Here is a 271,409-nt window from a genome sequence, read left to right as displayed (position 1 = left end):
CACCTTTTCAGACACTATCAACAGTGATGACTTGCAGTCTATATCATCTGCATCAGAACCTTGCATAAAGACAAACTGCAATTTACCCCTAAAACATTTATCAAGAGCAACCAGCTATCAAACTCAGCAAACTTACCTTCACTTTACATTTTCTGTGGTGAAATTTGTCCTCACCTACAAGGTGTTATGATGACTCACAATACAGCAAAATAGAAAGTAATGTGCAGAAGGAGATGTGTTTTTGTTTGTTTGTAGTTTTAGTGTTAAGCATTGTTTGCTGCTAACCTGTTTGAGTGAGTTCAATGGTGAACTGTATATAGTGAACATGTGTTTTTATAGCGATACTATGAAGAGAACCACCTACAGATACAACAAAACTGAACACAACTTTATTTATGTCATGCTTGCTTATTTGATTTTATTAGAAATGTGTCAGTCAGTGTAGTGATAATAGGTTTATTAGTTTGTGAATATGCAGTTTTGACCCCATTACGGCAGGTATTATAAAGAAAGTGTTCACAACACAATGTCACAGGACAGTGTAATTAACACCTTAAAGTCTAAACATAAACTGTTTCAAAACAATGCAAATTTCAGTATTTGTGTACAATGCCTCCAGAGACAGTAGGAGACTCTAAAAAGACACTCAGTGCTGTTGCCATGCTACTCTGACGCAATGTGAAGTACTAATATTAGTGCTGGTGGATATTTGTACATCAAAAACCAGCCCACTATCCCCAGGACTCCAATATTGGACAAATCAACACCTCACAATTTGCAAGAGCCTAATAAATCAAGAATTAATAAAGCAAGTACAGCCCAACTTCTACATCTGTGGTCGTAGACATTATCTATAAAATATAGACCCTGCCAACTTCTGTTGGCTATGATGATCTAAAAAACCATAAGGGAATGTCATCTTACAGTCTACAGATAGTATGACAACATCGAGAATCAGCTATTACTTTCACTTAAAATGTCAACTGTGAATACATGGGAGCATTACATTTTAAATAAGAATCCTAGCACTTACAGTAGATGTTTGATGTTGATATGCAGGGTAAATGTAACTGATGGAAGTATTTAATGAAGTGATAAAGTTATGGTATTGTAAGCTGGATAGGTGCTGTGTCAGGTAATGACAAATGAAACAAACATTTACCACTGCAGAATACAAAATAGACTGTTCACAATCATTGTATGTGCTACATTGTGATTGACTACTATTTGCAATAGAAATATGCTTTATTAATACATGTATATAAAACCATTATGTATTTCACTCTTAAAAGTCATGCATTTGGAAGGAACAGTTGTATAGTTATAAATCCTTAAATTCCATTTTCCTTCCGCTTTCCATCTTATAGAGGCAGCTGCTCATGTTGTTATTCATTCATTCATCCATCTAAAAAGTCATAGTGAGTTAAGAAAAGGGATCTCTTTCTCAGGCCATTACCAACTATTTCCCTGAGGTGCGAACCCCATGTTTTTAAAGACTGTGAGAAAAAGAGTTGGCAGAGTAGAAGAATACATTTCTGCTTAATTAATCCCGTTCCTTACTTTAGGTATTAAAAAGCAATGGTGTGTTTAACAACTTTCGGCGACACTAAATGGGCAATTAGTCACAGCCTAATCATTTTTCATACATTTTATGGGTATGTCCAGGGTGGGGTGTCCTCCCCAGGGGATCATCCCACTTGCCACCTTTCTTATCCCACACCCTTTTCCTTTATTCCCAGCCAGTTTGCCATTAAACATGCCTTGCACTGTGATCAGATACCCAAACCTCAGTAGTCCTTTACCTCCAGCCACAACCACCACCTGCTTGATAGAATCGGAGACAAACTTGCTTTTCCTTAACGTGAGCCAGCTAGAAGCAGGGTGGTGTGAGGTAGAAAAGCATTACTAGAGAAAAAAATAAATAGAATTAGAGTGGGAGCCCAGGCACAGTAAAATATGGCACATTGACTAGGAGTTTGTGCCAGCTATTGCAGCCAGCCAATCCTAAACCTGAATACAGCATTTGTGACATTTATTCAAATGGCTAGGGAATTATAATCACTTAAATGATGAGAGCCGCCTACTGCCCAGGTGTAAATATGATTTCAATAATGCTCTCTGTTCTCCAAATAAGAACAGCTGTTTAGACACACAGGCAGGATTCATCTCACTCTCATAGATATAGATATAGATCTCTCTCTCTCTTTATATATAGAGATAGATAGGTTTATATATAGTTATATATAAAACATATAACTCACAAATATACTCCTGCTCCTGTCAGCACTAAACACTGCTACTTTTAATGTGTATTACCCTTTTACCGTCAGCAACCAAACCACATCTTGTCAACCAGCTTAATTCAATTTTTAAGAGGTCATCTCTGAGCTGATCATACAGCACAATCTTAAACATTCTAACCCCCACCAAACACGTCACTGGTGATAATGTCACACTATGTGCCATCTGGAGAGACTGCTGCAGTTATACTAACATTGTTCATTCCTTGCTGCTCAGTCTATTTCACAATATCTGTAATTTTCTGGCAGCTAGCATTTCAATTTGTCTGCAGCCCACCATGACATTTGTGTACAAATCAGCGACCATCACTAGCAGTGTGTAGCAGTAACAGCCACCGGTGGTGTGACCAAAGTAGAGAATCTATAATTCTACAGTCATTGTTAACCTTTAAACACCCAGTAGACCTTATAAGAGACTTTTTGACCTGTGGGAAAAAAGCAGGTGTAACATGAGAAAATAGTGATAGGTCCATTAGACCTTGAGTAGGCTATGCCAATGTTTTAGCAGAGGCAATATTTACAATGCCAATCCCCCCAACAGTGCCACTCCTAATCAGACAGCAAACATTAGTCAGTTTTATGGGTGTAAAAACTGACCAAGCATTACTGTTACCTATAACAAATCAAAGTGGAATAAACCTCAACAGGCTCTTGTGAGTGAATGTTACTGTCACAGCAAAGCTGTTTCTAGATAATTTGTGTATTTAAACAAAATAACATTGCGTTTGATAAGAGACAAAAGAATTACAGTTCAAACATGATGGGGAACTAAGAGGAAAACAACTACCACAACTGCAAATGTGAGAAAGAGATGGAGGGTAGGAGTGATTTTATAGTGTTACAGAGATGATGTGTTGTTGGTATGTTCTAGGTGCAAAAGCTCTCATTTTCAAATACAGAGAGACAAAAAGAAGAAGAAATAAATATCTTGTTTGGACACTGCATGCAATGTGACATCAAGACAAATCTCTTCATGTAGCCGGCACCTGTGAAATCGTCTTTCATTTCACGTACAATATAGGAAAACTGCTAATGAAGGTAAGTCAAGCCAGCCTGTACCTGTACTGTCTAGCTTCATACAGACTAAAATTAATGGTCCAGGGAATTGTTGTCAACTTCCGATCAATCACTAATCTACAGCGTGTAAAGCTGCAACAATACAACAGCAGGGTTCCAGTTTGAGTCCTGACACTTCAGTGACAAATAAACAACATGGCAAACGACGGGAAAATATATTAGCAATATTCATTTGATTAACAGCAAGCAAACTATGTGGCCTACACTGACACTTGGAACAGGTTTTAAGGAGGGACGGCATCGATCCTACTTTAGATGGTGCATCTAAAAATATGGCTACATTTATTAGACAACCTAAAGCATAACACAGTTAGCCCTGGACACAGAGATCCAATCTTACGTGCTTCTCTGCAATGTCTAAAACTCCAAAATCCCCTCAGAGACTGTTTCTGCTCCCCAACCAAATCAAAACTCAACACAAGTTAATCATAAGTGTGATAAAGATTAGGGCTACTCCTCTTACACAACAAAAACCCAAAATAATTTGGACTATTTAATGTCAGATCTCTCTCCTCTAAATCTCTGTTAGTAAATGCTTTGATAAGTGAATATGAAATTGATTTAATTTGTCTTATTGAAACGTGTCACAAAACCAAGTTACTATAAATAAGCATCCAAAACACAGGCAGTTTCTCTGCACCTGTTGGTGCGTCAAGTAAGGGGCGGTATGCTTTTTACTAATATGTGTAACAATGAAATATCTGCAAATAAATCAGCAAAATGTACTTTCTTTTCCCCTTAAAACTGTCTCTTTAAATTTACAATGTCCCAGTGTGGGCTCCATTTAATTTAGATGTACCGTAATAAAAGGGTGAAACATTCCTGTTAGAATGCATTATATTAGGCATTATTATTATTATATTATATTTGTAAATCGGGCCCTGCAGTATTTGAATAAACTAGCTTTTTAAATATAAGATTTGTCACTGCCGCTGTTTTCACTCCAAATCCAGGTTTTCCGTGCCTCTATTCATTAAAGGCCCACCCGACTCGGCCTGTGATTGGCTGAAAGTCACCTTGACCAATCTCAGTCTTCGGGGCATGAACTATTGGCAACGAGTATGGCCAATCAGGAACAAGTAGGATGTCCCTGTTGTCGAGTAGCAGCATGGAAACAATGTCAGAAAAGAGTCGCTGGTCTAAATGTAATCTCTGTCAAAACTAACTAAAAACTCAATAATATGTTGGTTCCGGCTTTGGACCGTGGTCTGCCTATTGGTGAACGCTGTCTAGGCAGTTTCTCCTTTCTGTTTAATAAGATATTTGCAGAAACTTGCAGACACGCTGCTGTCTAGTTTAAGCTAGTGAAGGTTTCAGCTGTCTGAAGTTCATGTTAATGCTAAGCTTAAACAGTGCACTGCACTACTGCAGCTCTGTAAAATACCAATTAGGAAAAACGCTTAAAATTTTCATCCATGGCATGAATTTACACCGGTTACAGTAAAATATGAAATATGTCTGTTTTGTGAATTTGAGAATCTGATTATCCTGCTGCTAAATTTGATAAACCCTAGAACTCACATTGCCTCTTAAGTGAAGTAAAGAATTTGTTGTAGTTTTTTGTTTGTTGGTTAGTTATTTTTTTATTCTATATGATTTATTTGGGACCAAAATCTTTAATTATTAATGGTTTTGGAAAAATATCAGCCCCCTGTCTGTTTATTGCTTGACAAGGCTCTTGTGTTGTTTCTAATCCTCTTGCTTTTAATTAACATAACAAAATTATTAATGTTGCCTTTTTATCTTTCTTATCATTTCTTAAATCCCTTTAACAGCTGAGAAGCATGCCTAATCGCAAGGAAATGGGTTGTGCTATGTGTTATTTCAGTTTGTTTACCGACTTGCTGCTACAGTTGAATAAACTAAATACAGCATCCTAGAACAGAAAATGCACCAATCAACATTATTTAACTGGACGGTTTATTTAAATTCAAAAATTAAATTATAGCATTATTAAAAACTAATAAAGCTTATGTATAGTTAAGAGTTAGCCACCTGTCAGCACATAAAGTGGTTGACTCAGCTTCACCTTTACCTTCAGCACTGACCTTCATTTTTTATTCATTACTGTACAAATTATTTGCAATAATTACCCTAATCAGTATTTTTTAAATACACGATTTTCTTAGTTAAACACTTTTAGTTTTGTTCTTAACATAGAATGTAGATAAACTGCGTAGTACTTTTATCTGAGTAAAAGGTCTGAAGTGGGGTAGAGATTTTTCTTAGGGCAATCCTGGCTCATTTACTTTACCAGCGAAGTTGTGTACATCTACCACCTCTACACAGTGTATACCATTTTTATGCGTATGGGGCTGTGTAGTCACAGACTACTCAGAGTTGCCATGCTAACCCTTGTCCTCCATGAAACGGTTTAGACCATCAGTATTAACATTGGAGCTGACTGGTACAAGTCCTATTTGTTCCAAAATACTATAGCAAATATTTGTTCTTACTCAACGGGTGTCAACGGGTTAACAGTGAAAAAAAATTATGTGTATTTTTAATTGCATATAAATACTAGCATTTGATATTAAAAGCTTCTTTAAAAAACTTAAAAAAGTTTGCGATAAATGTTGTTCAGAATATCTGCACCAAAATAAGTACTGCTACAGCAAAATATTGCAAAGAATTTTAAAACTAAGAATTATTATTCAAACAGACCTATGGTTCACGCCACAATCCATAATGACTTTTCTTTTAGTATTAGCCAATAAATGTTCTCTCATCTGTAAACGAATGGTTTTATCAGGGTTTCTGATATACTGTGACCAGACTGTGACCAGACTCTGTCTAAAGATTTGCTGCACTCAGGCTGAAAAAAGTGACGCAAACACACACACCAGGTAGATTAAATGCTGGCTTGTTAGAAAATCTGTTGAACCAAACAGGGGGTGAAGCCACACATTCTTACAGCTCTGATACATTAAACCAAGAATATACAGCTATAAGAATGTTTGGAGGCTGTAGGTATAATTTAATTCAATTAGTTTTTCCTTTTTAAACACAGATGCCTTAATACTGAATCAGTGTTTTATTTGGTTTTATTTTGTTTAGTTGCTTTAAATGCTATTGTTTCCTTTTCCTTAAAAATTGTTTGGGTCGCAGGTGTGCAGGAGCCTATTACAGGAGTCATAGGGTGAGAGGTGGGGTACAGGTTGCCAGTCTATCTCAGGGCCAACATAGAGACGTACACAGACAACATTCACAGCTATGGGCAATTTTGGAGACACCAATTAACCCAACATGCATGTTTTTGGAGTGTGGGGGGAAACCGGAGTACAAGAAGGAGCCCATGCAATTGCACCAATTTTGCAAATCACTGCCTTCTCTACAGATCTGTACCATTGGAAGAAATCCCATCTGTTAGTGGAAGCTGAGGAAGCAATGCAATAAAAAGTGATTAAGGACAACAAGATGTAAATCAGACGTGCCTTTAAAGAACAGGGAAAAAGTTGATGTGTGGTCGTTTGTCTTGAGATGAACACTTGGAAGACAGAAAGACTGTGTGACCAAACAAAAGACGAGACTGCCTTCGTGAGAGAAAGTTACAGTAGGTGGTGTCTAACCTCTGTCTAAAAGATAATCTCTGTAATATTCTGTAGTCTGCGAGGCAGTGCTGTTTTCTAATTTTTTAGTTTTACTGTATGCATTGACACTAGATATCTTTTTTGTGCATGGTAAAGCCATGATCAGGCAGGATTTGAAATCTTCTAGTGAGCATAGCTTAAGATGTAATTTTACAGCACTGCCATTGGTCGAATTTTTTAACTTTCGGAATCATTTACAGACTGAAAATTAAGACAATAGGTTTGCTGTGATATACTATGTGCTAAATTCATTATTCAATTTGTTAAATGATTTAGTAAAGAACCTATTAAAATTCATTAATTTCGATTGTTCATTTCATTCTCATGCACATACAGATATACAATAATTCAGCACAATGGAAACAAACTGGCCTGGCAGTGCACTCTTACTTGATTCTGGGAATGCACTGCCCATGAGCTGAAAAGACACAAAAAAACCTTCATTAAATTATTTTACAGTGATCCATTTGTCTTACTGTATGTGAAAAAGAAGTAATCACCCCAGCTTTTGTTTTGTGTTACTTACAGGTGCAGTCATAGTGTGTCACGTTAAACTTCTGGGTTTCTGGGGCATTTACGCTAGTGTGGCTAAATCTGCCAAGTCCATCTGTAAGAGCCAGTCGACCAGCGGCAGCAGAGATTACTGAGGGGACATTTAAAAACTGCTCTTCTACAGCTGGGACAGGAAGGGAGAACAGGCATCAGATTAAATGTCAAGCAGAAAAAACAAACAAAGACTGTTGTCTTTTTGACAAAAACAAAGTGTATGTCAAAGTGTATGATTATTGCTAACCAAGTGAGTGCAAAGTATAAAACAACAGTGTTTTCTGTTCATTTAGGAAAATATGAGTTAAAAGTAAAAAAAAAAAAAAAAAAAAAAAAAAGGAACTAAAACTAAATGTAAACTAAATTGTGTCTTAAATTGTGTGGTTTTCAACCTACAGTGTAATCAATGGGCTATTGTTTAAGGAACAACTTGATCCTTTCATTTGTTTGAGCTGACTTTTAAAAATTTAGACCTTTTTAACATTTAGACTGATGTGGAGGCTGAAAGTCTATTTTAGGCTCTTCTAAGCAATCTGGATAGAGACATCACTGAACACAAAAATATGTTTTCAAAGTTAAATCTGGGACTGTAAATTGTGTGTCCTCTCCAAATATTTTCTACATCTAGTTACTTTTTAACCGTCAGCGAGTGCTTCCAGACAAAATCTGTATGCTGACAGACTGGAATTACGTTCTTGTTCCAAAATCCATGTTGCTCAAAAGATTTACCTCCAAGGTAAAGAAGTTCCAAAGATTTGAACCTCTTTACTATTTTAAACATATCAGAGTCTAATAGGGAAAAGGTACAAAACAAATAAAATGTACATTTCTGCACTAAAACTGTTTTGGACCTATTTTAATGGAAGTCACTATATTTGCATGTATTTACACCAAGTATGGACCTTTCATTAAAGGCTAGCCCCTGGAATTGCCCACTGTGTTTTGGTATGCGCTTACATAAGATGTCAGGAAAGCAAAGTTTTTGGAGACCATAAATACGACTTTATGCATGGGCAGTCTTTATACAGTTTTGTAACCTGCATATATCAGTGGGTTACAACCCAACTATAACTTCACACTGGGTCTATTCATCAGGTGCTGTTATGCAGTGTGATTTTCAGTGTTGGCACAATGTGTACAGAGCACTACATCAGCTTAATGTATGTGTGTATTTGTTTTTGTGTGTGTCTGAAGTGTATGTTTGTGCACCACCAGCAGGGCTCCTGTGTCTTTGAACAAGATGGAAATTAGGTTGAAAGAGACAATTTGATTTTAATAAATTAAGAAGAGCTTTGTTGTCTTACTTTAGTGTGTATTAATAGTACAGTATTTGGTATTTTTAAAGAATGGAATCAACTGGTAAAGACCACTGGAAAGCTTGGAATAAGTTCCATTTTTTAAATTCTATATGAAAGGAGGTGATTATTTATTGCTTTACATTACATCAATAACCCCTGCACATGCACACAGCTCTGTGGAGAATTATATACTTGCAGAAACTTTTTATTACCTTATGAAGGCTGGTAATCAACAGAGATTGTCCAATTATAGAAAATCACTATGCAATCATCAAAATTACTGAACTTGCTCTATATTATTATTAACACATCTATTGTTAATAACTTTTCATAAATTTGCTTTCCTCCACAATATACACCGTCAAGAAATTTGTAAAAGGATTACAGAACACAAAAAATTAAAAACAATTCATTCACAAAAACATCTTTCCCTAGAAATATCTCTCTCTATACTTGAAGAAGGAAGGTTATTCTATATGAGAAAATAAAGATTTCTTTAGGAGGTGTACATCTTAGTCTACAGAGACATGCTGCATCTGGATCCGATCAGGAAAGCAGACGCAGTGGTTGGACCAAGTGCACAGTGGTGCTTTAAGTGCAGGAGGCCATATCATTCACAGTTTGCCTTAGCAATACAAATACAGAGATGTTGATCTGCCTGACTATCTAAAATTTCAGCCCTGTAATTGACAATAACACAGTACAATTGCAAAGCTCATTTTCAATTTTTAAGTTTGTGGATTGTTGAGTTATTAACTTTTATAAGGTCTTCTCCAATATCAAGGATGGAGAAGGTATTTCTGATAATACAGTATGCTATATTTAAAAACCAAAGTACAGCCAGATGTAGCATTTATTATTTTAACACATGATGATTCCTGGCTTATGTTTTATTTGAACTGTGCTGGGACACATAGTTTAGTAGTACATTTGATTACAACAAAACTCATTTTTGTTCATTACAACTTTCATTACCCAAAAGGCACTAAGCTCTGCACACACAAAAAACATAATAATGTGTGTTAACATATGGCAACACTCAGTGAGGGCAACAATATTCTCATATTGCCAGGTTCAGTAGTTTCATTTACTCATGCACCATTGAGTAAAATTAGCCTACTTTGGGCAATAGCAATACGGTCAATTCACTGTGAGAGCTGCTTCCCAAGAAGTCAATAGAATGCATTGTGTTACATGCTGGCAATGATGAGGGGAGTAGTCCAAAGGGATAATACAGACTGATATGCTGCATACCTTAGAGAGTTGCACTGAAATCTGCAGTATAATATGAGCAAGCAGAAAAATAACAGCCCCACTCTGTAAAGTGGAACCAGAGGATTCAGAGATCAAATACATAAGCCACTTCAGACCTTTCTATTTTAGCGCATGACTGAGTTCACATCTCTAACTTCTTGCTTAGCACATCATCCCTTTCCTATTTGATCTCTGCTACTGATGCTTAGAGTAGCAGGCTCGACTGTGTTGGAAGATTGTGATCCAAACGGAAACCTAATTAAATTCTTAATTATTCAATTGACCAAGCAGCTGGTGATCAGTGGAAATGAAGCATGAAGGGATGTTTTATTAAAACCCGTAATCTTAAATTATATAAGCACAGCCAACTCAAATGTGCATTAGTAAGCTCCTGCGTGATGGCAATTAGAACAGAGAACTAAGTACACATATCTTACTAAAGATCAGTTAGTGCCAATGTCTCGCACTGCACGGTGAGTAAACTCCAGCACAGATGTCACTAAATAAACAGATTTACTAAAGACTGGTAATGAAATTAAAGACACGACTACGTCTGGCTGAGATCCAGGATGCATTGAAAAAAATGAACCCATCAGCCTTTCATGGAGGCTCTCCCACACATTTCATACTATCTGCAAAGCATTATTAACTGCTCAAGGCATGTGTGCACCACCACAGCGAGAATGGCACACAAAGAGGAAACAGTAAAGTGATATTTATTTCTCTTCAAGGTCGTCACCATGCTTCTTACTTCCTCCCAGTGTCCCAGCGTAGTGGCACTGTACCTGTTTGTCAACACGTATTTCGTAGAAGACTGGGAGCTGTAGACAGAAAAACCTGATTAAAGAATCCCAAGTTGTTCTTTCATGGAAAAGACACTGTTTTGACTTTGCTTTGTCATTTTACAGCAGCACTAACACATAGAATGGCATGAGAGGCTAAGAGCGTTTTTCCACTGTCTAATGAAAACTTGAATCTTTTAATTCTTCCAGGACTTACATCCTTAGAATTTGAATGCAGTGGTATCAGTCACCCCAATCCCAGCTTAGTTTATTTTATGATCCTCTATTCAATGGATTTCTCACTTTTATACTGAGCTTTAGAGGGCTTTGACATTAAAAAAAAAAAAAAAATCACACCTACTCAATTTTGTAAACAAAGTTAGACTACTGCTTTTCCAGGGTTTCTTCACAGAGTACATGTTTACAAGTATAAAATAGATGAATTCCTGCAGTAATATGCATTCCTCCTACTACGACTCAATGCTTTAGAAACTGACAATTTTATAGGGGCTTGAATGTTGATAAAGGTCAGATGTTTTTTTGTTTTTTTTTTTACAAATGCACATCAGCATAATATTGAAAGTATCCATCTGGCATCATCTTCTTAATTATCGTATTTGATTGGACACTACTCTGACACAAGTCCAATAGTGGCAACACTTTTCTTGTATCATCCACTGTAATTAAATCCCACCAATCTTCTGAGAAGAGATGAACAGCCTGTGGGTACTGTTCCCACATACACCCAATATAAGCTTACAAAGTAAACCTGTACAATACCCTTTGAAATTAATAGTATTAAACTATTAAAGTTATGAGCTTTCTCTTAAATCTTCTTTAAAGAAGCCATTTGTCATAGCTATTCAAATTTGCAATACACAGGTCTAACATTTAACAAAGGTCACTAGCCTGCATGCTTTTTAACCTTGGGTGTCCAGTGATATATTCAGCCCCCTTACTGATTCAAAACAGATGGAACCAAATAAAAACGGTGGGAAATTAAGGAAATGCATTGGAGTTGTACAGGCTGACAGGACTGGGCTTGAGCCAGACAAGCCACAATGTAGCGGAAGCTGGGTTCAACATATGTGCTGCTATTTTGGTGTGTTCCAGAAAGATGCATTTGTCATGACCCACATGGCCTAATACCCTGCAAACAGACAGCAGACCTCAAAGTGACCAAAGTGCCCCCAAAATATAAAAATAAATAAATTAATAAATAAACTATCACATTAATCACAAGACTGTGATTAAATAAATACTGGATGCAATTATTTGCAAATCTCAACAGCCCATATTTTATCATAATAGAAAATAAACAACATATCAGATATTGAAACTGATACAGTTTACCATTTCATGGAAAATATCAGCTCATTTTGAATTTTATGTCAGCAACGCATCTCAAAAAGGTTGGAAGAGAGGCAACAAAAGGCTGGTAAAGTAATTGCTGCAAATAAAACAAGTGGAGAAGCATTTGACAACTAATGAGGTTAGTTGGCAACAGGTCAGTAACATGACTGGGACGAGTATTTCAGAGAGGCAGAGCTTCTGGAAAGTGAAGATGGGCAGAGGTTCACCAATATGCAACAATTTCCAAAAAATTTGAAAATTGCAAAGATAATCCCACAATAAACATTATATAGTATCAGTAAAAGATTCAGAGAATAAGGAAGAATCAGGAGGAACGTGTACATGATCAGAAACGCCACATGTTCTCTGGGCCAAAGCTCATTTAAAATGATCTGAGACTAAATGGAAAACTGTTCTGTGGTCAGATGAATCAAAATTTGAAATTCTTTTCAAAAACTATGGATGCTGTGTCCAGCAGACTAAAGAGAAGAGGGACCATCCAGCTTGTTATCAGCATTAGTGCCTATGGTGTAGGTTGCTTGCACATCTGGAAAGGCACCATCAGTGCTGAAAAGTACCTAGAGGTTTTAGAACAACATTTGCTCCCATCCACACAACGTCTCTTTCAGGGAAGGTCTTGCATATTTCAGCAAGACAATACTAAACCACATACTGCATTCATCACAACAGCACGGCTTCACAGGAGAAGAGTCCTGGTGCTGACCTGACCTGTCTGCACTCCAGACTTTTCACCAATAGAATACATTTGCCTCATCATAAAAAACAAACAAACAATCTGGCAACAAAGGCCCAGGACTGTTGAGCAGCTAGAACATTCCTTTCCTAAACACAAGCAACCGGTCTCTTCCCTTCCCAGACATTTACAGATGGTTGTTAAAAGAAAAGGGGATGCTACACACAGGTAAACATCACCCTGTTCCATCACCCTGGTAAAGAGAACAGTTTGGTGATGAAGAGGTAATAGGTAGGTTTGAGCAGATGGTAGTGTACTTTAAAAAAAGAACAGAAATAGTGTTGATATCTTAAATGATAATAAAACCTTTTTTTATGCTCTCGCTTCTACTAACAATCCAGCTCTGCAGTCGTAGTTATAGAAATACATTACAGTTGTAAGTGGGTTATTTTTCTTAAGGCAGGCAAAGCACAAAGTAAATATTAAACTCTTGTACCTTAAAACTTTAAAGACCCAAGATTAAGATATAATTGTGATTACAAATTGATCAAGAAATCTGCTAAATACCAATTTAGAAATTGCATAAATTGACATTTTAGCTGTTACAGTGACATCAAAAACATTTATTACCAACAGTAAACTTGATGCTGCCACTGCAGATTTTTCACATCACTGTTGTTTTATAGAGAATCTCATTATTTTGGAATCCAAATTACTTCTGGAGCCTGACAAATAGTTTCTGATGTGTTTTTACTACAGGAGTGTGGTGTTAGAAGATGGTTTGTGATGGTAAAAAAAAAAGGTCTCTCTGTCTCTCACTCTGTCTTTCTCTCACAGACACACACACACACACACACACACTGCAGGGGTACAGAGACAGACCCGAGAAATGTGAAGTTTTTGACAGATTTTCTACATAATTTTGAAAGAAATCCTAGTTTTTGATTAATGCGGCTGTATTTCTGACTCTTGTTTCAAATTTTTGATTTGTTTTTATTAATCTTTACGCGCCCGATTAAAGATAGATTGAATAGGATTAGGAAGGAGGAACCACTGCTTTTGCAGCCTGCAGGGATTTCACAACCAGTGCCTTTCCTGTCAAATGACCACTCCTGACCCTGGACTGGCTGACATCAAGGACAGAAACTCTGAGAATTGATCAAAGACTACTCGTTCAATGAAAAAAGAGAGACAGGTCTGCTATTTTTCACAAGGGAGGGGTCAAGAGTATGCCCTCAAGACTGAGTCATTCCTGAGATATCGCATTCACAAGAATGGAAATATGTGACGTCACAATGAGTTATTACCTTTTTAATAATTTTATTCTTGCTTACCAGGTTTATGTCTGGAGCAAATTTAAGGACGTTCACTCAAGTCATTCTTGAGATATCACAGTCACAAGAATGGGATGGACTGAAGGACCACCCAATAACATAAAAGTTCGGTGTATCGCCATTGTAGGAGCATAAAAAAACACAACAACCACAGTATCCCTTGACCTGAAATTTATCTTTAGAATCAATATTTGATAATTGTTTCTGATGTTGACACGTGCACATGCTTCAACTCAAAAGGGCAAGTTTGCCCAATTTAGTGCCATTTTACAATGTTTTGATAATAATAATAATAATAATAATAAACATTGATAATAAACACAGCTTGGTGTAGATTTTAACAAAAATATTTTAACAACAAAATTATATTTTTTTTACAAATAGTATTGATGCCTTATAGTGTGTACTTAGGAACACTGTGCAAATTAAAATTGCAAACCCACTTTCTACTTATTAGCACCATGTAGTTAATCTCAGTGTTTTCATTTTGGTACAAAGAGAGGAACCTGGGCACTTCCTTCAGCAGTGTTAACATTTAGGATTGAATAAAAGACAGTTGATTATACAAGACTATAATTCTCTTCTTACTAGAGGCTCACTCCTTTTCCAAAAGGCTTTTAGATTAGTTAAGTGTGCTGGGCCGTGGGGCAGAGGGTTGTAGGTAAGTGGGGGACAGACCCAAAAAAAGGTCTGAATTCAGTGACCTCTCTGTTCCTCTGTCTCTCTAATGGATGATTTGAGATGGCTCAGAGATTTCCCGTAGAGCCATGCCTGGATTCAGAGTGACACTTTTATTGCTTTCTATCTCAGATAGGAGGCAAGGGAAACAAAACAACACATCACGTCTATATGTAGAGACAAGCACCCATATGAAAGTGGAATACAGTAAATCTCACATAATTTACTACTCACATCTACATGAAAACAAACTTTCATTAAACACTTAATGTACAGGTTACAAGAGATCATTTAAGAATAATCGCAGTTTAAGTTGGGCTTAAAGTACAATGCACTCTGCATTAAATAATGATGTACTCTATGTGTGGGGATTAATACAGGAGTTCTGTGTGATTAGAGAAGAAGCTGACTACACAGGATGTGGACTAGACAGCCCTCTGCTTTTCCCCACCACATACCCGTGTCTTAAAGCATGGATTTTATTTATCACCTCAACAACTGGTGAAATAAACCAGTATGGGAGTCTCTGGACTCCCATAGCAAAGCCCAGGTAAAAGCAACACACTCATTAAATATTATCATAAGTCTTTTGACACAGTGTGCTTTACCATTGTTCCCTTGTGGTAATATATTCTAAACATAATCAATAGTTCTCCCCAGAGGAATAAGTTCCACTAAGGTGTTAAAGCATTAAGCCTGACCATAATGAATGCCTATTTATGTTAAAATTATTATCAGACTGCAAACATTTAATCTCATAAATGCAATCTTTTATCTTTGTTTTTTATCTTCTTGCTTTGCTTGTTCTGTGTGTAGGTGGGGATTTTATCCTGCAGACTTCTGCTTCCCAGCATGATGCCCAGGTTGGAATGGCCATTGAGCTACCAGGCCACCTAAGGGTCTAGGTGTTGTATTGGTCACAGACCAATACAGACACACAGACATGTGTATGTGTGTATAGGCAGGCACATGTGCACACAGGTTTTAGCTTCAGGGAATTATGGTGTTACCCTGAAAAGAAGTAGCATAATAATGGCATGAGAGTAGAGTTTTACAAGGAATAATTATTTCCGTCTGACACTACAACAGACCATATCCCTCCGAACCGTCTACACAGGAGAAATCAACAAGCACTGACTCACCATAAAATCTTAACATTCATTTAAACACTTACTGTAACAGCACTGTAATGACCACCCATGTCTACAAGCTCATGCAGAAGCCTACTGTGCATGCATACCGGCATTTAACACAGTCCTCTAAAGGGAGGGTGGGCAAATATTATATACACTTCATCAAGCCAATATCCTTGACCACACAGAAAGGTGTAGATCTATGCTTCATATTAAGGAGAAAATGAATAGGTTCCTTAAAGACTACAGGCTCTAATGATGCTGTAGCTCTAGTGTCTAATTTTTTTTCCACTGCTGTTTACGTTTAAAGTATTATGGTATTGTATTCAGTATCCCCATATGGCAGGACATGCATCTAGAGATATATACAGAACTATTCTGATTCTTGATACTGAACAGTGGGTAGCTACTTTGGGGACAGTATCTTCCCGCTTTATGCTCAAGGCAGTTTTCCTTTTGTTACACACTATCACACTGATACCATACACTGCAGTTTCCTCAAATGGATCACACCAAAGTGGGTAGAAAAGCTAAAGCTCATTCAGAGACAGCTTAACTGCTTGGCTGATCATCCTTGATGTTTCTGGAAATGTTTTTTACGCACTGAAATTTCTTTTACCTACAAGCAAGTCTCCTTCGTTGCAGAACCAATGTGTGCAGATTGCTGAGTTATCGTCTGTATTCATATTCAGTCTCTTTGCAAATGGTTGTCATGGAAATGCTTTTCTATACTATGACCTGTGCTGATTAACTGTACATTGACCTTCAAAACTGAAATGACAATCACATCAAAAGTGGAACTGGTGAATGAACAACAGCTACAATACAAACACCTAAAATGTGTAGTTTTAGAAAAAAAAAAAACTTAAAATGATAGCAATCTGTAACAGCCTTATATACAGGGTTGACATCTTGAAAACGGCTGTGAAAAATGAAAGAAATAAGGATGAATAAAGATTAAATGAGGGATTTTCATACCACAAAAAAATTGCAGCACTTTTTTTGGGCAGAGAATATCTGGTGTTGCAAAATCACAGACAAATAGCACAAAAGGTGCCTGAGGGGAATTTGTTATAAGCACCCAGACAAATGTATTTGATACTTAATGGTGCGCTTTTATGGCATGCTCATTGTCAGCTAACACAGATGGACAGATGTGATGGGTGGATGAACAGACAAAACAGACAAAAAGTGGACTTACTTACAGTGGTCATCTGAGTTTAAAAAAAAAACCATCCATCCATTATCTGTTACCCCTTATCCTTTTTAGTATCGCAGCAGGGCTAAAGCATATCACAGCTATCATAGGGTGAGAAGCAGGGTCCACCCTGGACAGTTCTCTAGTTTATCACAGGGCCAACACAGAGACATATTAATTCTCTGCATTCACACTTTAGGGAAATTGAGATTCCCCAATTATCATCCATGTTTTTGGACTGTGGGAGTAAACATGCAAACTCCATGCTGAAAGGCCATAGTCAGTCAGGGACGCAAACCCACAACCTTGTAGCTCGGAGGCAGCAGCACTAATCACTCCACCACTGTGTCGTCTAGAACAAATAATTCATTCAAAAACATCGTACTAAAGAAATATCACTACAATACTACAATAATATAATTCAACTTTATAATGGAAAAATTATCCTATTTATTGTACATCACAGTCATGAATGAAGATTTCCCGTTATGGCAATCTTAAGTTATTGCATTCACAAAAACGGAAATCCAATTAGTTCATCCTTAAGGCCAACTGGATGTTTTCATAAGAGCAGAGGTAAGTGAACCTCAAATATACTAAACTAAAGATGACAGCTGATTTCAACGGAATAAATGACATGTTAATGGTAGATTATCCATTGTACTGTGCACACAGGTAAGTTAAACTTTGGGAATGAACACCTAAACGCTAATATGGTTGACAAGGCATTTGTAGAAAGAATTATAATTTTGCAGGCAAGTCGTTTCTATTGAATGTCTAGAAAAACCTAGAAGCAAAGTATTAGGAGGCAATTTGGATTCAGGAATGAGGAGTTCTAGGGGCAGCCATCTCTGCCTGCTCTCTTAATTTGTCTCACTGTCATTTCTTCTCTCAATCACTGAAATGCCACAGACATTACAGGCAGGCCATGGACCCTGCTGGGAGTGCACACAGTGATGGGTATCAGTATTGACACTGGTCTAAAAGGATTGGTTAGCCTTCTCTTTACCCTGCAGGCCTCCTGATTCTTACAAAAACAGCCTGCAAATGTGCTTCTCCCCCTGGGCTCTTACTCTCTAGTGATCTCTAAGAAAATACAAGGAGCATTACTGCCTAATGCCCCATAAAATTCTGACATCACCTTTACGCAGGAGAGGAGGACACACTCGATTTGATGGGCTAATTGTGTGTGGCATAATTAATCAATGTCTCCTGATGACTAATTCCCACATGCACACTACCAATGTCGCATGAATACAGAGAAAAGCACAGGGGGTAATTGAATTTACATTTATTTATTCTCTGTTATCAAGTGATTTAGTTGTTATAGATCTGTCTGGGAAATCTGTCACTTTTTACACGAGGAGATACACACCATGACAAGTGTGCAAGATGGAGTAAGTTTAATTTTTGCAGGGCAAATTTGACTAAAAATAAGCTCCTTTAACATAACTTGAGCCTATGACTGAGGGATGGTGCATCAAACAAAAACTGCTAAAAATATAAAATGCAATTTATAAAGGCACGATGTTTGTTCTTACAAAAAACAAAAATAACTAGTATTGTAACTAGTGTTGTAATTGTTGCCCCTTATTAACATAATAACACATTTGCACATACCAATGTGCAAAAATAAAGCTTTATCTTTTTGTAATAAACTGCTTTAATTAAAGATACCCTGCAGAGTGACCAGTAGTATTTCCAAGGAGCAGTGTTTTTATGAGGGTACTGTTTATGTTTGCAAAAGGACAAACACACATACTCAGCCTGCCGCAGATCTCGTGCTTTCTTGCCCTTGGACAGTTACAGACAGTAACATAAAAAATTCACAGCAATGTATCCGCAGGAACGCAACACGATTGTGTGCATTCCCTTACTCATAAACTATGTTTTTTACATTTATATTTACAAACTGTTGATTTACAATACAGTATTCAGAACTTCTCCCATTTAGTTTTTCTTTAACGCCAGTGTTCAGTTGTTTGGGAGACATTTTCATGTTTATCAATTAGCTGGTCAGTACACTGAATATAAAGCCTTTTGTTTGTGGGACAACAAAGTCCACATGATACCTACCTTAATTATTAAGTAATACTAACATGTGAATTATACTAGGTATTAGACATGTATCAACATTACAGAAGGATGGTAGATCCACATCAGAATGTGGCCTTATAATGTACTGTTCATCTTCTTTATTGATGTTGTTGCTAAGGACAGTGAAGTGATGCACAATTGAAAAGCTCTAAGGTCATTACTTTTACAGTAATAATTCCAAGGTTGAAAGAGAAAAGTTGGTGAATATAAGTATTATTAGCTCACAGCTGTCCTGAAATTCGTGGCACAAACTGTCTTTGAACTACTGAAAATAATAAACTAACATGGCAAACACTAAAATAATCTCCCCACATTTAAAATCCAACTTGGCGTCCTTTTGGTACCAAACGTCTTTTCTATGGTATGTGGTATTTTTTAGCAGTAAAACTATACACAATAAGTTTCTAATACAGGGTGTCACTTTATGTTAAAGTTTCAAGCAACACAAGGAAAATAAAGGTGAAATATGCTTAAAAGAAATTGCACTGTCAGCTAAATCAAGGAAGCACAAACAAGTTGTAACTAGATTACTGTAAGTTGCGGTGCGCAGTGGAATTTGCACCCTTTCTACAGTAACAACAAGAGAAATAAGGTGGATATAGCAATATGCAAAATATTGGAAACCGTCGTGGTCGTTCCCCTCGCTGCATTCATTCTGCATTCACAGAATTTATTGATGGGAACCTGGCTCACAAGCTGGGCCTCTCGCTAGTTACCCACTCTAGACCCATTTACATCCAAGCCTTTTCCAATACCATTCTGCTATGTGGTAGACTGCCAAGAGACTCAATTTGTGCCCTCTTTTTTAAGCGCTTCCAGTTGACATTCGCCTAGTACCCTGGTCACAAAAATACCAAAGCTGACACCCTGTCCCATGTGTTGGATCCTGCCCCTGGTCGTTAGATCCTGATATAATTTGCCCCCTGTATCCGATTAGGACTCACTCGATTAGAGATAGGTGTCCCAAGCTCAGGATACTGCACCATTGCCCTCTTCCTGCCCCAATGGTGTCCTGTTTGTTTCAAGTTAGTTCAGGTCCAAGGTGCTAGATTGGTGTCATGCCTCTGGGCTATTCTGTCACCGCAGCATTTCCCGCACTCTGTTTGTGGTGCGCAAGCTGTTGTGGTGTCCCACCATGGTCGACGACGTCCTTGAATTTGTTTTAGCCTGCCCTGTCTGCGCCCTGCACAAGTCCAGTCACTGCCCCCCTTATGACCTTCACCCTCTATTCACTCCCTAAATGTCCACGTTCCCACATTTCATTAGAATTTGTCTGCCGGTCTGCCCCTGTCCCAGGGCAACACGGTCATTCTAATATCATTGACATATTCTCAAAAATAATTAATTTTATTCCTCCCGCCCTGCCTTCTGTCAGATACACTGTAGATATATTGCTTACCCATGCATTTAGGATTCATGGCCTTGCTCATGACGTCATTTCCAACCGGGTTCCCCAGTTTGCTTACAAATTTTGGAGATAATTTTTTAGTTTCTGCCAGTCTCTCCTTTGGTTTTGATCTGCAGTCCAGATTCCACATCCTCTGCTCCCAAAACGTGATCTGGGTCGAGTAACAAAACTCCTTACCTTCATTCGCCACGGGGCTAATCCAGGTAGTTTATGTATCAACCTCTTTTGTTTGAATCTCACGACGGCGATTCTTCTGTTCCCTATGCACAAGGTTTCAGTTTGGCGCAGTCAGCTGGCTTAAAGGAGGGCACATGCTGGTCTGACGAAGACTTCAGACTCATTCAAGAAATCCGCTGACAGAGGCCATAGCCGTGCTCCTCAGTATCAGGTGGGCCAGCAAATATGGCTCCCCACAGTGGAAAGCTCGCTCACCGGTTCATTGGTCCATTTCCCGCTGCTAAGATCATAAACCCTGTGACAGTAAGACTGCGACTTCCCAGATCACTCAACATTCATCCCGCATTCCACCAGTGACCTGCCCCGGCTTTCTCCCCTACCATGCTGCAGAGGATATTCCCTCTTCAGTCTCACAGTAAGCAGTCTGTCCCTGCTGTTAATTCCCTGTATCCACACCATAATTCACATCTTCTCTCTTTTCTAAATTTGTGCTACATTGCCAGTTCCCGGTCACCTCTGCGGTGTGAAACCCCTTCCTCCTGCTGGCCACCCGCCTCTCCATCTAGTCGCCTTATTTGTAATAAACTGCCAATTACTTGAGTAAAAATTAGGAATTGCAATTTTAATAAATTGTTAAGCACTGGATAAATAATATATCACTGTGATCTTGCTGACAAAATTGTACAGCAGTTTTGTTATTGTTAATGATGATGCATACAGAGATAAACAGCAACAATGTCACAATACGACTGAAATAATGCCACTGTCAAATTAAACTGTCTAGCCTTACTTCAAGGATTTTCGATTAATCAAAACAATAGCTACCCTCAAATTACACTGCAAATAGAAAAAAAATTTACGTGGGTAGTGAAGCTAATAAAATTAACATTTATGGTAGGAAGATGAGTGAAGGATTACAAAAAATATGGGGCAAATGTTTTGGATCAGCTTTAATGCTTTTCCATTAAAAGAGTTCACCTATTGAGTCCTAAGGTGGATTGGATTTCAATTGTTCAGCAAAGAGATACATTTTAAATGTCTCTTCACTTGTCTCTTCACTGTCTTCTCAATTATTAAAAAATATCAGCAATCACGGTTTAAAGTTTGTAAAGTGGACCATTATAATCAGCTACTATCACCAGAAAGCTGCAAAAAAAGCATTTGAATAAATCTTACAAATGGAAGATGGGTCGATTGTATTTGTTGGTGCAATTAAACTATACTGTTGATGTTAAACTTTACAGTGGTAACTGCTTTTTATGCAAAAAGCTCAATTCAGTAATGAAAGAGGTACCATTCTGAAAGGTTTGCTATAATTTTATTCATGGAAAGTCAAATGTATTTGTCAAAATATATTATTAGAGTGTCAATGAGCAATTCACATATAAATGGCAATGTGAAGTAATTTTATAAAATGGATTACTGTGGACATACCGCAGTGATAGATCTGTGTTTTCTGTTGATGATAATATACCTAGATACATAACCAATAACTCCAACACAAAAAATATATTTGTCTAAGGAAGCATAGGACATATGGAGGCATGAGTAAGCACAGAGCCTTACAGTGCTCCATCAGGTCCCAGTGAAGAGTTTATTTTTGGAAATTTTGACTGACTGTTCCAAGTATGGAAAAAAGGCAATGCCTCAAATTTCACTTTTGTGTTATTGTAGCACTAATAGCTACAGGCATTGCTTTGCTTTCACATGGTATTGTGCTAACTACACACTAGTTGCTGGCAGTCTGTGATCTATGCAGTGATTACTGACCAGTGAGAGAAGAACAAAGAGATGCTGCTTTATGTTCTCTCAAAACGTATAAAACACAGCGCTGCATGTAGCTGGGTCTCTGACTTTGGAGGGATGGATTTCTTTGATAGTCACAAAGATCAAAGGCAGGGGATTTGCTCCTATCTGCAGTAATTTCAAAGCCCCCATACCAGCTTCCAACCCCTACCGTTGCACATTACAAACCAGTCATCATATTAATTCTCTTCATTTTAATTTTGTGGTGAATTTTGGCCAGTTTTTAAACGATTTTACTTAAGTAAAAGGGATGTGAGATGTTTTCATCACAGAGTGAGCTCTTCTGAAAAAAACTGGCAAATGTCAAGGTAGACATGGAATAGCCAGATGTCATTGCACTATCATGCACTGCTATAAAGAATTTATGAGCCATTAGATTGCCATGCCACTGGATGCTGCAACTGGTTATGAGGTCTGAGGGGCAGGAGCGGTGGCAAGCATCACTCACACATGTTAAACAGCTCTTTTTCTTCAATCGCGTTTACATTTTTCAATATTTTTTTAAGGCAATATTCATGTCACACACATGCCTATATATACATGCCCAATTCGAAAAAAGTTGGGAATAAAAACAGAATACTATGATTTGCAAATCTCATCAAACCATGTTTTTTTCACAATAGAACATAAACAACATGTCAGATGTTGAAACTGACATTTTAAACTGACATTTTAACAAATCATAGAAAATATTAACTCATTTTAATTTTGACAGCAGTATCACAACTCAAAAAAGTTGGAAGATGGGCAACAAGAATACGCAAGAAAAATACAATTAATTGACAACTAATTAGCTTAATTGGCAACAGCTCAGTAACACCTGACTGGGTATAATTTCAGAGAGGAAGAGCCTCTTAAAAGTATAGATGGGCAGAGGTTCACCAATCTGCAACAAACTGCATCTAAAAATTATCAAAACATTTCAGCAAAATGTTCCTCAATGTAAAATTGTGAACACTTTCGAGTTCTCACAATCTACAGTATATGATATCATCAAAAGATTCAGAGAATCAGAAGGAATCTCTGTTTGCAAGTGGCAAGGCTGAGGGTAAAAACTGGATGCATGTGATCTTCAGGACCTCAGGCGGTACTGCATTAAAAACAGACATGATCTACTGGACATCACTGCATGGGCTCAGGAACATTTCCAGAAATCACTGTCTGTGAACACAGTTCGTTGTGCAATCCACAAATGTAAGTTAAAGCTGTATCATGCAACAAAGAAGCCACATGTGAACACAATCCAGAAATGCTGTCATGCTCTCTGGGCCAAAGCTGAGGCAAAATGGAAAATTGTTCTGTGGGCAGATGAATCAAATTTTGAAATTGTTTTTGGAAACTGTGGGCACTGTGTCCTGTGGACTAAAGAGGAGAGGGGGACCATCCAGCTTGTAATCAGTGGACAGTTCAAAAGCCTGCATCTCTGATGGTATGGGGGTGCATTAGTGCCTATGGTGTGGGCAGCTGACACATCTGGAAAGACAGAATCAATGCTGAAAAGGTTTTAGAGCAACATATGCTCCCATCCACACAGCATCTCCTCCAGAGAAGGACTTGCCTAATTCAGCAAGAGCACAACAGCATGGCTTCACAGGAGAAGAGTCTGGGTGCTGAACTGGCCTGCATGCAGTCCAGACCTTTCACCAATAGAAAACATTTGGTGCATCATAAACCGAAAAATGCGGCAACAAAGGCCCAGGACTTTTGAGCAGCTAGAATACTGCATCAGAAAGGAATAGGAACAGGAATATACGAATAGGAACATTCCTGTCCTAAAAATCTTCCAACTTTTTTGAGATGTGTTGCTGCCATCCAATTCAAAATGAGCTAGTACTTTCTATGAAACGTTAACATTTCTCAGTTTCAACAACTGATAAGTTGTTTATGTTCTATTGTGAATAAAATATGGGTTGATGAGATTAGAAAATCAACCACTGAATCCAGTCAAAAAGAACCATATGCTGACATTAAATTATTCAGTGCTGTGAGAGATGAAAATTTTCCTCTCATCTGCAAGACTGTTCTATGAGTGGATATCACACACAGCACTCTTCACTGCATCATGTCAGCTGAGAGGCCAGTGTAGATATGAAAGCTAAAGCTCTTTTTGTAAAGGATTTCTCTGTAAGAAGGTGATTTCGCTCTCTTGGTGTCCGTTATATTACTTTCAGCATTTCTGCAGCTAAGACGAGATCTCATTTCAGCATCGTGCCTGAGAGAAGAGGCTTAGGGGAGATGACAGGACTCTGTCAGAGTCTCCGTGCCAGGGAAATTAGGGTTACAAAAATCACACACAGTTCCAAAAGCATCACTAAAAAAAAACCTTGTTCATAATTTGATCCTTTTTAGTGGGTTTAAAGCTAGCTTCTTTTAGATAGAACAACCCTAGGAACATAATTCATCCTCTGCTCTCAGTGTACATCTTTTTTACATTTAGACTGGCCAAAGAAAAAACAGAACCCTATTAAAATTAGTCCTGTCACATTCAATTGTACTGGGTAGATTTAAATTGTTACTCTAAATGTGAATAAATATATGAGCTTCTATTTTTATTTTGTTTATTTTTTTTACCAAAGAAAGCAAAGACACACTTCTCTTAAGCGGACGTAGTGCAAAATGTTGACTAATATGACAATGTGATGCAAAGTACTGCATTTAGTGTGTCAAACTCTATTTGAGCATAAATTGCTTCTCTTCGCCTGTCCAGGGTTTACCCCACCTCTTGCCAAATGACAGCTGGGATCGTCTCCAGCAACCCTGCAACCCTAAACAGGATAAGCAGTTTGGAAAAAATGGATGGATAGATGAGTTGCTTCTCCAGAGGGATATTTGTGTGTTGACACCTAAAGCATTTAAACCGCGTTTTTCAAACACGCATCATGCAACTGATACACTTCAAAACCTCTATTACACATGCGGTGGAATGCTGATTTCAGCAAATGTCCAAGTGACAGGGTCTAGAGATTACCCAAACCAAAGCCTGAGAGCCAGCTACAACAAAGTCCAAGTTATTTGCGTGAACAAATTCATGCGTATTTCTAACAAGGGACTGCAACCGTGTCTTTTTTTTTCGGTCGCACAGCGTGTCTCATGTATATGCAGACTCCTCACTGAAATCAAGCAGTTTGTCCTATGAGAATGGTTCTGACATAGACAGACAATCTCCCACTGTGTGTGAAACTACAGGCAATGCCCAGACCCACAATTGAAACAAGTAATCTAGTTTGTTCTCCATAACTTCTACTGTTGGACAAAGCCATGATCACTCAGAAAACACAGATATATCATACCTACTAGTAACGCTATTGTTGTTTTGTTGAAGTTTTAAACAGTGGTTTTCTCTTGTGCTCTTGTAAGCTAGTCATGCCACTCTCCTATCTCTAAAGTTGTTGAATCTTGAATAATCTCAAGCAAGCACATTCTTTATCTCTGTGTATTACCTGCACAATGTTCAGGAGGAATTCTAGACCACTCTTGCTTACAGAACTGCTTCAGATCAACCACATGCTGAGGAGGTCTGTTATGAATGTCTCTCTTTAGGTTATTCCACATAATCTCTATCGGGTTGATGTCTGGGCTCTGACCAAAAGGTGGATTTTGTGTCTCCAAAACAACTGTGTAGTAGATTTACTTTGATGTTTAGGAAAATTGACCTACTACATCACACAGCTTATTCTGAGATCAGTCATGTCTGTGGCTTGTAAACAGCCACAGACATGATCCTGTAGGACAGCTTGATAATTATGTTGGCAAGTGGTCAACATCTGGAGGCAGCAAAACAGCCCTAAATCATGATGCTTCCTCCACTGTGCATTAATCTTGAAATGATGTATTCATGTTGGTATGCTGTTCTCTTTTTACACCATATGTAGCGCTGTGTTCTCCACAACAAATTCTTCCTACTACTGTCATCTGTCCATAAGACATTTTACCAGTAGTCAAGGTGGTCTTTGCTGCAATGTTGTTTTGGTAGAACAATGGCTTCCTCCGGGGTGTCCTGCCATGGTTACCATGCCTTTTTAATGTTTTGTATGTAGTTACCTGATGAACTCCAATAAATCTTTCAATTCTTCAGTTGTTACTCTATTTTCTTTTTTTACCTCATTGAACAGTCTGCGAACTTTGGACTGATGAATATCTAAAGACTTTTAGATTACTCTGTTACAATATCCAGCTACATGCAAATCAACAACTTGATTCTACTGTAGGTCTTCTGAGAACTCTTTCCACCATAACTTTGCATGTTTAAAGGGACTGAAATAAATGATCATGACTGTTTATGTTTTATGAGCACAGAAATATTCTGTTTCGTGATATGAAGATCAGATATATGCAATATGCAATATTCTGCAATGTGCAGAAAACCAAGAAATGGCAAAAAGTTCCCTTACGTATTCTTGTAACTACAGATAAAAATAAATAGACTTAAAAAAGGAAAAAATTAATTTGCAAAAGACTAACTACTGTCAACTGATGAGAGTGCAGCACTGAATCATCCTAATGTTTTAACACTTTAGAGTTTCATTATATCTTATTCAACTTTTGATACTTTTTAGGGGTAGTATACCAATGTGAAATTTAATTTATTTGTATTCTGTGGGTCTCTATAAAGTTACTAATGTTTACGGAAAAAAGCCCTTCTAATTCCTGCTTGTGATTCATTTTATAAGATTAGTTTTATGGTTTTATTGCAAGTTTTCATTTATTTTTGTGCCTATTGGGAATTTACAAGTTGGGATCTCCTATCAAAACATCAAATCAGGTTTATTATTGTTACAGCAATTTCACATTTAACAACTTTGTGTTGCTGCATAAAAGCACTGAGCCAGATTGATTGTGCCTGTAACTACTCTGGGAGTAAAAGTAGAAGATGGGCCTTTAAAATCAGAATGAAAAGTCAGTAATTGCTAGAAGACAAAGAAAATGCCCTGCTGAATTCATAAGAAAAGGTCTTCTAGAGCCTGTAGGGTTGCACTGAATAGGCTCGGCTGAGCATTGCGTTGCCTGAAGATGTGATGCCGAGCTAAAGCTCAGGATGGGTGGAGAAGATTTTTTGCATGAGCTTAAAAATAGTAATAATTCAAGAAATGCTGATATAATGAGTGCAGTCGATTTTATTTTGCAAAAATACTGTCTATAAATAAATGTATGTAATATACACTCACCACCAGTTAAAAGACCGATTACGGAACTGAACAAGCAGAAAATTCTGCCAGTTTGAAAAATGTGTTTTGATATACTGTAGACCAACCTATACACCGCAGTTTATATACTAATTAGATCTTTCAGTCTTTAATGTAAATAGAAGAAAATACATTTACGACAAAGTAGGCTATCACTACCCTCTTACCACCAAATGCTTGACATCTCATATTCCCCTGGGTGTTTATTAAAGGCCCTGAGTGTCAAACTGTCTGGGGGAAACTATAAAGGTGATTGTGATGTTTGTGAGAACTGATTTCCAATCAGGCAAACGCAGTAGAATGACTTTCCTCTTGAGCACAGTTCAGCCCTTCACATGCTGAGTGATAATTGCAACTCATCTGAAAAGGCTGTTTTGATGCTCACAGTGTATTTTCTATGTTCACCGTGTTCCCCATTCTGGATCTGTTTCCTGACTGTGTATGACTCCAGGAAGTAGCAGAACAGAATGAGCTAAAGTAACTGGAACACAATGTCATTTCCCTCTGGCAAGGTTAAATTAAACTTTATCAAAAGCCCCACTGTAAAATGTAGCTGTGTGCTTTGCAAGGTTAAACAATTTGGAGACTGGGGAAGAGAAGGTGTTTGAATTCTTCTGTGGTTTTAAAGTTAGAAACTAAGAGGTAGAAAGAGTTGTCATACATAACAACTCAAGACCATCCACACAAGCATGTCTTCTGTACACACCTACACACACAGTACAATCAACCATGTACAGTCGCTGAACTCCAAAAAAATCTACGCATACACACTGTACACCACCACCACAATCCTTCTTCCTCTTCATTTTCAATAAAACATTGCAGATGAGGTCCTGAGCTCGATTAATCATTCTGCAGCTTGCCTGTACTGAACAATCATCTTGTAAGAAGAATCTGTATCTCAGGAAAAATTAAATGCAGAAATTAAAATTAAGTTATTTAAAAAAATTATTTGTTTGTGTGATTTTTTATTTTTTATTTTTTTTTTTGGAGCTGCTACTCCAATTAGCACAACCCAAATTGCTGTGCTGTTTCAGAGCGTTGCAGTCGGGGGCACATTACCACAGAAGCCTATACAGAGCTGCTGCTAGGGTGTTGCACTTTAGCAGGGTGGCAGACTGGAAGCACCGCTCTCAGCGTGGATCTCATAGAACTAGAAACGTAAGAAACGTAAAAGACTACAACATTTAGCCCTGGTAGGCTCTCAACATTTCTTCCTAGTGTAAGTGCTCAGTAACCAACAAATATTTAGTATTCCCTGCATTTCTTTCCTTTTCTCATCTTTTTTTGTTGTGTGTATGTGTGTTTTTTTATGGAATTAGTACAACAGCTTGAGAGACATTGGAAACTTGGCAATTTGCAATGCACTCTTTATACTGCTTACTCCTGCAGGGCAAAGAAAATGCCCATCTTTGCATCAAATATCCAGTTAAACACAAGACAAAGGCCTATTTACAGGCAGCTGTGAGTGTGCTGAGAGAGTAAATGATTCATCTTCACACTACTGCACAACTTGGCCTAGGACGCATTGATATTCTCAGTCTTCAGAAGATGACTGACTCATTCTGTTGATGGACATTTAATTTTAAATTCAAACATCAAATGTTTCCTACAAATATGATGTTAACTGTGCAGTTTAGTTGCTTAAGAATCTTTTAGGAAACAGGGTGACTGATCTCATCACGAGCCGAAACAAACACAAAGCAAATGAAATTGATGCCACAGGTACCCTTTTGCTTTACTGTTGGACATTCCAGGAGCACCACTACATGACACCATCGGTGTCGTCAGTGTAGGATGTTCCCGGAGTGCCACCAACTATAGGCAATCTTACTGTCTATCACATCTGACAACATCAATAAAAACACAGGTTTACGACAGCAGCTGTCTGACCGAATAGATTTAAAATTACTGTTCACTCAGAACCTGTTAAAGCATCCACATGCATTCGTATTGAGTTGTGTGGACTGAGGACAACAATGAGACTTTGCAACACCTGGTGACTGAAAGGAATACTGCAAGTTGCATTTTGTGAGTTAAAACACTGCATTCCTGATGGAATGCCATCAGTAAGGTACAGCGAACATACAGCACTGGAAAATTTCACATTTTGAATGGCTACATTTGTATTTTAGCAGCATATGGGATGACAATGTTGTTCTGTTTGTTGACATTCTGGTCTCTTGTGGACATGCGCCTAGTAAATCTTTTAGTGGATTTGACAAAGGCAAAGTCTGTGTAGCCACAAGTTTTGACTGCTTCTTGATATTATTGTGCTCCTTCTCATTTTCCTTCACCCTTGTTGGCATGCTTCTTGCTGGTGTAGAGTCCCAGATGCCCCAGTTTCTAAATTGCAATGTGCATTGCACATTTCAAGAAGGCCAATCAGTTGCCTGTGACATCCTCCCACGAAAACTTGATGTTTTTGTCCACTGCATTGAAGTTTTAATTTTGGCCAAGATGTCACCCATATACCTGAACCACTGGCTGGGTGTTGTTTCTGTAAAAGAGTTCACGGCTCTGTTCTCCACTTCTGCCATGTAGAGGTTGGCTACAATCAAGGACACAAGTGAAACTATAGCACAACCATGTTTCTGTCTGTAAAAGCCCCTGTTTTATTGGAAATAGGTTGGAGTCGGGCAGAGGTCAAGTAGGGTCATATGTTTCGATATATGACCCTACAACATGCTGCCTTGTAGCTGTACCCTTAGGGTCTTGACTGCCTCTGGGGTGGGAATGCTTGTCAAAAGTGATGTGACATCATATGACATCATGGTTTCCTCTGGGTCCAGTTTAAGTTTTGGATCCATGCTGACAAAGTCCAAAACAAAACAAAGAGTTTTTGACATTATGGACCGTGTTAACCAACCAGGGGAGCTAGTATGGTGGCCAGATGTTTTGCAATGTTGTAAGAGTTTATGCTGCTGACAATATATGCAACAAAATTAAAGAACTAAAGATTCAAACCTGCCATAAAATAGTTGACATATCTTAGAACAGGGACCAGACTTATGTTGAGTAATTTTCCACTGCTGTTAAAGGTGCTTGCATTAGTCAAGTTTTCAAACTGGAATATAATTGTCAAATTATTTAATGTTATATGCAACTGTATGGAAAATTATATCTGATAATCCAGATGTGTAGGATATTTTCAACTGTACTGTGAAGAAAAGATTGCATTAGGATTATCTCATCTATCTATCTATCTATCATCTATCTACTTATTTTGAATAGACCTTTTCTGTTATGTGTTGATCGGTGAGTTTGGTTCCTAAACTAAGAAAGAAAACTAGGCTATTTCGCATTTCAACCCTTTCTCATCCAACTGCGTCAGATAATGACGCCTACTAAGGTTTTAAATTGTTTTCATGTCTTTTGGCGTTACTACGTTGACACCATGGGGACAATAGTGTCAGTATAGGATGCTCCAGGAGCGCCACAATGCCACAGGAATTACTTTATTCACACACAAAAACGGCATTAGGGTTAGGGGAAACAACTTCAGGCAAAAACACTTCAGGGTAAGGTTACGTTACTACATAAATTACATAAAAATTAAATGCAAAGAGTGCAAATGGCAACCAAATGCACCACATTGTTAGTATCATCATTAAAGCAGACGGGTTTCCATTGTACCACACTGAAATGCAGTGTGCTGCAGTGATAGACTAACACCACACTGCAACACCACTACAATGTCACTGAGAATTCACAAGTTGGCTGTTTTCCTATCAGACAATCTGCTGCCGGTGCACAGTCCAAACAAATGTTGGACTTTCTAGGCATCCTGTACTGTATAATGTACAACATGTCACGGGTTCCAGAGTGCTGGTCATGTTGAACCTAAAGGCAAGGTATTATTAAAGTTCTTTGGATATGAATGTAACAATATGATAGAAAATACATAAATCAGTGTGTAGAGTACAAATTGTGCATTCCTTTAATGACAGGCAATTTTCTTTAATATTTGTATTGTCTACAATGACGCTGTAAAATTGTAACACAAAGTACTGGCAATCTACTTAAAGAAGGACTTGGCCATAAGGCCAAAAAATAAATCTATTTATAAATTTATTTATGGTGTTCTTGACGATTTACGTTTTCAATCATGAGTTCATGAGTACATGAACTCAAAACAAACATGAACGTGCCTCTACCATTTTTTTTCTAATGAAGTACTATTTTACATGTACCTACAGAAATTAAGTAAAAAGAAAAGGATTCAGACAATATACGTCGACTGGTGAGTGCTGGTTTAATCTTTGACACATGGAATGTGGGATGGATCTTGAGTGGTCTGGGTAAACGTAGCTTGATAGCGACAGGTTTGAAAACTTTGGAAATGGGGAAAGGACCAATGAAAAGAGGGGCAAGTTTCCTGCTCTCCACCCAAAGGGGAAGGTCTGAGGTGAAAAGCCAAACCTTCTGACCGAGGGCATACTGTAGGGCAGGAGAGCGTCGCTTGTTGGCCCACTTCTAGTACCTCGACACTGATTGTAGATGGGATTGGTGTGCTCGCCAGGCAAGGTGACAGTGTCATACTGCAGCAGCTGCCGATGGAGGTTGATAATCATACCCAACTTGAAACGGAGTGAGCCCCGTGGCTGCAGATGGAAAGCCAGATTCCATTCCTGCCGCAACCCTCCCATTTTTATCCAGGCTTGGGACCGGCACTGCTTGGCTCGGGATGGGGATGGCCGGTTATTTGGGGTTCAGTATCTTACCCAGGGACATTTTGACATGTGGTCAGGGAGAGCCGGGTGCGAACCTCCAACCTTATGGTCGGTAGACGAATGATTAGAATTCTAAATAATAAAGAAAGAAATGTGTCAAAACAACATGCGGACCAATGATCTGCTGTGGCGACACTGAACTTACGGGATATTTATAATCATATTGTTATATCAAATCAAGTTGAGACAACAGCTGTCCCCAGCTTTGTTGTCCACAGTTAACATGGCTACAGATGTTCTCTTTTGAAAGATCAGTGGAAGTCTGTTTGATGTTACCTCAGATAAACCAGGTTTCTTGGGTACTGAGTGAACGAGTTAAAATGCACTGTGGAGAGCTAGTTATTGGTAATATGTGCAACTGGACATCAAACATTTTAACTGTATAGTGACAGAGATGCTGCTTCCTGACTTTTACTTGTGCTGTGTGGCTCTTACTGACAGTGAAGAGAGACGACAATCGAGCTGCACAAACAGTCTGGATAATTTAAAAAAACATGGTGGAAAGTGACTCATTTAAACTTCTGCAGATGACATTTAATTTTGAGTTTGGTCAGACTTGAGGTGGACGAAAAATAAAAACAAGGAGGCAGTGCTCTGTGTAATTTGGCAATATGATACATATCTCAATCCTGGGTTTATGCATTTTTATATATTGTGAAACTTTAAGCAATGTGATAAATTTGTTTTTTTACTGTACCTATTTTTAATACCTAATTTTAGGACTTTCATAGTATAAAGAACACACCACCATATGCACAAAATCTAAGTCATAGCAGCAGAAAATCCGAACATCTATCTAGTCACCAGCACAAGATAAACCTTTTCCTGCTACACAACAATTTGCATGTACATTGTTAAATGAAAATCAATACCTATTTACCTATAGGCCAATTACAGCCAATAACCTCAATTAGCTTTGTAATTTAAATTCTTCTTCTAATTAAAATTAAGTGTTTTCCTAAACACAGTGTTTCCCTACCAAGTGATGTGAGTGCCTAAACACAACCATAACAAAGCTTTATAAAGCTTTATTAAAACTGGATATGTTCTTTTTGTCAGCATATACATACACAAATTTGAAAACACCTACACATGTGTATTTTTATTATCTTTTGTTGATTGTATTCAATCAAATGGTTGTAAATACATTACAAAACACAAAAAAAATAACATTTGATTTTTTTTTTTATATCATTTTAACACAGAATAATGTTAAAATCAAATTTGCATGTTAAACTCTACATTCATCAGAAAAAAACTGCCCTTTGCCACAATACCTGCCCGACAAAGCTGTGGCTTTCTATTGATCAGCTTTTGCAGATATTCAGGTGTGATTTCCAAACTAGGGCCCTTTTCGCAAAAGCCTGCTTCGCTGGTTGAGCAGTTTTCCAAAACTCTTCGGTCCAGCTTCTCCCACACCAGCTCAATGGGATTTAGATCTGGTGATTAAGCTGGCCTAGCCATCACTGAGGGTATTCCAGCAGATACCTTCTTCTCCGGATAATTCTCACACTACCAAGAGGAACGCTTGGGGTCACTGTCTTGCTGAAAAAATGAAGTTAACCCCAATAAGTCATTGTCTAGAGGCAATGGCATGCCTCTTCAGGATAGACTAGTATCCATGCTGATTGAGGATGCCTTGCACATGATGCAGATTGCCCACTCTCCCATTGCCAAAGCATCTCCAAGAGGGGGAAGACTTGATAAATATTATTACTGCTCTTTACTTTACTGAACGTGAATTTATTTTAAGAAATTATAACATCTGGAAAGGCATGCATGATCAATTTAAAAGCATCTGCTCTGGAATTTCTGGAAAAACTGATCAGTGTTACAGATTTGTCAGGAAGTGAAATTTAACATGCAAATTTGATTTGACCAATGTTCTGTACTTAAATATACTTAAAAATTAATAGTTGTTCATTTTTTGTGTTCATCTTTCTAAGCAAGATAGTCATAAAAAGATCTTGCCCTTGCTACCTTAACCCTCCCATTTTATCTGGGCTAAGGACTGGCACCAAGGTGGCTCTTGATGGCTGGGCGGGGCCACATGTGGTGGGGTGGGATTCAATCCCAAAGCCTTCTGAATCCCAGCCAGATGCTCTACCCATTTCGCCATCATGCAAACCTCTAAGCAACATAGTCATAATAGGCATGAAACAAACCACCAAGAGATTACTTGTGAAGAGGCAGCTACACAATGTGCTTCTGTTGTGTATATTTATTTCACTTAGAAATGTGACTTTTTATGCTTGAAAGCCTAAATGACCAACCATAACTGTACATTTTGCTCAATCTGTCGTGATCATTAACTTAGTAGTTTGTACTGTTTGTCACCACACAAAGACATCAACATCAGTAAGGAGGACTGAAATGAATTTTTAAGTGGTATCACTTCCTTAGTATGTCATTGTAGACTGGCATATCATTTGTTGTTGATAATGCATTTTCTGGCTGAGGTAGAGATGGTAGCAGATGGTGCTAACATTCATTTTCTACAAGATCTTAAATAAAAGCTATAGGAACAGCAGTTTGCGCTAAAATGACCACAAATACAAGGTCATGATTGCTGGAAATAAAACAGGCAGTGTGACGTATCTATTACTTACTTACGGTGACGCTATATGCCAGCAGGCAAGGCAGGCGAGTGCCTGGCAAAAGTTAAACTATGTACAGCACTGGCTGTGTGCAAAGTTTGCAATGACACTACAAGTCACAGACCTCCCTAAGAGGACCCCGACTCTCACTCTGTTGCAACTTGTAAGCAGCGCATGATTCAATGTAAACAATAAGGTCTTGTGAAACAACGAACAAGAATGAAGAGGAGAAAAAAAGAGGAACAGGAGAATAAAGCAAGATAGTGGTTAAGTGGAGCACTGGAGATAATAATGATTAAATATAATACTAAAGTAGAGTAAATGCAAGTACAAAGCCTCTTACTGCCATGGGCAGCAGGACACTGCAGAAAACAGTTTATTGAGGGATAAATATACAGTAGATAAGTAGAGGATTTGGAGATGAAGAAAACAAATGTAATACATTTGAGTGGTACAATATGAAACCTGGTTTATGGCATTGCCAGAAACAAATTATGCCAAAACAAGGAAACATTTAATACAATAAACCAGGTAGTATCAATAAATGTATGACACAAGTTCATTGCCACAGGGGCTGTCCATTACTTTGGTTGCCATGGCAGGAGAAGACCTCTCCTTAACTAAATGACCATTGCAGTTTATCTGATGATCTGATGGTTTAATATTTTATATTTATTAAATTCTAATGTTTTAGATTAGCATTTCGGGGTTGTAAAGGCTTATTGATGTAAAGCTGCAGAAGTCACTTTTTTAATTTAAAACACCTTAATCGTATTAGTTTTACTCAAAACGATTCTTCATGAACACGATTCTCCAAAACAAGGAAACATTTAATACAATAAACCAGGTAGTATCAATAAATGTATGACACAAGTTCATTGCCACAGGGGCTGTCCAATACTTTGGTTGCCATGGCAGGAGAAGCCCTCTCCTTAACTAAATGACCATTGCAGTTTATCTGATGATCTGATGGTTTAATATTTTATATTTATTAAATTCTAATGTTTTAGATTAGCATTTCGGGGTTGTAAAGGCTTATTGATGTAAAGCTGCAGAAGTCACTTTTTTAATTTAAAACACCTTAATCGTATTAGTTTTACTCAAAACGATTCTTCATGAACACGATTCTCCAAAACAAGGAAACATTTAATACAATAAACCAGGTAGTATCAATAAATGTATGACACAAGTTCATTGCCACAGGGGCTGTCCAATACTTTGGTTGCCATGGCAGGAGAAGCCCTCTCCTTAACTAAATGACCATTGCAGTTTATCTGATGATCTGATGGTTTAATATTTTATATTTATTAAATTCTAATGTTTTAGATTAGCATTTCGGGGTTGTAAAGGCTTATTGATGTAAAGCTGCAGAAGTCACTTTTTTAATTTAAAACACCTTAATCGTATTAGTTTTACTCAAAACGATTCTTCATGAACACGATTCTCCAAAACAAGGAAACATTTAATACAATAAACCAGGTAGTATCAATAAATGTATGACACAAGTTCATTGCCACAGGGGCTGTCCAATACTTTGGTTGCCATGGCAGGAGAAGCCCTCTCCTTAACTAAATGACCATTGCAGTTTATCTGATGATCTGATGCTTAATTTATATAATTTATTTAGCACAAAACCAATAGCAGAGGCAATTATGTCAACAACTAGGGTTTGCTTAGATTTGTACAATGAAACAGCAATGAGCAGCACCCGGCACACTGGAATTAAAGCTCACATGTTGAGCATCAGTGGCAACAATATGGCCATGGTAGTTATAATGTTGCTTGTCATTTTGGGGTTCCTAACAGAGTACTGCATTGGTAATTGTCATAGTTTACATTAACAAAATGATTTGTTAAAAGAGTGAGCATACCTCAAAAAGAAAAAAAATCTACACCACTGCCAGTGCTGTTCCGTGTCTGACATTTCAGGAGGCTTTGACAGCATCTCTTCACATTCAGAGAGTTTTAGAACTTCGTTTATACAAAAATATTTGAAAAAGAGTTGGGTTACTGTAGGTTTAATATTTTATATTTATTAAATTCTAATGTTTTAGATTAGCATTTCGGGGTTGTAAAGGCTTATTGATGTAAAGCTGCAGAAGTCACTTTTTTAATTTAAAACACCTTAATCGTATTAGTTTTACTCAAAACGATTCTTCATGTTGAAGTGGAGTGCTAAGTCAGTTGGCATATCTTGTAAATAAGCAATGTCTACAAAACAAACAAAAAGGCCAAGATACAATACCAGTTTCCACTTCTCAGAAGAATAACTTCAGTACAGATGGAGCGGCTCAGATCTACTGCCCTCAGCTGCCTGTCAGGGACGTGTCACTCAAATGTTATTCAGTCCTCAGCTTTCTATCAGCAGCCCCCCTTCTCCTGTTGCCTGATAGGGGGTGTATACATTTCAAAGTAACAGCCGCCATTTAACCACCATTCATGAAAATCCAAGGTAAAACCATAATGTGGTGCTTTGCTCACAAAAACATATTCACACAAAACCAGTCCTTGACCTGTAGGTGTCACTACTATAGACACAGCACATTTTTGTCAGTTTTATTTGTTTACGAAATTATCAAATTTACAAATTATCACACTTGTTGGAACTTTAGAGATTTCACCAGCCTATACAGTTAATATTCACATAATTTAACAGCAGAAACCCTCAAAGTACATTTAATTTTGAAATTTTACCTTAAGTAATTTTTTTTCTTAGTTGCACAAAAAAGTTAAGGACGTTTAATTTTTAAATACTGTGCAGCCTGTTGATGACTTAAAAGAAGTTTCTAAAAAGTGCTTCAGTTGTGCATCTTGCATTAATAGCTCAGCAGATCTTACTCTACAACTCCGGTCAAGTTTTACAACAGGAAGAGAGTCTTAGTTTATTTAGCCGCATAATGTTATGGCTTAGTTTACTGCTCATAGCTGCTAAAACTTTAATGTCCCCTTCATTTGCATATTTTGACAGCTATTCTTCTTTTCCTTTCGGCTGTTCCTTTTTAGGGGTCACCGCAGCCACTCACCTGCCCCCATCTAACCCTATCCTTTGCATCCTCTTCTCTCGCACCTACCCTGCAGTTTAATTTTTCTTACACTGAGAGAAAAACAGAGCTACAGTTCACTGCTTTACCTGGCACATGGAAACCTGATTTTGAAAAAGTGGTTTAGGGGTGGTAACAAAGGAGGTCTGAATCCATTACGTAATCGCAGGGGGTTGACATTCAGTGTAGAGTCCATATGGGATGCATGCCCGCTCCAACAGGACTCGAGCATGAATCACGCAGGAGTTTTAATCTGCTCCATCTCCACATTGTCTTAATAATCTGAGATTAGTTGCGAAACGATTTTAACACAGCGGTCCTAAATTATAAATAAAATCAGGACATGGCTGAACTTAATGCAGAAGCTTTAATACCGCTTGAATGTCTAGCTGTCATGCATGGAACCAGCCTTCAGGAAATGCAGCTGTCAGGCAAAAAAAAAAATTAAACATATCTATGAGGACTGGTGAGCAAGAGAGTGGTTGCTATGGAAATGTACTGGCAGACGGGCCAAGGGAGCTGGATGTTGGCTTCTATGGGCCACAGGACGTCAGATGTGGTGTGGAGTAGCCAGGGCTGTAATGAATGTTGTGAGGTGTGTTGACAAGCCAACTGATGGGCCTCTATGTTACAGTTGGGCCTGTGGTTTATCTGAACCTCCGTACTGTACCTTCAATCCCTAATTTAGGCCTGGACACGAAATGCATTCACTGGGGCCACATTTTAAAGTCTTCTTTTCATATGCAGATTAATGTATTTAATTGTTGCATTGCCTTATTCCTAATGTATGAGAGGAAACAGGAAATCCATCTGAAGATGTGCATTCAAATGAAATATTCAAGGCTTCTAATGAAATATTCTGTCAGTTCAGACTTTCTATGTGTGACTCTGCCAGTGGAGCTGCTTTTAGGAAGAGAAGCGTGCTGCTTTAATGAGCTTCTGGGCAGCCTCAGCTAGCCCTCTAAACTCTGCCTGTTTGTTTAATGGCCTTTATTCTTTGTCTGCTCTGGACTTTTCATAGCATGATGGTGGAATACACGTTGCATTAATAGCTTGTTGAAATCCTGTGCGACCCATTTTTGTCTTCACAATATGCCGAATGATCATCTAACAAGTCAGCATCCCTGACTTTATCTGTATTTTTGATATTCACAGTCATATTATTAATAATGTCCTGTGGGCCAAGAATATATTGCATTTCATATCTGAAACATATTTTCAATTAACAAGGAGATGGAAATTGATACCCCATCAAATTTGATAAAAATGGGCAATGACATTTTCAGTTTTTTTCATTTCTTTCTTTTTTTCCCTTTTGCATATTCCAGGTGGCCATATCCAGATTGCTTTATCAGAAACAAGCTGGATGTGTTAATTATACCAAGAGGAAAAAAGCTGGAGTGTTAAATTACCTCACAATGCAGTGGCTCAACCATTTAAAACAAAGGGAATTTTAAAAGTTTGAAATGTAATCACAAGGGTACAAAGAGAATTAAAATAGCACCATCTTTGATTATGTCCTCAGGTGAAACTAAGGACAGAAACCACAATCTTATACTCTATGGAGATGCTTATCAATGTTGGCTATAAAACATTTCCTGTTGAGCTTTAGAGGAGTTTTAGTGGGCGTACTAATGAAGGAACTGAACTAAAATAGATTATGCCATCCAATCAAAACTCTTTGTTAAAAAATAAACGCTTAAAATAAACAATTACAGTAAGTAAATTAGGGGCTAATCATCAATTTACTTGCTTTCTTTATTTTGGGGGTTCACTGTTAAATAATGTAAGATGATAAGATGTTTTTTCTGAGCACTAGTATTTGTCAAGGAAGCTCCAAGTGCCTGTAGAAATGTCCCTTTGTGTTTTTCATAGATGTAATCAGAAAAAAAAATTCATTCATAGTGTCTGAATATTACATAAGTAGTAACTAAAGTATATCAAAATATTAATGCTGATTCCATGGTGGAGTTGAGAATTATGCACAGCTGTGAGTGAATGACTTTAATTTGACATCCACTGACAGCTTTAGCTCTGATTTGATCAAAATAGCAGGCTTTACCCACTAGCGCTTCTTGCTGTTGTTCCATACTTGGTTCCTTTTAAAAAAAAAATCGTATATTTTTAATCCTAAAATAAAGATTGTGGTTACAGCCTTGAATTCACAATGACAGAAATCAATCAAATGAGCCTTGGACTGTTTTAGAGATAGACTTCATGGGGTTGGGGCACTTGGAAAATGAATAAGTGAATGAACGAATGAAATGAAAAAGTGTTTTGCCTCCTTTTAGTTTTTTTTTTGCCACAACTACAAACTGCAAACATTTCTGACTCTTTTCTTCTGAGGTGTTTGCTCTAATCTTTAATTCAACAGTGATCTTGGCATTTATTTCATGTCCATTTATTTGCAGTCTTAACATGTTAGAATGTAATATACTGTGTCAAGTAGACATTCATACAAAATCTAATGCAGTGCATACCCTGCCCTAAGAAAACAAAGTTATCCAAAAGACAGCTGAAAAAAAAAAGCATTTAGTCTACTTCCTGCACAAAAAACAAGCATCAGCAGTTTTAATAAGATTTAATCTAGAGTCATTGTTTCATTACCATATATAAAGTATGTTTAGAGTTCCCATTTAAAGTACAGGGAAAAAACGGCAATTCAAAGAAAAATACAAATGCCACTTGTCTCGATTAGAAGCATGATATGTAGAGAAAGGTTAAATCCTGAACCTGAATCTGTTATCCTTTTTTTTTAAAAAAAAAAAAACCACTGCACCTAACTCAGCGTCCCAGCAGACAAGAAATCTGTAGATGCAGCATTGGAATGAAAACTTCTGACACTGATGCACCTTTTTGGTATTATATGCAAATTGACCAGGACGAAGGCGATGGCTGTTTGATGTGCAAATGATGATTTTCGGGCACTGCAAATTTGCACACCAGTGGTTTTCTGTTAATTGCCTTCCCTGTGGAGTCCACAAAACGTTATTAGAGAGAGCATAAAGAGAACGGGTCTCAGCTTTCACAGTTTGAAACAGTTAAGGCATGGTGTATTTAGCATTATAACACTGAATAAAATCATGGGCTGTGATTTTAGATGGTGCTCGTCATTTTTATGCCAAGCGGTGCATAGGTCTTGGTAAAGATAATCTAAGCATATTTTTGGAAAAACGTACAGTAGTCACTATGGGTATAGCCAGGGTTAGAAGAAATGCAACATATTGTAGCAGCAATCTTCATTGCATAGTCACAAACTGCAGTCTTTGTCTCTGGGTCAGAGACAAAGACTGAGATGATCATCTTTATCAGTTCTATGTATTTGCACTAAAATCCTAATAAGAGGATGTAAGTACTGTGTACGATATTTGGTACTACACCAAGAAAAGATGTTCACATAAAGTAATGTGCTACAAATAGCACGGGATAAGCCAAAAAGACAAAAAAATAAAACAAATTAAAAAAAACAAAGCTACATATTAGCTTAATGCAACCACAAGGGGGCACAAGCCAGTGTCTTCCAAGTCTGGATAAATGCAGACGTAAAACACATGCCTAATTAAACATGCGAATCATGACTTCCACGCCAAAAAGAAGCAGCTACATATTGGTGTAAGTGGCTGCATGCATTGTAACTGGCTGGCAGTGTCACAATGCACACTATCCAGAATGTTTCACAAGGCTTAAAATGAATAACTAGGTAAAACCAGTTTACTTTGAATGTCTGAATGAGACTGATTGGCTATAAATAGCATTTAACTAAAGAACACTTTAAACCACTTCCATAATGCATTATCAGTTGTAGCCAATAAGTTGTCAAATACATTCTATTGCATTTTGAGTAATTCAGATTTTGAACTCAGGTCTGCCAAGTTCCTGCATGCTGCCACACTAGCTACTAGCACACTGGCACACCTGGGTGGAGCTGATTAATTGTATTAGTTACACTTTCCTGTTATAACATGTCAAAATGTCAGCAGTGGGAAATGCTTGATGAATATGCCATAGATGAATTTCAGTCAAGTCTTAGATAATTGGATGACCAAGAAAGATCATCCGAAAGCATTTAAATACATTCTTCTTTCAATATTCAGTCTTCCAGCACAGAGCTTGGATTGATATGGATGAATTAGTTTTTCCAATTAGTATTTACAAGTCATTTATTTATTTAAATGATAAGGCTTACATCGCTTTCATGTGTCTTTTGTGGCCCATGGCCAGTGACAACTTTGAAGGAGTTACAAGACTTTATGGCAAAGAATGGTCATTGTGTGCATTTGAAAACAATATCACAAGTGCTCCAAGAGTCTGGTTTGTAGAGGAGGGTCGCAAGAAAAAAAGAGGTAAGATTGAGAGTTGTACAAGCTTCGTAAAAGACAGAGACCAAGTGAAAAAGACGGCTATGGTCAGATCAGAATCAGAAATGCTTTATTAATCCCAGTGGGTTTGCTTTCGTCTCAGATGCTCCATGCCAGAGAAGGAAAATGTGTATCAGAACACAGCATAAGCAAAGAATAAGATACAAATGTAAAGTATCTGATCTCAGAGGAAAGAGTTACAAAGATCGATGGTCACAGGAAGCCATTCCTTCCTGTTCCTATGCGTCTCCAGCATGTCATGACGAGGATGGGAAGCAGTCTCAATAATCCCTTGCAGCTAGGACAACATCTTTCTGTATGACACCACTGTTAAAGTGTCTAGCTCCATCCCCACAATGTCATTGGCCCTTCTGATCAGTTTATTGACTTTGTTGGTGTCTGCATGACAGATGACCAAAATTCAACTCTTTGGCCTCAGTGCCTAGTAAGTCTAGCAGAAAGACACTACAAGTCAGCATCCAAAGAACAACATACTGTACGTACAGTACAGTAAACCTTGAGGTGGTAGAATCCTGTTGTGGGGATGTTTTTCTTCACCAGGAACAGTTGTCAGGAGAGAAGAGAACATAGATGGGACAAAGTTTCCTCAAACTCTTGAGGAAGACCAAAATATGCAATTTCTATGGATGCTTTTACTTTTACTATTGCACAACTGCTTCAATTTTCATTCTTTATAATGTTTAAAATATGCAAAAATGCATCAGTTTCATTTACTAATATTGAGTCCCAACCTATCAATGTCCACCACTTTTTCAAGGTCAGATGGACATGAACACAGATTTAATGACTTTAAAAATCCTGGCTGGTCTCAGTGTCGAACATATTTCATATTAACAGGCTTCTTATTGAAGTTACCTCTGTCACGTGTATCACGAGATCGACAGCGCTTTGTCAGTGTTTCTGGTTGCATTTTTGTTCTGTATCACTCAAATCTACTGTCATGGCAAAGTCCAACAAAATTTTCTACAAAGGTGGTGGGCAGGGTAGGTAACCATGGACATGGCCTCACACCTGAGATGTGTAAATCACAGTGGCAACTTAATTTAAATATGAAGGAAACCCCCATCATTAGGCAGTTGGACTCTTTTCTTCCATGAATGTCTCTCATCATTGTCCTTTTTTTCAGCATGATCAAATCCGCTACGCTGGTTGGCCGGTGTCGCAAACACACAACTATACAACAGAGTTACTAAAAGTGCAAATCCATACAAATTTACTGAGTTTGTACTTGCAAAAAACAATAAGCATAGTCTATAACTGCCAGCATAAATGAACACTTTCAGAGTATGAATTTAACTCTCTCAGGTTGAATTTTACACTAGTGATTTTGCTGTGGAAATATATACTTGGTTTCATTGCGTTTGATGATTGAAGACAGTGACTGTTTTTTTCCAGGGAAAGAAATCAAGACTGGAATTTGTTTGATATTAATCTATATTACGTGTTATAATAACATACTGAAACTAACCATACAGACTTGATCCTCACCTGTTCTGCAAGTATACAGAAAAAGCTTCAGAAGAGAGAGAACGCACTTCCACTTTTCTAAGCAGAAAGGCTTAGAAGAGACCGAGACCAAGGCACACAAACAAGAGAAGCAAATGCAAATTCTTTATCACTTATTAATTCTCAACATTCACAACATAGTTTAGAGGCCAGTTGAACAGCACACTTTATCATCTTTTTAGAGCATGTTGGTATTGCATGGCATTGTTTATTTCAGGTTCGCAAACTTCCCCCTCCCCAGTTTATTTTGCAGTCACTTCCTGTTTGGTCCCTTCGGGTCATGCAGCTCCACTAATCACAGGTAATCAGTTTCACCTGCTCTCACTCTCTGGTGTTTATATACCTCCTCAGTTTCCTTATCAAGCTGCTGAATTGTCTGTATTCTCACTGCAATGTTCCAGCCATCTTCGAGTCAATTTCGCCGTCGGTCTATTCACGGCTCTGACCAGGCTAAGTTTAAGACCTGATTCTGAATGCCGCCTTGTTTCTGTGAGTGGTTGCTGTCCTGTTTCTGTTCTACGGATCCAGACCACTACACCTTCCCCATGGAATTCCCATCCACTTTTTTTCTTTTTTCTTTTATTTATTTTTTTTATCAACTTGTCAAGTCAGTCATCACAGTATCAATGGACCTATTTCTACTGCCAAGAACATACTCCACTCTACCCCATAATCACTTCACCTCTCCTCCAGACTGAAAGAGTAAAGAGTGGAAAGGAAGTTGTTTTTTGTTTCTTTAGATCTAAGTGCATAGTGAGGTGCAGAAGAGTTCAGTTTTCAGCAGTATTTTTAATATTGGGTGTGAGGTTTTCGGGAGTTGAGGCAAGCAGGAGCTGTTGAGCTGACCACTCTGTAGGCAAGAGACAGAGCTTTGAACCTGATGCGGGCAGCTACAGGAAGCCAATGCAGAGATCTGAAGAGTGGTGTGACAGGATTCCTTTTTGGCTGATTAAAAATGATCATCTGCAGGGGGTTTGATTGTGAATGTAACCCCAACAACTGGGCACTGCAGTAATCGAGATAACATATGACCAGCACAATGAGTTGGGTTGTATATTACCGAGAGTCTGATCTTTCTGATGTTGTAGAGGGTAAATCTGCATGCCCCAGAGACTGAGAAGCTGTGCTCCGTGAAGCTCAGCTGGTCGTCGATGATGACCCGCGGACAGTCATAGGTCTGGCAGCAGACTTAAGACTGTATTCCACCTTACAGCTTTTTGAACTCTTCCAAATGTACGGTAAGTGTTTGGTGACCAGTGCTGCCAGACATTTCATTATATTTTGTATAGAGACCGTATACAGAACCCAATAGTATGTAGAGCTGGAATCTAGTGCACAATTCAGTCCCTTTATACACTATGAAATATAATTTATTGTATGATTTGCTCTTGTGGCCGCATTAAAGTAATAAGACAATGGTCCCCTCTACAGTTTGAACGATCAGTCAGCTTACAGGATTCAAAATGTGATGACCAATGTGATCAACATAATAACACACAGGCCATGGGTAGTGAGTTCAAAAGTGTGTTGACTGTCTTCCTGTTTTCTCTTAAATAGTTATGGCCAAGTTTCAGTGTCTGCAGTGCAATGACCTGGAATCCTATCGAACTGGAAGAAGGTGGGGATGTAGGATAACAAACTGCACAAGGGACTTCAGATAGGACTGGCTTCAACACATGCACCAATTACAGTGAGCACAGCTTTTCCAAACACTGCTGCGTGTGCCATGCACCCTCTGAGAAAACATCTGCTTCTGTTCACAGATCCCAATTCCAGTACACATGAGCACACACACACACACACTCCTTGTAAACACACATTATAATCCTCTAAATTTAAAAATAAATAAATATTTGTTTTTGTTAAATAGGCCACTTTTTTCTTACACATTAACATAGAACATGAATGAATAACTATTTTTGCCATTATCCTTATGTCCACCAACTGTGAAATAAAAAATTTCTATAAGTAACAAAACAATCATTCAAATTATGTTTTATTATTGCTATTTACATATAAATGAACTAATATTAAAAGTTAATTTGGTTATAACTTTATTAGTTTGATTCATTCATTCATTCCTTCCTTGAATGTGTAAAGGATTTCAAATGTGTAAAATCAAGCTTTTGGCTCAGTTCATTGATGACTGAAGTCTACCGGACAACAGGAATCTTGGACATACAAGCGCAAAACGACCCCGTTTCTATCCACAAGGACATTTTAGACAAATACTGTGGAGACTGTAGGATTCACAGTGGTGACAAAATCACATTTTCTAATCCAAGTTTTATACATTATCTGAAGAAAGTAAGCACAATTCTCCTTCATACTGAAAGGTCAGACACCCTGTATCATTGGAGCTCTATATCATTACAGGTTTTGAATCCAAGTAAGTATATAAAGTCCTGGATTCCCCAGACTCAGCACATAGTAACAAATTTGTTTTCTCAATATTGAAACCAAAATCTGAAGTCAATGAAAAAGTATAAAAGGCTGCAGATTCTGATGCAGTAAGAGGGTAGTATACACCCGTCATTCATAACGTTATGACCACCTGTGCAATTTAATGCAATCCAATACAGTGTCTCTGACATTAATTCTATTTTTACAAGGGTATAATCTCTCAGCTTTAGGGTAAAACAGTCAGAAAGGGGATAATTCTGTTATGTGTTTATTATTCCAAATGGGTCCAAGTGGGTAGTGGAGTTGTACTGAAGTGCCTTAATACGAAGAGGTGGTTCTAATGTTTTAGCCACGTCATTCATTTTAGATGCCAATTGGCAATTCAATAATTAATTTCATCATGCAATTTCAAAATCCATTTTACTGTTTTAAGTTGTAACTCAAGCATTAAGTCACTTGGATTACAAAATTAATTATATTACATCTACTGGATTTCTTATTACCATGGTTTTCTAGTGTCTTTATTCAAATGCCAGTGAAACGGCACCCCTTTTCAGTTGCATTTCATTAACTTGTCACCATGCTCCAAATTCAAATTCAGTGCAAAGCAAACTGTCTACTCACCAAGGTGGAACCCCAGGTGCACCAGGAACAAGCCAATCAGACGATGATCAGAAATTGACACCAACAGAAAGAACCTAACATTAGCCTACTTGCTGGTGCATTGAGCTCTCGTAGAATAAGTACGTGACCTCCAATATTTTTCTGCACATCTTACAATTTGGCTGTTTCAAATGTGTCCACTGAACAACCCTGTGCCCCCCTCAAAGATCTCACACCACTTTTTTTCTTCAAGTAAAACATTTGACATCATTTGCTCTGGATAATCAACAACAAAAAAAGTTAATATTGTGCAACTGGGACTCTTATGGGAGACAGTCAATTATTAACTCATGAACGAACATAAATTAAACTTAAAAAGCTGTATTATCGTCCCAACATATTCATATTGTAAAGCAATTATTCTTTGGGACTTTATACTTCCCACAGAAATAGTTTTCTCAGGAGACAGGGCATTAAACCCTGCAATGGTGCCTTAGGATTTAAAAAGCTTTTAAAAAATTGTAGATTTGACAGTATTTTTTTCCTGTTGTGGTATAAAATACAACTTCCCACCAAATGCACTGGTTCTTGTCTTAGCTAAATTTCTTGATAGCCATTATGCCATGACAACCAAGTACTGTGTGTGGGTAAACAGAGAATAATAGAAACGAGGTCGATGGAGTTTCAGTCTGCTACCCAAACATTGCAACAACACAACAGTTATACATGTGATCCCATTTCTGTGAAAACAGCCCTGACCACCCCCCCTACATACAGCAGCAACCTGATGGCCAGCCAGGATAAGCAACACTTTCTCGCCTACCTGATATGTGTAAGGCTGTCAAAACCCACCTCTGCATCCATGACTCAACAGTGACTATGTAGTTCAGGACCCTCTGACAAGCACTATATGCTTAGGGAGTGAAGCTGCACATTGCAGAGGTAACCCAAACAGAAACAGACAGGCGCGCACACACACACACGTGCACATTCACACACACACACCCTTCAATGATTAATGGCTAAACACTCTCAGGATGGACAGAAATGGTGATCATAAGCATCTCAGCTCTACTGCATCACAGGTGCAGATGCAGCAACATCACACAGCTCACTTCATTTTGCTAGACTACAATGCTTGACTTAAAAAAAGTTATGGCCAATGTCGGCAGTTAACATCCAGGGAACGTCTAACATAGAAATCACTTCTGCTCAGTGATAAGAGCAAGATACAAATCCATTTTACACACAAAATGCTGTGATTAAAACTCAAAACATACAGTACTTAAACATGTGTTCCAGAGGAGCAGTAACTAAATGGAATCATTCAGGAATGAGATTGCAATCACACAGAGAGATTTAAGGACTCAAAGTAGCTACTATACGTCGGCAGGTTCACAAATGTAAGAAGAATTATTTAGCAGGAAAAAGAGCCACAATGCACTGGCCATAAGGCAGAGGTCCCTAATTACTGCCTTGTGGGGCCTTGCTTATCATCAGCAGCAATTTTTGCGTGGCAAATATTCCCACAACAGCCTTTGATGTAATTACTTTCCAAACAGCTCCCCTCTAGCCAATATCCTGTTCTAAATTCATGGCTTGGCTTGTTTGCAACATCATTGGAACACACACACTTTTCATTTGTTGCCCTGTAGAGAACAGAAACGAGGCAGCTCCACCAACACCAGTGAGTAAACCACACAATATTCACATTTACAACAAGACAAGAGTAAAATGGTTACTCAGGCTACCGAGTATGCACTAGAAAATCAGGAATTCATACATTTTGTAAAATTTTGGGGAAAAAAGTTGGTCACTTTATTGGATGAGGAACCAAAGAGATTAAGGATGTAGCTTTTCTAAAGCCTGTTTCAGACATGAACTCTAGAGAACGTCAGGTGGATCAGGTCCTGACATTGTCAGGAGTTTCCCTTTCAGGCATGTAGCCGACATCAGGAGATAATTCGAGCAGGGGGCAGGGCATGACACAAAAACAAAGCTGCAGGAGTGACAATGTTTTGCTTTGTAATCTGATCGTATACCACAGAATCTTATGCTGTTACTTGTATTTGACGATTTCCAGATCTGCCCTTACCGACAGAAGTTCACAAATTTCGTTGTCCTTCCAGTTTAATGTTGTTATTGTGTTCGTATGAATGAATGAGTTCGTCACCTTCGGATGTTTGTATTTGTTTGTAGACGCCCACTAACGCATGGTGAATTCTCCGTATTACCTCCTCTATTCACAAATGAGCTCGGTTGGAGATAATCTGGACTTTGCACTAGGGAGCCGGCTGCGTAAAATCCGAGTAATTCCAGGGCCAACAAACTTGGGGGTTTGCACACCCCCTCCAGATAAAGTCTGGATGATGTCCGAATTCCAGTGCATGTCTGAAAGGGGCTTAAGAAATGGGAGCAGACCTACCAACCTGCAGTGACAACAACAGCTGCTTAACCATCTACTGTTATTTCTACAGTGCTTAAGGACCCTTCTAGCAGTTTGTTTGCACAGCTAGTTGAATTAAAATTGGTGCCTGAAAAAGAGGCAAAGATGCAGTTTAGGAAAAAGAGGCCATGTTTATATGAAAATACACCACAAATGTGCACCACATCTTTGCCTGCATTTAATCTATATAATGAGCAATAAGCAATTAAAGAACAGCTTTAAAAAAGGTGAAATTCTGTGGTCGACCATTAAAGTCATCAAAATATAAAGTGTTAAATAAACAAAACGTGTTTCATAATGTTGTCTAATGATGTGATTATGAGACTGAACAACATAAGACTAAAAAGACTGAAGCCATGCTAGCAGCTCTGCGAGGCTGCATGTGGACACAGTGGTGTTGGTAGCTAAAAAAAAACACTTTATTAAAACATTTTATTTTTACATTATTTTATCTAAATGGCACAACAACACAAGCTACAGCTGGCAAGAATTTCATTAGTGTTGCAGGCCTACATGCATAACCAAAATATAGGAAAGGTTCAAGGATCACTAAAGATATTACAATTCTGTCCCTGATGGGATATGAAAGTACAAATCTAATGTAAGTGCAAATGCAACGTAGTTGCAATTGTTAAAAATGGAATGTGGACTAATTCAAGGTACTGACCAGTTTGTCTTAAGAATCTTCCTTTGGGTAAGACATATCTTTAATCACATCTATAAAAACACATCTTTCTCTACTGTCTAAAGCAAAACAATGTCCGTGCATAGATGAGTACTACTCGGCATTGACGCTCACCTGCTTGCTTTTCTTTGACATATACTAGGGCTGTGCAATTAATCGAATTTTAAATTCAACTACTATTATGGCTTATGAAAACAAAATAATCAAGATTAAACAATTCTTGTGCACTTAGTGATGATGCTGTTGTTTTGGCTTGAAATATAAAAATTTGTTTATGACAGTGCACTTTCCCTTCTTACTAAAAGCTCAAACTCTCTCTCAGCCAGACTGCAGCATCTTTAGTTCAGTCAAACCTTTTACAAGACAATATGGTTCACCTGCTAGTAAAACCTCTTAGCATTTTGTCACAGACAAAGAACCAAAAGAGCAAAACAACATTTACAACAACAATTATGGCTATGCTTTATGGTGGTCAGTGTCGATAAAGCAGGATTTTGACAGGATATTTAAAGAAACTCAGCGTAGCCATCTTGGCAGAGCTGTCTGGGTTCTTCTCTTGTTGAGTTAGTCAGGTAAAAGCAGGGTATCAGATAGATGTTCCTAGGTCCAAAAGCTCTGGGGTAGCCAAAGTGAACTGGTTAGTTCAAGGTTAGCTCAGTAGAATAGTGTATCTATGGGAAAACAAACTTGACTTTGCCTGGATAAACAGTGGTGCAGTGAGTGAGAGAAACAGGTGCTCATTTAAAATTGTTGACAAAAATGTTCAGAGATGAGTGGACACACTTTTATTCACCCTACAACAAACAGAAGGCCTAATTTTATTAAAGTAAATGAGTAATCGAGTCAGATAAGCATCTTTACAATTTTGAAAGAAAAAAAAAATCATAATTAGAATTTTTGCCATTATACAGCAGCCCTAAACCATCACAAACGAATCCCTCTTAAGTGATCTGTGAAGCAATGTATAGCTTCAGCGTTTCGCTGCCACTTCAATCCACCGTCCGTAATCTACTTCTCATATTCCAACACATTTTCTGCTGTTTCTGCATTTGACAGTCATGTACTGTTTTGATCTACTTAATAAACGTAATAAACTTAAAATAAACTTTCAAACAACAGACACAGCCCCTCTCTTGAGCACAAGGTGTTCTGGTGCATCTCTGCTTTACTGATTTTATTCTTAATCTGTTTTCCGTGTTTGACTTGATGAACCAGTATACATCCCCCCCCGAATAATTTGGTTCAATTAGGACTGTATCAACAATGTACAGTGTCAATCCATGGAATAGACAATGAGATATTTCACAGAATATGTGAAAACTCTGAGCTGAGGTTTTTCTTGGCCCAAATGAGGCTGACGTGGTACCATTTGTATCATGTGCACACGTGCATACATGTCTACCATGGCTTACATGCTGTAAATAAATTTTTAAGCAAGTAGATAAATTACATTCACAATTTTTTATTATGCTTTTTTCCCCTTTAAAGTTACAGTGTCAACAGCCTTTCCATTTTTAATAGTGGTGTAATTCAATTCAAAGCAGTTTTCCATCCAGGTCTAATTAAACTTTATAATATTAGGTTCACAAAAGTAAAAGAAACAACCAATCATCACACACACACACACACACACACACACACACACACAGGCTACAGCTGCAGAGGATATCAAATATTGATTAAAAATGTATTTACACATTAACAGCCCATCTTTGCACAGCCCCTACTTTGGCACAACCTGTTTTCCTGGTCTAAAACTAAAGATAATCTTATTGGTTTATTGAGATAATAAGAATATAACTTTAACTGGGAGATTGTGAAAATGGTGTGAGACCAGGTGATGGTTTTACTAGAGGTCATTTGAGTCTGCTCAACTTAGAACTACAAAAAGGAGAGACTCCTACAACAGTAAGTTTCATTTAAACCCTGCATTACTTCAGTTCAGTGAATTAATATTAGTCATCGACAGCTGATTTCAGACATTAACTTGCACTTGCAACAAAACTGGAAGCTGCGTACCACGGTCAACATATCTTGTTAAAAAAGTGTGATAGCATCCCAGTGAACATCACATTTGAATTTAAGCCATTACTCTCCATCCTTTCATTCTTTGATGTTATAAAGTCATCAGGTATTATAGTCTGTCTTACTCTGCGAGTGCTACAAAGACTCCCAGCATATTTTTAGTGGTATGCCATCCTTTGTTTGCTGTCACTGATGTTTCTACAGAATACATATAGTTACATGTTCTCTTTGGCAACACAGAAAACCACCTTACATTTAATAACTGTGCAAACCGGCAACTGGTTTGTAGAGGTGACAAGTGGCCAGGTCCATGCGCCTCATTAAAAAAAAAAAAAAAACCTAACATCTCCAGGTGCAGAACACAAGGATGGAAATTATTTGCAAATCGAGCACAAAGAAGCTTCAAAAGCTCACAAAATTATGTTCTTTTCATCACAGTGAAGCTACTGTAAGTCAGTGTAGCTTATTGGAGTAGTTGCTCAGTGACATAATTAAAACATTGTCATGTGTAAGTACTGTCATTTTAATAAATTGGGATACATTTTATACAGTTTAACTTAGCAAACTGACAGACTGCTTCAAAAACCCTTCTGTATTTGTGAAGTTACAGTGTAGGCAACTGTAATATGTTTAGAAAAACAACAAACCTAATAAATAGTGCAGTGTGCCTTTTGGAAAAGTTTATGCATTCATCTGCTATGTTTTAAGATAAAAATCAATCACTCAAAAATTCAAAAACAAGTCCAACTGTAATGCAAAATAATCTGCTCTAGGAAACATTAGTCATATTTCATGACTACTGCAACTTTATTGGTGACCAAAGTGTTTAGCCAGGGCATCAACCTTGTCAAAAATGCAGGATCCAATTTCACCTCTAGCTTTGAAAGAGGCACAAAATTATCACTTTAAACAGCCACACACAATTTTCCCTCATAAAAGACATTTTCACACTGTGGCCAGTGTATTTTTTATCATTATTCTTTGTCTCATAAAGATTGCAATGTTTTCTTCAAGCAGTCACACATAATTAAATAAAGACCACAAACTAAAGGCTTTCAAATGAATGTGACCTTTAAACTTAATATTTGTCAATGCTTTCACAAATGCATCACCGTTTTCATAATGACTTGATGTAATCAAGTCAGGGTGGGGCAGAAAGGAGGAATGCATTTCTGCTCCTGTAACTTGACAAATTGTGCTTCAAGGTTTCTATTTATATCTTTCTCATCTCACGGGGAGGGCAGAATCTTCCCAATTCCCTTGCCGCTTGCCACAGGCTTAGTGTGACATATTGCTAATCTGGTTATTATGCAATTTATCAGCCGTCTCTCTTTTACAGCCGTGCACGGATATTATGCAGGTTTTCTTATAAGCCTAACTGCAATAACACTGCAAGGAGCTAATGAGCAGACACTACTACTGTGGTAATACATCTCAAGTCACTTCAGGGTACCCTTGTTGCAACAACTTGTTAGTCTAAGTCACTCCATTAAACTAACTAAATTATTTTTTTGCTAATGATATAGAGAGCCTCTCAGGCTGGAACCAATGGATTGCGACCACAACAAAAGAGGAAGAAGTCATCAGAGTCCACTCTTTGACAGCAAATACATTAGGAAAGAGAAGTTGCAGGCCTTGCTGCAGACCTGAAGTCTCACATAACTGGTACCCTGGCATTGCAACAAGGATTCATTATTGCCTCTGGCATCTATAAACAGATGAGGTATGGCCACAGCCACCAGAGGAAGCTGTTTTTGCAATGTGAGCTTGGCTTGACATGGGTGACAGATTGAGCGTGGCCCGAAGCAAACATCTTCTTGAGCCTTACATGGTCATCCTTTTTCAGCAGTAACTGTGTTTTTGCACCATCAGCTAATTAAGGGTGGCCTGTCATTAAAGACACGTAAATCAGACCTTAATGTGACTCAAGAGTCTTGGTGAGACACTGGGCGGGAAAAATGTGGTCCTCTGATTTAATGGGTCCTGAGTTGAAGGGGATATAAGTCTTGATAATGATGGCCAAGTACAGTGTATTGATCACCGTTCTCTCTGCGGTCTGTGTGTGTTAAAGCAGCCAGGGCAGAAATTGAACTGGGATTTCTCGACTGTGTAGAGCAAGCTTACAAAGAGTCGAGCTGCCCAAAATAACTAGACTAATGTGTTTGTATAAGACTACCCGGGTTCACTTTGTCATCCCTACAATATTTCCACTCATTTGTCCATCTCACCAACAAAGACTATTCTGTAGGGCTTTTGGTAATAGATTGTTCTTGTTTCATAAAAGTCTTTATTTTCTAAGTAGAAAAAAAAACACTAAGTTCAGCTCACTTGGAGATGACAGCTGTCACAGAAATATATGTACACAGAGGATTGTGTTCTATGTTACGAGGGCTATGATTTGTAACTCTTTAATTGTCAAAAGGATAAACATTCCCAAACAGCGGATGCCAAGCGCTGAATTAATGGTAAACTCTTCAATGTGCAGTCCAACTCTGTTCTACACACAATTCCCTTCCCTGTCACCAAGCCTTCGTGATAGGGAACTGCTGGCAGAGGCTACACTGGGAAATTGTTAGTATAATAGATAGTTTCCTCTAATTACAAGACAACAGCAGAAAAAGTTTGACTGTTTACGGTTTGGCATTTTGCATCCCCATCATTAATGAAATTGTAATGAAACATTAAATATTTATCATATACGAGTTGGGGGGAATCATTTTACCCAGTGTCATTAAGATTTTGGTTAATTATTATGGCCCATTGGGTCCAACACCTACTGCAATGTGTTACTAAACTCTGTCCATTATCCACTGTGTAATTATCCACACACTGTCTAGCCACCATCACAACATTTGCTATTGGAAACATGGTGATAATTACCGGCAAATGGTTTTAATGTAAAGGTCATGTTAGTTTTCCTGACTAAAAACAAAAGGCAGTTATGGAGACACTTGCAAGTTCTACCTGCCATTACCTTTCCCTGAAGTTCCCACTCGTTGTTCAAGATTTTTCCTTTCGTATTATTTCACACAATACGTTCAATTAATGTCCAGCGATAATGTCCTAGCTCGGTGTAGTGATTAGCCATCTACTGCCCGTCAAACTGAATATAGTATCTTTCAAAAATATATTTTTCTACCATCCATCATGGATCTACATGATTCACATGTTGCTTGTGCTTCAAATCCACAGAAGTGTCAGGAAATCAATCGCTGTCTGACACGCAGCATCCACGGAAGAAGCTAACAGTAACCGGAGCAGACAAAACCGGAGCCAATGTTGTGTTGATTTTTACCCACGAGTTTCATTATTTGCAATTTGACACTAAATACACTTCTTTTAAAAGCAGACACACTGAACTTATAGAAAACTGTTAATTATCTGTGTTGTTCAAATATGAGCTTCTTCTAAAACAGCAGAAAATATACTGGATAGTACAACTCAAAAAAACCCATATGTATTATTTAATACTTTCTTTTTGACTTATTTCGTTTTTATCGCACTGATAGTGTTGTATTCACAGCAGGACAACGAGCGTGACAAACACTGACCTGACTCCAGAGAACTGACACGTGGAAGAACTGCGTCCCTCCGCAGATTGGGAGCTTAAATCACTTTTTGTCCAAACAGCAAGAGACGTTATCATTGTCTCGGCTTTCTAGAGACAATGTCAAAAGTCACTGGGATATTATATCTAGCTTGCAGTTAGCTAGCTCAGCTCACGTGTTAAGTTTTGTGCCACTACATTTTGCGACATGCGGTAAAGTGCCCTTAACTTTACCGCTCAATGACGATGTTTCAGGCAGCCAAAGACAGACAAAACTTATACAAATTGACCGTGTGTATTGACTTTATTTATTTTAATTTTTTTAATTATTATTATTATTATTATTTTGTTCTGTGCGTCTCATCTTTTTATTTAAAGTCAAAGGACGTTGGATTGGTTGTTACCACGTCAGCCTCTTCTCTGATTGTCCATAAGAAACATCAGTTAGTACGGACTTCATAATTAAGGTCGATGGCAGTGTTTACATCATTTGCCACCATATATTATTAGTTCAGTTTATTTAATTTGCTAAGATAACGAATGTTTTGTAGCCTACGAGACTGTGCACTCACACTATAAGAAAAAGAATAATACGTTTTGACAGTGGTGTTTAGAAATGAACCTGCCAAGTGTGGCAGATATGCCATGTTTGAGTGCCCCCGAACAGTGTCGTAAATCAAAGCTGAGTCATGAACATTCCGAAATACTTGATGCATGTATACATTTGTATTTACCAATCATTGCCATCAAATATCAAATATGCGGTTGGGTTTACCATCATGTTAGAATAGTCTAATTGAGCAACTCAGCTTTGTGATTTTTAAGAGCACTGTATATTTTCTCCCCTCTCCACAAGTCAAGTTCACAGGTTTGGTTGCTGTTTCACTCTTCCTGAACATAATGTTGAAAATGAAACTTTATAATTATAAGTGCAAATGTAAATATAATTTACATGTTTTATTATTGCACAATGTTTAAAATGCATCTAACCCTAATAATGATTCTTGAAACACATGAATATCAACTTTAATGTGTAGCTGATTTTCAACAGCACTTCATATACCCATAAAACATGTTACTTTCATTGAAAAGCACCATTCATCACAGTCATATGGAATATAAGGAACATCACTGGAAATATAGAGTAATTGTAAAAAAGGTTGCTTAAATGTCAAATTACTTGTTAAAGTAAATTTCTGCCTTTGGCTAAAGCACATTTCTGTGGAAGTGCAAATAATTAAATTATTTGCATAGATCAGTCAATGGAAAAATTAAGGTCCATGAACAAATTTCCTATTTCTAAACTGCAGAAGTAGAGGCTGTCATATGGACTAGAAGCAGTTCTTACAGGCTCCTAGAGTTTTCAGTGATAGCAAACAGTAGGAAGACGGATTGAACGCAGCAGTGCTTTTCTTTGCCCCATGCGTCTTCGCCTGCTGAGATCCAACCACAAGAGTGGGAGTGCGGGATATTCATGTAACATGTTGCCCATCATGTGCATTAACTGCCAGGGTTTAATTAGTCTATTTGTGTGGTTTGCGAGTCCCTGCATGGCTTCTCACACTTCGTGACACCTGACATGTGATCAAGAAGCTGGAATTCCCTCTATCTGCCCTGATCGCAAATACAATACCTGGCCGTGTGTCAGCTGGTGGAAGGAATGTGTGAAGTCTTCCACATCATAAATGTGGATGACAACATATGTTATGTAGCACTGAATCTTCAAAAAAAGGCCCAGAGAAAGACTGGCGAACTGTCCAGGGTGTACCCCACCTCTCACCCCATGACAGCTGGGATAGGCTCCAGCCCCCTACCACCCTACAAAGGATGAACTGTTACAGATTATACATGGATGGATGGCTGATTCCTCAAAATAATTCAGACTTAAATTTTATCACTTATATCACTATAATAATTGAAGCAAAGGCATCTGTATGGCTATGGAAATGAATCTGCCATAATACCTTTTTCACATGAATTTCCTGCCTTATTTATTTATTTCTTATTACAACCAGCATAATGTGTTACAATGCTTAAAACCTACAGAAATTTAAAGGACTAGTTTAGACGATTGGGAAAAACTCCTTGGTTGCTGCTCTATTTAATGATAATATTCATGTGACTCTCTCATATCTATGTGGTAAACGTAAAGACCTGAATACAACACCAAAGTGAAATGCTGAATCTGTGCAGGACTATAAAAGCACACATTTTGTGATTTCATGTTTTCTCTACATGTACAGAGGGAAACAATAGGCCTGTCTGCCACATTTGTCTGCCGCTGTTGTTAGTATGAGTGAGGTAGCTGGCAGTTGATTGCCTGAGAAAAATAGCTTTTGTCATACAAAATTACTTCCATCATACTAACTAGTTTGTAAAATGAACAAAGGTCAAGCTAAATGACCGAGGCATCAACACAATTTGCACTTGTAGTCTATTTTGGTTTTCATTAAAGCAGGACATAGCGGTTTTCCTCCAGTGGTGTTTGATTAAGCTTATCAAGACATGTTACTGTTCAGAAGAACTTCTTGAGAAATGCAGCCATGTTAAAGAATCATAAACCAATAACTTGGTACATAATTTCAGTAATTTCCCAAAATCCCAACACTTTTTCTGTGGACCAACACCTGTGTTGGTGTTGTGTTGTGTTGTGTTGTGTTGGTTTCCAACAATTAAAGTAGGTTAGTACCAACAGAAACGTGTTTTCTTCATGTACAGTATACGCATATCTATGTATGAACACAATAACCCGGAAGTGAACTTTTCAGTCTTTGTTTCCAATGCCTGCAGCCCAATTTGGAGAAAAGATCTGAGATCTTAATGTCAGAACCCCTCAGGAAGGAATTCTGATTCGAGATCCAGGAACGTTCAGCAGGAGGGAGTAGTTGCTTGTAGGGTTGTGAGTGTTGATTGGGTAAAGGTAAAAACTCTCTCTTTTAACCTACTGAACACAAGAGTAAAAGGAGCAGTGACTGGAAAGAAAAGCTACGTGCGGCTCTGGATTATGGTTCAGTTGGGCTCCTGCAGTGCAAACCCACTTCAAGTCTGTCAGTGAAGCTTCTCAGTCATCCAAGTGAGGTTATCTGGAAGTTAAGTCATGGAAACTGGACATATAGATAAAAGAGCTCCATGGAAATTGGGAGACAGATTGTGTCCCAGACCTCCACCTGGGAATGGTTTGCCACTTTAGCACAGATGGCTTCTTTCACTCCTCTCTCCAACCATCTGCACTCCCTCTCCAAACTGTGTACATTATTGTCCTCAAATGAGTGTCCTTGTCTTTCTGACGAAGGTACGCTACTGATCCTGGTTCTGAGGTGTTGCTCCTCCTGTGCTGGACCATCCTCTTGGAGCATGATGACTTTGCTGTTGTAATCTGAAGTGTTCAGGATGTGAACTTTCTTTGTCTGCAGGCAAGATGACAGTTTTATCCCTGCTGAGGGCTGTCTTTCCTGTGCGGTGTGCTCGGATGGTGGAAGTTAAGGACTCGACGGCGTAGCAGATACATTTAGTCTTAACACTATATATTGATCACAGCCGTCATATTACACCTTTCTCTTTTAATTCATAAAGTCTCTTTATGGTTGAATCCTAAAGCAGCAGGACGGATACGATGATAAAGTGTTTACCATGATCAAATTATGTGTAAATGACACCAGAAAGCTACAAAGTAATTACACACAGGAACCTGTTGACATATTAGACTTATCAGAACTGGGTATTGTCCCTTTTACATTTGAGATGACATATTTCCATGTCTTATCAGTCTTGTGCGACCAGACCGATTGTTTTCTTTGCAGTCTTTCAGCATTTTCAGTTTTATTCTTTGTGATTTATGATTCTTAAAAGTGCAAATGCTGCTGAATTACATTCGGCATTATGATGTTACAACCTCAGATGAGCAGAATAAAAACAAACCAAAAAAAGAAACAAAAAATTGGATCAGTGTAGAATTACTATTACCAAAAGAAAAAGTTTTTTCACTTATGACATATCTTTGTGCATAATGAAAACCTTTCTGAATATGATCCATGTATTCAACATGACAGTGGCTCATGTGGATCAACTGTCAGCATTAATTTACTAAGAATTAAACTAATATGAACCAAACACTTAACTCCTCACAGTTCATTTTTTGTAGCAGCGTTATTACAATTTGCAGCAGGTTTGAAGGCACGTAAAGAGAGGGCATTAGGAGTTTCACCAGTCCCCCCTGGGAAGGACTGAACTAATTTTTTCACCAAACACAGCTGTCAACATCCAATAAAAAGGAAGACACGGTCCCCACTGTAAAATTTCAATGACCTCACTTTTACTTTTCTCCAACTATTCATAAAGAACAGGGTAATGCAGATGAATGCCAATGAACAGCTGGTAATTCATTATTCTTATCCAGTGTCATAATCCAAAGTTTATCTGATATGGACTGCTGAGAGCAGAGAGACACCACAGGAAAGCCTGGGTAATTTGGCAGAAATAGCAAGTAGACCAAGCCCACACCCCACCTCCCCACCCCAGCCCTGCACACAGCCTAATCTTTTATTGAACAACCTGAATAACACAAATGAGTTCGTGCATCTTTATTTGTAACATTCAAAGGGACCAATCATTATCTTTTAATTACTAGTACCCAGTAGTGGGCCCATTAAAGCAAAGTAATTAATCTAACACTTTCACACAAACAGCAAGTTCATTGGAACTGGTTCTGGACTATAATATCTACACATAAAGAGGCACATAATAACAAATTATTGATGCAGGCGAGGACTAAAGTGAGGCTGTACAAGTACGGCTGACATGTACACCACACAATACTTTATCAGATGATGTTTATTTTTTGACATTTCCGTTTATTTTCTGACTCAACTGCTGAGCAAAACACCACTGGCAATAAAGATAAAAGAGCAATGTAAATCAATAAATAAGGAACAAATGTATTCTTATCATACGCAGTGTCTTTGTCAGCATACAGTAGGCTAGAAATGTTATTTATATGCCATGTAAATGCGCGTGCTCTAGCTATGTTGATGATTGATTAACATGTCAAATTAAATCACTGTCAAAGTAGTGTTAGCTGCACTGATATCCCAAACAGTCCAATTACAGCCATTAATTGAGTGAGCCCACTCAGCTCCCAAGGACAAGAGACGACCGCAAAGATCTGATTTCACTGTCTAGGACCACTGCCATATTGGCGTGGTTTCTAATACAACTGCATCTCTCCTGTCCACTTAGCAAAACAATAATGAAAAACTTATAACAACATCCTTTTTGCACTTTTATGATTAAAAACACATCATTCTCAAATGCATGGCAACAATGCTGATTTTCAGTGGGCAATATCAAACATCAATTTCAGCGTCAACTTTTAGCTTTGAGGGAGATAAATGAAAGACTATACGATTCTGTAAAGTATACTGATATAAAATCAATGTGTTATGGTAATACCATGCTGCATTTCATTTTAATTACATACAATCACCAACACGGGGACAGTAACTATAGAGGACAGATTTCCTAAAGCTACAGTGGACCAAAGAAAATCTGATATATGGCTGTTGCACTATCCATTTCACATATGGAACTGAATAATACAGTATCGATTTTTCATTTTGACATAGCATATCCATTACCTATATTGGTAATGGAATTCTCAGTATCTATATCACACCAAAATTATGTATGCTCTATGAGAATGACCCTAGTACATAGCCCTGTGATACTGTAACTGTGCAACTGCTACTGTAGATCCCTGTTTCAAGCCACAGTTTAATTGGATTATTTTTATCCTCTATTAACAAGGCTATCTGACTAGAATCATAAAATACTAATAAAATAAGAATGTCCTACTGATAAAATAAAATAAATTTGCCTTTCAGAATAATATTTGGATAAAAAAGGTTTCAGGACTCCAAAAATTTAACAAATGCAACAAACGATGCTGTTTTGCAAACATTTTATTTCTGCCTCAGGAAAAGAGAAACCACCGGAAGAAAACAACAAAGTACGGCTCTGGAGGAAAATGGTTTGGAGATTTGACAGCCCTGTGGTAATTTGTCAGGGTTGTTCTCCATGAGCGTCTCCACATTGTCCCCACACTTCGTACAGGAAATAATTCATCTGCATCCAGGAGAGAAGCTGAGCGCCATTTCTAAATTACCTATGAGTTATCTCCTCAATAACGTCTAATCAGACAGCTGCCGTTTCCTCCACTGTAAACAAAAGTAATTACAGTAGATGTGATGGATGGAAAGAATAAGACAGCTTCTGCATGCTCAGGACCAGTCTGGGACTCTATAGAGCAGAACACTTTAATTAGGGACAGCCTAGCCCAGCACAACTGAATGAGTCTGACAAAGCACACGTTTCACTTGCTAAAATAAGCCTCTGCTATGCACTGTCTTTTGTTTTCCCAAGTTTGGGCCAGTGATTTACTTCAGTGCCTCTGAAGAAGTTGTTTTGAAAGGGGAATAGAATCTAGCATGATATGACTTCATCCTGATTAAAGGCAATGAGGTTCTAAATAGATTTTAGGAGAAAAATCAAATATGCAACCACAGAGTCAAATAAAAGCTGCACATTTCATTGGCCAACCAGGAGTGTCATTAGTTATTTGCGCTACAGTGCACTTTGATCATTCTTTATGAAATATTTAAACTTGCAGCAAATACAGTACAGATGGGAGACATGAAATTCAGATCTTGTGGATATTCAATATTTCAATATTCTGTATAGAAGTGCTTGCAGCAGGGAAAGGTCTGCTCTGAGTGCATTTGTATTACAATATCACAAATATTTATAAGGTAAATTGGCAAATTACATAGCACAAAATAAGGAACAAATAATCAATTATTTTATTATTGCAGGGATGTTACCCTTTTTGGCAACTGTTTTATTTGTATTAATTGTCAGTTCACTTGACCAGACTACTAAGAAAAATGAACTGGTTGATTTCTTTTTTCCTTTCTTTTCTTTGTGTCAACAGTGGATGAGCCTGACAGCTGCAGCATTTTGAGCTAATTATAAATTTTGACAGTTTACTGTATTAGAGAAGGGTTTTGTTGTCTTTTGTACTCAACTGTAGTCTGCATTATTTAAAAAGTCCTCATAACTGTGTGCCATAACTGGGGGCCCCATAATAACCTGTACAAAAGGGACTCATGTGGGTGCCTTATGGTCTGTGAGCTGTTTGTTTAAGGTCTGGTTAAGCTTAGGCAACTACAATTTGCCTCCATTTTGCCTCAGAACAAATTAAATGAGCTTTGGCCCAGAGAGCATGGTCAGTAGAGAATCATGTCTGTTTTTAACGTTGTGTCACCTGACGGCCCAAAGATCACATGCTACCAGTTTTGACCTTTGGAGTTTGGACCACAGAGATTCCTCCTGATTCTCTGAATCTATTGATGGTATTATATACTGTAGATGGTGGGTTCTTTAAAGTCTTCACAATTTTACACTTTTCTGAAATTGTTCCACAATTTTTGGGCACAGTTTGTCACAGATTGTTGAACCTCTGACAATCTTTACATTCCAAAGGCTCTGCCACTCTGAAATGCTCCTTTTATACTCATTCATGTTACTGACCTGTTGGCAATTAACCTAATTAGTTGTCAAATGCTCTTCCATTTGTTTTTGATTTGCGGCAATTACTTTTCCAGCCTTTTGTGGCCCCTCTTCCAACTTTTGAGATGTGTTGCTGCCATCAAATTCAAAATGAGCCAATATTTTCCATGAAATGGTAAAATTTCTCAGTTTCAACATCTGATATGTTATTTATGTTCTAGGGGCGACTGTAGCTCAGTTGGTAAGGCAGTCGTCCACATAAAAACTGTACCAAATCAACACGCGGACAATGATCCGCTGTGGCGGACCTAAACTCACGGATAAGCCGAAAGGACAAAATAACAACAAAAAAAAGTTGTTTATGTTCTATTGTAAATAAAATATGGGTTGATGAGATTTGCACATCGTTGCATTCTGTTTTCAGTTTTCATGTCTTGTTGTAAAATACAGCAACCAATTCCTTATCCTAAAAAATTAATTGTGTTGGTGGAATAATGATGTCCCCTTAGGTGCTAAGACAGAAAATTATTTAAATGACCAGAACAAATAGCTAATGCCTTGAAAAGAAAAGTGGATTTCAATCCCAAATTTAAACGAAAGTTTAATAAAATCAGCAAAATAAAATGCAAATTTTATTTGAAATGTAGTATACAATTTTTTAAAAAGTATTTGAATACAAAAACACAGCTACAGCACTTTTGATTTTAGTACAATTATAAATAAATCATTGGTCCAAAGCAAAATGTCTGGGGTACCCATATTGTCCTCAGACTCGCTCCCTCTATGATACACTGAAAAAGTTAAAAATGAACCTAAGATGGGAGTTATAAAACTGAATTAATGCTGTTTAAGATGCAAACACGGTGTAGGCATGTGTAAGCAGTGATTAAAATGTAATGACTTGACAAGAAAAGGCTTTTATTTCACTGGAATCCAAACATTTAAGAATGGATAAGAGTGTAAATTAAAGCAACGCATTTGTTTCCACATTAAAAATGAATGAGAGGTTTTAGGTCCCAGAAAACACTCGGCGATGATTGTACATTTTTGTGTTATACTGTACCTGGTGTTTAAAGCTGACTGCCGAAATTAGCTGCACAGTTAAACCTTTTTGTTTGTTACAAAACCTGTTCACATTTGCATAATTTGTTGAAATGACTGCAGACCTTGGTTTTCCCACAGGGCATTACATTATTGTTCTCTTTCTGTTGGAAATTTGATCAGGAATGTCCAGTACATGGTTTGATGTTTACTGTAGGATCAATGGATCCCCAGTGCAAATACCTATACTACTACAGGGCTCCCGTCTGTGCTCAGTGGGTGTCAATAGCAAGCTACAACTAAACCAGCTCATCGTTTCTTTCTGTTATTTCTTAGATTTACATACTATGACACTTTTTCCCATTTCTCAGAAAATACACTTCTCCATGGAATTGACTTCTATCTGAAATCACAGGGCACTGGAAAAGCACAATTCCACAATGGTAGAGAGAATTATGCTGCGACTCATTTATTGGGCAAATCATGGTATTTTGATAAACTGCTCTGCCAGATTCAGTTCGCATGGGGGATTTAGTTGTTTAATTTCATTTTGCACAAGCCAAAGGTTGGATCAATGCCAGCTTTGGTGGCCACAGATTCAACAGAATATGTAGCATGCATGAAATAAGGTCAAGTGCAGCGTGCAGCTGTCAAAAACATTATTTGCAAATTTGTGAACTTGTACATGTTATATGTATGATTGAGTATCAATGTTGTTTAATAGGTACCTACTGTACTGCTAATAGGAAAAAAAATCTCCCATCTTTTAAATGTAGTGTTTTAAAAGTTTGTGTCAAATCCTTTGCTTTCACAGTGCCTGTTCATGTATTTACCTCCTCCCGTGCAGCTTTATGGCTAGGTTTTAGCAACATGTGACCCTCGACATGATAAATTTTGACATTAGGCCATTTTTATTAATTTTACAGCAGAGTTTCATTTCATTTATCAGCTAAATTAGAAAAACAGGGAGACATAATGCCCTTTGTAACATAATAAATCACATTTCAGGGGAATTTAAAATTTAAATTTGAGATTAGCTTCAAAGCACCATCCATCTGTCTGCCTCCCAATGCTTCCTTGGCCATGTTTTTGAGCCGCACCAAGGGGAATCCAGGACCATCCCAGGCTATTGTTTTCTTAGTCTGCCTAGGGGTCTTCTCTCAGATAGACATGACCAGAGCACCTCAAGAAAGACCGGCACAGCTAGCCTCGTTCAATCAATCCATCAATCAGTCAATCGATCAAAAAGCTCACTATTTAATATAAAAATTTATTTGACCAAAGTTTAATGGTGGATGGTGAATGTATTGTATAAAGACTGTCACCCTGGATTTAGGTGGACACAGATAGACTGCATTACATTTTCCAGCTTTATAAAACAGTATGATTATCAGCCCCCCATTGGTATAAGACTATCACTGTTGCTTTGCCAGTTTTATGTTTTGCTCCAGCCTCTGCATACTAAATACATTATCAAACTTCCTCAAGAGAAATAAAACACAGAGCAAAATGCTGGCGGGGTTTTTTTCTTAAGTGGTGAACAAACCCAGCGGATCATAAAAATGATGCAAAGCCGCTGACAGTGAGCAGAATTCTCTGTAAGTGTTTACACACTACGCCTACATGCAGAGTACCTGACTTTTGGCTATAGCCACTGATAATGTACTGTACGTGATAAGACATTTCCACAAATTAATCAACTGCACGCTGGTCTTCCTTCCTGGTCTTGGAGCTGGTTTTCTATACTGCTGTCTAGTTAATTGCATTCACTTGCTGTCCCTGATTAGACCACTGCAATGAAAGCAACACAGCTCTGGGTTGACAAATATTGGACTGAGAACCAACTGATCTCAGGTGTCCCATCCCAAACAGAAAATGGGCCACAAGCAAATGTGAAATGGAGAAACTGACAGCTGCCTCCTCTCTATTTGACTAAGGTTACCTTTACTAGAGTCGACACAAATGATCCAATATATGTAGAAGTGAAATGATGCAAAAAGTGTACAAGCTTAAAAACACACAAAAAGCACACAAAGCATTTTCTGCTGTAAAATTTAAAAATATTGTTTTTAGAAAATGGGAGTGATGGTGCTCTGTCTTGCTTCAAAATGACATATAATACCATCTGCTATGATGACAAAATCTTCCCTCCTTCAATTTTAGTGAATTTGAGGTGTTTTTGCCAAAAACAGCCAGTATGTGATATGCTTTTGTTTAGGTTTGTGAGGCACAGTAGACTGAGAAAAGCCTACCAAGAACTTCAATTTAAACATTTAGCTTTACACTTAAATATTCTGTCAGCTCACAGTGTCATGTTTTTTCATGCTCCCTTCAAGAGGGAGCGTTTGAAATTAGCAGAACCTAGTTTGTCCAACAATAGTGACATCACCATATATAAGATTAAATAGTGTTATAAGCGTTTGATTTCATCTGTTATTACAACCAGTTTGGTAATGATTAAGGCCTTGCCCAATTGCTCTATAAGAAAATGCTAACTAATTAAGCATAGTCACAGAGAAATCAGAACCTCTTGTGTTTGTAAATGATTGTAAGTCTCTTTTGGCTGCATTTTCTCCTCAGAGAACAAAACCATTAAAATGTGCCTTTACGATTTCCCGTTGATGGTCACTTTTATTTGAATGTCGTGTGAAGTGAAAGTAATTTGGAATTAAGAATTGTGAAAGGCTTGACGGACTTCCAAATTAATGAGGTCTTGGCATTTGGACCTTTTGTCTCACAAGGATGATTTTTTTAATTTCCAAGGTCTACATTCAGCAGCTGGTGGGGTGCTGCTTGTTCACGCTTCCTTTACTATTGCTTTATTTTGTGTTTCATACAAACATATTGTCCTTCTAACTGTCCCGTCTTCATAAGTCACAGATATATTTCCAGTGAAGCAAAGCCCCTGCTTGCTACATTGTAAGAGTTAGAAGTCTTTGTAGACATTTTAGCTTCTCAGAAGACGTCTTCAAGACTGGTATTTTCTTCCTTAAATCCCATGACATTTTTTCCAGTCTCTGAATAAGAGAATGAGCGCTTCTCAGAGAGGGGCCAACCAAATAAACCCCTCTTTGGGCCTGGAGCCACTAATCTGTAATTTAATTTCAGTCGGGTGTCTGGGCCACGAGGACACACAGCAAGGTCAAGGGCTACTGTACAGAGAGGAAGCATTTGGGCACAGCCTGGGGTTTGATCAACAGTCTCATCCAGCTTAGGAAAAGGTGCATCTGTGTGTGTGTGTGTGTGTGTGTGGGTTGAGGGGGTAATTCTGCACTTATACAAATCAGACATGATGCAAGGTAGCTATTTCGCATATGACAGCAACAAACCAACACACAGAAAACCTTTTATTCAGAGCAAGTAAAATGTTTGGGATGGCTGAGCATCTGCAAACAGAGAAGGATTAGCCCTAAAATAGGACAGCATCTAACTGGGAACAATTTAACATGTCAGTGTTGATCTGCATGTAAATGAAATATTTGTATTACTTTGACCATAATTCATGTTTTACTTATTATGTAGAATAGTCACAGTTGGCAGATAAATCAACTAATGGAAAAGTGGAAGGATGAATTTGAGCAGCATGGCTAATCCTGTGGGTGAAGAAGTGTCTGTAATAAACTCGACCTTGTTCTGCCTGAATGAGCGCAAAGTGGTCCTGGGAATGGGACCAATAATTACCAATGACCAGGCAGTTTCACCATGTCTCTTTAATGTAAATAGGCACTGGGTTATCTGACACAAATGACTTTGGCATTCATACATAGACATTTGGCACAGGGACTTGCTCAAGTACCTGAAAAAAACAAAACAAAAGCAATAAAACAACCTGTACAGTCCTTAGGCTAGAAGAGATAAAACATTCCACATCAGCAGTAGAAAGGAGCTGAGATAGTTAATTAAAAACTATTTCTGATATATATAAGGCTGTCAGGTCGGTGAGAACATCAGGGTGTATCCCATGCACCATTTGCAGTTTGTTGGAGCTTTGCTGGCATTCAATTTAAATTCCCTCAAGTTACTGAATATAAGAGAGCAGTACACACTGACAGGTACGAGTTACTCCAGCGATAAGACGCTAATTATCAAATGCAGGAGTAATGGGAGAGCCAGGCTCTCTTTCTGCCAGAGACTGCGATGGCAACTGAGGCAGGGTCATCTCTTTAAGTGTCTCACTTCCTATTAGACAAGAGATCGCTGGCACAGGCCGCGATCGCAACCCATACAAGGACGGCAGCGACAGTGAAAAGACCCTGCCACATCCAGTCGTTGTCAAACGCAGTGTCTCTTTTGCATACTCCAAAGAACACAACCCACTTGACTTCATTTACTCACTGCTGAGGCCCTTTATAAAGAGAATGGAAGTGGAAAGTAATAGAAAATAACGGCACATGATGTGTTTATATGTGTCATGATGGAAACTCGAGGGAAAGTCTTAGAAAAAAAAAAAAGATGATGGACTCATCTTCCGCTCAGCGAGGCTTTGACATTCTGTAGGGGGATGCTGGAAATAGTCTCCAGGTTGATGGATAGATGGAGTGGGATTACCCGCCAGAGTCATCTCCTACACGCCGTCCGGCCCGACTCCTGGAAAATGACACAAAAACACAATACAGATAATGTTGGGCTGTTCACAACGGGAGAGGTTATTAGGTTCCCCCCAATAAATAAATAAAATCCCATTATAATGACTTAGTCCTACTTGGAAATTATAAATATCTTTCTACTATTATTATCATCATTATTAGCATTAGTGCAAACTGAAAACTCTGAGTAAAATAAATGCAAAGCAAATTTGATTTCTTTAAATAAGCAATTACACAAATGAAAGCTGTTTTTCCAAAGACGCTACAACCTTCAAGTGTGTCTCAATCTGCACCCGCTCCTCTCTCCCTCTCTGTATGGGAAGTATCTTACTGAACTTGTAATGCTTCTCCTCACCCATAACCCCTCTGGACCACCCTACCACTAGCACAGAGAAAGAAATTGTTCTCTCTGCATCATTAAACAGTTTGAATTAACTTGGGTGGAATTTAATTATGTCACACATGAAGCTCTCCTACTTGAAGCATTTAAAAGCAATATAGTTGGCTATATGCTTGGAGGTTCGGTCTTTAGATACATTATTCAAGTCAGTCAGCTACATCTGCATGCAACTGGACTTCTAAGTGAAAAACACTAGGCTCCCCACATCAGGAGAGATCTTTTAATTTCTAATTCCTTGTGGGATATACATAGAACATAGAGCAACACGCTGGTGGAGTGGTTAGCGCTGCCACTTCACAGCTAGAAAGTCCCCAGTTTGAATCCTCGGCCGGCTGTGGAGCGGAGCTGTGTGTGGAGATGTACCCACTGTGCGTGTTTTCTCCATGTAATCCAGTTTCATTCACAGTCCACATACATGCATGTTGGTTAATTGTTCAATCTAAACTGTTCTGGTGTAAGTGTGAATGGTTGTCTGAGACAGACTGGCAACCTGTCCGGCGTGTACCCAGCCTCGAGCAGCTGGGATGGGCTCCAGCTTCCCCCCCCCCCCAGCGACCCTAAACAGGATAATCTGTTACAGATAATGGATGGATGACACACAATAAATACTGTCAGTGGGGCTAATAATTTCTAACCTTGCAGCACTGGAAATTTTGCTCATACACTGTTTCCCATTAAGAATTCAACTGTACTTGTCTAAATCTGTCATGAAGCTACTTTTGATTTAGACACAGTGTAACTAAAATAGCTTTGACAAAGCGCACTTAGTTAGCAGATGAATTCTTGTGTTTGAAGCACCCACTGTGTCTATACTAATATTTAATCACAGGAAATGCAAAAACTATTCTGTGAGTGAGCTTTCCCTGCTTCCTAATTGGCACTCATTATACAGCCTTTATTATATTATACACATGAAAGGCTGGAAGGGTGTGGATAAATCCTAAATGAAATCATAAGGGCATTGCTAGCAGCTTCAAAATGTCAAAGCCCCAACTGATACAGTTATAAAATCTGTCATTTTAAATGATGAAATCTTTGCAAACTGCAAAGCACAAGACTATCTGTTCTGCGGAGCAGTGCTGCACAAGGAAATGCCGCCTGGTTTCCATTTGCTCCCTGTCAGAAGGTAATCCGACTTGCCAACTTGTCACCTAAATGAACACAACACAATTTTCACATATGCATTCTCTCGTCAGATTCAAATATACACCCCTAGAGATCTAAGGACATGAATTTCAAAGAAGACCCAGCTGAGTCTAGAAACCAGTGGTGAAATGAAAGACCTCGGCCTTTACCAAGACAACGGAGGCACAACTGAAGAAGGACAGTTTAGACTCTTACAAAACAAAAACGACCACCCTGAAAAGATGTTTCTTCTAGGACAGTTAACACTCAAAAAGCACAGTCCAGCTAAAGAAATGAACAGATAACTTCTCTCTGTCTGAGAATCCAAAGCAGCCATGGCAGGTCACAACCATTCCACCACTCCCAACACCTGAGACACAAGCTGATGGACAGATTCATTTACAGCAGGTACACAAGATTGCACACTAATTTACTCAGGCTATGTGAGATTGTTCACGTGAAACACACAGCAGCAGAGTGGATTCAGTCTAATGAACCATCGTACTGTAAATCCACAATGTGCCCATTTCTTTCCTCATTTACATTGAAATCTCAGTGCCATATTTCATTCTAGTCAAAGACCCCCTCCCCCCACAACACACACCCACCATCTAAGGAAAAAAAAAAGGCCTGCAGCTTTTTGACACAGACAGGAAGAACAACAATATCAAAGGCATGGGACTATGAAAGCGAAAAGTTGGAAATAACCTTGAGAACTATTCAGGATAACGAGGAAGCTAAACCTTGGAGATGCTTAAAGATCACTGCCAGATGATCAAACACACTGTGACAATTGCGATGTTCAACAATGGATAATTATAAAGTATAATGCATATTATACCTATATACAATATACAGCTGTCCTTTCATGGATACATTTACATTCCAGCAAATAACTTAAAGCCTCGAAGTAAAGGTCTGCACTAGAAATAAGATTGCATGGGACTGGAATATCATAAATGGTGGGATTCCAGGTTAAAATGGTTAATTACTATCATCAACACGGGACAAAATATAGGAGGCAAATATTTTTAGACCATGTGTGTAAATACATAGCCTTCAAGTAACCTGCAGGGTGTATGAATCCTACTGCAACACCAAATGTAAGCCTTTGCATGGTTTCTCATTTTCTCTTTTTCAACAAGTTAGTTATATGAAAATACATAGTGTTAGAAATTACCATTAACAATTTAAATCTGATTAATAAACAACAGCACTCCCCTGTAGCTAAAGATAAGATCAGAGAGCCTATTTAAAGGCTTACAATAATGTTTATGATAAGGCACGGTCTTCAATCGGTGGAATAATACTGTGAACAAGGAGAAACGGCAGTCTAAAGGGAACAGCATCCTCCTACACTACCAGCAACTTTAAACTTACAACTGAAATTAACATATTCGCGTATCTGGTTGCTCTAATTTGTAACTAAATCAGATTACATATGAAATGTGACTGTTTTTTGGCTTCATGCAACCTCATGTAAAACCACAGCACAGTCATTGGTGCACACTGATTTTTGTAAAACATGTTGCAATGCATTAATTAGTGGGCTTCAGAGATGCTGAGAGGAGGACATATTTACAAGGTGGACAGAGTTTACAGGCTGGCTAACCTAACAAGCTGCTGGCTATAGCTTTAAAGGGATTGTACAGCCATGAAGCTATTTTAAAATGTCAAACTATTGCTTTAAATGTAAAACTTTAGTATTTGTGTTAGGGTTACATGTGTGACCGTGGCTTGCAAGTCTTTATATAACTATAATATTTGTAATATAACGATTAAACACAAAGAACTTTATTGTCAAATGTTGTCCACATTAGAATAAGCATATGTGTTGCCACTCTGCTGTTATCCAATGTTAAACCTTAATCAGCTTTTTTTTTTTATACGGTTGAGGAGCCGCATCCTTAATTTCTTAACTTCTCTACAAAAAGCCCCCACCCCCCAACCACCTGGTTAGTATGAGACTTTTCCCCCCGGAGCCTGGGTTGGACGTGGAAGTGCATTAATCTTGATTCTTCACTTTAGTCTAAAGGATCGTTTGAAAAGGCTCCTGTGGTAAGCCCCAAAGGCAAGCTGACTGGGCACCAGGAGAAAGGTAGAGGGAAGAAGAGTCACAGTTTGTTCTGAAACACACCAGGGTTTTTGCCGCCTCAATAAGTAAGACAATCACTTAACCTGTGCCACTTTCTCAGCACGCTAATCTGGATGAATATTTAAATTCCCACAGAATGACACGCCATGACCGTCTTTCACCTGTGCCATTATTTATTTGTTCTGTGATGCAGCACGAAGGTGACTCTCACCTTGTATGCTGAACTGAGCTGCGCTAAAACACTGTGTTTGTGTCAGTGAGTTTACATGCAGCCCACTTTCATTGGACACATGAAAGTCAGTGCCAAACCTCCCATAGCAAACTTTGCCCACTCATGTTGCCAATGTGACATTCTGTATAACAGAAGGACGGAAATGACACAGACAATCGGCTAAAAAACAAACTAAGACAAACAAACAAAAAAGAAACACTGCTGACTGGAAGCACCGATTTAAAAGGCCACAAATGAGCAGAATGAATACACAGCTCATTTGAGATAATGCCTAACCCATGCAAATGAGCAAAAGTTTAACCTTAAGTCATGGACAAGTTAATAATTAGCAGCAGCTGACAATAAATAAATAAATAAATATATCTATCAGATGTCGTAATTAAAAGAAAAAAATCTTTCCAAAACATTCCCAAGTCTGTTTGAACATCATTTCTGGGTTTGATTTACACGACTTGCTCTGCACATTTGATCACAGCATTCCTCATCTCATTAGCTTGTCTACATCTGCAGTATAACAAACAAACAAACAAACAAAACAAAACAAACAAAAAAAAGGACTGAAACTGTTAGTTAGCATGCAGAGATGTGTGTGTTCATGCTTCCTTTATCTGAGCTTGTGCAACTTCTGCAGTTTCACGATAATGTGTGCACCCTTCAGAAAATTACACATAAAAATTACCTCACTGTTCAACAAGCAACATGTTTAGCATATTCCCATCACAGTGGGAGGGCTGTTCAGTGTTTAGGGTTTTGCCATCTGTAAATTCTCTGGTGCTGAGCATATTCTGTTTGATAGCTACGATTTGTAAACAATAGACTGGGATCCATTCACAGCACCAGGTCCTTCTTGTGACAAGACTCATTTAGGTTAAAAGGACATACTCTCGCCATTGTTGGTTGCTGTGAATTAAACATGTATTTTTCCACAGAAATGTTCAGTATGCAGAGAAACAGACAGAAATAAATGGTCTACTGTCCATATGCATAGTAAACCATATTGCCACCATAAGGGGCTCAATTGTCCAGAACAACAACGCAAACCATATTTCTATTGCATTAACTCAGCTGGGGACACAGGTGGCACTGTGTCTCTCCATGTATGCAGCACTTAATAGTAGTAATGGAAATGATAGATTTAGCCTTTTACTCTTAACTTTTCATTGCTGTCCATACTTTGCTGCATAGAGCCTTATAAAAGAGTATTATGCAATATACAGTGGTACATGCAGATGGTGTGTATTTTGATTTTGGGATAATTTAATTTGCTTGTTATGCTTTTTTTTAATGGAGCTTTAAAAAAAATAAAATAAAAAATTATATATATATATATATATATATATATATATATATATATATATATATATATATATATATATATATATATATTATATATATATATATGAGTCCATATACATGTGTGCACTTAAATCACCACTTTGTTGATCTTGTACAGACTCTCTTATCTGCATTATGAGTAATCTATGGTAGTTAATTGAGCCCAGAGGCAGTTGGTTTCAATGAAGGCTCCTGTGTTTTTCTGGCAAAAACAGGAGAAAAGACCTCTAAGAAGAAGGCATCTCTCTGTCGAGAGGCAAACAGAGCTCAACTCCTGCTGTGTTCATTAGCTGTCATTGATCAGTGATTCAGTCTCCGTACAGCTCCAACACAGCTCAAATATTACCAGTTTCGTGTCCTAAAAATTAATATCAAGGTAGGAAAGTGCAGCCACCACAGCATTTTTCCCATTTTATGATATTTTTCATTGCACTTTTTTTGAAGTAGATGGATGTTTGCCAAGGTTTTCAACAGTATGCAGAGACTGCTACGCAGCACACTTGTCCATTCCACAGCTTTCTGATATCAATAAGAGCTACTATATTCAGTTATTGGCTCCCCTCAGAGGCTATCACTGCTGCAACCTATTCCATCACAGGAGATGTACTGTAGAATGAGGCTGTGAGGTATAAAAATGCTGATAAATGGCTGAGACAAAAGTATAAATAATGCAGAGATGAGAGATACTGGGATAGTGAGTCAAACTCCACTTCAAGACACCCCACACCTCCCTGGAGAGAGTGCATCGTAAGTGTCCTGTCTGACATCATCAACATCTGCCGGGCCTCACTTGCCACATGTAGCAGAGGAGCTGCAGGAGCTCCCCTTTGTTTCTCTTAGTCCTTCAGTCCTGTTCCCACCAACTAAAATAACACATCATCAGACAGCTCACATCACATCTCCAACACCTTGCTGCAGTCTTTTAAAACACACTTAGACTAACTTTCTCCTTCTAGCTCCTGCTCTATTTTACCCCCTTTTATGTCTTCCCCATCCTTTGACAAAGGACTCCCTATACACAGTCAATACTTAAAAAACCATAAAAGAGTAAACCCTGAGTTATTACTGCAAAAAGTATAACAACGAGATATATTCTTAGCTTGACAGTCCAGTGAATATATAAGGGCAAATGAAATCAATATTTCACAACTGCTGCTGAAGGAACAGAGAAAGTGCCATTATGCAGCAGTAATTGCACCTATAGGGGCTATCTTTAAAAAATGTAATCTATGCTCTCCTTGGAATTCATTGAAAGTCTTCAGGTAGATGACCGGAAATATCTGCTGCATTTCACTGAGTTTTCTTTATTCCCTTTATGTCTGCCTTTGAATATTTATTCTATTTTCATGTGGGCCAAGGCTCTGCACAATACTATTCCTTATTGGCCCTTTACATATACTAAGAAGCATAAAAGATTTGTTTCTAAGTATTATAAATTCGCAACGCAGGTCTTGCAATCCAGTGCCGAGTTTCACCTATGAAGTAGAAAGGTTTCTTTAGACAATGTCACTTCTACTTCAAAAGGTATTCGTTTTTACGTCAGAGTATACTGCTGATAACAGTTTTCTAAAGCATCACGTCAGAATTTGGATTATTGAAGGGGTTTTGATCCATAAGAACTCAACTCTGTTGGGTCAGTAAAAATACAACAAAGGATTACTGCAGCCAACCATTTCCCTACCCCTTCCTACAATAAGAGCCACGAGTATAAATATGCTGTATACTATGTATATAAAACCCAGAACTGTTCTTTTAAATGTGTTTACAGAAAGTTGGGGAAGGACAACAGTATAAACAGAGACCTTAAGGAAATATATTTGCCCTTAAATGTAGAATTCACATTGAACTGAACATTTCTACCACACCAAGTTTCCAGAACCATAAAATTTCCTTCATAAGCAGTGTGTATTATTTACACTACCACTATACTGAGTGTACTGTAGATAGACATTTACTATGTTATCTGTGCTTGGCTGCAAGAAATACAACAAATAAAAGTTGAGTGGCAAAACATAAGTCAGGAATGAAAACTTATTGATACAGCCAAGGTTTATGAAAACAGAGTGCCCCCTGACTCTAAAACAAGTTAATTAAATGCAGAGCCTTCCTTTATTAAATAAGATATGCTGCACTCTGCATAAATGTATTAGTCGATAGTGAAACTGCCACACAAATATTAGAATAATTGATCCAGGATGATTCAGTGGCAGAGAGGTCTAGGGGCCTGTAGGATATTACCTAGCAATAACAGTCTCTGTGAAGGTCAATGGATACTACAGTAATGACAAATGTTGTCTCTTTTACTCCTACTGGCCAGACTTTATTTTGGCTAGTTACAGGAAATTACTTTCTGCACCTTCCATCATTTTCCACTCACTCTGCATGCTTTGGCTTTATGGCAATAACCAATCAGGGTATAATAATACAAGCTTTAACTGTTCAACCCTGTCACAAAAAGAATTCACACAAACTGACACCAACCTGCTGGTTATTTAAGTGAGACTTAGAGGCACAGTGAACGAATGTTATGTTGTGGATCTACTGATCCCATATGATAGCAGTAAAGCGAGTGGGACTCCTAGGGCACCAGAGTATGTCAAATCTGTTCAGTTCCTTCATTGCAGCAAGTCTGAAAGACAATTTGGACTTTTTGTACAAGTTACTCTTAATAGCTGAATGATTTGGAATTCTGATTTTGAACAGGAAGAAATATTTACAAATAAATAGGTACATTAATCAAACTTTGTCTTTTTTCTGACAAAAAACAGATCTGCTACACCCTCCTATTATCACTCTAGTACCAAAGTGACAAAAAAATAAAAAAACAAAAACAAAAATCAATGCCTGTCAAATCAAAACTGATGGAGTGCCTCTAAAATGTCTCCAAAATATCAACATCCAATATCAAAAGATGTATGTCACAACAACAAGGGAATGATATTTTTCTTCTTTGAACACAAAAATATCCTCTGCCCTAACAGCTCCTGTCCATTGTTGATTACTGTACTGTACAGTAGCTTTCCCAAAATAGCTCCAAGGTTTTGAACTTTCCTGGCTGATTGAGTTCTGTTTGTTTTGTCCAGTGAGAGATGGAGCCTGACACAGGATGGCTATGGTTGAGTGAACAGGGGCCTCCCAGGGGCCACAGGGTCCAACACTGCTAACACCCTGGCGCCCATCACTGTGAGAAATGTCTACCTGCCTGCCACTGTATTACTGCTACTGGTTTGGGTTCACGAAAAACTAAAAACAGCCATTACAGCCATATGCTCAGTTTTAAGTTTGACGATATAAATGTGATACCACAACAAAACAAAAAAATAAATACAAAATAAAATAAAATAACATCTTTACCTTTACTCGGAGAAATAACTCAACATCAGAAGAGTGTTTCTTAACTAGCTCATGACTGAAAACCTGAAAAGATTTAACACAAGAATAACACCTGCATGAGGTGGGTGACATACTCTAAACTGAGGGCTAACACTCAGTATAAATATCCTGGTCTTCAAACACTACTCTCCACCTAGATGTCTGTTAGTCTGGGAAACATGAAGGCAAATCTAAAAGAGCGAGGACCGACAAGTCTAAACTTGCCAGGGTCAACTCGAGGGTAAGGAAATCCACAATGTACCAAAATGCATGAAATCAGGAGTGAGAAGAAGGCATAGAAGCATCTATGACAGGGCATTTTGACAATGTGCCCATCAAATACCGAGAATGGCATCCCTCCACCTTTGGTGCCATTTCTCTGATGAGTCCATTTATGTTGAGGCTCCTCTCAGTTTGAGCCTTCCTCTCCATTCTGTCAGGTTGTTCATCAGTCATTCACAAATCCAGAGTGGATCACAGATGGGATCAAACATACTCATTACACTAGCAGTATTCAACTTTAACAGCTCAACTGTAGCTGCTAGACGTAACTGTCCATGGTGCTGAATGTCTGCTTATGACCTCCATTCACTGGTGAAGTTGCTCTACAATACATATCATGCAAAATACTTATAATATTATTTCTATCCATATGTTATATAAAAAACTATGGTGGGCATTCTTGGTGCTTCACTATATTATTATAATTTTTTAATATTCATTTATCGTAAATATAATCTATTTTCTTGTGTTGACTACAAACATCTGTATTTCCTTTGCCCTGACTTGTACTAGAAAGTTTGCCAATTCCACCTGGCTGTCATTGATTAGCACTCAAACTACTTTGTTGTATTGATGAAAGATTAAGGAAGAACTTGCATTGTGTGAACTGTCACTGTTCTTGGTAGCTAGTCAGGAAGATGGTGAGCATAGGATTTCTGATTGCAAAATTGACAGTGAACACTGGGTAGTGCATGTGTTGTTAATTAAAACTAAATAAAATGCAGAGAATGTCCTTTTTTGCTCGTTTAGTTTAGCTTATAAATACACATCTTGTTCAAGATGGCCCACAGAAAAAGCAGTAAATGTTGCTGAAATGTAGAAGAATGGTCCTATTAACCTTATGTAAGGCTTGTTGTAAAGACCACAGTGGTCTGCTGCAGCTCCTCACAAGCTGAAGCTGACAGATTGAAGGCATCATGTCACTGAATATGCATATTTTCATAGAGACAAAATAAAAAGAACGTACAGCTCACACCATAAATCTTTACCATTAATCATGCTTTTACCATGGCGTTGAACAGACTAGGAAATGTATGTTTGCACGCGAAACAAAATAAAACTAATTTGTCATATTATTCAGTGACCCTGTGATTCCTGAAATCCAAATGTCACGACTTCTCATATTCCCAACTCTCTGCCGAATTAATGCAGTCTAGCCTCATTACAGCAGCACTTACCCATAGCCTCCAGAGACACTATGTCCTCCAGAGCATTACTGCTGAGAACACCAGGCAATTGTGATAAGGAGAGAAAAAAAAGTGTCAACGTGACCTGAGCAACACATAAAGAAACAGCTGGACTGAAAGCATACATATACTGTAAATATTGAAATTGCACTCACCTTTGCTGTGTTGGCCTTAGCTTTTCAGTGGTGTCATGGCTGGAGAAAGGAAGACAAACATGAAATTTTGCTTTAATCAAAGATCTGCAACATTTTAACAAATGTAAATGTGTTGAAGCATAAGCACCAGTGCAACTAATTCATGCCTGACAGTCTAATGGACCAAAGAATTATCACAGTAGGTTTAAGGTTGTTATCGTGTCCCCTCCTCCTTTAGCCCCCGTCCACCTCCTTTGCTCCATCTCTGTGGATCTACTTCACAATGGCTAACAGGAAGCAGAGGGCACAGCGCTTTATTAAATTAGTCACAGCAGCTGAGTGCTCATGTGGGACCAAACAGGGGAGGCAGATAGGGGTAGTGAGATGGATAGGCACTCTCCCACCGGGCCTTGGCTGTGCTGTCAGAGAAGCGTAGATTACATGACAGAAGGGGGAATGGGGGGATGTGGTTGGCAGAAGGATTTAAATGGCATCTGTGCAGTGGGATTCATTCTTAAAAAAATAAAAAAATAAAAAATTCGCTCCCAAAGTACCACACAAGTACCACACAAGTCTTCTCGCACAAGCACTCTTTACATTGGTTTTGTCTAATATCCAAACCAGCTAGCAGTGGGACTGGCCTGTTGTGCTGCACAGCAGTGAGAAGTTTGACTGCTTTTATTAGCTGTGACAGCACTCATTATTTCAAATGATTTAGGAGCTGCTATTTTCTTGTATCTCATCTGACAATGATCGGTTGGCCTTTTCCTCGCAGACCAACAGATAACCTTAAAGAGGTTGCCAGACGTAGCTCAGTGTGCAGCACGTCCTTTATGAGTTTCTCTCAAACTCAAGACAAGGGAAAAGCATCATCATCTTTAGTAGCATGCAGTGAAATACCTTCATGTTAAAGCTATGAAACATCTAAAAATTAATAAGCAAAACCAGTACATAAATAGAGGATTTGCTACTGCATGATAACTATAAGATCCATATGGTAGTTTATAATTCCCAATATTATCACTGGTTACTACTCCAGCATCAAAACCGCATCTCTGTGAGTTTGTCCTTGGAGAAAACACAGTAGTAAACATGTAGCTTACTCTATGCTGCTGAACCAGCAAGGAACATGAGTGCAGCACTTGAATAATATGTGTGCAACTACTAAGCCATGGTGTGCAGGGAGCTTTTTTAATTAGCGCTCTTGAAGTTATCCAGTGACCCACATCTCATAATGAAGGCAACATGAATGTTCTATTTACATATCTTTAGCCAGTAATGTGTGACCGCTGGGAGAGCCCAGTGGCTGAGTATGTGCTGCCAATGAAAAGGGAGGGCATGTCAAGCAGAGCTGCCTGGGGCTGCTTTCCACGGCCCTCTCGATTCGAACTGTAGCAATGTGGAATGGTACATTAGTGACTTGCAGGTCTGTCAAACTGGGTTATGTTATAGAAATACTTTATGCAACTTTTTAATAAGCATTGGTCTGGTAATGCCATGATTTTCAAGAATCAAAGTCCAAGTTTTTTCACTTTAGGAATATAGTTGGTGGCTTAGAGTGGGATCTAGTAAATGTATGCCACCAAGGTAAGTGAGAACAACAAAGTTTTTCTTAAAGGCTGCCCTGTGGAGTTCAAAAGTTCTACCTTACATCCTTAAGGTGTAACACAAATTCCAGGTGTGTTTTCTTTCCTTTCTTTGTCATTTGGAAGGTAGAAATTAAAGATATATTTTAGATCTTGAATTTTCTACATCCATTTTTGCCTGCTTGCAATGTCCTTTTTCATCGCCTTTGGCATGAAACAAATAGCAAGAAAACTGTCCACAAACAAAACTGGGACAAACCTGGAGTAAAAAAACACATTGATCCTTCCCTTGATTGGTCAAAAACACAGAGGGCGCCTTAAAAGTCAGCAAGAGTGAAATCTGGGGAAACAGCGAGATTTTAGGTTTGTGAGGAACCTTAGTCGTAGAGGTCATGGTTATCACAAGCGTGCTGTTCCAGTTGTGACCAAACACCAGCATAGTTTCAGAAGTCAATTTCCTTTCTATTTGTTGAAGTAGTAATTACCTACAAGCATTTCATGTCTAGCTATTCAGTTCACTGGTTAAAGTGACAAACTATATCAAGCTATATCTATGGTCAAACTGACTATACTAAATCGTATAATGGATTATATTCCCTGAGGCAGTGATCCTACTGCAATCTTGAAACAACTTCATTCATTTACTCAAAATGCCACAATTTGATTTCCATGAGAGAAACAAGGTAATTATTATGTTCTCTGTACCTTAACACATTGTATTTTTTTTATTTGTTTCTATGTCAATAACTCTGTAAGACAGAGGGGATATAATTAAAACCGACTACATAACATTGATTGTAACAAACCTTGATTTGTTTCTATTTGTTAAGATTCACCTTCACACAGCCTTATCCAACTAACATCTTAAAATCCCAACACTTAGAGTGATGAGCTACAGGGACTTTGACAGTGAAGGCTGAGGCTTTAATCGTCCTGATGTTCTCTAACCTTCAACCTTCACTGGACATTGCCCCATTAAGAAGGGTAATAAACCCCCTTTTTTAAAATGGATCTGACTTTTGTGAGGGTTCGTAAAATTGTTCTTCCTGACAATTCTCTCTCTATGAAAGAACTGGGTCACTGGCTAACACTGCCATTCAGGGCCTTGCTAAGGTTTGACTCCTTGAAGTCCAGGATTCAGGAAGACAGGGGCTAGTGCACACAAACAGCAGCCTATTGACAGGAGGAGCTGCACTTGCGTGACTGCAGCCCCCCCCTAAACAACACATCATGCTCAGATTACTGAAAACATTTCAGAGAAGAGGTGAAGGCTCCAAGAACTGAACACACTTCAAATCTCTGTGTGTGGATGCACATACGTATAACAGCACCGTTCTCTGTGTGGTGTAGACCTGTGAGTGTGTTTCTGTGTATGAAGGGGTTGCTGTTGGCTGTAGTTCCCTGCAAATAAACCCAGAATTTGAGCTCCACTGTTTGTTAAACATTATTCGCCTCTGCTGTAAAAGCAACAAAAGGATTCTACCCTATTGCAAATGAATGAGCCTAGGTCCCCAGTTATCACTGGTTATTGTTCCAATCAGGCTGGCTTTGAAAGGGGAGGCGCACTCTCCTTTGGACAGCTCATTAAGATAACACACAAACGTGGCTCCCCATCATCCTGGGTTTATTAAAGTGCGGCTCATTTCAGCTCTTTTGTCTCATGCAGGAACCTCTGCCTTTGTCAGCACAATTGGAGCCAGATGGCAAAACAAAGCTGCCTGTCTGGAGTGTTTACTGAATTATCTCAGAAGGCAGAGCCATTAGCTTGACTTCGCCAGCTCACCGCCTACTACGTCCACCTGGATCAACCAGGTGCATGGACGATGACGAGAGGGAGCGACAGCATAGGATGGCGGCAACTTACCGTCCTGACACTGGGGTACAGTTTCCCAGCTCGATTCTCCTTTGCCAAGCTCTTTTAGCTAAATCTGATCTATTAAGTCTCACAGGGGTGGAAGGGCATCGCCTGCTCCTGGCTGCACAGATCTTTTAGAAACATTCATAAGAGAGGCATCAGACTGTGGAAGTAACAGCTCCCCTTCACTTGGAGACTCTCCTTCACCTCTCAGCTTATTAAAATCACATGGTGTTAACTTCGCTGCTCATAAAAAAAGACTGAATAATTCAACCAGACTATAGAAGGAGTCAAATGAATAACTCTTAAGAAAGAACTGCTTTGGACTGTGAGGGGTGGTCACTGAGAGGGGGGCAGGCTGAAGACACTTGATAAAGACAAAATAAAATCTGGACCTCCTGCATAAGGTTATGTTCATATGAAGAAAAATTGATGTCATCGCAGACAAAGGAAGCACACACAGATGTTTTCTGCCTTGACACACTGGCACTTTAAACGACAAGTACTGAACAAAACCTAGGTCATTACAATTACAAAGTTAACTGGTAGAGGAGAAGTACATTACAGTAAATAATGTACAGCCAGCAGCTTGGCTAGACACAAAGACTGGGAACAGCTATAACATCATGTAAACCTAAAGCCACACTATGCAATATTCTTTACATATTTTTTTAATTGCTTCATGCTCCATACCCCATCCTAAGCTAGAGAGGAGAGGTCAAAGCCTCCGGTGACACAGACAGCACTGGTGTAGAGGTTCGATCTTCTGATCAATCAGGATCAGTGTAGACACAGCGTTAAAGCACTACTCTGCGTAAGTAAAGACTTACAGAGGCATTTTTTCTTTTCAAATGCTCCGCTTCGGACTTTTGTTAATGTCACAGACTATGTTTGATAATGTTGTTGGATTACTCAACACAACAACTCAAAAGCAATAATTCAGGGTTATGACAATTGGAGTAACGCATTTTAGCATCAGTTCAGCTTCAGAAACAGAATCTTTTGAGTGCGTCGCACGGCAACACTATCGCTGGCATTTTGCGGAATTGGAAACTTGTGGAATTACTATTACTAATAAATTTATAGATACACCGGTTTTAGTGTTATGGTTGTAGCTTAGGGGGAATGTATAATGTAAAACAGCTTGTTGGCATCACTAAATTAGTGTGTGTGTGTCTCCTCTCCGCCTCAAACACTTAGACATACACACAGACATAAGAGTTATGCCACTGGGCTGCTGTGTTTAATGGACTTTGTGCCTAGAGCTAGTCTCCCTTCTCACATGAACTCATGCTTCATTAGATTTCATTCATAATCCACTAAACACACTTCGCATTCTGTTCCTTGTTCTGTTGGGTCCCTAACATCCTGCCACCTGGATTTCTTTAAAAAAAGGCAGCGTAATCAGTGGGTGATATTTGTTTTTGTAGTGTGCATATACAGTACAAACAGTTGTCACACGCTGCTAAATGCAAAGGATTAAACATAGCTAATGATGTAACAAGTGCATTTTCAGTCTCTGCTGTTTCATGACTTGCATGTCTCACATGCACCTGCACAGCAGTTCTATTCAAAACATACACCAAGACCTTGATGCACACAGAGACTGTGTGAGGTGTGGATTGGCTGACCTGTCTTTGACTCCCCTTCTTCCAGTTCCTTGGCCTCTTCAGCTGTGGAAAGACAGAGAAGCCATTATCAGTGGGAGCTACAGGGCAAAGACAGGAGCACAATGTAGTCACTTCATCACAGGCCCATGGTGAGCTGATCCTTCCCAGCTCAGAGGACAAGCTGTGATAAGAGAGCCTATATGACGATGAGGCTCTGCACAATGGTACCCTCACGACGTCATACACAGACAAACACACAGAGCCATACCCCTCCCTTAACCTCCTATCCCGCACTTTCACAAAGACAGTAATCACATTGGGCTTTAGCTGCTGGCTCTCTGAAAACCCACTGTCAACTTAGTTAGAGAGGCAATCCAGTGATGGCTGTCACACTTCCATACATGCATGGCACGCATGTGAATGCACACACACACAAAAACACACAAACACATGAAAAAGACTAAATAAGCCTGGAACAGAGTGTGTGATAATTGCTACTGAAGCTGGATGCAATATTTAGAGTCTGATAGATGATACTTAACTAATACATGAACAAAATTAATATCAAGGCAACACAATTCGGCTATTTATATTCTTTCTGATTGTCTTTGACTTTGACAGCAGAGACTATAATACTCTAGGGAAATCAAGCAAAAATCCTTATTATTACAGCAGTAGAACGTGCTGAGTTTTCCCAATTCAAACTGTCTGTATATGATGTGGGTCTACCAAAAAAATAAAAATTAAAAATAAAAATTCTTGAATTTCTACTCTTCTGTGTTGTGATGTATTTTAGAATCAGATTTCATACCACCATATTTTATGCAGTGAATTTTCCCACACACGATTACAACATATTACCATTATTGAGACCAAGATATACAGAGTTTGGTGGATTTGTTTTCATTATCAGACTGGTCCCTTGAACATATCGTGTTGGCAGCTTCTTTGAGTCTGCCAAAAAAACAATCACCATTCCTCAAATTTTCACATTTTCAGTGCTACATAAATCCATAAATCTCTAACATCGACATACTGTATCAACTAATAGTCCCTCCACTGTGGCAGCAGTGGAAATACCTTAGGGAGCAGGGTTTTGATGGGGGAGTGAGGTTCATTTAAAAAGGCAGCACAAGTGAGGATAAAGATGAGGGCATCCTCAGGGCAGAGAGTAAGAAGTGCTTCTCTTGTAAACTGGGTGTGTTACAGTTCTCTTCCCCTATTGGCTTCATCCCAAATCTAAGGAAGTAATGAGGAGTACAGTTATAACCAAAACACAAAAGCCGTAAAAAGACAAGAGCTAGGGGGCAAAGAAAAAAAGTTTCTCCCAAAGGCAAGGAGAGTCTTAGTATTCCTCAGCACCTTCCCCTTCTACCTCTGTTTTGTTACCCAAATGTGGCACAGCACTGTTGCTGAACCTCTTAGAACCCTGCTGTGACATCATGAATGATTCAAAAGTAAGAGAAAGGTAATGGTTCCATTTAGTAATCCTATAGTGCTATAAATACGCTGCTTTGTGGGCCTAATTCATTAATTCTTGCACCCTTGAAGCAACGGAGTCTTTTTCTTTTATAAATCTTTGTGCCTATTAGAACACGAGGCTTAATGGCAGCAACATTTGGGTGGCACAGATTTTAATTCATTTTCTCCTCTTTTAAATGTGAACTCAAAAATGAATCCAGTTTGCTCATTAAGAAAAACAAAACAGTGTCAGCAGTTTTCTTTGGCTAATTTTAAAGGATAAGGCATTCTATAAATGTTGGTTTTATGAATATTTTCTGCTAAAATAAATGTGCGTGTCTGTTAATACAGCGGTGTCACTTGCCATCCTAAGAGATCAATGTGAGGAATAAATGTTATAAGACATGTGCACTACTGTGGTAAAAACCCCTTTGGGGAATCACTGCCTCCCTTATGACTGTCCCCTGTGACACTGGGGAGATCCATCCCATGTCACCTACACATGATCTCAAGAGTAGGTCTGATTAAATCATACGCTTACCTAAATGTAAAATGAACTTTGGAGAAATGCAACAGTACCCCTGGATAGGTTAATGAAAGCATATATTAGATACATAGCCACGGTCGTTATGTGAGTCAGGGCAGAAGGACGGGATGAAATAAAAAACACACAGCAATGAAAAAAAATGTTGTGCAGGTGTAGACACAACACTGGAACTGGAATTGGGCTTTAGCTTCTAGCTGCAATACCACAAGCTGCTGTGCTCTGTTAGGATACACATTCAGGTCTTGCACATACATTATGACAGGCAAGAAAAATGACTTACTCACTTCTCCACTTTTACTGACCCTTCTACCCTAGCTACCCAGACAGGATGAAGAGAGTCAACTTCAATCTGGCAATACCCAGGAACAACATTAAAAGATAAGACAACTACAATTAGGTTGCACACAGCTCTGGGTATGTGCATAGCAATCCTATTTTAAGCCCCTCCAAATCTGTATTCATACAGTATCATTCTATCAGGAGTATAACAGAGCATGATATGTGAATAAGTCATTGTTCCTATTCTTCAGCTACGTGCTTAGAAAACACTAAAGACTGCAGAAACATAGCTGGCAGGGGACAAAATAGGACTTCACTTTTCAATAAGCCGGACACTAGATAACCACATAATCAATCCTGCCTTCGGTGTTGAGGCCGCAGCCGAAAAATGGATCTCCTCATCCAGCCCACTACAGAAAAGACCCTGCAACCCTGGGAGCCCTTTGCCCGTGGGAGGAACTGCATTATATTTCTGTCTTTCCATTTCATTTGATTTCATATGTTCCATGGAGCTATTTACTCTTTCCTCTGAGTCTGTGTCACTTCCATATTTATTTTTAAACCTCTGGGCCCTGGTGCAGACACTGGCTGACCTTTATTTAAATGTCTCCTCCACTCTGAGCAGATCTCATTACAGCAGAGCGGGTGGCTTTGCACTATCTATCTCATTTCAAAACTTTTTCTCTTTGCACTTGCGGCCATCCACAGCTATTCCGCAACGCTAATTACTGGACTGGAGCAATGATGTTTCCCTCTGCCGAAGATATGTGTCCCACCATCTGAGGTCCTAGCAATACGCATTAAGCAGAACTCCCTCTGGATCCCCAAAGTTCCTTGAGCAGTTAACATCTCATCACTGCTTTCTGTGTATCTCTCCCTCACTCTCATTGTGCCTCCCACATGATCTAGGCAACACATCGCAATTATGCATATCATATACTTGCCCACTTTGTGAAGAGTTTAAGGAGTCATTCTGCATTATAATGAGAGCCCTGAGAAGGTTTGAAAGGGCCTGAGAGCATGATAGGTTAGCATCCATTATTCAACAAGCCCTTGTACTGCACTTGAACGCAGTAATCCTACACAGTCCAAGGAAAACTAGGAAATTATTCCATTACTCCCTCTTTTGCAGATTTAGCTCCAAAGTTGCCACTGCTTTGGGATTTAAGTTACATATTGCCCCAAATAAAGGCGGGACAGCCCGGGACACATGCTTTTATCTAATGGTGAAAATTAAACACAAATTTTAAAAAGAGTTAACACTAAAGAATTTTGCTCATCACAAAACACCCTGGTGTTGAATGTGCAGAGCCATTTCTCTGCTCTTCTATTCTCTCTACCTTCTCTCCTGGCCTCCTCGCAGCTCTCCTTGATCTTCCTGCGGCAGACAGCAGCCAGGGCAATGAGCAGCACCAGCAGACACACAGCCAGGCCAATGGTTACCCACAGAGCCACCGGGGGGAAGCCAATGTTCTGACCTGAAGCAAAGGGTAAAGGGAGAGAGGGTAGAAAAGGGAGAGCCTCAATATTTAGTGTGCACAGCTAAAATAAGAGCACAACTGTCAGCGCCGTATACATAACCATCATTTGAGTTTGTTGTCATGAAAATCCTTAGTCATCCACATCGCAGAACTACTAAAGCACAACACGGTAACACGGATGACGATGGAAATTATCAGCCACTCCTTAGTAGGGTTGCGTCAGAGACAGTAGGGAAAACAGAAATAAATATGAACCTTTGCATTAAGTGAACTGTGTAATATCTTCTTTTCTAGTCTCCAATTAAGACACTTGAGTCTTTCAACTGAGTCCAGATGGCTTACAAGGCACACAAGACCGTGTTGTCATTTCCCTCAAACAGCATTGGCACAGGTTTAAGAGGATGTTGGCGCTAACTATCCCACCCCCTGCCTTCTGCTGCTCAGATGTCTGATGCATTTTCTTTAAAAATCTATAACTTGTTAATGTCTGGTATATTGTTATCTCTCTGAAAGTTTACTAAGTGTTACAATTTAGTGCTATATTTCAAATATGAAACAGCCGAGCCACTAAATATCTGTGAACCTGGCTGTAGCAGAAACAGGCCTCCTTCAGAGAGTGCCCAGTCTGAACACAGTAAAAAAATGAAAAAAAAAACTGAAAAATGAAAACTATGTAGCATCTGTAAGGACTTGGCATCAGTGATAAAGACAGGGTATACCACAGCCCAGCCAAGATAGAGGGCAAATAGAGGCATCCCTTTGGAGGTGATCAATCCTCAGATGGAAATCCAGTCTATCTGATGCTGAGAAACAAAGGTACCGGAATGTCCTAGAAACAGAATAAATGAAAGGCCACAGAGGGCCGTAGAGAAGATGTACTCACTGATTGCAGAAAAGGGTCATAAAAAGTCAAAAAAAAAAATCTGTTCAGTATTTATTCTGCTGTTTTAGACACGCTAATGGGACTGTGCTGTGTCCACTGTGAAGCTCATGTTTCCCAGAGAATAAATATCATATACCTGCAAAATTAATCCTCAACTGTTCTTTGTGTGTAGTGCTAATTAACAAATGTTAGCATATTAAAGAGGTAAATTCCAATGGTGAACACGGTAATCTTACTTGTGCACCATCAGCATGACGGCATTGCCTGTGTGAGCATGTTTGTGTGGGGGTATTAGCCTTTAGCTCAAGGCACCGCTGTGCCGAACTGCAGCCCCACAAAGCTGTTAGCATGGCTGGAGACTTTTTCTAGTTGCAAACTAATCCTTGGTGTCTTGGTGAAATGCCACTAACACAATGTAAAGATTTATTATATATAGATGGACAATTGTTGCTAAGGCAAGTAATATATGCTAATCGTTCCACATTTACTGTCATCATTATAATCTAATTAGAATCTCTAGGATCACCATAGTATGTGTAAACATATATTTCTATTTCAAGAGAGTCTCTTAATACACAGGCTCTATACAGACTCTCTGGCATTGCTACTGCAAAGCAGGATAAACAACCAAATGTCACAGAGAAAGGATAAAATCTGGAAAGTCAATCTTGTCATTTTGATGAAGCTATGTATGTCTCCCCAGGCTAGGCATGACTGATGATACTGTGGCTTGCTGTCCACCGAGCCCTTTACTCTGCTATATTTAAAGAATGACCATCTGAGACCCACTTTGTATTAACAGTGAAACCACAATACATATGTGAAAGAGGAATAATCGTACACAAGCTGTTCATGTCTCACAAAGTCCAAAAAGTAACAAATGTGTCTAGCTTTTTTGTGACGAGTAAAAAAGTCGTGGTGCACTTTTTTTTCCCCCCATTGTCTTTCTCTTTCTACTCTCACACCTTCCCACCACGCGCTCCCTCCCTCAAGGCAGACTGATAAAGACAAATGCCATAGTCGGCTATCATTGCTACGCCGGGGCCCAGAGGGCTGCAGGATCAAATTTTTCTTTTTCTCTTGTTTGATGATGTGATTTTGTTTTCTTCAGAAATAGATTTGTCTCTAATGGCTCTGTTTACCTTCCCTCTCTTTCCCCTTTTCCCCATTCCCTCCGTGCAAGGGTGAGGATGGAGTGTTTTGGGCTGCACTGTCACATTACACAGAGTCTGCAGACTTCACAGTTTTAGCAAAGAGAGCAAAGTATAGATACACATCTGCCATTTTCTTTATACCAAGAGCAGCACTTGTTTGTTAAATAAAAAAAAAAATTAATAAATTAATGTTAAACCAAAAACAGGCATTTCACAACGGACACTCTGATGTGGAAAGTGTGCCTGTAGTAGGCAGATAATGAAGCTGACCATATATGCACACAAGCTTGTTTGATCGTTCAGTACTGTAATACTGTATTTTTATCTTTCCACATTCAAAGGTTGTTGATAAGCAAACAAATAATGGGCAGGGGCTGAGGTATATGTACCACCTCAGTGTACATAAAAAGGACACTATATGTATATATAGCAGATCTCTTTTCCCATATAATTTAATATCATATGAAAGCCTGGAGTCATTGTAAAACTCTGCTCATTTCAGCACATTTAAACTGCATACTGCATTTATGAATTTTGTCTTTATTGGACTGTACAGTTTTTATGTGTGTCAGTAAAACTGCACTCGGTTTGCACTTTTTCAGAAGCCCTTATTGTGACATCATAAATCCAAAACCTCCTACCAGACTTAAATGACATCCAGTAAATTGTAAACATTCATTTTGAGATTTGCAGAAGAGCTCGCTTCTTGTGCTAGGTCCTGAGATTGTTCTAATTCAGTTATAAAATGTCACAGTCACATCAGTTGATATCACATCTGTCTCATGATAGATCCACTAGGTGAACACAATTACAGGAGCATCTGCACAATATAATGCAAGTCCAATATAAAACACTACAATGCTCGAATTTTATGGACACCGTGTCTGTAAGGCATTGAGTCAATGCTATGACAGTTTTAGTAGCTATGAAATGGAGCTGTGATATTATCTTTTATTATATTGTACATAATACCGTGATGTGTTATTGTGTCCACCCATTGCAGCTTTTTCGTTATTGAGCACTATTAAATTTCTTTACAAAATGACATATAATGAAAAGGTACTACACCTAAATTAATGTTTGCAACATTTTATATAGGTTATATAAACCACACCTGGAGCGTATCCCCCACTGCTGTGTCTTACACAAGGTGGTGCTTCACCAGAGGTGTTTTGTGTATCATAGGAGGCCACAGCAGACTGCTAAAGTAAAAATAGATATTTAATGGGGGCAGGCAGGAGTAAGATAAAACACCACCTCCATATGGAGCCTCTAACACAGGGCACATCACCAGTGAGAAATGAAGTTCCCTGAGTCTCTGGAAGACACTATAGGGGACTCACAAGGGGCCAGGTTAGGTATTGTTTGGACTTCAGTGAATGTGAGAGCCAAGATTTGCAGGCATTTTTACAAGCCTGAGTGTTTTCTCTCCAGCACCTTTGGTGGAATAAAGTGCTCGTAAGACTCCCTTGCCTGTCATCTTGGTTCTGCAACATGAAGACAGTGGAGATCAAAGCTGCTTTCTCTCCAACTGTCACCCCCGTTTTACCTGCCTAGAAGAAACCTACCCTCTTAAGCTGTGACCAAAGGAGAATAATGTCCCTTGACAGAAGGATGGCTTCAGGCTAAGAGGAGCCTCGAGGCTCATTGTAGACTGGAGGGATGAGGCAGAGGAGAGGAAAAGTCAATTAGGTTTTTCTTTCATTGTCAGGATGAACAAGCTGGCCTTATACTGCCTGGCTGTGAAACAGAGGAAGAGAGAAGGGGACCTGTAGAGGAGGGGTGTTGATCACAGAAGAGCAAAGTGGACCAGGGGGTGGCCTGGGGGTTAAACAGTAGAAGGGCCCCAACCCGGCCTGAGGGCCTATACTGCTCTAGAAACCAGAGAGAAACAGCCAGGCCCAGCAATGGAAATAGGGATATACATCTCTCAAACAACGAGACGCATGGTAGAGATAAAGACATTCATGCAGACAATACAGTAAGTCAGAGAACGAACAGTAAAAGGAATGAAACATAAAACTCTGTGAGACAAAGCACCAGCTCGTGTTAAGTCACATTCACCCAACGCCGGTGAGGTGATTGATGCAGACTACCACAGTGAGTCGGGATTTAAACTTCAATTGTAGATCTCACAATAAAGAGATAGGCAGAAACAATAACAACAGTGCTAATGGAAAGAAGATGGCCTTGGTGTCAGAGGACACGGATTAGCCAGAATGAAAAACAAGAGCATGAATATTACAATTATACTGAACGACTTTGAATTTGTTTCAGCTTTAGTTTCAATTACTAGCCCTCATTATGGACCTTGAAGGTGTCCATCAAAGTCTTTCAACCCTACGCATTGACATCCAGCATGACAAATAGTGAGCGCAAAGACACACCAGCTGTTCTCGCAGCATTTCTGGGAACACCTCTCCTCTCTGGGAGAGGACAAGAAGCTCAATTGTAGAGAAAAAAAACTGGCAAACTGAGATGGATGGTGACAGTTTTTTGTCCTGTCAGCATCTTTGCTTTGAGCTTTCACTTCTCTTGTTGCATTTCAATAAATTGCTTTTCACCGAGATGATGCCTCACTGTCTTATTGGAATGCAGAGAGGCAATGCGCTCGTCTCTAGGAGGACCTAGCACCCATTTACTTACACAATTTATCTGACATTATTGCCCTTCCCTTGTTGCCACGGGCTCGGGCACACACAAGTGTATGATGTGCAGACGTGCACACTAAAACAGAGTAATGGCTCTCCGTTTATAGGAATAAAGTTTCTAAAAGCCCCCCTTTTTTCTCCTCAGCATGAGACCTATAAAAGCCATCTGGTGTGGTGGAAGGTGAGCAGGAGACAAAGGTAGAATTAGGGAATCACTAAAGGTTTGAGGCAGGTCAATCACAGAGCAAACCGAGTAGCAGAAAAAACCAAGCAGGTATTGAACTGGTAACTGCGTGAATGCTGGACCTGATTGGAATCACAATGATGTTTTGTTGTATTAATCTACTCTAAACTAGGATGCTGTCTCTCAGCCATGTCAGACTGCTACTGACCTTTCTGCAGTGGAAGGTTCACTCACATTCCAGAGACACTCTGCCTGTAATGCAGCAGTGTGAATTTAGAGTTGAGTTGGTGTGGTAAGGTTACCTCCCACCTAAAATGAGTCAGACTTTAATCTGATTGATCCACAGGTGATTTTTCCCTACCGCCCAACGGTCACATACCATGGAAGAAAGGTTACATGGAGACATGAAGACGGATTGAGCTTGATTTACAATTGGCCGGTCGATGCAGGATATGGATTTTCGTAGCCTGCTCATACAAAACAACACTGTGGCTAACAGTTCATCAGAGGCGTGTCACAGAAAGGTATGCATAACTTACATAAAGATGGCAGCAAAAGATACTGGACAAAAATTAAACCTTTCTCAAACCTGGCAGAGACGAAAACTGTAGAGAAAAACTGTCACTGTAGAGAAAGAGCAGGATAAATTGGCCTTGCTAATATACCGACCTATGACGGCCAGGGGCAGATATTTGTGAGCATTGATGAGAAACTTAAAACATCATTACTGTAAATTCGTGTTGTGTGTTCTGAGATTTTGCCAGTGATTTAGTGTTTGATTTTTTATTTAGCTAAACTCTGACATATCAATACCTAGTATTTGTCAGGCTTTAGTTCTGAGCAACAGACAGAAACAGCTACTGTAACCAGCAAAGTTATGCACAGTGAACAGCTATGTCTGTTGCTAATGCTAGTTTATAATTTTATGAAAAATATCAACCAAACAAATAGACTCAAGACAATGAGACAATGTCATAATGTTTTTTGTCTTATTCTGTAAGTATTTTGTTACATACAGTATATATGTTGAACTATTCCTTCTCTATGAGATCATCTTTGGGCACAAACAGATGTAAAATGTTTAAACATAGATACTAGACTGTAGCTTTGTTTCAGAACATACACATTATGTTTATATTAGTTATTATTGTACATTATGCAACATTACAGACAGGGAAATGTTTGGCTGCTAATAATCCATGTTAGGGGACATCTGTTAATGGCTAACACTACATAAAGCTGATGTAAAAAAATACAATTCCCACATTCCTTCCTAATGTCATTGTGTCACATACTGTAAGCAAATAGGTAACACAGAAATCATTAAAGCATCTCTCAGTGACTGCCAGCAGGGTTTTGTGTATGACCAAGCCCACAATGACAGTGATTTATCTGGGACGGAGGCATTGGGAAGATAAGTCACAGGTACATTCAAGAAATGATTTTCAGTCTTATACCAGGAGCATGGTTTGAGTCATTTTTCTCATCTTTACAGTTAAGGTAATCCCATACCCAGTTGACTGGCTAATTATGTAAATATACAGTTCAGAGCCAACTGCATGGCTGTTGTGTTTGCAAGACAGAGGCAACATTACAAGTGGAGGAGTGAGAGGATGCAATAGCTCTGCACAGGATTATATAAACACAAGACTGGGGTAGAGGTCGGCAGTGTCACCAGAATAAACTTAATAAACACCGGTTGAGATATGTGCCCTGATGGGGATTTAGCTACACTATTTGTTGTGGTACAGAATGGATTTTAAATGTCACGTCAAAGTGCACCGCGAGCATCGGCTCACTGCACGTTAACCAGCGAGCATATATTTCCCTTTTACACTACAACAAATGCACATTTCTGTGCTAAGAAAAGGACAAACCATGAGGAAACCTGCCAACTACTATGAGGGATTTTTGAGAATGTGCTCCAGCACCGACACAAGCAGCAGTGGCACTGGTGTAAAACGACAAACCATGCCGACACTGTTGCCAGAGTCCCTGTCCTAATGATAAGACAAGTAAGCCGTGGAAGGACATGGTGAAAACATGGGATTCATGGTACATAAAACAGACTCGCAAGCATTTCACCCGAAAGAAAATCCTGAACTTGCACTGTAGATGCTGTGAAGTGAAGCAAACAACACACGCGCACACACACACACACACACACACACACACACACACACACACACACACACACACACACACACACCTAAACCTATAACCATCACAACTAAATGCCAGACCCAAACCTCTACACTAAACTAATTCTAACCTGAACCATAAAACAAAGTATTAACCTCCAAACAGCCCTTTTATGACCGAAATGTCCTCATACAATGGTTCCAAACTAAAAGTTCTCCACACAACTACTTCAAAACAAATTATACATGAAAGGGATATCAGGTTATTCATTACGGGGAGGAAATTGCAGTGTCTTGTTATGAGGTAAAAAATAAAAAATAAAAAAATACCATGACATATATCATCACTATCAGCTTTGGGGGAAATAAAAACACCATAATGCCTGGACTTAGCGTGTGAGAAGGATAAAAGTGGTTGACAATACAATCTCACAAGCGGTCTACCCACCTCATCTAACATCAGCCACGCTAGCTCTCTCATCATCTCCTATGTCCCTCCCAGCCCTGATGGGGCCCCAATTAAAAACTCCTCTGATGTCTAGTAACTGACAGAGACTCCATCAATTCCACACATGCCTTTCCACCGAGAGTGGCATTAAGATGTTCGAGGGAGAGTGGGCTATTGATTTTCCTTTTTTTTTTTGGATCACTCCATTTCTTCATCTTCGCAATGAACGCGCAACTTGGGTGCAATAATCAGTTTACAATGTTGTGCTGTCTAAATTGTTAATTAGCTTTAAAACAAGAGCTGCCTGTGAGGTCCTGAGGATGTGTAGGACAGAATCACTAGTGACAGCTATCAGTACTAAAACAGACTATCTGCCTGGCTGATAATGCTGAGTAGTAAAGCCAAGAGCGGAGTGACAAGAAAATAGCCATTTAAATCTGAGGGCATTCACTGATCCTGCCAAACAAACCCAACCTTCATTTTACACCTGAGCTACTCCATGCTCCTCTTAGAATATTAATAATACTGTACAGAGACTGTGGTGGAGGAGGTGGAGCGGTCGTCAACCAATCCCCCCAGTTGCATGTTCGTTCCCCAGCTCCTCTGGTCATATGTCACAATGTCCTTGAGCAAGACATTGAACCCAAACTTAGTTGCTCCGGTGAGCATTGGCCAGCTGCATAGCAGCTCCCCCATCGATGTGTGTGAGTGTAAGTGTGGATGGGTGAATGAGAAGCAGTGTAAAGGGCTTTGAATACCAATAGGTGAAAAACGCTATATAAGTGCAGACCATTTACATATTAACCCCTTGAAGGCAGGGCAACAAGCTAGTAGCACAATACTGACCTATAGTTATCTAAAGCCTTTTGACAAACTTCATAGCAGTTACCTACAGATCCAGAGTCAGCAGATTCATTTATTTGTAGTTGTGGCTCTGGTCAATGCACGATTATAAATGTAACATTTATTTACAGAAGCAAACTGTAAATATGTGGGCTTCAACGCCAAAGCGCTGAGCCAAAAGATGCTAAGATGTGCCAGAGGAATTAGGGTAACTGCATGCTTACACAATAGGTTTCTGTGGGTTTATTACTACATAAATTGTGATACTGGCTTTGCTAGCACTTTATTTTTATCAGTGCACATTCACATGCTGATATTGAGAAATCACTATATGAAAGTAATAAAGTACACAAACAATGCATAACCAGGCCTCATTACACACAGTAACTAATTTTCAGTCCCTTTCCTAATGCAAAGCCGTGCTAACATGGGCCAAAACTTATTTCTATGGCTCATCGCACCAAGAACAAACTACAGCTTGAAACTTTGCAGTTTAGGATGTGCACACCTATTACTGAAACAACTCCTGTGTTGCATCAGTATAGTGCAAAGTGGGTGACAAATATCATCCAGGAAATGAACCTTAACATGACAGTTATTGAACCATCCATTCAGTGTTCACTCAACACATACAGTACAATAGTTGAACTAGTTTTTGTACTGCACTCTGTACTATAATACTTCCCATTTGCTTTGTGTTTCGTTAAAATTGCTATGAAAATGTAATCACACAGCTCGATCCTATCCAACATCCTTTGTTTAGTAATTTATGAAAAGTAATCCATAAATATTTAAGTATCAATGTTTCTTATGAACAAAATCTACAGTAACAGTTTCTGCTCACATGATGGCATCTCTGAATGCAAAGCATTGTGATGTACACCTAAACCAATATCACAAAGCAATGCAAGTTTTCTGCAAAACATGAAAGAACTGCCTGGACCTCTTCAAAGTGTGCAGGTTCTGAGTATGCTTCTTCCACTGCTGTATTAGTAGAAGAATATATAATGACAGATTTTTTTAAAAAGACATGTCTCTGTATGTCTTTGCCTAGGGCTCTCATTATGAAACAGCATTTCTCATTTTCCTCTGTGGCAGTCTTTGGTGGTTACTGGAGAGAGGGATGAATATCCTCAAAGTACTTGAGCTAGGCTGGCCTCAGAGTAGATCATCTCAACAAAAAATAAATAAAAAAATCAACCTTCCTCACATCTGATTCGCGTATATTTTTTTTTTTTTACTTTGGATTCTGATAAATACAATGCTGCTGATTGACACCCATAACATCTGGGTGCTTTGTACATAGATGGTCTATGTACATTACAAAGCATCATTGTGTATAAAGTTAATTTTCTCACCCAAATGAAAATATTTTTTCTGCCAAACAGGTGACCTGACCTATTGGTTTTTGTTGTTATAGTTAGCCAACAGCTATCATTAGCATTAGTATATATTGTATATAATGTCTGATTTTAGAACATTTTAAGGGCAGAGTTAAATGTTCATTGTTCCTCCACTAAAACAAACAAGCACTTTGACTTGGTGGTTATTGGTCAAAAGAGAGATCAAAACCTAGCATTGTTTCTTAGTTACATTTGCACTCTTAGCTTAAATAAATGGCTGCACTTTGGAAGCTGGAGTAAGAAGTTGAGGAAGAAGACTCTCCATTATGGGCTCAGCTGGATCAATACACACTGTACAACTCTAGAAACTCTAGTCTTTTCCTAAGTTTAAAAAGATTAAACAGTGTCAGCCACATTTGATTGAGTGAGTTTGAGCATCTTGTAAAATATCATGGAACACAAAACTACCACTCAAATTGGTAAAAGTACCATTATTTATAACTACAATTACATTAAAATGTAACATTCATGGCATATTTAGATAAATTTTTTATTGCAGTCATTTTAAAAAAGCAATGCAGTTCTTTTAGTGTCCCTAACAATGCCTCCAAGCTGTTCTAAAATTACTGTCAAGTACAGCTTCTTATGGCTTATTGCTTAAATATTCTTAGTCTCCTTCCAGTACTTTTAAATATCTTGGACAGACTGAAAAAAATGGCTGTAAATCTCTATCTCTCCGTGGAATATAAATAATCACAGTCTCACAACTTGTGTGTAGCAAGTTGTTTAGTCTGAGAAAATGCTCAGCCTCTGGTGGAGAAACAGTCAGAGACAGCATCCTCATACTGTTGTCCCAAAAGGCTAGCACTGTCCACAAAACTAATACATTAGGACATAAATCAGCCAATGCACAAACAGGGACATTTATCCACCCATTTGCTATAACATGTCTACACTGAAGAATTGGTAAAGCAAGTATTTATTATGACTGAAATGCATTTTATTAATAAAGTAAGTTAAGGTAGACATAGTTTTTAATGAGAATGTTGGTATAGAATTACAAGTATTTAATAATTTGACGAGAGCAATTAAATATTTGACTATTTAGAATGAAAGTTACTTCAATTATTTGGAAAGTAGTTTTTGTTTCATACATTTCATGCGTTTTAGTTTACTAACAATTTCAAATATTTTCGAATGTACTTACTAGTCGGTGGTTTAATTTCATGCATAAGCTTGTAAGTAAAAAGTTGCTTGTAAAAAAAAAACTATTACATTTAAATACAGTATATTTATATATATATTGCAGTGTATTTATTAAAAAGGCAAAATTTAAATAAAGATAACTTTATAGTCACGGTTCTTTTTTGGGTATCCACAATTCTATCAGTCATGCAATTCTGGATATCCAAAATGTGTGCGGTGTTAGCATTTATGTGATTGACAGAATGCTCATAATGCATATCTGTTACTTCTGAGTCATCGAAACTAAAATTTAAGGTATCTGCCAAATGTTGACTATTCATATCTCTTTCAGCTAGTAAGTTAGTTTGAGACATCCAAAAAGACACTCAAATCTTATAAATGTGCCAAAATAAACACATCCTTTAACAGAATTATGAAAAGTTGAAAATCCATTAAATATATATGTAATTTGAATTTTCAGAGTCTAATGGCAATTGTCAGCCAATAACAAACAAACATTTCCAATGATGATCAAATTGTAACTTAATCTCTTTCTTGCCAAAATGCTGGTTTTGCCCTCCTGGCTCCAGGCCTTGAAAAGATAAATAAGAGATAAAAATTCATAAAAAGAGTGAAACAGATGAGAAAATGAAAGCACACCTGCCAGAAAACAATCTACATGGCTGCAAGTTACTGTTTATTCATCCTTGAGCAAAACATTAACCCCTAAAACTGTCCTGTGGTGCTGCTAACTGACTGGCAGAATATGACTTTGGCTGTTCCCAGGTGTGTGTGTGAACTAGGTCACTGCTATAAACAGCATGCATGCCAGGCAAGCATTTCTGAGTAAAGAAAAAAAAAAAAAAACACTAACTCCTTCACTTGGACTGTGACTTTGAGACAATGTTCTTTCCAACAGAACTTTGAATGCCGGAAAAAAGGAGTTTTCAAAAAGACTGAGGGCTTCAGCCACATTGGTGCAGGATTTAATTAAACAGTAATTACAGGTGCACCAACAGATTGTTACATAACCTGGAGCTGTACATGTACAATCTACAATATAGTATGTTTCTGTATTTTTGGGCCAGCCAATTTTGAGAGCTTAATAATAGATCTGATCGAATCAGCCAATCATGCGGTAGGTGCACAAAGCATTTAGGCATGTAGACATGGTCCAAACGATCTGCTGAAGTTCCAACTGAGCATCTGAATGGTGTAAAAAAGGTGGTTAGGTCGGTGTAATGCCATAGCCGACATAAGTGTTGTTGCTAACCATGTCCACCCCTTTATGAGAACGGGAGATTCGCATCCTGGATGTGTAGATGGACCAAAGGAAATGTTTCTAGCACCTAGTTGACTCTTTGACGCGGACATTTAAGGCAGTTTGGATAGAAAAAGGGGGTCCAACCTGGTGCTAGGAAGGTTTTATTTATATACAGGATGGGGGTGGGGCAGAGTAGATTGTTTCTAAGTTTCATGCTAGCATTAATTTGAATTACATATTGTAGCTTTAAGTTTAGTTATTATAGGTGACCCTTTCCCAGACACTTGTTCCTTTGTAGTTTACATTTTAGTGGGGCTTTCAATCAATTAAAAATTGTCATTATAATAAATTGCAGACTGTTTATAGTCAATCGCAATTAATTGCAAATGAATCGCACACATTTTATTCAGAATTTTTTAAGGTTTAATACTCTTATTAGCACAGGAGTGGACACTAATTTGGTGGAGCTAATGAACTGACAACTTTTCAAAAATTATTATTTCTACAAAAGCAAATTTGCTTGTGCTTGTGTTTTATTGAGCTACTTTTATTGTTTCTTTTACTCACAAAGTTGTATTTGCATGCAAGTGTCTAACCTCAACTGGGATCTGTCTCCCTGATGCTGTAGCTGCTGTGCGGTATGGATGGGTGTATGTAGGCGCTTCCCCGCTCCCATTTAGACAAAGTGGAGAAAGTACATCGGACACAGTCAGTGCACTCTTTGAATGCAAATAAAATACTGAGAATCGATCAGCTTTCATACTCATTGGCATTGTCGAGCTTTGCACAGCTGAGACCACAGGTCATCATAACAGAACCGAACAGAAAAGAATATTAAAGGAGTCAAAAATTAGTGACGTTAAAAGAAATTTGCAAATAGGTTATTATAGTGTTGTAATTGTTGACAGCCCTGCTTTTTAGTGACACAACATATCTTTTAAGCGACCTAAACAGCAAGGAAATATTAGAGCATCATTTTCCTCCCTTTTTTGGAACATTTTGGTGCCATCATGCACACTGCTGTTGTTATTGAAGCCCTCTTTCCTCTGCTTTAAAGCGTTTGATTTTTAACATAAAAATACTAGGAGGAGCTTTATTTAAATCATTTAGTAAGAATCAAAGGCAAATCTACAATGTACAAGGATTACAACGTGAATCCCAGTTTACTCTGTAACCATGACAGCTTCTTTTCCTGCTTTGGGTACTGGCACAAATTCTTCTTGAGGTACACAAAGGAAAACAGGACACACTTACTTTTGTCTCAGGATGTAAGTCATCACTCTGCTGAAGCAGCACATATTTCAAACCTATAACCAGTTACATTGTTGCCTACACAATGTCCTCACATTGTGTTATATGGATTTATCAAAATGCAGAGAAATACAAATCCAGAACGGTTAGTGTTTCATTTAGCCAGATCTGTACAGAGGATGCAACAACAACAATTAATATGTGGGATGCTGATCTAGATATATCACTGAACCTGAGACAATGCTCAGTAAAGTACATTGTGCAAAAATATCTTTGTGTGTGGTCATTTGATCAATTTTATAGTTTTCTATCCCCGGTGTGTCGCTAAATATGGATGTTATCTACGATACATTAAACCCTTAACTAAATACTGTTCGTTGTGTTCTTCCAGCATGAAATATAATGAGATGTTGTTAGACAGCTTTTGAGCAGAGCCACAATAGTCATTTTCCCCGTTTGCCATCCTCATGCTAAGTTAACCAGCTGCTGGCTGTAGCCTTATTCTATATTTAAGCCAAAGTTAATGTATCGATCCTTTCATCTAACTCTGCAACAGAAAGCAAATAAGCTTATTTGTGAAATTCTTGGATCCAGGATACAGCCATAGTACTCTGTAACACTCTTAGTAGAGAAGCCCTGTTTAGATTGCTTAACCCTTCTTACAACCACATGGGGAAAACGACTCGACATTACAAATGGCATCACTCTTCATCTGGTGGAGTAAGTGCCTGAGAGCATCGGGACAGATACATTATAGCTATGACAGACTCTTGCAGTGTGGGTCACTGAGCTGTCTCTGCCGTTGACAGAGAGTTGAACTTGCTGTGAAAACACACACGAGGAGGGCAAGTGATGAAATTAAACTCAGTTGACAATATTAATAAGGTAAGAGGACCGAGTTGGTTTGCTTGTGGACAGCTTGTCTGTAATGAGCTGCAAGTTGTCAGGCTCCGGAGAGACAGGCGTGGCTAGAGAGCCCAAGCCAGCAAGAAGATATTAATGCAGCCTGAAGGGGATGTGAGTCATCGCAAGCCGCTGTCCATTCACAGTGGTATCATAAGGAGCACAACCACAGCGTGACTTAATCACAGTCATTACTGTGATATTTGACACTCGGGTTGGAATAAAGGACTCTGTAATAGGTGTGTTTCATATCAGGCAGCAAGTCAATGATCGCTTACGTTTTTTCAAGTCAAGCTGTCACTATAGAGTGAGGTGAGTTGAGCACTGTACATGCTTGAAACGCCTCTCTTCTGGGATACGGCCACACAGTCTGGTCTTAACTTCCATTTCACACTTTCTAATCAATTACTGGTCTCTAGTGCTATTGGAAAAAAGAGCCACGTATCCTGAGAATGAGCTAAATCTTGTAATGCCTCCTAATTGAAAACACATTATAGCACTAGACAATGCTGTTTGTGTGTAGTCAGCCACTAATTTGGACTATATTTGCATGGCCAGATAAAAGCAAATTACTGACGATGCAAATAATTTATGAGACAATAATTCATGCTGTTATCAGGTGCAAAGTTTAAACACCAAACATACTAAAGTTGAATAATAAATAACAAAACTTCGGAGGTGCGCCCAGTCATTTGTTGGTGGCCACTCTCCCAGTGGTTCTGAAAAGCTGAAACTAATATGATTTCATTTTGTGAAGCCAAGACTGATGCCAGACCTCCCGAAACCAATCCTTCTTACAGGATTTAGCAGGAGCTGTGCGAAATGTACACTGCAGGGCCCCGCGGGTCCCAATGATAGTCCTCTCTGTGAGTCCAAATCAAAATGAACCCGATCAATAACAAAAGAGAGCTTTTGCGTGTTTACTGCCCCCATAAATACAGTGTCCTGAAAAGGAAAGTGAGGGAGGACAGACTCAGACATGCTTCTACAGAGCTGGGCCCAGATATAAAGATGTCAGACTGCTGTTCGTGGGAAGGTGCAGTGGGTAACAGCACACTGCTATGATATGATGGTCTTGGAGCAAATATGGTTTCTGCTTTTGATCACACCCAGGAAAACAGAAAAAAAACAAACAAACCTTGAGGTGTGTGAATGTAAACATCCATGAACATCCTGTGCATGTACACACACACACACACACACACACACACACACACAGTGATGACCTTTTCTTGCAGAACAAATGCCAAACAAACAGAAAAAGAAAAACTCACTGTCCAAGGAGAACTAGTACACTGATGTAGCTTTTAATTGTTACAAAGACAAAACATTTGCCACCCAAACAGGGCTAGGAAAATTTGTAATGGTTAAAAAGTCAAGCTGGCAGAAATGGGGCATGAATAAAGACACAGTTAATCCCAGCACAAAAGGGAGGAACTCATTTTATCTTTGTCTTTGTACTCTTCTTCTAAAAGAGTAGTGCACAGACCAGAAACTGCCCACAACTGAATCCAACCCAACAATCCCTCAGAGCTGCTAGGAGTAAGACTGCGAGCATGACAAATAACAACGCCTGGGTCTTAATACAGGGATAAGATTTCCAATACCGAAGGCCCAGAAGGGAACCTTCAAATGTCTTCGAGTACTGACAGCAGCAAGTGGCCCCAGTTAATAATCCTGGAATTAATGTGCTTACAATGGTGCCATTGGTGCCCACCTGAATTTATTTTAGATTGCCTACATTACTTCATCTGTCTATTCAGTTGTTTTCCCTGGCTGGGTTCCTGATAAGATAGGGCACACATTCAGAAAGAGAAAGAAGGCCCGCTTGTACACCGGCCACTAATTAATACAGTGCTGCGATGGGAAAGTTACCTGCTTGGTGCTCTACTGACAACAGATTCATTTATACTGCTGTTTTCTGCTTCTCCAAAAGCTCTGTTAATTACATTTAAATAAGTCCTCCCTCAGTAGACAACAAGAACAGGCACAGTGGTTTGTTATAGAAACTGAAAAAAACAAAAAACAATATTCTGGGCAAATATATTTCCCCAAGGTTGACAGACAGAGGTTCTAATAAAAGTTCCTACTAGAGAAAGATACATACTTGTAAAATATTTCATTAGTATTCATCATAATAGCGAAAACTCAAAGTTAACATTTACTCTAATGAGAGCACCTGTGAACCAGTGGATGGCTACATCTTTTTGTTTGGCCCTCTGGCAATGCCTTTACTCTGATTTAAGACCCAAATAATATTTCAGAACAGCCACACAGAATTTTCAAAGACAATAGTCAAAAACATATAGCTTAGGACTCTAAACAGTCTTATGCTTTAAGAGTTTTCAGAGAAAATACTTTTTGAGGGAGTTCTTAAAAACACTTTCTAGCTTGAGTAAGTGTGGCAGGAAGCTATAGATGGCAACAAAATCAGGGTCCAGCTCTAAAGGCATTTTAATGTAGTTAGGAAAAGAGGGCAAGAAGTAAGCAGGCCCAAATCTAAGAAATAAACTAAATTTAATGAACAGCTGAATGTGCTCAAACACACCACCTATCATTAGCACCTGTTTTTGATCCACTACAAAGGTCAATGTTTATGTAGCAATTAAAGATGTTTTTTAACCTTGATTTTCCTAGTGAAGGTTGCTTGACAATCACACAGTGATGTTTATTACTGGATGTGTGTGATAAACATTCTCCTTGGGGAAATGCACCCTACAAAAGCAGTTTTCTGCCTGGAGAGGAATAATAGAATAAGTCGGCTTAGAAACCCATCTGTGAAGATTCTCAGTCATGCAGGTCATGCAAAGTGCTGTTCAGTGGCAACTGGATTCCACGGTTCCACAGCCGTCCACAATCTAACTCATGTGACTCCACATGTGAAAGCAGGGTGCAGGTGTCCCTCAAAGTGACATCAACTTACCGACTCCACAGAGTGTCTAGGCCTGTCTATCCGAGCGAGTTTGTCAGAGCTGAAGACTTTTGGATCTGGGGTGAAACGTCTTCAAGGACGACGAGCAAGTCCAGTTGCCACTGAACAGCACTTCTTTGTTGGCTCAGAAAAGACTTGTCCGAACTGAGGAAATGTCAAAGTGAATATAGTCTAGACGATACGGAGGAAAAACACATTGTAATTATTAGTGACAATGTTTATCCCGAGTTTATTCCGGTAACATGAAATAACATGTAAAATCATTGGCCACATACAGAAAATCATGTAGTCTTGCACAGGGGCCTTTCATAAAGGGTCTGAATTGGCCAATGGTACTGGGGAGATTAAAAGTAACAGCAAAGCTGAACTGGATGAGTGATCATGACAGTTTAAAAACTGTGACAAACAGGGACACAGTTTTGTTGATGCACAACAAATAAAACACAACTCAGCCAATTTTAGCCAGTTGTGCTTCCTATAGGCAAGAAAGAAAAAAAACAAACAAACACACCAACTGCAATTTCGACTTACAGATGCAGACACATCATCCTTGGCATCTATGGGCAATGAATGTAAAAGCTGCTGCAATGTTTACCAATACTAATAATCTGCAATGCAACGTGTCCATTTGATTGCAACTATTTAATAAATACATATCAATTTAAAGGACTTGTGAAGTATGATACATTGCTGTCATTTGAGTCACAGTTTATGTGGCTACAAAGTTTGAACATGAAACAATTATGGAAATGGGAGTGTGAGAGTGTTTACCAGACCACTGTATCCCGCCCGTCATCTCACTCTACCAGTAACACAACAACACCACATCTCTGAAAGAACTGCTGACAATCAACTTGTATTGTGGATAATTTGGAAGCAAAGTTACGACAAGACAGAAAAATGCATGGAGTTAAAAAGAAACCAAACGAACAAAATCTGTTTGGAAATTTGTTGCTTAAAAAAGAAACCATCCACTGTGAGTCCAACAATCTCTCCCTGCTTCATTTCAGTACGCTCTGCTACGTTCTTACAAGTCACTCATAAGAAAACACAAACTGTCCTGTAATGTTAAAGCCAATTCATAATTTACTTCAGCTAACATTTGGTGGACCACCAGACAGCCACACTTACAACTCTAGTAAAACACCCAACTATTGGCACTGAGTCACTATGCTGCCCAGTGAAAGCCAGCTCGATAGTAAAATTCAGCAGAAAGTCTTCTCCACCACGTGGGGTGATCTCCCTCCCTGCCAATGAGTCCATCTACTGCCTGTCAGGTCGTAGTGCCACAACTCTGAGCTGAGCAAACGTTTTCAGCTCTTCCTTTTCTTCTGTCATCCACTTCTCACCCCTCCTAACCCTGTCTTGCTAGCTCCCTCTCTCTATCTCCCTGCCTCATCTCTCCATCTTCATCTTTCCTCACTCTGTCTATATCCATCCGTGCACTGCTCACTGTAAATGCTGTGCCAGCAGAGTGGTGTGGGGGAAATGGCGCCATCCTCATTGAGAGAGCAAGCAGATGGAGTGGGGGTTGTGCTGGAGGGGGTGTTTCAGTGAGACAGGCCCTGAAACCCAGCAATCAGACAACACACTGCAATCACAAGGCCCCAGTAGATGGGATGCATAACTAAAGCTCAACATTTGGAAAAAGGATCAGTGAAAAAATTATAGGATATAGATGCTGGAGACCTAAACACTCCAAAAACATTATTCTTTTGCGAACAAAGTGGTCAGAATAGGCTGGGAGAGTGAGGCAATGCAAGTCATTAAAACCTTATATATTAATACTGGCTTCGTTTATTTGTCAAAGTGAGGCTTTTCTGTCATTCAGACTTTTTTCAACTTTTACAATAAAGTGGCTCCTTTTTGACAAAACCATGACTGTCATGGGGGGATCCACAGTACCCGTGCGCCTTTTGCCATATGCACGAGATTGGACAGTACATCAAAGGATGCATAACGCCAGAGTTCTCTTAGTACAACATGGCAGATGAACATGATTGTGTTCAAGGAGAATTCATTTTATTCCCGTGTTAATGCTGTTTAGGGCATTGTCCAAAACCCTCATGAATGTGCTGTGCGCTGAATAATGACTGACATTAGGGTCACAGCTTTTAAAGCATCACTTCCTAGCTTGTCCTATGTCGGCATGTTGTGATCTTGTGTGCTTACCTGTTAATGCAAAGACATGCAGTGCAGATCTGGGGCATGTTGAAAGCGGAGCATAAATGTTACTAGGTCCTACCTAGTATGAGTATTCTGACTTTATTATAAAAGTGACCAGCATGCTCATTGAGACATGAAGCCAACACACTCCTGTGTTATGGTGATGTGGTCAGATTAAAAAAATAAAGTTTTGCATTTCTGAAAAAGGGCTTAAGACAGACTGAGTGGGAGGAGGAGAGTTGGTACACAAGCTTGCTGGCCAGGAAAAGAGGCAGGCACAGTTCAACTGAGGACTGAAGCTGCTCCTTTCCATCATTCAAGCGTTCATTAATTCCAGCTGTTCCTGTGGGTTTCCCTGAAACTAAGCCTTGCTGCACACTGCAAAATCTAATTCCCTGCAACACAAAAACACTACCTACTTCAGAGCTATGCCTAAAAATGACCAGCAGCCTGCAGGATGTGCTTACATAAAGAACTGCCTTTGAGATGCGTGATAATGGTCTGCATATTGTTAACAGTTAGGATATTTCTGGTGAGGTAGTTAATTGGCTGTGATTATAAAAGAGCTAAGATTAACATGTGTGGCTTAACACAGACTCTTTAAAGTGTAGCTCACACCAGCCCACATAGTGCTCCACTCTGTGTGGGTAAAGGGTTCATTTTCTCAAAATTAACCTTATCAAACTACCGTTCTCCCTGGGGGGAAGAGTTGTATTACTATTGTAATTTTTCAGTCAGTGATTGGGGAAAGTGTGAAATTTTAACATGGTTGTTCATTCTTTACCTCCCCCATCACACCCTCTTTTCTTAGCCGCTAATTCCTTACTCAGTTTTTTTTAAACACTCCAATAGTCCATTTAGAATTTTAAGTAGATTTCCCCCACTTATATAATAAGATTCTCCACTGCTTGACTGTGCTGTGTTTGTAAGTGTATACAGCAAGCAAGTGTGCTTGCTGTATCAACTCAAGACCGACACACTCCACACTCTGCTAGGTCAAAATTAATTACAGAAGCTGTTAAGCACACACCAGCTGTTGTAAACAAATGCAAATACATTTTCATTTCAAACAAGCACCCTTGTATCATGGCACACAAAATACTGTAAATTTTCTATGCGTTTACTAAAAAGTCGGGCAGTCATCAAGCTGTGCTGGCGATCTTACAGAGAAATTACTCTTATTCGTGTAAACCCAGTTGCGGAAAATCATGCTCACCACTGTTTTAATTAAGGGTTTTCTGCAGTTTATTCGTGGATTTGCTTCTTTGGTGTACCTCTTTCAATCTTAAGTGCATCTCACTTCAATAACTTCCTCACACTTAGCCAGAGATGTTTTTGTCTTGTTTTCCTTGACCGAGTCTGCTCATACGCATTCCTTTTATTTTAGTTTGTTGTTAGTTGGGGAGAGGCAGTGCTTTGACAATCAAAGCCTATAAACCCAACTCAAATATTGCATTTAATCGTTCTAGTAGTTACTTGAGGCCTGGTATGTCGATGTGTGGTGTGTAGGCAAGGATTTGCATGGGTTGGCTTGTGCACCCATTTAGATAATGGGGAAATAAGTTAAATGTATGACTAAGGTCAAATACTGACTCAAAAAGAATCAAACGTGGACACACTCTCAGCAAGAGAGTAAAAACAGGTATCAAGCAAAACTCAACAAAAATTGTCTGTGGATAAGTTAGCTAACTTTTGTAAATGCAAAACAGTCAAAAAATGTTTCCAGTACAAACATTTAAAAAAAAAGAGAAGTTTATACAGTAAACAGACTTCTTAAAAGACCTATTCCACAATACTTTAATGCCACTGCATCTGAGAAAGGATTCTGACTAGGTGATAGTACAAGCAAAATCCTGCAGGAAATGCACTTATCTGTCAGCTCCAATCGAGAACCATTATATAACACAAAAAAGGGACTGAAAAAGCTGTAATAAATCTTTCTCATCCAGACAAAAAAGTTCAGCCCCACAAAGGTTCAATGCAGAATGGAGCCCAGTGAATGCAATGGAGTTGGGAAAAACAAATTTTCCAGTGGCTCAGCAGAGGACTAATAATCCTAAAGTACAGTCAAAGGTAAGACAGTATTCCTCTGCTGACCTACCATGTCAGCAGCACTGACTATGGTGACACTCCCCAGAATCATGACAGAAAGTCAAAATACACAACTTGCAAGTTGAAGGGAAGGGAAAAACTCACTAGATGGCACCCATCTCTCCCAACAGTTAATCAACTTTCCCCAACGTGATTGAACTGGTAATGAGTGTGATTATAGCACTATGAGCAGGTGAAGTGTACACACCTGTCCACACAACAGGCTATCAATGCAGATTATTAGTCTCCACTGTGTGTTCCCTGTCCCTGAAGACCAATACTCCATGTCTTGCATTGGAGTAATCTAAAAAACAAGATGATTAAGTATAATTGCATAAAACAATGCTTATGCCAAGCTTATGTAAATGTTACACTACAGCCGTGTACAAGGCCCAGCTGTCAGATATGCTGGCTCTGGCTTAAAAACAAATAGAATAGTATTCCCTTAAAAAAAAAAAAAAAAAAAGAGAGAAAACGTGACCATATAAATTACCAATCCATCTGACTCCGTAGTTTTTCTGGATGAGAGAGCCCCATTTGTAGAGATAAAATTAAATAAACAAAAAACTGACGTGAAAGGTTAAAAATAGAGTATCTTGTATTTCAACCAGACCTGAAATAGTGCATCAATCTACCAAAGGGAGAAGGGTAATCACAACCACAGACTATTTTAGCACCTCACAGTCATATTTCATTCTCACCATGTGTTTAATACCTTTCCACTCCCCCAGTGGTTCTTCTGACTGGATATCTGGGCTGTTTTAAAAGAGGCCAACCAAACTGTTAGAAAGGCCACCCTCCCTCAGCCATCCAGCAAGCCTGCCCTGCCAATCGGCCATCCTGTTTCCAGGCAGCACAGTCATTTCCCAGCCCAGTGGAGCAGCACTCCCTGACCTCTGCCTCGACCTCCACCTCGACAGCCCAAGCTCCAGTACCAGCTCCAGCCCACAGATCAGGCTCGGGCCACCTCTGCTTATTTATGAGCCATTTCACACAGGGCTGCTCCCATTAGAGACTCAGCCTTGGCCCACCTTACACGGCACTCTCCTTGCACTTAACACATACAGTACACCACAAAGGCCACGTGGGGATGGGTGAGTTGAGGAGACCATTAGACCTATCAGACACACAATAGGATTTCAAACAACAGACAAAGTCAAACATATTTATCTTCTTTGTGGTTCTGCTAGAATAACTATCACCTTTCACAGTCTTGTATCACTATACCGTCTTTTGAAAAATTTGATTTACAGCTATTTGACTATCCTCAGGGAAATAATCACCCATTGATTAAATTTAATATTGCACAAAGACAGATGAGTTATGCTTATCGAACCACAATTGGATATTTCATTATAACTCGTTCATTTCTTTGGGCTGAACTGTTACTTTTAGCAGAATACAAAGAGAGACACAGAAAAAAAGTTGATTCTCTCCAGCGTAAAATTCAACTAACAGATTGATTCAAGAGAGCATACACGACTTTAATGAGAAACTCTGCATATGCATGACTGAAAACAAGATTAGTCTGAGCTGGTAACATTCAAACACTGCAGGAAGCCACTGAATATTAGCTTGTTTACTTTGCACCAGACTGAAGGTGACAACAATAAAAGACCTGGAAGGTATTTATAATGGATGACGAAGACCCACACTCACCTGTGATTGTGACGAAAGCGAAGCCCTCGTCGCCAAGTAGTGGGTTGATCAATCGGCAGCTGTAGTTGCTATTGGGCTCTAGCACAACCGTTAGTGTGCTGGTCATTGTAAACAGTCCTTCTTCATTGGCCACAACTGAAGTAGCAATATTGTCTGTAAGGTTGCGCTCGCTCCCATCCTGCCATATCACGCCAGCCTCAGGATAGCCACCATAGGCCACACAAGTCAGGGTCACATTATCACCCGGCCGCAGGTTGGATTCAGGCTTCAAAGTCACCACAGGCTTGGAATAGGGGGCTGAGAAAAAAAAGGACGTGTACACAGAAAGAGGTGAGGGGGAGGGTTGATGATTCAGAGAGGAAAGAGAAATGAGGTGGTAGCAGGTGAGGGTTGGAGGGGTGGGGGGTGGGGGGAGACCAAGACACGTACTGAATTTAGTTACATTCTCTGCAGTGAGAGTCACCCTGGGAACTGTTTGACATGATTCCCATTAAATTCTTAATTATATTTGGGGAGCTTAGCATAACACAGTGCTTAAGATGCTACAGACAGACAGCATCTGTGGCACATCCTGATGCTGCACCTCTAACACTGAGCCATTCCCAGAAAGGATATACAGTGCACACCAGGAAGCAGAGGCGGGCAGAGAAATGTGGCATGCTCAGACATTTGGGACGACTCAGCCTATGCCATGGAAAAGAGCATAAAGGGGTGGGGGTAAGAGGTGCATCTTCAGCCTCGTCTGGAATCACGTTTCTCCAATCCCTTGAGCTAAAGCGCGAGTACAGTGGTGGCTGCTGTATTCCCAGAGACAATCATGGCACAGCAAACAATAGGGTGACGTTGAGGGCAAGATGAAATAAGTTTATCTGAGCTGCCTTTTGAAAAGTGGACTTGACACAAATACAGATTCAGCCTGGTACACACTAACTTCCTCAGCTGTCCATCTGACAGACAGCCAGATTTCTATTAAGGGCTTCTTTGGTTGTTTTCCAGTGTAGCATAAAGGAAGTCTACAATGCTAAGTGTAAATGCTGACTAAAAATAAAGCATATATAAATCTAATGCATAAAAAGGAGCCAATTTGTCACTGTTGGAAGTATCGTTCTCCCTCTCCCCAGCTAGGAGGAAAAAACATTGTATTCATTACGTCCACGTAATGCACATCCACCCGGCAGAAAGAATGCAGGAACAATCTCACTACAGATATAGAAATGTGAGAAGCAAGAAAAGGCACACAGCATCATTAAAAATAAAAGCTTCTCAGCTGTGAAGAAAGCCCCACAGTAGACAAGATGTTAGTGATGACTGATTGACCGTAACAACGGCTAATAATCAAAGTCAGCAGATATTGACCATGACAGAGACCACCATCAGTGCTTATTGACCAAAAACCCTTTTCCGCAGCCTAGAGGAAAGAGTTTATCACCCGTTTACATTTGGTGACGGTAAATAATAATATATTACAGTCTATATTGGTAAATGGAATAAGGCCCAGGCAGACATCTATTTAGTACATTTTATTGCACATTAGTGTGTATCTGTGTATAGGTACTGAGCTAAAATCACTTTCAGCCCAAGAGTAAGGAGAAGCTATCGTGAAACGCTGGCTAATAAAACCAAATTCATCCATAATCTACTGTAGTTGTTTGGTTGAACACACTGCACAGACTTAACCCAAAAACAATATGTATTGTTCATTAATTTAGCTGTTGGGGAATATAAAAATGATGTTGAGCTGCACATAATGAAAGTATGAATGGAAAATTAAACAAGCTCTCCACAACTTTACATATGAAGATCAATGTGTTGCGATTCCAGGACAGGGGGTTTGAAATATGCATTTAGCAGGTAGAGAAAGTCTAACAGAAGACCCTAATAGGCTGCATTATGGGGAACGTAGGATTAAGGATTTTTGGAGCTTTAAACATAGTAAAGACTACAAGTAAGGATGTCTCTGCCTCTGGTGCTTGGATTTTGTAAATCTGCCTCTAGCAAATCCCTGCACTTAATGAAAAACAAATTGCTGGAGCACCCTGTTAACATAAAGGGGAATTAACTTAAACAAATACATACAAGTGGGGCTTTACCTAAGGAGTTCTTTTTATTATCAATTTATCTCCCAATCAAAGAATTGTCAGCAAGGTCCCATATTTAACTAAAAACCTTGTTACCGAAGGAGCAGCAGTGCAACAGACTGTATATTGATTTTTAGTAGTGTGCTTTTGTGTATCAGTGTATCCATTTTCTGTGTGCCACTGGTGTAACCATCCATGTACAGGTTCATCTGTTTGTTTCTGCATGTTTCATGGACATCGCAGCTCGACTCACCAGCCACCTGCAGCAGCAGTGCAGCACTTCCATGTTCTTGCACTCTCACGAAGCAGGTGTAGCTGCCTTCATCAGCTACCACCACCCTGCTCAGCAGAAGCGAAGCATTGCCCAGGCCCAGCTGGGAGTGGAACAGGCTGGTGCGGTTGGCGAAGCTCTCGGCTTGGTCCACCAGCTGGTCTTTTCCTCCCCAGTAGTCATGCACACTACGTTTGGTGTCTGTCAGCAGCCAGAAGATGCTCAGATCAGACAGGTTCATGGGGTTGGGGTGGTTGAAGGAGCAGTTGAGCAAGGCGTCCCTCCCATGCAGCGCCACCACTGGCTGCTCGGGGACTTGCACTTCCATTCCAGCTACAAGAGAGGAGGTAGTATGTATGAGTGACGTCATAGAAAACACCCTTACACTAAATGATCTCCTTAGATGGGGATTTTGTTATAGGTTAGAGAATGTGTGGAAAGTTGACAACCACAGAAAAGAATGTTTAATATATTTGGAACTTTTTTTTTTCCTTTGGGCTTATCCCGTGAGTTCAGGGTCAATTGTGCACATGTTGATTTGGCACATTTTCTACGCTTTCTCCCGGGCAGGGGACTGGCACTGCACAGCTGGGAATCGGCTGTTGGGGGTTCAGCGTCTTGCCCAGGGACAATTCGACATGTGGCTGGGAAGAGCGGAGCACGAACCTCCGACTTGTAACATCTTTCATAAATTCAGAAACATCCACTGTGCCAATGCAATATGCCAAACATCACCCATTTGTGCCCTAGGGAGTCTCAAATCTAAACTAAGCAGGATTAGTAAATAGTATTTGGCCCAGATCTAGTATAAATATACAGTATTCAGTGAATCACAGCATTAATTCAGTATCTTGTGTTCTAATGAAACTGACTGACACCTATTCAAATTTGAATGTCTTTGAAAAAGAACCTGTGCAGCATTTTGAAATATATGGTGCGACTACTTCTAAAACATGCACCGTGTATTTGCAGTGAGGTAGCAGGGAGCAAGTGAGACTGTGTAGAAGAGTGGGGGATCTTTAGTTAAGCATTAGGACTTTGATTGTGTTCCTATAGGCTTTGCCTCCTGGTGATGGCTCAGTGCGTTGAAACTCAGCAATGGAAGCAACAACATCTGTATGGCTTTAGTTAAATCGTTAGTTAAATCCAAAAAATAAAGAAAGAAACAAAGACATAAATAAAACTGGCAGGATAAAATAACTGCAGCAAAACTCTTGAGTGTGTTTTTTTTTTCTTGGAATGAAAAGTGACTTTGCTTATTATCAAACGATTCTACTCGAAGGCACGCATCTGTGTTTGTGTGTGCGAGCGCCTGTGTGTATTGTTTGTCTAGACTAGGCCAAGAGCAAAGAGTACACTGCATAATCATTCTGGATTAGTACCCATCTCAGGCAGTCCAGAGTACATCGAAAGTATTCTCAAGAGTCAGCATTCTCCATTGATCCCGCTCTGCTCTTATACAACGCTGAGACACTCATCAGCATCACAGGGGAGAAAAAAGCTAGTCAGCCCCTGCAGCAATACACTTCACTTCATGCTCAGCACCTCTAATTGTTATAATCACAGTGGCATTTTAGCCTCCTCACCCCTTTTTGAGCTATATCACACAACCAGTGTCAGGGTTGGAACACTTTGCTCAGAAGGATGTTTGACTGCTGCAGAGGTGCAATAATTACTTCCCCTATTAACAACAAACAAGTCTTTCATCTGAGAGGGCTCATATATGGATGGGTATTGCTATGGCAAGGCGGACGTATTTTCAGTCACATTCAGCCAGTCACAGTATGGTAGCCTGTCCACGTCACACGCCCACCAGTCCACTCGACTGTAGGAACAGTGCCACCTACAGTCTAAGTGCAGGGTTGGAACAACCTTGGCGTTAGATCCCAAACTGCTCACACACAGAAATGAGATGGTTTTTTTCCTTTACTTAAATAAAAATTATTAAATACCGTAAACTGTTTAGGCTATGCTCACTATGCAATCAAAAATGTCTGCCTCCTTTTATCGCATAAAACAATTAGAAAACCAGCTGTGTTGCTATTATATTACACTATTGATGTGTCAAATGTTCATTGGCTGGCATTTCTTCATTTTGAATGAAAATCCAAACACTTCTGACCTGAAACAAATCAAAAGGAGTCTCTGAGCCCACATGGTTAAAATGACACGGAACCCCCCCCCCCTTTCCGGTGATCATAGCTCTGTTGTCCTTTAGAGTTTTTTTACTGACCCACATAGTGCCCACATTCACTGAGCAGAGCTACACGGTAACAAGAGAGTGCAGGATTGTATTACCTTCAACAGCAATGAGTGAGAACCTTTCTGGGGTGTTTACTCTGGGAGTCTTTAGAGATGGCCAAACCTCTGCTGCAATGAATAGGACTCTAGAGTTTTTGTAGGAGTGGAGGGTCTGTGACAGCCCTCTCCGACACATGCATGTTGAAAAAGGAGGAGAGAGCAATTAAATCACTCTCGGAGCAGCCACTGAGTTCACATAGGAATAGGGAGGGGAAAGAGAAGACAGAAAGACAGGCTGACATCAAGCTCATATTTAAAGATATATAATACCTGGAAACAGGCCAAGGAAGAGGCTGGAGTCTCACACACTAATCCCTCAACGCAGACTAAAGCCATAGGAGAGAGAGACACAAACCGCTCGCTCTCATTCTACATCTCTACTTTGCCCCTTCTCTTTCACTCAAAGCTTCTTTCACCAGTGACCTAGCACTTGCTCTTGGGCCCTGGGAGGACACAGCTCTTCACAGGGGCCTTGTGTAGACTTTGACCTGCATTTGGCGAGAGAACACAAAGGGAGCATTTTCCATTGCATCAGTCGAGAGGATTGGACAGGAGAGGAGAGCAAGCTAGGTTGGCTGACGTCATGGAAAGCGCGCATCTGATGTCCTGTTCGTTAGGAGGTGAAATACCACGAGCCAAAACAAATCACAGCACAGACTTTTGATCTGTTGCCGTTTGCAACAAACAACATGGTCTGTACAGTGTCTGACAAGCTGAGTAGATGTTTGATCGTCTCTCCTTTGGCCTGCTCTCGACATGGAAAAACACGCATTTTGCAAAGAGGCAAGTGTAAGCAGGAGAGGTTAAAGATTATAACACAAGTGGTCTTTGGTAAGAGGGCTGGGCTGTGCTTTCCAGCCAGGCCCATGGAGTCCTCTCAGGGGGTAAGTGGGGATCTCGCGTCTCCCTTCTCCATAAAGAGATCCTCAGAAGCCATAGAGGGCAGCCTGGGAGATGTCAGGCTGTGGGGATTTACACAATGCACTTTGTGTTTATGGGCCTCGGCTCTGTTTGAGTGCCTGCGAGACAGAGACGGGCACTTTCACAGCAGACATGAAATAAACTCATTACAGACTTTGTGAGTGCTGGCAATGGCCCCCCGCTTAGCAGTAAGGCACAGGGCTGGCTAAAAAAGGCTGCAAGTGATCTTCACACTGCTACCACCACACCTTGTCACTATCAAAACCCTCTTTCATCCTGCATTTCTCAGGTGCATAAGGTACTGGTGCTGTTGGATCTGCTTCTACCCAGTGATTTTCAAAATAGTTAACTGATGCTAGCTAGGCACATGTGGTGAGGACGGAGTGTGAGACAGAGGATCAAGAGGATCACAGCTGTTATTCGAGGGGGTGTTGTGGGGTGACACAGGAGGGTGTTGGTAAATACAATCCAGTTAACTCTCACATGACATTAGCAGGTACCAACAGGCGTTCATATATTCACATGCAGTATCTGCACAAGAAAACTGGTGTGGGATTATTAAAGGGCAACTTCACCAATTTTCAACTTGCTCCACATGGCTTTAGTTTAGGGTGTAAATATACATAAATATAAGTTGTAAATATACATAAATATGCTTTTAAACTTCTGACTTCTGTATTGACCAAATTGAAATATCTCTCTTCTGTCTGAAAAATGCCTCCAGTTGACATCATTTGGAGGAACCTTCAATTATGTACACATGCTCCAGGTGATGTCATCTGGAGGCATTTTTCATCCAGAAGAAAAAAATATTTTAATATAGATAAGTAAAAGAAGTTTAAAAGCACTATTGTATATTTACATCCTAAAGCCATAGGGAGCAAATAAAAAATTGGTGAAGTTGCCCTTTAACCCTCACCTATCAATATAGTAAGTTAATTGAATCCTACTCTTTCCAGTTTGCAATTACAAAAGTCAAGTGTAATTTCAGGAAATAATACAGTTGTTCTTAAATGGGACACTATATCATCTTCATTACTACATTATTTAGACAATAATATCTAATATCAAATATGATGACTGACGTAGACAAAATCTATGATAATGTAAATAACATTTTTGAATCCAAGGGAACTCAACCTTCTCCCACCTCCATCCTGTCATACACATACACACACACACACACACACACACACACACACACACACACACACACAGTCCGCCCCATATCCCCAAGCCTTGGAGAAAGCTTCCTCCGGCCTACCTACTTTACATGGATTTTTTTTTTTTTAAATGCGAGTCAAAGCACACAGGGACAGACAAACTGTTGTAGGCCTACAAAGAGGAAGATGATTACCGAAAAGCATAATCCTCATATATTATCACATGTATTTTTATTGTGTATCATTAACATGCTAACAGGGTGTGAGACAGGGAGCAGCTATTATCCAGCTACTGTCATAGAATATTTCTTGTTAGGACTAAGATGGAAATTGTGCATTTAGCAGGATTTTGGCAAACATATAACTGGAACATACTGAGGATACAGATGGACAGCAGAGAAGAAAAGCTATTATGGTGATTGGTTGCTGTTTTTTTCCTTTCTCTGTGAAAACTGGTCACAATTGGAAACCATTAACTAACTGACAAATCAAATTATCTACAGCCTCATCACAGGCCTACAAAGAAGGACAGGTTTCAAACTAAAGTTAATAGTGAGAACTTGAGAAAAAGCATGAAATAGCAAGGCTGTGTTTTTCTCAGAGGCGGTATTACCCTTTTAATCATCCTTAATTTATATCTACAGACACGAGCCCAGCCAGAGCCATGGCATGCTCCAGTGGCAGTGAGTCGTATCAAACTGTTGATCACTGCAGAATTCTGTGAGCTTATCCTTCTGGGAAAATAGTAAAAAAATTCAAAACTAATCATGCTGATGCCAGAAGCGATCAGCTCTGTATGAGTGCCACATTTTCCACATGATGCTTATTTTATTTCTGCTGCTGTTTACTGGCTTAGATGTGGTTTTCCATAAGATTTTGTTTGTGTAGAAGCGATAAACGTTCATTGCACTGTAAGGTAAAAGTGTATGTATCAGTATTATTAACCAATAATGGCACTGGTATCAATAAAATCCAAACACACACACACACACACACACACACCATTTCATGCAGAGACAGCCAAAGGCCAGAGAACACATTGATATTCCACACCTGTATGGCTGCTGACAGCTCCACAGCAGCACACTGTCTGAGGAATTGGACACGAGGTACGCTGACACTACAATGGAGATGCTGTTACAAAGCTGCTATGGAGCAGAGAGGTTCCCGTCAGCATGACCAGCAACAGTCACATACACAAACACACACATGTACGCGGCGCTAGTACACAGGTGTCTGGGCCCCTGTCCTGTCTCTGACACACAAATACACACTTTAGGAATGCACACTTCATTGTTCAACTTAGTATTTTCCATAGCTGCCAATTACAGTTTATTCCCAAATTCACTAACATCAGATTCAGCATATACATTCACACACAAACGCACACACTTTAACATGCAATTCAATAGCAAGGCTTCTATATTCAACACAACTGCACTCCAACTTGACTCGATCCAACCCCACAAAGATTAGCGCCTCATAGTCTTCCTTCATAAAGGTAATAATGGCGACAGCTCAATAACACCACAAGTGAAGCAATTTTTTAAATATGGTAAGTACACTTGTGGGGAATGACTGAAGCACTGCTGCAGAGGAAGGAAGGTTAATATGACTTCATACATGAGGAAAATCAAGCACCAGCACTGGAGGGAAAATTGTGGGGGCAATATTGACACAGCAAAGTAAACAGGTGCAATACTAAGAGACTGCATTAACAGTGGGTTTTCGTAGGGAAGGAGACAAGCAGGGCAAATCTGCCTTTACGACACTGCCCCCATCTGGTTACCAGCATGACTGCAGCTCAACACATTTTCATTCTGGACACTTTGCACCACCTGAACATCAAAGGATCAAAGGATCTCTGAGCCCCCTCATACAGATTATTCTTGTGATGTAACCAATGCCTGTAAAAAGTCTGAGGGGAAAACTAGCTTTTGATTTCATGCTGTCAGGAGCAGATGCAGATGTCCATAATGTGCCCATTCGAATACATTTGCATATGGAAAACATTAATGGAGTGATTGGAGCGTGTACATAGTAAGCATGTTTTGGGTTTGAAATTAACTTTCTGGAAAAAAAAAGTGTCTGTGTCTTGAGCTTTGAGCTTTCAAATGGCCTCTCAGTGGAAGAGACACAATATGGATAAGGTTAAGTGAGAATTAAAGCTTTCTGCAGTGTAAAGGGGTCACTTTCAACATTAAGCTCTGAATATAATCTGTTCCTTTCCCATTTTGGCTCCAGGAACTCATCATGGAGTGAGAGCCCTCTCGCTCAGGGAGAGATGCAGGTGATAGCAGATAGGGAAGACAAGGACTGGCTTGCTTGTTTGCAGCAAAGTCATAAATCAAGATGGAACTCAGACTTATGGTATTTTCCTTTCTCTCTCACCCTTTTTTGTTTTGTGCCTCTGCTCCCTCTGCCTTGCTTCTTTCAGAGACGTATGCCATCTCATATCCCGTCAATAACCTGTTAATGGGCTCTGGCAGTCAGATAATAGTGCCGGCTGAAGAACTGTGGACAGATAAGGGCAAGCCTCTGACTAGTTTGAGAGACACAGAGCCTTTGATGAGCAGGAGGCTGGGAATGGAAAAAGGGAGGAGCAGGGATTAGGAAGCACCTCAAGGAAGCTAGAGAGTAACTGTTTCAGATCTGACTTGATTGTAGCTAATACTGTGCATACATCAAGGCTTTTATTTACAAAAACAAAAAAGGATTTTTCTGATCCCTTTTAATTTTTTTTATTTGTCCTCCAAATCTTTTGGCGATTCATAGTTTCAAGAATGCGAGGCTGCGAGGTTAAGCAAGGGTCAGCTTGTCGCCAGCTGTGTGCTGTCTCCATGACAGGGCCACCGTGCCTGACATCACCGCTGCCACGTCACTGAGACAACACCCTGAAGGCAGGTGTCTCCTCTGTCTCAGCTGCTGGGTCGCTTCCTCGGCAACTCAGTAGTTGTGATGCTTTCCAAGCACAGATCAACATCCGTTCAACCTATTCATCACAGCCCACTAGATACACAACAGACCCACATATGGCTCAAGGCCCTATTCCCCTCCAGAACTGCAATCTCTGCATATTACCCGTATAGATTTTTTAACGATCTCACAAGGCAGCATTTTTAGGACTTGTTGAAATAATCATGAGATGCTTGTTGGTTAATGTACTCTGTTTCAATGAGCGCTCTGTGAGAAAAGAAGAGATGGGAAATGGTGAGACAGTTGCAAGCCAACAGAGGCTGGTCATTATGTATGCACTGCGGTGAAACCAATCTTTGTTGAGCCTGTCCTCGATTGTTTTTAAAAGGATACTTCACTGGACGCAATCAAATTAGCAAGAACATCACTGATACGGGGTAATAACCCTAAATTGAATTTCTGCACAGACTAAAGTGTCCCCTCTCTGCAGAATCAATTGCTGTGAAGAGAAAAGGAGGACAGGAGGAGGGCATTCATAGTTAGCAGACCTTTAAAAAGTACACCAGAGGTGCAGGCATGATTGGTCTATTTTCACGCTCTGGGGCCCTGCCATAACGGATGCCAGCCCACTACTATGCTAGATGCAATCTATCCAATTATGCTAATTAATTTAAATTGCCATACTGAGCCCATCACTGAGAGTGAAATTCGGTCAGCTTTCTATTTCTGCATTTCTGCATGAATGCAGTTCTCTTACATTGTTTGGGTGCTATAGCTGCACACGACGAGCTCTGGCAGCCTAGTGGCTGTGCTAACCGAACAGAGTATGACAACAACAAGCAATTAGCCAGACAGCCTCCTGTTAGCTCTGCCACTGGCTGACACTGCTGTGAGCTGTGCTGGAGTGAGCCAAGGATATACTGTGCCGCTCGATCATTACTGTACATATACATTGACATTTTATACATTCTCCACACTTAGAATCGTAATATGTTTAAAGCAATTCTAAACAACAGGCAGGGTGAAGAACTGAAGCTACGGTGTTTTTCCAACCTCAAGTGTATTTAAACACAAAAGCATCAACTCTTTGTAGACAATCCTCTACAAAGCTGCAGCAACGCAAGAGCTGTGCAGTGCTGGAAGCGTAACATCAGGGAGGGGTTTTACCGAAAAAGATCCATCATCTGAGATGGGAGTCAGGACACAGCCGCGAGCTACAGAGATGATGTTACTGCATTGGGATGACAGCGTTGTTGTCATGTGTTGTCCTTGTGTTTTTTTTTCCTCCACAAATTGTGTTCTCAAGATGGAAAGTGGGTTGACAGGGACCACAAAATGCAATCGTGTCTACTGATATGAGCACTTGCTGAAGTTATCGAGCAATGACTCTGCTGTCAGGAAGATTACAGTCAGTAATCCCAACGCGGGACCTAGAGACCTAGGAAACCCTGGATCATAACAACACAGACATGCATAAACACATAGCTGCTTATAAGTCTGGGGGTTTTGTGCTTGTGTGGGCAACAGAAGCAAAGCATGGCTGTTTATAAATCAAATGCAATCAAGATGACCTTTAATTAGTTACCCAGATAATTACTGGTGTCCTATAATGGTAAAAAAAATAGGAAAACTGTGCATTCATTTGTCAGCCCACAGTGTTATTAACTACATGCCACAGCACTCAATATAATAATTAACACAAACATAAAAATAAACGATTGGTCTGTATGTGTTGTTATGAAATGGATCTGAAGCTCTGTTCAGAGCTGGTGCAATGCTTGAAGTTTGCATCATTACATTGAAGTACATAAGCACAACAGTACAAAGTCCCTTTGCATCATCATGAGTAACGCATGACGGCGACAGTATCCAACTAGTTTCTAACTAATTCACTTAGTGCTCCAGTTAGCAGAGAGGAAGCGAGTGACAACAGCCCTTTGCCCGTGATTTTAAGAGCTCCATTGGTGCCCGACACCCCCTTCTCCTCCAAGTGTTCGCCCTCCAAGTGAGAGCAGTGAGTTAGGCAGTGGATGCCACATGGCCAGTAATGAGTAGGCCGTAGGCCCATTTGTGCTGGGAGAGAATAGGTCCCTAATGAACCACTGAAGACACTTAGGGCCACTGAGTCAAGATTGAAATGTGCCACTGATGGCCAACAGGAGGTTGTGTCAGCTCAACCAGAGAGTAGAAAAGGAAAAAAAGTAGCTCATTGTAAATGATGGTGTTTTGAACGATAAAAGTTGCGTGAACTTTGTGGTTATGCCAAAGTGTGTTTTAGCATTTTCCTTCTGGCAGCCGGAAGAAACCTTTCAGAAATTACTTTCTCCCTCTTCTGCAGGCTATACATTTATATAAAGGAGTATCAAACAGTGGGAGCTTTTAATTAACATTATGTGAGCCCCAAACCGACAGGGAAAAGGGTGCTACTGAAATATATGCACTGTTGATGCCTCTTTTGACATGCTCAATTTCCTTCTTTTATTTACCGTGTCGTGAGATGTTAAAAAGCCAGCACAGGCTATTTGTTTCTTTTCCCAGTGAACGTACTCTTCGAACACCATTTCAACTGAAAACTTTTGAGTGTGTGACTTATGAATCCTCAAATGCAACATCAACCACCGCACCGCTTCCCAGTGCTATAAATATAAGAGGATGACTTTCTCACCACACTCCCTGACTCACAGAAGAAAAACTGCACTTCTAGCACTTTTCATAGAGGGCCTCGCCCTAGCTCCAAGCTCCTCACCTGTTTTGAAAAGGTCAAAGCTGTTCTGTTTTACTAGTTGAATTATAAAGGAAAATATAAAAAAAATATACACGCTCCTATATCAGAGAGCTGTAACCCTGTACAAACAAAACTTAAAGAAATTGTAGCGACAAATGTTTTTTTTCACTCCCTCAGGCAGGATGTTTCTATGAAGAGTAGGTTGTCTGTATAAACGTATGTTTTTTTTTTTTTTGTCAACTTGTCTGAATAGATCAGAGTTTAAACAGGGAGGATTTATAACTTTCCAACTATTGGCACATTATTTTGGGAGCAGCCTCATTTGAACTGTTGTTTTGCCCATTGAAGCCTTTGAAGGAGAAAGACTAATAGGCCCTGCAGGGCGTATTGTTTAACACACAGTAGTATTTCCCTCCGTGGTGACTCCAACTTAATGGCAGGGCCTGGGCAGAGGGGACACCCACCCATAGCTTGCATGGCCAGCATTGCAGACAGCAGGAGGGAGAGCATGGTCTTCCAGGGTAGAGTCGAACCGCAGGTCAACTTCTTCAAACACAGCACTGCAGGAGGAAAATCAGAAATGTGAGGAGAAGGAAAAGTGTAATAAGACAAAGTAAGATACACATAGTACTAAGAAGTGATATAAAAAGGGAGGATTGTGTTTGTTTTAGCTTACTTGGTCTTTCAGGAGGGTGGAGACAATAAGGCAATACAACTTATATTCTAAATTATAGGCTATTTCAAAGTACAGACTTCTTTCTTGTGAGTTACAAACTTATGTGAATATGTGTCTGAAGGTGAGTGCTTTAGTCCTTTCTCTGGCCTGCTCAAGGCATTTCTCTTTTAGAGGGAGTGGAGCTGTGATGACAAATGGGGACTTCCAAAGTTGACAGGAGACAGCCCAGTCTCTCTGCTTTCCAGAGGGAAAACACTACTTTAGGAGTGAGTGAAGACAGACAAAACTAGTGCTTCTTCTCTACTTCTACTGCGTGCATGAAATATTTATGAGATATTTACCTCGGGGAGATTGGTAGAGGTCACTATCTCGATCTGTTTTTACCGAGATAAAAACTTGAAATTGTATTTTGGAAAACACTGAAGCCCAGCTTGTTTTTCCCACTGATTTTTGAGCCAGTGTTCAGGCATAAATTGTTAACCATTGGGTAAAACTAGAGTATGACAGCTTTTGCCTGTTAAAAACCATCTCCCTTTTTCCAAGTTGCTATGAAAACTGCTATATCTGTGTCGCAGCTCCACGTTTGTTGGCGACATGCGAAGTTTACTGCTGTTCACTGATAAAAGGAATAAAACTAAATATATTTACTATAATGGAATAACCAGCTCAAGCAAATTCAAAGTTTTTGCAGGTAGATTCTCTTCTTTAAGAAAAACTATACATATCTTGGAAGCTGGAAAGCACATTCAAATATAATTTTTTTTATTGGCGTGGCCAGACAGGGGCACATGAGAATATTCTAAACGGTTTTAAAAACCTTTTTCAAAATATTAAACTGTACATAACTATACATACACATACCTTATTTAACATGACCCTAAATCCAAATGGTCATAAACCAATAATAATCAGCAGTTGGGGAGAGGTAAAAATCCGTGCTTTTCAAAATCTAATGAGTAATGACTCCAACATGAAGTTGGCTAACAATCTTAGAAATCGCATTATTAGGTCCCACTTCCCCAGTTTCTGATTAGCGTAGGTGTGCATGAAGCATAAGTACAAAAGACAATACTTAATTTAAGCTTGTGTGCACAACAAATACAAGCATTTCGGATGAATACCTCAGCCCAGTCCTTTTGTCCTTTTGCATTTAACATAGTTACCTTTATTTTCTTGACTGGCAGTGGCAGCTGGTACTGGACGGAGCCATTACTCCGTCAGTAACAGGATAACAGTTTCAATAGTTGATAGTTATAGGCAACTCGTGTGCATGCTCTTCTTTACTAGGTAGGTGTCTGAGTGGGTGTAGGAGTCAGCAAAAGCAAAAAGTGAGAGACTCTAAAAACTTTTTCTTCTGCTTTTTCTTCTGTTAATGTCGTCAGCATGTTTTAGTCAGTGTTGACCAACGTTTCAAGGGAATAATTTTAACTTCAGCTACACTCTACCCACAGAAACATCTCAATAGGCTACTCACTAACAGCAAAGGGGGTGTATAGATGTTTTCCTCATATACTTGTCGACACAAATAAACATAAAACAAACCGGCCAAAAACACATCTACACAGTGGTGGATTTACTGTGTGCAGGACTGAGTAATACAAGAGGAATAGAGGATGTTATGAGTGTGGGAAGGGGATTCCATTATAACACAGTACACTCTTCATTTTAAATATGAAGCAAATAGGTTCTTTCTAATTAATAAAAGAGTGATCAACTCATTCCAATGTATTTAGAAACATACTACAGTCAGGGAAGTAATTGTTAATCTTTACTGTGTTCAAAGGTGCTACTTTATGTTGCATGTTAAATGGTCTGCACTTATATAGTGTTTTTCTACCTATTGGCACTCAAAGTGCTTTACACTGCTTCTTACACACTCATACACTGATGGGGGAGCTGCTATGCAGCTGGCCAACGCTCACCAGGAGCAACTAAGTTGGGGTTCAGTGTCTTGCTCAAGGACACTTTGACATCTGACCGGAGGAGCCGGATTGAACCAAAAATTGCGAGATTGGTGGACAACCAATCTACCTTCCTGCGCCACAGTCACCCCATTTGCAGAAGAACTATTTTTAGCAGAAAAAGATGTGATCAAGCAGCTGTCATATGACATTTATTAGCACATGATAAAAACAGGAACAGGGTTACGAGTTACCGACATCCATCCTGTCTCTGTGTGGCTCTCAGCCTGTTCATTTCAGTGCTCCTAGGCCAGATAATGTGTGTGACTCTGTTTGTGTGTGTGTGTGTGTGTGTGTGTGTGTGTGTGTATTGCTCTCAGCTACTTTGTATTTTTTATGTTATCACTGGCACTCACTGAAGTTAGAAATCCAAAGTTAGAAGTTAGAAATTTAAACCACTCACATGTGGGCTGATAGTACACATCAGTACCACATTAGCTAGTAAACTGTCACACTGATCACGCAAAGATCCTCCAGATTGGCTGCTAAATTGTGATCGTCATTTAAACAGGTTCTAAAACATTTAATAAACATACAAATTAAAACACTAAAACTGTAATAAATATGGTGCAGTTCAATTCTCATTTCTCTGTGAATCCCTTATCATTTATTAGTTGTATTTTTATAAGAATCTAACTTAACTTAACTTAACTGTAAAAGAGATGTAATAGATCTGAATGGTAGCATAATAAAAGTACTCTAAACTTTCTTTTTATGTGTTTTAAATGTGTAGCCACTCCATGACCTGTGATGTTATGGTAGCATGAATCATTTCAATGCTGCTGTCAGCTGTAGCTCCACCTCATGACTTCACCAAAACTTTTCCATGAGGTTCCATTTATTGCTTCAGCAAAAAGGATGTGGGCAGGAGTGCAGCTTCATCACCAAGCTTCACTGCCTCAGACCAACTCAAGAAACTGGTAAAAGCTGAAACTCTCTAATACGAAGAGAATCTAAAATGGAAATAAATACTCACAGAAGACGAGACACATATCACAGCCATCCTCTCATTATATCTGTAAGTTTCCCTAAGGATAGCATGAGCCGTACTATGCCAACACACCAAACCGCAGCCTGACTCTGTCTGTGTTGTCCAGACACCAGGAAGCTATCAAAGGTTTTTTTTTTCTTCTCTGAATCACTAAAATACTTTACCGACAAACCGGCCAGCACAGGCATGTTTTTTTTCTGTCTTTCATTTTACGATTCAGCTTTAACGACTCACTTCAGTGTCAGAGATCAAAACATGCTTGCCACACACAACCTGCAGAATTTAATGATGATACAATAAACTTTAATTGGAGAAAGTTGTATTTTTAAAAAGCTTCATTATACACGGCTGCACTACTGCTCCTAATTCAGATTTCAGTGCTGTTCATGGAATTAATTAATAATGGTGCTCTTAAAAGTGAGGACTATTAAAACGAAGAAAAGGTCACTAAAAGACTGACAGTGTGAATATCCCAAATTTCCTTCAGTGATTGGTCGTCAGCTTTTGAGCCATAATCACCAGCGTATTTCATTCTGACACCGCGCTAAGGATTATTAAACTTCTTGCTGAGGTCAAAGGAAAGAAAAATGATTCTTGAGCGATCACTGAACATTAAGATTTACAATTGTGCTGTGGCCATTGTACCGTTTAATTATTCTTTCAAGAAATCTGTGACAGCAGTTTGTCTTTTGACTGACACTACTGCTCGAGTCCACTCCTGTCCTGGATGACGAGTCCATTCTTAAACACTGTTAATATAATGAATCCCACTCTCACTCTGAGCTTAAATGTCTCATTGTCATATGCCTGGAAGCATTGCCAAGCACCTTAAACCATTAGGGACTATTCAACCCTTGACAATAGGAACATTTCTAACCTGAATGACACAAAGGGGAACTTGCACCATGTGGATGAAAATGAGCCTTTCCAATCCATATGGAAGCAGTGGTTAAAATCAACCAAGCCCTTTAAGGGATGAGTAGCCTCCCGTCATGTGGGGAAATGAGCCTGCTTGTCAATTACTGCACAACTTAGACAAATTGTACATTAGTGCGTCAAACTGAGAGGGCTCCATAAACTTCATGAAAGCTTTATGGATAAAGAGTTATCAAAGTTTTACTTGGCAACTTTCATTAAAATGTCAGAAACTCTAATTTACAGTTCACACTAAGCCACGCATCACTCGCTTTCAGCCATGTGCATATTAGTCCAGAGAAAGAAGCAGACTGTATATTTTTATCTGAGATAATTAGCAGGTGAGGCTGTGACATCTGTAAAGCTGAGGTGTCTTCTTAAGACGAGAAAGGTGTACGGGAGCAGTATGAAGTTTGAGAGCTAGGACTTTGCTTTCATGTTTTCTCCTTGACTTAGATCCTTGCTTGCCTTGTACCTCACTTGTAAGTCGCTTTGGATAAAAGCGTCTGCTAAATGACTAAATGAAAATGTAAAAATGTAAAAATGTAAATGAGAGCTACTCCATCATTTCCTAATATAAAACGTCAAATAACATAATTATCTCTGGTTGCCGTATCAATGACCATTTCCTACAGTTCCTAAATTATCAGAACAGGAAGTGCTAAATTGTCCTAAATCCCACAGGAAGCTGTACCTGCCAGCAGGACAGCTGCACTGTCATGTGACAGGGCAGCAGAAGGACGGGCAATGCACACACTGAAATTAGTTCCAAGCTGTTTGCCTCTGACCCCTTTAAAACTTTGGGCTTCTCACAAGTTGATGTCTTCTAGCTGTGACCACTTTAACCAAAGAGTGGGTTTTTTGGTTTACTGAATGGGAAGAAACAGTCCCAATGATCTCATGGGGGAAACTAGTCATAATTAGCGTAGCAGAAATATATTTTTCTAACTTTTCTAACCTAGAAATCATGTACTGACACCTCAAAGTTGTGCTGATCCCCTTTTCTGGAGGGAAGGGGGGTCTTGAAAAGAAAAAAGAAGATCATTTTGCTTTTGTAAGTAATCAACAAAGTAACACTGGGACTGCTTTATATGTATACTAGTGAGCACGTTTTAATTTTCTCTATAAAATGTGTTATCTGCCACTACATGACACACACACACACACACACACACCATTATGAGTTATGGAAGTCCCCCCTCCCCTAATTAAATGCAGCGATGCAGTGTTCACTTTTTGTCAAACAGGGGCGCAGTCCATTTCATTCATAAACGTTACTGGCCATCATCTCTGAAAACCTCAGACTACAGTTGTGTACAGCTCAGCAGGCCTCGGTCTTTTAAACTAGAAGGAAAGAGAAGAAAGAAAATCTCGGGTGTGGGCACAGAGTCGCTGAACAGAGCCAACTTTGATACCGAGCCCTGACTTCACGGCTTGTCTTACTGGCCAGCTGTTGCTCTTGGCTCTTGGTAAATAACGGCTCTTCATACTTTATTTTTTTTTCCATCAGCCTGTATGTGAAGGCGTTTCTGTGAGCTCAGGTTCTCCACACTTACCATGTTACGGGGACCAAACTTGAAAACCACCAACCGTCCAGCTGCGGAGGGGACTCTCTTCTCCGTCCAGTACAGGCGATGTTATTTTCCACCTTGGTTCATTCCTCTCACGAGACAACAGAACGAGAGCTGCTGTTTTCAGTGCGGATAAAAGTCTTTTCTTTTTTGTCTGTGGGCTCACTCCATTGATTTGGGCCACTTCTCCTCACAGACACCACTCCTCGCTGCTTTGTCCAGCAGTGATGTCACAGTGAGGGGGGGGGGGGGGGGGGGGAGTCACGACCCCCCCACTTAACCATTTGGTGAACACACAGATTTCCAATATCTTTTCATATCATCTACAATTTACTGTATGAGAAATGTATTTCTCTGGTCGATGTTGGCCAGGTTGTTACATGTGATTTATTTCATTTATTTATTTACTTTTTACTTTACATTATTGATACACGGTGGCCCTTCATAAGCAGCAGGTAAACTATTATATAGAATGGAGATCGTTGTAGATAACTTGCAGAACATGAAAGTTGTGTCTGAAACATCGGTTGCCAAAGACACATCGTCAGGAAATCCGAGATACACAGCAGGAACAAAAATTGCGAACGTTGTGGTATGTGCTACCCGACATAAAAACAGACATTGTGTTCTTAAAACCGATTTGATATATGTATAATATTGTTTATGCTTGGCAATGAGTTTGGTTTGCTTAAGTTTTTTTTTTGTTTGTCTGCAGAGAGAAAGTTGACTTGGGAAAATATGAATTATTAGAGTTGCGGACAAGTGGTAAAATCTCCTATGTTCTACGGGTGGTGGTGAATGTAACACCAGACCACGTGATTAAGACCAGGAAGTGGATTGAGTATCAATAAAAGGGTGAGTATGCATTAAATTTTTTTTAAGTGTACAGTTCTCGTCGCGTCTCAATGTGATATTTTTTTTAAAATGTTATCAGGAGATTGTTTGTAACCAGCCACGTTATACAACAACTCACGTTTAAATTAGCAAATTAAATCGCAATGCTTCTTTATCCAACGCAAAAAAGCCAACCGAACGTGAATTGCAGCGTGCTTTTAATCAAACGGAATCAACGTATTTTATACGTGACAATGATCAAAGAAAGAAGCGTAGTTTCAGTCAAAGCTCACACCAGTGCTGTAACTGGATGAAATTATTTCCCGTGTCGCATGTGAAGGCGTGGGTCTGTTTGTGTTTTAAGGTAGAAATGGCTTCTTCAGACTGGCACCTTTCTTTGAAAGTGGTGGATCAGCCCAAATCCATCTTCCACTTCCCAGAGATGATGCCAGGGGATGTTCCACCTGGAGGATACAGAGTCGCAACTTTAAAACAACTTGTTGCAGCTCAGATCCCAGACTCCATCCCAGATCCTGAATTAATTGGTCTGTTGCAGTATTTGTACATAATGAATTAGCTGTGAATGAAACATGATTGTGTGTGTGTGTGTGTGTGTGTGTGTGTGTGTGTGTGTGTGTGTGCGCGCAACATTGCCAAGGCAATTCCTCTACTCTGTTCTGTTTGATAATGTCATTGATTAACTATTGTGTGTTGGTATGTCTTATTGGTATTCATCCCATAAAATGGTTCAATGTTTTTTACCAGAGCTGGTCCACTGTGGGCGGAAACTTAAGGATGATCTGACACTGGATGCCTGCGGGATTCAACCAGGATCCACTTTACACATCCTGAAAAAATCGTGGCCAGAGCCAGAGAGCAGTCCAGGTCAGTCTGTGTCCTTTAGGCGTTTCATTTTGTGTCAAACTAAATGTCTGAACCTGGACATGCGTTTGCCTGTTTGTTATTCTGTAGAGCCCGTCAACAGAGCGACCGCAGCCCGAGAGTTCAGGGTTTTTCATGCTGCTCTTCACTCTCTCAACTCTGCCTACAGAGACTCGGTGAGTAGAAGATGCCACAAGGCAAACATAAGTGAAAAACATGCACTACCTGAAACATAGTGTCCCATGAAAGCACCCATGAGTGTAAATTATGTTTCATTTTGTCAATTTAGGCATTCATTTATTTATTAATTTAATAATTTTATTGCCGTTTGTACTTGAAATTTTTAGTTTCAGTCAGTGATTGTCCTCCACACACTGCTTTCTCTATGCCCACACTTTTGGACACTGTTTAAGGTAGTGGCTCAGCATTCCGTCACACGCTTTCTCGAGCCTGAAACAGTCAATCAGGGTGTCCTTCATAGCAGAATGCAGGAATACACACGGGTGTTTCCGTTTATACATCCATGACCTGGAGAGTTATTTGCGTTGAGTAATTGTTTCCTTTCCCATCCCTCGCGTTATCCGGCAGTTTGTTCACAGCTCTTTAATTCGATCACTCGAGCAGCATGTCTGTGGGAACAGGACCACATGGAGCAAAGAGTTGATCAAAGATAATCCTCAATAGCTATCACGGTGTGGCACCTCAGCGTGGCATAGCCCTACCAAACCCCGCTAGCGTCTTAGCTTTAACGGTAAAGAGTTGGGAAATTGCTGTGTGGATGTTTGTTCATGGTTGTTGGAGATACTCCAGGAGCAGAGAGTAAGCTGATAAACTGTTAAAATCGCTACACTCAGTAATGTTTCAATCAGACAACTAACGGCAGACTGTCGCCTCTACAGTGTAGCTCCTTCCTGTTGTGGAACTGCTTTATCTAGTGAATGGTGAAGCAATAATACTAAAATATCATGGTAGAATCTACAAAGGCAATATACCAGAGATTTATTACATGCATAAAGCTATTGTTTAGATGCTGAATTATTTAATTATTTAAATGATTTCTGGCTATAGTGTCATTCCTTATTGCGCTGCTACATTTATAAATGGCTCTTACAGCTGTTTTTTTTCCCACTTTCAGGTGTATAAAATGCTAACAAATAAAGAGTCCTTGGATCAGATCATTGTAGCTACACCAGGGCTAAGGTCAGACCCTGTGGCCCTAGGTAAGACCTGTTCAGCTCTACCACCACACCATGATGTCATCTCACTATACTACAGTTATTCAAGTAGCATTGTTTGTCATTTAATCTGTTCAAGGGGTGATTCAGGACAAAGATCTGTTTGTGCAGTTCACAGACCCTAACATGCTGGATGTGTGAGTGCAGCTTGTTATTGGCTCCAATACGACACATAGGAACTGAGTGCATGCACTCAAGTGAAAGGTCAATTAAAGTGATGTCCACACTTCTGCCTGTCTCACAGATTAATCAGTTCACACCCCGCCCTTGTCAATGCAATCATTCTGGTCCTGCATTCGGTGGCAGGCAGTATGCCCACTCAGTCCAGCGCCAGCTCTTCTCGCAATGTCTCTGCCAGCTCTTACAGTGATATGCCAGGTAAGCAAGAAAGGAGGTTCAAAGAAAAGATATAGTAAAATGCGTAATACACAAGTACATTTTCTAACTGAATCTTATTGTCGACAGTAACCATGCAGAGGCTAAAACCAACAGTGAATTTTCTAACTATCTTTGGTTAGTTGTTGGCCTGCAGCCCGGGTTACCTTCACCCATCATCGATCAGCATTTCCTTATACTTTTTTTAAACCCATAAAGGTCTATTGGACAGATGAACAAGATAATCGAGAGTGAAAACTAATCAAACACGAGTAGAGATGATTCACCGTGGGTTTTAATTTAGAAAATGACAGAAACAATCCCTTAAAGTTGTGATACAGCACATAACTGCTCTTTACATATGAAAGTTGTTGTCAGACGTGCACTGATGTAAAATGATTGGCCTAGGTCATTGTTAAAATTGTGTTTTTATCTATGTCTCACAGTCAACCCCTTGTGGTTCTGTTTTCAGAATACATAAATAAATTATGCCTATTGTTGTTTTCTGGCAGGAGGCTTCATGTTTGAGGGCATGTCTGATGATGACGAAGATTTTCAGTCCGTGAGTAAATCTGCTTAATTCTCAACACCAGTGATGACAAACAGGAAGTCTAATAATATCAATTAATGGTTTGAATCTGTTTCTAAAATACATCACAGGGAAGCCCAGCAGGTCCCTCCAACAGGGCGGGTACTTCAGCAGGAATGCGACCTGTTTCACTGAGCCACAGTGGTGCGACAGGTCCTCGACCAATAACGCAGAGCGAGTTGGCAACAGCTTTGGCCCTCGCTAGCACCCCAGACAGCAGTGCAGTCACTCCCACTACAGGAAGCCAGGTGAGATTGATTCACATTTAAAAAAAAAAAAAAAAGTTTTTTACACTACTAAACAGATGTAGAATTAGGTTGAAGATGTTTATACATTTTTAAAACCTTAAACGTCTTAGCTGTGATTCTGCCATTAATGCAGGTGGACCCCTCCAGTGGTGTAGCCCCCATGCCAGCAGGGACCCCTGTCAGTAACGATCTCTTCAGCCAGGCTCTACAACAAGCTCTGCAAGCCACCAACATGTCCGCTCTGCAGGTGAGACTGAACTGGTGGACTCACTCCCAAATATTCCTTTCATGGAGGAAATGTCAAATCTTTGAAATGGCAACTGGCCTGTTTATTCCTAATGGCTAATGATTTGTGTCATGGAGGGTGTGGACTGCAGCTGCCTAGTTGTTTAGAGAAGATGGTCTTTGGATTAGAGATGATCCTTTGAATGTGTTTCTGTTCGGCCAGGGCCGCTGGCAGTCCCAGATGCAGCAGCTCAGGGACATGGGGATCCAGGATGAGGAACTGATGCTGAGGGCGCTACAGGCCACAGATGGCGACATTCAAGCTGCCCTTGAGCTCATATTTGCTGGAGGCCCAGGACTCTGAGCCTGTACCCCACAGACTCATTCTTTTATAGAGGAGGGTGCAGCTTAGAGCTTATGACCCTGCTGCCCAGAAGCGAGAAGTCAGTAGTAAGACCTACAGTATGTACAATTTATTAGAATTACTCTATTTATCTTTAAATATTTAGACATTGTCGTATCAACTGAGCTTCAGAAAGCCTGTGACGGTTTTTTCTTATCGATGTGAAAACATTTGTAATAAATTGAATCATGCTTAGCTCATTAACTTCTGAGACTGTCTTTGTCTTAGTTAATGGGTGACTCTGGCTTTTGAATGTATTGCGTTGGTCTTGGCAAATATTCATTCATCTGTTAAAATGGGATATAATTACACGTTTTACACGTACAATGTTTCTTGTTTCCTTTTGTAAATGCGCATGCAGTCTTTTTTAAATTGGCTTGCCTCAAACAGTGCTCAAGCATAGATCTGCCTACATGTAACTCCCCTGTTTGTACACTAGATGGCAATGCAGGAGTTTTTTTTAACCAGACGTGAAAAATTAGCACAGTGTTGTTCTCAGTTACAGACGGCTCTTTTTCCTTTTCCTAAATTTGAATGTGTTCAGAACGCTCGTTCTGCCCTCAGTTGAAAACTGTTTGAGAAATGCTTGTTTTATTGGCAGTATCGTGCTCTCATTTTTCAATAAGTATTATCTGCCAGCAACATAAAAAGGGACTGTGCACAGATAAGGCGATTTGTTAACATCCTTTGAGATTTTTTTGTGTTCGGCGGAGCATTGTTACCATTAGCTGAGCCCCCATCTTTCCCCCCTACCAGCCTTATTACATGCGGCTACATTTGCTTTGTCTTGTTGTCTCCCATTAGGGTATTTTGGGGGAGGACATATTGCGCACCCCCCTCCACTATCTACCATTCTCCATCTACAGTAATTGCCCTGCTTAGTTTTATTACTGCATCTGTGAATGTGACAGCTCAATCAGAGGATTGCCCTTTCATGAGCACAGCACCCAAACAGCGCTTTGTGTCCGTCTGTCCCTATTAACATTTTATATGCATGCACACCTGCGGGCAATTTCCACCTCCAACTGCCTTCAAGGGTACTTTAAAAATAAAAATTTCCACTGCTCTGAAGGAAACAGTGTCATAGCTTTAACAAAACAATGGTGAATAAAATTTTCATTGCCTTTCCAGCAAATTAACAGGAGATGGATCATAAAATAGTGGAAATTTTAACCGAACAGAAAACTCTGTGGAATAGTTTGGCTTTAATTACAGATAGAATCCTGACTTCTTTGCGCTTTGCTGGATTCATCAGAGTATTTGTTGCAAAATGTATACAGTACATTGTAGTATATCTAGCAGGTCTATTTATTCTTTTAGTTTATAGACTGCTATCACTAAACGTAGCTTTCATGATTTTGTAAAAATATCTGTGTAAATTTCTCATGAAGACACTTCATTGTGTGCAAAATGCTGTTTCGCATGTATTATAGAAAATGTTTTACACTATTTCATTTTAGGTCCCACGGTTGTCAACATAAACACACTTCAGAGTAGTATTGGATATGGCATATTCTCACAGGACCCTGTTTGATATTAAATCTTTAATGTCAAAGGAGAACTGAAGTTACACTACACTTTACACACAAGGTTTCGTCACCTCTCCGTCTAAACACAGAAAATTTAGCTGTTCTACAATATCAGTACTATGCATTTATTCCAAGAAATTATAGGCATTAAGGGTGATGTTGAAACACTAGATTCCCTTTAGAATCAGAGAGAGACACAAAAATACAAATATTTATTTCTTTATTTTATTTTTAATGGGGCAGGATCACACCTCAAAATTGAACCACCAACTTTGAAGAGAACAGAGGGATCAGAAATTATGCAAGACAAGCTGTTTTTTTATTTTATTTCTCTTCTTCTGTCAGTTCCCACCTACAGTACTTCTTTTTTTGGAGATCGATATAGTCCCTCTTCACTGGGCTTTGCCACAGTAATCACAGGGTGGCTACACTGCACTTGGTCAGAGGGGTTTAGAATAGCTGTGAAGAGTCAGGAGTTGTTACGGGTTGTGTGTTTGCCCTTTCATTTTTTTCCCCCCCAAACTTACCTCACTCACATGTAGATGGATGCATATCCGCAGAAACCCACTTCTGAGCATGAACAGGAAATGGCTTAAACAGCTACTAAGTCGTTCACTAATGGATCAAGCCCGAAGCTTTGAAACTGGCACAAATCTGCTCAATTACTCCCACGGTGACCTGGGGTTCAGGTAATGAGCAAGGTTCAGCACCATGTCATTGCTGGCAATGATATGAAAAGCCAATAGAAAACATCAGTGGCAGACCTTTCAAAATGGTTTAAAAGCTCCTCTAATCAAGCCTTCACAGACGAGCAGGACAATGTCAACACTATTCTCTCCAGCCGAAATCCTGTGACGTGCCAGAGCAGGAAGAAAGAACAGGGTTGGTATAATGCCCTCCATCTGCTTTTGTCTTCCTGAATGGAGGCACCTCACGTGTTATTAACATAAGGTCTGTTACCTGAGATTGCTTTATGCCAGGCGTGACTGAGCGGAATATAAAATGAGCTTCTGATGGACACAAGGCCATTTTATCCCCTTGTGGCCCATTCATTGCTTTCAAGCCATGCTTTTATTCTTCCCCTTCTTTTCCAGCACTCTTTGTCCACAAAAGCTTATTTGATGCATTTCATCCCAGGTGCTTTTAAACCTTGATGGAGCTTCTCTGGAGTAGAACAGAGCTGCAGCGGAGGCACAGGCAAAGATCAGGCAAAAATCACAAGGGTTGGGGTAGGATTCGAATGGAAACTTAAAATAGCAACTTCCCACTTTCACTTTTGAGTTGGGGTATTGATTGAATCAGATGAGATAAGAAAAATTAGAAAATAAAAGGACTTGTGGAGCCCAAATACACATAAAAGTGTGCAAGTTCAGTTTCATGCATGGTCATGTAAAAATATGATAAATATATAAAACATTTGCCACAAGAGTAACAAGCCTGTAGCTGTCAACAGCTCACTGTCAGAGTTAGACAAAGTCATCACTGTCTGGCTGTCAGCTACAGTCCATGCTTGAGGTGTGTGCATTACACATTCTGGCTACTATCAAAGGACTCCAGTGGCTGAGAATGTTCCGTGTTTCCGTCCAACCCCCTGCCTCCACTATTCCTGAATGGCTCCTCCATAAAAACTCTTTTGTTGTCTAAAGGCAACAGTTCTAAATGTGATTTTAGGGTAAGGGATTAGGGATTTCTGCTGTTCAAAATTGCCATCAACAGTTCTGAGTGCTTGACTCTGAGCAATTTCATTTACACGCAAACACCCCACGGGGTCTTAGAGCTTGTAAGTATTGTATTGGTCTTCCTGAAAAGTATCCACAGTGAAGAAGTGTGGTTTAAATCCTGTGGTTTTTATACAGCTTTTAAATGGGCATCTATACTGACTGAAAATGGATTTGTATAAGTTATTATAATATTAGAAAAGGATAAAAGTCTAGACTGGAACAGGAACATATGGTATTCGTTCAGTACATTTCCAGTTAAATAAATCAAAATCATCCGTAGCATAACCAAGAGAAGATATTTGTCACTAATCAGCATGTCATCTGAACAAGAGAAAAAAATGTCTGGAGGCAAACTAACTATTCAGAAATGCATTTTAAAAAAATAATAAATACCTAAAATATGTGGATTTTTGTTCCAAGGCATTTACTGTGTAGAAGCAGCACCAATGAGCACGGTTTTTCTTGGAAATGTCAAAAATTCTTAGTTTAGTATGAGTGGATTTCAATGTCATTGAAAATCAGCACTGCTGTCCTCCCTGCTTTTGACTGGCTAACAAATTTCCTCCTAAGTCTGTGCACAGTTTCTTCAGGTGCTAAAAATCAGATACTGTATGATTTACACTCCTTTCATTAGAGAGAGACAAAATATGTTGCTGTACACTACTTAGTTCTCAAAAAGGTGCTATTATCCAGAGGAGGAAATGTTATGTGGAAAACAAACATGCAAGATTTAGAAACATCATGAAGATAAAGAGCAGAATGAAAATAAAAATATTAAGGACTGTGTGACAAAGTGGATCAATAGAGAACAAGTGCTGGAGCACTGGCTTGATAATAGCTGGAGCATCCTGTCCTTGACTCAAACAATAGTCGCTCTTCACTATTTATCGAATGGCCTCACCATGGTAACCGGCAATGGTGACGACACAGGAAGAAGCTTTTCTCCTACTAATAATTATATGTTTTCCCTATTGTGGTGGGTCTGTGTGAAACAACAGAAAAACTGCAATCAAAACATCGAATCACACATTGACTCATAAACCCAATTTTATTTACTTTGAACCATGATGGCTTTATGCCCCCATACAATACATTCAGTATATACATTTGGCCACGAGGGACTGTACAGAGATATGTTATAGTAGTGCATACATACTCGGCACAAAAATGTACACAAAGGAAACTCATTCATGCCACTTTACCAAAGTAAAGTTATACGCAAGATACACACAGGGCAAGTCAATGGCTGATGGTTGCTTACACCAGTACCACGCACACGCACGCACGCACGCACACACACACATTCAGGCCCTCACAAACACTGTTTCATGCATGCACATTTGTATGTACACACATACTTTAAGACACTTCTGGGGGAGGAGAAGGGCTTTTTCAGGTTCTCATTGTAGAAACAGATGAATGTGAAGAGTGTGTCTGCTGATTGCAGTAAATCCCTAACCCCGTCAGAACACCATCTCCTTTGTTTCTCTTATTTTCCCCCTCTGTCTCTCCCGACATCCCTTTCTACAAAGCTAAGGCCTCTCTCTAGGCAGTGTGGCCATCATACACTGGCTCTTTCCAAAAGTAGAGAAATACTTGAGCAGCAGTAACTAAATAAGAGCCTGTACTGTTTAAACAGGTAACGATCCCAACAAAAACAATTCATCACACATTCAGTTTATTTTAATTCTGTATTTCTTCTTAGGCTATCTTCTCATAAAGAAATACATAGGTCCACTTCAACAACACACCATTTCCTTATAAAGCTAAAGAAAGAGACGCCTCCATCTGTGTGCTCACCCACTGCACTGACAAAATAAACGTCTACATACATCCCACTTTCTGCAAACTGCTCTTACAAATCAGGTCTTTCTGCTGATTGCAATTCTTCCCTGTGGACATCTTGTACCATCACATTTGTTAAAAACAGCTGGAGGAGGCCCACACACCAATCCTTTTCTCTTCGGTAACTGCAGTTTTAATTTGCATAGCACTCAGCATAGATACAGTTACAGCCAAAATGACTTTGACTTCGTACATATAGAGCAGACATGCTAACTAAATTCCTAGAATTAGTCATTTTCAGCTTCTACCAAACCACTTAAATTTTCATTCTGACTTGAATTTGCTAAGCAAACCACCAACTAAAGGACTTATGCAACTCAAAAAACTAACAAAGGTTATCTGCAAAGAGACAAACTGATTAGGCTATCACACTAGACTCACTCTGTGGTCTTCACACTGTTGGCAAACCAGCACATCTTTGCTGTGATAGGTCAGCAATATTATATGCTGTGGGCTTAAATACTATTGCCTCTGTTACGATAAACTACAAACAGCAGGCTACAAGATAGACATATCATTCATATGATTTGCTAAAATCAAACTCGGAAGAAAAGCCAATTAGTGAGTCACAGGCTGACTCTTAGTCTTTTGAGATCAGGGGAGCTAAACAGAAGTGACAGCTAAAAAGGTTCAAGCAATAACCATCAGCAGTTTGTACCAACTGGGTTAAACACACATTCAAACTCAGAAACTCTGTGCACACATTCTCATTCTCACAAAAACCTTCATCCATACTCAGATTCGCACATGTATGCACATCTAGCAGTAAAGGCTAAATGAGAGATTTTAAGTGGAAGCATGACAGGGTGAAGGTAGGTGGTTATCAGGTTCAAACACACTGAGCTGTGATCCGTCTAGGCCAAGGGGAAATATCCGATCGTCTCTCATGTGATGCTTGACAATCCTGTTGGTCAGGAGACACCGTGACCCGTGTCCCTGAGTCAGGCCACTGAAGCAAGCGTGCATCTAGCAGAACTAGAAACAACAAAAATGCAAAGCACCACAGTAAAAGGAGGCAGGAGTAGTCTCAAAAAACATGATCACATCGGCACAGAACAATGAGGGCGAGGGGGCCGAGGGGCGATCACAAAGGAGGAACATATCAGTAATAATTACCCAGAATAAATTACAGTCACAGAACAATCATTAAAAGCAGAACTGGAAATCAGCTGACCTAGCGGACTGATCTGACCCATGCATTATAAGGCATTAACCACACATCTGTTACTGACATCACACAGTATCATATTAGTGACTATACATACAATTGCTGATCTGGAAAATCTTTTTTTCATTGAAAATGTTTTCTTAAAAAAATCTTGGATTAATTCTATTCAAAAAAACATCTTCCTAAAACCAATGATTGAATTTTAGGGAAACTGGGAATGCTGAAGGGAGGGCAGATCAATGTCTGCAATCCCATTGTACCTATTGATCTGTAGATGGGGGAATGAAATTGATTTTCTGAGGTAGACAATGCAGGCATATTTCATTCTCCTGATGCAAAGCCATTCTAAGCATTGGTAGTGGGGGTAATATGGTCCCTTTGGACAGGCTCTGGTCTTGCCTAAGCTAGTTTTGTCGTATCACGTGGCTCGACCATCCATCATGCTTTCCTGTCCGTCTCCCTGCTATGGTACTTAAACTGTCTTTGGTGTGATACACCCACTCAGTGATGGATCGCAGACAGCATGCACTATGACAAGATAGAGAGATCAGTCCGCACAGCTAACAGGCCTGTTGTTTCCATGTAGCTGGGGACACACCATTCATACAGGGCAAGTTTATTCAATATTCTGGCCACTGTATGGGGCCCATGTGGACAATAACCCTTAACATGCCTCATAAATGTCGCTTCCCTTACAAAGCTCTCACAATCTTTAGGTCCCCTTACAAACAATTACAGCATCAATAGAGTCTAACCAAATGAGAAAATCTGACCAGCTTGCTCTTACACAGATGTCATGATGTGCACTGGAAAAAAATATTTTATAATAGAAGTTGCATCCCAGTCTGCTGTACCTGTCTTTTTTATAAATGTGTTAAGTGGTAAGGGACATCAGCTCATCAGTCTGTGGTGTAATGCAGTGGGTGTCTTTCATAAATAAAATAATTAAGATGTTTTCAATATTGAGTCTGTTATATGAGATTGTATGCAGTAGGCCTTCAAAAAAGGTCTGGAATCAGTTGGCCAGTGAGGTGAAACAGGATCAGCAGTTTGAGAGGATTCATCTTCCCATGAGCCTACAAGGCTCTGTCTGGAGGGACAGGAAGTGTGGAGCCACAGGTGGCCCAGTGAGTACAGCAGGGCCTGACACCTACAGGTGACCCAGAGCACTAAAGTGTCCTAATGGCTACAGGGTAGAGCAGGGACATGTGTTCGGCACCCTTGATGGGCAGCTTGCGGCTGGAGTAGAAATGGATGATCTCAGGCACGCTGTCAAAAGGGCAGCTGTTCTGGCCCAGAATGTACTTGTTCTCCTTTGTCCGTGACAGCTTCATGTGCATGAAGCCCTGGCTGCTCCTGAGGAAGATAACGAACAGGAACAGAAAACAACTTGTTAGATCCACATGTAAACATTATTACAGTTTTTCTCTTTTTGTTTGGTCGACTCTGAAGTGAAATTTTAAAAACAATTAACAAACAGCGCAAATCACAAGATGACTGGCCAACATGACACAGCAAAATGCTCTTGCAGCAATCACAAAACATTACAAACATGTAACAAATGCTAATTGTTCTTTCAAACAATATAACACAATGAAAAAACAAAATACAAAATTAATCCTTAATATCCCATATTCATTTTAGTAGAGATAACAAACCCTGCTACACTGCACCTCTGCTTTTTTTAAATACTGTAATAAAGAGACATTTCCTAAGATAGTTTTCTTTCATTCCTGGTGTGCAGGGATTTCTGTACAAAATGGTCTTTGACATGATCTACAAAGAACATCTAGACCAATTTAGACTCATAACAACGTACAGCATTTGTACTGTGTTCTTTCTTCAATGGGAAAAACAAACAAACACACACACACAAACACACTTGTTTTCCATATTTTATATATATATTCCATATTATAAGCTGTTAACACTGTAAATACTACTACAAGAATATAGAAAAATAAAATACGTAATAGTCAAATAGGCCACAGGTTCTGCTGATATACAAAGAGGTGTGATTAGAAGAAAGAGGAATCATGATGTGGGAAACATGCACATGTGAGATTTAGAAACATGAAGATGAAGAACAAAGAGAAAAGAAATTTACAGTACAGGTGTGAAACCAGTGGCATGGCATAGTTGGCATAGTTGGAGCCACATAAGAGACTAAAAAAGTTATATAGAAATTTAGAAGAAAAGTATTGCAAACTCTACCCATCACCACTCTGCTGACAGCCCTTTTCTCTTTTACCTTCACAGTTGTTGCTTCCTACAATATGTGACAATGTTCTGAAAGCTGGATTACCTGTGATACCTTTGGAGCTGTCTAGGGAAGAGACTAAAAGCCAGGCTGCTTAGGGTGCTGGGTTTCACATGCAGAGCATCAGGATGAGGCTAATGAACTTGCAGGATAAATCACTTAAGCTACAGCAATAAATGCATAGCAAATTAAAAGCTCCCCGTGTGTTTCTAGGAGCCTTTGATCGATAGATTTTACACCTTGCCAGTAATCTTAATCCTTAAAATAGAAAATGACTTTGATTGAGCTGTCAAGTTATGCAGAACTAAGGTTTAGTGAGGATCTGATGCAAAAGTAACGGTCCTAAAATCCTACTGTAAATATAATGTTTTTTTCTCATTTGCCTTTTACAAAACACATTAGCATAATAGCTTCTTTAATCAGAAGCTAATGTTTGTAGCAAGTTATGACTGCAGCAGACACATATACTGTGCACTTAGTTGCTGGAAGTGGCCATTATGGCATGTCATCAACATAATGTGCTCTGATTCTTTTCTGGCTAACATAACCCCCACCTACTCTATTATATATGCTATTATTTTCCCCACAAATCTGAAATGTAACCCCTGTTGTTGAAGTGCCAATAACTGGCAACACTGAGGACAGTAACACAATCTTTCAAATGCACTAGAAGAATGAACGGAGAGAAAAACAACAAGCATTTCATTTTCTCACTAACCATTTTGTTCATCCAAACGCCCCACAGTAGGTAAGCATCATAGCTGTGGACCCATCGACTTATGGGGCAATGCCTTATTGTCCACACTTTGCATTCTGCCAAACGTGTGTGCAAAAGGTGTTAATTAGGGGAGACATTATTTATTCTGTCAGCAAAAGCAGGATTTTGATAAGCAAATAGGATAGTCAAGCGTGATGATAAGATGTACAACCTAAACTAATTTTCCATGTACTATCTGTTTTTACTCCGGATTAATGAAACACAAACACGTTTTCGATGTCACTGGATATAGTGTAATTCCACTGTAAATGCATGCACAGATTTGTGCCCATTATCTGTAATGAACAGGAGCAAGAATTGTGCTTTAGGCATCTTAAATGTGAGGAAGGTCCATTTTTTTACTTATCTCATAATTACATGTGTAAAGCCTGCGGATGAGTTCGATCCCTCATGCACAGACATAAACTGGCACCGAGATAAAACTTGGGTGAGAAAGAAAGCAAAGAATGCACAGGGTTCAATTTAGGGACAACCACCAACAATTATGTAAACTGATAAATGGTGATCGTTTTCTGCAAGATTATGCTTTATTCAATAGACGAGACAAATCTTTTTTTTTAAGAATAGCATAATGATGAATTTTATTATTAGCATTATTATAGAGATATGGAGTAATCCATGAAGCAGTGGAATCCCGTGAACTGTATACAGCTGAGGATGCAAAATATTTCAAATCTTTCAACGATAACATATTTTTTTTATTTTACAGGCGAGCTGAGTTTAATAGCTGAAGGCAAAAGTAAACACAACTATCTTCCTTCTCCATTACCGTTCTTCTGGCCTCCACATCGGAGCATGTCATTAAAAAGTTCATCATGATTTGAGGAGAGCAACAGAAAAATCCCTAGCCAGAGGTCTCTACAATTGCAGAATTCTGCAAATGCTACCAGGAGTGCACATTAAAAAAAAATATCTTCCCAGCAATTAGGAAGCAAAGTGCATGTGATATATAGTCATGCAGAGTGCTCAGAGACAGGTGTTAGGTTACACAGAACCACACTTAAAAAGGCAAACACATCAATAGCATCATTTTTAGATTCCCAACTGATTTTACAGTCAGCGTTTAGGGCTGCTCATCATGTTACAGTCCTACAGACACAGAAACCAGGACAAAAGAGCAATACAGCAAGGCTGCTAATAAAATAAATATGGGGCTATTTTCAAGAAGACAGGCCTTTGTAGTGTTATCATCATTTCAATGTGTTTTGGGGGCTTCTATTGTCTAATCAGGATTAATCTCACTGGGGAGGTCTGCTGTCCTGTTTATTGAGGGCTATGACTTTCATTTGAACCCTGTACTATTCAGAGCAGGCTTATCTCCCCTTCAACATATTGGTTTGCTACATGAATGATGCTCTCAGTGTTATAAACCTATGGCACCAGAAAAAAAGGAAAAGTCATCTGCCAAAATGATGATCCCTGGCAGGAGCAATGACCTTTTAAAATGTTATTGGGCATTATATATTCTTTGTGTCCATTATTTCACATGAGCACAAATTTAATGAGTCACGATAATTCCTTCTATTCTGTAAAACAGAATTGGTAATATAAACATATTGTTGTGTGAAGCAGGCTAAGAGGTTTAAAAAAAAAACAATATCTGTCCTCTACTGTAGTTTCAATCGAATTGATGGACTAAGCAAGAACACTGACAAATATTTGCTTTTTTTTTTCTAGCTCATTGTATAAATAACCTGCAAAAAGTAAGACGTTCAAGTGTTAGTGTTAAAGGAATACATTTACCTTATCTGCACAACTTAAAGGAAATCTGATGATTTACGTCTATCCATTATCAAAAAAGGAGACCATAAAAGTACGATGTGTCTTTGGTAGAAGAGTTAAAATTTAGTTTTGGTAGTTTTCTCAAATGGCTATTTATTTTCCACTTGTCTTTGCTCTGCCTTTAAACTAATTCTGTTGAGAAAATTATCTTCTTTCACCAACTATTTTTCTGTGCAGACCGGAAAAACATGTTGTGCTGAGCCTTCTCATGAGATAAGAGACAGGAGGCCGGTGCTCTGAGAGACTTGTGAATGGTTTAATATGATTCAACCCCCTAAAAGGGTTTTTCTCTATAGAGAGAAAGAAGAGAGAGGTGAGGGGCAGGTGAAAGAAAAAAAGTGGAGAAAAAAAAGAAGTTGTGAGGGCAGACAGAAAATGCTTTCCGTCGGGCCAGAGTACTCTGGAGGCTAGGGGTCTCAGTGACGCCTGTCTTTTTCAATAATGCAATACACATATGTGCCACCTCATGGCCTTATGCATTTTTCAGCAACCTCAGACATGGAGGATCTTCACCTTGGGTTTCCACTTATTTTCAGTTGTGGAAGGGGAGATAGGCTTGTGTAGTAGGCTGAACTCAGAGTCACCTCTGACTGCCCTGTGGTGGCACCTGTCAGTCCCTCGAATCACCCTGCAGATCACTTTCTAGGCTTGATCTAACTGATGCCAGGGGCACAAGATAAAAGGTTCTCTGACACCTAGAAGCTGACTCACTCAAATGTGACAACAAATACAGAAGCAGAACATTTTATATGCAAATGTTCTTCCCATTTTCTTAAGTGCTTTTCCTGCCAGCTCACTGCCACTACCTTTGAGTAGTTTTTTAATACATATATAAACAATGACATATTGTATCAATACAAGAAAAATAAAGAGCTTATTTTTATTAGTCTCCTTTGAGGCTCTTTTCTTTACAGATTTAACTTCTGCCCTCATTAAAGCTAGCTCAGGGCCAGGCATAGAGTAAAAGAAGAAAACAGAGCCTGCAGGAGGTTTTTGCATACTACTCTGCTTGGACCCAGGAGGGTAGCTCTGGGTCCCATTTTGCGTAGGGCCTCAAAAACATTTAGTCCAGGCTTGCAGGCAATACCTGAAAGACGAAGGGAAGAGTTCCTCTTCTGGCTACAAGACCAGGCCAGCTATGCTGGTGCTCCCACTGAGTAACACACAGTAATACACTGCCCTGTTGCACTAACAGTAACAATCTTCTCTTGTTTTTTCCCTATTTTTCTACCTCTTTGTGACAAACAGCTATTACGGTTGCTACAGAAGTCATCTCACAACTTGTGTTTAGTTGTATCCAAACTTGGCCTTTAGGTCAGAGAGGCAAGCATGTGGCAAAAAGATGGAACAGTAATAGTAAGGCGTCCTTTCACTTACAACAGAGTCACCCATTAGTCAGACACTTTGCCGTACTCCCCTATCATTTGCTCTAGTAGTGCAGCTCATTACTGAGCATAGGCTGGACAGCCGTGGGATGTGAATTAGTGTGAATTAGTGAGGTCATTACTAAAGAATGATGTTAAAACATTTAAACACAAGCTAAATTAAATAAAACTTTGATACATAAGATGAAATTCTTTGCTCCTCTTATTAACTCATTGAGTTTAATCTGTTAAAAATATTCCACTACATAACTTTCAGAGCATTAACAGTGCTGGTCTTCTGTTCATACATTGAAAGCAATGATTGTCATTTTATTGTAAACAGGTATAACCTCTTCAGTCCATCGCCTCTTTGATGAAATAGAGAGGTGAATTGCAAAAGTTTTGTGGGTGACTGTGGTGCAGGAAGGTGGAGCAGTTGTCCACCAATCTCACAGTTGTTAGTTCAATAGCCCCACCTCCTCCAGTCACATGTCAAAGTGTCCTTGAGCAAGACACTGAACCCCAACTTAGTTGCTCTTGATGAGCGTTGGCCAGCTGCATAGCAGCTCCCCCATCGGTGTATGAGTGTGTAAGAAGCAGTGTAAAGCACTTTGAGTGCCAATAGGTAGAAAAACACTATATAAGTGCAGACCATTTACCAAATGCAACATAAAGTAGCACCTTTGAACACAGTAAAGATTAACAATTACTTCCCTGACTGTAGTATGTTTCTAAATTCATTGGAATGAGTTGATCACTCTTTTATTAATTAGAAAGAACCTATTTGCTTCATATATGAGTGTGTGTGATTGTGAGTGTGAATGGGTGAATAAGAAGCAGTGAAAGCGCTTTGAGTGCCAATAGGTAGAAAAGTGCTATATAAGTGCAGACCATTGACCATTTTACAAAAAATATGATTATTGGTTCATGCTCAAGAATGAAGTTGCTGCTCATTAGATATTATACATATTAAATATATAGGGTCTAGGCCAATTCAATTTTTCTTGCATGAGCATTACATGTTTAAATCACAGTTTATTATTTATCACTGAAATACAGATTGTTTACAATAGCAGTAATTATGTGTAGATTATAATCCTGCTGTGTTTCTGTGGGTCTGAACCATGAGAGATTCTTTTTGTTCTTTACAATGATGCTTTTGAAACTGCTACCATAGAGAAATGTATAGCTATAAAGTGGCTGGCTTTCTCTCAGATTTTTTGGTACTCCTAAAAAATGTATGTCATTTTTTATTTTTATATACCTTTTATGTTTCTCCATAACCTCACACTCTCAAAATTTTGTGTGCCCTTAATGTTGCATCTGTGCAATGCAATAAAACAGCGTACATCCATTGTCCCACTTGCTTAGACTTGATTTAATAATGTAGCATATTTAGTTTACCCTGCTTAAATGTCATTTTTACATTGCGTGGCCTTTGTGTTGTTTAGTACTAAACCCTTCAGGCAGACATTTAGATTCGTTAGTTTGTTGGCAGTTAAAACTAGTAGAGAGACAGCACCCCAGCAGTGAGGACGTCAAACTTTTTTTGTAATTTAAATAAAGCAGAAACAGAAGCAGTCACACAAGCATGACATGGCGGATGATCAGTCACGGAGACGGCATGAGAAACAGTATTACATTTACCTGCCATCATATAAAGCCTCTAGCTAGATAAGCTTTGCTGTAATAACAAAGGCCCATCATGTCTCTCTTACAGTTAAGGTCATCACAGAGTGGTGAAGATTGTCCTAAATGTCAAATAGTTGATCATACCTTGTGATGTAAAAAAGACTTCATATAAAGTAAATGTGAACAGATTTTCTGATAGCTCAAGCAAATTCAAATTTCACAGTTGATTTGACACGTTTTCAGACAGGAACATATTTTCATTATTTTTTCAAAGCTGCTGCACTGGTAGCTGGTTGTAAACATAACTAAATCAAACCCAGTACAGCCACACATTCCTGTCAAAGCAATGTTTTATGAGCACACCTTAAGATGAAGTAACCTCCACCATGTGTTAGCCTAAACCAATCAGAGTGGCTCCTTTGGTTCCCCTGTGGTGTATGAGGCAGGGATCAGGGGTCACTAAGGAAGGGCATCATTAACTGAGTTGTGGGCACATCAGCAAATCAAGAAGCTTACAGATCGAGAGAGGCTACCAGGATGAGGTGGAGGACAAAGTACGGGCAGGATGTAGGAGGGGGACACCTTTTAGACAGAGGTCTGAAAGGGGAAAATTAGCATAGTGAAAAGGCAGATTCAGCAGACTACTGGGGCACAGGTATACAAGGACCTTGACAAGCACGATATTAGAAAGCTAGACTACGTGTGTTCTAGCAGTAAGCACGTGCAGCTGCTGTGACACTAGCTTCTGTCTTCTGTAGACAAAATATACTAAACTAACAAATATTTTCTTATTGACTTTATTTTTTTCACTTAGCAGTTATTAGCATTTCTTAATTCCATATGAGATTTGTTATAAAGGAGAAGAATATGCTGTTCTTACTTAAGGGAGAGGGAGTAGTCATTCTTGCTGGTCTCGCTGTTTCTCACAAGGTAGCTGGCCTCCTTACACAGCCTGAGCAGAGACTCAGCATCTGTTCTGCTGATCGCTCCATGGTACCAACTACAGTAAATATTATAATAAAAATGGGGGAGAATGGAAAATGCAGAAAATAAGGCATAGATAAGACATGACAAGAGTCAAACCTGCAAAGGAACATTAAATGAACAGAATAGTGTATTTAAAATTATTTTAGCTAAACTCCAAGAATCAACTCACAACTGGCTTTCCAGGGGCATGGTTGGGTCAATACGTTCCCCAACAGAGGAGCTGCAGTGGTCTAATGAAGTCATTTTGGTATTGACCAGACAGCCACTGGAGACTCGCTGCAGTGGACGAGTTTTTCCGTCCTTTGTTGGCGACATTCGAGACTTGTCCACCCCATCAAACTGAACTGCAACAAAGGAAAATACCAAGAAATCCACAGATCCCATATTAATGCAACACTACATTAAAACTTCAGTTAGGGTCACCTAGAAAAGCTACTGGGCTTAACAGGAAGTAGACATTTGTAAAACGTTTCACAAATATTGCTGGTACATGTGTTAGCTGAACTAGTTTTGAACAGTGTAAGAACCAAAATTCTCTCACACAGACTCACACACCCAAACACACACACTCACTTCTGTAACATTCAACTGAAGGACATTTACACACAGTGGAGGAGGCATAAATCAATCCTTCCCCACTGTGCACACATTTCAGTGACAGAAAATACACATACTGTATGTACGACCCTTCCTCTCGAAACCACCACAAAACCATATTCCTGTGAATACATTCACATATTCTACAGCATGTGCATGTATATGGCACACACAAACTGCATGGTCATGCAAACAAAGCACACTTGGAAAATTCATTTGAACAAATATGCTCACTTGGACTCATACCCCCTCAAAGCCCCATCCTGCAAGTTAAAGATTAAACAATTTTTTCAGAACTCTCACGGTCAACTGTGGACATGACAAGCTCATTTGGCAAGCTCACAGGGAAGTGTTTGTTAGCATGTGAGGGCTGGAGGTAATCTTGATAATATGAATAGTGAAGGTCAATGACCAAATTCACAGCCAGTCAGCACAAACGAAACTTTTTTTACTTTATTCACTAATCAAACAGGATCGGAAAGGGAAGATAAAATTCACATGACAGGGAATTTGCACTTATGGTGCAAAAGGCCACAAGATTGACAGGCTTGATGCTGTGTGTGTACATGTGTTTTAACCATTTTCCCTCAGTCATCCATCACTATAATTGATGTCACAGCACTCTTGGTTTTGGAAAGACCTATTTAGAGCCACTGACATGCTTCCTCTAGCGATAACAGATGACCAGCTTCTTATATCAACTGAATGACAAGAGTTAGCTGGAGATTCTTAGCTGCTTAAAATTTGAAGAAAAACACATGAAAGCTGAGACCTTGATGGAAAGACTTAATGTGTTATAAAGCTAAAAGCCAATGGATACTGTCTGTCTGCAGCTCTCTTGTCTTGCATCTACTGTTTACCAGGCTGAGCACTGCAGCTACTGTACAGACGGACAGGCACTGTGAACTTCACAACATGTCAATGGAGATGGGCCTACAATTCGCTCAGTCAGAAGATAACATTACACTACACAGTTTACGGGCTCGCCAAGTGATCCTGTAGCACGCTGAGTGGGATGCCAGTCAGTATCAATCAATCAGTTTCAGCTACACAAGACAACACCATGTCAACACATTCCATTGAGCTTGTGGACATTACTAAGTAGCACTAAATGAGAAAATATATGCCCTTCTGTAAGACCTTGTTAATGAAACAACACAAATGAATGTTATAGATCACTAACTCTCTAGGGCCAAGAGGCTTTGAAAGACACTGACACAATTTAAAGTTAGTTTTGTGTAATTTAATATATATAATATAATACTTTTGTTTTATCAAGATGTATATGCATTCAGAAAAGAAGTGGAAAGACGGGGCATGAAATGCATTAAAGCTCCTGAGCCATAGAAGAACCTAGGATGCTGTGATTATGTGGCATCTTGCCTTCAGGGAACTCAAAATATATCCCTTTTTAGAAAAAAATGTTTCCCAAATGTTTTTAAAAAAATTATTGAAACTGGTTATTAAAATACTAATTTTATTTTCTGCCAATCAAGAAATCAAGTAATTATTTATCGAATTGCTTAGCTCTAAAGTTGATCAAATGTATACATTAAAGCATTGTTTCCCAATATTATGTGCATGTGGTCATTTACAAAACAGCAGCATCTGGTTAGGTGCTCTGGTCAAAATGTAAAATGATCTAAAATTTGACCAAAAACAAAGACTTGAAGTTCCCATTAGATGGTCCAGGCTCCAGCTCCCCACAACTCTGAACAGGATAAGCAGTTATAGATCACACATGGAAATATTTTTACAGATAAAACTGTTCTTGTTTCAGCTTCAACCACCAGGGGCTCCCGTTCACCTCCACACGCAACTCCAGGCTGAACTCGCTGGCCTTAAGCTCACAATTGGGTTTCCTTAAACATAAACTCATGGAAAGGATTATTCCAAATTACTCCAGCTACCGTTGTTATCTTGGCCTCTACATCTACAGCTGAGTCTTAAAATGACAGCCAAATTGTACTGTTGCATGACAGCTGGATAAATTGTGGTTCTGACCTCAGATCCATGGAAGACTATGAGCTGGGGTTTCATTACCTGAGGTTATGATGCTGGGACGCTACAGACGTTCAAATGATTATGCCGTGTCTCATGTAAGTCCACGTGAACAACGTTAATAGTTCTTAACTTTTCATGCAGTCCATTTGAATCACATGTTGACTACTGGGAATACAGTGTCACAAGGATGAACATACAGTATATGTGTAAGGGTGAGAAATTGTGTTTCCATGGAAACTGACCAAGGGGACAAGGGAGATGCATGTTTGCTGCGCTCATCCCTGTCAACGCTGACAGATCACAACATGAAGATGCATCCAATTGCTCTCGCTGCCTCCTTCGCTTTCAGTATCTCCCTCCCTGTTTGCATATGTCCAGCCCATCTTATTTTCCTCCCACTTACCTTCTTTTTCAATCTTTCTATCTTATTCTGGCCCTGTCTTTCTAAACCACTCTCTTTTTCTCTGCATTTTTATACATTGAGGAGTAGAAAAAGATAGTGGCAAATGTATTTCTGATGGTCCTGATGCGGGGCTCTTAGTTACTGATAATGTCTGTTTCTGGGACTAAAATGTTAGTCTTTACCTACTTACATTAAATGTCCATATACAGTGCACATTGTATTTGGAACATTCTAAGAATTTTCTGTTTTAGCTCACTGTTTCACATGTGTGGCTGAAAGAAAAAAAAAAAAGATTTCAAGAATGAATGCTGTTATCTTGGTTTCCCCACACACTCCATCTCTTAGTGTATCTACAGCATACTCAGCCATCCGCCTGACCTCAGTGCATCACATTTCCTTCACTGTCTCTGTGCCCACACTAATTCTTCCTCTTGGCCAGATTCAACACAATCAGTGCTTTATTTGACCTTGATTAAACCCATTTTTCCCCTCTGCCACGAGGAAAGGTTGAGTGGCTATTCTCAGTGGAACTCACCCCATCAACCTTTCCTGTCAGGGATGAGACTTTTCCAAAGCCAAAGTGCAATGTTCTACAAGAAGAGAATTACTCCAGAAGGAGAGCCCCCAAACCAAACAAAAGTATCATTTTATTTGCTCAAGTGTGAATGAACCTATGTCTGCTTTGATTGCCAGGCATCACACCAGCAGAGCTTAAAGCTGTTTTACAGTTATGTTTTAGGGCTGAATATCAATGGAAGTGAACCAGACCTTTCATTCTCTGGAGCACACAGTACGAGACAAGGCGGGCAGGAGATTGAGGAGAGGATTGGCCCGCAAAAGAAAAAAAGGACTGAGAGGCAGCTTAAAGAAAGACAGGAGTGTGCACATGTATTCACGTGAACATACACATACACAAACAACAACAGAATTTCACAGACAAAGGCTTGTAAGTAAATGTGCAGGGGCATTCCGTGCACGTTATCTGTGCTGTTACTTGTAAAGCCCAGCAAATGGAATCTGCGTATGAGATTGAACTGTCAGTCAGATGTTGACTGATGGCTGCAAGGCCCACCCCTTTAGATAAGCAGCTCCTTTACAAAGTGCTATATTAAAAAAAAAAACAAGAGAGTGTGTGACAGATGAAGCTGATTGGTCATGACAGAGATAAACACAGAAGTCCAAATGACATTTCAATGATTACACTGCAACCAATCCATAAAATTAAATTCTGCAATTTAATGCAGCAGAGCAATGAAAGGAATAGCTCAATGCCATACAAGGGACACACAGCGAGAGAGTGGACATCTAAGATCACAAAAACATATGAAATAATGAAACACTATACAACTGATTGGTTAGCTTTTAGAAGGTTTAAGAGCCATAATGTAAGAGAAAAGCCAAACTATGCAATTCATCAGCTTCTGAACATCCTGACAACTTCTCTATTCCCTCTGCACACCCTCCTACACCAATCCATCTAATTAAACTGGGTAATTAATTCTCATTTACTGATGGCTCTCCTATCAAAAAGGATGACTAGTGTGAGGGGTGAGGTGTCCCATCGACCACTTTATTGTGATGTGAAAATTAAGTTTTCCAGCCAGGATGTGTGAAATGATTAGGAGATCTGCATCTCATTAGAATCCCCTGCACACTAAAATAGTGCTCAGCATGGTGTGATATCGTAAGAACTGGTGGCTTTAATAAAAAGACCAGAACTTCAAACTCAGATAATTCCACCATCTACAAATATATGCTTTCTTCTTTTATAAAAGCTAAAATGCTAATTATGTTTTCCAAGACAAAGGAATGTCCACTGTAAGCTGGTGAATCTATTTCAAATTAAATTTGAAAATCTTTTAAGTACATTGGTATTTACTTGTCTTACTGTTCAAAGTGTTGACAATTAAACACTGGAAGACAAAAGTGGCCTTCATTTTTATGCAGATGAAATATCTGTCCTGTCAATCAGCATTTAAAATTGTATTATGCAGTTGAATAGATAATGTAATGAATATTGACTGTATTACAGCAAACAACAGCAGCCTTTATAAACACCCTTGTGTGTAAAGGATGACAATAGTCTTGGTGTAGAATGAGGGCCTGCCTGGTCAAACAAGTGCATTGTAACTGTATTCACAAAGGTCGCAGAAGCCATCCCCCCCCTCAGTGTCTGACCTTTAACCCCAAAGATCTAGAGTGGGGTCATACTTGCTCAGACAGAGAAAGATCGCTTTACAGCTGGATGGCTATGGATCTTAAACCCACTCATATCACAGAGGGAACAGAACCTTTCCCATGGATTTATGGACATAAATCAAGTCCTTGCCCTGTCCTCGCCTATAGCACACAGCGGTGTCCCCTTACATGGCCTCACTCCAAGTCTTCCCACTCTGCCAGGGAAAATCCCATTCCTGCAATTAGTTCTGCTATATGCCCTTCTATTCCATGAGTAATTAAAGTAGTCACAGTCTGACCCTGTAGAAGAGCTTTATAAATCAACTAACACCTCCACCGGTTTAAAACAGATTTTACTTGTCCATTGTGTTTGATAAGATGGTAAATATGGCTAAACATGAGATGAGGAGAGTCAAGTCATCTCGAAACTGCCTCTGATGAGTTAGATTTTTCAATTCATGTAAGCCACTTGTAGAGAACAGGGGCAAGAGGGACATCTGGGATGATTATGAGTATGTTGACAAGAGGAAATGGGGGTCACAGCAAATGGCAATTACGCATGCAGAAGGCAGTTTAACACAATTAAAACTAATGAGCCTCCAGACTTAAAACCTGCACAAGAGTTAGTGATTTTCTGCCACATGGAATCCAGATGGAAAACTGTGATAATACCTAAAGTCATGTGCTTCTAAAAGATGTAAACTCTTTCAGTAAGCCATCTCTGACTAGGAATTTTAAGAGAATGCTTTCACACACACCCTTCCATGTTCATTACTGAAATCGGCTAGACAGACAGACAAACAGACAGCCATACTGAAGCAAGTGATTGGATAAATAGATGGATGGAAGGATGGGAAGATGGATGATTTGACAAATGTACTGATGGAATGTATTGGGGGGGAGACAGACGGGGGAAACTGATGAAAGAGATGGTGGACAATGTGAACACCAACACCCACCATGGTGGTGCTGGTCACAGCTCGTCTGTCCTGGCGAGGGCTGAGCTGTCTGGGAGGGAGACTCCAGCTCCTCCACTGGGGGAGGGCTGGTGTTGAGTTGGCCAACAGGAGGGGGCCACGGTAGGTCCTTGATCACTTTAATCTCTACTGCAAGTGCCGCCCAAGTCACCAAAGGAGCAATGGAGGGAAATAGAGGACAGAAACAAGAGGCACAAATGGAGAAAGAACAGAAGGAATGAGGAAAGAGAAGCCATGATGGCAGAAATAGAGAAGAAAAAGAGAAAAGGAAAGGTAAGGCAAGTAAAAATAGATTAAAGCAGGTGTCATTGTGGAAGAACATTTATTCATGTTGTAATCCAAGAATCAGCAGCAGTCCTGGACTAGAAAAGGAAGAAATACAACAGGACTGAAAAGGAAGATAAATTAGTTCTAAGAGTCAGGTTATTAAAAAATAAACGTCTGAAAGATCCGAAAAATGTTGCATTATGTCGATTTAGTTTGCAAATCATATTAAAATCCAAAATGTGTTTTGTATACTTTTCCTACGGTCAAAATGGCAACATGTCATATTTTGACTCCAGCTATTATCTGCCAAAAGAAATAGAATAATTTTTAAATGCTATGAACATGACCAAGCAGTAAATCACCACAGGGCTTCCTGAAATAAAGTTGTCCACCCTCCTAGTTCGCCCCTGAGAGGACTGGCCAGTGTCCACCCCCTCCGGAGACGTGGCTGCCTCCCCTAAGCAGAGCAGATCTCATAGTGCAATCAAATTAACAAACAGACTTTATTTAGATGAACTGACCACATACAAATCTAAACGGGTACTTTCTTGTATGAAAAAAATGTCAAAACCTAATAATGTGATCTTAGTACCAAAATTAAGACATGTTTTGAGAATGGAGAAACGCTCTGTTCTCAACAGGGGTAATACCATACGTTTACTAAGTGGGTCCTGTCAGAAGCTGAGCAATATTCTGCTGAGATGACTCTGTCCCAACTGTCTTATCTCTGAAAATGAAACCATCTGCTTATTCTACATTGTTACTTTCTTGTATTTGAAAATATCAATAAAGTGGCATAATAGCAGGATAAAAATTAGAAGAGCTTTGAACCACATTTTCCACTCTCCACCGGTGGCTCTGTGTTCCACCAATAAGCAAACACACACGTCACATACAAGGGGGAACTTATAGTTCTAAGAACTCTGAAAAAGTTCCTCTAGTCCAAAAGTGTTTTTAGTCTCCCCTTAGGATACACTGGAAAGTGGTTGATTCAAGTTCTGGATTACAAAGTCACGCATGTGCATCAAATGTTAAGCATAAGTATATAAAGCTGCTTTAGGCCCAGCTAAAGATTACTAATCGAGAGCATTCACTGTGGAACAAAGCTAGCTCTTAGTTTTTTCCCCTAAATTCCGCACTTAAACAATAAGCAAACCAAGACCTTACACCTCTGTATTAAGATAAACAACATAGACAATATCTGAAACAAACCTTAGAACAATCCATCCTGGCTATGAACACACCCCAGCCTTTACCCATGAAAGATTGCATGCCTCATAGCCAGTTTGGGTATTACCAGGGTAAATAAAGTGCTCTTGCAAAAGCATATTAATCACTGAGAAAGAGTCACTTGTTAAATAGTGCAATATATGAAAGGAACAGAGAGAGAAAGGTTTTTTTTGTCATCAAAGAAAACTCTTAGGGTGAGATGTAACACAGCCCCTTGCAATAAAGCAACAACGGGTACTGTGAGAAGGGGTTGGCCGGGGTGTATTATTTCATGTACTGAGACAATGACATATGATCTATGAAATCCAGTTGAAAAGACGAAAGTGTGTATTTAAAAACCAAAACACAACATATTTTTGTAAAAGACTGTGTAATGTAAACAGCAGAAATAGAGCAGATATTTTAGGAAGCTTTGGGAAGTTAAGGTGCATTCTTGTAAAGGTTAAGATTGTATGATTCTGTAATAGTTGTATGTACATATCCCAACACAGATCTTCCAGCTATTATCTTCCATACTATTAATAACATTCTTATGTAACATTCACTGTCCATGCTTGAAATATTACTGCAGAGGGTGAAAATAAATATTTTATATATATATACACACACACACACACACACACACACACACACATATGTGTGTGTAAATATACATATATACACACATACATATAAACACATAAACACACACACACACACACACACACAGTTATACACACACAGTATGCTGGTATACAAGTTGTTGGGAGGATGGGCATAATTTTGTGAACTTATCTTCCACCCTGCAAGGAATTGCAGCATGGTGGTTGTACAGGACATGCTAATGAGAAGCAATATCTGGAAGCTAGATGAAGGGGAATCTGGAGAATATTCAATCTGACAAGCAATTAAATAGCTAGGCCCGTGGTGTCAGGGGGCTAATCTAGAGAAAAGTAGCTGGAAGGAGGAGCTGCCTGCTGACTATTCTGATGGGTGTGGCGTGGTGGGGATAGATGGTGGGGAATGGAGGCAGAAGGTCAGAAAGTCGGCAAGATAATATAACTTCCTCTACTTGGGGGTGAAGTAGGGGACTCTCTTCCTGTTAGATTAAAAGCCTAATACTCATTTCACATTGCAGATTAGCATATAATTGTTTGGGGAGCAGAAGTCTGCCTGCACTCTGCAGCCTCACAGTAAGGACAAGGAGACCATTTGGGTGAGAGTGGCTCAGATTTGCTCGGTTGCACAGCTGAATAATAGCGTTTAGCACTATGAAAATTAATGTAAACTAATTCAATAGACTGATATTTTGTTTTGACAAAACTCTGAGAGGCTGGAATCACTCTAACCTTGTAACATATTCAAAGATACTCCAAGTCCCAGGACCCTTCTGATAAATTTAGATGTCCTTAGTTTGTCATTTCATTGATGGGTGCACATTTAAACTTTGTGGCTTTCTTCAAAGACAAATTAAGTCACACATTCAAATTTAGAACAAAGTGGACAAAAGCAGTTGCCTGTACTAACTACCTGACTTACACATTGACCCTGAAGGTTTATCATGCTAGCATGCAGTAAGCTGGAGTTTTGTGAATGCTGCGCTTATTAATTATTCGCTTCGCCGCTATGTTGACAATGCAGTTCATCAACGGAACCAGAGAGTACTTGAACAGTGGACATGAGTTCCCCCCTTTTTTTAAAACCAGATTTTATCTTCCTTTTGTTCTTGCAGTAGGATCCATTCTAAAGCCAGGTATTTGTTTACCCAGGCTTTTCATTAGCCCATGGCACTTCATCACGGTAAACAGTGCAGAACCATAAATCACCAGCTATGCTTGTTTCTACCACCGCCATTTAATTTAGTTCTGCTTAATTTGGTTGGCTAATTGCATGCATATTCAAACATGCTGGAAGACTGCAGTGTTTATGCTACATATTATGAGCAGAAGCTCATGAGCTCAGAAAACAAAACCAGTCTCCTCTGAAGACATGTTTATTCCATCGGCACCCAAATCATTACAGATAACAACTGTGTAATGCTCCAGGGGAACTGAAATGCCACCTCATAATTCTCTGCATACTGTATCCGTCACATTATACCGCACCGCTCTCTTTCAATTCGCAGATTTGTTTTGAAAGATCATGTGTTTTTATTCAGAGCGAAAGAAGCAGAGAAAATGGGTGATGGAAATGAGATGACATGAAGGCATTTTCCTTACTCCTCCATGAAGAGAGTCAAGGAAAAGAACAGTTAGTGACATTCGGCCAGCAGGAGCTTCCACGGGGCTTGCTGGGGATATGCAGCTTCCATATTTTGTGAGGGAGGTTTACAGTACTGTTGTGTGTGGCCAATGTGTGTGAGTGATGATAAGACCCATGGCAGCGCTCAGAGAAAGAAGACAGGACACATTTGACGCTCATGAAAGAGGTCTGTCAGGAAGGTTATCAACAGGGTGTTGCAGCAGAGGCCAGGAGGATGAGACAGAGCTCGGGAGTGACAGACAGCATTGGGGAAAATGGATCACCCAACCAGTGAATGGCACCCACAAAACAACTGGCTTTAACCCCAGCACAAATAACCAAGGCAGAACTGTAACTGATTCAGTGATTTATTTTAAGACATTAGACTGGGCCTCAAATTTCAGGGCTGTTAAACCCATGAAGATTCATTAAAAAAAACCATGACGCACCCCAACACCTGAGGGAGCAAGCAACAGCACCTTTGTTTATCTCTCCTATAAAATGCATAGCACCCTGTTGGCCAGACACCAAGTGAAAAGAGTTACTATCAGGTAACAGAGGGCAAGGAGATTAAGTAGCAATGGTCCTCAATCCCATTCCTGCTGTGAATAGTTTCACATTTCCGATGGCGGCATGCCCAAGTCTGGGTATGTGAGGGAGCATGCCATATGCATATCCTAAGCATATGAGCTGATACTGTTGGACATTCAAGCACACTTTCTCTTGCCCTCATGCACATGCTTCTTCACATGGTCAAATTCTAATGTATCTGCATCAATCTTCACCTCCAGGCTTATCAATCACCTACTCAGCAGCCAGTAGGGAGGCAGTAAAGAGCTTGGGGGGACTACAAGAGTGAGTGATTAACCAAACTGCAAATACACAGCCTCCCAACATCTTAACAAGGCAGGGAATTTACATTCCATTGCTTACCTGTCAGGAGACAGCCCACCAGTGAATAATAATACCAGACCAAGTGTTGTGAAAAGGTGGGATTGTAGGCAGTGACAGGGACAGTGGGAGGACTGAAGAAAAAGGGCTACAGCAGGAAGCATTAGTCTGTTCTCCACCCCAATCATTAATGAAGACAAATGGTCTTTTTTAGAGATTACATTATAGTGGTAGACCATGGAACAAAGGTTTAGGTATAGTTTGTGCTTTTTTTAAATGCCAATTACCTCCTTTCCTTTTGAACACTGCTTTTGCATCTGTATGTGTTATTTGTTACACTTTGTTTGCAAACACTTCTGTTGCCCATATAATTGAATATAATATAAACTGTAAAGGAAAGAAGGTATGTTCTATCTGAAATCCAAACATTTATGGCATCAGTAATCACTGATATTACACAGCTATAAAGTGCTCCAACAAATATAGAAATGTACAGTAGCCGAAGAAATTGCTCTCAGGAAATCTAAAAACACATTAGGCTACTTCAAAAAAGACTGCCAGGCTGGAGAAGGGATTGAATGAAGGTGGAAATTGCCACATTTTTCTTGAAACCTTAATTTCTGCGACCTCAACAAAAACAACAAAATTACCACACTGGAGTTAACTTGGGCAAACAAGCAAATAAGCATACAGAGAGTCACACAGGTTGTTAAAAAATCTCCAGTTTTACAATGTTATTTACATTAAAGGGTACACAAAATGTTGGAAAACAATATAATATTGTGTCATCTTCAATCTTATAGAACAACCAGAGAAAGTAGCTATGCAAAGTCTAATTGATATTTACATTTTGGGAAATATGACATTGGCATTTGGTTTAGGTGATGATGCATATTATGTTTGTTTTTAATGTGCTTACACACTTCTACACTGGTTTCATTTGTTTCAAAGTTATTTTTTCCCTACAGAGACTAGTATATGCACTTTTTTTTCTTGTAGGGCCTATACAGATGCTCTATCAACGACAATATTTCAAAAAATATATGTGCAAAATTTATGTTAAAGCTAAAGCCACATGGTATTGGTGAAACAATACCATGCATTAGAAGCTCAAATACATAAAGAAATATAGAAGAAGACTGATTAACAACCCTGAAATTCAAGCTCAACCTGGATCTTACAGCTACTAAACATGCCTTATAACTCCAAAATTGGGAAATTCCTAGTAACAGCAGTGTTATGAATCAGCTTTTAAGCCCGCCAGTTTCCATGCAATACTTTACACAGATGGGGAACTCCAGGACAAGACCAGAGTAACCTGGCTAAATCTGACAACAGCCACTAAGTTGAACAAAACAGTCCCACGGGTGATGACACAGACCTGATTTATGAGGTGGGAATTATTGAATTGTCAACAGTCCTAAAGAGAAGTCTCACAAGTGGACTTAAATACAGAAGCAGTGTATTATTTCTTGACAGCTGAGGTAAGCTGGTGGTAAACATCAGAGCATTGGATGCAGGAACACAAGTTCAATCCAGGAAAAGTGGGAAACTTTCTCTAAGCCCCTTGATGTCTGGATCCAAGGTCAGGCTACACTGACACCTGCAAGAACAACAGCCCTGTGTTGACATGGCTTGTCCCAGCAACGTCTTTCTCCTCTTTCTTCCTTTTTCTGTCATCCAAATAGTGGGAATTTATTTCTGCCTGAATTAAACATAACAGAGAATGAAGACGTGATAAATCAAAGTACTATGTGGACTGCAGCTTTCTTCTTTAAAAGACAACTTAAAGACTTATCTCTCTAATTCCCAGGCAACACTTTGACATCCAGTGTAAATTAAATTAACCATCATCACAAGATGGGACACAGTCTGTAAAGGGGGACTTAAAAGAAGAATGCGTTAGTAAATAGTGCCCTAAACAAACTCTTCTGAGTGCTTCTTGACAGAAAAATAATGAAGGAGAGAAGGAAAGTGATTAAGAATGCAGCATCCCTTATTTAACTAATCAGTGGCAGAAGTAGAACTGTGCTACTCCTATGAAGCCCTCAGTGTCTATAACACACAGAAGTAAAAAGGAAGCAAAAATTAAGTGATAAAATGCAGAAGGAAAAGTTGAAAGATTGTAAAAGAATAGAAAGTCATACAAAGTGTAGTATGCAATCAGTCGCTCCAGGTCTCCCGGATTTCGCAGACCTTCTATAGATTGTTGCAAGATTACAAAGAAATTACAAGAGCATTAGCTGAATTACCAGTTGTGATACCAAGGGACTGAGTAATGCACAGTACATATAGAAATGGAGTTGGAATTGAGCCTGTCAAACTCTGGGCTCTTTGTAAATTACAACTACTGCTCCAATGAAATTAATATTTTGTCATTACATATAGAAAACTTCTAATCAAAAACAACATGTTGCATATTTTCAACTGTTTAAATAAGTGATACACAGTGGTAATTTCATTAAAAGTAGGAGCTAATATTTCCCTTGTGTTTTTTTTCCCTTCTTCCACAAATGAGATTCAAGAGCTGGCTACCATGGCACATAAGAGACTTCACACACACACTTAAACATATCACAGTCATGTTCATCACCATTTCTGCTACTCTCTTTACTCTATTGCTATGAATGTCACTATTGCTCACCTTGTCAGTTTAACAACAATTCAAGCTAAATTACTACTAGCATCATGCTATTCTGATGGTTTTAGGCTTAAAACATGTGGCATCTGTGAGATCCTACATTACATTAAAATACACCTCCACACCCCTATACTAGGGATTGATGTATTTAAATTACATTTAATTGTTAAGCAGGGTTATCAAAGCACACAGAAGGTGATTTAAAAGAGAAATGAAATAGAAAAATGTTTGTTAATAATTATATTAGTATAAAAAGTGAATGAAAAAATGTACATGTGAATTATTTTTATATTGTCCTGGTCTATGAGTGAGCCCATTAGGGTGAACCTTTTCCACCATCGCTGCACCAGATATAGATAGATAAAGATAGATACATAGATAGATAGATCTAGATAGAAAAATAGATAGAGGGATAATACTGTAGGACTCACAAATGATTCATATTGGTTTCTGTGCAAGGGTAAAAATACTTTTAGAGTTTTTCTACGTGCAGTGTTAGTTATTCTTTTTCCACATCACTCAAAAAGACAGACATAGATTCTCTCACTCCATCCTCTCATTTACCCCTCTCACTCCATCTTCCAAGTACAATAAAGTGTTACTGTACTTATGGCACTTGTTAGACTCATGTCCACTAAAAAGCTGATTAGAGAAGAGCTTCCAGTGGCTGTGCCATTTTTAGTCCACTTCAGGCATTGAGCAATCACATAGTAGAATCCTGATAATGCCATTTAAATCAAGAATATTTCTAAGCTAGGTGATTTGTATTTGAAGTAGGTGAACCTTTCTGAACCTTTCATGAGAGTTTAGTGCTCATATGGTTGTTTTTTAGTGTTAACCAAATCTCATAACAGTCAATACCTTATAAAACAATAATTTTGCCAAGTCACAGAAAATGACATTTTTAACCTGTGTGCTAGGGATTTAAATAAGACATAAAAAGAACATTTAAATCCGGCCAGAAAACCCTGGCAATATTTTCACAGCTGTAACATTAACAAATACAGAGACAGACAAGAGACACTCCCCAGCCCCGTCTCCAATGGTACCTGTGAGGGATTTAGAGGTGGAGTCCTTTCTTCTCTGGGGACCTGTTCCCGTGCCACTTACAGTGCCCTCGTAGCTAATGCAGTCATAACAAAGCAGAGCTGTTCAAGGATAGAAAAGAAAAAAATATAAAGAGAAGAGGGGCAATGAAATATAGTATCAAGAGTTGCTGGTTTCCCTTCTTTAAACCACCTAAAAGGTTCTGCATTTTTTAATTAGGGGTACACATTTGTATTCCAAAGCCATATTCTTTCCAGGAACAGCCCTGTTTGATGTTATGGCTGTGTTAGCCATGCTCAAGCTCTGAAACCAAAGTTACTACCTGCACCTACATGCACCTGCTCAATCAATCAAGCCCACCCTGTTCCCTGAGCAGAAAGGTATCAACTTATTTTAAAAAGGCAGCAGGATAAAAACAGCACACAGAAGAGTGGATACCTGCGAATGAACAGTGCTTTAACAGAGAAAAAAAGTGTTTAAAGCAAAAGCAACAGCAGAAGAAGCAGAACCCTGAAACCTGACTGAAGCCATGATCATATTTGTTAGAGCTGAGATATAGACATACCTCGCTTAGTTAGGCAGAATAGAAACAAATTTAACTGTGTTAAAAGTTTGAAATTTAAAAAGGCAAACCTTACTGAGATGCTGCTATCTCTATAGTGAATTTGAACATAATCAGATTTACTATCTGAGCATTTCACCTCAGCACTAGCAGAGGAGAGCAATGGGTAGAGGTGAAACCGTTGGAGGCAGCTTTTCATTTGAATAACAATTTAAAAATCATGTTTTCTTTCTTTCTTCTTTCTTTTTCCATCAACAAATATACTTCTAAAATGATTTTGTAAAATAGGGCAAAGTAAGGAAGGTGTGTATTTCCCCAAATGTCCTTTTACTCTATCTAGCAAGTTACTGACTTGTTTTAGCTACTTGTCACTGCAATATATAGTATGTTGATGGCTTTGCCCAGTCAAGGCAACTCTCACAGTTGTACCTGCAAAGGCTTTAGAAATCCTCTCTTTTTTCCATTCCCAGGGTTGGTCGTACTCCTCGGGGGGTCGCTCGTCATCCTGGGGCAGTCGACTTTCTCTTAGGCAGCGCAAGCGCTCAGGGTCCGACTCTCCACCGTTCTCTGCTGGCTCATACGGTGTGTCATACAGGGGCAGCTGCCTCACAGCTCCTTCCTTAGACGCTCTTCCACCAGATCGTATTTCTACAAACATGGAAAAAGGATGGTTGTTAATGCTCGGTTCTTGCAATAAAACTTTATAGGTGAAAACGGCACAGTGGGGCAGAACACCGTCAGCATATGAGGAATGAGGATTTATGACTAGGTGCACTTACAGAACACTGAAGCAACATATTTTGCAAAGCCTGATTGCATTTTCTGTATAGCCTACAGTATGATGAATGAGAGAAGATTTTTAAACTGATTTAACTGGAAGATAAAATTGTTTCATATTAAAAGTTTCAGCTTCTTGCCTCCTGGCTGTTATATAGTTTAAATCACAGCCAGTGTCAAGAGTGTTCACACTACACTGAACGTGACCTGGTATCTCAGATTTGTTATATATAATAATGTGTTATACAGTGGCCAGATGAATCTCAGTCCAAGTGTAGCCACACTGAGGACAACAACATGACATCTTACACTCATTTTATATCTAAAGTCCCACATATCACCCAGAAAAAGTGTGGGAACAGAATTGATGAATGATATGATGTGTATTCAAAAATATTGACAGTTTACTGTTGCTGAACTGATGACAGAAAGGAGGAGGTGAAGTAAGGGGAGAGATGAGAGTCTGGGAGACTGCACACAGTTTAACCTTTCTGTGTACAGTCTTTGCCTGGGCTGCACAAACCTGCTGTGTCAGGAAAGAGCTGAACAGAAAGCACTTTCTCAACATGCTCCCTCTTTTCTGCTTTAAAAACTATGAAGACTATACAGCACTTAACATCGAGTGTCACTTTCAAACCAATAGCAGGTCAGTGTACTTTTCTGTTACATTACACTGTGGCATTCATCCTCAGATGTAGTGTGAGCGAGCTCACAGTGCCAGGTCTCTCTAGTTTTTGTTTTGTAATCTTCACTTGTTGAAAGGGACGTGCATACTTTGTGCTGTGGTGCAACGTGACAATACATATATCAGTTACCGCCTTCTTTAAACATTTTCAGTTCTCCCCTTTCAGTAGATGAAGTCTGAGTCATATATTTAAAACCATAATATTAGTGTATATATGAAATATGCAGCATTTGTTTAAAAACTAGTCTAAAGGCCGCTGTAAAAAGATATGTATGAGAAATCTACAATAAAGCCCCGGTAGCTCAATGGGTAGAGAGTCTCCAGAATCAAATCCCAGCCTAACCACCAGATGTGCCCCTGAGAGAGACACTAAGTGCTAGCCCCCCGGGTGTACATGTTAGAATTTCATTATAACATGTACAATATGTATATATACTCAATGACGACAGTAGAGATTCTTCTTCTTACTGCTGCTTTTTGGTCTTTTATAATATAACATTTCAAGTGTTGCCTGCATATCACACTTTTCCTTTTAAATGCTGCGTATAATGTCTAGACATTTGAATCCACTGCATCTATTCATGCTCTCCTTTTTTCATTCTTGTTGTTAATCTATTTAACATCACCTGATGTAAAACAAAATGCAACCAAACCCTTTTATTCTCCATGTAAGGAGGTGAAACAGACCTGACTCCTAATGAAGAACCATTCCCTTGAGAACCCTCTTCTTCCTCTTTTGTCTGCCTTCTACTCCCTTCTTCAATCTCTCTCTACTCATATGAAGTTGTTACCAGCCTGCACCCTTCCTCCTGGGCCACATGAAGCTGTTAGCGGCTAGCGCCAGCATAAAGTAATGCAATGTGAAGAGAATGATATATTATGCCACACTACTGCATAATTGCCTCTTAGCCCAAGGGAGCTCTTGCGGAAAAATGAGCAATGCGTTGAGCCTAATGGAGCTACCCGCTGGTGGTGGGTGGAAGGGTGGAAGGGTGGAAGGGTGGAGTGAGGTGAGGCGGACAGGTCCGGTGTCTTAACATAATCCTGCATTAGGAAAACTCATATTCTTTGATCTTAGATGTTAAAAGACTTAGTATTACAAGATCTTGGCATGATTAGGTCTTGCCTTCCGTGCAGAAGAACAAATAGCTCTGGAAGAACCTAAAAGAAGGAAAGATAAGCTGCCAGAAGAGTTAAAATGAGAAGGGGAGAGTATTAATGGTGGGGTGGTGAGTAAATCTTGTGGGAAGAACCCTTTAAACAAACTGCCTTCAATAATCTGCTACAGTGGACAAAACACCTTGTGTACGAAAATAGGAGCCTTGTTCACCTCTCTTACTATCTCTGACTGTATTTTTGAGTTAGTTTCCCTTCTATCCTTCCATCTTTTCTTTCTTTCTGTCTGGTCCTGTTGAGGCATGCTCCATAAACTGGGTGGGGTGACATCTGTCTAGGCAAATTACAGTGATTGGCATGACACTGGGGTTGAATGTTGCAACACAGCTGCAGTCTATCTTGTAAGACCTTAACCCTTTGTTTAAGGTCAGGGGTCAGACAGTACACCCTCCCTTGATGTTCTTTGTACCTCCCCCTACCCGGATGTCAGAGTTCCTGTCCAGATGCTGCCCTTCCTTCCATTTGTTTTTTGCCCCTCACCTTCATAAGATGTACAGCCCCTATCTACAGAACCTGAAAATCCTGCATAGTGTGACTTCTAAAACAATTTTCACACACATATTTTACAAGAATATATTTCAAGACCAATAATAATGCTCCAAAAACCTGAGAAGAACAAGTATTTTAAGAAAACATTAAACTACCAGAAACTGGCCTGCATTCAACAGGGTCTCAGCAGCCATGTAATGGCAGCTGTGGAGCTGACCACAACCATCTGTTTAGTGCCACTAAAAAGATGTATAGAAGGGGGGACAGAAGAGGAGCGGCATGTGAGTTAGGAACACATTTCCTCTTTATAAGAAAAGACATACATGGGTGTCATTAAAAACTATAAAGCGTGATGAAGTTGCTGGCAGATTTGAATATGTAAGCAAAAAATCACAAGCAGTACAAAGAAACGTTAAGTGATGAAACAAGTCACAGATCCAGCCTTTGTTATTATTTCTCTCTCTCTTTCTCTGCCTCTGGTTCATGGACTAGAGATTAATACTATAGAAGAGAATAATATATTCCATGCAATAAACCCAGGGAGGCTCCTGTTCCACATACAACAGGAGGAGGCCTTTGGGCATATTACCAAGGCAATGCATGGGCAGACAGAGAGCTCTGGATTAAATCAAAAAACATTAACTGCAACCAATCTGGCAGCTGCATCCTGCTCCACATTACAAACTGACCAAGCCATCTAGCCCTTCTCATCCAAACCGTTCCTGTCTTATTCATTCTCCTTCTCCATTACTGCCAACTCGTTAAAGTAAATTTGCAAAAAAGTACTAAAGAACAACATAACTGTGTTTTTGTAAAGGAAAAACAGACTGACTGCCATCCACTCCCACTGAGCCAGAGAGAATATTTTGCTGGAAAGTGCTAGGAGAGGCACAATGAATATCTGCATTTGAGGGGATCTCTTGAACACTAGTAAAAGATTAAATACAATTGACTTTTCAGCCAGGGAAAACAATGGACAGAAAATACCCAGGCTTCGAGGATTTGCTCACTCTGGTTCAGCTGTTAAGTCATTCTTACAGAAATCCTGAACCTGTGTAGCTGGGAGTTTGGCGAGCTCAGTTAATAAATAAGTGCTTCTATGCTGACAGCATCCAACTGAGGAATATAAAGGAAATGTGTAACTGAATACATAAAATACACAGACAAATAGATACATGAAATTAAAACGTTTTCTGACTTTGCAAACAGCAATTACTAAGGTCAAATTTTGATGCTGAGCTGTTGAATGCTAAAATATAATGTTGTAGTAAACTTAGTCGCTTTTGACCCAGCCAAGCTTTTTCCAAATGACATAGCCACACATTTAAGGTTCAGGTTTGATTAACAAAGTAGCAAGGCTCATACTGTACAGCCCTGATTTCATACTGTTTCATTACCCACATCTGTGAAGAGCAAACAGTTTCAAGGCGGTAGTCTGTGATTGCGGTTATAAGACTGGTGGCCACCCACAGGTACAGTCTGTCAGTCAGAGAGGTGCCTGACAAGTGAAGGTGTTTGCTCCCTGACCCGTGGCGGCCTGCTGTTCAGAGACATTCCATTTAGTGTGTGGGGCTGAGAGGATGCTCTCACTGCTGACTGTTCCCCAGAGACCTCTGAAAGAATAGTTAAGCTATGCAGAGACAAAACAATCCTGTCAGCTTTGTGCTCACATCTTGCCCCAATTTTGGTTTCATTTTAATGTCTCAGTGTTTGGAAGGAACAAAGGCAGAAAAGACAAAAGGAATAAATTAGCATGTTTTCTTCAGCTGTACATGTCTTTTTTATAGCCCACACAATTATGAAACTTCTTACTTGATTATATATTTAAAAAAAATGTCTGGAATCAATAAGTTTGGATTGTTTCAGTCACACTCATATCTTTCTGTGAACTTGACAAGTTTGTCCATTCTCAATGAGGATGTGCATCTGCACTCATGTGTCTACATGCTGCTGCATCTCCATCAGCCTCCTGCAGACAGAACAAAAGCAGGCATGCTGTTTGTTCTCTCTGTCTCTGTCTTCATCCTTGCTCAAACTGTGCCAAGTTTGTCATTGGTACACTGAGGCCTTTGCCTGTCTGTCAAGTAAATATAAACTTAAGGAAAACCTAGAAGCCAAGGCTTAGACAGAGTACTCATACTTATTGGGAAGAGCATTTTGAGTCTTCCACACTATTTTTGGTTTATGCTTTCTTATAAATTCCTTTCTGATTTGGTTGGTCGCCATACTTTTTGATAAACAAATGTCATCTAGTGAGTGACTGGTGGGCATTGATTGACTAGTCATCTAGTGAGTGACTGGTGGGCAGTAGCACTGGTGGATAGACCCACTGATGTTACCTTGCCTACTATTCTCAGGAAACCTATGTATTTCAAAAAAGCCGCATCTCATTTGTCAAAGAACCGAAAGGGAAAGTCAAAAACATTAAAGAGTTAAGAACTGTGCAGCCAGTAACATGTAATATTCTATTGAGGACAAGCCTGTGTGGGTGTAAGCACTCATGTATGTATAAATGTGCTGTAACTCCAGATGGCCTTAGGGAATAGAAGGTGAAGTGTTTTTAGCACAATAGCCTGACATGTATATGGATTTACAGTCTTAAACCTAGAGAGACAACATACACAAAGTAGAAAACAAGCAGGAGGCGGTGATGACGGGAGTAAGACCGACAAAGTAACAGAGACAGAGGGGAATGAAGAGAAGGGAGTGTCAGAGCGAGACAGTGGGGATATATCAAAAAAGCAACAGACAAAGAGCGACAGCCAGTGAATAGAGAAAGGGAGGGGAAATTTGAAAATTAGAAACAGGCAGGTGATGCAAATTTGTCACTCACCGAGCGAAAACAAAGAGACTGCGACAGGAAGTGAAAGAGAGTGATGGGAGGAGAGAGTGGGAGACACAGAGGGTGAGAGTGGCAAGAATAATAAAAATGCACAGAAGTGAAAGTGCTCACCATAGCCAAGTGCTAAAATACGTTGCTTGAAGGCTCACTATGGATTAAATAATTGTTTTTATGAGTTTAAATATTAACAGACAACTGATAATGTGTGTGCAATAAACTTGAAATCAATCAGGAGGAGCTTTCTAAATCATTTTCATGTAGCCAGCGTACCTTACTGATGGTCATAGCTTTCTGTTTTCACACCCAGAGGATAAACATACTTATATACACACTGACCCACCATCACACCTCAACATACAGTATATGAGGATTCTTTGAATGTTTAGGTCAGCATGCAGACATGCACAAACTAAAGCCAGACTGGGATACTGGTTATGTATTTTGTGTTTGTACTACTTTCCGTTATTCTGCTGTTTTTATCTGAGGACTGTGGTTCATACATGTGAATTTCATCATACACAGATATTAGTTTTCACTGCATTTCGGTTTGACTCTGTAAACATGAATAAAAAGTTCGTAGAGCACAAAATGGTGAAATCTGTCTTGAAATTGCAGTAATTTTGACAAATTCAGTCGGTGTAGCCCAGTGCGATCACTAAAAGTTCTGGAGTCATGGGTTTGGGAACCAAAAGGCTCAGTCAGAGGCATACATACTACTCATTCTCTATTGAGTCTAGCTTGAAAAACAACAACAACAACAACAACAAAAACACAAACCATTCCTCTAATGTTTGTTCAGAATTTAGCGTCCCCTTGAAAAAAAAAAATTCAAAAAATGCATTTTCCTCCATTATAAGGAGAAACCTATGGCTTTTAAGAGATTTATTAATAGGACTGTATAATGAGATGTATGAACTAATCTACTGTTTGTAAAGGAATGTTTGTTTAAATAACATAAGGTACCAGTTTTTTATTTGAATAACACATAACTGACTACAGTAGATTTCCTAATTTAAAGGGCAAGTCCATTTAGGCTTCCATTTCAAATTGTCATACAGAAATCATCTGGGCAAATTTGGTTTACCTAACCACCTGTCACGATTTCAGAAACCAGCTTTCCCGTTTACATGACAGTTAATAAACAGCTTTTCTAAGAATGCCGACTGTAAATGGGTTACTTAGGTTTATATAAACACATTGACTGTCGAGCGACTCCTTTGATTTGATCCCGCTTTACTGTGTAAGACTGGTAATGCCTCACTTATGTAAAGACCTGTCCACTGCAGGACAACTGTGTGGATGGTGGCATTGATCCTATGTTGGGCGCAATTGCGATTACAGCTCAGTAGGGCTGAGGTGAAACGTCATTAATAGAAGATATACGGTGACAGCAGCCTGGATAGGCGCCCATCTACTTACATGAATCACAGAACACCTCTCACAACTATCTCACGGAGGTCTGCAGTGAACAAACAAAAAGACAAACAGTAGATCACCATACTGACAAGGCAACAGAAAGTACAGATGCGATTAGTCATTTGCTTGTGCTGTCAATTGCACTGTAGTAATTGAAATTCCATTTGGACTACAGTCAAACACACAGAAGCTTGAATCTGGTCCTGACACACAGTGAGGAGGACTTAATGTGAAGCAGTGACAGGCTGCTTGGCTGACGCTGTTTGATGCAGAGGGTCCTACCACCATGTGTGAGAGGAGCTATTTTTTTCTGTAGGCTGCGGTTCTAAGCTGTGCTTGCTCTGTGGCTATTGTTTGTTAGCTGAGATAAGACTGGAGGTGGATTAGAGGAGAGTGCACCAAGAGTTCAAGTTGTGTATGGCTGCTGGAAGGGAAAGACAGCATGGGAACAGGATTGGTTCTGGGTAGTGAACTGGGAAGGGGAGAGGGAATAAACAGAAAGGAGGATTGAGGAAGGAGAAGACAAGCCATTTTTGTCATGTTGCCTAATCTGCCTGGGTGGTCGGTGGTCGAGGACAGCAACAGGAGAGTCTGATGACACATGGACATGGCTGTGATGAATAGTTACTTTGTGCCTGCACCCCAGTGGGGGTCAATAGCCCATTAATGGTGATAGGCCTCCAGCAACAGAAGGCATAGGCCCACTTGCAGCCCCCACCACCTCACTCCCTCAACTGGTTCACATTCCCCCAGGGGATGTTAGGACTGCTCATTCTACTCTTCTCGGTTGGAAAATGAGTAGAACTGAGAGATGGTTTGTAAAAGAAAAGTCCAAAGTCAGTGAGCCCTCTAGGAAAAGCTTGGGTGTAATAAATACATGGGTCAAGAAGAGGTCACATACATGTGCCACAACAGACATTAACATTCGCTTTTAGAATGCCTGAGCAAGCAAGATGTAGGAAAAAGAGCCTTGGTTAATGATTTTTAACAAGGGTATTGTGAAGAGTTACTGGTGGAAACTGAAACGTGGTCTTTCAGTACAAACACATCATCCTGTTGCTTGGATTTCCAACCATTTTTTACCACAGTCCTCAGCAAAGTTCAAAGTGATGCTCAGTGAGCACACACAGCTTTACATTTCCAGGTGCAAATAGAAAATCTTTTCCCTTTAAGTCTTTTAATTTTACTGTGTGATAGTCTGATAATCTCTTCCTGCAGCACAATAATGCAGACAGAAGCAGCACCAGAGAAATCTGTGAGAAATTAAGTTCTACCACCTACACGCTGAGTGGGGCTGACAGTCACTGTACTCTCCATGGGCTGTCTCTCATTAGCCAAGATGGATGCATGCTGAAACGCTGACACGTTTTACTCACAAACTGGGTAACAAACAGAGGACAGCAGCAAATCTTTTCTTGTTGCAAAATTACACAACCTGAACTGTATATGACCTCAGTTTTACTATTAGCAATATGCTGGCAAGTCAAAACTGTGGAGGCTTACAAATGCCTCCCATGCGCACTTAAAAAATAAAGTGTACTGCCATTCTTACTACTGCTGAACTTCAAAGTCAAGGCTCATTGAGGCGTATTAAGCATAACAGGAGGATGAGGAAAGAGGCTAAATAGAAAATTCTGTAAGTACTTCAACGAAGGTGAGTTTACATATATGTATACATACATAAATATGTGTATACACACACGCTCACACACACAAAATTTCTTAATCTCACACAATTTATTGAAACAAATGCAGACTTTCAATAAACAAGAACATATAGTATTCTCTTCATGGATAAGACATGATCCTGAAACATTGGAGAGTTGGACATGTGCTTTCAAAAGTTTAGAGAAGGTCAAATTAACTTCCCCAGTAAAGGTTATAGTGCATTTTAGGTACATTATATGTGTGTGTATATATATATATATATATATATATATATATATATATATATATATATATATATATATAAAAATAATTAAAAAATGGTATTTACATCTTTGAGCTAAAAGGGAGGGAGATAAGGATATGTTTGAACGCTTGGTATTGATTTGTCCCCTTTATTCGAGATGGCTATTTCTGCCGGAGCAGCATTGTGATCTGTTTATCAATTCTCCCAGTCCAGAGGACGTGCTTGTCCTCTGGGAAACATGCATGAACAGGCCTTTGGCAATGCAAATAGTTACACAGCACTGACCTCGATCTTTCTCTCTCTCTGTGCCGGTGTGACCTTCAGATGAGTGCCACTTCTATGTCGGCACAGCCCAGATGACCATATGCAGGGAGAGTAAACACAGTAAGTGTGGATTACTACAGTAAGCTGCTGTGTTTACGTGACTGTGTGATTTGATCCCCATCACACAGCATCTGAGAGAATAAAACACAACAGGGCCACCAGCAGATTAAACTATAGGAAACGCTAATAGCCATTCATTAAACAGGAAAAGGTTAAGCCTCAAATAAATGTTTTACAAAGGTGTTGTTATGTCTGTCAACACTGGAAATTTTCAGCATTAAATTGCAAAGTCAATCAAGCATCTACTTTGACAAAATATGTTGTTTTTTTATTTACAAAATGGTAAAAGACCACTTATGTCAAATAAGCTTCTTTACTGAATTCTCTTTATGAAAAAAAAATACTATTACCAATATATTTCCAAAAGTTAATTTACAATATTGAAAATAAACCTAATTTCATGTTTGAATGCGGCTATGATTTTGAACACAGCAGATAGCTTAGCACTGAATTTTATTTAACTTTTCTATGAGAAGTATAGGAAAAAATGCAGCCAGACTAAATGTCTCCAACTCCAAAATCATGAGGCTGGATCATGTGAATGTGTTTTCATGTTTTATGTTCCTCCCATTATGCCCACAAGACAATACTATGTGGCTTGTGATCTGAAATCCTATGCATTCAGTGTAACTATCCAATATATATATTTTTAGTTTTTTGTCCTTTCGGCCCGTGAGTTCAGGGTCGCATGCGGATCATTGTACGCATGTTGACTTGGCACAGTTTTTTACGCCGGATGCCCTTCCTGACGCAACCCTCCGCAGTTACTACCGGGCTTGGATCGGCACAGCTGGAGATGGGAAAGGGGCTGTTGGGGGTTTAGTGTTTTGCCCAAAGACACTTCGATATATAGTGAGGACCGGGGATCGAACCACAGACGTGTGGTCCGTGGACGACTACACTACCAACTAAGCTATAGCTGTCCCCACTAACTATCCAATATGAGGCACTGCAATTAACCATGGACTAATTAAAACCTACTGTCTGGCTACTGCTCAAGGGTGTATTTTTGTTTACTACAGTTTAGGTTTTGTTCAGACATTCGCAAAATAAAAAAAATAAAAAACATCACCACAAGCAGCACAGGACTAGAAGTATGTTGTTCCCTGTGTGTGTGTGTGTGTGTTGTCTGTCCTCTCCAGCTTCCATTAGATAAGACATCAGAGAGCCTGGAGGGAAGGTTCTGGAGTCCAGTCAGTCCTCTCCACTCTGTCCAGTCTTATTCACTCTGACAAGGCAGAAGGGTGAGTGCAGAGTGCAGAGTGTAGGCCACATGAATAATGATTTGCACTGTAATGTAAACTCCCCGCCCCGCTCCCCCCTTTTGTTTTGAATCAAAACAAAAAGCAGTGATGATAGTTTTGTCAGGGAAACAGAAGAAAAAAAATGCGTAGCCCCTTCTCATTTAATTTAATTATTATAATAAAAATATAATATCTGACTGTTTATAACAGAGAAAAGCGAAAAGCCCTCATGTGTCATCCTAGAACCTCTCCTTATTATGTTTCACCTAGATGCAAACCAGCTGGCACAAACATGCTCCATGCAGGTGTAGTTGAGAGCAGAGATGTCCAGTTTAGACTGGTAGAATAAAGACAATCTAGCAGATGGTCATTTGCATTATTTTCTTGTGTGCCATTGTTTTTTCAAGGACATGGCTGATTTGGAAAACCTTAATGTTTGGATAAGCCAGATTTTAGTAATTTTTTGAAGCAGGTTATTGCAATGTTAGAATGGAAATGTGTTTTTGTATCACAAAAATATCAACATCTACTGAATGAAACCAAAAATAAGAAATCTGCCAAATTTCTTTCTGGCAGCATTACTTTTATAAATGTTGCATCAGTCAAATGATAGATAACTAATTTAGTTTTTCTTAAAACTTTTCTGTTGGGATTTGTTACATTTTTAATCCATGACATTTCATAGTTCTCACAAGCTATTGGATTGATTTGTCACAGAGCATCAAAAATTGAATTTTAGGTCCTTCCTTGGCATTTAAGTCAATATTTGACAACACTGCATGGTATGGTGCATAATTTTTACAGGGGATGCATTTTTGAAATTTCATTAGCTTTTCACATAGCTCCCTCCTAATCAAAGTGTTTTAAAATTCATGGGAAGAGCTACTATATCGATACTGCTGAGCACTTGCCCCTGAGGAGTAAACAAGACAAAACAGCTAGTGAAAAAAAAGAAGGCATGTCATTTTGCTTGAATAGACAGGAATACATTTCAGCTCCATTGTTTGGCCAACTGAGGCTTATTCACTGGTAAACTACATAACAGTGCTTTCAATGACATACAACAAAGGCAATAAAATGCAGAATATATAAATCCCAGTAGAGATAATGAGTGCATCGTGACAGCATGTAACAAAACTTAAACATCAGTTCAGTCTCACTTGAAATGAACTTCCTAATTGAAATGATCTTCAAATTTGCTTTATTCACACTGTACAAAGAGCCGTCCCATAAAGACAAGCTCATTTTCCTTAATGAGTCAAACCCAACAAAAACTCCTGAAGACTGAACAATGAATGCAAATCGACCCCAAGGGTGCACTGCAGAAAATGAGCTCTAGTAAACAAAACTGATTACCCACAGAAAATACAAGCTCCAATGTAAACCTTGACTAAGCTAGTTCTATCAACAGCTAATGAGAAAATCCTTTTACACATCCTTCAGTTCTGCTTCTCTTAGAGAGGATATTACTTACAGTAGTTCATATAGGGAAGTAGTTGGACAGGTTTATGGGCTACTGATTGATGATGTGTGGGAATTAGCATTAAAGATTTTTGGCTTATTCCTCACTGACCTCAGGTTAAGGTGCTACCATGCCAGCAAAAGCGTATGTATAACGGAAAAGTGATTTGCATTAGATTATTACATTTTTAAAGACATATATTGCCATTTGGTTTTGCATATGTGAACAAACTGTATGAGAGAAGGTGGTCTTGTTCTAATTATGATGTGATTTTAAAGTGTTAATCATAAATTAATCTCATAAAATTTACATTTAAGAAAACATGATCAATAATCTCAGTGAAAAGGACACATTATGGTAAAAAAGGTGTAAATCTTAAATTCCAAAAATATGTGCACTGATAAAAGAAGCAAAGATTAGTACAACATAAGTTGCCTTCATTTGCACTCAGACAAACAATTACACAGTCAGTGTATGCCCTGTGCTTGAGTTTTATGACGTCTCTCAGTTGGCTGTGCCCCAGACATGTGGCTGCAGCATGCCACGAGGGCTTCTTCACCAACCTCACCAACAGCACAGCTAGCTGTACGAAAACCTTTGCCAAACATCCCTCAGTATCCCTCTGCACACCAGTGACTTTTATATACCAAGCCTCAAAAACACCACTAGTGAAACAACAGCTTTGAGAGTCAAGAGTGCCAGCACTGCTTTTGGGAATGATAGTGTCACTGCAGGAGAATAGTTATTAACAACTGACTGGAACTGGGTTTGGGAGTTGCATGGCAATGTCCCAGGGAGTCTCTTTGCTCAATGCAGTTAAAAGTCATAGCAATCCCGTAAAAACACTCAGGCTAATAAAAATAGATGATGTTGAGTGAGTAATCTTTGCCTCATTCTTTTTCTGGCTCCAATAATTTGCTGCTCCCATTTTGGAAAAACAAATCACAACAGAAAAGGGCCAAGCTATGGATTACACCACTGATATACAACACAAAAGAAGTGGTCATGGTCATGTTGGTTCCAAAAATGTATGTACAGTATGTTTCATAAAATCTATTCTAGGTGAGGGAAGCGTTGCAGGCTATAAACATGATGTGCCCAGCCAGGTTTCATTCTCCAACTGCATTCACTCTTTCTCTCGGAAGTGTAATCATGCTCAGTGTGGTTTGGACATCGCTTTCAGCCCCACCAGGAATGCCTTCTCCAAAGCCAAAATCCCTTCTGCAAAATGTACATGCAAGCAAAACGCAAAGCATCCGACTGTTGAGCAGGATGAAGCTCATTCTGTCACAGGGCAGGGAGTATGTTATCACAGGGTTGTGAGCATCTGCTGAGCATGTTTCGCAAAGGAATGCCAATGTTGATTTAAGCCATCTCCCTTTATATGTCATGCTATTTGGAAGAATACCACACCACCCATTTTCTACCACAATTATTCGCACAGTGGAGTGTGTACACACACACACACACATTCTAAAAACCCCACCTTGTATTCTAAAACCATTCACTACTGAGGTCCAAAATACCACTGCAGGGCCTCATGAGGCTGCATATCTGCTGTTAGCTTGGTATTCAGCTGGTGAGAGGACCAGAAAATGGAAAGCTTCTAGATTCCTCTCCTCCTCCCGCTGAGTGGGCGACTACGCTCATACAAGAAAGGTCAGCTACACACAAATTTGGGGCTTGTAGTTACATGCACACATCGGAGGGCAGAGATGACTAGCACAAATGCACGTACAATACACAAGGTGAATACTTTAAGTTGACAACCATGCACACACCCATGGACATAAGTCACACTGCTGCAATAATATACCCTCCTCCCCACAATGTCCTAAGGGTGGGCTGACAAGACCCATTCTGCTCAGAGCTGCTAACACATTCTTGCACCTGCTGCCTCCCTCCTGACTGCTGCTCATCCGCTCTCTTCAGGGAGCACACAAACTGGATTCCACACTGGTGAGGTGGCTGAATGTTGAGCAGTCATAATCTCTCAGCAATGCGCAGTTGTGCTGTTAACCTCAGACAAGTGTAATTCTAACTCCACTTCTCTGTTTTCTGTAATGAATAAAACATACTTTTGCTGAAAAGGAATCTCTCAGGCGCTGAGAGGAAATTAGGCAGATCAAGAAATGTTAGTTGGAGGGGGGGTGGCAGCAATCATAGATACACCGTAAGAGACTTCTGATTTAGACTGAATGGAAGCATGGTGTGTCTGCTGGGCTATATGTGTCTGTGCATGAAATATGAGATAGACACAGACAGAGAGACAAACCTGAAGGCAGAACGTTCCAGTAGTGCGTGAGGAAAACGACTAAACATATTGGAGTGTCAGTGGCTCCAGTGCTGTGGGTGTGGAGATGAAAGACTGAGAAGTTTGACTTCTTGCACTTCCTGCTGAGACATAGGAAGCCACCAGAATCCTGTCAGGAACAGGAGGGGCCAGTTTCTTCTGGCTCAGATTGTCCAGAACTTGTGTCAGTCTTTCCTTCACACACAGAAGCCAAAAAACAAAAACAAAAAAATATAGCGTGATTCATCACTTACTACTCTTGTTTGCTGAGAGCCTGTTCTCTGCCTATTCTTTAAAATCACACTGAGGCAGACAAGAATAATGTTAGAAGTGTTTTATCACCATGCTCTCTATGTACTGACATTTTCCACTGATGTTGTGTAAATTCCTGTGGACACACTGAGGAGGAAGTGGCACCAGCAAACACATTCTCCGCTGACTAAAAGATGGCTGACCTTTCCACTGGCAGTCAGTGAAACAGGGAACCTGGCTTACAAGTGACTCCTGATAGGACACAAAGACATGCAGCTGAATAATAGCAACGACTCCAAGAAGTCGCAAACAAAAACATGAATGGAGAAAAGAGATCATGTGGTCGCTGTGGACAGGGGGTTTATTTTAACACAACAGTTCAGTTCCCTTTAAACAGTTACATTTGAATGGCTGTCTGCATGCATTAGGCTTCATTATTAACATTCATTAGCCATTTAGGGTCTATTTGAACAGAGCACCAACAAGCTTATACTCCTCTGGCTCCAGTCCTGATATACTTACAAGGACCATGTAATGCCTGCAGGACAATTCAATTACAAAAGAGGCACTTGATCACTATTAAGACTTAAGAAGCAAGTTCTAAAAGCACCATTCATCATCATCAGTGCCTACTGTATGACAATGGGAGATAACCTATCCTGAACATTTAGTAGATGGTGACACATTGCTTCCTAGAACTGTTTGCAGCAAACACAATTAGCGTCATTTGTGTGTCATTTAAAAATGGAACACAGCAGAACTAATGACACATACCTTGTTTTGATCGTTTTTCTTCTACAAAATATCCTGGTTGATCAGGGGCCATTTGTTGGCCTTCTCATCTTAATTACAAAGCTTCATGGAGGGAGTAGTAGAGGGATATGACATCAATCAAAATTAGCCCACCCGCAGATCTCACTCTAAACCATCCAAAAACGAAGGCCATGAACAGTCTCCGCTAGAACATAAGTGAAACCAAAAACGCTTCTGACTGAGATTTTGCTAAAATTAAGACAAAATTAGGCAAGAGCCGACAGTGAAAAATGAGAGCATAGGGAAGATGAAGACAATTGAGAAGTTAGACAGGGCAATGTGTGAGCAGCCTGTGGTGGCAGCTGACCCACTGTTGGCAGGACTGGCTCCTGGGCCCTTTTCCTGCTCTCAAAACGTACCCAGGCACAGAGGGGATTCTTAGGTAATTTGTCTGCTTGTTTGGATAATCCACCATCTGCCACACTGCGAAAGGCCCCAGGCCCATCTACAATGGCCTTTATGTTGGACCCAAATACTAAACATATGGGGGCAAGCAAAAATGGAGTCCAGGATTCTGTGGGGGCACAAAAACTGGAAAACAAGACCGAAGGAAGGAGGAATGTTAATCTCCAAAAAATGTCTCAACTGTGCAAATGGGGGAAACATGTGTATGTTATGCTTTCGAAGATCAACCTGCTATAGAAATTGTGTCTGGAAATATTATGCTCAGACAGGGTTGACTGAGAGCCATAACGTGGTCTAGTAAAGTGCTTTAATCTAAGAAGTAATACATGTTTATTACAAGGCTCATAATTAAATAATAATAATAAATTAAAAATAAAACTTAGATTAAACTTAGACCAATGTAGTAATGAGCATGTAGTAAAAAGCCATAAAAAGCACTGTTGTGATTAAGTGAAGAAATGCAGGATGTCAACACTCTAGTGCTCTGAAGAGTGATGTTTATGTGGTAGAAATGCTGAAGAAAATTAATGATCAGCAAAGTCTTGTGCTGCAACTGTCAGATTGTTTTGTGTCATTTCTTATCTATTAATATTGTAAATAAAATCTGTGTGCCCAGCGGTTTCTCCAGAAATGGACAATTAATAGGCAGACTGCCTCTTTACTACACTACCTTAGATCAAAGACCATCCTGATCCTCTGATGCTGCAAACAACCCAGTGCTTTGCTTATTGTGTTATAAAAAAAAGAGCTCTCCCAAGAACGAAAGGGTCATTCAAATACAGGTTGGAAAACAAGCCTGGACTATGCACATACGTATTTGCAGTGTAGAACGATAATAAAGGATACTCAAATGTCATGGAAAATCCATCTAAGACAGGTTTGCCATCCTGTCAAAAATGGTTACTTTCAATTTCTTGGTTATTTATAGAGACAGAAAAGGGATACACATTTAAACCTTTATCTTTTCACATGACTGGATATTAAAATGACCTTTAAAAAATACAAGTAATACTTTCCAGACCCTCCCATGGGGAGAACAAGATTACGGCAAAGAAGGAGTATTCTAAGGAATCATTTGGATCCCAGTAAAGAAAATAATACATATTTTGGGTATATAAATATACAAATGTGTTAGTGTGTGCTATCAATTCTGTAGTAGCTCATGAGGCACATTTTTAGTTTACCAAAAATGTAATGGAGAGAAAATTTATATCAAAATAAATAACGCAGCTCAATGGGAGTAGCTCTCAGAGGCAAAGCACGGTAAAATGAAGAGGTGAAATGACAGGAAAGGAACTGAGCAATAAGTAGAGTTGGCAGAAGAAAATAGTTAGAATGGCTCATTTTGTTGTGTGCCACATTATGTTTCACACTATTCTACTATTGTTCTCTCTTAGTCAACAGTGAATTGCAGCACTGACACATGGCGCTTTGAAGTGCCGTGAAACAGTACAAAGAGGACTTTCAGAAGAGGATGTACTGAGTCACTGGTCAGTGGTGTGACCAGGCCTGGGGATGATTACTGACGCTGTAGGGTAAATAATTTGTGTGAAGAGGTTCTACTTTTTGGCTCTGTGCAACAAGGGTGAGCCCATATTTTAATCTAACTGACTGATTTATGATCCTCTCAAATGAGTCACTATAGTGACCAAAGATGCAGTTTTCCTTTCACTTGTCAGCACCTGTCGGTCTTAAGCTTGCTTTCAGTGTGATCTGAATGACTGTTGTTTTTATTAAATTATTAATTAATTTATTCATTTCTTTAGGAGTGGGACTGGTTTATTTTCTTAACGTTTACCGGTGCAACCTGAGCATCTGCAGCGTCTCCCAGAATGCTGAATGAGTGCAAATTGCTGTAATGAAGCTATTTTATTATGGGGATGAGCAGTGCTGAGTAAACAGGAACAACAAGGCAGAGTGCTTCATTGAGCCATCTGTGGAAGTACTTTGGCAAGAAGTGCTGCTGTGTTTACAACACTGATGGCTGGCAGGAGGACAGAGATGACTTCTAGCTAAGTGCAACAACAGTCATCTCCAACTTCCAGTGATCTGCAAACATAACTAATGAACAGCAGGACTTCTTAGTGTAGGTCACAAATATTCAGCTAAAGTTTATCCCTGATTCTGAAAAACAACTACAATATGTTGCATTTACTCAAAGCAACTTAAATTATTTTGGATAATCTATAAAATCTCCATATGACTCAGATTAAAAAGTCTGTATGTATCTATAAATTATGAATATATATGTATAGTAGAAACAAAGGAAAAACGTAGAACAGTAGGGTAGAAGATATTTTTTAGCTCATCCAAAGCATCACACCCTTCATGCTGAGGTGTTCAAAAAGGCAAGATACAAGGTAAAATGCAAAATAAAACGCAAAAAACAAAAATTGTGCTGACATCGGGAGTATATGGAAGCAAGAATTAGGCCAGCGGTAATTTCACTATGTTTTGCACGAAGCCAGGAAAAAAAGGACTGGACTGAACTGGGAATTAAAAAAGAGATGGGTAGAGAGAGGTAAAGAAAGTTTTTAAACATTTGGAATCCATTGACTTCAGTGAGTATATTACTTTCAAACTGATGTCAGTATGTATTGAAGGACGTTTTTAGTAATTGCTGCAGCACGAGAGACTATTCTTTTGAAGATTTGAAGTGCTGAAAACTGAGCCTTAAGTATGAGACAGTTCTCCTTCTCACTTAAAAAGTCAAAAAGTCCGAAATAAAAAAAACATGCATAATTCAGTTCTGTTTGTAAGACTTAATTGGGAAAGGAAGACATGGTGAAATATTCTCACAAGAAAAAGAATCAATATTGTGCTTTGACGTAAAATAAATAAATAAATCAGCAACTGCAACTTTACCATTTCTAATCTACTTTACTCTGAGTACAGTTTGCCTCGTGGTCAAACTGCTCCACTGAGACCACCATCTCCCCCGCACTTCATCGGAGCGTTGCACACCTGGAGGAGAAGAACACTCACATGCGGATGCTGTTTCTGGACTTCACTTCAGCAATTAAAACAATCATTCCACAACATCTGGTATACAAACTGGGACCTCTAGGCTTCAGCACCCCCCTGCACAACTGGCTGCAGGACTTGCTCACTGAAAGACCTCACTCAGTGCGAGTCAGAGAGAACACCTCCAGTATTATGACCCTCAGCACAGGCTCCCCTCAGGGCTGTGTCATGAGCCCTCACATGACTGTGTCCCCAGGGGTGCTTGGCCTCATCAGGGAGGACAACACCCTGGCTTACATAGTAGAGGTGGAGCAGCTGGTGGGCTGGTATAGAGACAACAACCTGATCCTGAACGTGGACAAAAACCAAAGAGATCATTGTTGACTTCAGGAAGAACCAGCCCAGCCACGCTCCACTCATCAATAACCAGGCTGTGGAGGTGGTCAGCAGCACTCTGGGGTTGCATAACACAGACGATTTCTCGCAGGTGAACACCTCATAACTGGTGGAGAGGGCAGGCAACGTCTGCACTTCCTGTGCAGGATGAGGAGAGCCCACCTACACCACCAATTCTCACTGGGGGAGCATTTTCCCCAGCTACATCTCTGTGTGGTGCGGGTTGGGGTGGCTGTAGTTGGTAAAGGCAGTCGTCCACGGACCACAGGGTGAGTTGGTCAATTCCCAGCCCTGGCTATATGAATCAATATCGATTGATTCAATATCGTGTCCCTGGACAAGACACTGAACCCCAAGGTAGAAATTTGAAAGGTCGGTAGAAATTGGGGAGGGTTGCGTCAGGAAGGGCATCCGGCCCATCCAGCGTAAAAACTGTGGCAAATCAACATGCGGATAATGAGCCGCTGTGGCGACCCCGAACTCACGGGATAACTCGAAAGGACATCCCTGTGTGGTGTGGGATAAGGTGGGGAGAGTGGTGAGGACAGCAGAGAAAATCATTGGGACTTCTCTTCCCCCATTTAGGACGTTGCACCCAGGCACTGTGTGTCCCTAGCCAGAAACAGTGACTTGTCTTACACACACCACTGACTGTTCTCTCTGTTAGCTTCTGGAAAGAGGACCTGCAGCATTTGGTGCAGGACCACCAGATTTTGTAATATTTTTTTTTCCCCCCACATCATCACATTGCTCAACTCCCAATGAAAATACATCACTCATACTGGACACCATATTCCTTTTATACTGGATACCATGTTTCATGTACCACTTCTTATTATATAAGAACATTTTTTTTCACTATTGATAACTGGTCACTACAATTGTATCGGTCACTGTACATTTGCATTTTTAATTTTTTTTAAATAATATTTATAGTACTCTGGCTTCTGTATATATTTTGATATTTTTAAATACTTGTATATTTTAATTCTGTGTTGAGCCCTCGCAACGAAATTGCGTTCTGTCTACATTAGTTGTATTCCAAAAAGTTCTCTAAGGATTAAAATTTTTCAACAGTAAGGCCATTTAAATTTCAATGTAGTCATTTATAAGAAGTCTTCAAGTATGTCATCAAAAACAGTTCATGTATGCAGTGGTCAATCCTTTGAGCTTCTGTTTAAAAATTATTAAGAATGTATAAATCAGCCAATTTTCATTCACAAGTCATGATCCATAGATGGGTACATGCTAAAGATGAATATATAAATCATTACTCATACTAATGCGTCAGACCAGATCAGTTCATTTTAATGCCAAAGTCACATTCTGCAGACATGTCATAATTACTTGTCTCCTGACATTCATTAAGTAGCATGCTGATTTCCCTCCTTCTCTCAATTGGACTTAATTGACTGCTTTTAAAAGCCAAGCCAGGTCTTCCATTAGAACAAAAGCCAGACAGCTAAATGTGTTTGGATGAGGAGAATGAAAAGTGTGTGTGTGTGTGTGTGTGTGTGTGTGTGTGTGTGTTTGTGTGTGTGTGTACACCCCTGAATATTCCCAGCACTGTTGACTACAGTAATAGGCCTGGGCAGCTGGTCTTAGCTTCTGCTGTCATCCCTGTCACAGTGATGGGAGCTTGATAGTCAGCCAAACAGCAGCGTGTTGCTCGCCACTCAGCCTTGCATCTTATCCTTCCATTGAACTGCTAATGAACATCATTGCTAAAAGAGAAGCATGTCACAGGGGTACACTGGTAATCCTCAGTCACTAAAGAATAGAAATTAAAGTTAAAATATTAAAAGCTTTCAATGCAGCTGCACACAAATCTCTAGCAATTAGTAAATGTGCATCTAATTTTATCCTCCTCAATATAATTGCTGCCATAAATGTAGTTGCTGCATGAGCTTTTTTCCCCCCCAAAAATGTACAAAAAGCATCCAAACTAATGGTCACAAATATCCTAAGGGACCCACAGGAAAGGAGCACACCTGCAGCCTCTACAAGAGTTTGTTTTTCTACTTTGCACCTGCAAAGCCCCGTTGAATTAAACAAACATTAAATAATAGCACTCTTAATAGACTGATCCAGATGGGTTTAATTTACAATGGATCCATCCCGGATCTTTAGATTAACACAATCAGCAGTAAGTGAGCTTGCCTGCTCTCTCATTTCCCTGCCATTTAAACACAGCTTACTGTCAGATTTGCTGACCGTGTGCCATGTCTCAATTACACCTGCTCTCACCCAGACGATGTCAATGCCCTTAATTCTTTGTAATGCCATTAGATGTCATGGCCAATCATCTCATTACACATGCATATGAGTTCAAGAGAATAGAACAGTCTCATTTCAGCTTCTTCCATTTGTTTAGGCATAATATTACATTCAAATATCTTTGAGTTGTACAGTTGAAAATATATTAGTTTAATGTGTCTTGACTGAAATAGGTGTGTACACTTCCAGCCTAAAGGACTGTCAGGGTCTGTCAGTTGACATAACTACAGAATAACTGTCTTAGTTGGATTCTTAGCAGCAGTTGGGAGATGTGTTCCTACTATGAGCTGGTTAAGCGTGGGTGCTACTAAACCTCACATGGCCAACAGGATGCTGCACTGTAGACGGGTCTGAAGAAAGAGATGCCGTGTGTGGGAGGAACAACTGACCTTTCACTAAACCCCTGCCTTGACAGCAACCACAGGCATGGCAGACCTGTCAAGCTTTGGATTTCACCATATGTTGAGCGTTCACATGAGACTGTAATATGAGAAATTTTGGGTGGATTCATTTTTAATCAGCTTCCTAAGACCAAAACAAAATAATGCAAGAAATCCATTAAACTATGCATATTTTCTCAAGTGTAAGCAGCAAATGTTAGCATGTTCAGCTTCATAGCTTTTTGCCAAATGTAGTGGTATTCCCAAAGGCAAAAACCCCATCATTGGTTAATTGGTAAATTATTTTACTGCATTGAACCATGTCATGGACATATTGGCATGATTTTTTAAATTTTAGACGATAGCTTTTTTTTTTTTAAAGGAGATAAGATTATTACATCTATTTCAGCCAACTCTTAAAGTTAGACTTAATTTGATAGTTACCTTAATTGGACTGAATCTGCTACTTGCATTTGTCAGTTCAGCAAAACCAAGCCAGAGGTAATCATCATGTTTTCCACTCTTGCTAAGCAAGTAAAGATAAAGCTGAAGTAGGTCTGCAGCTTGATCTTCACCTGATTTGACTTGACTTCAGGAGTGTTTCCATATCACATTATTCAGCCAGGCAGAACTGAGGCTATCCTGGGTCTATCTGTTTATTTTACAAGCACTTGAGTTGGAATGGCAATTCTGAATGCCTAGGAATTCTGAACACTAAGTTGGAATTTTCATTGTAGGAAGGGAGGCATTCTGATTCCTGTATTTCCACACAATACTGATAATTACTTCTCATGTAGTGTCAGATGCGACAGTGTTAATCTCTTACAGGATGTCAACTCCAGAAACTTGGGACAGATTGCAGCCAATTCAGCCAATTGCAGCCAATTCCACAATTATCTTCACGTGTCTCCTAACAATTTGATTCATGGCATACAAACATCTTTTAAGCTTTTTTAATGAGTAAGCGCATTATATTCTGATAAGTTTTTTTTAACAAAGCAATTGCTCAGCTTGTTTTTTACTACCTGCTGTGTTTCTATTTGTACTTGAGTAATATAAAAATTGATTTTTTATTAATGATTTTTAAGCTGCTTACACTGTACACGATTAGGCAGAGCATTAAATGGTAAATGGTCTGCACTTATGTAGCACTTTTCTACCTATTGGTACTCAAAGCCCTTTACAATGCTTCTCATTCACCCATTCGCACTCACAATCACACTCATACACCGATGGAGGAGCTGCTATGCAGCTGGGCAAAACTCACCGGGAGCAACTAAGTTGGGGTTCAATGTCTTGCTCAAGGACACTTCGACATGTGGCCGGAGGACCCGCAGATCGAATCAACAACTGTGTTGCCCCCTGTGCAGTTTAATGCAATCCAATACAGTGGCTCTGCCTTAAATTCTACTTTTACAAGCTTATAATGTCTCAGTTTTTAGGCTGAAACTGTCAGGAAGGTGAAAATTCTACAATGTGTTTTTTATTGAAGTCAAAGTGGGTAATGGAGTTGTACTGTAGTGCATTATAAGAGGAGATGGTTCTAATGTTTTGGCCATTATATAAAAACTGATGAGGACGACCTGATCGGTGTAAACAGTGCAGCAAACATACACCAGCACTATTGTTTGTTTAGGACATATAGTAATTATTCCTGTACTTATTCCTTATTAATATCACTGTTACATTGACATCAATGATACTGCACCATCTTAACTGCATTTATCTAGTGCAGGCTGCTTTTCTACAACACTGACAATCAGAGGTTTCAAATATGAAAATGTAAGGTCAGGTCAGGGTCTTGCACGGACAATCTCTATGAATATAAATCAGCTATGAAGCAGAGCTGCCATTCCAGATGCAGAGATTTAGCTGCTACAGAGTCAGGCACATTGGACTACACCCACTCTGTACTAAGAGTCTAATATAACAGCACTACGCCCTCATCTAGTGACCCCTACTTTAGGGTCATCAGATGAGGACAGAAATGAACACAGAAGAACTATTTATAAGACAAGGTAAAGTTTTCCTTCTTTTCTATATAAGATAAGGTCACATTTTTCTGGATAATAAATGATCACAATAGGGGACAGTATATTATGTGTTGGCAAATGTTATCAACAATAAGTTGATACTACTCGCCTGCTCATGTTTTTTTAAATGACAATACTGCTTATTAAAATTGCTTATTAATACTGCCCCATGTCATCCACTTGAGTTACATTTTCTAAAATAGATAACAAGAGCAAGAAACAAAATGATGCAATACCAGCACTGTGTTTTTTTACTCTTTATAGGAACATATGCCAGGAAATTCTGTATTTATTTATTTCTGTTTTTGCCTTATGGGAGAGGGCTGCATCTCTTTAGCACTAGGCCAGTGCATCAATTACCTCAGGTGCAAACTAAGCATCAACAGCAAGACATTGCTTTGGTTCTAAAATAAAATGAAAAGTAAATAAGTGAAGCATGACCCTTCAGGACATGCTTCACTCACAGGAAATTCTGTTACTCTAGAAATTACATTCTAAAAAGAAAAACGGAACACAGAAAAAATGACAGCAGTAAGTAAGAAAAATATTAGCAAAAACGATATAAATTAGTGTGCATGTCACACTGCAGCTTCAGGGATTATGTGATTATAAGAAGTGACAGAAATATGCAATAAAAAAGTAAAAGCAAACATTTGTTTTTCATTTATTCCATTCAGTTTGACTTAACTTCAAATATTTTTAAAAGCCTGAAACTAAAGAATTGACAATCTGTTTAAAAAAAGTTCTACAGGTTGATCAATTTCTTTTTTTATTCTTGTTTTCATCAAGTAAAAAAGTCTAATTAAATATGAGACTGAGTGGCCCAAGAGTATGAGGACCAAGTACTATAGTAGTGAATACTGGTCTTTTTTAGAATACCTAGAGCTCTTTTATTTGTGTTTTTTCTAATCGCCAAACAGTTACAGTTGGAAATACTGGAAGAAGTCCTATAATAAGAGAAGTAGCAGGTCTCTGCTGATTATATTGTTCTTTCCATATGTAGGAAGAAACATTAATAAATAAACAAAGAGTCATTTCTCAACCAGATGACATAGCTGTTGTATGTACATAAAAACATATGACTGGTTATTATGGTTATTTTCAGCCATTCAGCAATCTTCAATGTAAATGTGTACAGTGCTGACTCACACACCGATGAATTCACTATACCTAATTAGTTTCCACACGACCATGATCAACAATAGAAAAGGTCTGTACAGAAGAACATCCATGGGACAGCACATGAAGGACAAACATGTAGTTTAGTGGTAGTGAAATACATGCCTGAGACCTAATTACAGAAACAATTACATGTAATTTGGAAAAAGGTTCCAAGAGGGTTTTTTTCACATAACTTGCAGCAGAGGTGGGTAGCATATTTGCATAGTTCTATTTCAGAGAGCGACTTTTCTAAATCGGCTCCCTGCTCTACATCTTAAGAGCTGGTCTGAACTTTCCAACAACCCTCAAGCCTGTTCCAAAATCAACCTTAAAGTCAATATATCTAGTGAAGTGAACACATTATAGTAACCAGTGTCTATTATGTGAAATTCTGTCTTTGGAATGATTGTCTTTCAAAAGACAAAGACAATTTTATAAATCACAATGCACATGGCCACACACACACACACATACAAACACACATGCACACTCTCTCTCTCACACATACACAGACATGCACACACAATCACACATGCATAAACTCAGATACACTGCCAAGATTTAGCAAGGCAAGCATTCAGATCCTGCTCTTTGCAACCGTATCTCTCTGATTCAACACTTTCCAGGACCCGCCTTAGTTCGCTTAGGCTATTTTAATTATGCATCAACTACTGATCAAAGGCAATTAATAGGCAGAGCAGCCTTTTGACTCTGTGGCTCTTAACCTTGTAAGGCCTCCTATTCTTCTGAATAAATTATCAGCCAAAGGGATCTTGTGTTTGCATAGTGTCATTTGTAGTTTGAAAGATCTGCTGTGTGGGCAGCAGTGCACACTTATGGTTTTAGACTTACTCAGGTCTCTTGAGTAAAGCTGCAAGACATAGAACTTCTGCAGCCTTGGCAATGTCTTACTTCATAGAAAACAGTGATAGCCATCAGCTCACCCAGTCCCACTTCGATCAGCAACCAATCAACATCAGTATGCTGATGTAGGCATAAGGATCAGGGCATGCGGGCACAACACTCAGCATGATTTAGGCACAAGAAGACCAGACAAAAAGGTTGGTAACCTCAAAGGAGAGACAGCTGAAGAGACAGGTTATTTGTTTGCACACATGCCCTTTGTCGGCATGACCTTGATTCATATTCAAATTTACACACATCTTACCTCTAGCCAGTATTTACCTGCTAGTTAAAAAGCAGATCTAGTAGGACAAGAGGAAGTTGAACATATTACAATAACATTGATTAATGTTATTCATGGGGAAACACTGCTGCATGAACAAACAGATATACACGTGCAATTCACATTCAATTGTACATACCCATTCAATGCTAAGGAGAAGTGTATATAAAGATAACACAAATGCAGAATTCTCAGTCAAAAATCTAGATTTCCTGCAATAATATTTTATTACAATAAATATTGTTTAAATCCTTCTTTTATATTATTCTATACACTAGACACCAGCCTTTTTGAGGTACTTTATTGCAGAACTGCCTACCATGTCCCTGGACAGAAAAGCATGCCATTATCAATTTGTTAAACTGAATAAAAAAGACCTTGAAAAAAAACCTTGGATCATTAAAGGTAGTTCAGAGGCAGGCGGAGATGTCAAACTCCTTCTCTTTTATTTTGTTTTAAGAACATGACCTATTTCTTTCACTGACTCCCTCACTCCCATGGTACATTTCCATGCTTCCACAGAACAGAAGACTGAAAAGGAATGGGAGTTTTCCTTCCGGATCTCCTTTTCAATTAAACTCCCTCACTTGCCAGAAGAAAAGGTAGTCTAGCTCTTATGCAATGCTACACTGAGGGTAAGCTGTAGAAAAGAGAGAGACAGAAAGTAAAAAGAGGGAAGTAAAAAATAGAGGAAAGAAAAGATCGCAGTAGGGACAATCCTCATTTGTGTCTGGCACCGCTTGACCTGGTGAGTAGCTTTCCTTTTTCAGGATATGGAGTGTGTGTTTGTCTTCATTCACAGGCTTACTTCCAAGACAAAGCTACTGTGATGCCACACGCCTCCACGCAGATCTTGTATTTGTGCCAGGAAGCAGGTAAACAAACAGTCAGGTCATCTGACGTCACAGTACCTGCCTCTTACCAGGTCCCTAACAGATCATGTATAGAAGTTGCAGTTTACATTGAGGGGAATGTAGACGTCACAGAGATTGAAAAAAAAGCCTAGCTGGAACCCCAGGGAAACTTTGATAAATATAGGGGGTGATAACAATACTGCCCAAGGAGCACTAGAGAGGGTGGAATGAGAAATGGAGAACAAAGGCAAGTTGCAAGGTTTCTGAAAAGTAAAACTGCTGTGGTTGCTGTGCATAAACCCCCACCTCTCCAACCAACTCCCCCGACCAGCAGCCCCACCCTGTCAGTGTTCTCAAAGCCTCTGCCGGAAATACTAGGTCAGACTCATCTCAAAAAGCCTATGAGGAACTCTTGTTGGCATTTTCATCGTGGCAATTCACTGCTTCAAATAACCCCAGAGAGTCAAATTACAAGATGGAACTGCAATTACACTGCAGCATGCTGATCAGCAAGTTAGGAAAGTGGTCCACTATGAAGTGACATCAATTAAGAATTAAATGTATAAAAATGGACAACAAATTCTGCATTCCTGTAATTGCTTTTGTATGAAAAACTAACATCATATATATTGTCTTTAATGTTAAAAAGACATGAAAAATAATTTATGAATCAGTCTTTTACAAACATGCCCCTCTGCATAAGACACTGTGGGAGTCTACTCTATCACAGTTCAGAAATGTGCATATACTGACTTTAATGTTTGCCTGCAGTAGGCTGCATAATCACTACCTGAGTGCATAAACATAATCTTCACAGCAAACAATCCCAATGGGCTTCCAGTTAAAAATGAGAAAAAGCTCCAAGGAGAAAAGGCCTCTAATCTTCAAGTAATAAGGATAAAGCCTGCTACATTTTGCCTTGGGATGTATGTGTATGTGTGGGAGCGGCTCTGTTAATAGGAAACAAGGGATCGCTGGCATAACACATGCTCTCTATACTTTCTAGTATAGCACTAAAATCTTTGGAGCACCTAAATTAAAAGGAAAATTAAGAAGAAAAACATTACCTCCAAAATCTCTCCACATACCATCAATATCATCTTATTCCACCTTTCCTACAACAATCAGAATCTCAAATCAAATCTCTCTTTTCATTCACCCTTGATCACACCACTGACCAGCACCTTCATATTTATTTGATGCCCTTCATGATGGCTTTGGTATTGTAATCATTTGCAGTATGTGTGAAATACTAATACAGGAAGAGAAGAGCTTATTGTTATTGTGATGTTCCAGTAGACTCTAGTCTGCCTTTCTCTGGTCAGGAAATGACCCACCTGCTGCAATTCAAGTATAAAGGTTTTACTGCTCAAGGGTTGTTTTGTGCTAAAAACTGCCTCTTAACACTGATGGAGCACTGGCTACTAAACAGAGGCTGAAGAGGGCAAAGACCTTTCCAAATAGTACTTAGAGATGGTATGTTTCTTCTCTGGGGGATACATTAGACCCTTATGATGCAATGCTACAGAGATGCAAATTGTGAGAATGTTAAATGAAACTCAGGTAAACTGGAAATCATGCAACATCCATTATATAGATTCTGAAGGATTGCATGAGCATAAACAACCTGCGAAAACCAGTATTGACTAGAAGTCAGGTTGCTTTGGTCAAATACTTTACTTTAACACATTGCTTGACTAATATCATGTACAAGAAGCATTGTCCAAAACTTTACCCTCTTGATTTTTACCCTTGAATGATTTTCAGAAGCTCTCTGATTAAAGTTTAGGCAGTGCCTATGGAAAGAAATTACACATAAAATGATAGTTGTTAATCAGAACCGTTTTGAAATAAGCTATTCACTTCAGTCTGCTATGTCCTGCTTATGTTGTTTACTAAATCCAAATCAAGAAGGCAGCCAGTGGACACAAAGGCAGCAAAAAAGCAGAGAGAAGGGGAAGACACTGAGCCAAGTCTCCTCTGTGTGTTTGTGGGTGCTGATGAGCTGGGCTGAGAGGATATGGAGAGGGTTTCCTGCAGGGCAACAGTCTGTTCTGAATGGCCCAGCTGTTCTGTTCATTCTTGTGTCCCAGTCCCTACTGAGCAGCCAGCCCTTGCCAAAGAGGAGCACAGACAGCCTCACTACAGTGACAAAGCCTGCTTTTACTACTGAGTTCCATTCACAGTTGACCAACAGGCTCCAGGAGAACTGGGGAGACCATATGCTCCAACCAGCTTCTGCTCCTTCATCAGTCTTTCTCTTGAGGACATAGTCTACCTCCATTAAACCCCATGACTCGACCAGCCTGACCCAGCACGACTAGCCTGCGGGTGGCCTTGGGGCCCCCAGGGAGGCATTGATGGGCTTGGTTTTCCTGCCTTGATGCCCTGCTACCAGCCTGCTGACAGTGACATGTGGGCCTGCTGACAGAGCACAGTTGGGGAGCTAAGAGAACAGTGAAGCAATGTAGCCAGAGATCAGTGAACTTGTGGAGGACAGCAGAGCGTAGTAGATACTCCTACTCTTGTGCAAAGACAGGTGCATACAGACTGCACAACATAATAGACATAATAGAGCAAGTTCATGCAGCCAGTTAATCATACACTTTTGCAATTGACTTTTATTTCTGAGTGGCAGGTCTTGAATATTTTCAGTCTTAATAAATCTACTTTGACGAAATAAAAAGTCGAGATTCAAACATTTGGAAGCTTAGATGGAAGGCTTTGTGTTATATATAAATATATGTGCTCAGATTATTATAAATACTGTGGGATCGTCATGAAAAATAGCATGTTCCCATCACCCAATACAAGTAACACAACAAGCAAAGCAGACATTGGAATTGCTCTGAGTACAATGTGATTGGCTATATTCACAAAGCATTAATAATAGAATCCATTTTTTTTATCAAAAAGAAATGAACACTATTTATGTCATTTTAAAATACATACTTTAGGCTTTGCTGGACATTTTATGTGCACATTAGGATCTTAAAATTGTCCAGGATACGCATGAAACTGTGTTATGTACAGTCACTTCAGAAAGTTCTTTAACTCCTTCACTTTTTGGAGATTGAGTGGACTCATCTAAACAAATGTTAGCAAACGGGAGGCACTAGACCACCATCGGAACTGCTACGATGAAAGCTTCTAACACCTTTGTAAGTAAGAAATTTCAGTTTTTGATTTATACTGTTATATGTGTAATTGTACATGTTTGCACATCTGAAAAAAGATTTCCTTATTGTTGGTATTACTCATCTAAGTAGTTTCTTTAGTGATAACAAAACCAACCAGGAGGACAGATTTGGGGTTCCCTAAACAACTCTACTCAGCCCGAAGAAGAAGCTACTGGAATGAGTAGTGCAATGTTTATATCCATCCATCCATCCATCTGACAAGAAAGAAACCCAACTGCCAAGACTCAACTGTTAGATAGCACCATCTGAGTGACTGAGAATTGTCTTTTGCATATAATAGAACAGTAATTTTGGCACAATGATACCACCTACACATAATAACCCTTATGTTAAGTAATTTATTAATGTTCTCATGTGTTTTTAAAGCAGAAAACTTTTAAAAACTCAGAAGCAACTTCTCCTATTGAAGCAGTGCCAGAAATCCCAGCATGCAAATTAGACAGAAGATTTTAATCACTGACCTCAGTATCTAAGGAGGTGTGTTGAACCTTTGAAATACATTTGGTGCACCACTGTCACAATCACAAAAAGACATTTATAATATATTTATTATACTTAAGAAATATTAAACATTTTTGCAGATGAATTGGCTGTATGGGTTTTGTGTTGATGTGCTGCATGCAAATCACATATAGAGACAGACAGGCAGAGGTGTGGAATACAAGAGATACTTAGTGCCACATATAGACATTGCACCACCATTAACAAAATATTCAGCAGCAGGACCAGAAATAGACTAAATAGATAGAAAAGGCCTACACGTCACCAACGGACATGCACACAGACAAAGGTAGGACATACTGTACAGACCGGTACTATCATCACCACTACAAAACACAAAGCGCTCGCCTCTGTAATTGACCCACTGCCTTGTGTAAGCAACACATCTCTTTGTCTGCCACATCTGCTTGGCTGTAATGAGCTCTAAGGCCTGATAATGATATTACTGCCTGGAAAGCACATTGTTGAGAAGAGGTTTCCTGCCTCTGTGTGCATAGGGGACAAACCAAAAACAGACGTTCATAACCTGTCAGTTCGTATTACACAGAGCACAACTCTGACTTGCCTGCGTTTGGATATGCGAATGGACATGTAGACATGATCTCAGCCATCTTGTTTACCATCATTACCCAAAATGCACTGATGTGTGTACAATGCAAATTGATGCTTATGCACTGGATAGCATTTGTACCTCACTGCTCTTGATTGGCGGGGGCTCCAAAAATTACTGGTCACTGTAAACCCATCGTTAAGAGGATTTTGTGTCTGACAGTCTGGCCTAAAAAGGTCAAATGTCGCAAGTTGAGATTTTATGACAATAACTGCCTGTTTCCTCACTTGAGTTGCTTTACCCTTAAAAGCTTGTCAGGGCGTCAGATGTCTGAGCCACTCACACGTCCAGATATAATGGAAGCTGATAGTGCACAATACAACTATGCTTTAACATTAATGCAGGACATGAGGTGCAATTCTGGTGTGTGTTTTTGTGGATGAGTTGCAGCTCTACAGTAGAAACAAAACCTACTGCATAACAATTTTTTTAGAATGTTAGTGTGACTATGTGTTTGTACTAATACAGATCTAGCTGATCTTTCTAATACTGAAAATCTTTGCTTATGTTGTCTATATTGTATAACTCAATTTATAGTTACAAAATGGTAGAACGTTCTCAGTACTAAGTTTAAATAATTTTTTTAAATTATTTTATTAATATATATTTTTTTATATTTTCTTTAAAGTGACTCCCTAAACTTTTTACTTTGTGTCTTTAAATACTATGCAGAAACTGAAATACTTAAATACTATGCAAAACAATACAAAAAAATTTGTATTGTTGAATAGCACATTAATGTCCATTGAGCTGTCATGAAAAGCAGTTTTGGGCAGTAACAAGTAAGGGTCACATAAGGTTCAAGCATTAAAATCTTATGAGGCAGACTAAAACATCTAGACCATTTGTTGTTTTTCTGGAGTCAAAATTTGCAGTCAGCCCTCACCTTTCATATCAAAGTATTTTAGTGTACTTGACATAGTACTAAAAATACTGTCTCTCCATTTAATAAATTCCTCCAGAGCAGGGGGGCAGCCCATTAAGAGATTTAGAAATTATACAAGCCCGTCTAAAAATTTCTAAATTTTCAAAACTCAGTAACTGGTACATCTCAAGGGGCCTGATGGCTCAGTGGTAGAGAAGGGCATTCGGATAAAAAACTCATGCCAAATCAACTTGCGAAACTCTTTCTGTTATGGGTTACCCTGAAAGGAAAAGCCGAAAGCCGTTGATCTAGTAATTGGTACATCACAAGCATGAACCAATGGTGAAATGAATAAGATTTTTTGGCAAACACCTTGATGGATTTTTCATAAAGTTGTTCTATAGGTTTTAATATAGCGATATCAGCAAATAACCAGGTTGTAAAGCAGCACTCAATATGAAACGGCATCATACCATGGAGGTAAGATTTGGCACTATCAGCCAATCTTGTACCTTGTTTAAAGCATTTGCGAATTTGGAAGAGATGATGTCAGTGTTCGAACTGTGGGTGAAAAGGACAGATGTTCTGTATGTGTCTGTGAATCTGACTGCTCAGCAGCTAGTGTCAGTAACTTGCAGCGAGTGATGCCGAAAAGGTTAAAGTAAATGTTAGGAATTATATAAGTCTGTGTATCTATGCTACCTTGCTTGCTCAGTGGCTGGCCTATAGTAAAGTGACGGGATGCCATGTTTCTTCAGAGGATGAGTCAGACCACAGATGACATGTCTGCCTGGTTAAATAAGGACATACTTGTTGAATGTCATACTGTCACTTATATACCAACCACCAATTATGCAAGCTCATACTGGAAGGCAGTTTGGTGGATGAATCATATATTTGTTGAGACTCACGCCTTTAGTCAGCGGGGCACAAATTTCAGCACTGGAACTGGCATTAATAACTTGAGCTTGTTAAGTTTCTAAATCTTTTGTTTCCAGTGGAGCTTGGCTCTCAGGATTCTGTGATTGTGGTGCACTCCCAAAAAATGTTTTTCCCCATTTTTACTGTACAGCACTTTGTACTTTGTTTTGAAAAGTGCTTTAAAAATAAACCTATTATTATTATTAATATCTGAGCTACAGAGAACATTTAATAATTGTCAAGTAATGTTTTAAATCCTAAGTTTGGGATCACAGTAAGCCCAGGTTGGTAAGAGTGGGTACTTTTTGTGAACTTTATTAAACAGATTCTTTACCATTTGGATACAAACTTTTCAAGTACAGCCTCAGTTCCTTTTCAAAGTTGTATTTTTTAGCTTGAAGGTCTGTGGTTTTCATGGGGCAGCTGAGGTTTTTAAAATAGTGTGCAGAACTGGTCTCAGAAAGTTTTATTAGAATTATTAGTTTAATTTCCACAGCTTTCAAAAGCATCACACTTAGCTGAGGGCTCCAGAAAAAACACACTATTGTGCATTACATGCTGATGAAGACCGCATGTTAAGGTTAAAAACGCTAGATCCCTGGACTCTTAAAGGGATTTGTTTTGTCGAACGACTTTTTCAAGGTTAACCAAATATACTACTAATTCTTGATTACTAAATATACACTTTGGCGCAGCAGCAATCTACTAGTATTATTGTGCTCGAAGTGGTTTAAAAATGAATCAACCGCTAAATGTTTGTTCAGCTTTACAGTACTACCGTTTCACAAAAATTTTTATCATGAACACACATAAGGGCAACATGATTTAACACTGGAAAAATTGGCTACAGGACATGTAATCACATGCCTTACAAAATAATAGTTATTATGTTTATTGTGCACCCAATAATACAACTGAAAAAACTCCAAAAGCCCACCATCCTCTGGTTGTCTAGGTGCTGTAAAAATCAATAGTGGTTCTGTATTCTGAACAATTTAAATCAAAAAGCCTAACTGCCCACCACAGAGACCCCCAGGCCTAGGTTAGCCAGCGTGTGCTTCATCCCTTGTGGTCCCCTGAAGTCCCAGATAACCAAAGGTACCCTTCGTGCTACAGCAGATTTCTCCACTCTACACTAACTTCACACTCAACCAAAAACCACAAGTCCGTTTTCCACTATATACTCACTCACTGGCTGTTTCCTAATTCTTTCCACAAATTTTGCTGTCGTACCTTTTGTCTGCAATGTCCCCTTGTGCTTTAAGTTCAGACTAGCCACCATTTAATTCCAGTTATGACTCATCCCCATTACACTGGGACTAACAGTAAACAGTAGACAAATGCATAGAGAGAGAAAGAGGGGAGACAGAAGCAGATACAGAGTCGGGGTAAGTCTTCATTCACATGTTGCACAAGCTGTATTTAAGCCTCTAAAAGTCTGACAAAATCAAATGTGATTCTTTACATTTTTATTAGAATTTCATATGTGAATAACATACAGTAAAAGGGGCTGTGGCAGGATGGTACAATTTAAACAGATAGAGCAACTACACATGTGCTGAGCCAATCTTCTATATCTGATCTGGCTATATTTTAAAAGCTCTGTATTGTCTAATTAAAAATTTATCGAAATCTTATCCATTCTTCACTGCACTCTGTGTTTCGTTCATCTCAAATTGTTAATGCTGTTTCCTTCACAACTGGCCTCCACAGAGCTGAAGCTGAGACACTGAAATTCATAAAAATGCATCGATTTGCTTAACAATTTACTAAATTCTGACACTACTGAACATTAACTATGTAAGTAACATGTGTGTTGTGGTAGTTTTAGGTGGTGTCTGTGTGCAGCCAAAGACTGTTTGTGACAGATACTCCAGTCTGTAATATTGCAATAGAATAGTGTTTCTGTAATTCCAGACAATTTGTCATTACTCTTTTAAAACTTACTTTTTTTGATATTCTTTCATTTATAACACATCAAAACATTTAAGTTTATCAACTTACTGTGTTTGAACTGGGACCTCTAGTATATTAATCAGTTAGCTCCTGGAAGACAAGGTTCATTATGTTAAATTAAGTAGTCTATAGCTGTTTCAATGGGTTACAATTATTGGGGGTAAATTCACTGTACTGTAAAACTGTTTTTAGTCGTTATCAGCAGATACACATAACCTGACTAGTACATAAGTAAAACACTAGGACTAAAGTAAATCTTCTGTAACTCTGGTGTTTCAGTGTATGTAATTGCTGATTGATGCCTATGCTAATATTTATATCACCATTGCAGCCTTTATCATGGTTAACATTTAATTAGTATATCACCAAGTGTGAAATACATAAATTCAACTTGTGCATCAAACCACGAGGAAGACAATGTACTTGGAAAGTGAAATTGAACAGAAAATAACACTTGGCAAACAAAAGTACAGTGTAGTGATAATAAAATCATTCACCCAGAGCTGAATAAAAATACACAAGAATGGAAATAAAAGTATGAAATGGCCAATAAAAATTTGATCTTGTGACTTGCCAGAAGGAAATCAATCCAGCTGCAAAAATGTTTGTGGTCAGCAACATATTAAAAGTGAATAGACTTTTGTGAAAATGTCCAAGAAAGGGGGAGGAGACAAAAGAAAAAGTGGAAAAGAAAAAACTGTCCAGCCTGCCTTTAAGCAGCTCTCTGCATCCATTGCTCCATGTCAATACAGCAATCAGTACTTCCAGATCACTGAGTTTGGGGTTAACCACAGCTCTGTTCTCTGGACAAAGGTCACGCAGAATAGTCTTGCTGTGAGGTAGAGTGAGTGACCCTGAGGAGCCAGACTCTGGGCTCCAGTCTGGCCCTGTTTCCCTAATCACCATGACTAGAGAGTCAATACTGTGCACGATTCAATTACCCAAAGAGGAGAACTCAAGGCGCCACGTAATCCAGGAGTTTCCCTTTTCCAGGCCACCAATCTTTCTGACAGCCAAATCATAGGCAACTTATTGGATTTGGTGGAGAAGGAGATCTTTATATTAATAATTCACTCTGTCCACGGCTGCATCTCATCTCCCACAGTGCTACGGAGATTGAGACCACGCGATGCACAAAGCAGGCGAGAAAATGCAAAGCTTGAATGGAAATAAACCTCTCACTGAACTCATTCTCTGCTCCTTTGGTCCCTCTGTCTTCTTATTTGTTTTTCCAATTGTATTTCACTACCTATTTCTTCTCGGCCATTCTGGTGGACTGGTGATAGCATTTCTGAGCGTTTCTTTAGCTCACATGGGCTGTCACAAATTCTTAGTCAGCCACAACAACCAATAATAAATTATCATCTTGAGTATGAGTATAAAGATTTCTGCACTTTTAATGTAAAAACATGGGTGAATTATTCTGACAAAAAATTGAAACAAAAATAGAAAAAATGAAAAAAATTTAAATACAAAAAATAAAAAGTCTGCTGAAAGTCTACTCTATGGAACAAAAGTTTGAAGAGTGGATTCTTCTGTCTCTTCTCATTCTCTTCCCCACTGAGCCATGGTGCTCTGACGCTGACACAACTAGAGCATTTTTCTCCTTTCATCCTCTCACCAAATTATCTTTCTCCTCCTTTCCTGCACCTCATTTTGCCCTTGCTAGTGGACTCTTGATGGTGATGGAAAGTCCAGTGTCCCACTGTGATCTGCTGTCCCTAATGAGGCTCCTCAGTCACACACCATATCAAATTAACATGCTGCACCAACCTATTACATCCCAAACCCACCAGTCCAGCCCCAGGCAGACCCACTGCCTCACCTCACTGCACCAGCGATCGCACTCCATGATTGATAAAAATTGATGCAAACAAAAATAGTAGAGCAAGACACAAAGGGAGAGATACAAACAGATAGAGAAATAGCTATATATATTAAATATATACCCAACTGTGTTTTTGTCATTGTCATTATCCTTTTGATGGAATAAGTAATAAGGGGGAAAGGTCAGAGATTGCCCATGTAAATAATGTCCTTTTCGATTTAGTCCAAGTCACTGACAAAGATTATGTAAAAATCTGTTTCTATTCTCTTTACAATAAATGACTGCAGCAAATGAATTTATTTTAATTACTTTGCATTGTTGTCATTTGGCAGAACATACATCTAAAAACATCTGGCTAGGCTCACCATTAGGGTTAGGATATGCCGCTTCAATGGGAGTGTATGCACAGAAGAGTGTGTTATGCTGTAACTATCCATCTGGCTAATTGGATCTCAAATCTTGGAACACACACTTGACATGCTCTGATAAGGTTATAATCTCCCTTGTGCCTTTATGGTGCTATTTTACTGTTTTAATTAATTAGTCACCCCAGCTTTAAGCATCTTGTCCTTTCATAGCTGTGAAAGAGGGAAGTCATATGCTGTGTGCACAGTCCAAATTACAGTTAGGTCATACAGCATTAATTGGCATATTGCACATGCATCCATATGCACTGTTCAGCATAGAGATGTATACAGATGTAAAAAAAAAAAAAAAAGGAAAAGGGTAAATGTTTAAATCAAACCACAATAATGGTTGGATTACCCTGTGAAGAGAGATAATGCTGTGCATCTCTGGAAGACAAACCCAGAGAAGGTCATTCCTGAATAAATGTCACCAATAAATTGCCTCTCAGAGAGAAAAATGACCCCTGGGTGATTTTAAAAGAAAACAACACTCCTATGAAAGAGCTTAGTCCATAGTCTATCATAGTAAAAATAGGGACATCCCAGACTACTGCCTTCTGGCTAGACTGACCAAGAGGACCAGAAACATAATAAGGAAAAGACTGATTTAACCTGTATAGCGGGCAGATACAGACAGGAGAAAGTGGACAGATCATTGGACACCAAAATGGCACATGACGACAAATGAGACAATGAAAAGAAAGACAGAACAAAACACACATTAGGACAAAGGACAATATGGCTTTATACAAGAGATGGCGAGGAAAAAAAAAATACAGACAGCTTCGGTTTGGAGATGCAGTGCTGGTTTAAGATGACAGCTTCATTACTGTGTGCCTGCTCTTCAAAACCTTCTCATCCAGCCAGTCGAGAGGCTTCCCCAGATGCATTACTTACACCAAAGCAGCAGTTTCGGGCTAGTCTCCTTGGACCGCTTTGCGCTTGAGCTCACACAGACACAAACAGACAAAAGCACGGACATGTTGCAGCTTTTCATTTCGTGTCATCAGTTAAAATCTTCTAAATTGTAAATGTTATAATTTCAAATCTGACTCACTGTCAGCCATAATAATAAGCATCTAAAAATTCATTACGCCTACATGAACGGAAACGAAATTCTCCATGAAATCAGTCTGTTACTCTGTCAGTACTTTGTCTCTCTGTCTTTCTTTTAACGTCTTTTTCAAAGACACAGAGTTAAAAATAAGCAATGCAACCGCAAGGGGGCACAAGCCAGTGTCTTCTTGTGCCAGTCCCAAGTCTGGATAAATGCAGAGGGTTGTGGCAGGAAGGGCATCCGACGTAAAACACATGCCAAATCAAACATGCGAATCGTGACAAAGGCTTCCATACCGGATCGGTCGGGGCCCGGGTTAACAACGACCGCCACCGGTGCTGTTGACCTACAGGGTACCGGTGGAAATTGGACTACTGTTGGTCGAAGACGAAGAAGAAGAGGAGGAAGGTGTGTTCGTAGGCAGAGAAAGAAGAGGAAAGCTAAGAATGTAGGACTGACAGTAGGGACTTTGAATGTTGGTACTATGACAGGGAAGGCTAGGGAGTTGATCGACATGATGCAGAGAAGGAAGGTGGACATACTGTGTGTCCAGGAGACCAGGTGGAAAGGTAGCAAGGCTAGAAGCTTAGGAGCAGGGTTCAAGTTGTTTTACCATGGGTCAGATAGGAAGAGAAATGGAGTAGGAGTTATATTGAAAGAGGATTTTGTGAGGAATGTTCTAGAGGTGAAAAGAGTATCAGACAGGTTGATGAGCCTGAAGCTGGAAGTTGAAGGGGTGATGTTCAATGTTGTGAGTGGTTATGCCCCACAGGTAGGATGTGAGTTAGAAGAGAAGGAGAAATTCTGGAGTGAGTTAGATGAAGTGATGCAGAGCATCCCCAGAGGTGAGAGAGTTGTCATTGGTGCAGATTTCAATGGGCATGTAGGTGAACGGAACAGAGGTGATGAGACTGTTATGGGCAGGTTTGGTGTTCAGGACAGGAACGCAGAAGGTCAGATGGTGGTTGACTTTGCAAAGAGAATGGAAATGGCTGTAGTAAACACTTTCTTTCAGAAGAGGCAGGAACATAGGGTGACGTACAAGAGCGGAGGGAGAAGCACTCAGGTAGACTACATCTTATGTAGACGTTGTAATCTGAAAGAGATCAGTGACTGTAAAGCATTGGTAGGGGAGAGTGTAGCCAGACAACACAGGATGGTGGTGTGCAAAATGATGCTGGTGGTGAGGAAGATAAGGAGGACTAAGGCAGAGCAGAGGACGAAGTGGTGGAAGTTGAAAAAGGAAGAATGTCGTTTAGTTTTCAGGGAGGAGCTGAGACAGACTCTGGGTGGTTTGGAGGTGCTTCCAGATGACTGGACTACTACAGCTAATTTGATCAGGGAGACAGGTAGGAGGGTACTCGGTGTGTCATCTGGAAAGAGGAAAGCGGACAAGGAGACTTGGTGGTGGAACGAGGCAGTTCAGGAGTGTATACAGAGAAAGAGGTTAGCTAAGAAGAAGTGGGACACTGAGAGGACTGAAGAGAGTAGACAGGAGTACAGGGAGATACAGCGTAAGGTGAAGATAGAGGTGGCAAAGGCCAAACAAAGAGCATATGAGGACTTGTATGCTAGGTTGGACACTAAAGAGGGAGAGGTGGATTTGTACAGGTTGGCCAGACAAAGAGATAGAGATGGAAAGGATGTGCAGCAGGTTAGGGTGATTAAAGATAAGGATGGAAATGTATTGACAGGTGCCAGTAGTGTGATGGGAAGATGGAAGGAGTACTTTGAAGAGTTGATGAACGAGGAAAATGAAAGGGAACGAAGAGTAGAAGAGGTGACTGTTGTGAAGCAGGAAGTAGCAAAGATTAGTAAGAGTGAAGTGAGGAGGACATTGAAGAGGATGAAGAGTGGAAAGGCAGTTGGTCCTGATGACATACCTGTGGAGGTATGGAAGTGTCTAGGAGAGGTGGCAGTAGAGTTTTTGACTAGTTTGTTTAACAAGATCTTGGAGAGTGAGAGGATGCCAGAGGACTGGAGGAAAAGTGTACTGGTACCAATTTTTAAGAACAAGGGAGATGCGCAGAGCTGTGGCAACTACAGAGGAATAAAGCTGATGAGTCACACAATGAAGTTGTGGGAAAGAGTAGTGGAAGCTCGGCTAAGGGCAGAGGTGAACATTTGTGAGCAGCAATATGGTTTCATGCCTAGAAAGAGTACAACAGATGCAGTATTTGCTTTGAGGACGCTGATGGAGAAGTACAGAGAGGGTCATAGGGAGTTGCATTGTGTCTTCGTAGATTTAGAAAAAGCGTATGACAGGGTACCGAGAGAGGAGCTGTGGTATTGTATGAGGACGTCTGGAGTGGCAGAGAAGTATGTTAGAGTGGTGCAGGACATGTATGAGAGCTGTAAGACAGTGGTGAGGTGTGCTGTAGGTGTGACAGAGGAGTTCAAGGTGGAGGTGGGTCTGCATCAAGGATCGGCTTTGAGCCCCTTCTTGTTTGCTCTGGTGATGGACAGACTGACAGATGAGGTTAGACAAGAATCTCCCTGGACTATGATGTTTGCAGATGACATTGTTATTTGTAGTGAGAGCAGGGAGCAGGTGGAGGAAAATCTAGAGAAGTGGAGGTCTGCTCTGGAAAACAGAGGAATGAAGCTTAGCCGCAGCAAGACAGAATACATGTGTGTGAATGAGAGGGACCCAGGTGGAACGGTGAGGTTACAGGGAGCAGAGGTGAAGAAGGTGCAGGACTTTAAGTATTTAGGGTCAACGGTTCAGAGCAACGGTGAGTGTGGAAAAGAGGTGAAGAGGCGAGTGCAGGCAGGTTGGAACGGGTGGAGAAAAGTGTCAGGTGTGTTGTGTGATAAAAGAGTATCAGCGAGAATGAAAGGAAAGGTGTTCAAGACGGTGGTGAGACCAGCAATGTTGTTCGGCTTAGAGACTGTTGCACTGAAGAAAAGACAGGAGGCAGAGCTGGAGGTTGCAGAGCTTAAGATGTTGAGGTTCTCTTTGGGAGTGACGAGGATGGACAGGATCAGGAATGAGTACTTCAGAGGGACAGCTCATGTTAGATGTTTTGGAGATAAAGTCAGAGAGGCCAGATTGAGGTGGTTTGGACATGTTCAGAGGAGAAACTGTGAATATATCGGTAGAAGGATGCTGAGGTTGGAGCTGCCAGGCAGGAGGTCTAGAGGAAGACCAAAGAGGAGATTTATGGATGTAGTGAGGGAGGACATGAAGTTAGTTGGTGTGAGAGAAGAGGATGCAGAGGACAGAGTTAGATGGAGGCACATGATTCGCTGTGGCGACCCCTGAAAGGGAGCAGCCGAAAGGAAAAGAAGAAGAAGAAGAGTTAAAAATAAGCCTCTGTGCTATGAAGGATATCAATCTAGAGTCATGATTGAAAAGCCTTGTCAAACAACACAAGGACAAGGTGAATCCATAGGTATTGATCCTGATGTGCGGGAACTGCATATTTGTAACTGCAGTTTGTACCAAAATGCAAGGTTACAGACAAGGTTCTACTCCAACACCTGTTTTAAGGTCAGCCTTCAGCACTATAAGATTAGATTAGTCTATTCAGGGCTTTCTTGCTATTGGTTATGTTTAGTACATTGCCTAGGCAACTTGAAGCTTTGTTGCAGCCATGTGTGTCTTCCTATCACTGCACCACACAACCCAGTATATTCTAATATGCTATGTACTGGGTTCATAACATTCTGCGTTTGTGTCCCTATAAGTGTTTATCCAGTGTTCTTGTGTGTATCTCTTTTTTTTTTTTTTTTTAGGTGCCCATCTGCTCCTGTTGTGTGTTTTAACAGCTGCACACTGCTAGCCACCCACTCTCGCACACTCACACCTAAAAAGCTCTCCTTCTCACCAGTTTGTCAACGGACCGAGTTCCTCTCCAATTTGACCGCAGTCACAACGAAAAACACGTCTGCAATGAGATTGGTGCCAGTCATTTCCCTGTCTGTTTCTATTTCGCAAAGTCTGTCACTGTCACTCTTTTGCTTAGTCTATATCTTTCCAGCCAGAAAAAAAAAAAAATAGTAATCCATCCAGCTTTATGACAAATACATACTTCACATATTGCATGTGTGTGTGAACAACAGTGGTATGCACTTCTGACTACATATAACTACCAACAGAGCTCGTGCATGCGTGCTGCAGGTACTGGGTAGCCAACTGCAGATGTGAATTCTGTCCTGTCTTTCGCTGCAGTGGCTGAGACGTGGATTAATAGTATCATTAATCTTACCTTTAAAATGAATGACTTCAGCACCTCCAACCTGCAGCAGAATGGCCAATCCCTCCCCCTGCACTCCAACCCCTCACTACCTACTCGACTATAATGGATGGATAGTGGATTTGCCATCCTATCCATTCTTGGCTTGGCACAGCCTGGCACAGTGGGATATCAGAGGCTAGCAGGAATGCTGGTGCCAGTACAGACCAATTTTTCTCACTGTTGCTGTTAATTCTTTGTCTTTGTCAATGTGTGTCTGTCTATGTGCACTCAGCTAGTTTTTTTTAGCATAAAGAAAACCCAAAATATTCTTGTCGGGGTGAGAATGGGAAAAAAATTGTTGTTTCTATTAAAGATTTCCCAGCTGCTGCTGTATATGACAATATGATTAAATAAAACTATGCATTTACTCACTCTGACTCAGGCTCTTCCTTTTTTAAAAATTATCATAAATATTAGGTTTTTTTCAGAAGACTTAGTAGAATTAAATACAGCATTGATCAAATGCAGGTAAACTAGGAAGGGACACATAAAACCTGGCAAAACCTGTGAATGTCAAATGCAGCTGCCTGTTTTGGTTGCAAAGCGGTCAATTATCTGGGAAATACTAAATTTTAGTCCACTGCCAACCTTAGAGAAAGAATAAGGAGTCACTATTGTAGGACTGTCCACAAAGTGTTTTTCCAGACCAGAATTGCACTCTGGAAATTGCACTGCCTTGTTATGTTCCATTACAACCACCTGCTTGTTTCTATCAATCTTTGAAGCTGTAATCTTTAATCATTTAGATTTGCTAGATTATGATGAAATCAAAACATAGAAATTCCAAACCCATGTATGAGCTACATCTATTCTCTTATTTCTTAATCATTAAGTTTGATTATTTTTTCAGGTAATGGATTAGATGCAATGTCAAACATACTATAATGAATAAAAAGTTGGTTTTCAAATATCTTGTCTTGCCTGAATACTAGTCTAAAGCTAAAAAGTTACATTTACAAACATTTATTTTTCCAAAATGAATCAGACAAAAGCAACATATTCTAGAAGCCAGAATGATAGCATGTTGGGCATTTTGACTTAAAAACATAAATCAATCATTTCAAAACCACTTGCTGCAATGATCTCAATTATCCAGCACTAACAGTCTGTGTTATAGCATATTTGATTCGATGGTTTTGCTCTTTTAGCCATTCAACAATTTAAAAAAACTAAACATTCTTCTCAAAGTACTTATGACATAGCAACTGAGTCTTCAAAATTATGCATGAAAGCATATTTTGAAAGTGTTTCCTTAAGAAACATTAAATTATCTAAATTATTATGAATTATATCAAAACAGTCCATAACAATGACAGTTAACACAATGGTTCAAGCTCAACAATACTGCATGCTTTAATATTTAGTGAAAATGTCAAATGCACAGACAACTGTTCCGCACCAAAAACGTGAACCTATACTTAAGTAGTCCTAGCTAAAGTGCTGCGTGGTATTCATCACTAAGCGAGGGGGTGGAAGGTTATCAGGCTGGAACTGGAGATTTCTCATTTCATCAATAAGTCATCAGTTCTCTTGCTCTTCCCCTCCTACCACCTCCTACACCTTCTGCTCTTCAGCTTCACCAAATGCCAAATGACCCTTCATACCACAGAGGCCACTGGCCATTATCCAGGAGGCCAGACACATCAACACACACATAGCCATAACCCTTTGGACTTTATGTCACTGTCAGTGTCGGGGAAACACAATACTATTTTTAAAACCTCAGTTTAGCCAGTTTTTCAGCACAATGCTGTTACACAGTTCAGTACAACCTTATTCTTCTTGCTCTGGCCAAGGAGCATCACATAAAAATTGCCACTTATTGAACCCTTCTTAGTTTTCAGTTCCTCTCATCATTTAATCCAAGTTTTCCAGAAAAAAGAACATCTGAGAAATCACTAACTATGGAACTAAAACACAATATACAACTGCAATTTATGTTGAGGATGATAGTTTTATTTTATAATTAAATTAAGACTGGGCAAATTAAGCTACAGTTTCACCCTGAAATATGTTGTTCACTTTAAAGGCTTCTCATTTCTATTCGGTTTTGTTAGAAATAAACCCAGCTCTGCACTTATTACACTATGCATTGTGATGACAAAAAAATTATCAAATGTTAAAACTAGTATGGGTCCATCATAGCACAAAAAAAAAACATATTTGGTATTATTGAATGTTGGTTTTGCATTAGTCAGTACCACCCTGTCAGATCAGTGTGTATTAACTGTCAGTCATTCCCTTTGGGATCAAGCAGATATGACATAAGTGAGTAGCTCACATATGACAAAATCTACCAACCACTAAATGGGGTATAAGACAACTTAGGGAGCAGGGTGGGTTAAGACATTGATTAATTTGTCTCTGATAAATAAGTAAATACCCTTTGGTGAATGGACAACCTACAAAAACAGTACTAAACTAAGAGCTTAGTTGGGAATTTTTAGATTTTTAAATGCTATTTCAGGTTTGTCTCGCCTCCTCAGATGTATTGTAGGAATGCTATGGACTCAGTCACACAGACACCCTGTGTGTCACTGCCTCTGATGACTTTAAAACATTACCTGCTAAACATAGTGACTTCTGCATGGAACATTCTCCTGTATCATGTGTTCAGCTAATGTCTGTTGCAACTTGTTGGCTCACTGATTTAATAAATTAAGTTCATAGATGTTTTGTTCTTTTCTTTAACTCAATTATTCTATTCAATATGTTCTTTCTAAAATTAACAGGGTTACATTTATTACTGCATTGCCTTAGTTTTTTGGTTGTTGATGTTATCATGCCATTTATTTAATACATTAATTTCAGTGTCTATAATATAAGTTAAAAGACAAAATGTACAAGGTGGTGTCAGAGTAGAAATGACAGCCTTCTGACTTTTTTTTCAGTATGTCGATTCCCACACTCTTTTAAAACAGTAGATTTTGCGAGGTGTGAAGGGAAGGAGAATGGTGTTAATTATTCACTTCCCTGTCCAGTTTTCAGCAACTGGCCTTGCAACCCATGCTTATTTATGGCTGCCTATAATCCGCTGGGGTAATGCATAAATGGGTGCTAAGGTAATTCTTAAACAATCCTTGAAAAGGCTCTGAGGTAGATGTAATGAAGAAGAAAACAAAACCAGATACCAGAGGATAATTGTATATACACTATACTACACTATACTAACCGCACACTAAAGCGTAAGTCCTATGCTATTCCTAGATGCTGAAAAAAGAAAATCCACCTTTGGGAAAGTTTTACTGTCTGTACATGCTCTAGATATTCCCCACATTACAGCTGGGGGCAATAAAAGCACGTTACAGGCCAAAAAATGTGCCACCACATGAACGTGCAATTGCCTGGGGCAATTTTCACTCATTTGAGTAAGTGAGGAGGAGTTGGAAACCATTCAGTACACATGACTCTATTCTTTTCCCTAAAATTGTACCCCTAAACTAACCCACAGGTGTTGTAATATGCATTTGCTCCCACTGTCTCTGCCTGTAGGTCTCTCTTCTGTCACTTTTTACTTTTCTGTTTCTGTTTTAGCCAGTCTCTCTAAGGTCTTTAAATTCAGTTAGGGTTTGGTCATATTTTACTACTCTCCATTTCATTTGTGTCCATTCACTCAATGAAGCCATTGCCAAACTGGTGATATTCCTGGCATTTCTGCTGTAGAGCCAACAGGGGGCTTAGCCTCACACTATTATGAGTAATTGAAATAATCAACTCCATTGCTAATGACTCATCTCCTTGGCACTGGATACTACATTCCACATAATTGGGAATATGGTGCAGGAGGTGCCAATGCTGGAAGACATTTCTCAAACAGCAAGTAAAAAGAGACAGAAATGGTGAACAGGCATCTATCACGAGTCAACCATTATGGAAAAATAAGGTCTTTCCGATAGGGGCACTAAATGACTGAGCATGACCTGAAAGATGGGATGAGGACAAATTACAACTCTGACACAGCGTGTACTAGGTTCATCACTTACATAAAGTATTTCAAACAGAAAAAGTCTGTGTCTGAAAACCCATCCAAAGACACACAATGTAAAGGACACTTTAGATGCAGTGGTGTTGCTATAGGTTGATGTCTGCAAGTAGACTGGAATGGAGAGTATTTGTTTGAGAGATTCTATCTTGCAAAATGTTTGCACAACAGGCCTCCTCCTCTAAACTGTGGGAAATCTCTCACATGGTTGTCTGCCTGCCGGGCCGGCTAGGGAGTATAAGAATGAGTGTGTGTTCATTGAGAAACAGTTTGACAGAGACTGCCCTGCAGTACTGGCCCAGCCTCTTGTACTTGTCAGTGTAACAAGTCTCAACAGCTACAACAATGTATGAGGAAATGGAGTCAAATGGAGCGATACACAGTAACACAGCAAATGTTTGTTAGTAACTTTTCTCCCCTTGTGATTGGGTGGTGGTGCTTGTGTTGAGATATGCAGGAAATTGTCATGCTGACAACTGAGGAAGTGTGAGACAAGCACACACTTAAAATGCTAAAAATATGGCCTTTAATACCATACCTAAACAGGCCAAAACACCGGCTGACAATTAGCAGAAAAAACGTCTTCTCTCAGACTCTCTCTCTCTCACACACACACACACCCAGCAGACTTACACTGATAAAAAAAAAATTGCACATGCAATGGCTGACACGTGTAGATGTAACAAACATTAGGGTCACTCTGGAAACAAACATGAAGGAAACATTGTAAAAACAATGTGGCTGTGCACGTCTTCACGTAACTGCAGGTGGTGCAGCAAGCAGTTTGTAGCAGCTTATGTGGAGGTGGGGCCAGCTTTTCAGGTTAAGGAACTCGTGACATTGCCCTCCAGCCGGACCATAAATCAGCCAGCTTAACCCCCACTAAGAATTACTCTTGGGAGAGAAAGTCATGGAGCACACAGCACACACAGAAAGACACAGGACCACACGCCTGCCAGTTCAGCTGACACACAAAGACACAAGCGGTAAATGTGTGCGTGCAAACATGGACACAGCAGCAGTGCACACTGTTATGTAAACGGCTGTGGCACTTTTTACCTCAGGCCTCACATGCCACACCTCCCATTATGTGGTCAGGTCTGTGTGTTTATGTGATTAAGGCGTGAATATTGTGTAATCAAGTAATTATTAAATATACCTCCATAATAGCACATCCAGTTTCTATAGAATGAAACACCTATTAAAAACATGACTCTCTGTGATTTATTTTAACGCGAAATTTAACATGTAATCAGTAACCCGATTTTGGTCTTCAAATTTCAAACTGAAGAGGTTGTAGGAATGAAAAAATAAAAGAGCAGGTGTACTACAACTAAGCAGTGTGCTTTAAAATGTATTCTATTAGAGTAAAAAAAAAAAACAAAATACAGGTTTACCACCTCTGATAGGCTACAAGGTAATTCTTATATATGTTGCAAACTTCTCAGCAAACTGAAGTTTGGGAAAAGAAATCACATCATTGATGGATTTTGAAAAACCTGATTTTTCTTTCCTCTCTATACAAAATTATTCTAATAATCCTGTAGCATTTTACTTAGGATTGTGATGGCTCATAGAATGTAAAAAGCAATGTATAGGAGAAGTAGGAAAGGCTATTCATTAACCATGAGACTGACCTCACACTTAGTTATGACTAATGATGTCACATGCTTGTACATAACTCACTATTAAATGCAACACCACTGTGCGAAAGGAACAAACTGTAGACTCTCTGCTCACCATCTTTGAATGATTGATTTAACTTGTTTTGTGACACTTTTGTAACAAAAAGTAAATTTTCATGTTTAAGTGAAAAAAGACCAGATGATAAATTAATACATATCTATTTGTCCCCTTTAATCCGACTCACTGAAATCATCACTGATGAAGCCAGCTGTTTTTAATGTCCCACAGTTAAACCGTGCTCACCTGAGTGCTGTCAAGTGACTGTCATCTTAATACACCAATTTTTTTGTAAGGTCCAATCACTGGTGAATCAGTATTCATAACTAAATCATGAATACACAAAAAAACACTCACATATCTCTAGAAATACAGTATAATCCATCATCAAGAAATAAAAAGAATATGGTGCAGGTATAAATTGGCCTAAAATGTCATAAAAATACAAACTTCTCATAGAACCTTTTGCGGAACAACTTAGTCACACTGTTGCTTTACTGTGTGATCACCACCAAATCTCTGCTAAGCGTACAATCCAAAGTGATTACACAACACTGAAGATTCAAATCTCAGGTGCTCAGTTTCAAGCGTGAGAAGATGTCTGAAAACACAAATCAAGATTTCCCAAGTTGATATGCAAGATTAAGTTTAGGATTGCCTATGTAAGACATTATAAATATTAATACAGCATATATATGATGTTAATTTACTGATTAATCTGAAACTATTTGTGTGTGTATCCGAGCATGTGTGTGTTAAGTTTCAAGCAGACAGCTCTTAAAAGCAAACCTTTAATTTATTTTCATGATTACATGTTTTACAGTAAACTATGGTAACAATTTCTGAGTTAATATTACCATTTCCCTATCGTTATAAAAACTGTGGTTGATGATTATGCTTTGAAGAAGCTGCCACTCTGGAGGTCTACTACTACTACTATCTAGCATCAAGTTAGCAAGGATCTCCCAGACACTCCCTCCATAGCATAACCCTACATCCTGAGCTGTATGTGTTGGCTGTATCAAAAAAAAAAAATCACTATTCTTGGCACTATACCCTTTTACTGTATCTAAACTTGTTTGGCTCATTGCAGTTACTATCAATTTGTTTTTTTGATTTTTATCTAAAGTTTGTATTTTAACATATTTTACCAATAGTGTGATAACAATGATATGATCACAAGATATAAATAAAAAAGTTTCTGTTGTGTTGGCATATTCTGGGTTGTTTACCCATCTGCACCAATCTGCGATAGCAAGGGCTGAGAGGAGAGGGAAGCTGTTAGAGTGACTACCTATAGCCAACAGTCTGAGAACTGAAGAAACCCCAAGAATTGTTAACAGTACAGGTTGTCACTGAATAACAAAAAGTATCCAGCCTGGAGAGTGAATACGAAAGGAGATGAAAAAGAGTAAAAGGATCAGAATGAGATGCAGGCCTCTAACTTCTTATGTTTGGTTCCTTTTTTGCTACATTGCAGCAGTCCAGGCAATGATTCCTCTCATTCCAAAATTCTGACTGTAGTTTTGTTTGACCACTATACTCTCAGAAAGAGAGAAGCAGCAATTGTTCTCTAATCAAAATTAGTATACTGATGTATTGGTATGAACATCAGCCCTGCACAGTGAGAGATGGTTAAAGAACGGAGCCAGACTCTTATTATATTATAAAGCGAACCTTCAGCAAAACATTAAACCATCCACTGCACCAGAGAGGCTGAATTGGGCACTATTCAGGTGTAATTGTGTCTACCTCTGTAAAAAAAAAGAAAATGTATGAGTTTCATTCATTCATTATTATTCATCTAAAATGTACAAAAAGCATTAAGGTTTATAAAAATTCCATGTGCATTTAGCCATGACTGAATATTAGATGCAAAATAATATTCTAAGTTTCTTCTTTCAGAGATTTGATAGAAGTATTTTGACATAATCAGGCTGTTTGCAGGTTAAGATACCAAATATTACCAATTTCACCATCTTACAAAAAAAGTCAAATTCCTAACTGTGCACCGCTTATGTTTCAGTCAAGTGTATTATTTATGCTTGTAAAATCATCCATCCATCATGTGTATAAATCCATGACTCATTATGAATATTTAAAATGATGACAGCAGAGCCAAAGAATTCCACTACTAGCTCTACTTAAACTAACACTTTGGCAGCTTAGTAAAAACAGCAGAAAAAGCAAGAACTGGCAATCGATAGATATGATGGATAATGGCAGGAAGCCTGAAAACAACACCACTACAAATTTCAAAAACACAAGCAACCAGCAACAACAAAACAAAACATAAAAAATGAAGACTTTATCAAATCAAACAAACAACCACTGCCAGCATACTTTAGCTTGTCAATTCAGACAAATGTACAACTGTGTCAAGTTCAATTTAAAAGGCACGGCAAAACTTGGAATAAGTTCAAGATTCAAGTGATACAGCAAAAGGCTTGTTCAGTTTTTTTCCTCTTACAGCCTTCCCCACCTGAGAGAGGTGATAAATCTTGAATTGTTGTGCACAGCTGAGGCAGTGACTGGGCCAGAGGTCAAACCAGTAAGACAGATGAAAACAAGAGATTGTCTGGAGGCCCATTAAAAGAAAATTGCTCAGGAGGGACAGAGACATTTGTGTTCTGCCTTTGTGAGAACAACAGGAAGAACTGTGTATATGTGTTTTATAAGAATACAATATGTGCGGGAGGGTGAGAGGTACCAGAATTGTAGGGGATATGATATGAAGTACTAAATACTGATATCTTGTAGTCATCCCAGCTCCACTGTAAGTTTAACTATGATACAAATATCTTTTGTAACATTCTGCTCTTGGGTACTATATTCTGTTTAGGAGAGGAAAACAACTGCCACATGTTTTGTTTTCTTCCCTTTCTGCACATTCTTGTTCTTTGTCATTGCACTGCTCACTTAGCCACAGAATGAATGTATGATCTGACACAGCTGTGTGGAGAATGTGGTTATGCTGAATTCTTAGGTTAACACAAAGCTATTGTTGTCACCCCCCTGAAAAAATGCCTTCCTGGAAATCCCAGCAAGTGGCTGTCTACATGTATACACAGTTGAGCAGAAAGTGCCTCTGCCTTTGTTGTTCCTATATACCTCTGAGGTGTGTTTTAAATCATTTATGGGCTTGCATGATTTCTGAGGTCAAATGTTTTGACATCTTTTGTGAGACAAGTCCTTTCTGCCCTGCTGCACCTGCCATGTAAAATGACATTAGGTCATCTGAGCCTCTTGGTTAATTCACAACATGAAAACATAATGAAATCACACTGGACACTTTACTAAGGTGTACAATATGAGGTCAGAGCAAACACACATTGAATTACTTAATTTAAAATTACTGAAGGTGTGATGGTGGATGGAGGAAGCTCAGTGACACAAGATTATGTAGATTATGATTATGTCAGTGACACAAGACCTTATTTTTAGAAAACTAAGGTCTCACAAAGAGGGGACTGAAAGTTTTTATGTACCTGCCATCATCTTCTGGGCCTCATATGGCTCCATGTACCCATCATTCTCGGTCGTCACTTTTTCCGTGGTGGTTTGAGTGCCACCAGCCTGCTCAGCATCAAAAGGGTCCGCATAGTCTTCAAGGATAATAAACTGCAGGAGAAAAAACAAGGCAGGTTAGATAGAGGGAAGAGGAAAGTGAATCCGTAATACAGGGATTCATCTTCCTGCTCTGTTGAGCACTACAACGAGTTGCATGACAGATAACTGCTGTGGCCTGGGACAGGACCAAGTGAAGTAACGGGAGAAAGGAAGTAAAGGGAGAAACACATAAATAACACTCCACCTCTCCATGTCACAGCACACCACCACAATGCCTTACAGCACGCTCTCTGCTACTGCTAGTTATCCTAATTATATGATAGTCCAGTGACAGGCCTACATTTTAAAAGCAGAGGAAAAAAGACCACAACTGCTCAACTTTCTTAAGAAAAACACTCGGCAGATTTATGCCGAACTGGCACTGAGCCACGGCTAATTGCCGTCTTGCTCTTTTGCTGAGCATTTTGTGCAGTGGATGGCAAATTAGGTGGATGTCCTGAGAACCAGAAATACAGCTCAAACCTTAAGGGAGCAGAGTGTGTGTCTACAGTGTCTTGGGGGGATATTTGTTTCCTTAAAATCTTTGTGTTATCTACCAGAATGCTGCTTGAAAAGCAAAAACCTTCTCTTTGAAAGGAAATAAACTCTCATTTGAGGCATCTGTTCTCCTGTACACTGCCTCTAATGAGGGGGTGTGAGTGCAAGAGTTCGGGCCAGATGCTATAAAAAAGGACTTATTCCTCTGTGGAGCCACCTGGCAGTGTAGTCGTGAGGTTACTCCAATAAAAACAAGGAAATACACCTTAGTGACCATGCAAATATGTACGAGATTGAAGTACACCCCGTGTCTCATGTTTAACAAAAAAAAGGATTTGGCGTCATTTTAACATGCTCATAACTCATTTGGAGGTTGGGCAGGGCTGCCTGGAGGTGGACGATGCCTCATGTCCGCAGTGCCTTCCCCTAGCCAGCTCTCATGAAAAAAAGCACTGTCCATCTTTGCCACAGAGAGAGCACGCCTCCAAGAAGCAAACTGCATATGCAGGCCACCCAAGAAACTACCCCACACACACATGCAAAGCCTCAGCAAAGCAAGAATGTAGATATGGTATTCTATATACAGTCCCCTTCCAACTTCCAAATGCTAAATGCTAGCAAGTTCACTGCGAAAAATTTGTAAGCTGCTTAGTGATAGAGGTATGCTGGCAGGTATATTCCTGCACAGATCATCTCTGCTATACATGGATTAGGAAATAATAGCAATGGAAGCAAGTATGTGGATGTGTTTCATAGCAGCTTCTGTGTGTTAAATCCATCTTTGTCAATATTCCCTCTCCTTCTGTTTTGGGGAAAATGTAAGTAGGTCTTTTTTTTTCTGCCACAACATAATTATGGGTTCCTCAAATGTTTTGCTTCTGTGAATTTAAACTGGGGGGAGAGATCCAATACAAACATCGTCCTAGTTTGTTTTTGTGCCACAACAAATATACATATTTCACTCACAAGTTCAATTAAAATTCAGCCCTTCTGATAAGCAGCATATTCGCATCCCAAGAGACCCCAAAACTGTCTGCAAATAATGTATGGCCTCAGTGTCATTACCATTTTGCACCTTGTTGCATAGAAACTCAGCAATCAGTAATCACAGCATGTGCCAAACCCACCTCAAATACAGTCACTGGAAAAAGAACTCAAATCTAAGAATAAGTAACCCTCACTGAAAAAAAGAAAAAAAAAAAAAACATGACCATGAATGAAGGCCAGTGCCCAGAAGACTCGTCTACATGTCATGTTGTAGCAGAGAGGCTTGAAAGGAAAGCCCACAAATGTGATCAAACATTTGTATTAGACGACAACCATTACTGAGTTTTAGCAGAACTCACACTTTAAACATCCTTCACCTTTTTACTTCTTGCACCTTCATCATTAGCCAAAGGATGTTTAGGCATGTTTCAGGAAATACCAGCAATCACTTGTTCGGTTACACTATGTTTGGAGCCACTCCAAATACATTACATCATCCCATGCCTTTCCTGTTGACATCACACAAGACAAATAAAGGGTGGGGTATGTAATGAAAACGTCTGATAACATCAGACAGAGCAATGTCTTGGGATTAAATGTAATCACAAATAGAAATCAAAGTCTGGATTTGAGATTAAAACTCACTTTGCTTGGCATGTAGTTTAGGGATCCACAACTTTACAAGGCAGAGAAGGTGGGGGGGAAAAAATCACTTAAAAACTCTCTAATATACGTGCTTCACTACCCTTTTAGTTTCCTGAACAATCAAAATTAGGCTCAGCCAGAGTCTAATAGCCCTGCTGGTACTGAAGGCAAAACAGAAATTTGCAATCAGTCTCAAGTGGGTTGTTCTGCCCTTTAAAAATATGTTCTGCATAGTCTGATTCAGCCACTTGATATCCCTTTCACATAATCTGCCTAAAATATTCTGTTTTAAACCATCTTGAAATAATATACATTTAGAATACATTGTAAAGTATCTGCAAATAAATAATTTAATTATAAAAGATTTCAATAAAATAAAAATATTAACTATATAGGTAGTAAGGTTATAAAAGTTTGTTATCAAAACAGTTCAAACAAACACACACGTGTTTATTATTGAGGTCAAAGTGTGTGGCTGAGTTGCGCTGGAGTGCATTATAAAAAGAGGGGGTTCTAATGTTTTGGCTACCATATTTACAATGAATGGGGCGCATTCAGACTTCTTTCACTTTTTTAAAATTTGCTATGTTGAATCCTGACACTTCAGTTGTTTAAGTTCTTTTCTTTTCTCCATCAATCTACTCCCAGTCCCTGAAGCTAAGAAAGCACCCACACAGTATGATGCTGCCACCACCATGCTTCACTGTAGGGATGGTATCGAGCATGTGATGAGCAGTGCCTGGTTTCCTCCAGACATAACTTTTAGAAAAGCCCAAACAGTTCAATTTCAGTTTCCACCGATTTGAGAATATACAGGATGTTTGGCCAGGTGACCAGTTCTTAAAAGACCAGTTCTCCAGGTTGTACCAAACTTCTTCCATTTAAGAATTATGGAGGCCACTGTGAGAACCTGCAGTGGAGCAGAATGTTTTTTGTAGCTTTCCGCAAATCAATGCCTTGCAATAATCCTCTTTCTAAGCTCTGCAGGCAGTTGCTTTGACCTCATGCTTTCTGCTGTAATACAATATGCACTGTCAGCTGTGAGGCCTTCTATAGAGAGGTGTGTGCCTTTCCATATCATGTCCAATCAATTTACTTTACCAAGGATGGACTCCAAACAAGGTGTAGAAACATCTCAGCAGTGATCAAGAGAAATGGGAGGTACCTGAACTAAATTTCAAGTGTTATTGCAAAGGGTCTGAATAGTCTGGTCAATGTGAAAATTTTATTTAAACGCTTATTTTATTTGTAAAAAAATTACTAACATAACTTGGGTATATTTAGTTGAGCAGTTGTTATTCCAGGCAGTAGCTACAGTGAAGTTCATCAAACTCTAATTTAAGCTGAAAACAAACCAGTTTCCAGCCCACCAACTGTTCAATAGAATTCGAACAAAAAGAAGTTGGTCATGGGACAAAGACTTTGCTTCTTGCTATGTTTCTTTCATTTTAAATATGGTAAATGTTTTACTAAATTTCACTAGAAAATAGCACTAAAGCAGATTAGTGCTTTTATTTGTTTAAGAAGATTCTTTTTTTTATGAAGGGGGATTTCCTGAGCTGCATCGTCATTATCAGCTCCACCCAGTGTCGAATTCATACCTTTACAAACCAGTTATGTGTACAGTATATCTCAAATATTCTACTGTCACCCAGAACATTATTAATTTTAGCCTACACAGATCTTTCAGGGCATCTGGGGATGTTGTTTGATTAATAGACTCCCTCTGTAAAGCACAATGGCAAAGCCCCTGCAGCCTAGTTCATGTTTGGGTGAAGGAGGTGGTTAATATTTCCAAATTGTTCTAATGTATCCTTCCTGTCCCACTGCACTAATGACTACTCAACAGCAGAAGGAGCATGGCGATGTGAGGAGAGGGGTGCTAGAGACTGATGGAGCCGCCTGGGGACACACCATCTGCCTTGTGGCATGCCAGGGTGTGTCAGGACTGCAGCCAAGCCACACTTGTCATGAAAATAAAATTCCCCCTCAGTGCAAGACTGCAGTACCTCAATATACTAGGCATTTACTAAGCTGTGGTATAAGGCTATATGAATCTCACAAAGCCACCTCACAGTCTTGGGCCATGTCCCTGTGGTAGCTGGGTCCTTTACTGGTCTGCAGCATAGAAAAAGAACTGACTCAATTACTTTCATTCTACAACTCAGATCCCAGGTTGACCAAATCTTACACCTGCCAGAGGCCTGGAAGCTTACAACAAAGACAGCAACCGACTTCTTGAAATGCACTGCAGCTCTCACGTGATGAAGCCGACTTCAAATCAGTGGGAACAGAGAGGGAACATTAGAGAAGGAGGGAGACTTTAACAGGCACCTGCCACTTTGGCTCACTGTTGAACAATGCTAGAGCTTCTAGGATTACACTTCGATTGGGCCCCATTGTTCCATTAGCAGCGAGAAAATACAGGCCACAATTCTCCTGAATTCCTAATGGAGGGAGAATGTGTTTGACTGGCTATCAGATAATCAAGAGCAGAAGATTAAAATTTTTGAGAAAATGCATTAGATGAAATTTGAGCAGATAGATCAGAATCTGGTTTTAATAATTAAACTATAACCAGAATGGATATAAACTAGGCAGCTGTATTTTTTTGCCTACATTTTGGGCAAATTACATGTGCTGATCAACAAACAGAAGCAAATGCTATAAAACAGCAAGGCAATGACTTCTTTGGGCAACAGCCAGATAAACACTTTTAGATATACATCCATATGAAAATAATGACTAGGGTCACTTATGCTGAATGAGTGCAGACCGAAATATGATATTAATTGCATGGCTGGTCTAGGAAGGACTGAATGCATCAGGGGCTAGTCAAGGTTGAAGCCCCTCTGAGACTGCCAGAAAAGTCAGCAGGCTGTAGAATAAAAGAGGAGGGGAAAAAAAGAAAGAGGACTGACGTGTGTGATTTATGTCTCACGCCATGAGGGATTTCAGCCACTGATAACCTAATACAACTCAGTGCTTAGCAGCTCAATTGCATTAAGGCATTTCGAAAGCCTTTTTTGCTGCTATTGCTCTTTTGTTCTCTGTGTAAAGAAAAATGCAACTATGGTGGGGACAGATATTTAAAAGAAGAAACGAAGGGGGGAAGAAGACAAAGAATGAGGGGGCATATTTTTTACAACTTGTATAGATTATGTTTACTGTTCATGTAAAAGCAAAACTCAGCAAGATGTAGCTCCTTCAAGTGCCTCTGCTGATAGCTCCGCCACCTTATCATTGTCTAAAAATGCAGAATGAACACTGTGTGCGCACTGTGCAGTCATCCTAAGATATCTCCGCCACAATTTTCTAGAAAGAACATACTGGCAAGACACACTCCCACGAGGCAAATTTATTTAAGCAAAAATGATCACAGCTTCTCCGTTGACTTAATGCAGTTACTATCAATAAGGTACTTTCATGTTTCTAAGAAGCGAGCACAAATCTGGTTACAATTCATTGAAGGCCCCTAGTGAAGACTGAGCCCTGCTGGGTTCTGTATCTCCCAAACAGATTAGGCTGATGGAAACCTGGCTTCATCTCTAAAGCAGAGACAGTCCAGGAGTGCATTTCCCACCATACAGACCTGACATTAATGAAACTTTATTGAAATGTTTCCTAAGAAACACAGTTGCTGCTTGAGCATTTTGCCTCTCTATGAGCTGGGAGAAGAGTGATGTGCCTCCTCTAAAGGCCTACTTAGGACTCTGCCAGCAGTAGCTAATCAAATTATTATATTTGTTATAAAGACGCTTTTTCCCATCAGTCACAAGCTACAGCAGTTCACTTGCCAATGAAGGGAACAAGGTAAACAAAAATTCAGTTTATTTCCATGTTTATTTTTTTGCTTTCCTTTTCATCTAAGCATAGAATTTCTTCAGCACATGCATCACCGCATTATTAGTTGAAAAACAGTCATACACTTATGCTAAAACACAATCTATATTACTTCACTGAACCCAAAAAGTGCATTTTCTCACCCATTAAAATTTACACTTAAAGCAATACTCTTTGCACATCAATGTGTTCAGCCATTAGTTTCACATGTGTCTCCCTTAGAGACATCTGCACTGTTCAAAGAACAGCTAACTTCTGGCTGCCAACTTATTTATTACATACACCATCCCCTTTAAAATTCAGCCCAAATTAAATGTTGGTTCCTTAGATCTCTGTACTCTTGCCCATGTGGGGAGGTTTTCACATCGCAGCCAGAGAAAGGCTGGTTCTTTTGGCACAAGTGATTTAGCCTGTTGTTGATCATAGTTTGCATGGGAATGCTTCCAGATGCAGCAAAAACAAAACTCATAATAGCAATGTATAAATGAAATTGATGAAAACACATTACACAGACATATTTCCTCAAATGACCATTGTGAGTATTGATACATTTTAACTCAAATCAGGTAGGTTGTGTATGCATGATTTGCATGTTGCATAGGTAAACGCAAATGGGAAAAACACATCTAGTGGTTGTTATTCAAATAAGATTGTAGAAAGTGACTCTTAGGAGGCTTATATAGAATGTCTGGAAAGGAAACATTGAGTTTAAAAACAGCAGAAAGTTATATATAGTCATAAATAGGATCATCTGTCATTTTTTTGTCAGCAAAGCTGAGAATCTATCTTTTTCTAGCATCAAATCTCTGTCAGTTACAATTTCCAGAGGGGTCTTCACATCAGTGCAAACAAACACCCACTGTGACTAAACTGCAGCTGGTGTTAGAGTTCATTAATCATCTGTCATTCACTCATTACAGCAATATGTTAACATAAAAAACATATGCAGCTATAAAAAAAGGTTGAATAGAATTTTCTGTGAATATCTTTTTTGGTGCTAAGCTGAGCCAAATTCTGTCTAGAAACTGATCTCACTACAATCTGATAATTTGTTTTTTATGCTTTTGGTAAAAAACATCTTTGGAATTTAATAAAATTAAATCATATGACTCGAGCAATTTTTTATAGCTACATGTTTAACCTCCCTATTGCGTAAATTCTTATTCTGATAGCCATGTCCTATCATGAATGGATGTATCGTCACCCAATGTGGTGAAGCACAAAAAGCACCTCAACTTGTTGCTAAGGACCTCCTTCATTGAAACACACTCAACACCGCCACTTTAGACCTCCAGTGGAGGGAGGAGAGGGGGTTGTGCATTGCACCCTATGAAGGTGCTTTTAATATACGACAGATATTCAAGATTAAGTACTTGAAGACATGCTTGACAAAATCCAATTTCCTTGCTCTGCCCCCCATCTCTGTGTGATAGATTTATTGGCAATGTTTCTGCATTCAGTTAGTGGTGCAGCACAAGCCTTGAGAATAATTCAGGCATTACAATGGAATGTTGAAATTTTATAAAATATGATAATCCTGTGCCCTTTGAATGGGCAATTTGTCCTCAACCTGGCTAAACCAACTTCCATTGTCCCTGATTTTTTATTTATTTAAAAATGAGGTAGTAAGTGAAAATGTAATAAGTTAGGTTGTCTGCCTAAGAGACCCACAATTGTGCTGACACATACTGTGGTTTTTGAAGATATTTCTCCCATAATAAACAGGGAAAATAGTTTTGCATATCATAGCTTCTAAAGGTAAAAAACTGGCACAAATAGATAAATATTCATTTTTAAAACAACATAAGGTTAAGGGTATCCATTAGGATGGAAGCTTTGATTTTGGAAGAGCAATTTATAAAGCACATGAAAAACAAACCACGGTCAGGTAATAAACAAAGCTTGGGAATTTGATGTGAGGACATCATGATTGAGGCTGGAAGCACCGTGGCCTTCGTTTGTGGTGAGGATCCACTGAAGTCCATGCATGTCACCTACCCTGACAGTAGAGCAAGCACATGGAGTGGAGTCCCATTCCACTGCCATTGCTACATGGCTTCCCACCACTCTGAACAGGATAGCAAAAGTGATACAGGCTGTATTCAGAAGGGTGAGAGGCAATCAACACACAGCTGCCACAACCAGCACTCAGTGGAGCAACAGAAATGTGCCAACAACATTTGTCACTATTTCCAAGATTGCTTGAGTCAAAAGAGCCAGGCTCAATAACCCTGGTTTTATTTTAGCAAGCGAGCAGCGGCAACTAGAATGCCCAGCCTACACACACGGGCGAGCACAAACTTGTCAAGTTAAAAAGGGAATGTCACCAAGTTGTAAACACTTCCTGTCAGGAAGGCAGCACTTCCTTAATCCTGGAGGAACCAAGCCATTCCTTATTTTCCCCTAAACAACTAGAGATAGTGCCTTTCTCTCTCTACCTACAGTCAATTTCTATTACATCAGTTGCTAATTAAAAATAGTGTTAAATGTCATGTCGCCGAAATAGCATTACAACAGAATTTGCACTACTAGTAAGACTCATTTCTCATTCAAATAACGCATGAAAGAAAAGTCTGGAATCCCAGCAGGAAAAATTGGAAGTGTTGAGGTTTCTGTTGAGAACTCACATCACAGGGCAGCTCTCTTTGCAAAACGGAAGTCTGTCTGCCTCCTTTAGTGTGACACAAAAACAACAGCCTGTGCTTGCACACAGAGATAAAAGGCAAATTGGTGCTCTATGACCTCTACACTACACTGTATTTTGATCCAAAAATAACAATTTGTTTACAGCTGGAGTTTGCATAGTTGGTACTACGGGAGGGCAAGGTGACTGATTTTACAAAAACAGTGCAGCGATTGCTTCCTGCAGATTCTGCTTTGTGTCTCAGATGCTAGGGCTCAGTTTGTTTCCTTTTAAGCGGAGTGTGACGATCTCCCTACCCACAAGGACTCCCTCCTTCTAGACTCCGCTACACAAGCACACTGTCATTAAACAAAACAGATCCATGTGTCTGAAACTCCCTAGTGGCTGGAGCTGCAGCATTAGTATGAAGGCTAATTGTGACCTGGTGGTTACATGTGACTCACGTTCGATGGCAAGAAAAGGCAAATCAAGCAACACACGCAACAGACTCCATTGGGACTCTTTAAAATGGGAAGACTGACTCCCAGATAGTAGGCAAGTAGAAAATAAGCTGAATAAGAAAAGAAGATCTATAACTTACACGTACATGAAGTGGGATGGCTACTTGGACAAACTAACCATGACTAGACGTCACATTCATTGATATATAAACAGGATGTGAATGATCATTGGTTTAATAGCCATTATATTTTGGCTTCTAGTCTCCATCAAGTATGACGTCATCCTGTTTCAGTGGAAGCTGGGCTAAACATGCATACTGTCCAGCCCCCCTTTTGCTTCCTTCCTTTCAGTGCATTTCCAGGATTCTCTTTCAGGTCAGATGAATGCACTGTGACACTCTTCCTTATAAAGAGTAAAGCAAAACTAAGTAAGTGTAAAATATGTATGTTGTGAGAAAAAACTTCCTGTATCCTGGTCAGTGGGTAATTACATCTAAAATATCTTACAGTCTTGAACTCGCCAGGGTAACTTTGTGAAAATACCTACATGCTTAAAATTGTTCAGGAAATGCTTGCCATTCTTTGACACCTCAGCAAACAGTGGGGCAAACTGGAAACTTGCAATTATGCCTCATGCCTTGTACTCGATCCCAACAATACCACAGTGTAGCCATTACTGTTATGAGTCAGAGTAGCCATGGCAACACAGTGTCTTAGATACTTACACAATTCATCATAATTATCAAAATAATTATGTACTTACTTAAAGATGTGACTCACAATCTGCCCACTGCTGATGAAAACACATTTGTCACTAGTAGGCATTATTAAGAAAAACAACAGCTGCAAAATCGAAGACATGAGCAACACAGCTTTCACACCAATCTGCCGATTTTTTCAACCAGAGTACCACATTGTCAGAGCACTGGTACGTTACTTAAAAACATTAGTGAGGCTATACTGTATATAATTACCCTTGTATGTATGTATTTGTTCAGCTATATTTACACATTCAGAGTGTTGAGTTTTGTATTTATTGTTTTGTTACAATAATACACATTATGATCAATGCCAAAGAGCATTAATAAACAGGTTTGTACAGCAACAAGAGCACATCCTGTACACCTTTGACATTCACTCAGGCCTGCTATCAACCTCACCAGCCTCCATCTGATACAAAAAAGGTAGAGAACTACACTTAAAAGGGGTGCTATAACAAAACATGATGGGCTCTGATGTTTTCATCCATTTTCTGGCTCCCTGAAGAAAACCACTCTCACAGATGCAGGTGATATTGACGTTTGTGCTTGACATTTTTCCTATCGCTGGCAGAGATGAGAGCATGAAAGGCCAGTGGGATGCAGTTATAAAACTCCACTGATATCTGGAAAGCCAGGGCTAAAGGCCCAGCAAAAATATTCAGGTTGGGGGGAAATGAAGCTGAGTTGAGTTAAGCCATTCACTAAAAACTTCACTACAATCTGCAGGGCAGTCAAACAACCCTCACCTGCCCACACTGGAAGACTGCTTGGAAGGTGTGTCAGCACCATCTCAACCTATATGTGACTCTAAAATATGCAAAACAGTAAAGGAAAGAAGGAAGTTGTTACCTGGTACTAAAGGATCATTGTCTTTAAATCGACTAATGTTACCTTAATTTGACCTATTTTTACAATGAAATACAACATCTAAACATATTGTATTTTCAGTTAGTTAAAGATGAAGTCACAATTATATTTTCATTATTTTAATGAGCAAGTTAGAGTATAGTAAAGACTCTATACTGTGCTTTTGATTAATGCTCATCAGATAAAATGTCCTGTGCATGTTTAACTCCTTGACTTCTGCACTATTATGTTCCCATTTGTATTAACTTACAAGTTGGTAAGACTGTAACAGCATATCAAGAACAAGATAAAACATTCACACTTGTGTGACACTCAGCCATTTGTCATGTTTGCTATGGTCTGAATGTGTGGAAAAGTTACAGATAACAATATTCACAAGGCATGAGGGACACACACACAAAGCAGTTGATAACAACTGCAAGCATCTTTTCTAATTTATTAAACAAGGTAAACAAAGCATTTTAAGTAAAATAATATTAAGTTATAATTTGGTTGGGGTTTTTTTGTCAGCTTATCCCATGAGTTCAGGGTCGCCACAGCGGATCATTGTCCACATGTTGATTTGGCACAGTTTTTACGCCGGATGCCCTTCCCGACGCAACCCTCCCCAATTTCTACCGGGCTTGGACCGGCACTGCAAAGCTGGGGAGGGGAATGGGCTGTTGGGGGTTCAGGGTCTTGTCCAGAGACATTTTAACATATACCCGGGACAGTAGTGCCAGGCAGCGCTTTTCTACCTTACCAGACAAAAGCTATTACAGTGTTGTTTCACATTCACCAACGCAAGCACGCACGCATGCACAGACACACACACTGAATACAACAAAATCCTCATGCAAGGTGCTATCTTGACCCACCAGGAGCAACAAGATGTTCAGTGTCACTGTAGGGGCACTAACCAATCAACAAACCCCAACAGTTATTTGTTGGCTTTAGGCTTAACGTTTTACCAAATTTCACTCAAATGTGTTCAGTTATTTTCAAGATGTACTGCTAACTCTCAGGAAAACATGGAATCAAAAAAATAATTTCTTGCGGGATATAACAATGGTTGGCTGAGCCAGATCTTCTACATAGAGGGAAAATAAGTACAAAGGAAATCTGTCGATCCAGATGACTCTGCTGGCTGCACAACTGTCTGGGCCTCTGATGCAACTGCATGCTTCTATAGATAGATATGCAAGCTGCTCATAGGATCACTGAGTCAAAGGGACCCCGAGCCCTGAAGGGAGCCAAAGTTAGTCTGGAACAGCAATTTCCCAGGTGCACAGTCAGATACTGATGATGCCGGGCTAAACTTCACAAGGATGCCGCAGCCTGTCAGCTCCACACTACTGCTTTTGTTTACACATTTCCGAGTGGAGCCCATCATCACTTTCAGGCGTCCTTGAGGGAAGTTAGGTTAGTGCTGAGTAGAATGATGAGCGGAGGAGATGAGGCCTTTAATTAGCTCCAAGGCAGAATGATAATTGATCATCTCTCTCAACTCATTCTACCATGAAGGGCTTGGCATCATTAAAAAAAACACAATGTTTTGAAAACTCAAAACTACAAAAAAATAAAATAATTAAAAAGTTAAAAGGCCCATAGGAAGTCCACAACTGTAAAATAAAATCTTCTGAATAAATTGAGACCTCTTGGATAATGATGCGGACAAACAATACAACATAGAACTGGAATGCCTTTGGTTGAAATAGGACACCTTTGAAAATGTTGCAGGTATTTTGTATTTTGCAGAACAGTTTTTATCTTGTTTTCTTCCTTCTGAAAGCCTGGCACATAGAGGTGGACTGGGGAAAATTCACTCACTTCACATGCTGCTATTGGCATTTCAGGCATTAGGTAAACAGTGCATTCATGAGTCAAGTAATTAAAACATCAATATAACCAAACAGTGCTGTTAAGACACTTGTGTGCTCTTTGTTCAGTCTCCAGCAGTCAGCGTTTAATCTGTGCAGGTAAAATGACGACATTTTGCATGAAGCTAATTTCTCCACTTATTAATAACACTGAAGTTCATCTTTGTGTGAATATGCACTTAAGAGCCACAAGCTCATGATGCACATTTTCTTTTATTTAATCACTCTCCAGATGTCTCTGTTGGTTTGTGTAAAACTCTGCCAGAGAACAGTGGCTATAACCTAAAGCATCCCCAAACAAGAACGCACATTGTGAACTCGATACACTTTCAACCTTTCAACACTAGCCTGAAGGGAGAAAGTATTAAACAAACTGCAAACAGGGACTCCTCCCACAGAGACTGCTAAAACAAGTATCTATATGAATGTAAAACGCTTACCTGGAGAGTCCCTGTAACAAGGATGTACAAAAAATTATCACGTCCTTCCACAATTGAATTAAATACTCAGCTTTAGGATAAATTAAAATCCTCACAAAAGTCTGAACGCAAAGCTTCACAACTCTCTTTAAGCAACAGTGTATTTACTGGGGAGTATGTTGACATTTTGAAGAAGATATTGTTCCTGCAAATTATGTTACTTAATAATTCACTATTTAAAAATTATGTACACAGTGAGACACACTTGTGTACATGGTATTAATGTTTTTTTCATATTTTGAGAAATGTTTAACTTTAGATGAATTTACAGACAACAAAGTCTGCAGGGCAACATGTGTTTTAAAGGAATTTCTGTTGCAAAGTTCCTTTTCTCCCTGTAGCTGTGTGGTGACTGGCAGCAAGTCATGCAACTAAAGCACTCAACTCAACAGCCTAAAAAGTCGTAAAAAGCGTAAAAAGAAAGACACTTTTACAAAGTCAAATTAAGGCACAGGTAATTATTATTATGAACTATAGAGCACATACATTTCTAGGTCTCTCTCTAGGACTTTTTAGGACTCTTAAGATGGCCAAACAGTGCCAGATATCTCTAGCTTACAAACACCACCGGGGTTGGTGTGAGAGGAAAGGACAAATAAGACGTTTTATCTTGTTTTTAATCACATACCTCTCTCCACTTCTAAACAATTTTTATTCAACCTTCAACACCTAAAAAGACCCCTCCAAATCCTTTCCCTCTTTCTGCCACCTGTCAGTGCTGATTTAGATTATCCATAACATCATTCATAGTGCTAGGTGTGAGGTATTTTATGCCATACTGTGCAATCCTCTGCCTGCCTGTTAAAGCCATATGGAAGAGGGGGGGTCGGAGCATGAGGCAACTGTGCTTCTTACTGAGAGAGATCCAAAACTTCAATTAACAAGAAACAAGTATAATCTAATTAATCAGCTTTAATCAACTGCAGTAGCTGGGTGAAGTTTTTTAAATTATGGCTTCCTGCTTTTTTGACTGAAAACATATTAATATTAAACCTGCACACTACGTTTCTGAGAGCTGCTCCAAACAGCAGTGGACACTTTAGGAAAGCAAACATGGGCACAGAAATTAATTTTATTAGCTTCACTTGGTTCCTGATCTCTGTGTTGAGGTCATATGGGAAATGTAGATGACAGTAGCACTTGTGTTTTTCCTGATCAAAACCAGGAATAAAAAAAGGGCAACATTCCTCCACACAACACTTGGGTGACAGGGTGTTGACACTGTGGAATATAAATATAAACTGCTGAACTAAACCCAACTGTGAGCTTGCCACATGTCATAAAAGACAGGTGTGCATGCAAACATGAGGAGGAGGAGGTGATGTGAGGGTGAAAACAAAATCACCACAAATTTGTTGTAACACAATTGAGGATTGAGACGTGATCTGAAGATGAAACAGTGGTGCAGTGTGCATTTTTACATGGCTGTGCTCTCTCCTCTCTGTACTCGGGCTTTGCCGGCACTGAAACATTCCTCAGTGGGATCACACTCAGCATACAGTAGGCCCTTAACCTCACTGACACTGAACATCTCAGGTTTCTCCAAATGAACCTGTTGTGTATGAATTCCTGAGAGGCCTGACATGACAGCGTGCCCCAAGGCGCAGCCTGCATGCATTCAGCCTGTGTCTCCTCGTTCACTTTTTGCAATCAAAACCGTGGACGGGCCACAACCAGACGTGTTTTTAAAAAGCAAAAGGTGTGACGTTTGTGTTATTAAAAAGATCCATATATCCATGAACTCATCACAAGCAGTTCGCTCCCAAGGCAACTACATCACTGCAAAAAACACCATTCGCTATAGGGATCTGTGTAGTTAAATAAGATTAAAGTTACAATATACACACTGTGGATAAGTGTCAATCACGGTGTCGTTTGAGAATAAGAGGCAGATACAGGGCACTCAGATTTTACTCTGTGAAGAGTTTGCCTGCCTGCACACAGTTGTCAGAGTTAAGACACATACATACATGCTCTGATATTGAGCTGTCTGTCAACACAAGACACAGGCTGTTCCACTCCCTGTGGTGCAGGTTACTTAGAAGACTGAGGTGGATGTCGCAACTCGTGTGGACAAGCACTGTGCGGATGTGATGACAAGTTCTGCCGGTTGTAACGATTCCTTACTTACAGGAGTAGGTCAATTTTAATTTGACAAATAAAGCCACCAGTTCTAAGAGCAAGACATGCGTTTCTACATGTAATTATCACTTTTAGATAAATTTTTGACTCAAGGGGAAATGTTTAGTTGGATCAATGAGCTGGCTAACGAGAACGGTCGCTTTTTGTGTCTCCGGGTTGTACTGAGAAAATTTAGCCTGTAGGCAAGTTCAGAAACAAGCGAGCAGCTGCTCTGTACTTGACCACGGACTGCTGCGACTAAACTTCACCCACCTTCTCTTTGTTGTCGTGGTCCGGGGCAGGTGAAGTGGGGGATTTAACGCTCCCTAAGGCGACAGCTTGGGTGACCGTGACCGCACCGCCCGGAGCTGGGCTGCTCTTTTCGATTGTTTCCACCTTGATAAGTCGGTGCTTTGGTGACACGTACTTTATATCCGGTGACCCCACAGTGTTCAAGCTCGTGCCGAAGGAAATATTTCCACCTGGAGTGTACGGGTCCTCGAAGTCCAGCTCTTTCTGGAGTTTGTAGGCAGCGAGGATGTCCGGCTGAGCGCCACTCGGGAAGGTGGCCCCGGAGCTCGTTTGTTGATAGCCAGGCGCAACGGGAACACCGGTGTGACAGTGTCTGTAGTCCGGTTTGGGAGGCGCCGGAGGGGGTGCTTTGGTAGTTTTGAATCCTAGGTGCTCCTTGAACCACTTGGCCATGCTGCCAGTGCATCGCTCACAAGTCAATGAATGTAGTTTCGCTCCACCTTTACCGCCAGCGGAGCCCGAGCCTGGTCGTCAGAGTGGAATCCTCGGGTCACGCGCGGCCAGCCGACCGGGTTCGGCGCGTGTCGCCAGTCTCGTGCGACGCTTGGCAGTCAAGAGTGGAGCGCGCGACTCGGGAGAGAGCAGCCACAGGCACTTTCTGATCAGCCCTGCCGCAACTCCGACACTCACTCACTCACACACACTCACACACACACAGGCTGCATACCCGCTGTCGTAGCTCGAACTGCTCGGCTGCTTTCCACGTCACGTCAGGTTTCCAGACTACGCAACACGGGAGCGCTTGTGTAAGAGGAATACACGCACAGACACACATAACACAACTTGCCCTTCCTACCTGAGAACATTCACTGCCACCTACCGGACTGGTGAAACTCGCTGACTGTTGTCTGCTGGCCAACACCCAGCATTTCCAAAAGCCTCAAAGAGTCCAGTTTGTCTCCGACTTTTGATGTTCTAGACTCGTGTGGACTCCAACTCCTAATTTAAATATGGTTCAGGTAACGTGTGTTGCAACTAAGATCTCAGTCATTCAAGGACAAACCGATTTTCTGTAAGTGGGTTAAATTTATTGCCCCTCAACACTAGACTCATGTCTGTATCTTATGAATCCTCTAGTCATCAATTGCCTAAACACCACAAGTCAACATCTACCCACCAATGGGACTCCAGGGTAAAGTGTCCCCTGGTCATGTCAGTGCTCTCATGTCCAGATGGACACTGCAGACTTTTGTAATTGCAAATGACCAGTGGAGACGGAGGCTGGACTGGTTTCTAGCTAAGACCATCACACAAATTTGTGACTAGATGAGGTGAACACTTCAAAGCAACAACGCAAGTGAATGTCGCTTTCTAAAGTGTCTTTTAGTCTCTCAGACGGCCATGGGTTCACGTGCTATACCCTAATTGCCTGTGCAATTGGTACGAATAAATAAAAGAAACATCCCATTTCCCTTCCCAGAGACATACTCCAGCAACAGTCTGCATTAGCAGGAGTCACGGCCGCAGCACATTGGGTTTTTATGAAGCAATATTTCTTTTTAATAACACCACATACACAGCCTTGAGCAAGTCACAGGGTACAGATCACAGTTTAACCCTGGCAGGCCCCTGGGAGAGACAACTCCATGCTCCAGAGAACAAAACAAAATCTATTATTTCTGTCCTGAAATTCTGCCATCGTTGCACTTTGGGCATGCACACAGCAATTTGACCGGTGCAGTTTCCCTGCACTTTATAGCAATAATTTCACCCCACAGCCAGGACGTTAATCTGTTTAAACTAGTGTAATATACTGAACTAAAAGCTTTAAAACGATAGACAAAGGAAATGGGTTCAGATGGTCCTCGTTTTATTGTAGCACTCATCTTTTTTGTTGCTAGTACTGGGAAAAACAGCCTCTCAAGTAGAAGAACACAAACAGAAAAGCCTGTTTAATTTCACACATTATACGTAACATATTTTAAGGCTGCACTTTCCACATACTGTAGATGTATCTTCAGTGTTGCACTTATCTGTACACGGGATGTGATATAAATATAGTTGCTTCTGCGTGGTAATAGCCAATCTCGGTCCAAAAGAATTAGTGAATCTGTGGTGAGCAGGAGCAGGTGTGTCATTTAATTTACCGAGTTTGACTCACATCACAGATCTTTTATTGCATTGCTACAATTGCATTCACCACTTTCCTCCAGCTGCCATCACTGAAACCCTTTAAAATGCAAATCCTGTAATCCAGCACCTCATAGGATACAAATAGTCCTCTTAAGTAGCGTATACAGGCACAGAACCTGCTGTGGGGAATTTATGTTGAAACATATAGGATTCTGCTTAAGTCATCGCACAAAAATGATTTGAGCATTGCCTTTAGTGTAACAGCATTAATGGTCATGTTCTCACCAGATGGAAGATGCAGATCATTTTTCAGTGACAGGTGGTGAGTGCTGGCTTGAATCAAAATGGTCAAATACATCAGCAGTGTTTCAAGAGTATCAAAAGTTGTAGATGTCCTCTCTGCACTCTGGTATTTAAAGCAGAAAGATATTACTAATTTCAACGGGTCCTTTAACACGATGAAACTGACCTGACTAGTCAGTATGAATTTGCCACATGCCACCTGTTACCAGCTGTCCCTCAACGGTTATTGGCTTTTTTTACTTGTAACAAGTAGCTTGCAGATTCGGAACAACTACTTCCATATGTGTGGAAGTGACATGAAATTTGGAGCTGAAACAAGATGACAGCTTAGGTTTGCTATAGGTGACTTTTAATAACTTCAGCAGTTGCTGCAGAGCTCAGATGTTTGACATGCTGTGTGAGGCATGTGACACATTTAATTTCCTCTTTAAGTCTGTTGGCGGTGGGATTTCTCAGGCACTGCTGGAAATTAGGTAGTGGAGCTGAGGAATCAGAGAAACAGTATTATATGATACTGCATCAACCTTATATTTTAGGGTAGCTTAGGAATTTAAATATACATGTTAAATGATCACGGTACCACAGTTAGCACCCTATAGGCTCACAGAGTCTTGTTTTCTTGCTTAAACAGTTCAGTAAATGATGCAAAATGTCAAAATACTTAACCACGCACAGTGAATGTGCATTGCTCTGCCATGCTGTAAATTGCAAAGAGAACATCTTTCTTTTTAATCTTAAATCTCTGCTCTTTTAAATTAGACTGGTGGAGACCCTAAAATGGGAAATGATGCAGCAGAAAGGAAATGACTGTATGTAGAAAAATGCTATGCAAACAGCTGAATTCACTAGTACAAATATGTATATGGTCAGAATGTCTGATACATTTTTATAACTAATTAATTAACTGTCTAGACAAATAAACCTTTAAATTGTCAAAAAGGCCCAGGTTATTATTTAAATTTTGAATCCAAAATATATTTTTTTAATATATATATTTGGGAATAAATTATATTGCCAACAGGACATTTAATTATATGGCATTTTTAGGCTTGTCTTTAGTCTGAAATAAATTTAACAAGTAATGCAAAGCAAAACAGACAAAAGCAAACACAACCAACTCAAAATTCAGAAAATGATAGGTGTCATCATTTGTAGTCATAGAAAATAAGAGGCACACATCTTCCAATGTCTCTGATTTACTTTCCTTCCTTTCACACAAAACACTCCCATAGGCACACACACAGACATATACATGAATCCTCATGGGTTATTTTATTGTATTTTTTTTTATACACATCATTCTGATTCAGCTCTAGTAAGTCATCCAAATGTGGTTTCAGACTGTCTTCCTTCTCACCCATCAATTATTTATCCAAACATTTGTTCCTGGTCTAGTGAAAATACCAAACATCCACACTACAGTGGTCTCCATGGAAACATGATTAAGTGACTTAACTGGATGTCTGAAGTTAAAGTTATGAAAGATGCGCACTTTGCATCAGGTGCTTTTTTTTCTCCTGTCATTCAAGCAACTGGTTTATGATCTGGCTCTCAGGAAGGATTTGGAACATCTGTGAAGGTATACTAGTCTCCAGTCTGTCAACAGATGTATCACCGGGGTCCTCAAGAAAGAAAATCAATATTTAATTGCTCAAGTAGACAGCAGAAGATGTGCTTTCACTGAGAAGCTCCCACTGCGAATGTACTGTAGAAAACAGTTTGAAGCTAATTCAATTGCTGATAAACAGGGAGAATGTTTAACAAAACTTTCTGCATTAATGACGGCTAATAAAGAACATTTTTTATTCCTGTCTACATGTTTATCTATGGCAGCAAAATTGAAATCGGTGATGAGTTTCGCAGGTTAAAGAGCGCATTTGGATCTCTCTGTTATAGAGACCTGTTATATTGTTATTATGGGACATATAATCTGTTGGTACCAGGTTAGTTACACTCCAAAAACACCTATTAACTATCTAACTTCTATAGTCCAGCATACACACTGTGTTTAAGGGCTGTTGCAACAGGAAGGCTTCAAGACTTAAGTGGGTATTTAGAGAATTAATTGATTTTTTTAAGCGTTTACTTTTATAAACCGTCACCTTATTTCATTTAAAGTATGACATTTAGGACACAAAATGTACAAGTAGTTTGTCTAAGTAAATGGAGAAAATCAATACGAAATAGATATACATCTACTTTATCAACACCAAACATGCACAGTAGAGGTTAGAGCACTGTGTAATATTTTGCCTGCTGTTCACTAATAAAGCCATGTTACCCAATGGGGTTCCTCGCCTTGTGTTTAAACCTGAGCGTGGATCAATTCTCCCCATATCTTTAGTCTAGCTGTGCACCTTTGTTTGTTTTCCCAAGCCTGTCAAATCAGCGTGTGGGCTGGGGTCTTCAATGGTCCCTTCTTTAGCTTCTCATTCAGCAACTCTATGGCTGTCATCTTTGGTTGTTGCAGAAAGGCTCACCAGTGCACAGATCAAATGATGTATTAATGGGTACCTGTGCTGTGAAGGAGGACAAGGACAGATTTCTAATCTGATTAATGTGTGTGGTCTCCCCCACCAGGATGCAGGCATGCATAGATATGAGCTAAATGTACCTTCACTGTTTATTACAGACCTTGATGGTGACAGTGGAAAAAGGTGCAGTATATTGCAGCGCAGTGAAGCCTGACCTCTGTCTACTTTGGTTGTAATTCTACATGTGCAATTACATTTATATGTAAACTTTCACTTTTAATACATTATCATTATCCTTGGCTGATTTGCTCAACATAGACATTTATTTTTGAAATTATCTGTTAAAGCAAAAATATTAAACTTCAACTAGTGCTAATATGAGAGTCAAACTAAGCCCACCCTCTCCCTGCTCTGCTGTGATCTGCTACACTCCAGGATGTACTCCGCCTGTCACCTAATGACAGCTGGGACTCACTCCAGCCCCCCTTTGTGACCCTTAACAGGGTTAGTGGTTAAGATAATGGATTGATGGACAGATGAATGTAAAAAGTCATGGCCATTTGTTGATTTGTTTACTGTGAAAATTCAGTGAAACAACATGCACACAAAAGCAGCAAAGGCTACACTAAAACTGTTTGTGTGCACAGGATGTATTCTGAAAGAGTGTGTGACATTATATGTCAGGTCTATTTTGTGTTTGTTATAATCCTATAGAGATTTGTATTGATAGTCAGAGCAATACTTATTATTGGAAATACTGTATGTAGATCCTAAGGACCCTACAGCAGAGAGCATTAAAGTATCAACCGTTTATAGTCAAACCTTGCAGAGATTGTGGTGATTAATTACATTTCAGTGGTTGTCTGAGCTTTAAGATGTAGTTTGCATGTCTTTTTAATATCCAAGTCAGCCACTACGTGGCAAATTTCTCCTTCTAGTTTGAATATTCAAGATGGCTGGAGCTGCACTGCAACGTTAAATGACTTGGAAATTTACTTTTCAATGTATATGTCAGATTTCCAGCATCTAGACTGATTTGGTCCTGATTAAGTTATTTGAGGCTCGTCTCTCATTTTCCTAAAAGGTCACTCCTCAAACAATGTAGAAACAATGAAAATTCTGTTACTGCAGGGTCAACAGAGTGTCTGGTACAAACCTTGTGCAGAGATGGATATAATCTCTGGTGTTTGATGTTGGCTGAGTGTGACTGTTCCTCAGCAGAAGCTTTCTTACGTCTGGCAGCTCCAGCTCTGGGCACTCACTGAATCCAATCATATCATATCTCGGTGGACTGTCCTTTCTTGTTTGCTTTTTGCAGATCTAACTGCATGTAACAGTGAAAGTTGTGGGCCTTTCTAATATCTAGGGGATGCTTCTCTGAGTCCTCCTGATTATTTTCTCCTGGTCTTAGTTTAATGATTCTTCTTTAACTCTTAAAAAAATTCATGGCGAGAGAAGCACTCCAGTCGAAATGTTACCTTTTGAACCTGGCTAAGTATGTCACCCAGTTTGATAGATTCCACACTGTCAGACCATGCAAAATAAGGATTTACTGCCTGTTAATGGGGATCCAGTGTGTAGCTGGAATGCTTAGGATGCTACAAACCCTTGCTGAAGCTGAATATTTGGCTCATATTCTGAGTGATTTATGGCCTCGACGAAGAACATAAAAGGCAATGAAATGCTTATGTGCAATGGATTGGATTGATTACATATGTAAGAGAAGATTATGCTTAATAAATAAGTAAATAAATAAGTAAAATCTCTCCTGCAGCTGAAGCAGACAACAAAAAAAAATCTTGCTTTTTCTCTTAATTGTACCCTTGAAAATGACTCCGATTATGGTGGATGTAAGAGTGACAGTTGTTTAGTATCATAGTTAGGAATGAGACTATATTGTGTGAGACCGTGATGGATCAGAGCCGCATGGCTCACAAGCTTGCCTCTTCACTCAGTGTGACATGGTCAATGGCCTCTGACGAATGAAAAAGGACTGCCACTGCTCTTGCCACTGTCCCTTTATAATGCACTGCTGCTATGCATCAGGATATTTGGGCAACAAATGTACTGGAGTGAATTTTAATGTGAAATTAAAGTTATAGTGAGGTAAAAACTTTACCAGTCCATTTTTTGGTAGTTTTTTATGTAAACTGTGTTTTTCAAGTCATTAAACTCATTCAGTGAAGCCCATACAATTACATACTTTACACTAACGTTATTGTTTCTGTGCTATTATTATCAATAAAATGTATGATTTTAACCCAGGAATAATAATAATCAGCATATCTTGTTTTTCCCTCTTCACTCTCAGTCCAGCTCTTACATCAATAAAATGATTATTATGTCGGTCATGCTTCACCTTGAATACGATTTCATTATTCCAAAGCACAATTACCAAAGTGAGAATTGCCAACAGTTATACTCATATTGATTGCCTTGCTGGAGGGTACCATGATTTGATACAACCCCCATCCCCCAGTGCACCCATCCTCATTTTGTTTTTCATTTAAATTTTAATTTCTAATGTGTTTCTCTGACAAAGACAGTCTCCAACTGTGCAGGTAAACTGTGGCTGGTGTACGATAAGGTGAATTTGGCAATCTTAAAAGCTGGTCTCATAGCAACCTATTAGTGCCAGTCATGTAGTGGAGGGTAAAACAGCCTAACAGGCTCGGGGAGGGGAAATTTAGCTTAATGACGGTGCAGCAGAGAACTGTAAAGAGACTTACATAGTCTCTGGGGTGTTTCTCACTCAAATAATCTGTGTTGCAGTTTTGGGGGGATATGAAAGATGAGAAATGTTACCCAGCGGCTTTGCGCATCACCACTATTGTCATGCTAATGCATCAGTAATGCCTGGCTGTGTATGTGTCATAACCAATAACAGTGTGATTAGGGTTTTTGTGCTGTGGCAGAGCAAAAATTGGTGATGCCCTCAGTTTTGTCTTGACTGACATCTATTCAACCTAATAACTGCCTTTTTCATTTTTCTGCTATATGGTTAAGTGCATAACCCTAAACAGTGTATTCAACGGTAAAAGCAATTGCCCCACCCCTGCACTTCCAATACATGGATGCTGGCTGCCAGGAAACAACTGAAGACAAAGAACACTGATGTGCCTGCCTGATAATTAATTGCCAAAGTGATACCCAGATTGCTGTGTTGCATTTTAGGGTATGTGGTTAGGAACTAAAGCAGGAAATATTTTCATAATGATGCTAGCATCAAGGTTGCAGCTGACTGATAGCCATGTGCATTTATGCAGTCATAAACTCTTGACCACAAATATTTTTAAAACAATCTTTGCCATGATGTTTTCCACTAAATGTGCAAAATAGTGCACTGAACATATATTGTACCTCGTGCATTATAAAGTTTGGAAAAGGTCTTGCTCGATCCCACCTTTGCTTTAAGTTAACTTCATGTGTGGTTGCCTGAAATATAAAATATACGTGTGGTCACTGTGATTGTATTAGTTATATATTGATCACTGGCTTGTGTAGTAATGTTGTGGTTGGCTTCCTCTCCTAGATCTTTAATATGTCAATAACTTCTTTGTCTTATAATTGTGTATTGATTCAATTCAAATCCAATGTGGCTATTAATATAACTTTTTTGGTAAATTCCCATTTCAGAAAGACCAAATCCCTGCAGCATGATACAATCTTTTTCTCGACTTAATAACTGCCATTAGCATACCTTAGAAATTTGTTGAGCACTGGGAGACATGGACAGTTTAACGTTCACATGCGAAAACAATATCTGAGTTGTGGGCAAGTACAGCTGCTGAAAGTCTCTGCTGTGAGATTTCACATGCCACTAAACCTGAACATGCAGCATTCTTGAGTACCTCTCTAACACCTTCCCAGACAAATTAGACACAGCTCAGTAGCACTCAATGGGCTTCACCCCTGGGAAATTATCACGAGACAATGGGATTCTCATCTTGGTTTTATGTTCAGAGGAGGAAAATGGATAGAATAGGCCAAGAAAAAAAGAGTTTTGTGATATCCCTTCAAAAAACAGACGAGAATGGCAGTATTTGACAGTCGCAGAGCTGGGAATGATAAGTAATTTCCTTGCGGGTTTGTTCACGCACAGGAGCGGATCTCCATTGAAGTGGTGTTTTTAGAGGGATGATTACATCCTGAAGATGATGGATGTGTGATGGGTAACGTGGGAGACAGGAGGATGTCCAGGTTGCTCAGTGGCTGATGATTTGCCACTGGCAGCTATAACCACAGCCTCATTACACACATAGCATGAACTAAACACTATCCTGTGGCATGAACATTAGACAGGTGATCTCAATAGTACTGCTCAATTAGGCAGCAAGACTCACAGCCCATTCCGACCCCTTTCTTTTCAGTGGGAGGCTTCCAAGCTATAAACAAGGACGTTATTAAAAAAGAGAGTGAGAGGAAGAATCTATTGCAGAGGCTGCAGGTGACCCCATGCTCTGAGGTACACAGGCAGAAAAGATACATTTTCTACTTGGGAAATGTCAAAATGATGTAATCATATTCAACACACCAAAAAAGGACACTCGTCTTATGTCTTAGGATATCTTGCTGCAGCTCATCCGTAATGTGAGCTTGCAAAGGTCTTATTTGCATATGGTCGTGGAATGGAGCAGACAGGCAGCATCGAACCCTGTTATCCAGATGCACTGAACTGTTTTAAGCTGTTGACCCAGACAATCCAGAGCCCATTTCCTCAGCTACTGTGATTCAATGACAGAATGAAGAAGACAGCTTGATTATGGAGTTGGAGCCTGTAAAAACATAAATGCCAAACTAATGTTTGTGGTGAACGGGGAGGAAAAGAACACAGCCTACACACTGGGTTAGATGTGACTAACTAGAACTGATTAGTAAACTGCGTAGTCAGAGAACAAACAACTGCAATAATGAATTATGTTTGTTTTATACTAATGTAGCTTAAAGAAAATGCTGTACATAAGTCACTATTAGCTCACTATGAGGTTTGTTATTTCAGGTTGTCTTTGTTAGAATACAAACAGAAGACATGTACACAGTTATGAGGTGAATTTGAACAAAAAAGTTAGAAAGAAATTTAGAATTAGAAAGAAAGTTTCTTAGAGGTTCGTTTTTTAAGAGACCCAAGCAAGTCTAGCATAGACCTGGCTCAGCATCTGGCAGCTTCATGTGGATGTCAAGTTGATCCTTCCGAAGAACCTTGATCAGGAATGGCCTTTGTGATAGTATAGCAGCCAAAGAACTACTTTTTCAGAAGAGAAAACAAGGTAAGGTCACACTTGGTCACAAAGCATTCAGGGATCTTGTTGAAAAAAATACTTTAGTTCATCTTTATTTAACTTTGTTGTAGCCATTGGGTGGAGCATTGAAACTAGCTTTATTATAAAACATACTTCCTAAGCTATTATCTGCTTGGCAAATGTATATGTATGTCATTCCGGGTGTGCCCTCACCTCCCTAGTGACCACTGCTCCACTGATTAAATCAGTGAGTCTTTTAACCTGACGGCAAAGCTCACAAAACAAAGATATTTCCTATTGAAAGACCCAGACTAGTTGTTCCTGGGAAGCAGCCATCTTGGCAATAACCAGCAGTAGTTTATTAGATGTATCTTTATGTGCCGTGAAAGCTGAGACAGCTCTAGGCAGTTGTCTTTGCCTTCCTTTATTCTCTCGCTATTGTCTTGAAGCAGCTGTAATTCTGGCCCTGTTAGGGTGAAAGCAGCTGTCTGAAAAGCCCCGGATTTTCAACACAGCTCAGCAATGTGAAGAAGAATTTGAGCAGGGTGTCTCTGACAGGTGTAGCGAAAGATAACAGAAAGTTAACAGTGATATTGTTCGTCAACATTACCGTATGAACAGGTCTTGTTGCGTGAACATACTTGTGTAATAAATTCTGATGTTCTGTCAACCACAGAACAAAGTCTCCAAGTGTCAGTTGTTTCTCACATTTATCAACATTATCACATGTCACTTATGTGGGTGACTGTGACTCGTCAGTTGTTCACCAACCCCAGGTAGGTTGGTTTGATTCTTGGCTCCTCCTGTCATATGTTCTTTAACAAGACACTAAACCTCAACTTAGCTGATCCTGATCAGTGTTGGCCAGCTGGATAGCAGCTCCCCAATCTGCGTGTGTGTGTGTGAATAAATGAACAAGAAGCAATGTTAAGTGCTTGGTGAGTTGATCTGTCATCGGCTAAGTTGAGAAGCAGGTACAATAAATGTTCAATGTTTGTCTAACAATTATCTCTGGAGTTAAGTATGTGCTGAAGCATCAGGAGCGTCAGATTCGAGTAAGATCACCTATATAAGTACCAATAAAGTAGAAAAGCTATATACTGTATAAGTGCAGAGCTTTTACCCCATCTATACACAGTATCTCCATCTGTTTTGTTTGATTAACAATATAGCTCATTTTGAGTGAACAAAACCAAAGATGTCATTTTATCTAATGAATTTCTCCAGACACGTTTGGGATTCAGAACAATGCTCTGCATTTTTCAAAACCTTAGAACCTCAACTGGACTTAATAGAAGGTTTGTAGATTTGAACGAGCATGAGCAACATGGCTTTGAATTATGGACTAGAAATTTTAAAGGAAAACTTTAGTGATCTTTCAAATTTGTTGTAATATTTACAATCCCCATACAAATTAACAATTAATCTCTGCTCATGATTGGCCACATGTCACTCTGGATTAGCTTTTGTATCCATGCTATAGACATCCATTATTGTCCATAAACGATTGAAAACACATCAGCCAGACACATTGATCCACTGGGTGACGTGTTTCTTCATTTAAAACACATGGTCAACATATGTTAACAAACGTTTCCCCACATGCTCTGAATCTGCATTTCTTTTTACTATGGCCAGTCAACTGTGCATTCCTGAGATTTCTGGTGAAGTCATAGCCATTCACATGAGTTTGGACAATATCTATGAAATGAAGAAAAATGTGACCCAGTAGAGCGGTGCGTCTACGTAATGTGTTTTTAATTGTTTTTGGACAACAACAGAGTTCTATGGGACAGATGAATAAGCTAAGCCAGGCTTCAGGCTGACAACTAACCCAACAAAAGTAGAGAAGATTCAGTGTTCATCTGTTTGGTGATTATGGATAAGGAGATCACATGTTTATAATCGAAACATAATGGAGTTTATGAGCTGCAATAGAATGTCTGGTCTGCTCAGTGTTTGCTGTGAAAAAAAGTCAAGGTCAAAACAAACATTTCCCCCTGGTTTTAATATGAAGATTTGTTTGATGAAAACACATGTTGGTGTCTTGAATAAAGTAAAACTTGCTGCTTTTCAGGGGGCCAAAGGTGGCACTGGTTTATCTTTATGTACATTTAAGTATTTTTTTTTTTTTTTAAATTCGTATTTGGTTTTAATCCTCGACCAGCTGCGGACTGTCTGTGTGGCGTTTGTTCTCCCTGTGCTTTGGTGACCTGTCCAGGGTGTACGCCGCTTCTCACCCAATGAAAGCTGGGATAGCCTGCAGCCCCCCCACGATCCTAAACAAGATAAGTCGTTACAGATAATGGACACTGCAGCATGTGGTCGGGAAGAGCGGGGCGCCAACCTCTGACCCTTTGGTTGCCACTCTACCAACTGAGCCACTGCTGCCTAAACACATTACTTATATATATTATATTAGTATATTTTTTTTTGTTTAAAACCTCTTAAATAATTTTCCAATGTGCCATCTTATTTTGAGCATGTGCACATCCTCCCCTGCTGGCTTTAAATAAATATCACAGACACTTATCACATAATATCTCAGACAATTATGTCCTTTGACAGTTGCAGTGATATAACTTGTAGGGACAAGTAAGAGACCACATTGTCCCGGCACTGAAGAACCCAACAGGGCTGAATTAGGACATCAGGAAGGCCAAATGCATGTGCACAAAAAAACTGGGAGCTATTTTGCATGTACCTTGGCTAGCTTTAGCATGACAGGAATTGAGTTCTAAATGGAGCAGTGCACACCTTTTCAGTTTCCCTCAGGATGCAGCCTCTGTGACAGCTCTTCCCCTGGGGGAACAGTCTGTATCTTCACAGCGAGAAAGTTCTGGGAACAGAGACAGACAGATCAGATACAGGCAGAGAGAAAACTAGGTTTAGTCTGCTAAAAATATCTGTACATGCATACTCAAAGGTAATCCACTGTTGCAAGGTTATGACCTCACAAAAGAGGGAAATACTGTATTTGTTTTAGTTATTTTACAGGAGCTGCTCATTTTCCCGAAAGAGATGCAGTGCCATTGCAGACAACACATCTAACCAGACAATAAAGCACAGGACAAGAATGACCACAGCATAAATTACAAGGGACAAAATGTGAAACTCCTCTCCCTCAGACCTTAATCTGAACACGCAAACCATGTCCCATCTGAGTGAGCATAATTAACACCCGGTGATAAAGCTCGGCCCTGTGGGAGCTGTCCACTGACAATATATTTAATTGGCGCAAATGATGTAAAAGGATAAACTGTGAGTTATATCGAGCTGCCTTGACCAGAGGGTTCAACCATAAACTATTATACAAGGTACACTCATTTTCTTTAAAGCATTTATTAAATGAAATGGTTCCAGGCACTGAAAACTTTTCAGACAGTGGTGACCCTCTCCCCCCACCCTATTCCCCTTCCTCTAGCAATAAAGTTTGTGCATATGAGTGTGTGGATATGCAAGCATTAGTGTTTGTGTGTATAATCCCACTGGCTGATGTGTGCTCCTTTACGTGCTTGTGTGCATCTCTTCATGCTAATAAGCCACTTCTGACGGTCTGCACTCACCTTTCTGCCCTGGTCTGATCAGACTTCTGACAGAGGTCTGACTTTGTGTGGACAGGCTGGTGTGTTTCTGATCCACTGACTTCATCACAATGCACATATGCACAAAAATGCATGCAAATTCATCTGAGCAGTTCTTTCTGGTGCCCACGGACATACACATATGCAGAGGTAAATAAGACTGGCATATAAAATTTCACATTCACCAACATGCACTGTACACGCATAGCCTCACGCTCAAACAACCTGTCTAGTGAGCTTTCTCAACACTTACGTCTTATTTAAACCAAAAGGTTCTAATCAAACTGGAGGAAAAAAGTCTGCTTATGTATCACATTTCCATTTATTTTTCTTTGCCAGGTAATATATCCATACACACACTGTATTTTCATACCAGGTAAATGAGGGTTTTGTTAGCAAGCACAGCAGCAAAACAAAGCAGAGTGAGAACACATTCACCAACTGTGTTTTTTGGCACTAGATCACTGTGATTGTTTTTGTGATACAATTTGTTTCAACTTTTCAACTCAGGCTTTTCAACATTAGTTAAACAATGAGAAGGCTTGAAATAAAGATTGGCAGGAAGTAGAGATTCTTTAGTAAAAGTAAAAAGAGTAAATGTGAAAGAAGTAATTCACTGAAGCTATGTTATGAGATTATCATCTGACTCATTCAAATTCAGAGAGAGATTTCATAACGCCCCGGAATTCAGCTGGCAACCTTATCAAGAGTGACATACAGAGTGAGCAGTTAAAGGGTTATGACGTGTTAAAGGCCACTCTGATATGTGACTCCAATCTTTCTCCTGTGACCTTTGGATGACAGTAAAGCCTGTCTAAGCTTGGAGCATCTTTGCTGTCTAGAAAAGAGCTACAGTACAGCAGTCACAGTTCCAGCCATCCAACATTACCTTCTCCTTCCATTTTATAAATACAACCATCTTAGCAAAGGATTATCATTTCCACTGACAATGAACTGACAGTTGTTTGAGTTGTGCAAACAGTATATCGTTCAGCTAGTGGGTCCACCAGTTTGGTTCAGACTAAATCATCTCAACAACTAGCAGATTATTATTATTACAGTGGAATTTCATCATGTTCCTCACAGGATGAATTGCTATGACTTCATGATAACTTTTTTTATCTACTGCCATCAGTTTGTCTAATACTTGGATTTATTACTGCATACCTGAAAAAATACCAAAAGTGCTCTTACACAAAAGTCAAATGGTGAAAATGATGAGCATTATACCTTCCAAACATTAGAATTTTAATTAGCATTGTAATTGTGCTAACTTAATAAATCAATTCAACATTTAAATGACTGGTTTGTTAATTTCCTACCCATAAAACCTTTAAAATTACAGACATCCTTAACCATCCTTACACTGACACATGATCGCATCTGTATACACTGTGTGTCTTTGCATGAGTCCACGTGGTATATGATGAAAAGTGCACACTCAGAAAAAGCCATTATGTCTGCAATGATGTCAGAGATGCTCTTAGAGCCACTTAGCTCCAGCAACCAGATTAATAGTCTATCTTTGGGATTATTTACAGTGTCCACATCTCATTTTAGGGTTACATCTTCCTCATCACTCACACTTAAATATATGTTTCTGCAACTGAGCAGTTGTTTGGCTCAAACAACCATTTTCATGAACCTGATTAGGAATAGTGGGTCTCTATTAGACTATTGATTTTTCAGTCATTCTGGTTGAGATCATCAGCTAAGTGGGGTGACACAGGACTGAACAGAGACCTGAATCTGCAGGGAATTTATTGACCATAGAAGAGAATGCGACTTGCAAGCTCGCATCTAGAGCCATGATCTGTTAGATCTAGCCAGGGTCAATGAGGATTATTTACACCGATCACATTTCACTGAAAGAATCCAAAGGAAACAACAAGTGTGGAGAGCTTATTAAAGGCACCAGAATACAGGCTGTAAAAGTGATATAACTGATGATATAACATGTTTCTTTGTTATTGGCTCCTTATAATTTTACAATTTCAAAAGACAGGGCAACAAATAAGGCTGAGGAATGTTATTTACATTTTGCTCCAACAGCAGATATAAATACCCTTTGTGTAGATGCTTGGTTCACCAGCAATCTAAAAATACATGTTTTGCCATGCAATCTGGGGAGAATCAAGCTCTCCTGTGTGTGTTTACCATTCCATCCTTTACAATAGAACTTTCCATTGTTTATTTCAGCATCTCTGTGCCCGCAGAGGCCGCGCAGTCAGGAGTGATGCTAAGATGTTGGAATATTGCATCTTTGATTCCTGAACCTCTGTCACAGACCTGCCAACGCTCCTGCTGTGCGTTTCTCCCTTGCCTCCCCACCTTTCTCGCCCCATCACAGATGAGAGTGGAATACAAATGCCTGCTGTCCCCGAAGCCCAGCAGCCCCTCCCCTTCTCCCCTTCTCCCCTGACTGCTGTATCCCTTCTCCCACATCTACACCACCCCTTTGCTTGCCTCCCTCTATCCCTGACTGCTCCCCTCCAAGGACGGCCAAAGACATTCTCCAAAGTGAGATAAGAGTGATTTCAGACGACACAACATGGCAGCACTGACACAGCCAGCTGAGATTGAGTCTTTGAATGTTTATCTCGCTGCCTCACTGCGAGGATGTGTTGTGCTAAAAAAAAAAAACATCAATTTTGTTGTTCTTCATCACCAACAGAGACAAAGGTGGCAAAGTATTAAAGTATTTCAAAGCATAAGGTACTTCTCATGTTACAGATAAACCACATGTGACCCACATTAAGAAGCCAAAGCCTGCACCAGTAATGAGGAATGAATGCAACCTGCACTCAACTATCTGCAAGGATACCATATATTAGATACCATATGTTATGTTACTTCTTTTTTGTTGTTTTCTGCAGCTTTATTATATCAATAAAGTTGTTTGCGTGATTGATACTACAGATCTTCATGCTGTTTATTCACAAAGAAACTTGCTGTAATACTCTCTGATCTAATGAATGTAACTAATTAATCAGATTTTGTGTGTGAGAAAAAGAGAGAGACAAGAGGAGACATTGTTGAAATGCAGCAGGTGACATGTGAACTCCAACATCATTAATTTGTATTTGCACCTGCATGCAGTTCTTGACACGAAATGTATGGGTTTTATGACCATCATCTATGAAGTTATTTGGCTCCAGAAGGACAAAGCCGAGAGAGGTGATTAAAAAGCAGAATGGAATGTCACACCTAATAGATACAGAGTCGGTCAGAGGAAATAGGAAAAGAGAGCCGGAGGAGAAAGGGACGGGAAAGGGGAGAGGAGACAAAATGCAAGGAAAAGGGGCATATTTAACCACATGTGTGAGCGGGTTTGTGCATGTCAGCGCGTGCGTGTCCACAATGTGTGTATGTTCTTGTGTGTTCACAACCAGGGGTTGTAGAGAAACTACAGTAGAGAGTATGTCTGACTGGAGGTGTTCTTGGCTCCCCCAGTTTCAGGTGTAATTATCCAGACATAAAATGAGAAGAAATTGGACTAGACAAAGGCCCCTTGAGTCCCCTTTTCTTAGATACACCCTTCTCACTAATCTACTCCTGTTCAAGATCACAGGGACGTTTGCAGCTATAAATGGCACAGCTATGCTCCTGAACCTACTGTAAACATGAATATTTGTTTCATGTCAGTGTGTCATAGAGTGGCCAAGTTTAAACTTTTAATGCTGCCATAGTCAACTATCAGTTAAAGTGGAAGTCTTACAGTTGTCAGTTTTGGGGCGATTGCTTTCTACAAGACTTAATTGTATGTGTGCAGAGAAAACCCTGGGCTGTGTTTCTTACAATATTGCTACTAAACGGCCTTCAAAAAACAGTTTTTACCACACCTGCTCTACCTACCGAGTCACCAGATTTGAAATACAATTTAACAAATATTGTCTGGGGGACAGCTTGCCTAGGATGTCTGGCAACGGGAAGCTGCGCAGTCCTCCCACACTCTTCTGCATTTGGCTGCTGATCATTTTACTGAAGCCTTTCCAGGTTAAAGTCACACATGGTCCCGAAAACAACCCCAAGTGGATTTACATCATAAACCCTACACATCCTTTACACGGTTACATTTTTTGGCACTGGGGTATGTTTTTTGTTGTGCATTATGTAGCCAACGGAGGCCGAGCAAGAAGGAAACTTAACTAATTTTATTTTTGGCTAATACCTCACTGATGGTTTTCTGCATATTTTTTGTAAATGAAATCTCGACTGGCCATTCCCTGCAAAATACCTCTTCAAGAGCTACAGAATCTACTGTACTAATCTACTTGTCTGGGTAAGGAACAAAAAGCACATTAGATAATATGACTCCTCAGTGTAGGCACAAGCACACAACTGGCACCATCCATAATACTGTGGATGTACGGGTTAAAGTGAGTCCTCAGTACACAACTTTATCAAGACTAATAGGAACGGGAGGGACAGCTCCTTCAAAAAAGTTTCACTCTTTATTAAAAAAGTTCTTTCAGGTTGTAGAACTCATTCTGTGTCAGGCCAGGGGGAAACTGACAGCCCTGTGTGATTTTCATATGCTTTGCAGTATTTCTTAAACTATACTGCTGTGGAAAATGTCCTCTAATTCTACTGTTTCACAGTAAAGTTGTTTGGTCTACCTTATTTTATTTTCACTTTTAGAGACGCTAATTACTAAATATAATGCCTTCTTTGAGATTACAAGACAGTAACTTCCCAGTTCTTTTAACACCAGCACTTATAGCACTGCGATAAAGACAAGTGTTTTGAATTGATCCTTCTGTATATTCTGACTTACAGCTAAACTGGTACCAAACCTCTGAAAGACCACACCTTGACAATTATCTCTAAAGAAATGATAGATCAGTCAGTGCTTTATGAATTTAGTTATTTTATTTAAATGTTAACCTCTGTATCTATATCCATGAAAAACATCATCAAATTACGAAAAACATGATAAGCACTGATGAGCCTGTAGAAATACTGTGCAGTCATTTGATTTAGAGAAATAACACCTTCCTATTCCTTTGACAACAATGGAACTTGCTTGAAGATGCAGTCTGTCTGTCTGTCTGTCTGTGGTACTTGCACGTTTTAGGTCCATTAGCCTTGAGACATCATCATTGGGAAGTGAAAACGATCAGCTCTTTCGTTGTAGAGTGTACCAAAAGCTGTGTGGATGGATGGCTCCCTGTCAAATCACTGAATTGTTAAGCTCATAATATTCAAGTCTGTGGCATTTAAGCACAGCTTGCCTGTACAAGGTCTAAATGCAGTGAGACATCTTTTATAGTGTGACCTTCTCAATAGACACTCCTCCTCTCCTGCTCCTGTCTCTCTACTGCCTCATTCCAACCTAGTCTCTCTCTTTATGTAACATGTCTGCACTGAGCTCTATGGTTGTTTTGTTTGTCTGAGATATTTCACACATAGGGGACACATGATGAGTCTAATTAAAAACAAAAAAACACTCACTTTTAGGAAAAAAACACCAAATGTTTGAAGAAAGACAATAACAAAGACAGATTTACTCTCAACTTATAATTATCTTCACTTTTTTCTGTGAAAATCAACAGCCAGACTCAAATTGTTCATGTACATTTCTGTCCTTTTGTCATTTGAAAATAAAATCATGGAACAATGCGAGCCAGAACAAAGTCAAACCAAATTATTATCAGGATTGTCAAAGACCACTATGCACCCTAGGGCAAGGTGACGGAGCAAGCAGGTGGTCGATACAGAGCAGATATAGGCTGGTAAACTGGAAAACAAAACTCTGCTCTAAAAGGTGCACAGGGGAAATAGTGACATGCTGCAGAAAGATAACAGTTTATCCTCCACTCAGGGCAAAATTACAAATACCGACTTAATTACCTTATGTATTTTCCTCCGTGTGTTTGTGTGTGTGTGCTGGCCTGTTTAGTGTGCAGGTGTAACCATATTCCATATGACAGAAACAGATATAATTGTTCATCTAAATGGAAAGTATTCCTTTTGTATTCACTTGGTGTCACAGTAGCTACAAGCAGAAAAACTATTGTTCATGGTTTTGATAAATAAGCCTCTTAGAGTCTAGTCTGTAAATAGTTGGACAGTAGTCAAATCACCTGACAAGGGCTGCAAGCAAACACACGAGCAGCCCCACACAGCTCAAGTCACTCCCTACTGGGAATTTACTCTTCAAAATAAAAATGGATAGTTGTAGCCCCACTAACTACCTAATTACTTAAAGTGGGTAAATACGTTCTGTGTTTCTTATTATTAATTCCAGCATCAGTGGATTGGTGGAGACTTTCTAGGTTACGTGCCATACCAGTTTTAGTTACTTCTATCCGTACACTGGTTTGTTGATTTGACTGCAATAGTTTTACTTAAGGTTACAAGAAACCGCTCCAAGGTCTTGAGCTGATGTAATATTGGGCAAGGAACTTGGACAAAATTTTTCAATCAAACAAATTCATTTAATAAAAATCATCCGTAGATTTTTGCTTCAGGTGCTTATTGTATCATTTTTTACGAGTTATAAGAAATATGTATTATGTATGAGTACATTTTCTTTCATTTCATTCTGTCATTTTAGTAGCATCTTAACGTTTTTGTCACTTGCCATGTTTGTTCAGCCAGAGGTCTTTGGGTGTAATGTGAGCCCCTCTTGAACGACCCACTTTCTTTTCTGTGGTGTGGAAAGAATAAGATGCAGTGGTTCTATTTGTTTTTGTTTCTATTTGTCCAGCCCTTTCTGGCCATTGCCATAATTACCATAGTAATTATGGCAATGTAATCAGAAATCAGAAGTCTTCCCACATAAACCTGCATGGTTTTATTTTCTTCAGGTGTCACACTGTGTTGCTCTGGGAAATAAACAACATTTTAGAATTCAGTATAAAGAAGTATTGAGTTATTAGAAAATTAAACTCTCACCATTGGATGATATTTCAAAATTAATTCACTTTTCAGTGGAGCTGCTTCTTAGTATTTAACAATAAAGCTGATTGCAGCAAGGTGGGACAAATGGTAAAACTTCTTAAAATCAAATAAAATCCTATTTTTTTCTGCCAAGACAGGAAGCATTATGATCTTTAGTTGTCCATTCATTCATACATATGTACATCTGTTCAATTCATTTGATTGTAATATCTCAGTAATTCCTCTCTTAGGAATTGGCACAAACATTCATTTCGCCTTAACATTTACTGGTTAAATTACTGATGTGATTAGATTTGACAAAGGTCAAAGTTCAAAGTCACGAGGAGGATGCCATGAGGAATATATTTTAAATGTGGCAAATATGTCCACTAGGACAAGAGGATGAACTGAATAGGTTTTGATGATCAAAAATAAAAGTCAAAATTAAAGATTAATCTCACCGTGACCTCATGTCTTCCCTTTTCTGGCAACTCAATGTCTCAGGAATGCCTGGATGGTGTTTCTTTACATCTGGCACAGACCCCCACTTGATGCCATGGATAAACTGATTACAGAACGTCTTACTCTCTATGTTGTGATTTTTGTTGTTAGAGACAGAGTGGGCTGTCTTGACAATGACTCAAATAGTGAGAGGAGGTTGCAGTTGCACGATAAGCTGCACCGTAAACAAATACAGTAAAGTTCTTTTAGCTATAGTATTGGAGACTTTCAATCAAAAAATACATTTGAATCTGTACATGCAGTTATAGTCCCACTAGCTTTTAAGTTTTTGCAATGACTTGCACCCACACACACACACACACACACACACACACACACGCACAGACACACACACATTTAAACGCACAGTGTCAGCAGAAACCAGTTTTATAATCAATTTGGCCTCGGAGGTAGAGTGGGTTGATGTTCCTTAAAGCAAAGTCTCAAAGTGACTCATATAGTGCAAGCAGGCCAATCAATTTCAGTAGTCTGACAACTCTAAAGTTGTAAGTTAAGATATGGGCCAAGCCAGAGTTCAAGTGACCCTTTCCTCATATTCTCTCAGAGTAAGGGACACTTAGTAAAAGGTGTCCCAATGGAGATTTTTTGTTTGACTTTGCACCTTATTTGTACTTCAATGTCTATGTGCCTATTATTAAATGTATTCTGTGAGAAAAAAAACATTTATTGACAGTGCCAGGTATTGATAGCAGTCCACTAAACTTCCCTTAAATTCTGTTTTCAGTGTGTCCCTATACAAAGTGTTGAATGTGATTATGGAATAAATGAAAGTACAGTGCTTTTACTTTAATTACAGTTATGGCTTAATCTCTGAAAAGCAAAGGGCATACATGGCTGTACCCACCACTGAGGTTTCTGAGGTCCAGGAACCTCTGTATTTGTTTCTGAGGTTCGTCTAATAAAAGTCACCTTAGAAAGACTCTATTTTGGTGCTACAAAGATGCACAATGCCAGGATAACAAATCAGGGCTGATCATACACATTGATGTATTATCTTCACCTTCAGAAATTATCTGGCAAAAACCTTCTGTGCATTTCGTTATGTTAAACGGTTTCTGTTCATCATGATGCCTATGTTACAAACAATCACTTTTTGGTCCAACATCAGCTGGTTCGTTTCACTTGAGTCAATTAAACATCCCATCCATCCAAAGTCAAACTGTTTAGGAAAGAAAAAAAATGTTTTAAGACGAGAAGACTTAGAGTGAACTTGATAGAGATAAGAGACAAAGAGCAGGTAGTGTCCACTGTACCAAGGAAAGGACTAGTGTTACTTCTCTGTGCTCTTCACCACTAACAGAAGCAAAAACATAATACTATCCCAGCGTAATCCTAGTGTCATAGCTTATTGTATCACATTTCATTCATTTCAATCCAAAATGTGCTAATATCAACAAAAACATGAAATAAAGATGGTGTATTTCATTATACTAAATACATTTTAACACTTTGGCAGGTGAGATAAGTGAGGAGTTGGTATTTCTAAAGCCCTGCAAAAAGCCCCTGCTACACTGATCAACTTACATTGCCTTAGACAAGATATTTCACCAAAAAAGTGTTAGAGCTTATACAATAAATACTTACATCATGGAGCGAAGTATAAAAGAAGCACAAAAGATGCCATGTTGCATTTCAGAGCAGTATTCAATATCTACTGCAATAAAGTTTTATGCTTTAATAGGATATGTCAATTTGATGTAGATTCATCAGAGTCATTTGTATTCCTTTGAGGGGCTTTGGTTTTATTGGCAATCTCATAAATGTGATTTTCTAAAATTGTAGGCTGCTTTAACAGTGGGGGCATCAGGTTTTTAATCTGGCTTAAAAGCCCATTAAAACCCATGAATCAGTTGGCATTAAAAAGAACTGTAGGGACATTCTTGCCTTCCCCCCTTTAAGAACTGTTTAATTACTTCTCTCCAGTTTTATATAGATTAATGAGAACACAATTTTCTAGGAATAGTCTGCAAGCTGTATCTCATCCACAGATATGAGGTGAGGACAAATATTGGCCCTGTTGAATGAAGTCTTACTCTCTTGCTGGATAAGTTATGGCAGAAGAAGTTTTACAGGTTTCAAGGACATCATGAATCCTGCTGTAGGCCCCGCTCGGAAACCAAAGGGGGATTCAGTGGCTCCATGTCTGTCTACCCATGTTGATCACTAAAGGACCTTTGGTGGGTTTAGAGAGAGGACACAACAAAAGAACTATATGGGGTATGAAGGTGGTTGCTCATGGGCCCTGCAACTAGCCTTCCTTGGCCCAATCATCACCTTTCCCTTTCCCTGGCAAGTCACATATGGAGGTAGAATGGGGCCTCTAGACACTATTTTGGACGGGCCATATTAGCCCCAAGTGCCAAGCCCACTTTTGGAGCCTGTATGGACATGTTTTCTGGGAAGTGCATGGCCATGGAAAGAAGATTCTTTATATTTGACACTGCCTTTTAAAACACACTGAGCTGAGGATACACTCAATCTTTGTTTTGTTGTATCACTGAACCATAGATAACATAGGAAAGAAAAAGAACATTATATTGAAGATGTTGCAGATTATTTTTCTAACTTTAAACTTTGGCAAGGCGTAAAGTTGGTATCCGTTTTATTTTAATTTAGTCAATGCATTTATTCAGTGCATTAGAATATGGACGTACTTCAGAGCAGCAGCCTGTCTCTCACTTCCTACCATTGCTAATCGGCCTTTTCAGAGCTGATGTACAACATTCAAATCCATGCCAGCAAGCCAAAGCAAACCTGTTGAAACCCATTGGTCTTCCAAAGGCACCGAGAGAAAAAGTCGGATGTGGGTTCCATTCAGCAGCCCCCACACACACCTGTTTAAAGTCCTGGTCCCTCTTCCTGTCATCTACAACCCCAATTCAACAAAAGTTGGGATGATGTGTAAAACATAAATAAAACAGAATGCAAGGATGTAAAAAAAAAAATCTATATCTTTAAAATCTATAAAATGTATTTACAATAGTGGATTTATGTTTACAGAGAACAAAAAATCCCACACATACAGTATACAGTATGGAATATGTATTGCATGAAACAAGCAAAACCCAAATGCATCAGTGAACAAATCACTCTTAAGTATGTAGCTCTTAACCTCTGTATCACGATCTTTACAGCAGACAGTGAAAGTTACTGTTAGCTGCATGATATGTGTTAATAAAAAAGTTCCTAAATCTGTGAATTATTTATTGATTTCTGATTAACTTTAAATAAGACAGTGAGTAGCACAAAAACCTTGGTGCACCATGAAGCAAAGTGGTGCATTATACTGAGTAGGCATTGCTTCATTACTTCATGATTACATTACCATTTTTGTTTCCCTCAGGTAAAGTAAGGCATCAGCTTGCCAAAGTGACAAGCAGCTAGTGAGTTTTTAATGGGAGTCTCCAGTCCCCAGCTCCCAGCTACAAGTCCTTAATGACAAACCAAAAACAGCAAAACTCTTGAAAACGATTGTAATAAATCAAAAGTCATTTCTTCCTATTAATTCCTTTGGTCATTCTCTTTCAAGCTCTACTCCCATTTTATGCCCCCATCTATCACTTCCCTAATGTCATCTGTATCTCCCCGTTTCTGTTTTTTTTTTTTGTCTTTCTCATCATCACATTTCCACTTTCCCTATTTTTACCTCCTTTTTTTTTCTCCATCAGTGTTATCACACAGTGCTACAGCCTCACTGATGCAAACTGACATGTGAAATATAGATAATTGGAGGGTCTGGTGCTACTTAATCCCATCTGACAACAAATCAATTTTTTGCCTTCCCTCCCTCTATGTGGCAGTCATCAACTCAGAAACAAACTTGTTGCTTGAGGTATGTACAGATCAATTGTAAATGCGTCACTAGCTTCCTATTTCCAAAGAGGAATCACAGTATATTTCCTACAGTGATTTTCTCAATCAGGTTTTGACATTTGCAAGTACTAAGAATTGTATTTATTCAAAGTTAAAAATGGTGATGGTGAATTTACTTTCAATACCATCACCACAATTTGTTGTGTTGTGGACTCAGTGGACCCTCCAGGAATGTCTGTTCTCTTTGGCTAGAAGAAGAGCAGCTAAAGCTACCACTGGGGAGTTTTCCTTCTAAACTCTTTTTGGTTACATTTAAAATTACTACACAAACCCGTTATGCCTCAACAACAGTTACATTCCCTTTATAGTTTTCGTTAATTTTTTCTTAATTTGTGTGCTGCCGCGCTTCTCGGCAAGTTACCACAGCCTTTGAATGAATACCTGTCCCTCCCTAGAATGTTATAAAAGAGTTGGTTGAAATGTGTATTGTGTTGCTCGCATGCTCCCATGGGTACATTTGTGTCCTTGTTCGGGTACTTGAGGATAAACTAAAGAGGAATCCAATCAGAAAATATTGCTGTCCAGATATTATGACCATTTTGAGCTTTGCCTAGGAAAACAAGAATTAAATTGCAAACAAGTATCTGCCAGATACTTATTTCACCTTCACTAGCTTCTCTCCATTGGCTTCCCATTAAATTTAGAATAGAATTTAAAACCCTGCTTCTTACATATAAAGCTCTGAATGGTCAGGCTCCATCATATATAGAAGACCTCATAGCACCATATCATCCCAGTAGACCACTTCGCTCTCAGAATGCAGGCCTACTTGTGGTTCCCAGAATTTCCAAAAGTAGAATGGGAGGTAGAGCCTTTAGCTATCAAGCTCCTCTCTTGTGGAACCAGCTCCCAGTTCAGATTCGGGAAGCAGACACCCTCTCTACTTTTAAGTCTAAGCTTAAAACCTTCCTCTTTAATAAAGCATATAGTTAGTTATAGTTATGCTGCCATAGGCTTAGACTGCTGGGGGACCCACCCCCCAATGCACTGAGCTCCTTTCCTCCTCTTGACCATCTCTCCTCTCCTCTCACCCCGCAATTCTCACCACTGTATGTCATTAACTCTGTGTGTTCTCTCCCGTAGTTGTCTTTGTCCTCCTCTGTCCCCCTCTCTCTGTCCCTTTCTGCAGGTGTCCCCCGGCTTTGAAGCTGTGTGTCTTCCAGCGTGCAGCTACTGGTCCTACCAATCTGCCCGATGTTTTGTTATTGCTTTTTGTTGCTCTGTTCTTTTCTCTCTCCCCTTTCCACTCACCCCAACCGGTCGAGGCAGATGGCCGTCCACCCTGAGCCTGGTTCTGCTGGAGGTTTCTTCCGTTAAAGGGAGTTTTTCCTCTCCACTGTTGCCTATGGCTTGCTCCAGGGGGAATTGTTGGGTTCTCTTTATATATCTTTATAATCTTGACTTTATTCTGTAAAGTGCCCTGAGATGACTTTGTTGTGAATTGGCGCTATATAAATAAAGTTGAATTGAATTGAAAAATACTTGATACATGATACAGACTGGGGCACAACATTCAGGAAAAGGAGAGAAGTTGCTCCTCAGTGCGAGAACAGCCAGTTTACAATGCTGCTTTGATTTCCCCCTTTTCCCACCACAGCTCTGTTCAGGAATGTCAGAAAGAAAAGGAGAAAAAGTATCTTTTCAAGAACCTAAACCAAACGTCTCCATAGTAAATAAGTATGAAAATAATATTTTGAAACATTGTGTCATGAAATAAGAAGTGGAAATACACTGAGTATGTTACCCTATATGGCTCAGTGCTGTGGTTTCATTGAAATATGGCGTCTGATCCCAAATTCTGCTGTTTATTTCAACGGTGGTGAAAAGTCACATGAAGTACATTTCAATTTCGATTTTCTTCAATTTCTTCTCTTACTTTAGTCTCATTTATACATGACTTTATTGGCACAATGACTACTTTAACATTGTGTCATGGTATTATTGCTTTGATACTTTACCCCTATCCACAGCAACTGTATCCTGACTTATGTTCATGCATTGCTGTCACTAACACATCCCATATTATGTCAAAAAAATTTGAACTATCCTTTTACCACATAAATGTTTACACATTTGACCTTAACTTTCAAGAAAATTCCCTTGTGACTGATGGGAACATTCATTGTTTTTAATCACGGTGAAGGCACTTCCAAGCTCCTCTTAGCATGTCATTTTCTCATCCACTGCTGTATAATCCTTCTATCTCCGCTGAGCGGGGCCAGGGCAGTGAATTAATAATACTCTCTGAGGGCTGCGGCTCAAACCTCTCTCAAAAATGAGGTCTGACAAAGTCTCCGCTCTAATTGTATAAGCATTGCCACTTTTCGTCCGCTTTCAGGCACATCAGTGGAAGTGATGCTTCCAAGAGCTGCCCTCTTGGCCTTGGCGCTGCTGTCATATCTCTGCCCTGCTAGCTACCCCCACTGTGGGAAATCAAATACACTTAATGGACAGAGGAAACATTACGACTGTAATCGAACCTGGAACAAGATAAGCGTGTCACCAATCACCACCTCTCTGCATATCATCGCTGTGGTGGAAAAACCTTTTACCGTAAATCAACTATCAGCGGTTTTCGTGATTTGACTTGAATGGCGGGATGACACTGTGGGATGTAGGATTTAGTGAAAGTGAATGTATACAATGACATTGAGGCACATAAAATGCCACAAATACCCAGCAGGCAACCTTAATTTCAGAAAAATTTATATTAGAAATGATATGGTTTATTATTTCAGCTCATTTTAACCCCTAAGTACATATATAGAATTAAAGGCTCTGTATCCTGGATATAATGTTCTTGTGATGCTCACAGATGGTCACTGAGAAAAACGTCATGAACGCCCATCCAGTCGTGGCCTTAACTGCTCCCTGTGGCTACAGAGTTCATGGGGAGTGGATCAAGTTCTCCCTCCGACTGAGGTCAGTGTTCTTGAGAGCAGTGGCTTAGTAATGCTCGACTTACCACAATCCAGTTCTTGTTTCAGGGGAAATGAGCAGACCTCAGAGGGCAACCTCAAGGTGAAAGACATGACAAGTGCTTTGGAGGATTGGAAAAGTGGTTCACATTTAAAGTGCAGATCCGTTTGGTTGAGTCAGAGGACTGAGAAGTGCCAACAGACTACAGTTCTGCACAAATAAATGATTTTGAATTTTTGGGTTGAAAACTGCAGTGAATGTGGTATAAACATAGAGCCCCAAAATGCTGGACGGGCATAACATTAAAAACCTCTCCCTTGTACGGTAGCTCACTGAGTTTGAACTGTGAAGCTGACACTGTGTCACTATGTGGAGTAGAACCAACAGCCTTCTCTGCTCATCACGGCATTACAGTGATACATTACCAATAAGTAATGAAGAAATTCATCAGAATAGACTTTGCATATAGATAGCCTACTTAAGCTGGAAGCAACCATTAACATAACTTGCAGGGAGTTGTGGATAATTAGAGCGGCTCTTCTGCTTTTCCTTCTCTTTCTGTGACTAATACAAAGACCATGGTGACAGAAGGAGGGCACGGTTCACACAAGCATGTGGTTCATCCTGCAGTCACCAAAGTTTCTACCAAGTGGGGAGACCCGTGAAAGACTGCAGACCGGTTTTATTACATTAATCAGACAGATGTTTATTGAGTTTAATGTTTAATAAGTTTTATTGCAGAAACTTTTAATGTTTTTTTTTAAATACACCTTTTCCTCCTAATGGATGTTAACATTTTAATGACTCTGGTAGCTCTCTCATGGTTTCTGCTATGGGCTACAGACTAGATAATGAAAACCTCAGAAATCAGGCCTGGCCTGGTTATTCTTGCTAGGAGGGTATAGCTGTTTATTTAACTAGAATAAATGTACATCTGGAGCTTTGCATTTATTCTACTTCCATTATAGGCCAAATATTCACCCTAGTCCTACTTTACCTTAAATGTTTGATAAAGATGATGGTAGAATTGACTTATTCCACCCACCCTCCTGTAGCTTCAGAATTCAAATGACCTGTGGGTCTACAAACCTTAACTTTATAGATGAAGTGCTTATCCCTTCAAGATCCCTGCCAACCCTCACCTAATTATACAAATCTCTGGGAACAGGTCGTTGAATACAGGATATGTTAAATATCATCAGGATTTAGGCCCCATCCATCACACATCCTGCCTTCACTCCCTTTGGCGGGATGAATCTCATGCACATAAATCAGAAAAGGGTTATGCTATTTTTAAACAGTGGCTGGGGGGGGTTGGGGGATACAGTATGCATTTCACAGTGGAAGTCTACATGTTTATTTAGTGTTGGTGCTTTTGGACCAACCAGTTCTAGGGACTTGGGCTTTGTAAGGAAGTACTGGCTGGGAAGTTTCCCCAGTTTGTATTTCACCACCAGTAACAAACCAGTAACCATTTATGTGTCTTTATTGATTTGTTGTGAGTCTGCAGATGTTTGTAATATCCAATAAAACACATTTTGTCAACTTTACTTACTGCCAAATGGCAGCAACATATGTCATGTTAAATTGTGACATCAGCATTTATTTTCCAAACTTAATTATGTAACAACCTTTGCTATAAACATGAGGCAGTGGTAAACTAACACATTGGTTTGCATTTTCTAACATTGAAATGGCATGTGGAGGATGCAAACCCTAAACCTAATGCAGTAATATTGCACATTCAACTAACATTGTTGTATTTATTCTCAGAAATAACAAAATGGTCAAGGAGTGTATACAAATATTATAGTAAAATAATTATCATAGATAAATAAATATAATTTAACACTAATTTAACCTTTCTGTAGAAATAATATTGTCAACATTTCATATGAAGGGGACTGTTCTTTATTCTGACCATTTCCTGTTAATGTTGAAAAAGCCAATTCCGCTTGGCTGAAGTTTGGATGATACTTCAAATTAAGGCACGCATTAAGGCCAAAAATTCTGCTGAGGCATAATTTTTGTGATGCGTGAAACAATCTTAAGGGCAGGACCTGCAGTGCCAAGCGATAATTAAACAGCTGGAGATACTTCTGTTATTATAGAAGAACATTTTTCATAAGTTTGGGTGGCAGTTGCAAAATAATAAATTTTCCCATGATTCCCATAATCACAAAAAGCCTGCAGGTGTTGCTTGGCATATTCACTAAAAAGAAAAATCTATTCCTGTATTTTCTTACTGCATCATCATTTAGAAAAAAAGTAAAACAAAAAATTATCTTGGCATATTTGAGGTATTAGTGTGTCCCGTTAATCCTTACAGGACACTTACATCATTTTATCCCTATAACAGAAGAAAATCCCTTGGTGGTTTCCTTTTGAAGTCACTGCTATAGTAGACAATGAAGGTATGTTAGTGGTGCAGCTCAGTGATTTGAAAAGTGTCATGTTGCAGACCTGAAAATTGATTCAAAGTCGTGACAGAGGCCACGTGCTATTACTCCTGTGCACGACTGCTGCTCAAAAGGTCTGATCAAGGCTGCCAGTCATGCATGCCAGAAAAAAGTGAGATGTCAGCTTATGACAATAACACATTCAGACAAAGAAGGTCTATATCTATGGCTCACTTACCATCTTGCCTTTAAACACCTACTTAATCTTGATGCTGATGTATTAGGAATTCAATGGAAAAACAATGTGATTCTTGTGTATTCTTGTAGTGATCATCACATGGAATTAGGCAATAACCTGAGTATGCAGCTACTGTCAGTTTTGTAGCAAAGTTCAACATGTGTTCCAGATGTTTCCAACCTTTAAGCTAAGCTAAATGCACCAGCTGCTGTCCCTCTATTCTTTTCATATCAAGAAATTCACCTTTGACCCAGCACTTCTGGATATTTTTCTTTCCTCAGGTCATTTTGTTTACTTGTCCATCTGTCAGCTGACATGATTATTCTTAAGCACACATCTACGTAAAAAATGATCACCAGCATCCCAGATGTATTAAAAACCAAGGCATTTATGTTCCAAACAACCATGATTTAACAAAGGAGCTATATCTGACAAGAGTAGCAAAGCCTCCAGCTAAAGGATGGCAGTGATGTTTCTCTTGTCGAGGACAAGACAGGAGAAAGGAGAAGGTGGAGAGGTTGCCGACAGTGTTCGCTACCTCCTCTCACAGCTGATGATGAATGGTTGCAACACTCACCTCACTGCTGGCCTCTGATAAGCCCTTTTTTGAGGCCCAAGGTGGAGGACCCTTTTAATGGAATTGCTCACATCCTGGTAGCAGCGCTCTATCGACTGCTCTCACCAGTGAAAGAGGACCCCCCTTTGTGAACCGAATGAACCGGGAGATTGATGAGACTTGGCTGTGTGAAATCGGCCCAACCTCATCTCCTATCTGGCCCGAAGGCTCCACAGGACATCTGTTTAGGGGGGTATAATTTATATGTATATGAAAATGACATGGCTCTGCGGGGGTTGTTGGAATAGCAGTGTAATGCCAACATATGTCACACTCAAGGGAAACAGCCTGGAGACCCTCTAGTATGCTTCTAGCAACAGAAAACCCAACATAATGTATGTCCCTGTCTCTGTATTTTAGCATATTGGTCCCCTGAAAATATAACAGACTGTAGAAAAAGAGAAAACATGAAAACACATTTTGAAACAGTATAATAATAAATGGCACTGCATAAACAATTACCATGGCCCACTTTCGAGCCCAGAGAAATTGTTCATAAATTAATTGATACAGTGGCAAATGGATGCTTGTTTCACTAAATGCTTGCTTTGCAAAGGTTCAAAAACAAGAGTCCTTTATCTGCAGGTAGCAGTCTCTGTCTTACATTCTGTAATACAACAGGTATCCTCTGAAAGTTCAGGAGGCAGACGACAGGCTGATAAGATTTTTATCGCTGCTGAGGCTCTACAGCCTTATCGCTCTTATAGAGGCTCTTACCTTTTGGCTCTCACACAGCCAGACAATGATCCATTCTCACCAGGAATTTGAGCTCTGTGTGGAGGAAACCATTAGTTTGTTGGATTTCATTACAGTTTTCACTAACCTGGCTGTTGTTTGAACTCCAGATATTGTACAAATATATTAACATCCTGTTGTTTCCTGTAGATCCAGGACATTTAGGCCACAACTTGTGTAGATAGACTTTTCTACATTGATGTTTGTTTATTTCTTAAGGACTACTGCAGTCACTGTAAAATGTGTTGCATTTTCAACAAACCCATACAGACACTACGACCTACCATAAATTGCCTCTACTCATTGGCAATCTCTGTCACTCTGCAACCTGGATTAGCTTGTTCATCTGTGCCATTAACAAAATAAAAAACACATCACCTAGACACGCCGCTCTCCAGGTAACGTATTGTATCAATTCCAAACATGTGGTCGATAAAATCTTTAAAGCACTTGTCCCAAATGCCAAGAATCACCACCACTTTTTACATTTGTCTAAAGTAAGGAAGTGTCAACTGCACGTGCATGAGATCTTCACACTAATTTTCTTAACCACTAAGGGCCCCTCAACCATGTGTTTTGGAATGATACAATATTTCACCCAGTGGAGGGGTGTGTCTCGCTGTTTTTTTATTGTCAGATATCACATCATGATATTGATGACGATTGTTGCAGAGATTCCACGTGAGCAGAGGCCGTCCATTGTTGGTTTTAATGTCTGTATGGGCATTGTTGCAAATACAATTAAGGAAAGAAATGACCATAGTTATGCTTTGAAAAAATAAAGTTCTGTTCCTGGCTCCTGATGAACATGAAGATGCTTTATATTCTTGTGGCAATATCAATTTGCATATTACTTCATGGAAAAAATGCCCCTCCCATTAATTTAATTATCCCACTGTAATGAAGAGTCCTTTGTCTTTTCTGTTCGACCCTGTCTCTCCCGTGGTGGTGCACCCATTTTGCAAGTGCAGAGATCCCATTCATCAGTTCTGCGAGTGCCCTCGTGTCCGATTATCCGTCACCGGCTTCCTCGTGTTTTCGACATCTCTCCTGCTGCTTCTCAGAATAGAGTGGGGGATTAAGATGAAGGGAGCTTTTTAACCTGATCCCAGGAGGTCCATCATCCCCTTCATTCCTCCTTTAAACCTTCCCATTCTCCACCCCTTCCAGCCCCCCTCCGTCCTTCAAACAGCCCCCTTCTCCACCCTTCCTTCGACCCCTTACGCTTCTCTTTCTCCTCCCCATTTCCTACAGTATCTTAACCTGATGGAGCCATCAAGGGAAATCGTTGTCCAGAAGATGCGCTGTGTGCTTCAGGGAGCCACCATCAGTCACAGACAGACGCACTAGTCAAGACGTGGACACGCACACTGTTGGGGCAGAAAGAAAAAATATGATCTGTGTACAGTGGTAAAAATACACTGTCAGCCTAATATTTCCGAATGACCTGCTGCTATAATGGTATAAAATTACAAAATGCAAGTAAGGAATTGAAGTCAGTTGATTTAATCTTTTAAAATTTCTGGAAGTAGTTTATGGCTACTAGATTAAGAAAACAATGTCTGTAGGCTACTACTGACTACTCTGATTTTCTACATTCTATAGCCTATTCCTGTTTTTTCTCACAACGTTCAGCAAAACATCTACCTAACTTTCATATGTAGTTGATCTACAGCCAAAAGGTCTTTTCCCAGTAGACGTTTTGACATGTGACTGCAGGAAAAACAGGTGTAATTATTACCATTAATGATGACTCTATGGCCCTATGAGGAGCCTCAGTAAGCCATGTCAGGGAGCCAGCATCCTGTGTACATGGTGCCTAAATGGTGTGAAGACACATTTAATTTCTTATATTCATTTCTTAATCATACCAATTAATTTCCTGCTATCACATGTCCAACTGCTGTGAAGAATTTAAAGTCTGCCAAGTCAAGAAAGGCAATATGAATACCAATGTCAGGACAAATGTTTAACGCAGTCAGTTTATACTGAACCTATGGAAAAGGGTTTTATTTAAGGCAGCTGTACTGTACGTTAATGGTCATGTATATGGCTGCAATGTATTCAAACCATCACTGAAAAATCCAAATTTTCTGTTAATCTCTAATCTAATCAAATTTTAACTGATTACATTTTTTTTAGTAATATGATTTTGCTTTAAAGAATGCTAGTTTTACAGCGTACAGGGCACTTCTGCTACAATCTGTCTGCTTTTTCCTGTGGAGCCACAACATTACACTAAAAGGCTTATAAACATATGTTCTGGGAAATAATGCAATAATATGATAACTCAAATTTATGGATTAGGATTAGTTTGAGGGTAAACATAAACTTTTAATAATAGGACAGTATTAACAAACACATATTGTATTTTGACACATGTATTTGATCGCACAGTGAAGGAATGAATTAATAAATGATTTAAATTGTGAGCAAACATGACTTTAAAAAAGTTAGACAGCTGCTCAAATATAAAGCTTTATATTAGATGGGTCTTTGCCTGAACGTCATTCAGTATAATCAACAACAATATGCTATGAATGCGCTGCAGGTGCTGTCCCTATTTATTCTAGTTGTCACCAGTTAGTTAAATATCATCACTTCATGTTATATCAAATCCCCAATGCTGAATAATACAGTTTGAATAAACGCAAACGGAAATTAAACGTTCCTAAACCAAAGCAGATAACTTAATCTGTGTGAGCTGAAGTATGATGGATGCTAGAGGAATCTGTCATTCAAAATTCTCAAAGCACTAAAGGAAATCACTGGTTGAATCTAACTGTACCTAGAACTTCAAATAACAACAACATGATAGCAGCATTACTGGGCTCCACCTCTCAGTGTCTGGTAATTCAGACGTGCCTCTCTAACTCTGACAATGCTTTATAATTATAATTTTATGTTAAGTGGAAGGCAAGATTTGATAGGCAGACTACAAAAGGGTTTTCTTGTTGGTGAATGAAAAACCTTCTACACAGAATAATTGTGGGGAAATGTCAGTTTGTGACAGTATGCAATGAAATCAGCAGCAATATTCTCACATTTAACCACCAAATGGGAACTTATTAATACATTCAGGGTGACAAACTAAAGACAATCTGGAATGTGTCTGTTACTCTAAATTTGGCACAGTAAATATAATAATATTGACTAGACATAGACATACAGTATTTTGTGAGCACATCCCACTGCACAGACAAACACACACTTCGACTGAACTGTCAACTCACAGTGATAGTGATGTTAAAATTTGGACTTTTTAAGCTGCACTTTGTACAGGTGTGATCTTTAGCTAGGATTTCTACATACATGGCAGAATTGTAAGATGATACTTTTGACATAAAGCTCCTTAACATTTTATTCAACCTGCATGAACACCCATGGCTGACTAGAGCTCCAAGGTTGTGTGCAATGATAATTCTTGCTGTATTTACTGCAACAAAACAGATTATTCTGCTCAACTTAATATCATCAAAGAATAACAAACCAAGTGTGCATAAATCACTCTGTGCCTTGCACAACTCATAGTACTTATACACAAACTACTTTACTTATGTTCCTCTGCCGCAGCTTAATTTTTAGCCAACAAAAAAATGTAACTTGTTGGGAAGTTCATTCTTCCACTATTGACACCATTTCTCCCCAAGAGATAAAACTACAGGCTTTAAAAGATGGGTACGATCTTTTTGTCCTAATACAAAACATGTCACAAAAGGTATTTGTATCTACTTATCTTTGGCAAATTATCTATTTTCACGAAGATCCCACAGAACTTGTAACTAGGAAAGAAAGCACTGCTTCTTTAGACAGTTTTAAATCGATGACCGGACAATAATTTAGTTCCATCTCTTCTTTGCAGTCAGGGGGCTGCATAAGGGAATCACAGTAAGATGGATGGTCCATTTCACTGAGATCATTGCTTTTCCTATTGATTGTCCAATGCAGGTCTAGCCTGAGTCCAGACATCATGCTGAAGAGACATATACATAGCACCAGAGGAATATAACATGCACTCACTGCCCCGTGTTCTCCCACACACATACACATGTTCATGCAATGGGTAGCTTCTGCCAAGAAAGCTGCTGAATCAAAAATGCATTTTAACTGAACTAATAGCCCTTAAGACTGTGTAGCTGCTTTTTTATGGTGGTGATTTCAGAGCTACTTAGCAATCTGTCTTGTTTCTCTTACTTTTTCTTGTGTAGCTCCCATGATTTAGTCTGCACTGCGTAAAAGTCGGGAGAGTGACAAACATCACTGCTTTGAGAATTAGGACACCCCCCCACCCCCAGATACTATCTCATACAAGCATGTTGCTTTTGTGTTCCTTTTTGTTCTGTCTAGAGGAAACGTTCTGCTACAGTGCCCACACAGTATTGAGTAAGCATCTGGAATGAGTCATAGCCCCTCTAATGGAAATCCATTTAGGTTGGTCTGAAGTATAAGTCTGCGCAGGGAAGCATATCGTCACGCTGAACCGAACCTCAGGCTATCTGTCAGCACAGGGAGGACAAGTAGACAAGATTCAAGGTGAAATGAAGTAAACAGTTCACAACAGTGGTATTATTTGTTAATTTTGGGACCAAACGAAAAGAGTCGAGCCGTCAGCAGCTCTGTGGTATACTTTGTTCAGTGTAGACAATATTCTCAGCACACGCACAATTATGCAGAAATTTTGAAAGAAATAATAGTTGTATTTGTTTGCAGTCAATAGTTTGCGTCGAGTCTGAAAACTGCAAAAAATCGGATCTGAATAAAAACCACCAAAATGAAGGAAGCAGAAAATGGAGCAGAATGCAGATCCACAGATCATTAATATTTACATATTGTATACTCCAAGCCAGGGAGAATTGGATTTTGAGGGCAGCCTTTTAGTGTAATGTATGCATTCTGGCTCTTGATTGTGACATTGCTGCAGCCTGAGAGGCAAAATGTGAATACATTTGAAGTGAATCTTCTAAGTGATACATGAAAGAAGGCCTATGAAGATCGGCCTCCCCGTGGTGCTGAGAGAAGTTGCGCTCCCCTGAAATGTTTGGGTTTTTTGAAATTGTATTTGGAAAACCTTTGCTTTTGAGACTGCTGTATTGTACTGAGTAAACTGTCCAGTGTTTTCTCTGCAGCAGCTGATGGTTCATGTAAAGCATAGCTGCTGACTTTAAAGGGCACTGAGTCTCTAAAAGCTCCTTTCAGAAATACCAGCACTGATAGTGTCATAAAAAATGTGACTGTTTTAACGCTTGTGGTTTCATAACCTTTCACAAGATATATGCAACTGCAACAAACAAAAGCAATCAAGTAAAACAGTGAAAGTGAAGGCAATTTATCTCCAGTTAATATTCCATTTTCTCAAGCAGAGGTGGTGGTAGTTTCCATATAAAAATGACACTACTGCTTAATGAGTAATCACTTACTTTATGCCTTTGTTTATCTGTCTCTTCAACTTTTATCATTTGGTTGTGTGTGTTCGTTAAACAGTTTTTATGATTTATTCACAAGCCTCTCTCAGCGACCAATTTATTTTAAAGTCCTTGTAGGTAATCCTGTCAGTGACTGGTGATGTGCGCTGAGACTCTTCCTTCCAAGGACAAAGTGACAATTAGATACATAGATTAGATATAGTCTATCCAGCAAAACTTCACTCTGAAATACTGAGGACAAACATTGAGGTCAGCACACATACAACATATTTTATTCAGAAGCAATTGTCAGGGCTCTCCCCATGAAAATTACAACACACCCCAAATTACTATTCACCACCAATGGAGAGTCAGACTTGATTATGCCATCTTCATACACTACCTATAGCAAAGACCTATTTTCCTTCGCACATTATCATGTACACCCCTGCCATTTGGATTGTTTTCATGTTTGTTTGTTTTTAAGTCAATGTTGGTTCTCTATTTGTAAGATAAATGTCTCGAACTTTGGCTGTTGTAGAAATGTAGATTTAGTGTTTTGTTGCAACAGCAACAAAGTACAAACAGGAGAGACCTTTCCAGCTGCATAGTAGCAGAGTATGTGGTGATGACACCTGGTTTATTGCTCTCCAGATGCTCTGCTCGAACACCAGGTCATTCAGAGTCACAGTGGGTCTGGCTTTTTGGCCACTGATTTGCCTGTGTCTTTCAAAGCCAAGAGTCATTACTGCAACTCGGTGCCTGTATCCTCAATTTACTCTAACAAGGCTCACACAGACCAACATAAACGTGTTGCTGTCTGTTAATATCAGGGAACACCTGCTGTCTACAAAAGCATCTGGCTTTGTTAATCTGCTGCTGCATTGTTCAAAGTATCTTTGAGACACTGACCGGAGGAGTTGGCAGGAAGAGATCACATTAATTAAATGAATCTGGAAAAAAAGAGGACTGCAGGCTCTTGCAGTTAGTTACAAACTAATGAGAGTGTAAAGTGTTTGTTTCTTCACTCCATAAGTTACATTGTGCGCGTTCTGTTTAGGAGAGGAGCAGTTCTGTGGCACTGGAACACACCATTGACTCTTCTATGTGTTGTAGATCCATTTAGCGGCCTGGTAGCTCAATGGGTAGAGCAGCAGGATGGGATCCAGAAGTCTGTAGGAGCAAATCCAGCCTACCCACCAGGTAGCATTGCTGAGTGAACCATGCAATGCTAGCTCCCCAGGTGCCCTCCTGTGGCTGCCCACTAAATTTTAATCTGCCAAATATTTGGTTAGGGATAGAGGTTAGGGTTCATCTCTGTCATCGAATACGATACAGGTTTGTGTTGGGTTCTGTCACCACACTCTCAGGCTCGGGTTGGGTTTCCACAGAAATATGCTGCTCGATCCACACTCTACTGTAGACATGCTTGCTTTCTCAAACTTACACAAAATTCATTTTGTTGCCATTGGATATTAGTTGGTGAAGCAACTGTGAAGACGTGGTGCTCTGAGACTTGGACAATTAAATGGGTCTTGCTGATGAAATCTGATGAAATTGCCCAAGGCAGTTAGGACAGCTGCTGTAGCTTAACCTGAGCAGACACAATGCAGGTGCAAGGCCAGGTCATGCTGCCAACTACCTGCTCTTTGGTTGGGAGCGGACAAGTTTCAAGAACGTTTCAAAGGGTCATTAGGTTTATAGGACTGGTGCAGCTTGGATAGATGAGGGATAAAACCCAATGAGGAGTAAGTTCAAAGATTGTAATGAATGACCCAGAGCTCAAAGAACCACACACTACGAGGCGCATCTTCAAAACGTAGTTAAATAACCAGCTGCTGGGTGGCTATGCTTCAATGCTGTTGCTATGGTTACCTAGAGCAGCAGTGATTTAGACCAGCAAACAGGTTATAGGTGTGTGGTT

General features: G+C 39.5%; 3 protein-coding genes across 15 annotated transcripts; 1 reads left to right on the top strand and 2 right to left on the bottom strand.

Moving 5' to 3' along the window:
- Window positions 1–68,172: 68,172 nt before the first annotated feature.
- Window positions 68,173–129,859, bottom strand: cd276 (CD276 molecule). 5 transcript variants are annotated; one of them, XR_010912908.1, is made up of 9 exons: window positions 129,617–129,859; window positions 123,982–124,077; window positions 113,474–113,824; window positions 111,143–111,439; window positions 87,904–88,041; window positions 84,298–84,339; window positions 79,247–79,285; window positions 79,083–79,123; window positions 68,173–69,064 (listed from the first exon to the last, which is right to left on the bottom strand). XR_010912908.1 is itself a non-coding variant. In XM_067495297.1 (8 exons), the coding sequence occupies exons 2-7, from the start codon at window positions 124,025–124,027 to the stop codon at window positions 79,263–79,265; spliced, it is 897 nt and encodes a 298-aa protein (XP_067351398.1). In that variant the 5' UTR covers window positions 124,028–124,077; window positions 129,617–129,859; the 3' UTR covers window positions 68,173–69,064; window positions 79,247–79,262. The 5 variants fall into 5 exon arrangements, 3 of the variants coding, with proteins under 3 accessions (XP_067351398.1, XP_067351401.1, XP_067351400.1); XR_010912914.1 differs by having other exon boundaries at window positions 79,083–79,120; XM_067495297.1 differs by lacking the exon at window positions 79,083–79,123.
- Window positions 129,860–129,966: 107 nt separating this feature from the next.
- On the top strand, window positions 129,967–134,626 carry LOC137113736 (ubiquitin-like protein 7). Of its 3 annotated transcripts, none has more exons than XM_067495296.1 (12): window positions 129,967–130,223; window positions 130,347–130,486; window positions 130,806–131,010; window positions 131,231–131,350; window positions 131,438–131,523; window positions 132,483–132,567; window positions 132,662–132,719; window positions 132,827–132,960; window positions 133,470–133,519; window positions 133,618–133,794; window positions 133,928–134,041; window positions 134,243–134,626. In XM_067495296.1, the coding sequence occupies exons 3-12, from the start codon at window positions 130,836–130,838 to the stop codon at window positions 134,381–134,383; spliced, it is 1,140 nt and encodes a 379-aa protein (XP_067351397.1). In that variant the 5' UTR covers window positions 129,967–130,223; window positions 130,347–130,486; window positions 130,806–130,835; the 3' UTR covers window positions 134,384–134,626. The 3 variants fall into 3 exon arrangements, with proteins under 3 accessions (XP_067351397.1, XP_067351396.1, XP_067351395.1); XM_067495295.1 differs by having other exon boundaries at window positions 129,968–130,223; window positions 130,830–131,010; XM_067495294.1 differs by lacking the exons at window positions 129,967–130,223; window positions 130,347–130,486 and having other exon boundaries at window positions 130,511–131,010.
- A 4,075-nt stretch (window positions 134,627–138,701) lies between these two features.
- Window positions 138,702–232,988, bottom strand: LOC137113660 (SH2 domain-containing adapter protein F-like). Of its 7 annotated transcripts, none has more exons than XM_067495287.1 (8): window positions 232,184–232,983; window positions 216,646–216,778; window positions 164,935–165,153; window positions 163,946–164,044; window positions 155,630–155,776; window positions 149,658–149,832; window positions 149,382–149,501; window positions 138,702–142,041 (listed from the first exon to the last, which is right to left on the bottom strand). In XM_067495287.1, exons 1-8 carry the CDS (start codon window positions 232,613–232,615, stop codon window positions 141,855–141,857), a joined length of 1,512 nt encoding a protein of 503 aa, XP_067351388.1. In that variant the 5' UTR covers window positions 232,616–232,983; the 3' UTR covers window positions 138,702–141,854. The 7 variants fall into 7 exon arrangements, with proteins under 7 accessions (XP_067351388.1, XP_067351389.1, XP_067351391.1 ...); XM_067495288.1 differs by having other exon boundaries at window positions 155,630–155,773; XM_067495291.1 differs by lacking the exon at window positions 138,702–142,041 and adding an exon at window positions 142,048–149,098 and having other exon boundaries at window positions 232,184–232,988.
- Window positions 232,989–271,409: the final 38,421 nt, after the last annotated feature.

The sequence above is a fragment of the Channa argus genome, chromosome 2 (assembly GCF_033026475.1).
Source record: "Channa argus isolate prfri chromosome 2, Channa argus male v1.0, whole genome shotgun sequence".
Taxonomy (NCBI): domain Eukaryota; kingdom Metazoa; phylum Chordata; class Actinopteri; order Anabantiformes; family Channidae; genus Channa; species Channa argus.
This window is presented reverse-complemented; position numbering and strand designations above follow the sequence as displayed.

Excerpts from the sequence above, each read along its gene's own strand:
- cd276 (XM_067495297.1), bottom strand. The coding sequence starts at position 124,027 with ATGCTCTCCCTCCTGCTGTCTGCAATGCTGGCCATGCAAGCTATGG. Across the intron at positions 111,440-113,473 it reads ACTGCTGCTGCAGGTGGCTG|CCCCCTATTCCAAGCCTGTG; the intron begins GTGAGTCGAGCT and ends TTTTTTTCTCAG. Across the intron at positions 79,286-84,297 it reads AGAAGGGGAGTCAAAGACAG|CCATGACACCACTGAAAAGC; the intron begins GTCAGCCAATCC and ends TCCTTTCTCCAG.
- LOC137113736 (XM_067495294.1), top strand. The coding sequence starts at position 130,776 with ATGAAATTATTTCCCGTGTCGCATGTGAAGGCGTGGGTCTGTTTGTGT. Across the intron at positions 131,011-131,230 it reads CCCAGATCCTGAATTAATTG|AGCTGGTCCACTGTGGGCGG; the intron begins GTCTGTTGCAGT and ends GTTTTTTACCAG. Across the intron at positions 131,351-131,437 it reads AGAGCCAGAGAGCAGTCCAG|AGCCCGTCAACAGAGCGACC; the intron begins GTCAGTCTGTGT and ends GTTATTCTGTAG.
- LOC137113660 (XM_067495287.1), bottom strand. The coding sequence starts at position 232,615 with ATGGCCAAGTGGTTCAAGGAGCACCTAGGATTCAAAACTACCAAAGCA. Across the intron at positions 216,779-232,183 it reads ACCACGACAACAAAGAGAAG|TTTATTATCCTTGAAGACTA; the intron begins GTGGGTGAAGTT and ends TTTCTCCTGCAG. Across the intron at positions 149,833-155,629 it reads CTGTGACCAGCACCACCATG|TTCAGTTTGATGGGGTGGAC; the intron begins GTGGGTGTTGGT and ends CCTTTGTTGCAG.